Source organism: Rhinichthys klamathensis, unplaced genomic scaffold, assembly GCF_029890125.1.
Source record: "Rhinichthys klamathensis goyatoka isolate OS25496 unplaced genomic scaffold, OSU_Roscu_1.1 h1tg000001l_1, whole genome shotgun sequence".
Taxonomy (NCBI): domain Eukaryota; kingdom Metazoa; phylum Chordata; class Actinopteri; order Cypriniformes; family Leuciscidae; genus Rhinichthys; species Rhinichthys klamathensis.
The window spans coordinates 7,723,860-7,970,785 of NW_026606555.1; the positions used below are offsets into that span (position 1 = coordinate 7,723,860).

Consider the following 246,926-nt stretch of genomic DNA (forward strand, 5'->3'; position numbering starts at 1 on the left):
TTTCTTAACTTCCTTAAAGCGGGTGACAACGGTGTTCACTGAGTCACCAAACAGCCCAGATGGAGAAATAGGAGAGTCAATCAGAAACAAACGATCTTTTTCCTTAATCCCTGTCAGATTAAGCCACAGATGCCTCTCCGTGCTGACTAAAGCAGACATTGAACGGCCGATGGCACGGGCCGTCTGCTTGGTCGCACGAAGAGACAGATCTGTGGCACGACGAAGCTCAGAGAATGACTCTTCGTCGATCGTACTGCCCGCACTCAAATCCTTCAACAAGTCAGCCTGGTACGCCTGTAACACTGCCATAGTGTGCAGCGCAGCACCAGCCTGACCTGCAGCTTGATAAGCTTTCCCCACTAAAGATGATGTTATACGACAGGGTTTAGTGGGGAGGGTAGGTTTCTTTATCGAAGATGCCGAGTCGGGAGAGAGATAGCTCGCGAGCGTCTCTTCAACCCGAGGCATCTCCGTATACCCCCGCGCCTTTGCACCCACGATAGTCGAAAAAGTCGACGTCGAGGGCACAAACACGCGAGAAGTATATGGTTTACTCCATGACTTAGATAGTTCGTCATGGAGGTCCTCGAAAAAGGGAAGAGACTGATGTTTTGGTCCCTCCCCTCTGCCACCGGACAGAAACCTATCCCCTAATTTAGACTGCTTGGGGGTCTCTTGTTCGCGTGGCCAGTCAAGCTGTAATCTGGCCACCGCGCGAGTAACCACCTCGAGCAATTCCTCGACAGATTTCTTTTCACGAGAGGAATGCTCAGAGGCTGGTTGCTCGCGGTCCGAAGACCCAAGAGATACATCATCCCCCTCGTGAGTCGAAGAAGCACCGGAGCGCGCTTCGAAATCACGAGAAGGGATGTGTGGATCTGGTGACGCAGCAAGCGAAAGGGACGGACCCGTCTCTTGCTCGTCATGCAGATCCATACGAGAGCCCCACGATGATAATGCGGGTGCGGTCTGGAAATAGTTCAGACGGGAGCGAAGCATCTTAACCGTGAGCTGGTCACAATGCTCGCACCCGCCCTTCTCTATAGCCAGAACCGCGTGCTCTTCCCCCAAACAAACAAAACAGTAATCGTGTGTATCCAGCTCAGACATGGGACGGGAGCATGGAGGAACACAACGCTTACTATTTTGTTGGCTCATTTCTCCTCTTTTTTTACTTTCAAAAAACTCTTTGATGTAGCGTGAGAGAAAAAAGATTTGAGAAATGAGAAATTTTCTGCACACTGCCTGACAAAACTAACTCCTAACAAAGATCTGAGAACAGATGAGAGATAGAGAGAGTGTTTGCGTTCACACATGCACAGAATGGTCTGAAGACAAAAGACCTGACGATGCACCTGCGGCTCATCTATTTATAGCCTCGTGTTGCGGGTGCGCGCCGATGACGTCATCGACCGAGGCTATATTACCTCCGGGTCAATTCTATCGACGTGTTACACACAATATTCACAGCTGGTCACAACTAAAGACGTTCCCAATGCGCTGAGCAGCGCAGCATCGATTGTAGCTTTCGAAAGGGAACTAATGCAATAAATATCCCTTCAATGCAAACATTAGTTAGTTGTAGTATGTTAATAAAAAGTTAATAATAAGTTAGTTGTAGTATGCAGTGCAATCAGAAAGCACATATGTTATGGGTCAAATCAGGCATACAGAGGTCCCTTTTTGACCTACTGAACATATTTCTTTCTAAAGAGTTCTTGAACATTATTTGACTATTGAACATATTTCTGACCGAAGAACCTTGATCTTGAACTTTCTATACATACTCGTTGACTCCTTCTGATGTTTATGAAGTATACATACAGACTGACTTCTTGGGATGTTGTTTTAGCCAGACAGTAGTCCATTTTTGACCAACTGCACATATTTCTGACCCAAGAGTACTCGATCTTGAATTTGCTATACATTCTCGTAGAATCTTTCTGGTTACATCAGCCATACAAAAGTCCATTTTTGACCTACTGAAGATATTTCTGGACAAAGAGTCGTTGAACATTAACTTTCTAAACATACAAGACTGCCAGACAAGACACTTTGAATGATTCTTTGGCCAAAAATATATTCAGAGGGTGAATCACCTAAGACAAGTGATGTATAACATACATACGGACTTCTCGTGATGTTAAATCAGCAATTTTGGCATTTTGAACCTATGTGTAACTGAAGAGTCCTCGATCTTGAACTTTCAATTCATACTCATAGACACTTTCAGAAAATGCTTCAGCCAAACAATTGTCCATATTTGACTATTGAACATATTTCTGGCCTAAGAGTCAATGAACTACATAAAAATTGACTCCTGATGTTACAAATATTATTTCAATATTTGACCTATTAAACATATTTCTGACCGAAGAACCTTGATCTTGAAGAACTTTCTATACATACTCGTTGACTCCTGATGTTACATATACATGCTTATTGACTGATGTTTCAACAGCCAGACAATAGACAATAATTGACCTACGGAACATATTTTTTGCTGAAGAGTCTATGAACTTGATCTTTCTATATCTACTTATTTACACTTTCAGAAAGTACTTCAACCAAACAATTGTCTATATTTGACTACTGAAAATATTTCTGGCCTCTTGGTCTATAAACTTCATTTTTCTATACATACTCATTGACTATGCATGAGTATGACTGTGTATGAGTATGAGTATACTCATTTTAGACTCTTTCAGGTAGTACATCGGCCAGACAATTTTCCATATTTCACTTTTGAACATATTTCTGGTAGAAGAGTCCATGACTTGAACTTTAAATACATACTTATCGGACTCCTGGTGTTTCATCAGCCAGAGAGCCAGAATTGACCTAGTGAACTGGCTAAAGAGTCCTTGATCTTAATCTTTCTATACATAGACTCTTTCTGATGCTTCATAAGCCATATAAAAGTCCAAATCTGACCTATTGAACTTATTTCTGGTCAATGGGTCCTCAATAGGTTTTAAACTATATAAACATAGTTCTGATGTTAAATCAGCCTGACAGAGTTTTGAACTACTGAACATATTTCTGGCCTAAGAGTTCTTTAACATTAGCTTACTACATATTCATATTTGACCTACTGTACTCGAAATTTGACCTTTATATACATACTTGTTGACTCCATCTGATGTTACATCAGCCATACAGGAGTCCATAATTGACCCAAGGAACATATTTCTGGCCAAAGAGTCCTCAATTCTGAACTTTCTATAGATACTCCTAGTCTCCTTCTGATTCTTCATAAGCCATATTAATGTCCATATATTAATATGTCCTATTATTATTTCTGGTCAAAGGTTCCCCAAAAGTTTTTAAACTTTGTAAAATTATAGACTCCCTCTGATGATAAATCAGCCATACAGAGGTCAAATTTTGACTCTTGAGTCAATATGTATAGAAAGTTAATGTTGAATGATTCTTTGGCCAAAAATATATTCAGAGGGTGAATCACAAGTGATGTATTATAACTGATTAACTTATCAAATTTTAGTCTTTAAGGACTCTTTGGCCAGTAATATTTTCAGTAGGTCAAATTTGGACTTCTGTATGGCTAATTTAACAACAGAAGGAGTCGATACGTTTATAATAGTAAAAAAACATTTTGAGGATTTTTTGGCCAAAAATATGTTCAATCGGTCAAATATGGACTACTGTCTGGCTGATATAACATAGCGAGAAGTCTGTATAATAGGAGATGTATAGTAAGTAAATCTTTAAGGACTTGTAATATGTTCAGTCGGTCAGATATGATTTTCTACATGGACTTCTATACGGCTTATGAAGCATCAGAAGGAGTCAACGAGAAAGTTCAAGTTTCGAGTACTCTCTGGCCAGAAATATGTTCAAAAGGTCAGATATGAACTTCTGTATGGCTGATTTAACATCAGAAGGAGTCTATAAGTTTATGATAGTCAAAATCCTTTTGAGAACTCTTTGGTTAAAAAATGTTCAATCGGTCAAATACTCTCTGCCTGATATAACATTACGAGAAGTCAGTCTGTATGTATAGTGAGTTAATGTTCATGGACTCTGGCCAGAAATAAGTTCATAGGTCAAAAATTGACTTTTGTATGGGTGATGTAACATCAAACGGAGTCTATGAGAATGTATAGAAATTTCAAGATCGAGTACTCTAGGGCCAGAAATAAGTTGAGTAGGTCAAAAATGGCTGGTTAATATAACATCACAAGAAGTCACTCTATATGTATAGCAAGATAATGTTCAAGAACTCTTTGGCCAGAAATATGTTCAGTAGGGACCTCTGTGCAGCTGATTTATCATCAGAAGGAGTCTATAACTTTATATATTTTAAAAACTTTTGAGGACCCTTTGACCAGAAATATTTCAATAGGTCAGATACGGACATCTATATGGCTTATGAAGCATCAGAAGGAGTCTATGAGTATGTATAGAAAGTCCAAGATCGAGGACTCTTTGTCCAGACATATATGTTCCTTGGGTCAAATATAGACTTCTTTATGACCGACTTAACATCAGAAAGAGTCAACAAGTATATATAGAAAGATCAAGTTTCGAGTACTCTTTGGGCGGGAAAAAAGTACAGTATGTCAAATATGGACTTTTGTAAGGATGATATAACATCCGAAGATATCAATCTGAATGTATACTGTTAATCTTTAAGGACTCTTTGGCCAGTAATATTTTCAGTAGGTCAAATCTTTAACCACTGTATGGCTGATTTAACATCAGACGGAGTCTATGAGAATGAATAGAAATGTCAAGATCGAGTACTCTAAGGCCAGGAAAAAGTTGAATAGGTCAAAAATGGACTACTGGCTGGATAATATAACATCACAAGAAGTCAATCTGTATGTATAGCAAGATAATGTTCAAGAACTCTTTGGCCAGAAATATGTTCAGTCGGTGAAAAAGGGACCTCTGACTTCACGAAAGTCACGGAGGGTGCCCTTGTTCCCATGAGAGAACAGGGCGTTCGCCTCCTCAACTATCTCGACGACTGGCTCATACTAGCACACTCTCGAGATCAGTTATGCGAACACAGGGACCTGGTCCTCATGCACCTCAGCCAGTTAGGCCTTTAGGTCAACTAGGAAAAGAGCAAACTCGCCCCTGTGCAGAGGATCTCTTTTCTCGGTATGGAGTTGGATTCGGTCGCACAGACAGCGCGCCTCACAGAGCAGCGCGCTCAGTCGTTGCTGAACTGCTTGCTAACGTTCAAAGGCAGGACTGCGGTCCCACTGACATTTTTTCAGAGGCTCCTGGGCGGTAACCCCGCTCGGCTTGCCCGAGATGGGCGTGGCATCATGGCACTCACCGTGATGCCACGCCCAAGGGATACAATGGTGGCAATCACACCGGACTGCCGCCAGACCTTCAGCCCGTGGTCAGACCTCTCGTTCCTTCGGGCAGGAGTCCCCTTGGAACAGGTCTCCAGGCATGCTGTGGTATTCACAGATGCCTCCGCCACCGGCTGGGGTGCCACGTACATGCAGGCATGCAGTGTCCGGGTGTGGACGGCTCCCCAACTGCATTGGCACATCAATTGCCTCGAGTTGCTAGCAGTACATCTCGCTCTGAGCCGCTTGAAAAGGTTTTCCCTTCAAAACACAAATTAATAGTTTAGATGTATTATGCAATGAAATGCGAAAGCACATGTTATGTGTTTTCATTGCACAGAATAAGATAGATCTTTTTTTTGCAAAAGAATCCTCAAAATGTTTTTTACTATTATAAACTTATCGACTCCTTCTGATGTTAAATCCAAATTTGACTTCACGAGTTCACACTTACATCAATTAAACAGAGTAAAGATTATGCGTATTTGGCGTGCTGTCCGGGGGGAGGGCTCCGAGCTCGGAATTTTGCCCGAACCCAGAGTACTCCCCCCGTTGTTGTAAGAGTATTAGGACTATAAGTGAGGAGATGGGGTGGTGGAGGGATGCTGTTAAACTGTCAATGAACGGAGGTAAGTTTGCTGTATATGTACACAGCGCTTAACTCATTGATTAAGCACCACTCGTGTCTAATTAGGTTTGATTATTTGAATGTGCTCCACGTGTGTTTAATTAGGTTTAATTATCTGAACGTGCTCCTCCCGAACTTTGTTAATAAAACATCATCTACTGAAAATATTACTGGCCAAAGAGTCCTTAAAGATTAACACTATACAATCAGATTGATAACTTCGGATGTTATATCATCCTGACAAAAGTCCATATTTGACATAGGGAAATTTTTTCCAGCCAAAGAGTACTCAAAACTTGACCTTTCTATATACTCATTGACTCTTTCTTAGTTTACGTCAGCCTTACAGAAGTCCATATTTTACCCAAGGAACATGTTTTTTGTACTTTCTATACATATAGACTCCTGATATTTGACATACTGACATTTTTTCCAGCCAAAGATTACTCAAAATTTGTAGTCCATAGTGAATTTTTTTTTACTATGTCAAATATGGACTTTTGTCAGGATGACGTAACATCCGAAGATATCATTCTGAATGTATAGTGTTATCCTTAAGGACTCCTTGGCCAGTACTATTTTCAGTAGGTCAAATTTGGACTTCTGTATGGTTAATTTAACGTCAGAAGGAGGCGATGTTTATAATAGTAAAAAAACATTTTGAGGATTCTTTGGCCAAAAATATGTTCAATCGGTCAAATATGGACTACTATCTGGCTGATATAACATCACGAGAAGTCTGTATAGTAGGGAAAGTATGTATAGGTATTGTTCAAGGTTCAAAGTTGATTAGGTCTAAAATGGACTGGCTGGATAATAAACAGGACCCTTGAGGATCCTTTGACCAGATATAAGTTCAATAGTTATGATATGGACTTCTGAATGGCTTATCAAAATCGTCAAGAGTCGTTTTCGAGAGTCGTTTTCGAGTAATATGTCCTGTAGGTCAAATATGGACCTCTGTATAGCTTATTTAACATTAAAAGGACAGCAGACTTATTATAAGTTTATAATAGTAAAAACCATTTTGAGGATTCTTTGGCCAAAAATTTCTTCAGTCGGTCAATGTGTTCAATCGGTTAATATAATCGATGACTTTCATTGCACTGCATTGCATATTACAACTTATTGATTCCATTGTATGTTGAAGAGCTGTTGAATGACAATGCATACAATAACTAACGCATTCTTTTGTGCAATAAAGAGATAACATGTGTACAGTTGCAAACACGATCACACAGCGTGCATTGAAGAATAACATATAAGCTCAATATAGCAAGCTTGTTTCAATGCATACCAGAACTAACTCATTCGGATAAGCATTCAACATAGTGCTGTTTCATTTGATTGCATAAATATCTAACTTAATTTTCCGCGCAATGAAAACATATGTTATATGTATGTAAACATATATAGAGGAATAATTTAGATTTTATTCTGGATACAACTGCGAAAATATTATTTCTTTAATGCACATCTGAATGAGTTAGGTCTTGTTAGGACAGCAACAATTGCACAGCTTAAATGTTATTCTTCAACGCAAAATGTTTTATCTTGTGCGCAATGCAAATATGTTATCTCGTCGATGCACTTATTCGAACACTCGTCGAATGTTACTTATTATGTAGAAAAAAGATGCAATGATTTTCCTTCAATGCACAATTGAATTGAATTGTTTGTTAAAGGCAAAGCAATGCTCATATGTTATGTGTTCTTTCGCATTACACTGCATACTAAAACAAACTTATTCATTTGTGCATTAAAGGGAAATTATTGCACTAGCTGTTGCATTAAAATCCATAGAATAACCACCTCATACGCAACGAAAAGATACATCATATGTGCTGTTGCATTGACACGATCTAACGTTGTGTATTGAATAATAACATATAAACTTGTTGCATGCAATCATTACAAGAACTAATTCCCTACATGTGCAGTCCATTTACCACTGCACACTACAACAAACTTATTCATTAGTGCATAAGCTATGCGCTTGTTGCATTGCAATGCATCCAATAACTAACTCATTCCCATGTGCATTAAAGATGCACAAGCACAGTTCCCTATGTGTTTTGTTGCATTGCATTGCACAAACGATCTAACGTTGTGCATTGAAAAATAACATATAGGCTTTGCAATTGTTGCATTGCATACCAGAACTAACTCATTGCGTTGTTCTTTGAACTAACTCAGTGCTTTGAGGAGATACAATTTATGCAGTTGCATTGCATTTCACACACTATCGAACGTTTTGCATTGAAGAATAACATATAAGCTATCAGTGTTGAACACACAGTTGTTAAACTATCTCATTCTGATGTGCATTGAGGAGGTAGCATTTTTACCGTTGCATTGCAAAAAAAGATCTCTTATTCCTCTGTGCAATGAAAACACATAAAATATGTGATCTCGCATTTCATTGCATATTACATCTAAACTATTAATTAGTGTTTTGAAGGGAAATTATTGCAAAAGCTATTCCTTTGCACACAATAACTTTGTGCAACGAAGAAATAACGTCTCGGTTACATATGGTAACCCTCGTTCCCTGAGGGAGGGAACGGAGACGTAGGTCAGACTGACCAATAGGAATCTCGCTAGAGAGGCCAATCTACTTCGAGTGAAACTAAACAAGCCAATGCACATTGGCATGCAATCATTTGCATCAGCTGCGCGTCCTCGTCAGCGCGGGTATTTAACAGCAGCTGTTATGATTGCACGCTAGTTTTTTGCTGAGGAGCCAAACCTGAAAAAGCTGGCCGCCCCAGCGGGCGGCAGCAGATGTGGCGACGGGACCTACGTCTCCGTTCCCTCCCTCAGGGAACGAGGGTTACCATATGTAACCGAGACGTTCCCTATCGGTCAGTCACTACAACGTAGGTCAGACTGACCAATAGGAATCCCTACCAAAGCGCCACAGCTGCTGCACCCCATCCAGCGCCCCATGCAAGCCTCTACACCTTCTTGCCTAGAAGGACGATAGGAGGAGGCTACACACAGAGTGTATCTGTCACTGTTGTTCCGTAATAACCCATACAGTGAGATTATTGGATAACACTGGGAAAGCGTGCCCTTCAGTTAGGAAGGAGGACGCTGCGGAAGCCACTTACTTCAAGGAGTTATGTGGGGAATACATATGGACTAGCCCGAAGGCTGTACTACATATGAGATAGTGGGTGACTTAGCCCAAGGGAAAGACACGGGCTTCCGTTAGGAGCAGCCGTGGAAAATATACACATATGGGATCCCCGTAGGGTCACACATATGGAACCCAGCCCAGATCCGGTTCTCAAGGATTCAGCGGATAAAGGCCTGGCACCTGGACGCTCCGCCATGTCCGGGCCGAGGGGTTTTTGGAGGACTCAACAGGTTTTTCACTCTGGAGCAATAAGGGTGCACAGTAGGGTGCAGCAAGCCGACAGAGCCGGGCCTCTCGGTGCTTCTACCCGTTTAGGGTGAGAACACGGGAGGAGACCGGCTCTACACGTAGGCTATAATATCTAGCGAACGTGTTAGGTGTCTCCCAGCCCGCAGCTCTACAGATATCTGTTAGCGAGGAGCCATGTGCCAGCGCCCAGGAGGATGCAACGCCTCTCGTGGAGTGTGCATGCAACCTGAGCGGGCAGGGCACGCCTTGAGCTTGGTAAGCCAAGGCGATGGCATCCACTATCCAGTGGGCCATCCTCTGCTTGGAGACAGCCTTTCCCCTCTGCTGGCCTCCGTAACAGACAAAGAGCTGGTCTGAGGTCCTGATGCTTTGAGTTCTGTCCACGTACATACGCAGAGCGCGAACGGGACAGAGCAAAGCCAGGGCTGGGTCTGCCTCCTCCAAAGGCAGCGCTTGCAGGTTCACTACCTGGTCTTTGAAGGGAGTGGTAGGAACCTTGGGCACATAGCCAGGCCGGGGTCTTAGTACCACATGGTTGTCACCCGGCCCGAACTCTAGGCACGATTCGTCGACCGAAAATGCGTGCAGGTCTCCTACCCTCTTGACAGAGGCCAGTGCAACCAGTAGCAAAGTCTTCATGGAAAGAAGCTTTAAGTCTACTGACTGCAGAGGCTCAAAGGGAACATCCTGAAGTGCTCGAAGCACCAGGGAAAGATCCCAAGAGGGTATGGAGGGGGGTCGAGGAGGATTTAATCGTCTCGCCCCCCTAAGAAACCTGACGACCAGGTCGTGCTTCCCCACTGTTTTGCCATCTATGTGGTCGTGATAAGCTGAAATAGCGGCAGCATGTACTTTGAGGGTGGAGGGAGACAGCCTTCGCTCCAACCCTTGCTGCAAGAAGGAAAGCACAGACCCTATCGAACATCTCCGGGGGTCTTCTCGGCGAGAAGAACACCACTCGACGAACAGGTTCCACTTCAGGGCGTAAACACGTCTCGTGGACGGCGCCCGTGCTGAAGTGATGGTGTTAAGTACCTCAGGGGGTAAGTCACCTAGAACCTCCGCGTCCCGTACAGGGACCAGACATGGAGTTTCCAGAGGTCTGGACGCTGGTGCCATAGGGTGCCCCGTCTCTGAGTCAGAAGATCCTTCCTCAGAGGAATGGGCCAGGGAGGGACTGTCCCAAGGAGCATGAGTTCTGGGAACCAAGTCCGGGTGGGCCAATAGGGAGCCACCAGAAGGACCTGCTCCTCGTCCTCCCTGACTTTGCACAGTGTCTGTGCAAGTAGGCTCACTGGGGGAAACGCATATTTGCGGAGGCCCCGGGGCCAGCTGTGTGCCAGTGCGTCCGTGCCGAGTGTTCCCTCGGTCAGGGAGTAAAACAGCTGGCAATGGGAGGTCTCTGAAGAGGCAAACAGGTCTACCTGAGCCTTTCCGAACTCTCTCCAGATCAGCTGAACCACCTGGGGGTGGAGTCGCCATTCTCCCGGAAGCACAGCTCGTGATAGCTCGTCGGCCACACGGTTGAGCACGCCAGGGACATACATGGCTCGAAGCGACCTCAGATGCTTCTGACTCCAGAGGAGGAGATGGCGGGCGAGTTGCGACATGCGACGGGAGCGTAGACCACCTTGTCGGTTGAAGTACGCCACGGTCGCAGTGTTGTCCGTACGGACCAGCACGTCCCTGCCCTGTAGCGGCCTTTTCAGGCGGCTCAGAGCGAGATGTACTGCTAGCAACTCGAGGCAATTGATGTGCCAATGCAGTTGGGGAGCCGTCCACACCCCTGACACTGCATGCCCGTTGTACGTGGCACCCCAGCCGGTGGCAGAGGCATCTGTGAATACCACAGCATGCCTGGAGACCTTTTCCAAGGGGACTCCTGCCCGAAGGAACGAGAGGTCTGACCACGGGCTGAAGGTCTGGCGGCAGGCCGGTGTGATTGCCACCCGGTGAGTGCCGTGATGCCACGCCCATCTCGGGACTCGGCCGTGAAGCCAGTGCTGAAGCGGTCTCATATGAAGCAAGCCGAGCGGAGTTACCGCTGCTGCCGCTGCCATATGCCCCAGGAGCCTCTGAAAAAATTTCAGTGGGACCGCTGTCCTGCCTTTGAACGTGTTCAAGCAGTTCAGCACCGACTGAGCGCGCTGCTCTGTGAGGCGCGCTGTCTGTGCGACCGAATCCAACTCCATACCGAGAAAAGAGATCCTCTGCACAGGGGCGAGTTTGCTCTTTTCCCAGTTGACCTGAAGGCCCAACTGGCTGAGGTGCGTGAGCACGAGGTCCCTGTCTTCGCATAACTGATCTCGAGAGTGTGCTAGTATAAGCCAGTCGTCGAGATAGTTGAGGAGGCGAACGCCCTGTTCTCTCATGGGAACAAGGGCCCCCTCCGTGACTTTCGTGAAGACACGGGGAGACAGGGACAGCCCGAAGGGCAGGACCTTGTACTGATATGCTCGACCCTCGAACGCAAAGCGCAGAAACGGCCTGTGTCGAGGAAGAATCGAGACATGAAAGTACGCGTCCTTCGGGTCGATCGCTGCAAACCAATCTTGGGGACGGATGCATCCGAAAATGCGTCTCTGCGTGAGCATTTTGAACGGTAGCTTGTGGAGGCTCCGATTCAAAACTCGCAGATCCAAGATCGGTCGTAACCCACCACCTTTCTTGGGTACAATGAAGTAGGGACTGTAGTGCCCTGACCCCATATCGGCTGGAGGGACCGGCTCTATCGCGTCCTTCGCCAGTAGGACTGCGATCTCTGCACGCAAGACATGGGCATCGGCTGCTCTCACTGTAGTGGAGTGGATGGCCCGAAACTTGGGGGGACGCCGAGCGAACTGAATCGCATAGCCGAGCCTGATGGTCCGAATGAGCCAGCGAGACGGACTGGGGAGCGCTAACCAGGCTCTCAGAGACCGTGCAAGCGGGACCAAAGGGACTGTAGGCGTACCCGGAGTAGGGAAGCGAGGTGGAACACAGGGACGCGGCTCGGGAGGCTCTCTCTGGGAGGCGGCCCGTAGCGGGGTCTGTGTGTGCTGTGCAGCACTTACCTGGTTCCACGGGGCAGGAGGTGCAGGAGGCGGCTCGGTGGCGTTCTCGAACTGCACACTGCTGCTCACTGGCGACAGAGGAGGCGGATGAGAGTGGTGAGGATTCTGTCCCCCCACTGCTCTCCGGGTCCTCTTCGGACCCAGAGATGGTAGAAACTGCTCTTTTATTGAAAATTTGGGTACCGCTGGTTTTAAGGCCAGCGGCGGAACATAACCAAAACGAACAAAGGATTTTCCACCCGGCCCTCTTCCGGGGGAGGGAGCGATGCGGTCATCGTCTCCTGGAGAGCAGTCCCCTCCATCTCTGGGTCGCCCGTCCTGGGGCCGCTTACCTCTGGCTTTGCCACCCTTCTTGGCGGGGGCCTGGACGGGCGGGGCGGCCTGCCTGCGACTGGCTCCACGGCGCCGTTTAGGTGGAGGCTGCTGCTGCAGTGCGGGAGCAGGGGCAGACGTAGGAGGACGCCCCCGGCGACGAGCAGACTGAGGAGCCGCAGGCGGTGGGTTGGAGGCAGCAGCTGACCGCCGCGGCAGGATATGCTTGATGGCCTCAGTCTGCTTTTGTACAGCCGAGAACTGCTGGGCGAAGTTCTCGACCGCGTCGCCGAAGAGGCCGGTCTGGGACACGGGGGAGTTGAGGAACCGGAGCTTCTCAGCCTCCCTTATGTCTGCCAGACACAGCCAGAGATGGCGCTCCTGGACCACCAAGGTGGACATCGCACGACCCACTGACCGCGCGGTGACCTTCGCCGCACGAAGCGCGAGGTCCGTTGCGGCACGAAGTTCCTGGAGAACTTGTGGATCATGACCACCCTCGTGCAGGTCCTTCAGTGCCTTGGCCTGATGGACCTGCAGCAGCGCCATCGCGTGCATGGCAGAGGCAGCTTCCCCACAGGCCTTGTAAGCCTCGTCGAATAGGTCCGACGAGTACCTACAGGCCCGGGAAGGAAGACACGGTTCTCCGCGCCGAGTGGAGTTAGGGCACAACTGCATTGCAGCGGCCCGCTCCACTGGCGGGATGCGCGTGTATCCCTTAGCTGCCCCGCCATCAAGGGTGGTGAGGGAGGAGGAGCCACCGGAACGGTTTCTGGCAGTAAAAGGTGCCGTCCACGTTCCCGTAAGCTCCTCATGCACTTCCGGGAAGAAAGGCACTGGGGTGGGTTGCTGAGAACCAGCGCGCGCCACCCCGAGATATCAATCATCCAACCTCGAGGGTTCGGGACACGGTGGAGGATTCCACACGAGCCCGACCCCATTGGCGGCCCGGGAGAGCATGGCCATCATCTCCGGGTCCGTCTCAGGCACCGCTGGCACCCCCGAAGGAGGCAGCGGTGCCGAATCGTCGTCCGCAGAGAAGTCTGACCCACCCTCCGATGCAGCGATCGACATCTGTTCACTGGGAGCCCCAAAGGAGACAACCGGTACACACCTCGAGGATGGTCCAGCTTTCTCCAATGGAAGCTCAACTGGCTGCGGAGCATGAAAGGGGTGAGGGCTCCTAGGGGGTTGGTTCCCCGAAGGAGACGCGCTCACCGTGATCCTCAGGTCACCCGTGCCCCCGCCCGAAGCAACCCTCCGAGGAGGATTGGAACGAGGCAGAGGCACGGGGACTCCGCCCCTTTGCAGGAACAGGAGTCTCGACCGTAGCTTCGCGATGGTCATCTTCCCACAATGGGTACATGACTCATCCACAAACGCTGCCTCAGCGTGTTCAATGCCCAGACACACGAGGCAGCGTTTGTGACCATCCTGTGAGCCCAGCAACGACCGCATCCAGAAACACACAAATAGAAAGTCATCTTCTTCTTTTTAAAAGACGCTCTCTATTTGTGTAAGCTCTTTTAGGGACTGCTCTCACTGGTGCTGAAACACGCAGGGGAACAGTCACTGCGAACACAGACAGGAATGTGCACCTGTCTGTGCGCGATCTCTCTCTCTCTCTCTCGCTGTCTTACCAGCTGTGAAAACAGCTTTTGAGCGCTCGTACGGCGCACCTTACCAGATGTTACAACAGCTTTTTGGTTTTGCTCAATACCACAGACAGGAGAGAGAAAAAGACGACTGTTCGCGCTGCCGTGCTGTAACGCCCGCACCGGGAAGGAGAGGTCCAAAGAAGAGGCTCGTAGTCACTCTCTGTAGGATTAAACATGAAGCGTTTGGCTCCGAAGCAAAAAGCTAGCGTGCAATCATAACAGCTGCTGTTAAATAACCGCGCTGACGAGGAGGTGGCAGCTGATGCAAATGATTGCATGCCAATGTGCATTGGCTTGTTTAGTTTCACTCGAAGTAGATTGGCCTCTCTAGCGAGATTCCTATTGGTCAGTCTGACCTACGTTGTAGTGACTGACCGATAGGGAACAAATGTGCTGTTGCATTGCATTGACACGATCTAACGTAGTGTATTGAGTAATAACATATAAGCTTGTTGCATGCAATCATTACAAGAACTAATTCCTCACTACATTGAAGAGATACAATTTTTGCAGTTGCATTCGAATGAACAAAAAATCTTACTCATTTCTCTATGAAATGAAACACATAACATAGGTGCTTTCGCAATGCACACTACAACAAACATTCATTAGTGCATTGAAGGGAAATTATTGCATTAGATGTTGCATTACAATGCATATAATAACTACCTCATACCTCGTGTGCAATGAAGAGATAACTGAAGTGAGGCATTGCATTGCACACACGATCTAAGATTCATCGTTGAAGAATAACATTTCAATGCATGCCAAAACCCAATCTCTTTGTGCATTAAGGAAATAACATGAGTGCTGGTGTATTGCATTGCATACACGATCCAACGATACCAGAACTGACTTATTCCATTGTGCAACGACGAGATAACATGTGCATTGAAGAATATCAAATAAGCTATGCATTGGAATGCATACAATAACTAACTCATTCCCATGTGCATTAACAAATATGTGTTGTTGCATTGCATTGCACAAACGATCTAACGTTGTGCATTGAAAAATAACATAAAGGCGATGCACTTGTTGCATTGCATTGTATACCGGAACTAACTCAATTGCCTTGTGGTATCAGGCGATACAATTTGTGCTGTTGCATTGCATTTCACACACAATCGGAACGTTGTGCATTGAAGAATAACATATAAGGAATGAGTGCATTGCATACATACATACAATAATTAACTCATTGTGTAACGAAGAGATAACAAGTGTTGTTGCACTCGATCCAACATTGTGTATTGAAGATTAACATATGCTTTGCACTTGTAGCGTACCAGAACTAAGTCATTCCGATGTGCATTGAAGAGAAAACGTTCTTGCTGTTACATTGCATTGCATAAAAGATCTAACATTAATTTGTGTATTGAAGGGAAATCATCAAATTAGCTGTCGCATTACAGTGTAATGCATTATAGTGTGTAATGAAGAGATAACATTTGTGCGGTTCCAATTTATTACACACACAATTAAACGTGCATTAAATAATAACATTTAAGCTATACGCTTGTTGCACTGCAATGCACACATTAATTAACGCATTCCGATGTGCATTAAAGAGATAACATTTTTGCTTTCGCATTGCATTGCATACGATCTAACGTTGTGTATTGAAAATTAACATATAAGCTATACACTTTTTAAATTGAAATTAAAGAAAAAATTAATAAACATATTTGTACTTGTTGAACTACCTTATTCCGATCTGCATTGAAGGGATAGCATTTTTCATGTTGCATTACAAAAAATATCTATCTTATTCCTCTGTGCAATGAAAACACATAACATATGTGCTTTCGCATTTCATCGCATACAAAAACAGACTATTACTCGTTTGTGTATTGAAGGGAAATTATTGCACTATTCCTTTACAATGCACACACAATAACTTTGTGCAACGAAGAGATAACATGTGCTGTTGCATTGCATTGACACGATCTAACGTTGTGTATTGAAAAATAACATATAGGCATATATTCCAATAGCATAAAAGATCTAACTGATATAGTTTGATATAATAATACATTATTTATTCAACGCTAATTCTTAGATCGTGTGTGCAATGCAACACTGATGTTATATTTTCGTTGCACATGAGGTAGTTATTCTATGCATTGTAACCCAAGAGCTAATGCAATAAATATCCCTTCAATGCAAACATTAGTTAGTTGTAGTATGTTAATAAAAAGTTAATAATAAGTTAGTTGTAGGATGCAGTGCAATCAGAAAGCACATATGTTATGGGTCAAATCAGGCATACAGAGGTCCCTTTTTGACCTACTGAACATATTTCTGTCTAAAGAGTTCTTGAACATTATTTGACTATTGAACATATTTCTGACCGAAGAACCTTGATCTTGAACTTTCTATATATACTCGTTGACTCCTTCTGATGTTTATGAAGTATACATACAGACTGACTTCTTGGGATGTTGTTTTAGCCAGACAGTAGTCCATTTTTGACCAACTGCACATATTTCTGACCCAAGAGTACTCGATCTTGAATTTGCTATACATTCTCGTAGAATCTTTCTGGTTACATCAGCCAAACAAAAGTCCATTTTTGACCTACTGAACATATTTCTGGACAAAGAGTCGTTGAACATTAACTTTCTAAACATACAAGACTGCCAGACAAGACACTTTGAATGATTCTTTGGCCAAAAATATATTCAGAGGGTGAATCACCTAAGACAATTGATGTATAACATACATACGGACTTCTCGTGATGTTAAATCAGCAATTTTGGCATTTTGAACCTATGTGTAACTGAAGAGTCCTCGATCTTGAACTTTCAATTCATACTCATAGACACTTTCAGAAAATGCTTCAGCCAAACAATTGTCCATATTTGACTATTGAACATATTTCTGGCCAAGAGTCAATGAACTACATAAAAATTGACTCCTGATGTTACAAATATTATTTCAATATTTGACCTATTAAACATATTTCTGACCGAAGAACCTTGATCTTGAAAAACTTTCTATACATACTCGTTGACTCCTGATGTTACATATACATGCTTATTGGCTGATGTTTCAACAGCCAGACAATAGACAATAATTGACCTACGGAACATATTTTTTGCTGAAGAGTCTATGAACTTGATCTTTCTATATCTACTTATTTACACTTTCAGAAAGTACTTCAGCCAAACAATTGTCTATATTTGACTACTGAAAATATTTCTGGCCTATTGGTCTATAAACTTCATTTTTCTATACATACTCATTGACTATGTATGAGTATGACTGTGTATGAGTATGAGTATACTCATTGTAGACTCTTTCAGGTAGTACATCGGCCAGACAATTTTCCATATTTCACTTTTGAACATATTTCTGGTAGAAGAGTCCATGACTTGAACTTTAAATACATACTTATCGGACTCCTGGTGTTTCATCAGCCAGAGAGCCAGAATTGACCTAGTGAACTGGCTAAAGAGTCCTTGATCTTAATCTTTCTATACATAGACTCTTTCTGATGCTTCATAAGCCATATAAAAGTCCAAATCTGACCTATTGAACTTATTTCTGGTCAACTATATTAACATAGTTCTGATGTTAAATCAGCCTGACAGAGTTTTGAACTACTGAACATATTTCTGGCCAAAGAGTTCTTTAACATTAGCTTACTACATATTCATATTTGACCTACTGTACTCGAAATTTGACCTTTATATACATATTTGTTGACTCCATCTGATGTTACATCAGCCATACAGGAGTCCATAATTGACCCAAGGAACATATTTCTGGCCAAAGAGTCCTCAATTCTGAACTTTCTATAGATACTCATAGTCTCCTTCTGATTCTTCATAAGCCATATTAATGTCCATATATTAATATGTCCTATTATTATTTCTGGTCAAAAGTTCCCTAAAAGTTTTTAAACTTTGTAAAATTATAGACTCCCTCTGATGATAAATCAGCCATACAGAGGTCAAATTTTGACTCTTGAGTCAATATGTATAGAAAGTTAATGTTGAATGATTCTTTGGCCAAAAAATATATTCAGAGGGTGAATCACAAGTGATGTATTATAACTGATTAACTTATCAAATTTTAGTCTTTAAGGACTCTTTGGCCAGTAATATTTTAAGTAGGTCAAATTTGGACTTCTGTATGGCTAATTTAACATCAGAAGGAGTCGATACGTTTATAATAGTAAAAAAACATTTTGAGGATTTTTTGGCCAAAAATATGTTCAATCGGTCAAATATGGACTACTGTCTGGCTGATATAACATAGCGAGAAGTCTGTATAATAGGAGATGTATAGTAAGTAAATCTTTAAGGACTTGTAATATGTTCAATCGGTCAGATATGATTTTCTACATGGACTTCTATACGGCTTATGAAGCATCAGAAGGAGTCAACGAGAAAGTTCAAGTTTCGAGTACTCTCTGGCCAGAAATATGTTCAAAAGGTCAAATATGGACTTCTGTATGGCTGATTTAACATCAGAAGGAGTCTATAAGTTTATGATAGTCAAAATCCTGTTGAGAACTCTTTGGTTAAAATTTTTTCAATCGGTCAAATACTCTCTGCCTGATATAACATTACGAGAAGTCAGTCTGTATGTATAGTGAGTTAATGTTCATGGACTCTGGCCAGAAATAAGTTCATAGGTCAAAAATTGACTTTTGTATGGCTGATGTAACATCAAACGGAGTCTATGAGAATGTATAGAAATTTCAAGATCGAGTACTCTAGGGCCAGAAATAAGTTGAGTAGGTCAAAAATGGCTGGTTAATATAACATCACAAGAAGTCACTCTATATGTATAGCAAGATAATGTTCAAGAACTCTTTGGCCAGAAATATGTTCAGTAGGGACCTCTGTGCAGCTGATTTATCATCAGAAGGAGTCTATAACTTTATATATTTTAAAAACTTTTGAGGACCCTTTGACCAGAAATATTTCAATAGGTCAGATACGGACATCTATATGGCTTATGAAGCATCAGAAGGAGTCTATGAGTATGTATAGAAAGTCCAAGATCGAGGACTCCTTGTCTAGACATATATGTTCCTTGACTTAACATCAGAAAGAGTCAACAAGTATATATAGAAAGGTCAAGTTTCGAGTACTCTTTGGGCGGGAAAAAAGTACAGTATGTCAAATATGGACTTTTGTAAGGATGATATAACATCCGAAGATATCAATCTGAATGTATACTGTTAATCTTTAAGGACTCTTTGGCCAGTAATATTTTCAGTAGGTCAAATCTTTAACCACTGTATGGCTGATTTAACATCAGACGGAGTCTATGAGAATGTATAGAAATGTCAAGATCGAGTACTCTAAGGCCAGGAAAAAGTTGAATAGGTCAAAAATGGACTACTGGCTGGATAATATAACATCACAAGAAGTCAATCTGTATGTATAGCAAGATCATGTTCAAGAACTCTTTGGCCAGAAATATGTTCAGTCGGTGAAAAAGGGACCTCTGACTTCACGAAAGTCACGGAGGGTGCCCTTGTTCCCATGAGAGAACAGGGCGTTCGCCTCCTCAACTATCTCGACGACTGGCTCATACTAGCACAGTCTCGAGATCAGTTATGCGAACACAGGGACCTCGTCCTCATGCACCTCAGCCAGTTAGGCCTTCAGGTCAACTAGGAAAAGAGCAAACTCGCCCCTGTGCAGAGGATCTCTTTTCTCGGTATGGAGTTGGATTCGGTCGCACAGACAGCGCGCCTCACAGAGCAGCGCGCTCAGTCGGTGCTGAACTGCTTGCTAACGTTCAAAGGCAGGACTGCGGTCCCACTGACATTTTTTCAGAGGCTCCTGGGGCATATGGCAGCGGCAGCGGCAGCAGCGGTAACCCCGCTCGGCTTGCCCGAGATGGGCGTGGCATCACGGCACTCACCGGGTGGCAATCACACCGGCCTGCCGCCAGACCTTCAGCCCGTGGTCAGACCTCTCGTTCCTTCGGGCAGGAGTCCCCTTGGAACAGGTCTCCAGGCATGCTGTGGTATTCACAGATGCCTCCGCCACCGGCTGGGGTGCCACGTACAACGGGCATGCAGTGTCGGGGTGTGGACGGCTCCCCAACTGCATTGGCACATCAATTGCCTCGAGTTGCTAGCAGTACATCTCGCTCTGAGCCGCTTGAAAAGGCCACTACATGGCAGGGACGTACTGGTCCGTACGGACAACACAGTGACCGTTGCGTACATCAACCGACAAGGTGGTCTACGCTCCCGTCGCATGTCGCAACTCGCCCGCCATCTCCTCCTCTGGAGTCAGAAGCATCTGAGGTCGCTTCGAGCCATGTATGTTCCCGGTGTGCTCAACCGTGTTGGCCGACGAGCTATCACGAGCTGTGCTTCCGGGAGAATGGCGACTCCACCCCAAGGTGGTTCAGCTGATCTGGAGAGAGTTCGGAGAGGCTCAGGTAGAACTGTTTGCCTCTTCAGAGACCTCCAACTGCCAGCTGCTTTACTCCCTGACCGAGGGAACACTCGGCACGGACGCACTGGCACACAGCTGGCCCCGGGGCCTCTGCAAATGAGCATTTCCCCCATTGAGCCTACTTACACAGACACTGTGCAAAGTCAGGGAGGACGAGGAGCAGGTCCTTCTGGTGGCTCCCTATTGGCCCACCCGGACTTGGTTCCCAGAACTCATGCTTCTTGTGACAGTCCCTCCCTGGCCCATTCCTCTGAGGAAGGATCTTCTGACTCAGAGACGGGGCACCCTATGGCACCGTCCAGACCTCTGGAAACTCCATGTTTGGTCCCTGGACGGGATGCGGAGGTTCTAGGTAACTTACCCCCTGAGGTACTTAACACCATCACTTCAGCACGGGCGCCGTCCACGAGACGTGTTTACGCCCTGAAGTGGAACTTGTTCGTCGAGTGGTGTTCTTCTCGCCGAGAAGACCCCCGAAGATGTTCGTTAGGGTCTGTGCTTTCCTTCTTGCAAGCGAGGGTTGGAGCGAAGGCTGTCTCCCTCCACCCTCAAAGTACATGCTGCCGCTATTTCAGCTTATCACGGCCACATAGATGGCAAAACAGTGGGGAAGCACGACCTGGTCGTCAGGTTTCTTAGGGGGGCGAGACGATTAAATCCGCCTCGACCCCCCTCCATACCCTCTTGGGACCTTTCCCTGGTGCTTCGATTAAGGTTCTTCGGTCAGAAATATGTTCAATAGTCAAATATGGACAATTGTTTGGCTGAAGCATTTTCCGAAAGTGTCTATGAGTATGAATAGAAAGTTCAAGATCGAGGACTCTTCAGTTACACAAATGATCAAAATGCCAAAATTGAACTACTCTATGGCTGAAGAAACATCAGAAGGAGACAATATGTATAGAAAGTTCAAGTTCATAGACTCTTCGGCCAAAAATATGTTCAGTAGGTCAATTCAACATCAGGAGTCAATAAGTATGTATTGAAAATTTAGATTCATGGACTCAGTGGCAAGAAATATGTTCAATAGTGTTACGTCTCCCCTTTTTGTCTAGGGGTAAAATAGGGAACGACGAACAAACAGTGGAGAGACTTTGAGGATCTCCAGCTCTCCCGTCCCAGATTTACCAAATAACCAAACAAAGTTCACTTTGAAATGGCATGTCTGCCTTTTATTTCTGTACCCTAGCCGAAGCTAGAAAATAAATTAATATAAGATAAAGGAACACATTACAAATAAATCCAAAAACAAAAGTATTACCTCGGGAGGAGGGCCCAATTCAAAAGAAAACAAAATAACCAAAGGGGAATAACATTAAATTACCTATACAAAACAAAACAACAGATAACTTCTCTTACTCCCTAACTAACCATTAAACAGGAGAAAAGTTCTGGGTATCCTCCACCCTACATTACCCACAAACTCTTAACTGATCATAAATGAAAGGATAAATAACTTTAAGAGTCACATTAGGACACACATTGTGACCACACACACCACAGAGCGCGACCAGCGCTCACTTGTCTGGGCTTGGAGAGCGGAACAACCCCAAAACGCTGCGATGTCTCTCTCCCTCCTCAGCGCTCTCTCTGCTGCTTTATATCAGACTCCTCAGGACACGCACCAATCAGTGCGCGGACAACACTCACGGGTTAACGAGCACAGGTGGTAGCACTTCATCCTATTAAAGACACAAGAAAAGAGAAAGAGAGAAAAGAAAAGTACACATGCACATAACACTCTCGGTATTTTACAGACACACAATGAATACGTCCTTGGACGTAACAATAGTCAAAAATGGAAAATTGTCTGGCCGATATACTACCTGAAAGAGTCTATAAGCATAAATAGAAAGTTCAAAATCAATTACTATTTGGTCAGAAATATGTTCAATATTTCAAATCTGAACTACTGTGCGGCTGAAAAAACATCAGAAAGAGTCTATGAGCATGTTTAGAAAGTTCAAGATCGAGTACTCTTTTTCCAGTAATTTGTTCAGTAGATGAAATATGGACTTTTTTGTGGCTGATTTATCATCAGAGGGTTTAAGTTTATAATAGTAAAAAACATTTTGAGGACTCTTTGGCCAAAAATGTGTTGAATCGGTCAAATATGGACTACTGTCTGCCTGATTTAACATCATGAGGTCAGTAAAGTTAACATGGTCTCTGGCCAGAAATATGTTTAGTAGGTCAAAAATTGACTTTTGAATGGGTAATGTAACATCAGAAGGATTTTATGATTTCATATAGTTAAAACCCTTTTGAGGACTTTTTTTTTTGCCAAAAATATTTTCAATCAGTCAAATATGAAAAATTGACTTTTTTTATGGTTGATGTAAACCAGATAAGAAAGGAGTCTATTAGTTTATATAGTTTAAGAAGGCTTGATCAGAAGGAGTCTATTAGTTTATATAGTTAAAATATTTTGAGGATCCTTTGACCAGAAATAAGTTCAATAGGTCAGATATAGACTACTGTCTGGCTGATATAACATCACAAGAAGTCAGTCTTCTATGTTTAGAAAGTTAATGTTCAAGAACTCTTTAGACAGAAATATGTTCAGTAGGTCAAAGAGTATGCCTCTGTATACCTGATTTGACACATAACATATGTGCTTTCTGATTGCACTGCATACTACAACTAACTTATTATTAACTTAATAAACATACTACAACTAACTATTATTTGCATTGAAGGGAAATTTATTGCATTAGCTCTTGGGTTACAATGCATAGAATTACTACCTCATACCACATGTGCAACGATTATTATATCAAACTATATCAGTTAGATCTTTTATGCAATGGAATACAACTCCAAAAATGCAAAGTTTGATCGTATAAAAGCAATGCAACAAGTGCATAGCCTATATGTTATTTTTCAATACACAACGTTACATCGTGTCAATACAATGCAACAGTACATATGTTATCTCTTCGTTGCACAAAGTTATTGTGTGTGTGCATTGTAAAGTAATTTCCCTTCAATACACAAATTAATGTTAGATCTTTTATGCAATGCAATGTAATAGCAAAAACGTGTTCTCTTCAATGCACATCGGAATGACTTAGTTCTGGTACGCAACAAGTGCAAAGCATATGTTAATCTTCAATACACAATGTTAGCTCGAGTGTGCATTGGAGTGCAACAACACTTATGTTATCTCATCGTTACACAATGGAATGAGTTAGTTATTGTATGTATGTATGCAATGCTATCATAGCTTATATGTTAATCTTCAATGTACAACGTTCTGGTTTGCAATGCAATGCAACAAGTGCATCGCCTATATGTTATTTTTCAATGCACAACGTTAGATCGTTTGTGCAATGCAACAACACATATTTTATCTCTTTAATGCACATGGGAATGAGTTAGTTATTGTATGCATTGCAATGCAACAAGGGCATAGCTTATTTGATATTCTTCCATGCACGCATTCTTCAATGCACGCATGTTATCTCGTCGTTGCACAATGGAATAAGTCAGTTCTGGTAACGTTAGATCGTGTGTGCAAAGCAATACACCAGCACTCATGGTATTTCCTTAACGCACAAAGGATTGAGTTAAGTTTTGTCATGCATTGTCATGCATGATGTGCATAGCTGATATGTTATTCTTCATCGATGAATCTTAGATCGTGTGTGCAATGCAACACTTCTGTTATCTCTTGCGTTGAGACGTTGAGTTTTTATATGCGTTGTAATGCAACAGCTAATGCAATAATTTCCTTTCAGTGCACTAATGAATGAGTTTGTTGTAGTGTGCAGTGCAGTGCGAAAGCACCTATGTTTTGTGTTTCATTTAATAGAGGAATTAGTTAGATCTTTTGTGCATTCGAATGCAACTGCAAAAATTGTATCTCTTCAAAGCACATGTAGTGAAGAATTAGTTCTTGTAATGATTGCATGCAACAAGCTTATATGTTGTTATTCAATACACAACGTTAGATCGTGTCAATGTTGTTGCAACAGCACATGTTATTTCTTCATTGGAAAAAGTTATTGTGTGTGCAATGTAAAGGAATAGCTTTTGCAATAATTTCCCTTCAAAACACAAATTAATAGTTTAGATGTATTATGCAATGAAATGCGAAAGCACGTTATGTGTTTTCATTGCACAGAATAAGATAGATCTTTTTTTTGCAAAAGAATCCTCAAAATGTTTTTTACTATTATAAACTTATCGACTCCTTCTGATGTTAAATCCAAATTTGACCTCCTGAAAATATTACTGCCCAAAGAGTCAGTAAAGATTAACACTATACAATCAGATTGATAACTTCGGATGTTATATCATCCTGACAAAAGTCCATATTTGACATAGTGAAATTTTTTCCAGCCAAAGGGTACTCAAAACTTGACCTTTCTATATATACTCATTGACTCTTTCTTAGTTTACGGCAGCCTTACAGAAGTCCATATTTTACCCAAGGAACATGTTATTTGTACTTTCTATACATATAGACTCCTGATATTTGACATACTGACATTTTTTCCAGCCAAAGATTACTCAAAATTTGTAGTCTATAGTGAATTCTTTTTACTATGTCAAATATGGACTTTTGTCAGGATGACGTAACATCCGAAGATATCATTCTGAATGTATAGTGTTATCTTTTAAGGACTCTTTGGCCAGTACTATTTTCAGTAGGTCAAATTTGGACTTCTGTATGGTTAATTTAACATCAGAAGGAGGCGATGTTTATAATAGTAAAAAAACATTTTGAGGATTCTTTGGCCAAAAATATGTTCAATCGGTCAAATATGGACTACTATCTGGCTGATATAACATCACGAGAAGTCTGTATAGTAGGAAAAGTATGTATAGGTATTGTTCAAGGTTCAAAGTTGATTAGGTCTAAAATGGACTGGCTGGATAATAAACAGAACCCTTGAGGATCCTTTGACCAGATATATAAGTTCAATAGTTATGATATGGACTTCTGAATGGCTTATCAAAATCGTCAAGAGTCGTTTTCGAGAGTCGGTTTCGAGTAATATGACCTGTAGGTCAAATATGGACCTCTGTATAGCTTATTTAACATTAAAAGGAGTCTATAAGTTTATAATAGTAAAAACCATTTTGAGGATTCTTTGGCCAAAAATTTGTTCAGTCGGTCAATGTGTTCAATCGGTTAATATAATCGATGACTTTCATTGCACTGCATTGCATATTACAACTTATTGATTCCATTGTATGTTGAAGAGCTTGCAGCCATTTTTTGCAGCACTCACTGTAACACCACAGTTTGTTTTACTCGCATTTGGCATTTGGCAAGTGTTAATTTTAGGCCCTGTCTATACAGGCCAATTTTAATGCTCTTTTCAAATATTTTCAACTTAATTACAAAAAACATACAACATAATGCAACATTGAATAAGACATCAATTAGCTACATTTCTAAAACAAATTGATATTCTTTCTGAATTAAAAAAATTATACTATCAAAACAACTAGAACAGTGATAATGTACTCATGTCCTCAGTGATATTAGGAATATCTAAATTGTCATAAAACCAGACAATATACTTAAAATGCTGTTGTTTGAAGTTTTATGTTGATTATTGCATCTAAATTTTGAATAGTTGTGTCAACTAACATTTCAGTTTAACTGTTCAACAAAAATATATAATAATAATATTTTTGACAATAACAAAATAAGTTAATTTAGATTTGACCATTTTTATTCATCACAAAAGAAAACATTGTGTAATGCTCCTGTTGGTTGTGTTTTTTGTTTTATGAGTGACAAAGTGTGTTTGTTGGGTGAAACTTTACTAGTGTTCTGGAAGAATGAGTTGATCTGAGACATGAATGAAGTTTCAGTGCATTTTGAATGTGAAAAGAACTGCTGTGAAACTGAAAGTTGGTTAGGAGAACTGAGTGAAGAGTTTTGATGTACCTAAATATTGAGAAATGTGTCCTAGCGACTGTAAAAACCTGTAATTTAATTTAATTTGGCAGGGTAAATCCCAGCGTTTTCTCTAGTTTATTTGAGAAGTTCCACAGCTTCTTGGACATTGGTAACTGTATTGTTAGAGTTTAGGCCTTTCTCACCTGACAAGCCTTCCTCCATTGATATGCAAATTGCTTTTGGGGGGGATGTGCAGCAACTAGTCTATACACATGAAATTACCTAAGTTAGAAGAATATCAAAGATAGTAATGAGTTATGGTCAAATCATTCAATTATTTTGATCTTTTTCAAAGAATATCTGTGGTATTGTGTCTGCTATTTCATAAAGAAACATTTCTGCCATTTTTGTAGTGCTGTAACAACACAGAATGTGGAGAGGTCACCATACAATGTTTTTGTTTTTAACATCAGTTGACCATGCGTGAATCAGTTTATTGAGTGCATTTTAAATTTTGGGTGAAATATCCTGGTGTGATGTGGGGAACACATTATCATTCTGTGTCTTCTGTCCCTTATTATGACGGTGTGGACGACTCTAGAGAGACAGTGATCTACATGTGTTTGTGTAAATGTATTTAACACTAATTCTGAGTGATAAATAAGGCTCCATTTACAGCTGCTATTACAGGTTTGTTTCTTTTTTCTTTTTTTCCCCTTTTGACAGATTTCTCAATACTCATTGTTTCCATTTTTTCCCATTTTTTTTAGCATTATAAAATATTTCTGCTGTTTTCTGTTGTTCAGAATTCACAGCAGTTTATGTCACATGGTCAATGTTTACATTACAGTACACATTTCCCCCCAAGCTTCATCTTTTGTATAGATGGTGATGAAACTGAAAGATTAATACCTCTGTATGTGTTCAGCTACATCTAATTGTTTTGATAGTATTTATTTTTTTAGATTCTGAATATATTTTAATATGGTATTACTGTAGAAGTGTTGCAAATGTCTGTCATTCAATTGTATTAATGCCTTAACGCATTCAGCGACTACATCTTCCAAACTACATATTTCACTTAGAAAAAACCACTGCCAAATCTCAGAGCCCATTTTTATACGCTCTTTTCAAAACTGATAAACATAATAGAACATTGAACACCTTCTCAAAACTCTTCACACAGTGATCACAAGATCAGTCTGTGGCTAAACTGAGCTCAAAAAAGGAAATAATTTAGTACATTAATGAACCATGTAACATAAACTGTATTGAATTCTGAACAGCAGAAAATAGTGCATATTGCTGCCTGTTGTTTGTGTTTTTTGTTTTGTATTTTTAATTGTGTTTGTTGGGTGAAATAATTACTAGTGTTCTGGAAGAATGACTTAATTTGAGACATGAATGATGTGTTTTGTGTGATCTTTTTACAGTATCAAATCATGTTATATCAATTTATAAGTGTATTAAAATGTATACCTTTTTAAAAAGAACTGTAACATGTTCAAAATTGAAACCAAAGGAAGAAAAAAAAAAGCATTTCCCTGACTTACTGCTGCGATTGCATTTTATTTATCTAGAGTCTAGATCATGTACAGTTTAACTTGTGTGGTGACCTCCAATTGTTACCTTAAAAATATATTTCTGCTTGATGTAACCCCAAAAAACTTAGTTTTATTGTATATAGGTTGGTTCATTAATGTTAAGTAATAGTTTTTACTTAATTTAATTTACCATTTTTAGGTCACCATTTTTTCGCTATTCCATGCCCATTTCCACACAAGTTAAATTGTACATGCTAAAGATAAGCAGCAGCAGCATGTTATATTCATTTCATTACACAAAATGACTTATTTTGTCCCCTGTTTGATTTTATAAAACGGTTAGTTCCAATCCTTGATTCTGATTGGTCAATAGCTGTGCTTTATTCATGATAAAACACGGCTATGACCGCTTCACCCAACGGTTCTATTTATCACTGCACAACACTGCGGTTCCTGTGTTGTTTTTATTTGAGCTTTCCTGCATATTACACATTGGAACGTTGTTGCTGTTCACGGTCACGGACTATTTTTTTTCTAGCGGAAGGAAGGCTTTTAGTGATTTTACTTCATGAAAGTTGCACTAATACATATTTGTTTTACTTTAATATTTTTATTGTGTGGTAACCGTTTCATAAAAGCAAAAAGGTACTCGAGGCAAGTGCTGTATGGTGAATAAGTCACGGCTGAAGGGGTTACTCCGCTTCGAGCCTAACAACGCCCTTCAGCCGTTACTTATTCACCATACAGCACAGCCTCTTGTACCTTATTGCTTACATAAAGAAGGATATGTTTGAGTGCTTTTACATTTAGCAGGATTTCGTATTCTGACTATCTCTGAATGTGATGGCACACCAGTCCCAGACAGCTACATAGTATCGGCCCAGAGTTAGATCTATTATTACAATCAGTAGTTTCAAGTTTAACTAATTTATAAAGCACATTTAAAACAGCCACAAGCCTTACCAAAGTGCTGTACAAGACAACTAAATACATATCCTAAATATACACACTCTAATACACAAAACTGTAATATAATATACACATTTAAGAAAAAGAAAAAAATCAATACGCCAGAGAAAACAAATACGTTTTTAAAAGAGACTTAAAAATTGTCAGGGAAGATGCGACTCTAATCTCTAAGGGTATGTTGTTCCATAACCGTGACCCAAGCACAGAATACGCTCGATCCCCTCTACGTTTGAGTCGTGAGTGTGGGACTAGAAGCAGGTTACGCTCACTTGATCTTAAGCTTCTGGGAGGGGTATAGGAATGCAGCAACTCTGATAAGTAGATAGGAGCATGGTTATGCAGACATTTATATACAAATAAAAGAATCTTAAAATCAATTCTATACCGGTTAGGCAGCCAGTGAAGATCTCTTAGAATTGGAGTGATGTGATCATATTTACGACTTTTGCGAATAAATCTTGTGCAGCATTTTGGACCAGTTGAAGGCGAGCGATTTGTGACTTGGAAATGCCGCAATACAATGAGTTGCAGTAGTCTAAATGTGAATAAATGAAAGCATGAACAGCCGAGTGTTTTGTCTGGATCCAATTACCGAAGATATTGGTTTGTCCAGTTTTAAAGGCTCATCTAAAAGCACACCCAAATTCCGCACATGCGTATGTAACCGTTTTCCAAAGCCAAGGGTTAATAACCACACTCCGGAGGAGCCGACACCAAGGGCACCAATCAGGCAAGACAGCAAGTAATGTAAAAACTCTTCTTTTTATTTATTAATTAATAACACTTAAAACAGCAACGGAATGACTTTGGGTTCCTTTTCTTCACTCCCGGATGTCCCGGCTCGTAGAATAATTCAGAAAGGTGATTCACAGGATCTCTCAGTTCACAGAATGACAGCAGATTGAACACAGTAGTCAGCAGACTCACTTCGGAAGGATGGTTCACAGGATCTTTCCGTTTACAGAACGACAGCAGATTGAACACAGTAGTCAGCAGACTCACTTCAGAAGGATGATTCACAGGATCTCTCAGTTCACAGAACGACAGCAGATTGAACACAGTAGTCAGCAGACTCACTTCAGAAGGATGATTCACAGGATCTCTCCGTTTACAGAACGACAGCAGATTGAACACAGTAGTCAGCAGACTCACTTCAGAAGGATGATTCACAGGATCTCTCAGTTCACAGAACGACAGCAGATTGAACACAGTAGTCAGCAGACTCACTTCAGAAGGATGATTCACAGGATCTCTCAGTTCACAGTACGACAGCAGATTGAACAGCAGTCAGCAGACTCACTTCAGAAGGATGATTCACAGGATCTCTCCGTTTACAGAATGACAGCAGATTGAACAGCAGTCAGCAGACTCACTTCAGAAGGATGACTCACAGGATCTCTCCGTTTACAGAATGACAGCAGATTGAACACAGTAGTCGGCAGACTCGCTTCAGAAGGATGATTCACAGGATCTCTCCGTTTACAGAACGACAGCAGATTGAACAGTAGTCAGCAGACTCACTTCAGAAGGATAATTCACAGGATCTCTCAGTTCACAGAATGACAGCAGATGAGAGGGAGTAAAATCTTTCCGTGGCAGGGACAGCTGCCACCGAGACCTGTCACTCCACCCGTCACCGCTATTGGCAGCTGTCTCTCGACCTGTCACCGCTATGTGCGCCTGCCACTCGACCCATCACCGCTATATGCGCCTGTCTCTTGACCTGTCACCGCTATATGCGCCTGTCTCTCGACCTGTCACGGCTATACGCGCCTGTCCCCCTTATCTGTCACGGCTCTACGCGCCTGTCCCGCGTTTCGTCACGGCAAAATGCGTCTGTCCCGCGTTCTGTCACGGCTATACCCGGCTGTCCCGCGACCTGTCACGGCTATACGCGCCTGTCCCGCGTTCTGTCACGGCTATACCCGGCTGTCCCGCGACCTGTCACGGCTATACGCGCCCGTCCCGTTATCTGTCACGGGTATACGCGCCTGTCCCGCTTCCTGTCACGGGTATACGCGCCTGTCCCGCGTTCCGTCACGGCTATACGCGCCTGTCCCACGACCCGTCACGGCTATACGCGCCTTTCCCGCGTTCTGTCACGGCTATACGCGCCTGTCCCGCGTTCCGTCACGGCTATACGCGCCTGTCCCACGACCCGTCACGGCTATACGCGCCTGTCCCGCTTCCTGTCACGGCTATACGCGCCTGTCCCGCGACCTGTCACGGCTATACGCGCCTGTCCCGCGCACTGTCACGGCTATACGCGCCTGTCCCGCGACCTGTCACGGCTATACGCACCTGTCCCGCGAGCCGTCACGGCTATGGGCCTGTCTCTCGACCTGTCACTGCCATACGCGCCTGTCCCGCGACACGTCACGGATATATGCGCCTGTCGTCCCGCTACCTGTCACGGCTATACGCGCCTGTCACTCACGGTTAAATAAATCTATGCTATGGGCTAGTTATTGCTATAATTATTAATAATTATTTATATTATTATAATAATAATAATTATTATTATTATAGGCTATGTCAAGCCAACCTCACTGCATGCTATCTTAAGGTAAACTTGCACTAATGTTGCACTATGCAACATTATACACTAGTGCGTATCTATACCACGAATTTAATTTCTCGTGCCATTTATAAGCCAAAAATAGTTTTTGCGTAGGCCTATATGATACGCAGTTTTTGCGTGTATATGATACGCAGTTTTCGCGTGCATATGATACGCACTTTTTGGCGTGTAATACGCACGCACTCCACACCCCAAATCCTACCCAAGAGATTTACAGTGCGTGCGCACTACCTTGGACCTTTCAAACGTACAAAATCTGTTTCATGCCCTGTTTCCAAATTATGTTTTTGTAAAGAAGATCCATATTTATGTAAAGATTGTTATTGAAATATTAATTTTAATACATGTTTATATATATTTACAAATATATTTGTAAAAATGTATGTAAATAAAATATTTCTTATACGCATGCAAATTTCAATAGGGGACTTTTTTGAAGTTTTATTACAAGAAATTGTAAGTGAAAAACTAATAAACATTCTTTGTATTTATACATATATTGCATTTTTTGCAGCATTTTAGGTTACTGTTATAACTCGGTTGCAAAGCAACTACATCACTGTGTATTTTAGACAAATATGGCCTCTTTAATGCAATATAATAGCCTAACTGTTTATCATTAACATTGATGTTTAAAAAAAAAATCTAGCCTAAACATTGTTAGATTTAATGACAAAAAGACACCATAGCCGTGCCCGTGACGGGGCGCGGGACAGGCTCGTATAGACCTGACGGGTCGCGGGACAAGCGCATATAGACCTGACGAGTCGCGGGACAGGCTCATATAGCCGTGACGGGTGGAATGACAGGTGCATTTAGCCGTGACGGCTCGCAGGACAGGCGCGTATAGCCGTGACAGGTCGCGGGACATGCGCATAAAGCCGTGACGGGTCGCGGGACAGGCTCGTAAAGACCTGACGGAAAGCGGGACGTAGCCGTGACAGTGCGCGGGACAGGCGCATATAGCGGTGACGGGTCGCGGTACAGGCGTGTATACCCATGACAGGGCGCGGGAAAGGCGCATGTAGCGGTGACGGAAGGCGGGACAGGCGCATATAACGGTGACGGATAGCGGGACAGGCCTGTATAGCCTTGACAGATAGCGGGACAGGCGCATATAGCGGTGGCGGACGCCGGGACGGGCGTGCATACCCGTGACTGGTCGCGGGACAGGCGCACATAGCGGTGACAGGTCGAGTGGCAGGCGCACATAGCGGTGACAGGTCGAGTGACAGGCGCACATAGCGGTGACAGGTCGAGTGGCAGGCGCACATAGCGGTGACAGGTCGAGTGACAGGCGCACATAGCGGTGACAGGTCGAGTGACAGGCGCACATAGCGGTGACAGGTCGAGTGACAGGCGCACATAGCGGTGACAGGTCGAGTGACAGGCGCACATAGCGGTGACAGGTCGAGTGACAGGCGCACATAGCGGTGACAGGTCGAGTGACAGGCGCACATAGCGGTGACAGGTCGAGTGGCAGGCACACATAGCGGTGACAGGTCGAGTGGCAGGCGCATATAGCGGTGACAGGTCGAGTGGCAGGCGCACATAGCGGTGACAGGTCGAGAGAGAGCTGCCAATAGTGGTGACGGGTGGACTGACAGGTCTCGGTGGCAGCTGTCCCTGCCACGGAAAGATTTTACCCTTACTGCAGCAGATTGAACACAGTAGTCAGCAGACTCACTTCAGAAGGATGATTCACCGGATCTCTCCGTTTACAGAATGACAGCAGATTGAACACAGTAGTCAGACTCACTTCAGAAGGATGATTCACCGGATCTCTCCGTTTACAGAACGACAGCAGATTGAACACAGCAGTCAGCAGACTCACTTCAGAAGGATGATTCACCGGATCTCTCCGTTTACAGAACGACAGCAGATCGAACACAGTAGTCAGCAGACTCACTTAGAAGGATAGTTGGGAACCTGGACACAACTTCACAATCGACAGATCAGGTTTAACTCTTGATGTCCCACTGGTTAGGCTTCCCCGAAAAAAGATGATAGAGTGAGGGTAATGATTTGGTCTCCCACACTCGTGCATGCATCAATACTATAACTCTTTACACGTGCTCACTTCACACTTTCAGACACTGCAATGCCACATCACCTCTCGTGAACAACACGCCTTCACTCCATCTTTGCAGGGTCAGACAATCCACAGATGGCTTTTCGCATGGGGGTAGCAGGTTTCAAGAACGATCTTATAAAGCCCAGTTCCTTCTTTGGGTCTCTGAGACTCACAATGAGAGAAACACCACACACTGCCAGCGCAAGTCAGTATTCAAAAAAAAAAGTTCTTGGTAGGTATTCATAACATCACCCTTTCGTACGTTGATGAAAAGTGCACTTAACTTCTCTCCTTGATAACAGCATAGATCCTCAGCACGGCCCTTAATCACTCTGTCCTCTCCGTCCCATGTGTCAATCATTCACCCGTCTTCAATGCACAAACATCCCCACAATTTATATTCGCTGCGGTTGCTGCTTTCTGTTGTCTGCTGACAAGAACGCCAAGGGGAACCCAAAGTGAAAACCAAGCACCAAGAACCAACACACCATGTCTTCAAACTTCTCCTTAAATATCCCTCTTCCCGCATGTGCTCACTGATAACGGCCTGATTAGTGTCCGCAGCTGGCGCTCGTCAACGCCGGCGGCCATGACAGGTCACCGGAACCGGCCCGGTGTTACACCGGAAGTCGCTCCCCCGTGCAACAAATCCCGGTTCTAAAGTTCCTATTTCTCACCCGGTGACACGTAGATCTGAATGCAGATAAGCTCCTCAAATCAATGCTGGAGGTCTTAGAATTATCAGTGGGGCCGAAAACTATCACCTCAGTTTTGTCTTCATTTATAGACAAAAAGTTTTGAGCAAGCCAAGATTTAACCTCATCTAAGCATAATAAAAGAGAAATTAATGCAGACGGATCATTTCTCTTGATAGGTATATATATTTGGGTGTCGTCAGCATAAAAATGGAAGGAAACACCATGTCTTATTAAAATAGAACCCAATGGTAGCATGTACAATGAGTAAAGGGAGGGCGCCAAGATTGATCCTTGTGGAGAAACAGGAGACGTGAGTGACAGAAGAGGAGAAATGACCTATCATGACCAAAAACTTCTGTTCGATAAATAAGATTATAACCAGTTAACAGTTAAAAAGATAATTTAGGTCATTTTCAAACTAAGTAATACACTACACATATCAGCCAAACCTGCGTGTAAAATGTTGTTAAATACAACTACAACATTGTTTACAAACAAACCCTAGAAACACTAAAAGGGCAGTTTTATGTGTTACGTCCAAATACGTATTGGTTTTTGGTTTTGGTTTCTGTGCCCTGTTTCTTTCTTTCTTTCTTTCTTTCTTTCTCTCTCTCTCTCTCTCTCTCTCTGAAATAAACACTGAAGTTTATTTAGATGATGTGGTGGTGTACTCTGACTCATGGGAGGATCACGTGATCAAGTTGGAGGAGGTGTTTGAACGGTTAGCTGATGCTTCACTAACCTTAAATTTAGCCAAATGTGAATTTGTGAAAGCTGTGGTTGTATATCTGGGTAAATGTGTGGGGCAGGGTCAGGTGCGACCAGTAGAGGCTAAAGTCTCTGCAATTATTGAGTTTCCCACCCCGACTAATAAGCGTGAGTTGAGACGTTTTTTGATATTCGGCATAAAAAGGGGGCTGACAACATTGTAGCAGATGCTTTGTCCAGAACTTATGTCGTGGATAATTAAGACTTGTACAGCTGAATATTGTGCGTGTTACAGCCTACGGCCGTAGTCTTTTGTGGTGAGGGTGTTACGTCCAAAGACGTTTTGGTTTTTCTCTCTCTCTCTCTCTCTCTCTCTCTCTCTCTCTCTCTCTCTCTCTCTCTCTCTCTCTCTCTCTCTCTCTCTCTCTCTCTCTCTCTCTCTCTCTCTCTCCCCCTCTCTTTACCCTAAGCAGGAAGTAATGGCTGCCACCTGACCCCAATGATTGATAACCTGATGTGATTGGAGGAGGAGAGAAAGCTGTGGGGATTTAAGCAGCATGCTTCCATAGATCTGGGTGTGTGTGTGTGGAGGCTGCATCGCGTGGTTCCATATCTCAATCCCGAAGTTCTGTTGAATGTTCTTCTTAATTATATTTGGTTGGTTGATTGATTCCCTTTAGTGTTATCTTGTTAAACACCCTTGGGGAAATTGGTGCCTACGACAAGATTTTCTTGTTATGTTGTAAGTTATGATTTACTAACATTTATCTGTGTTAAAGTATTTATTATTTTTATTTTTATGTTAAGTCTTTGGAGAAAGGATTGGTAGAGAGGTGGGTGTTGTTTTTCTTTATTGTATCTTGTTTTCTCCTGGTTAAGTTAGTTAGGGAGTTAGAGTATTTATTGTTCTTTTCTTTTTTTGTGTGTGTAGTCTAGTTAGTTTCCGCCATACTAGTTAGAGGGTTTCTGTTTGTTATTTTTCCATCACCCCCTCTTGACGCTTTGAAATCCTCCCATACTCCTAAGAATAAAATCTCATGTTTTCTATTGAGTTTGTCTTGGGTTATTTTTGTTATAGGGTTGGGAGCTGAACTATGCTGCCTCCACACATCACACCATTTATTTGTATTTTTTTCCGTTTTATTCTGTTACCCGTTCCTTCAACCCTAGACTAAATAGGGACGTGACAGAATTTGGGGGCTCGTCCGGGATCGCTCGCGCAAAGTGTTGGTAACAATTGGATTGTTATCTGTGTTTGGCAACAAATTTGAAAACTAATCCATTGGTGGGTGATTGAAAATTGGTAAGTGTTCTTTTTCTCTGCTTTGTCTGGTTGTTTTTTTGCTCTCTTGATGTGGGAAAGATTGGGGCATGAATGATGGAGTTTGACTTACTCGCCTTTACATTGCTTCCAACTTTGGAGGTATATAATCGGTGTCGTAAAAAGGATTTAATTTCCATAGCAAACTTCTTTAACGTCAATATAACAAAAGAGGCGCGTAAACAAGTTATCAAAGACAAATTGTATGAGGAATTCGTAGGAGCTGGCATTTTGGCAGCACCAGATGGGGGTGTTGAGAGAGAATCTGAGGCTGCTGGTGCTATTTTTAACATAGATTCAAAAGAATCTGCTTCTGATGCTGGTTTAGCAATTAAACTAAAAGAATTAGAGCTTAAATTGAAACGGCAAGAATGTGAGGCTCAGCGTATCCGGCTCCGAGTGATAGATGCTGAACGAGCACGGGATAGTGAGCGTCATGGGAATGAGATGGAGGTTCTGAGAGTACGCGGTAGACCCACTCCATTGCCTCGTAGTAGATCTTCAGGTTCATCGGCTGGTATGCCAATAGTAGATTCTGCGCACACCTCTAATAATAGTTCCCCTGACTCACCATCAGTTTTTGATGTCAGTAAATATATCAGACTAGTACCACCATTTAGAGAGTCAGAAGTAGACGCATATTTTACCGCATTTGAACGTGTGGCTGCAAAACTATTGTGGCCTAGGGATATGTGGGCGCTACTTCTGCAGTGTAATTTGTCGGGCAAGGCGCAAGAGGTTTCAGCTGCGTTACCCATTGAACAATCTCTTGATTATGATGTGATGAAGGCTGCTGTGCTACGAGCATATGAGTTGGTGCCAGAAGCGTATCGGCAAAAATTCAGGTCCCACGCAAAAACAGCCAGACAAACTTACGTTGAATTCGCACGTGAGAAAAGGGCACTATTTGAAAAGTGGTGTACTTCTAGTCGGATTACTACTTTTGAGCAGCTCCAAGAGTTGGTCTTGTTAGAAGACTTTAAAGCATGTTCCCCAGAAAGCGTTGTTGTTCATTTGAATGAACAGAAAGTGAATGTTCTGAATGATGCTGCGGTGGTAGCTGATGAGTTTGTTTTGACTCATCGTAACGTTTTCTCTTCTACACGTCAGGCCAAAAGTCAGTTTTCAGGTGCGGAGAGTTCAGAACTATTTCAGTCTTCTCGTAATGCTAAATTGGATATGGCTGCTGTGGTTAGACGTAAGGTTAGTCCTAAACGTTCAGGGGACAAGCGGGTCTGTTTCTATTGTCTTGACCCAAGTCATATAATTTCAGAGTGTAAGGCTTGGAAACAGAAAAGTGCTTCTGCCAAGCCCAAAAATGTGGCTTTGGTACAATCTGTGCCAGAAGTAAATTCTTTGGATGCTATTGCTTACCAGCCGTTTCTCTCTTTTGGTTCTGTTTCGTTTTCGTCTGGTTCTGATATACAGCAGGTTAGAATTTTGAGGGACACAGGAGCTATGCAGTCATTGATTTTAGAGGAGATGCTACCTTTTTCACCTGAGTCTTATACTGGTAGCGACGTGTTGATCCGTGGATGTGAAATGGGATGTGTTAACGTTCCCCTCCATAGGGTGTATCTGGAGTCTGACCTTGTCACAGGACCTGTGCTGTTGGGGGTGTGCTCACGGTTACCTGTAGAGGGCGTCAGTCTTATTCTGGGAAATGAGCTTGCGGATGGTAAGGTCTTTCCTAGACCCATTGTAGTACACAAACCTGATGTTGATGAGTTGCCTGCTCTCTCTACCCAATTCTCAACAGTATTTCCTGCCTGCGTTGTGACCCGTGCACAGTCAAAGAAATTTGAAAATGCTGTTGATTTTTCTGATACTGTTTTCTTTTCTCAGTCTAACGGTGAGAAATGTGAGCTGAGTGTGGTACCTGATCTGGTGTCAGAACCTGTTGAAACGGGGGCAGTACCAGAACTTGCTTTAAAAGTTGGTAGGGAGGATTTGATTGTTGCTCAGACTTCTGATTCTTCCCTAGAGTCTTGCATGGGTGCTGTGGTGGACATTATGCAAGTGCCTGAAGTTGGGGTTGCTTACTTCTTGGAAAATGGCGTATTGAAGCGTAGATGGAAGCCCCAGCGTCCTGATTTGAAGTGGCAAGAGGTTCACCAAATAGTTCTGCCTTCTGGGTATCGTTCACAGGTGTTGCGATTAGCTCACGAGAATCCGCTATCAGGTCACTTAGGTGTGACAAAAACTTTTCATCGCATTTCCAAATATTTCTTTTGGCCAGGCCTAAAGTCCTCTGTGTCCAAATTTGTGCGTTCCTGTCCTACGTGTCAATTGGCCGGTAATCCAAATCAAACCATTCCGCCTGCTCCATTGAATCCGATACCAGTTCTTGGGGAACCGTTTGAGCGGTTAATTATTGACTGTGTAGGGCCCTTGCCGAAGTCAAAGTTGGGTCACCAATATATGTTGACTATTATGTGTGCTGTGACCCGTTATCCTGAGGCAGTGCCTCTCCGCAATTTTAAAGCTAGAACAGTTGTTCGAGAGCTTATTAAGTTTTGCTCTACTTTCGGCCTGCCGAAGGTGATCCAGTCAGATCGAGGCACTAATTTCACGTCCAAAGTATTTTCACAGATGTTGAATGAGTTTGGGATTAAGCACCAATTGTCTAGTGCTTACCATCCGGAATCACAAGGTGCCTTGGAGCGATTCCATCAAACTCTTAAGTCGATGCTCCGAAAATTTTGTATCGAGACCGGTAGGGAATGGGTTGAGGGTTTACCATTGATTATGTTTGCTGCAAGGGAGAGTGTCCAGGAGTCATTGGGTTTTAGTCCAGCAGAGCTGGTGTTTGGACACACCATAAGAGGTCCTCTCAAGTTAATCAGTGAGCAGTTGCTGTCACAGAGTTCTTCACCTATTTCTGTCCTCGACTATGTCAGGTCTTTTCGGGAACGACTCCACAAAGCCTGTGAGATTGCTAAGGCTCACCTCGCTAATTCCCAGATGAAGATGAAAGTGCAGTATGATTGTAAGAGTGTGGCACGTACTTTTCAGCCTGGTGATGCTGTGCTCGTCCTGCTTCCTGTACCTGGTTCCGCATTGCAGGCTAGGTTCTCTGGGCCTTACACAGTAGAGAGGAAGCTAAGTGATACTAACTATGTGATCTGTACTCCTGATCGGAGGTGTAAAAGCAGAGTATGTCATGTCAACATGTTAAAAGCTTATATTGTACGGGATGTAAGTAAAGTAAATTCCTCTAGGCCGGTGTCTGTTGCTACCATAGTGGTGCCACCAGTGTATTGCCCTGAGGAGGATGGGTTAATGGAGGAGGATGGGTTAATGGAAAAGGATACTCAAACTTCATGTGTTCACCTACAGAATTCTGTTGTTTTGGCTAATTTGAAATCTTGTCTCTCTCATTTGACTCCAAGTGAGTTTGAAATCATTAGTAGTTTGATTGGTAAATATCCCAGCCTTTATGCCGATGTTCCATCTCAAACTACTGTATTATGTCATGACATCAATGTTGGTAATAGTCCACCAATTAAGCAACATCCTTACCGAGTGAACCCACGGAAACGTGGTGTTATGCAATTTGAGGTCCAATATCTGCTTGATAATGGTTTGGCTGTGCCTAGCCAAAGTCCATGGAGTTCACCTTGTATATTGATACCTAAACCTGACTCCACTTTTAGATTTTGTACCGATTATCGTAAGCTTAATTCTGTGACTAAGTCAGATTCCTTCCCACTCCCACGAATGGAGGATTGTGTAGACCGAGTTGGTAGTGCACGCTACGTCACAAAATTGGACTTGCTAAAAGGATATTGGCAAGTCCCCCTAACACCTCGTGCTTCAGAAGTTTCCGCATTTTTTACACCCGATAACTTCCTGCAATACTCGGTCATGGCATTTGGCATGAGAAATGCACCTTCCACCTTCCAAAGACTAATGAACAGCGTATTGGCAGGACTGCAGAACACTGAAGTTTATTTAGATGATGTGGTGGTGTACTCTGACTCATGGGAGGATCACGTGATCAAGTTGGAGGAGGTGTTTGAACGGTTAGCTGATGCTTCACTAACCTTAAATTTAGCCAAATGTGAATTTGTGAAAGCTGTGGTTGTATATCTGGGTAAATGTGTGGGGCAGGGTCAGGTGCGACCAGTAGAGGCTAAAGTCTCTGCAATTATTGAGTTTCCCACCCCGACTAATAAGCGTGAGTTGAGACGTTTTTTGATATTCGGCATAAAAAGGGGGCTGACAACATTGTAGCAGATGCTTTGTCCAGAACTTATGTCGTGGATAATTAAGACTTGTACAGCTGAATATTGTGCGTGTTACAGCCTACGGCCGTAGTCTTTTGTGGTGAGGGTGTTACGTCCAAAGACGTTTTGGTTTTTCTCTCTCTCTCTCTCTCTCTCTCTCTCTCTCTCTCTCTCTCTCTCTCTCTCTCTCTCTCTCTCTCTCTCTCTCTCTCTCTCTCTCTCTCTCTCTCTCTCTCTCTCTCTACCCTAAGCAGGAAGTAATGGCTGCCACCTGACTCCAATGATTGATAACCTGATGTGATTGGAGGAGGAGAGAAAGCTGTGGGGATTTAAGCAGCATGCTTCCATAGATCTGGGTGTGTGTGTGTGGAAACTGCATCGCGTGGTTCCATATCTCAATCCCGAAGTTCTGTTGAATGTTCTTCTTAATTATATTTGGTTGGTTGATTGATTCCCTTTAGTGTTATCTTGTTAAACACCCTTGGGGAAATTGGTGCCTACGACAAGATTTTCTTGTTATGTTGTAAGTTATGATTTACTAACATTTATCTGTGTTAAAGTATTTATTATTTTTATTTTTATGTTAAGTCTTTGGAGAAAGGATTGGTAGAGAGGTGGGTGTTGTTTTTCTTTATTGTATCTTGTTTTCTCCTGGTTAAGTTAGTTAGGGAGTTAGAGTATTTATTGTTCTTTTCTTTTTTTTGTGTGTAGTCTAGTTAGTTTCCGCCATACTAGTTAGAGGGTTTCTGTTTGTTATTTTTCCATCACCCCCTCTTGAAGCTTTGAAATCCTCCCATACTCCTAAGAATAAAATCTCATGTTTTCTATTGAGTTTGTCTTGGGTTATTTTTGTTATAGGGTTGGGAGCTGAACTATGCTGCTTCCACACATCACACCATTTATTTGTATTTTTTTCCGTTTTATTCTGTTACCCGTTCCTTCAACCCTAGACTAAATAGGGACGTAACATATGCAAGCCAGGCCATAGTTGATGTCACTTTGTCAAATCCATCCATCCATCCAATCTTCCATCCATCCATCAATCCATCCAACCATCCATCCATTAATAATATTTTTGACTATAACAAAATAAGTTAATTTAGATTTGACCATTTTTATTCATCATTCCATGCCCATGTCCACACAAGTTAAAGTGCACATGCTAAATTTAAGCAGCAGAAGCAGCATGAACATGTTTTAGTCATTTCACTACACAAAAGGACACGAGTCCCCTGTTCGATGGTGATGAATGATGTGTTTGAGTCCTTTTACATTTAGCAGTATTTCATTTTCTTACTATCTCTGAAAGTGATAGCAATGTTTACAATAAAGACCGGTTCTTGCCATAAACATACACTGTAATAATATTTGAGGTCAAAAGAATGAAAATGAAGAAATGGCAAAGCAACCACATAGGTGTCACACTAACACTAAAGTCCCCTGTTAGATAGCAAATTACGACGTCTGTTTGATTGCTTTTACATTTAGCAAGATTTCCCAATCTGACCATCCATCCATCCATCCATCCAACCATCAATCAAACCATCCATCCATCCATCCATCCAAACAACTGATTAACTTGATAGGATTTTCTCAGTGAACACAGTTCAGTCCTTCATTGATTTTTTTTCAACTGGTGCAAGACATTTTTGAAAGAATCATTTTTCTTTACAACATTATATAATTTTACATTAATATGAATATATATTATATAATTATAGTTTAGTTTATTTAAGAGTTTGACAAGGCAGGATATTGAAGGACAAAACCCTGAAATGTATCAAACAGAACACATACTCAGAACAACCTATGTACCTAATTTAAAATTTAAAAATTAAAATAGAAGAAACAAACAGGAGGAGTAAAACAGATGCATAGAAAAACCTGAAATACATCAGGTTTCATACAAAGAGAACATGTAAGTTATTTATAAAACAGTTTAAGAGCACGTGGGATAAAAGAAAGTTCATGTCTTATTGATTTACTCCTGGGCACAACAAATTCCCTACGCTGGCGTAGTAGGTAAGTAGGTGTTGGAGCCACAGACAGGAAACAATGCAGTGTTGATGAACTGTCCTTGAGTAGTTTTGTAAAAGTGCGTATAGTGGCCTCGTCGCGCCTCTCACTCAGTGATAGGAGTGAAGAAGTTGGAACACCTATTATCCGACAGCAACGTTTTTGGACCCTTTCTAACTCATCAGAGAGACCTTTAGGTAGCCCACCTCATACTGGACTAGCGTACTCAAGAACTGGCCGTATAAATGTCAAATATATTTTCATTAAAACATCACATGGTAGACCCGCATTTTTAGCAACACAGAGATAGTGGATTCTAGGACGCACCTTTGAAATCATGTACTTAATGTGTGCGCCCCACGACAGATCAGAAGAAATTTGAACTCCAAGCAGTTTAAAGGTGGAAACTCTGCTAATTACATGTCCTGATATTACAAGAGAGGAAGGGCAGGGAATGTTTTCGTCTTTCCTGGCGCTGATGACCATGTCCACTGTCTTACCTCCATTCATTGCCAATGAAAATTCATGTCCCCATTCCGCCACTGAATCCAAGGCCTTCTGTGCTAACCCTGGTAAGGATCCCATTAAAAGTTCAGTGATTGTTAAGTCATCTGCATATTTCACCGGAATTACTGAAGGAGGCAGGCGGGAATCCAAGCTGTTTATGGCGATGACAAAAAGCAGAGGGGATAGAAGTCCCCCCTGCGGAACACCAGCTGAAATCGGATAAGAGTTTGACACACAGGAGCCCCACTTCACCTTTTGCTCTCTGTTACTCAGATAGCTCCTTACACTGAGCCAAAGTGGACGTCTGACATTCATGTCAGCTAGTGCATAAAGCAGTTGACAATGATCAACTGTGTCAAAAGCTCGAGTAAAATCAACAAAAACAGCATGAATGTCCAATTTAGGATTGCTGTTGAGTGCTTCATGCCAGTGTTACAGAATTTGAATCAGTGCAGTATCAGTTGATCTGTTCGCCATGAAGCCATGTTGTGATGGTTGAATTTTAGCAACTGTATCCTCCAGAATGGCATCTCTGAGGATTCCTTCATACAATTTTCCAACACAGCTAAGTAATGAAATCTGCCGATAATCTGCTGGAAAACTGGGCTTTGTTTTTTTGGGAACAGCCTTGACCATAGCCTCCTTCCATTGTTTGGGAAAAATATTATTTTGCATGCACGTGTTAAAGATATCACATAGTACCGGTGCCAGCTCCTCATGAAAGGTCTTTAACATCCAAGGAGGAATGCCATCAGGACCAGCAGCCTTTGCTGCCTTCACATTGCGAAGTCTAACCTTAACTTGTCCAATACTCAAAAGAGGTATACTACAGTTGGATAACTTGCAGGTGACCTCTTCCTCAGAAATCCCACACAGAAGCAAAGTGCTTTGCCAAGTTGTCACACTCATATTGCATGATGTTCTGATCCTGAGACACCATATCACTCTTATCTCCTTCCATCCCCATTAATGCCTTCACAGACTTAAACCATTGTTTAGGCTTAGTGCTTTGCAGTTCCTCGACCTCATGTATATAGTATTGTTTCTTTGCATTCTTGATTTTTTGGGCAATAATTATTTTCAGTTTACTGTAGGTTGTTCTGTTCCCAGAACAGAAGGCAAGCTGTCTGTCTTTTATCAGATCCTTAATTTGTATGGTCATCCAGGGTTTATCATTATCTGTGATAGAAAGAGTTAGTTGTATATATAGATATTATTGCATCTAAATTTTGAATAGTTGGCTCAACTAAAATTTCAGATTAAATGTTCAACAAAAATATAGGTCTGAAATAATAATAATATTTTTGACTATAACAAAATAAGTTATTTAGATTTGACCATTTTTATTCATCATTCCATGCCCATGTTTACACAAGTTAAAGTGCACATGCTAAATTTAAGCAGCAGAAGCAGCATGAACATGTTTTAGTCATTTCACTACACAAAAGGACACGAGTCCCCTGTTCGATGGTGATGAATGATGTGTTTGAGTCCTTTTACATTTAGCAGTATTTCATTTTCTGACTATCTCTGAAAGTGATAGCAATGTTTACAATAAAGACCGGTTCTTGCCATAAACATACACTGTAATAATATTTTTGAGGTCAAAAGAATGAAAATGAAGAAATGGCAAAGCAACCACATAGGTGTCACACTAACACTAAAGTCCCCTGTTAGATAGCAAATTACGACGTCTGTTTGATTGCTTTTACATTTAGCAAGATTTCCCAATCTGACCATCCATCCATCTATCCATCCATCCATCCATCCAACCAACCATCCATCCATCCTGTAACGGTTCAAATGTTACCTGAGTTTTTTATACTGTAATTTCTGACTATTGCCGGAAAAGTTATCTGGGTCAAGTGTAGTACCACTAATAGCCATTTGAGGGCACTAGTGCATGGTGGCTACTAGATATAAGCCTGGTAACCCATGAAGAAGTCAGTTCAGTTTGGTAGAGGGAAACCGCATGGTTCATCTAAATGCTACCTGCTTACTCATTTGAAGTCCTGGTTTGAGAACTCATGGAGTTTATGCTCAAACGTGAGTATGGGCTAACTGTGCAAATCTCTGGATGTAATTGTAATGAATAAGGTCTGATGTTAGCTGTTTTGCTTTCTTTTGTAGAAAGGACTTTTCATTATTAGTCTCTTATCACCATTGTTTCAAACCACTCTTGTTGTTCTGCATCGTTTGGATGACCGGATGCACGTCTCCTGGAAGAGAGACATAGGGGATCTGGATATCACCACGCTGTAGCGAGGCTCCAAATACCAGTTACTATCTTCACCTCATACTCATACTGGATTATTGGATAATATCATTGCGTCGATCTCAAATATCCACTGGGTTTGATACTCAACTCTTCACCATCTTCATTTCAACTCATCTAAAGACTGGACACTGACGCTAAGTTTTGTTTATATTATCGTCTCATTTGCACAGAGACAAAGACTATTGGTTTCCTTATATTGTTTATTGTTGGGGGCAATTAGATGCACGTGTGAAATAAAAATAGGAAAATTAATATTTGTTGAGTGAAGTGGTTCTATTTCAGTACCAGTCGAATTTCTGTTGAACCCCCTCAGGGTAACACCTAAATAGAAAAGGGAGTGTTACAATCCAACCAACCAACCAACCAACCAACCAACCAACCAACCAACCAACCAACCAACCAACCAACCAACCAACCATCCATCCATCCATCCATCCATCCATCCATCCATCCATCCATCCATCCATCCATCCATCCATCCATCCATCCATCCATCCATCCATCCATCCATCCATCCATCCATCCATCCATCCATCCATCCATCCATCCATCCATCCATCCATCCATCCATCCATCCATCCATCCATCCATCCATCCATCCATCCATCCATCCATCCATCCATCCATCCATCCATCCATCCATCCATCCATCCATCCATCCATCCATCCATCCATCCATCCATCCATCCATCCATCCATCCATCCATCCATCCATCCATCCATCCATCCATCCATCCATCCATCCATCCATCCATCCATCCATCCATCCATCCATCCATCCATCCATCCATCCATCCATCCATCCATCCATCCATCCATCCATCCATCCATCCATCCATCCATCCATCCATCCATCCATCCATCCATCCATCCATCCATCCATCCATCCATCCATCCATCCATCCATCCATCCATCCATCCATCCATCCATCCATCCATCCATCCATCCATCCATCCATCCATCCATCCATCCATCCATCCATCCATCCATCCATACATACATACATACATACATACATACATACATACATACATACATACATACATACATACATACATACATACATACATACATAGGATTTTCTCAGTGAAAACAGTTCAGTCCTTCATTGATTTTTTTCAACTGGTGCAAGACATTTTTGAAAGAATCATTTTTCTTTACAACATTATATAATTATACATTACAGTTTTTCTCCATTGGTTTGGCTCATTTCTTGAAACAGAAATTACATTCTCAAAACTCTAAGATCATTTGGCAAAACAGTCTTACAGTTCAGCACAACACCATGGTTCACCTGCAAAAGCTCATACCTCTCCCAAAACAGTTCACTTATGTGTCAAAACTAAATTTCTTTCTCATTTAAACAGTCAGTGCCCCCAAAATGCTTCGTCCCTTTGGCATTGTGTAAGCCCTGCAATTCAAAATGTTTAGATGTTTTGTCACTATGCAGAGGACCATTGAAATATCCCCCATGTCCACCTTTCAGCCTTAGCCTAGTCCTTTATTGAAAATGGTTACTATACTGTTTTTAGTCTAGCTAACAGAATACAATTGTGTATAAAACAGAAAAAAAGAAATAGGATTTTAGGGTAAGAGTTTGACATCCAAGGTTTGACATCACACACTCATACTGCCAAGGAAATTGTAACCATTATCATTCACACACATAAAGTAACTTCCATACATCAGAGTAAAAAGAAAATGTATACAGCATAATATACTGTAATATAGACACACAATTTTTTTTTAAATGATATGCAGCCTACAGTGCTGTAAATAAAGCTGAAGTTTCACAACTAACAGTTCTTCACTGGTCGCTGTCCTCCCTCTCCTGGCCACCGTACTCTATCGTCCATGGTGTCTTCGTGCTCCTTGGCCTCTTCCCCCTATTCCACCACCACGCACCCTTACTCCTCCTCCTCCTCCTCTTCTTCTTCTTCTTCTTCCTCCTCCTCCTCTTCCTCGAGCAGACAGTTGCCCTTGTTTATTTACTTGGCCAGGTGCCTCCATGTTCATAAACTGTACTGGTCCTGCATGGTCAAGATCTTTACATACATGTTTGGCAGCATTCACAGTCATGGACAGCACCTGTCAGGTAACTAAACATACTGTTTGATTGGTCATCTGAGATGTGTGAAACTACTTTGTTAGTCAAGTTAGTTTCACCTGACTGTCAATTGCTGCAATAAATTTATCAAATGTTCCAAGGGATTCATATATGGTATTCATGGTATTATGTTATTGACTAATTTTGACAATTGAACAGACTATTGTGCATGTGATGACTTATAAAATGAAATGACGCTGACACGTTTTGGAGTGAACAACCATTAGACTGAGAATCAACAATCAGTTTAGATCAACAAGATCTATTCACTTGGAAATTGTGCTAAATGTAGGCTACCTGTACTTAATCATTTGCAAAGATGTACTGAGACATTGAGACATGTACTTAGACATTTGCAATTTGATGAAATGAATGAGAAATTCAATTCTGTTGTGAACAATTGCCAAGTGGTTTGGAGGTTTGTCCATGTTGTTTTGAGAATGTAATTTCTGTTTCAAGAAATGAGCCAAACCAATGGAGAAAAACTGTAATATGAATATATATTATATAATTATAGTTGTATATATAGAGATTATTGCATCTAAATTTTGAATAGTTGGCTCAACTAAAATTTCAGTTTAAATGTTCAACAAAATATAGGTCTAAAATAATAATAATATTTTTTACTATAAATAAATAAGTTAATTTAGATTTGACCATTTTTATTCATTATTCCATGCCCATGTCCACACAAGTAAAAGTGCACATGCTAAATTTAAGCAGCAGAAGCAGCATGAACATGTTTTTGTCATTTCACTACACAAAAGGACACGAGTCCCCTGTTCGATGGTGATGAATGATGTGTTTGAGTCCTTTTACATTTAGCAGTATTTTGTATTCTGACTATCTCTGAAAGTGATAGCAATGTTTACAATAAGACTTAAAGACCGGTTCTTGCCATATACATACACTGTAATAATATTTTTGAGGTCAAAAGAATGAAAATGAAGAAATGGCAAAGCAACCAGATAGGTGTCACACTAACACTAAAGTCCCCTGTTAGATAGCAAATTACGACGTCTGTTTGATTGCTTTTACATTGAGCAAGATTTCCCAATCTGACCATCCATCCATCATCCATCCGACCGACCGACCGACCGACTGACTTGATAGGATTTTCTCAGTTCAGTCCTTCACTGTTTTCCATCCATCCATCCATCCATCCAAACAATTGATATGTTTGATTTCTTTTACATTTAGCAGTATTTCGTATTCTGACTATCTCTGAAAGTGATAGCAATGTTTACAATAAGACTTAAACACCAGTTCTTGCCATGAAAATACACTGTAATAAGATTTTTGAGGTCAAAACTCAATTTTAGGTTGATTCCTTCATTGAAAATCTTCAGTTGGTTTAACAAATTAAGTGCCAGTGTTAAAAGAGATTCAGTTCACATAATAAAATGTTTCACTATATATCTGGCTTCATTATCTAACTTATATATTTCAGATAGGCAATATATATATATATATATATACACTCACCGGCCACTTTATTAGGTACACCTGTCCAACTGCTCAATAACACTTAATTTCTAAGCAGCCAATCACATGGCGGCAACTCAGTGCATTTAGGCATGTAGACATGGTCAAGACAATCTCCTGCAGTTCAAACCGAGCATCAGTATGGGGAAGAAAGGTGATTTGAGTGACTTTGAACGTGGCATGATTGTTGGTGCCAGAAGGGCTGGTCTGAGTATTTCAGAAACTGCTAATCTACTGGGATTTTCACGCACAACCATCTCTAGGGTTTACAGAGAATGGTCCGAAAAAGAAAAAACATCCAGTGAGCGGCAGTTCTGTGGGCGGAAATGCCTTGTTGATGCCAGAGGTCAGAGGAGAATGGCCAGACTGGTTCGAGCTGATAGAAGGGCAACAGTGACTGAAATAACCACTCGTTACAACCGAGGTATGCAGCAAAGCATTTGTGAAGCCACAACACGCACAACCTTGAGGCGGATGGGCTACAACAGCAGAAGACTCCACCGGGTACCACTCATCTCCACTACAAATAGGAAAAAGAGGCTACAATTTGCAAGAGCTCACCAAAATTGAACAGTTGAAGACTGGAAAAATGTTGACTGGTCTGATGAGTCTCGATTTCTGTTGAGACATTCAGATGTTAGAGTCAGAATTTGGCGTAAACAGAATGAGAACATGGAACCATCATGCCTTGTTACCACTGTGCAGGCTGGTGGTGGTGGTGTAATGGTGTGGGGGATGTTTTCCTGAGTGTTTTTGCAGAGTGTTCCAGTCGTGAGCGGCAGCAGATTGAAAAGAAGCAAGACCAAAGGCAGAGTTAGTTTTGGGAATACATAATTAAAGACAAAGTGAGGACCGGTGTTGTATGTGACAGGCTTTGGCTGCAGCAGGTGACCTAAGTAAGGAGGTGAGCGCCCGAGAAGGGTCTTGTAAATGAAGGTGAACCAGTGAATTTTGCGGCGATCTTGAAGGGAGGGCCAGTTGACAGATAAATATAAAGCGCAGTGGTGTGTATTGAAAGGAGCATTTATGGCAAACCTGATAGCGGAATGGTAAAGAGTGTCAAGAGTTGATAGAGTGGACTTGCAAGCAACCCTGTATATAGTGTCTCCATAGTCTAACATGGGTAGAATGGTCATTTGAATAAGAGTAAGATTGGCAGAAGTGGTGAAGGAAGAGCGGTTTCTGTAAAGGAAACCAAGCTTGGCCTTAACCTTAGATTGCAGCTTTGATATGTGGATGGAGAAAGAAAGTGAAGTTTCCAACCAGATGCCCAAATATTTATATGCAGTGACTTGCAAGTGGTGATTTTAAGGGCTGGAGGAGGCGTAGTACCCTTACGGTAAAACCACATGGTTTTTGTTTCGAAGGTATTAAGAGTGAGTTTGAGTTGTGTAATCCTTTATGAGTTGTTGCTGTAGTTGGAAAATGTAGGCATCAGGGGAGGAACCCGTGGCATAAAGGATTGTATCATCAGCATATAAGTGAATGAGTGAACTACCAACTGCCTGGGGAATGTTATTAATATAAATTGAGAAAAGTGTAGGGCCAAGGATGGAGCCTTGGGGGACACCCCTGGTGACCGGTAGAGAATGGGAAAAAAGGTTTTCAAATCTTACACGTTGAACCCGGTGAGAAAGATAATTTGAGAACCAAACCAGTGAGTGATGATTGACACCAATGCGGCTAAGTCTGTGGATGAGTGAGATTAGGTCAGCGGAACCGGGAACACTTCCCATAAATCCTGATATACTCGTTACATCATAAGAATGGCATCTACGCTAATATTAGTCTCTCTGTTTATCCTGAGGTTTACCGCAGTCAGCCAGATCCAGGCCGTATCCAGATCTGATGAAGGACCTGCGTCTGGACGCGACGACAATGCAGTCCTGAAGTGTCAACTAGTCTCTCCCCTGTGAAGGCCTCCTTCCCCTTACCTCTGTACAGATAATCGTTGTCGGGAAAGTTCCGGTTCACATGGCTACGCCGAAGCGATAAAATTCTGTATTATAAATTTTAAGGCCAGACAAGTAGTTTGTTGAGGGTTGGTTTTTTAGGGAAGGACTACATGCCTGCGCACATATATTCAAACGCGCAACTCTTAATACGCATGTGCACGCCATCAGTGTTCTCACAGGTTCGCGTTTTTAAAGTTTGCGTAGAGAGAACTTAAGAGTATTCTGTTAAAAGGGTGTAGTGTTAGCGGCCCGTAAATTAATAACTAATGATCTTTGCGACGGAAGTGAATCAATCAAAATGTCCTATTATCACTGTAAAGCCGCTTCGGAACAATCTACATTGTTAAAAGCGCTATATAAATGAAGATGACTTCACTTGACTCAATATAAAGTTCCTTACAACTTACCAAAGATCCAGTGATCCATTGATATTGACATGCAGCCAGGAATCGTGTTTTCTGTTATTTATATGTGCCTGATTTCGACTCCGGGGAAATACATAAAGCAAATTTGGCTGTGAACGCTTTATATAAATACAATATAGGTAGCTCTAAATCCATGTGATCACTTCAATGTTTCGTCATATCGTCCTGCCTTAAAACTTGTATAGTTTTTTGTCAGTGTTTATTTGAAAACGTCCAATTATGCAGAAAATACGATGGTAATATTAAATTAATGAGTTGTTAATACAATATATAACAATACAATAAATAGGGTATGATTTTACCCCTAAATTCAGCATATTGACACAAAATGATAACTGCAATGGATACCTTTTGTTGCTGTTTCTATGAATTGCAGCAATCCATTTGCTTCTCTGTTCTGTAGCTTTCGGCAGTCTGTAAAAATATACCTCAAGATTTCCTCAAATCTAGTTGTACAGTCAATCGCAAAGCTCTTTCCCATTTTAGATGTGCTTTGTGTGTTTTTCGCGGCATTCACGCTGAAAACAAATGCTGCCACTCAGTCTTTTTGCCACTTAGTGAGCATAACCGCAGTCACTTCGGCTGACAGCGAAGTCACACGCATAATCTGGTTAATTAATTTCAAGACTGAATGTACCATTTCTGTATTGAATATGCCAGATTTGACAAAAAAGATGAATGAAATTGATAGTGTTACAGAGGAGATAGTTACAGAAACCAGGTGGATTTGATATGCATTGATTTATTACATACTTCTTGTGTTTATTTATATAGCTACACAATTGCATATTTTTTTAGGATTGGAAACATAGCTTCAATTTTGAATACAGCAAAATGAAAATTATTTCAAAACAAAATTACAAATGAAACTCGAAAAATTTTAAACTGGACTTATTAATAGCTTTAAGTCATAATCAACAAATTGATGTATGATCTGAAATTGCCAGCTGACGGTTATCTTTACCTGTACTAGTAAGCAACAGTAGCCATGAGTCGCACTGGAGTGATGATCAGGAGGGGAGGAGGAGAGACCTGCCACTCATTACTGTGGATGCTCAAAAGTTTAAAAAGAATAACACCAGCATTATGCTCCATTTCATTGCATTGCATAAAACAGTGGTTCTCAAACTTTTTTTGCTCGTGCCCCCTTTAAAACATAAATAAATCTGGTGTCACAAAATGATTTCACTAAAAATATAAAAATTGAAATATCTGCAATCATTTTATTGACTGGTCTAAAGTCTCAAAGCTAAGATGTTATTATTATTGCTACTATTACTATTGTTAAAAGTATTATAATTATTACTATGATTGTTTCAAATTGTCTTGAGTTTATATCTACAGTCGTGCTCAGAATTAATGGTACCCCTGTTAAATATGATCAAAACTGGCTGTAAAAAATAAATCCGCATCATTTATCCTTTTGATCTTTCATTAAAAAAATTGCTAAAAATCTAACCTTTCATTGAAATAAAAGAATTGAAAGTGAGGGGGAAAGTCACATTATGAAATAAATGTTTTTCTCCAAAACACGTTGGCCACAATTATTGGCACCCTTTTATTAATTACTTTTTGCAATATCCTTTTGCTAAGATAACAGCTCTAAGTCTTCTCCTATAATGCCCGATGAGTTTGGAGAACACCTGACAAGAGATCAGAGACCATTCCTCCATCCAGAATCTCTCCAGATCCTTCAGATTCACAGATCCATGTTGGTGCTTCTCCTCTTCAGTTCACTCCACTCATCAGGTCAGGGAACTGGGACGGTCATGGCAGAAGCTTCATTTTGTGCTCCGTAACAAATTTTTGTGTTGATTTTTATGTTTGTTTTGGATCGTTGTCCTGATGAAAGATTCAACCACGGCCCATTATAAGATTTCTAGCAGAAGGCGCCAGGTTTTGATTTTTTATCTGTTGATATTTGATAGAATCCACGATGCCATGTATCTGAACAAGATGTCCAAGACCTCCAGCAGAAAAATAGGCCCACAACATTAAAGATCCAATGGTATATTAAATTGTACACATGGGGTACTTTTTAACCTTGTGTGCACCAAACCCATCTAGCGTGTTTGCAGCCAAAAAGCTCTTTTTTTTTTCATCTGACCACAGAACCCTGTGCCGTTTGAAGTTCCAGGTGTGTCTGACAACTGAATTTGCTGGAGTTTGTTTTTGGATAAGCGAGGAGGATTTTTCTTGAAACCCTCCCAAACAAAATGTAGGGATGTAGGGGTTGTTTGATTTTTTTTAATAGGCTTTCTGACCCCAATACTCAACTAATCTATGCAATTCTCCATCTGTGATCCTTGAAGAGTCTTTGGCAACTCAAACTTTCCTCCTCACCGTCCATTAAAGGGACAATGTGTACTTTTTTATGTATTTTATTATTTAAAATCAATATTTTTATTCATAAATATGTCCTCAATGGTGTACAAATACCTCTGCCAATTATTTGACTTATCCTCGTAAACGAAGAATTTATTATCTTTATATACATGGGACGGGTAGGTCCACGGAGGCTTCCATGTAGTTCCGCCATCTTGAAAAACTATAATAGCAGAGAGGGACAAAAAGTACTAGGCCAACGCGTTTCCACAGCGCGTTTTCGTTCAGAGCCAGCGTGACGTAACTGAAAGCAGCAGAAACGGAGGAGCAGAGCAGAGTGAGGCGCTTGTCACTGCCCCGGCAAGTTTAAAAGGCTGCGTTGCAAATCCTCGTCGCCAGAAAAGTCCAAAATAGATCGTAAAAGGAAACGTGACCGGAGATTACAAAAAACACGAGTTAATGTCAGGATAGCTTTTTCCAGGTGGATAGAGCTAATGCAGGAGAAAGATTTAAAAAGAGACGCTGAAGTCCTGCTTTCTTCTCAACAGGTTAAGTCAATGTTACAGTCTTAATTACAAGCTTTTTTTTCATTGTTTGGTTGTGTACTTTATGACATTTATAGTTAAAAGTTGATGATGATATCTAACAATGCACGTAGGCCTTCTTCAGAAAATATAACGAATAAAGAAGGCATAACTACTTATTACAATAGTTCATGTTTTTCACAGTCAGTAATTCATACTGTAACATTCGTTTGTTCGTTGTGTCAGGTTGATGTTTGTTTGAAATAACAAACCTGTTCACCCGAAGGAACACTCGACGAAGTGCTATTAGAAGACATCCTGTCATAGCTTTTTGGTCCATAATGGCTACCGTAAATGCAACGCGCATTTGAAAAAGCGAGGCGCTGGAGAGCACAATTCGGTAGAATGCAAAATACATTTTCACCGCTAGATGGGAGCAATTCCTACACATTGTCCCTTTAAGACAATATAGACACACGTCCTCTTCCTGGCAGATTCGTAACATCTTTAGTTGATTGGAACTTCTTAATTTTTGCCCTGATGGTCAAAATGGGGATTTTTCAATTCTTTAGCTATTTTCTTACAGCCACTTTCTGTTTTGTGATGCTCAACAATCTTTTAAAGCACATCAGAACTATATTCTTTGGGTTATACTCATTGTGATGGATGATTAAGGGAATTTTGCTTTTGTGTTTCCTCATATTTAAACTCCTGTGAAACAAGAAGTCATGGCTGGACAATTGCATGTTCCAAGTCACCCTGGTGTGCTAAAAAAGGTAAACATTAATGGGAATATACTTCAGAGATATTTTACTCGTAAAAAATTCTAGGGGTACCAATAATTGTGGCCAACGTGTTTTGGAGAAAAACATTTATTTCATAATGTGATTTCCCCCCCACTTTCAATTCTTTTACTTCAATGAAAGGTTAGATTTTTGGCAATTTTTTGAATGAAAGATCAAAAGGATAAACGATGCAGATTTATTTTTTACAGCCAGTTTTGATCATATTTACCAGGGGTGCCATCAATTCTGAGCACGACTGTTTATCTTTTTTCTCTCCACAACATCACCAGAAAATTTTTAATTAATAATGATTACTATTATATCACACTAAGTTAATTTATTGCTTAAAATTTATCACTGTACCTGCATACACTACTATATCTATACATCTATATATTTTGATGTTCTTTTGTTTTTGGGGATATATATATATATATATATATATATATATATATTAGTCATAGGTCTCTTACTTTTTATAAGCTGCAATGTCTTGTAGAGTTTTTTTTTTCAATAATGATTCATAATAGAAACATTTTTTTTTTAAATTGAAAACCGTGCAGCAGTGATGCACGGGTTGATCCAAAATGAGCGGGTGCCTGCGGTCACCCGCGGTTACGAGTCATCCAAAAATATTTTTAATGATATTCGGGTCGCGGTCGGTCGGGTCGTTTGAAATAAAGATGTCAATTAAACCTTTGTAATTTATATAGACACAATTTTCTATGAAATACATAGGCCTACACTTTATTGGCTGAATAACTGGCACGAAGATGACGCACGAGCTCAGTCTGCAGGTAGAGATGGAGGCGGAGAGAGGAAAGATATGTAGCTGTAACAATATGCGATATGAAACCAAAATCACGACGCTCAGATCCACGAACCTAAAGAATTGCGACACACCCCTTCCAACTCCAAGAGTTATCCTTCCTGTCCAGATCCAATGCTACCACATCTTTAAATTATATTAGTATTATTTGAATTTTGAAGTTAACATTATAAAATACGTAGACCAACACAACAAAACTAGTTGGGGATAGATTATTTAAAATTGGGAAATTCCAGCGTTATGGACGTGACATTTGCAGTCAAAACTTGAAATAGGCCTATAAATTCTCAGAAAATGCATTTAATAGGCTACCAATCAGTGATGCGCGGGTCAATGTATAAACAACCCGCACCCGACCGACGTGTTCAACTAACCCGCCCGCAACTCGGACCGCAAAAAAAAAGAAAGAAAATATTGTACCCGACCCGCTTCCTGACCCGCATTTTTTAAAAGTAGTAAATGCTCATCGTAGCGTCATTGGGCCATTAGACGTGTAACACAAATGTGTAAATAGCATCGCAAGAAGTAGGCTAATTGTTTATTAATAAACAATTAGCCTACTTCTTGCGATGCTATCGCAGTAGTGAATGCGCCAGAGAGAAATGCACATTTCATACAGATAAGCAGAGAGCAGTCCGTTTTCTTTCGTTTTGAATTGTTCTGTTTACAAGTAGACATTTCAATATAGATATATTTTTCAGGTCTGTGAAGTAGGCTAACTTATACGCTGAGTTTCCGTTAATTTATGAGACGCGCTCCAGTTCACGCACCGGCGCCTCCGTCGTGATTATCTTGTCTGCTATATTTACTTCTTATTTATTAAATCCAGGCAATTGGTTGATGAAACATTGATTAAAAATAAGATACAATTAGTACAAATCGAAATTCACTTTAAAGAAAGGCTTTGGTGTCTTCTGTTTGAGGTCTCTGTGAAAGTTTTAAAACAGTCTTTTGGTACCGCTTCAGAGCGGTCACGTCCTTACATTGTTTTTTCCTCATAAATGCGAACACGAAAAATAAAATAAAATGAATATTTTATGTTCTGTGGAGAGCCAACCCTTCTTCATCCGGTGGGTAGTATTACTTTTGATTTGCGCAGTGTAATTCACAGAATTACAAAAAAATATTTTGCCTCCTAAAAGTTAAATATTTGTTTTGTCACGCATGAATGCGTGTGTAGCCTATTTCCCTCATATAAATATAAAACGCATGTGTAGACTGATATGTTTCTAAAGTCTGGACTCCTTTAAGGGGGTATGGATAAACAGACGTTTCAATATATTGGTAGCAGTGATGCGGGGGTTGATCCAAAATGAGCGGGTGCCTGTGGTCACCCGCGGTTACGAGTTATCCAAAAATATTTTTAATGATATTCGGGTCGCGGTCGGTCGGGTCGTTTGAATTAAAGATGTCAATTAAACCTTTGTAATTTATATAGACACAATTTTCTATGAAATACATAGGCCGTGTAAGGACGTGACCGCTCTGAAGCGGCACAAAAATACTGTTTTAAAACTTTCACAGAGACCTCAAACAGAAGATACAAAGCCTTTCTTTAAAGTGAATTTCGATTTGTACTAATTGTATCTTATTTTTAATCAATGTTTCTTCAACCAATTGCCTGGATTTAATAAATAAGAAGTAAATATAGCAGACAAGATAATCACGACGGAGGCGCCGGCGCGTGAACTGGAGCGCGTCTCATAAATTAACGGAAACTCAGCGTATAAGGTAGCCTACTTCACAGACCTGAAAAATACACTCACCGGCCACTTTATTAGGTACACCTGTCCAACTGCTCGTTAACACTTAATTTCTAAGCAGCCAATCACATGGCGGCAACTCAGTGCATTTAGGCACGTAGACATGGTCAAGACAATCTCCTGCAGTTCAAACCGAGCATCAGTATGGGGAAGAAAGGTGATTTGAGTGACTTTGAACGTGGCATGATTGTTGGTGCCAGAAGGGCTGGTCTTAGTATTTCAGAAACTGCTAATCTACTGGGATTTTCACGCACAACCATCTCTAGGGTTTACAGAGAATGGTCCGAAAAAGAAAAAACATCCAGTGAGCGGCAGTTCTGTGGGCGGAAATGCCTTGTTGATGCCAGAGGTCAGAGGAGAATGGCCAGACTGGTTCGAGCTGATAGAAGGGCAACAGTGACTGAAATAACCACTCGTTACAACCGAGGTATGCAGCAAAGCATTTGTGAAACCACAACACGCACAACCTTGAGGCGGATGGGCTACAACAGCAGAAGACTCCACCGGGTACCACTCATCTCCACTACAAATAGGAAAAAGAGGCTACAATTTGCAAGAGCTCACCAAAATTGAACAGTTGAAGACTGGAAAAATGTTGCCTGGTCTGATGAGTCTCGATTTCTGTTGAGACATTCAGATGTTAGAGTCAGAATTTGGCGTAAACAGAATGAGAACATGGAACCATCATGCCTTGTTACCACTGTGCAGGCTGGTGGTGGTGGTGTAATGGTGTGGGGGATGTTTTCCTGGCACACTTTAGGCCCCTTAGTGCCAATTGGGCATCGTTTAAATGCCACGGCCTACCTGAGCATTGTTTCTGACCATGTCCATCCCTTTATGGCCACCATGTACCCATCCTCTGATGGCTACTTCCACCATGTCACAAAGCTCTAATCATTTCAAATTGGTTTCTTGAACATGACAATGAGTTCACTGTACTAAAATGGCCTCCACAGTCACCAGATCTCAACCCAATAGAGCATCTTTGGGATGTGGTGGAACGGGAGATTCGCATCATGGATGTGCAGCCGACAAATCTGCGGCAACTGTGTGATGCCATCATGTCAATATGGACCAAACTCCCTGAGGAATGCTTCCAGCACCTTGTTGAATCTATGCCACGAAGAATTGAGGCAGTTCTGAAGGCAAAAGGGGGTCCAACCCGTTACTAGCATGGGGTACCTAATAAAGTGGCCGGTGAGTGTATATCTATATTGAAATGTCTACTTGTAAACAGAACAATTCAAAACGAAAGAAAACAGACTGCTCTCTGCTTATCTGTATGAAATGTGCATTTCTCTCTGGCGCATTCACTACTGCGAAGATCGCGAGTCAGCAACGTCCACTTCATGTTTATTAATAAACAATTAGCCTACTTGCGATGCTATTTACACATTTGTGTTACACGTCTAATGGCCCAATGACGCTACGATGAGCATTTACTACTTTTAAAAAATGCGGGTCAGGAAGCGGGTCGGGTACAATATTTTCTTTCTTTTTTTTTGCGGTCCGAGTCGGGGCGGGTTAGTTAAACACGTCGGTCGGGTGCGGGTTGTTTATACATTGACCCGCGCATCACTGCCGTGCAGTGAAATACACCTGCAATAGTTTCAAATTGTTATGTCACTGAAAAATATAACAGTAAGAGAGAATAATAGATCAGAACCTAATTTAAATGAACAAAAAAAGTTAATATTTCAGTGACGCCAATATATAAAAGCTTTTGACATCGCCTCACAAGCTCAGCTTCTTATATGTCTTCTCACCTAAACACGTATAGCAGCGAAACGGGGCGTTCACAATAGCAGGTTATGATTCAGTCCGTTTAACAGGTGCTTTTCTATGGCGAGCAACTTCTATATGGGGCTTGTTCAAATGGTGGCAAGTCAACGCCTGAAGAAGAACGATTCAGTGTAATAACTGTATTTGTGATGTTTGAGTTGGAGGATGTGGGATGGGTGAAAGGGGCATTAGCAAAATATGCTTTAATTTTGTAATTCCGCTAGGTGTCACTAGTGTCGAAGGAACTACATATGTACCTTTAAAGTTGCAGTATTAGTCTCTGTATTGGACATGAAAAAGTGGTATTGAGCCATGCCTACCATTATCACGCTGCAGACTCAAATAGGCAATATTCCAAAAGAGCAAAAAAAAAAACTTGCCATTGCCATTTATTTCAGTCTTGTAAAACTGCATTTTACAGAAAAGACAGACAATTAAATGAATTACTGTTACACACATCTTCACCTATTTACCAAAATAAACTTATGATAAAAAAAAGTGATGGTAGAAATATAAAATGTAAAATAATGTGAAATTAAAAATATACAAATTCTCTAAGATTAAGAGACTAAAATCAAAGAATGATGTTTTAATAAATCATGTTTTAGATAATGTCCAGTTAAGCAAGCTAAATAACTCAATACATGAAAAGATTGATTTCACAGTGTATATTGCAATACTTTTTTGGAAAAAAATGCTAAATAAAGGCTTACAATTAGAAAAGGAAAACAAAATACATACATAGCTACTAAATATCTATTTAAAGTCTTATAAAATAGTATATATATTGACAAATGATTTTAAAATGGATGAATTGATTTTTTCCCCAAATAAAAATGAAGAACCTGAAGATATTTTCATCAAAATACCAGAACACGCCCTCTTTGCAATATATACGATTTGCAGGAATTAAGCCCACATTAAAAACGGTGACATAGTACAATTATCACAATACTTGTAAAAAAAAAAAAAAATTCCCAAATGTAATAAAAAGGAATTTTATAGTAAAAGTCAGCTACATTAATTTGCCTCTACTAAAGTCATATTGTTTATTTGAAAGGTTCTAGATTGCCAGTTAAGGCAGAGTCCATGAGGTCATCATCCTCTGTATGCATAAACACAGGACTTGGACGTGAGGACCGCTCAGAGCTAAGCAACAACATTGAAGTTTCTGAAGATATAGGGGATCTGGACCAGCCATCTGTCTTCGCTGTGTGAGAGGGCGGCCCACAAGACATTGTTGACTTCTTCTTTTCTTTTTCTCGATCTCTGTCCCTATCCCGCTCTTTCTGCTTCTTCTTCTCTTTTTTATGTTTCTTGTGTTTTTCACTCTGGTTAATGGATATGGAACTCATGTAGTCTGGAATGGGTTGGTGTGGTCTCATAGTTTGGTCATCATCAGAGCTAGCACTGTTCTGATGAGACTTTTCAGCAACTGAACTGCTACCAGACTCGCTCTCACTGTCTGGATTTATAGGCGTGTACCCAGGGGAACGGCTGTGGCTAGGGGAGCTGCGGTCATGTTTTGGTGTAGAGCCACTAAAAAGTGGTGATGCTTTGTGGCCTGAGTGCTGGGAACGCATGGCACAATCTCCAGAAATTTCTCCAGGTTTCTGAAGAGTTACTTTAGATTTAATGCTTGGAGAGCCCCCTTCTGGCTTGCTAATAATAATCTTTGCCACACCAGTGCCAGTCACTGCACTGCTTTTGGAATCAACCATCTTCTTGTCACCAGAATTGCTCCCTGATCCAGACACCTTGGATTTGCCATCTTTGTCTATCTTGTCACGCTTGCTCAGAAACTCACCTCCCTGGGAGGACATACCATGCTTGGAGGATGTAGGACCAGCATTTTGTGGCACTACCCCACCTGCAGTGCCACCACAGCCTTCACTCTCCTCCCCACCAATGCCCCCACTACCCACACTCTTCAGTTTGTCAATGACTGCGGTTAGAGATGGCTTTTTGTTTCGGCTTGGGGACTTTCCCTTTGCATTAGGGTTGTTTCCACTCCCACCACCACTGCAACTCCCACCACTGTTCCCATATTGTGACTGACCACTTGAAGAAAAGGGGATGGAGCCAGATGATGATGAGGAACTTACGGAGGAAGTAGATGATGTAGAAGTGCTTGTGGATGAGCTACTGCCTAACAGTTTTTGGGTACCCATTCCACAACCTGAAGAGGACTTGGACCCTCCTGATCCTCCACTGCCCGAGCCAATAGGGGATTTAGCCTTAGATGAGGGTGGGGTTCCAGGCACCTGGCCTTGAAGTTTCATTGGAGAGGACAGCTTGTCCGAACTTCCAGAACGAGAGTGTGAGGGTGATATGTTGGGCTTGATGTTAGGGTTCATGAGTGAGCCAGGAGGCTTACCACCTTGGGGCTTATTTTTGTTTCCACTTCCTGTTCCACTGCCGCCACCACTGAATGAGCCTGACAAACCGTGCTTTGTTATGGGAGAGGAGGATTGCTTGCCTGCGCCCATTCCCATGGAAGATCCTTTGGATTGAGAAGGCATACCACTTCCAATACCTACAATGCTTGATGGTTTGGGAATATTACCTTGCCCAACAGAGCCTTCAAGTTTACTACTTTTAATCTTCCCTGAAGAAGAGGAAGAGTAGGAATGGTGACTTTTGCTATTGCTTGTGCCACTTGTACTACCAGTGCTTCCGCTTGTTGAGCTACTTGATGTGTAGCCTCCATGAGATGATGTTTTTCCTCCAGTTAAAGTCCTGGGTATTTGTATAGTGATTTTGGGGATTGGTGGAGTAGCACCTCCTGGTGGGGTCTGAGACCTGCCTGAGCTTCCTGGGGATTTTGATCCACCTGCACTTACTAATCCTCCGGAAGTGGCACTCCCACAAGGTGGAGTGTAAGGTCGACCCCCTGAGCTGTGTGAAGGTGACTTGCCATCTGTATCCAGCTTCTTGCGTTTTGATGATTTGTCTTTTGATTTGCCCTCACTTGAAGGAGTGCGACTGCGTTTTACCGGCTTTATTTCAGAAGAGCATACACTCCCCATTCCTGTTCCAGAATTTCCTGGTCCATGATCTTCCTTTGCCCTTATCTGCTGTTGTTTAACCTTTGTATCATCACTTTTAAAATCATTACCAGCTACCACAATGCCCATCATGAGTGGACTTTGGCCCCCACAAGTTTGAGAAAGGTGTGAGTCTGCCATATCTGATGCTGGACCCAGTATTGGTTTTCCTCCAGCACCATTCCCACCAAAAATACCCATTTCAAAAGGGTCTTTCAATAGAGCCTCAGGAGTATTTTGGCCATGTGAGGCAGGATTCTGAGGTGTGCCTGTAGGAGTGTTCTGCTGACTTCCTCCACTAAAACTTTTAACCAGTTCAAGATCTGGGTCAGGGCTGGAGGAGGTGTCTTCAAAGTAGGTCTGTGAAAAGCTTCCCTGTCCAGGTAAAAGCTCTGGGTTGAAGTCTGTGTCTGGGAAGAAATTCGTTGAGGAAGAATCGCTATTGGGTGTTGCTGCAGTAGCAGCTTCTGCAATCAAGTCTGCTGCATCCGTAAAGGGATTTTCATTGCTGTTTGCATTAAACAGGTCTGCCTCAAACACTGTGCTACCTTGGCCTGAACTGGATGAATCCCGGAGTGGAGTTCCCAAGGAACCTCCTTCTTCACCGGCCATGAGGTGCTGGCCATGACTGCTATTGCCTCCTTTGTTGGCCTGATCAGGAATATCAGACAGAATGTCATTGATATCAGGCCCAATACTGTCAGAGCTGGAGAGGCGAACCATACGGGGTATAGATCCATGTGGCTGAGACTGGACTTGTGTCTGGGGTTGGACATGACAGTGTTGGTGGTATGGCATTCCAGGACCTGAAGGAGGTGTTCCACACTGACTTGGAGCTGGAGTGATACTATGAGGAGTGTCAAGTCCATCACCTGGAAGACTAACATCAAAAATAGGGTTCTGGGAGGCATCAACGTCCATAGAGAAAAGCTCTCGGTGGAAATCATCTTCAGAGTGGTGTGTGTGATGATGCTGTTGGGTCATGCCTCCCACTTGCTGCTGGAATTGTTGTTTCATGCTCATTCCGCCACCTGCACCCATTACTCCTTTATCAGAGCCTCTTGGACGCTTTTTCTTGCCCTTGGTGCCAGGGCAAGACTGTCCTTGACTATCTGTCCGCGGGGACCCAGATGAGTTCTGTCTTTCTAGAGGGCTACTGCTGTACAATGCAGCAAAATCTTGTGAGGGATTATCCTTCAGTAGGTTCATCAGCATTGGGTGGTTTTTGGTGTTGCTTGCTGGTGAGGTGGTTGTTGGTGGGGTCTGGTGGGGCTGAGGTGGCTGGGGAGTAGGACTGGACCCAACACTGCCTGTTATTTGCAGAAGACTGGTTAGGATAGGATTCTGAGTGACTTTGTTAAAGTCATCTGAACCATGGCTCTGAGATTGTTGTTGTTGTTGCGTTGCTTGCTGCTGGCCTCCAACCTGTACCATGGTGTCCATACAGGAGCCTCCCTGACCAGTACGACTCATGTTGAAAAGTGACGTGATTGGGCCTTGGAAAGAACTGCTTCCCCCTACATTGTTGCTTCCTGCAGTGCTGGTCCCACTACTTAAACCAGGGAGACCCATTGGGTTGCTCCCATCTGGCCCTGTACCCATTCCCATGTAACCTGGGCTGCCAGTTGGGGGCAAGTTCTTCTTCACCATAATTTCCACAGTTTCAGCTATAAGGGACAATGCTGGAGTGTCTGCCTGAATGGTCTCTGCCTTGCGTCGGATGGCGCGCATAGTCACAGGAATGGACATGCATCTAGGGAGGGAAAAATAGATACAACAGATAAGTATTTCTGACTTATTAACATTTAAAGACACATTATTAAGACCACAATTTTCACTACTTTCCAGTAAGTAGTCATTAAAGGGGTCATATAATGGTACATGCACTTTTACAAGTTGATTGTACTGAAATGTGTGTTGGCAGTGCCTGTACACAACCATCATAAAATGATAAAAATCCATCCAGTGTTTTTGTTTTAATCTCCTTATATGTTTTCCCCTGCCTCAAATTGAGCCGTTCGTTTTTGTGACGTCAATAAAACGGACGCCCCTCCCGCGATTGTTGATTGACAGCTTGTGATTCAACACAGACCCGCCCTCGCTCGTCCTGTCAATCATAGTCTGCGCGGACCGTTGCGGTCATTGTTGATATGCTGGAGCACTGTCTATGAGCAGAATGGCGTCTAAGCGATTGTGGTGTTCTGTTCTTGGGTGCAATAAGGAACCCAGCAGTCATTTTAATGTTCCTAAATCCGAACCGCTGAAGAAGCAGTGGCTGAGTTTATTTTCGAAGGGAATATTCCCCACGAGCAACGTTCTCATGTTTGCCGAATCATTTCTCAGTGGACTGCTTTATAAACGAGGATCAGTGTAAAGCTGGTTTTGCTGAGAAGCTGCACCTGAATAAAGGATCGGAACCTATTCGTCTTCCTGCTGAACCTTCAGAAGAACTAAAGTGAGTGTAACGTTTTATTAATCTTTATATTAATATTTATATAATCTTTGCAAATCGCCAGCTGCACGCTTCACGATGAATGCGTCGGTTTACACTCAGGGTACATTACAGCATGTTTTCTATGTACAAACGTTCTCAATATAATTCATAATCCCACGTTTATAATGAACAACGCGTGGTTATTGTGTTATTGTGTTACAAACGGTGTATGCGCAGAACAGAGAGGCGGGGTGAGCAAAGCTCATTATCATTTAAAGTCATATACACTGAAACGGCGTGCTGAAAACAGAGCTGTTTTTGACCAGGTAAAATAAGTGTTTTCTTACAATACTAATGAGAATTTTTAATTAAAGTATATTACAAACTTTTAATTTAGACCCTAAAGAATCATATTAGCTTGTACAAAAATGGCATTATATGACCCCTTTAAGCATATACTGTGTCCACATACAGTTCACTATTAATGGAGGAGTTTATGACCGTTCATGTATCACGCCTTGTGTGATGCAAACCTACTGAAAGGGATGTTCACCCAAAAATAAAAATTGTCATTAATTACTCACCCTCATGTCATTCCAAACCCGTAAGACCTTCGTTCATCTTCGGAACACAAATGAAGATCTTTTAGATGAAATCTGAGAGCTTTCTGTACTTTTCATTGACAGCTACACAACTAACACTTTGACTCTTCAAAAAATTTATAAAGCGATCGTAAAACTAATCTATATGAATAGAGTGGTTTAGTCTAAATTTTCTGAAGAGACTCGATCACTTTATATGATGAAAAGATTTAACTTTTTTTTTTAAATTCACATTTAACCACCTCATTGGTTCTTGCGGAAGCTCAAATGTGCTGCGTAAACCACAAGAACACATTGGTTCTCGCATGTCAAGCGAACATGCTTGAGCTTCCGTTTACCACAACTGATGTGTAAGTTGATGAATGTTTGTATGTGAATAAAAGCCTAAATTCAATCTGTCCATCATATAAAACGATTGTCTCTCCTCATAAAATTTGGACTAAACTACTCAATTAATATGGATTAGTTTTACGATCTCTTTTTTTGAAGCATCAAAGTGGTAGTTGTGTAGCTGTCTATGGAGTACAGAAAGCTCTCAGATTTCATCAAAAACATCTTCATTTGTGTTCTAAAGATGAACGAAAGTCTTGCAGGTTTGGAACGACATGAGGGTGAGTAATAAATGACAGAATTTTTATTGTTGGGTGAAATATCCCTATAAAATATTTTCCATAATAAAAGCCATATTGTTACTCTAGATAGAGACAGAGTCTGCTCAGTTGTGTGAAATGTGGGGCTTTTCAGTAAGACTAAGAATGGTCCCGAGGCTAAAAATAAACAAAAATATGTACTGATGTGTTACAATTCAAATATTGCCAGCAGCCATATCACCCTGTAGCCCAAGACTGGTTGCCCACTGAAGCTAAGCAGGGCTGACCCTGGTTAGTACCTGGATGGGAGACCTCCTGAGAAAACCAGGTTGCTGCTGGAAGAGGTGTTAGTGAGGCCAGCAGGGGGTGCTCACCCTGTGGTCTGTGTGGGTCCTAACACCCCAGTATAGTGACGGGGACACTATACTGTCAAAGAGCACCGTCCTTCGGATGAGACGTTAAACCGAGGCCCTGACTCTCTGTGGTCATTAAAAATCCCATGGCACTTCTCGTAAAGAGTAGGGTTGTAACCCCGGTGTCCTGGCCACATTCCACCCATTGGCCCCTGCCAATCATGGCCTCCTAATAATCCCCATCCACTGAATTGGCTCTATCACTCTCTCTCCTCTCCAACTATAGCTGGTGTGTGGTGAGCGTACTGGCGCCGTTGTACTGTGGCTGCCATCGCATCATCCAAGTGGATGCTGCACACTGGTGCTGGTTGAGGAGAGAACCCCTGATATGATTGTAAAGCGCTTTGGGTGTACAGTAGTATATATGTAAGCGCTATATAAATGCCTCATTCATTCATTCATTTATTCATATCACTTATGCCAAACACACAGAAGATGTAGTAAAACAATGCTAATAAATGGTAAACTTTACTGAAAACACATCATCATCCTGTACTCCATAGACATATTCTATAGTCATCATCCTGTACTCCATAGACATATTCTATAGTCATCATCCTGTACTCCATAGACATATTCTATAGTCTGCTAAATGAATAAATGTAAATGTAAATCATCCGCAAATATTGTTAAATTAAATTAAATTAACCCATGGTAAATTTAAGCAAAACAGACTAAAAATAGCCTTTTCTGTTCATCCTTTTAGTCTTAATTCAAAATATTCACACAAATCTATCAAATCTTTATTATATGAAGAACAAAACATGTAAGACAAAGTTATTGGCACCGTTACAAATTCCATTAAGTAAAAATCTAAAAGAAATATTTTCTCATTCATAATGCATATTTTTAAGTTCACCTTACTGCGGAAAAACAAGTTGTAGACCATGACTTCCTGTTTCACTGGCCTCTAGATATGAGGTGACACAAAGGCCACATTTCTATAGTCATCAATTACTATGAGAAAGACCAGGGAATACAGAGGGTCTCCATTCAAGGAAAAAATATGATTAATATGATAGACAAATCTCAACAATGTATTAGTTATGGCTGAGAGATATCTTCATTTAGCCTTGGGAAAACAACCTTGGGGGAGGACTACTATAAAGAAGGAAGGATGCCCCCCACTCGATGTCACACTCTGCAGGCACTTTGTATGACTGTTGACCTTTCCTTGCAAGGGAATAAATAATCTTTAAAGACAATTGGTACATGTCTGTCTCTTATTAAGTAATAGAAAATTGTTTGCCACCACAATTTGGTGTTGTCGTAGGAATCCTTGGATGTGTCTCTTGGACCCGAGAGCGGACGGTGTTTGGCCACCTGGACTGAGAAGTTCCAGCTCTACCTCGTAAACTTGAGAGAGAGGCCGACCGCAAGGGCCCAAGAGAGACACCACTGGAATCATCAAAAGAACTGAAGTGGTGTAAGCTGAGACTGGTAAGAGACAAAGTCTAAATTTGAATTGAAGAGGGGTTAACTCATGAGTACTAGACGAGTCCAGATTATTAGTCTGATGGGTTCAGTTAATCCACGGTAGTGTAGTGGGGGAAACTCAGATGGTCTTGGGACCAAATTTGTGAGCAAGTTGTGAGTGCTCACCTTTTTCAATTGAGGTGAAAATTGATCTCTCTAGAGACGTCTAGAGTTATATTTGGGGCGCCAATGGGAAAAAACACAGAAAAGAGGGACCATCATGGGGAAATCTCAGAGTAAAATGCGCAAAAAAGATCAATATGATAAACCGGTGTTTGGTCTGATGAAAAAACATGGTAAAATTAGTTTGAAGGGTATTGAAAGGTTAATTAAATACCATGATTTTTTTCTAGAGAAGGAACTTTAAGTGTCACTAGGCTGACAGTAGTTAAAGACCCTGTTGTAGAGGGACGTGAATAACAGAAGGACTGTTGTGTGTGAGAAGTGTGTGTGTGGATAAGCCAACAATATTGTGCTGGTTAGAGGAGGCAGAGTGCAAAAAAGTCGAACTGCCAGGAATTTTTTTTTTTTTACTTTAATTAAAGTAAAAATTAAATTAAATTGTTAAGTCAAATTAAGTTGAAATGGTATGAAAAGAGATAAAAAATAATAACGCATTGAGTATGATTAACAGGGATTAACGTGATATAAAGATAAGGAATGTTTCATTAAGCAGAATGGGGAACAATTCTATATTTTAGTGATATAAAATAATGATTGGAATGATGATTTTTTTGGGGGGAAAAAAAGGTATAAGATGTTATACAATTAAAATGGTACATGCTATTTGACTGCAAACGGAAGGATGAATTCAGTAGAGACTTAAAGTACTTAGATGGATTATTATGTGTCTTAATTATATTTTTGTTTTTGTTTAGTTTTAGTTTGAAAACCATTGTGTTTTGAACCTAAAGAGTCTATAATGGGGGTAGTGAAAATAATGGATATACCATCCATCTTTGTTTATTATAAAAGGAATTGGAAATTATAGTTTTATAAAACTAGTATAGGCCTATATATCCTGGTATTTATGATTGTAGACGATGTCTGTATTTAATATCTGAAAAGTGACTGAGGGTCCAGCTATGCTGGGAGAGCAACAGTGCTTGCTTGCCCGGCTTCCGGATGTTAAATATGTACTTGTTTTGTAATCAGTGTTGTTGATGATAATACCAAATTAGTCAAATGTAAAGACAGCCATGTCCAAAGATTCTGGAAATCAATAATGTACAATGGGGGATATTTTGTTGATATTAAGATATTGTCGGTTTTATAAAGGAAATTATGGGTCGGGCATAATTTCCCTGGACAAGTGTGACTAAAGTTAAACAGAAACTTTGTGAAAACTGCTTAAAATATTTTGAGCATTTCCATGCAGCTTATGAAAATTAATGTGCTGCCAATGATAATGATTTGAAGACTATGTTTCAGCTATTGTGACTGAATCTGCCACTGGTGGACTGTCAAAAGAAAACAGAGAAATGCTTATCAGCTCTGTTTGCATTCCTGATTGGGATACACTGCTTCAAGGGTGTGCAGTAAGTTGGAGCCGTTTACATGCTAATAATGATCAAACTATAGGTAGATCAAACTATAAGTAGATCAGTGTTTAATATGACGATAATAACGCTTTAGTTTGAGAAAGTACAAGAGAAAAAAATAATAAAGTCAAAAGATTGAAGTCTTAAGGTTGTATTGAATCAGATGTAAAATTAATGTCTTAAGGGAATCCTTTTGAAGAAAAGATCTATAATAATATTTTTTATAAGTGAATGGATAAATACAGGATGGTGTAATATGAGACGATGAATCCAACAATTGTGAGTGGGAAAAATGTATAAAAATTATGTTTATTTGAAAACGCATGTCATTTCTGGCAAAGATGTCTTAAGTTGGGCTAGAGTTAAAAAGAAAATTACACAAGTTTATGAAAAGACAGAGCTGCAGTCCTGAATGCCTCAGAGTCTCTCTCTCTCTCGTTCAAAGTCAGCTGAATGCTGTTAACTGAGCCTGTGTCATAAGTGATAATAAGCTTTTTATAGTAAAGCCTAGAGTTTCAGTTGAAAATTATAGACACGGAGATGTTAAAATAAATAATGTTACAGGATTTTATACATATAGAGGTATAAAATTTGTAATTTGTAAATGTTTTAAAAGTAAAACTGAATGACTTTAATGAAGTCTTTAACCCCCTGGGGTCGGCTATCGCGCCGGCGCGATTGTCTCTCTTTTTTTCTTATCAGTGCAAAAGAGACTCAAATAACTCAAATAACATTTTTGTGATACAGGCAAGTGTTATACATCATTCAAAACTGTTAAATGTCTACTTTTATTTGTGTACACTAATAATAAAAAAACAAAATGTTGTGTTTTTAGTAAAATAAAGAAAATAAACATGATGCGTGTTCTGTCGTCTCTCTCAATGTGAAGTTCATTCTGAAACGCGACAGAAAATGATCTGTAACTCAGCAAATACTTGCCACCCACACGTGAGAGTTATGTCTTTACAAAGCTTTAAGTCTCCATTTTTAAATGATGTAAATCATACCAAAAACAAATATTCTCTGTTTAAGTAATCCGTATGAAAGCAACGACATGTAGTTTCTTCAGCCGGAGCTCATTAACTCTAATGTGACCACGCCCACGAGCTGTTCAAATTCAAATGATCCACGCGGAGGAACGCAGAGCTGTTACCGCCCTCATCACCTCTAAACAAAGAATCAGCGAGTTCAGTCCTGCTCTGCTTTTCGTCGAGTTTAGAAGTGTTTGGTCTGTGCACCTTGGATTTACCTCTGAAGAATTAGAAGAACACGATTTGATTATGATAATGATTTTTAAGGTAAGACACATAAGGTAAGCGTCTTATGGTTGTATATACTTTACATTGTAGCTACTAGTTAAACTGGTGCCAGACTAAAATGTTATGAAATGAGATTGGAGTGAAACATGAAGCCTAATGCTAAATGAATATACATGTACACACAAGAATGTTTTTATCTTCGATAATTAAACACAGCATGATATAAAGTAGGCTTATTCTTCAATGGTGAATATTATAATGTTTAGACCTGTGTTTACTGTTAAATACTGTGTTTGTGGATATCTGCTCACACGTAGATATGTATAATATGGTAAGAATAATGTTTCATAGTTTGGAGCGGCTCGATCGCTTCAGTAAATGTCCTCTGCACGCGCTGTGAGTTTGAAAAGCAAAACACGCCAAACATTAGGCTTCATGTTTTTACTCATCTCATTTCATAACGAATGGAAACGTTTGAAGTAACATATGATAATCCATATATTTTTGTCTAGTGTAGTGTTACTGAAGTGTTCCTTTTTAACGATGTATAGGCTGCCTGCTATCTATCTATTATTATTTTATGCAGCCCTACACATAGGCTATAACAATGCACAACAAACTTGGTGTTCATATATATTTAATAATAATTTTAACCAGAAAAATCTAAAATTTATTCCCGAAATCGTGCAGCCCTATAGTTTCTCTTGATATCAGCTTGTTCACAGGTTTATTTTTTTTTATTTTTTTTGAAAAGGGACCAGATGCCACTGATGAGTCCTGCTGACTTCAACATTCACAGGAGACTCTGTACATGAACATGGTAAAATGAAAAATCAAACACCTTGGAGATGACAGGTATGTACTATGTTTCAGGAATGGCACAAAATTGTGTGACTGTTCAAGCCTCTGTCTTTAGATTTGTCCTTTGTTGTGTATTTTTGGATTATGTTGTGTTGTAAATAAATCCAAACAATCTAAAAGCCATTCTTTTTTAAATCTCATTCTTTGTGCAAGGCCATTATGGGAGGGTCTTTGTCTTTCTCAGGTGTGAAAAGCAGTAATATTAATGAGATCACGCCCCTTCGCATAAAGCTATCGTACACAAAACACGTCATACAAATTTTAAAAGACTTTATTGTCTTATCTGAATGAGTAGTCAGGATGATTTCCACATAGTTTTCGAGCAAATACTCTAGGCTATGTGATACAATTTTCAAAAGTCTTGTGAAGAAATAATCAGTATGGGTTTCATGACCTTATTTCGGTGACATTTTTTTTTTTTTCACAAACCATGCATAAACGTCATTATCTCAAAACTACAAACTTTTACATACATGCTGCTGACATATTATTGTAGCAGAGTTTGTGCTGAATACAGTGTAATAAGACTTTAGCCATGAAAATGTCACAAGTAACAGAAAAAAGCACAAATGTCAGAGCATGTCAGAACACCTCCAGGACCCAGAAAACACCTCAGCTCATTAAGCTCATTCTCATTCTATAGCTCATTAAGTTTTAATGTTACCACGCCCACGGAGAGCGCGGGCTATTCAAACGCAAATAATCTGAGGCAAGCCACGCAAACGTGTCAATGCCCACAACAGCTGGATAAAACACATCAAGTTTAATAAGAATAATTTACTTTACGTTGTCTTGCTACGCTGTGAGGAATAATACTATCTAATAATCCTGGAAAAACGTACCTCAGAAGTGCTGGTAGTTTCATTTCGAGGAGCAATGGATCAAGCTGATGTGAATAGTAGTAAGTTATTTATTCTTAAGTGCTTTGTTCTAATCGCGAAATGGAATAGTGTCTGTAAACCGCAAAAGACTGTTTAAATATGAATCGTGTGTCTGTGTGTGAATTAATGAATGAACGGCACGGACGCGTGCTGTTGTTTACTACAGCTGTACAGTGCCGTTCATTCAAACTCGACCAAGCTTTGATCAAACTATATTGCTATAGCCTACTGAGATGAGTAAAAATAGACTGAAATATGTTGAAATAAAATGTCTTTGAAATGGCTTTGTTCTAATCACGAAATGGAATAGTGTCTGTAAACCGCAAAAGACTGTTTAAATATGAATCGTGTGTCTGTGTGTGAATTAATGAATGAACGGCACGGACGCGTGCTGTTGTTTACTACAGCTGTACAGTGCCGTTCATTCAAACTCGACCAAGCTTTGATCAAACTATATTGCTATAGCCTACTGAGATGAGTAAAAATAGACTGAAATATGTTGAAATAAAATGTCTTTGTATAAGCAACAAACTGCAAATTAACATTTATATGCTAATATATCATACACACGATATGTTACAGTCTAAATATGAATGTTTAGACAAGATTTTGTCGATTAGTTTTTGTATAGATTATAAAGTTTTTACTGTAAAAAAAGACTACTGCCACATCAAATAAGCTTTTGTTTGCCAATTTCTGCTCATATGTTAAATATATAGTATGGGATGTTTTGTCAAAAATAAAGTAGGTATATTGAATCATCAACTAAGATTTTATTATAGTGTTTGTTCCAATATTCAAAACTAATGAATCCTTACCTTTGAAATATGTATGATAAAATATATACTATTTACAAAGAAAGATTACACTTGAAATATTAGTACAATTGCAATGGTTGTTGTAATTGTAACACTTTTTTTGTGTTTTATTTGTGACAATTTTGGGGAGAGGATACATATTCCAAAACTTTCTGAAAATACAGAATGAGAATTAACTACAATTTGCATGCATACAAAATTTGTGGAAAGACACATTTTTTCAAGACGTTTCCAACTCAAACTTTTTTCAACTTTTGATTTTGAACTAATATGTCTATAACATAGTATTAACTCCTGAAGGTCGTTAGACATGGTGGTGGCTAAAGATGAAGACAGCTTTTGTAGAATTAAGAGAAAGTCTGGATAACAAAGGTGAATGATCAAAGGTTATTGTAATGAATGTAATATTACCTTCTGTCTAAATTACAGTCTTAGGAGGCTGTTGAAAAGATTATTTGTTAATAGTGAAAGAGACTGCTTGAGTGGAGGAAGGGATTGTACCCTGTCTGTCTGTCTGTCTGTAATCGGCCTGCTAAAGCAAGCTTAAAATAATGATAATGAACCAAAACAACCCAGCTGACTTTTCTAAAATCAAAGGAATAATGAACAGACATGCTTTGAAACTGGTTAAGAGACTATGTAAAAGGTAAAACCAAAAGAAAAAATGTGAAGTTAATATCAAAAAGCGAACATTGAAAATGTGTGTGTGAGGTGACTGAACTATGTCTTGTATGTGTTAGTTTGGGGGTACTAATATTTCCTGATTTTGTGGATATTGTATCATTAACCTCTGGAATGAGTGTTTTATCATTACAGATGGGTTAAGTGAAATGACACAACTTTAACCCTCTGGGGTCTAAGGTGTTTTTGGGGTTCTTGAGATGTTTTGACATGCCCTGACATTTGTGCTTTTTTCAGTTGCTTATAAACATATTAATGGCACAGGTGAAATTACACACTATTTAGTAGGGCTGGTCCGAATACCATTTTTTGATTTTCGAAGCTTCGGTAGTAATGAACATCGAATATTCGAAGCTTCGGAATCTCTATATGTCTGTTTGCATTTTGATTATTTCGAGAACCGTTCATCCAAACGACTTAACAAGGGAGTGCAGTGTCGTATTTGGTGCAATATATATAGACAGGCGAGACGCAACACGTTCAGAATTAATACACTTTTAATAAACTACAGAACAGCGCGAGGCGCGCCTCACGCGAGCAGAGCTTTATGCTCCGAGAACGGATACTGCACTAGTGATATAAAACACACACAGGTCTGTTAACTTAAGCAATATTTTTAATAAGGTAGTCTAATATTTTTCTCACTAACAAATTACTGACAAAGTAGGGTAGATTTAAATAAAGAAGCGTGGCGCGCCTCGCAAGCAGGGCTTATATGCTCCGAGAATGGACACTGCGCTAGTGATATAAAACACACACACACAGGTCTTTTAACTTAAGCAATATTTTTAATAAGGTAGTCTAATATTTTTCTCACTAACAAATTACTGACAAAGTAGGGTTTAAATAAAGAAGCGGCGCGCCTCGCAAGCAGGGCTTATATGCTCCGAGAATGGACACTGCGCTAGTGATATAAAACACACACACACACACACACAGGTCTTTTAACTTAAGCAATATTTTTAATAAGGTAGTCTAATATTTTTCTCACTAACAAATTACTGACAAAATAGGGTAGATTTAAATAAAGAAGCGGCGCGCCTCACTCAAGCAGGGCTTATATGCTCCGAGAACGGACACTGCGCTAGTGATATAAAACACACACACACGTCTTTTAACTTAAGCCATATTTTTAATAAGGTAGTCTAATATTTTTCTCACTAACAAATTATTGACAAAGTAGGGTAGATTTAAATAAAGAAGCTCAAGCAGGGCTTATATGCTCCGAGAACGGACACTGCGCTAGTGATATAAAACACACACACGTCTTTTAACTTAAGCAATATTTTTAATAAGGTAGTCTTATAATATTTTTCTCACTGACAAAGTAGGGTAGATTTAAATAAAGAAAAACTAAATTAAAATAAAGAAAAACTAAATTTAAATAAAAACGAAATTTAAATATAGAAAAACGAAATTTAAATAAAGAAAAACGAAAAATAAACATGACGTCCCAGTAAAATCTCAAAGTCTCCTATATTTAGCAGTAGATTAATTTAGATTGATAATAACGGGTAAAAAGAATAATACATTTTGTTTCTATTATTCTCTGTTCCACAATGTCAAAGCAATGCAGCTTAACCCAAAATACAAGCTCAGGCATGCACTTCTGTCCATACAAACTCCGCTGTTCTGCGCTCTAGTCAGAGAATACTCCCGTTGCAGGAACACGTTTAGTAGTCCAAGAAGAAGCAAATATATTTATTAAGTAGATATAACGAAGTTATATGTTAAGTATTATATTTCACCAGATTTTATAGTGTAAAACATATTCGAGCGCGAATGAGAACCGTTTTGAGGGGGATGCCAGGTGTGCAAAAAAGAAAAAAGAATATTCTAATGTCACATTTTCAAATCGAATACCAACACACCGAACGAATATTCGAATATCCGGGTCCAGCCCTACTATTTAGCACAAACAGGGCTACCACAAGATGTTCGAAAGCTCTCCCTTTCGAAGAAGCTACGGTTGCTAAAACGGGACAAACATATCGTCGTCTGAGACAGCAGAGAATAGCCAGAGTAAGCCAAGTTTCTGTACCACAGTCCATTATAAACCACATCATGGATAAAGTTTACAAAGCCATAGTCAGGTGAGGATCAAGGGTCTTAATATATAATATAATAATAGTAATCAGCTGATTGTCTCACGAACGTAACCAGCACATTTCTCCCCACATAAACCCATAATACAGCGAGTGAGAAGAACCACATGAAACTATCCATCCAACTACATATTTTTTCTAACAGGGTAGTAAAAGTTTAGCTGGCTAATATGAGCTGTTATGCTGTAGGGCAGTGGCTGAGCTGGTTAAAGCGTAAAGCATTGTTTATACTCGACGCGTCCGCATGAGAGCAAAGGTGCAAAGGCGCGCCTCCGCATCCCCTAGACACCATTTACTACACACAAATTAATAAATAGAGAATAAAAATATTGTTTTTTTTCTCTGGTTTTGAAAACTCTTCACAATCGACTTAAAATGCTTCCAAGATCGACTTGTCGACCGCGATCGACGGGTTGGTGACTCCTGTAACGTTACTGTTTTACGGTCAATAGTACTAATCAGCTGATTGTCAAAGCCATAACACAGCGAGGGAGAAGAACTAAGTTACATGAAACAATCCAACTACATATTTTACACCACTGACAAGGGAAAAGTCACTACTCACGGTGTCTATGGCTAGCTTCTAGCTTTCTGTGGCTTCTCTTTCAAGGTATGAACAAAACGCGCTCTGTAGCGCTGTTTGTTCGCTGTCGGCTACGGTAGAAACATGACGTCACAATATATCGACCTTCATAGAAGGGGGTGCCCGCGGTTATGTAGATATAAATGTCTCATTCTAAGGTAATAAAAACATAACGGTTCATTGAGTAATGTCTTTATACACCACTGAACACAAATGTAGCCCCCCCGTAGGGCTATGGCAGTGCTTACTACGCCACCCCTTGGACAGGACTAGTAAGAGCAAGAGGACTCTATGTTACAACAAAAGCATGCCCAGGCTTGGATTAACAAAGTGTAAAAAAAAATACAATCTTTATTTTTTTGGTTTCAGTAAAAAAACATGAGTCGCTTTTGGTTGTCCATAAATAACATGAAAATACATAATTTAACATAGGGATAGTACATAGGAGGGTGGGCCACCGGATTACAAGCCGGCCCAGGCCTAGGTTTCAATACCACACGTGAACTAAGGCGCACCCTTGATGTAGAACCAACACTATAAACTCAGCCTTCACACCCACAGCAATCACGCTCCTTGAGCCATTTCTAAAAGGTGCACACGTCACAGCATTACACTGCACACATTGGTTCCCCAAATGGGTGAAAAACTCAAATTAAGCTAGAACCTGGTGCGCTAGTCTTTCCTATGGGCCCGACCCACCCCAAGACTACTACTGGGGAGGGGGATGAAACAAACAAATACGAAAAGAAGAAAAATCGCTAGCCGGTGGTCACAATTAGTTCACTAACACCAATATCTTACAATCCACCGGTTAGCAAGAAAAAAGAAAAAAGAAAAAAACATTTACCAAAGAAACTGTCTAAAAAAACAGCACCTGCACATTCATACACATTTAAACATTCAAAAGAACAGCAGCCGACAATGGATTGGCTGCAGCCTCTATAAAAAACAAGAGACGCAGTTGAGTGCTCTGTGTGCCTAAAATTTATAAGCAGTCAGTCCATTATATAGCTACTAAACCCCCGCACACATGCCAACCACCAGACAATAAATTCATCATCAGTCAATCTATTTACATAAAGCTGCTAAACGCACATTTCCTTTTTACCACACACATAATAATCATAGCCATTACGTACCCACCTGCCGTCAGGTGATTGTGTGGGTAGACAGTGTTTCGCCGCATCCCACTTTCACCAGGCTCACGAAACGCTGGTGAACATAACACCGGAGCCCCATTACAACCAAAACAATAAACAAGCAGGGATACGCTAACACAGTCAGATTAAAATGTACCTCCGAGTTCGTCAATCTAGGCGTTCCCACACGTTTCAGAAGCATACACACCAACAGTCGTGCTGTTGGCAGTCACTCGCAACACCTTGCGCTAACAGCACCCCGGAATACTGCCGCGCTCCAACCCGTTAGCAGCTAGCTACAATGCATGGCTACCGGCATAAGGACCCCAGGTGCCTATATACCTGCCTGCTCTCAATTCTAACCACTCCCACCCACATTAGGTATCGTAGCAGCACGGGGAGGAGTGAAAGCGAGCCGAAGCGGTGAAGGAGAGAGATGGAAAAAAAAGAACCAAAACAAACGTCTCAAACCCACAGGCTACAATCCACCCCCTCCAAATGAATCGGCGCCCCGACGATGACACCTCATGTCTGGGGGTCTTCATCCCCCATTTCCGATGGACCATATTTTATGCCCCTAATCGACCTGGGTAGATGGTAAGGATTGGAATGTTGCCCTGCCGTAGACCTCGCTGAACGCCGCATGGCCACAGTGTTGTCCTCAGGCACCTCAGCTGTATCTTCAATGTCAATTTCCTCCAACGCTGAAGTGCCGGTTGAAGCAGGTGCAGCTTGGGGCTCTTGTTCAGCACCATACCAAAATGATCACATCCTGGGCATAACCATCGTCACCAACAGGAGGGTCTTCGGGGGTCTCCTCTCCCCGAGCTGGACCAGGAAACCCACCAGGCCCGGGCCTCAATCCCGCAGGGACGCCGCGCATCTCAGAGCGATGCACCTGTCGAACAGATCCACTCGCATCTGCAGGAATCACCGTGTATACCGCTCCTGCTCCAGAAGGGCAGCGCACCACTCGATAGGCTACAGAGTTCCAGTAGTCCTGGATTTTATTTCTCCCATAGGGGTGATTCCGCAGATAGATCAAATCCCCTGCTTGGAAGCCAGCATCATTCACCTGATCATTATGGCTCTGGTTCCGCCGGAGAGCCAATTCTTCTGATCTCTGTCTGACGTGTTCATGAGCCATCCTGACGCTTTGCTGGTGTTTTTCAACCCACTCTTCTAGGGTGTTGGTGTCTGGGACAGCCTCCCTGGTACCAAGCAAGAAATCAACTGGCAGTCTTGGATGGTGGCCAAACATAAAATAATATGGGGTATGCCCTGTGGTCTGGTGGGGAGTAACATTATAGGCAAAGGTGAGCTGAGGCAGATGGTGTGGCCAACGACGCTTCTCTGTCTCGGGTAGGGTGCGCAGCAAGTCGTGAAGTGTGCGGTTGAACCGCTCGCACTGAGCGTTACCTTGAGGGTGGTACGAAGTGGTGCGGCTCTTTTGTATACCGTACATCTGACACAGTTGCCGGATCAGGAGGCTCTCAAAGTTTCGTCCCCGGTCGGAGTGTATACGGGCTGGGGGACCAAACCTGTGGAACCATTGCTGCACCAGAGCCCTGGCCACCGTGTGCGCTTTTTGGTCTTTAGTAGGGACAGCCTGCGAGTACTTTGTGAATATGTCTGTGAGGATCAAGACATTCTCTCGTCCATCACTAGCCGGCTCTAGCAGAGTAAAGTCCAGAGCTAAGATTTCATTTGGTCGAGTGGCTTGCATCGTAGACCAATATGTACGGACTTTAGGCTGGACCGCCTTCCCCACAACGCATCGCTGGCACTGCTGGCACCACTGTTCAGCATCTTTAGTCATACTGGGCCAAAAACATCGACTCCGGAGTAGCTGGAGTGTTCTTTCCGTGCCTTGGTGCCCCTGCTCGTCGTGGACACTCCGTAGAACTTCTGCTTGCAGGCACTGGGGCAGCAATAACTGGAGAGTCTCTGGACCTCCCCCTGTTGCATGAATCAGGCGATAAAGAACTCCTTCCTCGTCGACTAGGCGGTCCCAGTGTCGGAGCAGGGCTCTGCTGGATTTGGGCAACACTCCACGCTCCGCTGCCCCTGGCCGCCGCCCTTCGTGATAGTACTTCTTCACGGGTCCAATGACTGGTCGGCTTCCTGAAGCGAACTTAGATCCTGAGGTGTACGCCCCGGTAGGGCCACCACCTCCCCGCATTGGCCCTCTATGACAGGTGTCAGACCAAGGCTGGTCAATGCGCCCAGGGCGGGGACCTCCGTCCCGACGGTGAAACGGTCCAGGTACTGACGAGAAATGTATTATCAGTGAGGATTGAGAAATGGTTCCCCAGCAAATATTCACGGAACTTTTCTGTTACCGCCCACTTTACCGCAAGTAGTTCCAGCTTCATGGAGCTATAATTCTCCATGTTTCTTTCGGCAGCTCTGAGTCCCCGACTGGCAAATGCAACTGGGCGCACCTTCCCTTCATGTTCTTGGGAAAGGACTGCACCCAGGCCTCCGTGACTGGCATCTACCTCCAAGATGAAAGGCTTCTTAAAGTCGGCATATGCCAGTACTGGGGCCGAGGTAAGTCGCTCCTTCAGCGACAGAAATGCTCGCTCACATCCCTCGTCCCATGCCGATGCCAGCGGAACTGGGGGGGTCTTTCCCTTTCTTCGGGGTCCGCTGAGTCTCCCTACCAGCTGGTGAAGTGGGGCTGCCAACTTTGAAAATCCCTCCACGAAGCGCCGATAATAGCTCGCGAAACCGAGAAAAGATCGTAATTCGGCCAGGTGTCCAGGACGTCTCCACTCCTTGACCACCTCTATCTTGGCGGGATCCGTAGCAACTCCCTCAGCAGAGACCACATGCCCCAAGTAACTGACCTGGCGCTGGAAGAAGTGGCATTTTGACAGTTTCACTTTTAGTCCCTGTTTTTGCAGACGGGAAAACACCTCTCCCAGTCTTTCCAGATGCTGCTGAACGGTGGTAGAAAAGACGATCACATCGTCCAGGTACAGTAAAACGGACTGATATCTGCAATCGCCGAACATACGCTCCATCAAACGCTGGAACGTTCCAGGTGCATTGCACAGTCCGAAGGCCATTCTGTTAAACTCGAACAGCCCAAAAGGGGTACAGAAGGCAGTCTTTGATTTATCCTGCTCCACCATTGGAACCTGATTGTATCCACTTGCAAGGTCCAAGGTGGAAAACCATTTCGCTCCTGAAAGTGCATCCAATGATTCTTCTATACGAGGAAGGGGATAAGCGTCACGGCGGGTTTTTGCGTTTAACTGCCTATAATCAGAGGCGTAAACTCCCATCCTTCTTAGTCACCAAGACTATCGGAAACGAATATAGACTGCTACTTTCTCTGATGACTTTACTATCTAAGAGCTGTTGGATGTGTGCCTTTACTGTTTCATACTGGGAGGGTGGAATTCTACGGTATGGCTGCCGAACAGGAGCATTGTCCAACAGGGGAATCTCATGGCTGATTAAAGACGTGCATCCTAGATCCCCCTCCCCTTGGGAAAAGATGTTACTGTACTGGAACAAGAGGGCTCTGGCCTCTGCAGCTTGTTGCGGGGTCAACCCCGGGAAGTCTGGCGCTGTAAACTCAGGGACACTGCAGCACTCAACTACCCTCTGTGTTGAGACATAAGCTTGACACTGTTCCCATAAAGGGTCAACTGATATAGAAGCAGCGGTTCCCGTTGCAGCCGCAGCCACAACTTGGACAGTGCCAATAGGATGGCGTGGGGGCAACCATACCTTTGTGTTACCAACATTCACTACAGGGGCATATACAAAACCCTTTCTCGCCGGCACCAGGGTAGGGGACACCAATAGGCCTTCAGGCAATTGCTCCTCGTCAAAGCCCAATGGCTCTAGCAAAAACGCTGCGGACTCAAGCTGGGGGCATGTAACCGGGACCATGGTTAGGGCTCCGGCCTCAAGACAGACTGCCCCTTTCCCATGGACTTTCACTTTGAACGGCTTCGGTGCATTTACAATGGCCTGGATCTGTTCACAGTGTCTCAATGCACGACGGGCTGCCGGTGCTGCCGATTTCACAGGAGGGAAGTGGAAGAGCTGTGAGCCATGTTGTTTAAAAAGGACCTGATAACATTCCCCAATTACATTCATTCCCAGTATCCCGGGTGTTATGAGCTTGCGATCTTTAAGAGTGCTATTCTCTGGGTCTTTCACAATTAAAATTCCCCTCCCCGGAATGCATTGCCCCAATACCCCCACATCCAACTCTAGGTAACCAACATAGGGGATGTCTAAACCATTAGCGGCCTTAAGCCCAAGCCATCTACAATCTTTCTTTTGTAGGTGATGGAAATGCTCTCGAAAGAAACTCTCGGTGATGGTGGTCACCATTGACCCAGTGTCAATCAAGCATGGAACCATTACATCTCCCATCAAAACAGACAATACAGGACAATTTTTAACTAACTTATCATATGATTGAGGATGCAATGAGCCATACTCATCCCTTCCCAGTATGTGGCTCTGCACACTGGGAGTTGCTAGTTTCCCGACTGACTAAGGAGGTTGTCTGGGCCTGATGCTAGGTTAGGGGGGATATCAGGGGGTAACCGTGGAATTGACCTACTATTATGCGTGGAGGGAGCTGCCTGGCAGTAGCGGGCTATATGGCCTGGTTGATCGCACCGCAAACAAATGGGCTGACCATTGGGGGCGCGTTTGTATCGCCCACCCCGGTGTGATGGAGGGGCCTGTGATCTACCACTAGGATGTCCTAACTGCCTTACGAGCATGTCCAAATGAGCTTGTTGCTTAAGGACCAAGTCTTTTAATTCAGCGAATTCTGATGACTGGGGGGCTGTAACACATTGCGACACAACCTGAGCTTCACTGCTTACTCCTGGAGTACGGTAACTACGGTCTCGGTTGGACTGACCCTCCTGCACCCACCTTATAGCTTCCTTCCGTATGGCTAGAAGAGTCAACCCGCTATCTGCTCGTACCAATCTCTTGAGCTCTCTACGTAACATAGGATCAGAGACATTTTCACAGAACTGGTCTCGCAGAACAATATCAGGGTTTCTGATGGCACCTTCATTTGACTGTTTTACCTTATCCAACATTTCCATTAACGCATGAGAAAACTCAAACAAACTTTCATTGTCTTTCTGCTTTCTATTAAAGAAACGCTGTTGCCAGTACACATACGACTTAGCACACCCATACACTTCCCTTAAGACTTTAATTATCGACTCAGGGTTTTCACGGGTGGCTGTAGGACGATACTTAACCTTATTCCGGGCTTCACCCTCTAAGTGATCAAACAAAAACAATGCCTTATCAAAATTAGACATATGCGTTTAAGGCATATGATTATAGGCATAAAATTAGACATATGCGAAAACAAACGTCTCAAACCCACAGGCTACACATAGTTATGGATCTTATATTGCATTTCTGTTAATAGATCCTCAGAAATATTACACATTGCACCTTTAAGTAATTTTATTAAACCTGGGGAAAATACGCCATCTCTCGTCTCACATGCATCTTTTCCTCCGACACCACATTGTTTTTTTCTCTCTGGGCAACAACATCTCAACTTTGCGTTACAACGTGCTAAAGATGTCCCGATCCGATCTACGTCATCGGTATCGTGCCGATACTGGCACGATATACAGAATGCTAGATCGGAGATCGGAGGGGGAAAAAAAATATGATCCGATACCTATCCAACACAAACCATGGGAAAATCTAGCTTAAACCATTGCCTAAATGCTTGAATATTAGCATTTCCCTTGCTGCAACATCCAATTAAGCAGCGCAACCTGTCACGTGATAACAGTAGATCAAGGGTTGCCAGATTGGGCAGTTTCCCGCCCAATTGGGCAGTTTTGCAATCTATTTTGCGGGCAAAAATGGGTTTGGGCGGGTGGATAAAAATGTGTCTGTTTCGGATCAGTTCGGATGGTTTTTGTAGCCGAAACACCGGCACTTCAGATCCTTCTTTCGGTGACCCTCTGTTCAGCAGGCAGTAGTCTCACTCTCTCACACACACACTACATCTCTGGCTGACGTGCCCCCTAAACTCACAACAGACACTCCCTCCCACTACCTTCGGTATACTTTTGCGTCCATTCCTTTTTCCTTTTTTAACTCGTAGCCTAATTGAAAAATGAAAAACATGCTTTCTTCTTTATTCATTTTTAGACTGGTGAAACCATATTCACATACAAACTTATTTTCCTTATATACAATGCTTAGATATTTAATTGAAAATCAAATAATTGACATACAACTTTTTCCGTTTTACGAAATTTGATTTGCGTTGACCCGGAACATTTAGATAATAGCCTACTGAGCCCGGGAAGTCACCTGTGAAAACCCCCCCCCCACGGTTTTGCAATCCGTCTTTTCAGTTTTTAAACCGTAGGCTGTAAACTGTAGCTACTCACGGATTTGTCTGTGCCAGCTGATTCAACCAGGCCAGCTGTTTAGGTGTGGGATGCACGGGATAACATTGTGTTTAAACTTTATTTTTCAAAATGGATAATTTCAATAAGTCAATTTTTTGGGAGGAAAAAGCTCAGTATAATATAATAAGCAAAAAAAGACTTCACATATAAAAAATAAATATAGCCTAAAACAAAAACATTTCAAAAACTGTAAAATGTTAGGTTATATAAAAAAACAATCAATTATTTTATGATAAACATATTACTGTCTTAAGTGAACTAATTTATAGTTATAAACGCAAATAATAATTGTCATTATTAGCCTACATTTAGGCTAGAAGACGATTTTATCCAAAAAAGGAACAAAGCAATTCGTCAAATGTCAGTCATAATACAGGTTAGACAATAATAATACAGGGCTAAGATTATTAGTATTAGTTCAAGAATAAAATAAAAATATCGGATTGATATCGGTATCGGCAAATAGCCAAAGCTGCGGCATCGGTATCGGAAGTGAAGTAAAAAAGTGGCATCGGGACATCCCTACAACGTGCATGCAAAATTAAGTCAACATGCCTGTCTTGGTGAGTATCCTCATAAATACAGTCGGTTATGTGCTGTAAACAATTGAGAAAGAAAACCGGATGCGTATCATTGTCTGTGCATTTATCTTAAAATGATAGCAGCCTAATATACCAACAGCTGTTTGGTACCACCAATGTTAAACAAACAACAAAAGAGAAAGAGAAAATCACTTTTATAGCTTTAACACAGATAAATTGTATTAATTACATTAATTAGGCTATATTTAATTTATACAGTGAAGACTATAGTTTTATTTTACATTTGACTATTCAATGTTTGTACCTGAATACAGTTAGATGTACCTGAAAAACAAAGCACTAATTTCATTAGTGATGACGACAGCTTGTAGGATAAGTGTGCCGCATAAAGTGCGAGTACCAAACAGCATCTCCAGGTGCTCCCTTGAGAACCAGACCAAAAAAGTTATGTGCTACCCCTGTCTATACTCCTATTTGTAAATGTGGAGTCATTTGGACAACAGTGGAATACACTGCTATACAGTGTCCACCAAGAGAATATAAATGTACCGCGAACATTCGATTTATGAGTAATTTTTTTACGATATTTGGAAAATAACTCAAATATTTGAGATGATATTCTATTATATCTATTGTCTGAGTTACATTGCTAATGCGTTACTACTTGGCATTTCATATCTGTCCCATACAATGGTTATGTCAACACAATTTGAGAATGAATCCCACGTCACTTCTGAACTTCGCAGCCTGCAACCGACTGTCTGTCCTCACCACAGCATGATCACTTATTCAATGAATGACATATAGTCGCTATAGCGTGCAAACTGCTGACTCCTCTCAGCCCGTGCGATCTCAGAAAGTGCTGCTACATCAATGAGCTGTGCAAACTGCAATGAGTCTCCTATTAACACTCCTGTTGTTAAGCAAATACTTCTGCGTTCTAAGCCGGGAGTGATTGTGACTGATAATAAACACCTCTGATGGCCACCACTCATGATCAATGACATGTCCGTGATCGAAACGGCCACCTTTGCAAAACGCGCCACAAACAGAAATCCTGACGTTCTTCAGCACGCACACACACATACTCCTGTGGAGCGTTTGCCAAAATGATACAGAATCACTGTGGTGCTCTTACTTTTCGTTTGAGAAATACATGGAAACTGCCATGTACGCTCTAGGTAAGTTGAAATGACAAATATCATTCTACGTGTGATCAGTGAGTCTAATACGAAAGGTATCCGACATTAACATACATTGCTGCTCGTCCAGTAGTTATGAAATAGTATAGCCCAAATATAATTCTACCGAAATGCAGCTGCTTTCGTACTTTGTATACAAATAAGGTGAATACATTGTGTGCATTTTAAAAATAGTAATGTTTACATTTCATGATCAACTCATTAGCCGACACATGGACTCAAATTAGCAAACACGTACAGTGTCTACTTAACCGCAATGTCTGCTAGTGTTCTACTGCTGTTGATATTTGCCAACATTGCAATCTGATTGATATACATGTTGCAGCTGTAAAAATACTAGGAATTGCTGTAGTTCTGTTAGATGTGTGAATACAAATAAAAGCCTTTCACTTTAAAGGGGTCATATAATGGTACATGCACTTTTACAAGTTGATTGTATTGAAATGTGTGTAGGTAGTGCCTGTACACAACCATCATATAATGATAAAAATCCACCCAGTGTTTTTGTTTTAATCTCCTTATACGTTTTCCCCTGTCTCAAATCGAGCCGTTCACGATTGTTGATTGACAGCAGCGTTTCAACACAGACCCGCCCTGAGCGAGCTGTCATCATAGTCCGTCATTGTTGATACACTGGAGCAGAATGGCGTCTAAGCGATTGTGGTGTTCTGTTCTTGGGTGTAATAACGAACACAGTGCTTTTGATGGTCCTAAATCCGAACCGCTGAAGACGCAGTGGCTGAGTTTTTTTTTCGAAGGGAATATTCCCCACGATCAACGTCAATGCGTTCATGTTTACGTGAATCATTTCTCAGCAGACTGCTTTATAAATGAGGGTCAGTATAAAGCTGGTTTTGCTAAGAAGCTGCTCCTGAAAAAAGAATCGGTAGCAATTATTTATGTTCCCTCTGCACCTCCAGAAGAAGTAAGTGTAAAGTTTTATTAACCTTTATATTAATCTTTGCAAATCGCGAAAAAAAGTTTTTCATGACCATTAGTTGTAACGTCAATCTGTCAATGAACTAACGTATACATCAGTAAACGCATAGCGTTCGTATCTCACTACTCTACCCTGCCAGTACATACAAAAATAGATCAAAGTGACATTACGTTAACCAACCATTCAGAAACGTCCTGTTCGAGTCTTAATTGTCGAACTTCTTTGCGGCCGTACTCTTGTTCCGGGTGCGACTCCGGTTCAAATTGATACGGTTGCACAGATGTGTCCTCGGAGACTCCCGCTGCTAGCCTGACTTCGTCATACTCATATTCTAGTCAGAATGTGAGTCTGATACTGCTCCATAGGGCTTTGATTATGAGGCGTGTCTTAATCGAACCAGAAAAAAAAAAAAAACTCTGCACTCAATTGGATAGACCTACAACCAATCAGAGCAACGCAGTAAGTGACGTATGTTGAAGCGACTCATATCAACAGAACTGAACTGCACTGCACGCACTCTGGAAAAAGTATTTAAAAGAAAAATGAGTGTTAACGACCTTTGCTGGTGTTGCAGAATTTGAGGATTTGCAGAGTACTTGCAAACTCTAAAAACATTTTTGAACGAAATAGAAAATGTGAATGTATATACGAACAAGTTCTCCGTTTAGGATTAGATCTCGACAGTAAAGCCAACAAATCTACTCGCATTTGTCTGACCTGTCTCAATTTTATAACAGGGTTGGAGCGTGACTTGACTGATTTTAGTAAATGGAGAGACGACGAAAGACACCAGGCTGAAGAAGCGTGTTCATTTGAGTCTTCAGAGAAAAGAGACCGGGAGCCAAAATGATGTTTTAATGATGATTTAATTACAAAATAATGAGTAATTCTTGTACTTGTACTTTGTCTTGTTTATTTGTTCTGTCTTGCGTGGTGTTTTGGACATGAGTCTGGCAAATAAACTGAATTGAGTAACATCATCTAATGATTTATTTAAAAAAAAATAAACCGCTCATAAGGGGTACAGTGATTACCAGTATGGGTATGGTGTGCGAGTACAGTATAACAAAGCGTCACCATTGTTTGATGTAGCGATGGAGTTGCATCGCCCTGATGCCCATTTCGGTTGCTTTACCCATTTCGGTTGCTTCTTTTACTTGGTCCTCCATGAGTGCGACCAAAGGAGAAACCACAATGACAACAGGCTTTTCATTGCGTCCCATATTCTTAGCGACCATCGGAGCCAGCTGATAAATTAAACTTTTGCCGAATCCTGTAGGAAGGACGCCAAACACATCTTGGCGATCGACAAATGCCTTTATTGCAGTTCTCTTTTCGTCTTTTAAAATTAATGCCCTGTCGATTTCTTTTACGACAGACTCCAGCTGCAGTCATCTCTGAGGGAAACTAGTTCAACCCAAGCGCTCTTAGATGACGTGAGGATTACGTAACTGCAGATCATCTGTCCATCATCGTATAAAGCCCGCCCTGGCAATTTGATTGGCCCGAACATTTTTTGACTGATCATAATTACTCCTCAATGGATCGAGTCCAGACCGAACTTCCTGACCAAAAAATGTTATGGGCGGGTTTCGGGCTGGCATCCAGGCTATCCCGCTGCCATTCTATCTCCAAAATATACCCTCAACTGTTGTCAAGGCAACACTCCACGTGCGTTGTATCAAAACGCCCGCAGAACAGAGGGGCGGAGTGAGCGAGGCTCATTATCATTTAAAGGCATCTGCACTGAAACGGCGTGCTGAAAACAGAGCTGTTTTTGACCAGGTAAAATGAGTGTTTTCTTAAAATACTAATGAGAATTTTTAATAAAAGTATATTACAAAGTTTTCATTTAGACCCTAAACATTCATATTAACTTGTATAAAAATGGCATTATATGACCCCTTTAACCTGTTAACCGTCACCAGTGCGTGGGCGCTCTGAAGCGTTTTTTTTTTAAATAGTTCAAAGTTACTATCATATTTAATGTGATTAACTTGACAAACTATACATCATTAAAACGATATAAGACTCAAGTTTCAGTATTTGACCACTATTGTATTCTGTGAAACTTATAGTGACAGTTATGTCTTAATTTGTGTCAGGAGTTATGAAATAAAAAAATGAGTCGTTACCTTTAATATGAATTATGAGCGTCAGCTGCTCTCATTCAGAAAAAAACTCCCGTGCGATCGTCATGACAGCGATTCACAAAACAACGTCCCTCAGGGCTTTTAGCTCAAACATGTGCAGATTTGGAGAAATATTGATAGATTCTCATAGGTTTACATCAGACTTCTATAGACAGGAATAATATTTATTGAATTTATACCCAAATGCGTCGATGTAATCATTTTGAGCGCTGTATACTCTGATGTAACGTTACTGTGTTATCAATACTAACAGTCTGGGGCGCTGTTTGCACAGTAAAGTCCATATATGGATCACATGAAGAAGAGCCATAATCATGTGACATTCAGGAAGTCCTGACACATAAACAAAGCTATCCGAGATCGCTGTAAAGTGCAGATAAAGATGTTTTGAAGACAATAAACATGATTGCAATGATATTTGATTTACCTGTGTTCTTCGAGTCATGTCAGGTATTTTCATAATAATAGATTATATGTATAATGTAATGCTAATCGAGATAGACTTTCAAATTGTGCAGAATACAATAAAATAATATATTTTCTATCTGATTTTTTTATCTGAAGCCAAATCAGATTACAGAAAGTTATTTAAAACACTCGACTTGCGCTATAAAGTAAGTTGGAGCACAAACATAGTTTTATTCTCATAAATTGTCGTGTATTGATGGTGTGCTAAGCTAACATGCTAGCTAGTACTGAGCACCTGCTACCTAACTTCGATGTAATTTTTATGATTTTTTTTCTAAATAAGAATGCTTACTGAAATGTTTCGTTTTTCAAAAAGGGCATTTGATACAGTTTCACTGTGAAGTGAGAACTTTTATAAAATAAATGAGGGATTGAAACAGTGTGAATTGCTAGTCGTTAGTGATTATAATGCAGACAAAAGAAAAGCATATTTAGAGCAATAAACAGGCTGGAGAGGTGTGAATATGTGCAGGGGAGACTGAGACTGAATGGGGCTCGTTTTTGCATCACAAAACAATAGAGGCAATAGACTGAATAGATGCTTATAAGATGACAATAAACACCAGTCTAATCAAAATAAAGTCATATGACATGATCTTGAAAAACATTGAACTAAATACAGAGTTTTAGACTTATCATCTTCAGATTTTAAATATAACATGGTTAGACATGTGGCTTTAGCTGCAGTGCATTTCTAGATTGCTACAATGCCAACTTCAATTTTATTTTCATGAAGATGTTTCATAAAAATAAATGTATAATAACTTTACAAAACTTTGAAGCTATTTATAACTATTTTTTTTCATTATGACAATAATTAATTCTACATTTACAATAAACTTCCAGGTGTCAGCTTTCAAATGAGATCTTACTTGTGCTTTTAGTACAAAGGGTTCATGAACTGTATCTGTTTCAGTTTGGGAATGCCATATCTGGGGATTTTTCAAAAATGGGCTTGAAGCTTAACAGGTTAAAAGAGTTCAGAAAAGCTTTTCTCTGTATCCTTACATTGCCTGCTTGCTGCTGCATAAATGTAAAATGCATATTCTCTAGCTGTAATGCTAGTAATTTAAAAGCATTAAATCAGGACTGTTGACATGACACATGATTAAAACCTCATGAAATGGTTAGTTCATAAGGAATTGATTAAGCAGACTACACAAAACATAGTGATAGCATAGAAACCAAGCGTGCCACACAAGTGCTGAAAAGTGAAGCCAAAGCATCTCGATCACCCCCCGGTGGCTGGTCCCAGTATAGGTCATAAAGTCAAACTAAACAAGTCAAATGAAGTCCCCAAAACACCTCCCCATGAAGTCAAACTAAACAATCAAATTACCCTTCAAATAAATTTTTTTCAAAGATGTTTTCTGTCATTTTAGGTCGTTTTTAATCGCACTGATTTAAGTTTAAAGATACAATATGTACTTTTTTTTCACCCCTGGGGGTCGCTAACCGCTTACAATAACAAAGGCGTAGGTTGATGACGCAAAATTCCATTTGAATTATGGAACTTGTCATCAAGCTTATGGATCTAATAATGCTTATGGATGAGTGAATACATTGATGTTTTTAACATGACTGTGGTATGAAATAGGGCGCGATTGCTAATGAGAGACAGCTAATGATATCAGCGCCACACGCGAGTCCCGCGGATACAAAGGAATAAGGACATTTAATTCTACCGAACTACCCGCAAGTGCTGAATTACTCACACAGGTCAGTTTATTTGACGAATGAAGCTTGTGAGGTAACGCAGCGCTGTTCCCTTTCAGTCGCTCACGTTCGACGTAGTCGACTGATTGGGATCACGCTTAGAGAGCCTGTCATCTTCGAGTACTATTAAAACGTGCCAATGGAATTGCCGTGCGTAACTTGCATCACACACTCCGCAACTTGCATCACACACTCCGCCCCCGTTCGCGGGTATAAATACGGAAGTGGATGCACGCACTAGTTGTCTTTCGCTGAGGAGCCGATCATCTTTGATGTCTCTGAAGAGTGCTGTTGTTCAACGAGCGAGTGTGTCGGTGTTCTTTTGGAAGACTCTCCCGGTGCTGGTGGTTCTACAGCGTGAGTGCAGCGGTGATCGCAAGCTTTGAGCTCTCAACTGCTGTTTTAACAGCGAGCAAATTTTTGTGTTTGTGTGTGTTGACGGCTGGTTGAGGGCGGAAAAGTGAGTGCTTCACTGTTTTCAGTTCGCTGAATTCAGTGTTGCCGCCGTCATTCCCTGTGTGCTCCAGCACTGATGACGGGTCCCATTTCCGAAAGAGCAACACGGGTGAGTTTTGTGTCTTTTTCAAGATGCCATTCCATCCGTGCATTTCTGGGTGCGGTAGGGCTCTGTCCCTTTCTGACGGTCACAAGAGTTGTATCATGTGTTTGGGCTTAGAGCACGCTGAAGCAGCTCTTGTGGATTAGTCATGTTCTCATTGTGGGAATATGACCGTCTTGGTGCTAAGGTCGAGACTCGCCCTTTGTTCGCGAAGGTGGAGTCCCTATCCCCAGACCCCGCTCTATTGTCTCTTCTGGGTTGCCTTCCCAGAAAAGGCCTGGAGTGCCATCTGGGCTGGGTGACCTGAGGATTACGGTGAGGGGTAATCTGCCCGGCAAAGCCCCGTGGATACCTCACTCCTCTTTTGCACCGCAGCTGGTGGAGCTCCCCGATGAGACTGCTGGTCCCTCTGTGGTGGACGGACCAGCCATCTCGTTCGGGGCCCCTCCAGAGGACAGGATGTCCATCGCAGCATCGGACGGGGAGCTGGGCTCTGGAGATGATGACTCCCTCTGGGAGACCAGCGCTGCCCGAGCCGGATCCAGAGATGGCAGCTATGCTCAAGAAGGCGACCGAGTGAAGTTTTTGTTTTTGTGTGTGTGTTGTTCCGCCGTTGGTTTCCCATAAAAGCGGAGCCAGCGGCACCCACATTTTCAAAGAAAGAGCAATTTCTCCCTTCCTGGGCCCCAAGAGGGCTAGTTGGGAGTGTGTGACCCTGCAAAGCCTTGCACCCTTCAGCTCCCTCTGGTTCGCCAGCCGGCACCTGGGTGCGGTTTGATGACCTGGTCATCCGCCTTCTCACGCATCCCCTGCCACTCAGTGGAGTCAGGTAAGTGCTGCACCGCACACTCAGACCCTGCTTCGGGCCGCCTACGGGCCTCTCGAGTTGGGTCCCCGTTCTCCACCTCGCTGCCCCACCTCGGGTATGTCTGTGGTCTCTCTGGCCCCTGGTATGGTGTGTGTAAGCCTGAAGGGCTTCCTATCGTTCCACTTGGCCCTGAGTTGAACAGCAGACTCGGCTTGCGATTCATTTTGCTTGGCTTCCGCCCTGGCTCAGTGATAGTCTTCACACGTAGGTGTTGAGCTAGATGCTCCCAAAATTAGTGATATTTATCACACCTACGTGTTGAGCGCTGCTCCTGTCCTGTGTGCGCACGTTGCAGTCCTACTGGCGAAGGACGCGATATAGCCTCTTCCTCAGCCGATATGAAGACCGGTTTCTTTTAACCTGTACTTCATTGTACCCTAGATATGTGGTGGGTAATGGCCATCTTGGACCTTTGTCAATTGAAGCGGGCCCTTTTTTTCAAAGCCTCTGTTCAATTACTAACACAGAGATGCATTTTCAAATGCTCCGTCCCCAAGGTTGGCCTGCAGCGTCCGACAGACCTTCCGCTCCACAGATCATTCTGTGTTCTTGCATTCGAAAGTACGAAGTATCAGTACAAGTCCTACCCTTCGAGTGCTCCATAGCCAGTTGGGTCTTCAGGTCAACTGGGAGAGGGTAATCTCGCCCACGGGCTGAGTATCTCTTTTTCAGTTAAGGAGATGGACTCGGTCCAACACCGTCTCTTCATGAAGAGTGTGTTCGGCTGGTGCTAGAAGTGAGAAACGGTCCCACTGAAAGAATTTCAGAGGCTCCTGGGGCATATGACAGATGCAGCCGCTTGGCTTCCTCCATATGAAGACCGCTTCAGCACTAGTTTTATGATCGAGTCCTGAGGTGACCGTGGCAGAGCGGCACGCCCTGTGTGAATAAAAAAATCACCCCGGCCTGCCGCCAAACCCTCAGCCCGTGTTCAGACCTTCAGGTCCACTAACACCAGTTGAGGGGCCATGTACAAAGGGCATGCTTTAACGGAGGCCTGGGTGACCTCCGACTGCATTGGTATTCGTTACCTCGAGTTGGCAGTTCACCTCGCTTTGAGCCACCGCTGCTCAGCGAGCTGGTACTGGTCTGAAAAGACAACATTGCGACCGTTGCGCTAAGCTTCCCTCACATGTCACACCTCGCCCGTCACCTCCTCGGAGTCAGAAGCTTCTGAGGTCGCTTCATTCCACTATAAAATTCCTCCGGCCTGCTCAATCTTGCCGCCAACGAGCCTCATGACAGCTAAGGTCAGGGAGAGTGGAGACTCCATCCCCTGGCGGTCCAGCTGAGCAGGGACCACTTCGGGGCCGCACAGTTACATCTGTTGCCTCTCCGGACTCGTCCCTCTGCCAGTTGTGATTCTGTCTGAGCAGACATCCCTTGGACAGACACTGGCTCTCAGCTGACCCCGGGGCCCCGCAGAAATGAGTTCCCCAGTGAGCCTTCTAAGAAAGCGGCTATGCGATTCATTATCGTCTGGCGCTGCACAAGTTCAGGGATTTATCACACTCAGGTGTTGAGCAGAAATGATCCTGAAGTTCAGTAAATTATCACACTTAGGTGTTGAGCAGAAATGCTCCTGAAGTTCAGTGATCTTCACATCTAGTGTTGAGCAGTGCTCCTGTCTTGAGCATGCATGTCGCATGCACCTACTGTGCTAAGTCAGGAGTGGAACAGGTCTTGATAGTTGCCCCTTATTGGCCCAACCAGACCTAGTTCCCTCAACAGCCTTCCTGACTTCCCCTGAATACATTTCAGGGACGGGGCATGATGGCACCCACGTTCTAAAAACTGGACGGGGAGGTTCAGGTGGCTACCACAAGAGATATGTGGTTGTGACCATCACTTCTGCAAGCACCCCTTTTAAGATAAGGCAGTTGTGCTAAATTAAAAGTGGAACCTATTCGTTGAATGAGTCTTCTCTCCGTGAGGAGATCCTAAGAGCGTTCGGTCATTTCAGTGCTCTCTTTCCTGCAAGTTGGGTTGGAGTAGGCTGTTCCTTCACCCTCAATATGACGACGAACATCATATGCAGAAGCATGGGAAGCACGTCCTGATCGTCAGGTTCCTGAGGGAACAAAGGTCATTCCTGCGCCCCTCTTACCCTCTTGGGCCTATCTTTGGTGCTACTGCACTGCAAAGACCGCCCCTGAGCCACTGCAGGCAGTGAGTTAAAAATTCTGTTTTTACAGTTCTCCTGCTCGAATGGTCTCTTCTAGAGGGTAGAGACTTGCTTGCTTTCGGTCAACGACTTGTGCCTGGATATGTGCCGAAGGTTCCTACCTCTCCCTAAGAGGGACCAGGTGGTGAGCCTGCAAGCGCAGCCCCAGAGGAGGCAGCGCTTGCAGGCTTCTTTGCAGGCTTTCTCTGTCCGTCCACTACATCGCGGTTATGTGCACAGAACGCAAGCGTTATGACCTCAGACCAGCTCTTATCTGTTAAGGAAATCAGCAGAGAGGGAAGGCTGTTTCCAAGCGAGGTTGGCCCACTGAATGTGGCTGCCTTAATCTTGGTGAAAATCCCGAGATGCACATGTCCACTTAGGTGGTGAGCTTCTCTTAAATGAGTGTGTGCTCCCGCCTAGGCATTGACACAGAGTGCTTTGCTGACAGATATTCTAGAGTTGGGGGCTGGGTGACACTTTAATCGAACCGCTGCTTCCCGTGGGCTCCCTTCACTTGAAGCCAGTTTCACTGTTAGCCCAGTTCATTGTGTCGGCTTGCGGCGCCATTCCCCTCCTATGGACTGGATACGTAAGCAATTCTTGCTCCAGATGAGTTCCCCTTTTTTAGCCGAACCCTGTCGAGTTCCTACATACCATTCGGGAACGGACGTGGCGGAACGTCAGAAGCCAGGCCTATCACTCGTATGCACTGGTGGAACCTGTGTTAGGCTGGGTCCATATGCTGTGATCCGTACGGCGATCCCATATGTGTATTCTTCCACGGTACGGCTCCCTGCAGCAAGCCTGTGTCTTCCCTTGGCAGAGCCTTCTCTGCCGTCACTGTCCGGCTGAGTCTTCCCCCTGTCTTAGACTGGAGCCACCCCAGTGACATTCCATATGTTGTAATGCCAGGTCATCCGCTCAGTCCATATGTGTATTCTCCACGTTACCTCCCTTCGGGGCAGGATGTGGCTTCCGCAGTGTCCTTTTCTTCCATGTACAGGGAATGCTTTCCCAGTGGTCCTGTAGGAACAGCAGTGACTTCCCTGGCCTAAGCCCTGTCCCCTCCCCGCCTTATATTGCGGGGGGATCTGGAGGCTTTTGTCTAGGCACTGGAAGGTGGCAGCACTAGATGGCGTTTTAATCGTGGAATCCCAATCAGTCGACTACGTCGAACGTAAGCGACTGAAAGAGAACGTCTCGGTTACATATGTAACCCTCGTTCCCTGAAGGAGGGAACGGAGACGTAGTCCCGTCGCCACTATTGCTGGACCACCGCTGACTCCGAGTTACGCTCGGCTCCTCAGCGAAAAACAACTAGTGTGTGCATCCACTTCCGTATTTATACCCGCGCGCGGGGCCGGAGTGTGTGATGCAAGTCACGCACGCCAATTCCATTGGCTCGTTTTAATAGTACTCGAAGATGACAGGCTCTCTAAGCTTGATCCCAATCAGTCGACACGTCGACTATGTCTCCGTTCCCTCCTTCAGGGAACGAGGGTTACATACATAACCGAGACGTTTAACTTGGTCTACACTATCACACTAAACTGCATTTGAGTGTGTTGAAAGTTATAATGTTATTCTATGTGTTTGTTGGCTGTATGAGACTAGCAGTAAGCTAGATCAACATTAGAATAACATACAGATCATATATAACGTTTCATCATGTTAAACTATATAACATTGATTAGTTTTATGTACATTTGCTCACCTGTCTAATAAAGTACCTGTAAGAGCTCTGTCAAGTCGAAGTAAGTCACGGACTGGAGCTCTCGGCATCTCGAAAATGCCACGCATCTTTCTGTTTTGAATAATTATTTACTATCATTCCCTGTTGTTTATACTGCTAAATATAACTTACTCAACATCACATAGTAGTAGTAGTAGTAGTAGCCTTTATTGTCATTGGTCACAAGTACCAACGAAATTAGCCATCAACCTGTCCATACAAAAATACATACAATATGACAAGGGGGTAGACAGGACAGGAAGACAGAGCATTTAGGAAGAAAATACAGCATAACATGAGGAGAGGTGAGGAGAAAAAAAAAAAGGCAACCCCCAGACTATGCTCCTGTGAGGAGTACAGTTTGGGAACAGTAAAAAACACCTCAGCAACATTTGCACATAATCAGTACACTCTACAAACATGAACACACAAGACTTGCAACAGGGGAGGGGAGTGGGGGATGGAGGTAACCCAGCTCAGACAGGTATCCGTCCGGTCCTGCAGCCATTCTCGGCGCTGGTCACAGACCCGCCTGTCAGACTGGTGGTACAAAGCGTTGAAGGCGAGGGATGGGGGGTGGGGGGGTGATTGCATATCTGTATATATGTAAGAGTTCGTGTATGTGTAGGCCTGGAGAGTCACTATGCCTGGCATCATAATCTTAGTGCCTCAAGTCCGCAGGATTGTCATAGCGATACACAGCAAGTTGCCATGGAGACAACCCTGATCATGTCCCAGACAGAGTCAACAATCAGCAGGTGTTTGTGGGGAGTGGGGGAAGGAACGCAAGAGCGTCTCACTGCAGTGCTCTTCCGGAGGAGTTGTTGTTCCAACAGCGGCCTTGGCCAAGGCCAATGCTGGATGAGGGGGGCCGAAAGCAGATAAGATTGGGATTGTTTGGTCTTGGGACGAGTAGCCGCATTCCGATTTACACAGCCCCTGGTCCATTTTGGTCTCCGAAACGATCCATTTGCCTTTGCAGAGCTGTGAGCTTCTCCATGATGTGCACCTATTAACCTGACATCGCTAGCTTCAATCTAAATCGTTGCTAGCACAACACGCTAGTAATTCGCTAGCCTGTTAGCGTGCCATCCGTGCACTCTAACATTTATTTTGCTCGCGCATTTTACAAATCCATCAAACAACTGTGGTGAGTATCAGTCAGTCAAACAAACACGGTGAGTTATGTCATCTTCTCCTCTTATTGTCACTTCCACTTCATGTAACATGTATAGCATAGCCTTCTCTGTCAGCACAGAATTTACATGGGATAATTGCAGGGAGATAGTCAGGCTGACGGAGAAGATTTCAGAACTAGAGACACACATCCAAACTTTAATTGAGGTTAATTGTAAGAGTTACAATTTTTGGATGCGATTAGCTTAGTGAACACTGTACATTGTTCGGTTCCGGCTGTAGTAGAGCCCGTGCAGCAGGGCAATTGGGTGACGGTGAGACGCTGTAGTCACGGGACAAAACACTGCTCTTCCGTTCCGATTACAACACTACATCAAATATAGCAAGGAGACTTTGTTCCCTTTAATTGTTTATTAATAAACAAGTGTTTTCAGTCAGTGTCGCTGCAAAGTTGACGACGCTGACTTGCGATCTTCAGTGAACACGCCAGAGAGAAATGCACATTTCATACGGATTACAGCAGAGAGCAGTCTGTCTTTCGTTTTGAATTGTTTTGTTTAAAAGTAGACATTTGAATATAGATATTTCTCAGGTCTATACGCTGAGTTTCGGTTCATTTATGAGACGAGTTGCAGTTCACGCGCCGGCGCCTCCGTGTCGAGATTATCTATTGTCCGCTATATTTACTTCTTATTTATTAAATCCAGGCAATTGGTTGATGAAACATTGATTAAAATTAAGATACAATTAATACAAAACGAAATTCACTTAATGAAAGGCTTTGTGCTTTCTGTTTGAGCCGAGGTCTCTGTGAAAGTTTTAAAGCACTTTAGTGCCGCTTTCAGAGCTTGTCACATCCGTAACATTGTTTTTTCCTCATTAATGCGAACACGAAAAATAAAAGAAAAGGAATATTTTATGTTCTGTTGAGAGCCAACCCTTCTTCATCCGGTTGGTAGTAGCCTATTACTTTTGATTTGCGCAGTGTAATTCACAGAATTGATTTCTCTGCTACCAGCCTCTGTCACGTATTGTGTGAGCTTGTGATGACTAGGGAAAGCGCGCAGCTGAGAAGTCCTGATTATATTGTCTGCTATATTTACTTCTTATTTATTAAATCCAGGCAATTGGTTGATGAAACATTGATTAAAATGCGTTGTGCGAGCGACAAATCTCCGACAGTAAACTGATGCCCCATTCTGCTTTGTAACGGGCGCTTTTTCGCGTCTAGGGTAAACAGCTGTTGCGACGCGAGCAATAACGGCCGCGTCCGGTGTAGACACAGTGTTAAAGCTCATTCTGCCTATAACGCTACGTTACACAAGCAATAATTTATATAATTATAACACTATGTTTCACGTTTAGTACATTTTGCTTACTACTTATTTAAAAATAGTATAAAAGTACTGTACATATGTAATTAAAAACGTTTTCATTATGATATTATTAATTTTACTTTAGTAAAAAGATCTGAGTTCTTCCTCCACTGGTAGAGATTAGAGGAATTAAGACTAAAAATAGAAGATAATAAGGTTTTGTCAGTGACACTTTGATATATTTATTGATACAAGTTATGTTTTATATAACGTGACTAAATTAAAAGACAAAGTCGTTAGTGAAAATTATGCAACAGTATTTATAATATAATATAATATAATATAATATAACATGCAATGCAAACTAGTTTGGTTACAGCTCAAATGTATCATTCTCATTCTATCATTCACCCTGTCTCCATTACATATCTTTGTCACACAAGTGTTTGATCACCACATTTGAGTGATCATTGCAAAACGTGTATATATTTATTCTGTTTATACTGTGTGTATTCTATATACAGTACCCATCAAAAGTTTGTACACACCAATAGGAAAGTGTGTCCAAACTTTTGACTGGTACTGTACTATAATACACATACATAATATTGCTACTGTATTATAATATACACATAAATAATATCGGCCGATATATCGGTATCTGGCTTTTTTTTATCGGTATCGGCCCCCAAAAATCCATATCGGTCGGACTCTAAATACAATGCAATCAGACTTTAGCCATGAAAATGCCACAAGTAACAGAAATAAGCACAATTGTCAGCGCATGTCAGAACACCTCCAGGGCCCAGAAAACACCTCAGACCCCAGAGGGTTAATGTAACAATATCTAGTGTAAATGATAAATCACGTTTGAGATTTGTGCTGGCTACTGTATACAGGCCACCAGGGCACCATACAGACTTTATCAAAGAATTTGCTGACTTTCTATCAGAGTTAGTACTGGCTGCAGATAAAGTCCTAATTGTTGGTGATTTTAATATATATGTAGAAAATAAAAAAAAATTGAATGAATTATATATTTGAGATGTTTTTATCTTCACATCTGAACAACATGTCTGTGTAAATTTGTTTTAACAAAAATTGTGTTAAAACATAATATGTTGGATATAATTTTTTTTACATTAAAAAGTGCAAAAGCCACACATTGAGTTTTACTAATATCAATATTTGCATTGGTTTTAATGATAATTGCTGATGGCAAGTTGACAACCATGATTAAAGTACACTTTTACACATAAATACCCTTGTGGCGAGCAGGACGAGGCCGAGGGACGTGAGAGATGCGAGACCGGTGCGTCTCACAGGTGTCGTTCATTATCACTCGCGCCACCGACCTCGCATCTCTCACGTCCCTCGGCCTCGTCCTGCTCGCCATAACCCTGATTTAGGCTTTTATTTAGTTATAATAAACTAAAAATCCAATTGAATTTTTTATCCGATTAATCGAAAAAATAATCGTCCGATTAATCGATTATCAAAATAATCGTTAGTTGCAGCCCTATAGACCTATAATTTCTGCCACTAAAGATTGTTTTATAAAAAATCTTCCTGATCAGTTTCATCATCTCAGCATCACAGATAGCTTAGAAGAACTCGATATTGCGACAAACTTTTAACTCTTTCTTGTCCAGCACTGTAGACACAGTTTCTCCTTTGCGCTTAAAGAAGATTAAAGAAAATAGTCCAACGCCATGGTACAACAAGTACACTCAAGCCCTTAGGAGAGCAGCCAGAAAAATGGAGCGCAACTGGAAGAAAACTAAACTAGAGGTATTTCGCATTTCATGGAAAGAGAGCACGATTGCATACAGAGAGGCCTTAAAAACTGCTAGATCTGCTTATTTTTCAACCCTATTAGAAAAAAATAAACAAAACCATAGGTATTTATTTAAAACAGTGGCTAAACTAACGAAAAATACAGCTTTAAGCTTAGATGTTTCCAAGCAGCACAGCAGTAATGACTTTATGAACTTCTTTACTTACAAGATTGATAATATCAGGGAGAAAATTATAACTATGCAACTGTCTACTACAGTATTGCATCAGGCAGTGCATTGTAATCTCCCTGACAAAAAATTTGATTCATTCATTGCTATAGGACAGGATGAATTTTCTAAACTCGTTAAATCGTCTAAATCGACAACATGTATGTTACCCTATACCGACTAAACTACTAAAAGAGATGCTTCCAGAGGTCATAGATCCTCTTCTTAATATCATTAATTCATCTTTGTCATTAGGATACGTACCAAATACCTTTAAGCTGGCTATGATTAAACCACTTAAAACCGTTAAAAAAACGCAACTTGATCCTACAGAATTAGTCAATTACAGGCCAATCTCGAATCTACCTTTTCTGTCAAAGATACTAGAAAAGGCAGTATCAAGTCAAGTCAAGTCAAGTCAAGTCAAGTCAAGTCAAGTCATCTTCATTTATATAGCGCTTTTAACAATGTAGATTTTTCCAAAGCAGCTTTACAGTGATAATAGGAAATTAAAGTAACAGATTGTTTTGGCTTTATGGCAGCTCTAGAATAAAGTTATTTTCCAGTTAACCCTCTGGGGTCTAAGGTGTTTTTGGGGTTCTTGAGAAGTTTTGACCTGCCCTGACATTTGTGCTTTTTTCAGTTGCTTATAAACATATTAATGGCAAAGGTGTAATTACACTCTATATACCACAAACAGGGCGTGGGGGTGAGAAGATGACCTGAGAAAATGCGTAAACTGCAACAACTTTTTGGCGTAAAAATGGTACGATACGCAGTTTACGCGTGCATATGATACGCACTTTATGGTGTGTAATACACAGCACTTCACACCCCTAATCCTACCCAAGGGGTTTACAGTGCGTATCATTTGCACGCGAAAACTATTTTTGGCGTAGGCTATAAACGGTACTAGAAATTAAATTCGTGCTATAGATACGCACTTTCATGAGATCGTGTTGCTTTTATGATATATTAGGGCATATAAATGTTAATTTACAGTTTAATACGTTGCTTATACAAAGACATTTTATTTCAAAATATTTCAGCCGATTTTTACTCATCTCAGTATAGCAATATAGTTTGGTAAAAGCTGTTCGTTCATTCATTCACACACAGATGCGATTCATATTTAAACAGTCTTTTTGTGAGCTGTAGTAAACAACAGCGCGCATCTGTGCCATTCATTCACACACATACATGCGATTCATATTTAAACAGTCTTTTTGCGGTTAACATACACTATTCCATATCTCGATTAGAACAAAGCGCTTAATAATAAAAAAACTTACTATTCACAATCCTCAGATGGATCCGTTGCTCCTCGAAATTAATTTAAACCAGCACTTCTGAGGTAAATTTCCCAGGATTATTCCTCACAGCCTCGTAAAACGAGGTAAAGTACTGTAATCTGATTAAATTTGATGTGTTTTATCGAGTTGATGTGGGCGTTGACACGTTTGCATGGATCACCTCAGATCACTTGCGTTTGAATAGCGCGCTCTCTCCGTGGGCGTGATCACATTAAAAGATAATAAGCTATAAGGAGCTGTAATGAGAACGACTGACATCTCTCTCTTTTCATATAGATTACATAAACAAAGAATATTTGTTTTTGTTATTAATTAGATCATTTAAAAGTACACAGTTAAATGATTTTAAGATATATAGCTCATGCCTGGGTGAATAGTATTCGCTGAGTTTTGTTTAAGTTTAGAGACATGCTCCAAAAAAAAAGTTCACAGTGACGGAGAGCCAGAAAGCACACCCCGTTTATTTTCTTTATTTTACAAAAGCACAATATTTTATTTTGATTGTAAGTGGACACATAAAAAAGAAGACATTTAACAGTTTATTTTTTTCATATTTTTTAAGTCTGTATGACCAAAAATGATGGAGTATTTTAAGTCTATGTTGCTGCTATGTGAAAAAAATCGAGCAAAACGCGCCGGCGCTAGCCGACCCTAGAGGGTTAAAGTTGATTTTGATTGATTCACTTCCGTCGCAACGATCATTTGTTATTAACTTAGGGGCCACTAACACAACACCGTTTTAACAGAAAACTCTTAAGTTCTCTCTACGGAAACTTTAAAAACGCGAACCTGAACGCTGATAGCGTGCACATGCGTATTAAGAGTTCATTCTATAGGTATGTGCGTTTGAATATATGTGCGCAGGCTGTAGTACTGAGACAGCTCTCATTAGAGTCACAAATGATTTGCTCTTATCATCCGATCGTGGTTGTATCTCTCTATTAGTGTTAATCGATCTTTGTGCTGCATTTGACACTATCGACCACAACATTCTTTTAAATAGACTCGAAAATTATGTTGCCATTAGTGGAATTGCACTAGCATGGTTTAAATCATACTTATCTGACCGTTATCAGTTTGTAGCAGTCAGAGCATATCAGCGGAGTGGAGCGTTGAGAATCTCAGCTCATCGCTCACGGAACTGTTCACCCCTCCGCTCCCACGCTTAAAGCCACATCAGGGCGCTCCGCTCATTATCGCTCAGCACTCAACGCAGTTTGCTTCGCGCTCCACTCAAATTTTATTTTAAGATAATCCATGCGATCACTCCCGTGTGATCATCAAATCCAGATTAAGTTAACTCAATACAATATTTCAACTTTCCACATCCACCCCGGCCCGTTTACCTTCAGGAGTCAGAAGTACCGTGACTACTGTCCTCGCTTAAATCAGTCAGACGGTGGCCGCGGGAGTGGAAGGGGGATCGAGCGGGATTCTTTATTGCTGTCGATTTTCAGTCTCTTTTTAATGATAGGCCTTACACATCTGTCAATCATCCCCGCCATCCTATTGCGTGCAAGACAACCGTTTATCCCGTAGTTTGCAAAAAAATTATTAAAAAAATGAATCCCTCGTAAAATGGCGATTAATACCTTTTAATGGCCTTAATTTGTACTAATTTGATTTACTACCTTTTAATACTTTTTAAAACCCCGTGGACACCCTGGACTTCTAAAATTCAATGTTAGGCTGCATAGTTTAGATCAGCCGGAACCGGGAACACTTCCCATAAATCCTGATGTACTTGGTACATCATAAGAAGGATGGAGTCTACGCTAATATTAGTCTCTCTATTTATCCCGCGGTTTACTGCAGTCTGCCGGATCCAGGCCGTATCTAGATCTGATGAAGTACCAGTGCCTGGACACGACGACAACGCAGTCCTGAAGTGTCAACTAGTCTCTCCCCTGTGAAGGCCTCCCTCCCTTCACCTCTGTACAGATAAAACGTTGTCAGAATAATTCCCGTTCGCGTAGCTACGCAGACGCGACAATTTCTGTATTATAAATTTTTAAGACCAGACAAGTAGTTTGTTGAGGGTTGATTTATGAAGGACTACACGCCTGCGCACATATATATTCAAACGCATACCTATGGACTGAACACGTGATGCCATCTGCGTTTTCGCGGGTTTGCGTTTTTGAGGTTTGCGCAGAGATAACGGATAATCATTTGCACCTTCAAGCCTATTTCAGAGAGTGCGTTCTCGGGACACCAGGCCACCAGGCTGGAGTGCATTGGGAGTTTTTCTGTTGGAACGGTGTTGTGTTAGGGGACCCTAAGTTAATAACTAATGTTCATCGCAACGGAAGTGGATCAATCAAAACTAACTTTAGCTGGACAATAACTTTATCCTAATGCTGTTGTAAAGCCTAAACAATCTGTTACGGTAGTTTCTATTATAATTGTAAAGCTGTTTTGAAACGATCCATACTGTTAAAAGTGCTTTATAAATGAAGGGGACTTGACTACAAAAACGGGAATGTGACGTCATGATTGACAGCTGTGATTGACAGCTTCTCTAAGCAAAGTAATCAGTGAGGCACCAACAGCTTTTTTGGGGAATTTCGGGAGGAGATTGGAGCTTCAACTTTAACTTCTACATGTCCATAACTGTTTATTTCATTTTGTATTAACCGTTTCTGAGGGAGTGAGGGTGGGACCTTGATATCGTGGCTTTACTTTCTGATCACTACAGCGCAGAAGTAGGTCCCGCGTTACTACTGTGCAGAAGCAGGTCCCAAATCTGCACAAGTTGTCATCGCCATATTAGGACTTCACTTTTCACAAATGGAAGAGAGTGAAGGGGCGTCGTCCATCTTTTTTTACAGTCTATGATAAAAACCCATGCACTTATCTTAGATGTTGAATTTCAGAGGATTTCTGAAAGCACGCTGCACTGCTAAGGCAAATGCTACCCAAGTATTTGAAGGTTGAGCAGCAAGCTCATTGGCTACTGATACGGCAGGAACCAATCAGCTGCGCACTAATAGATAACGATGTGATTATGAACAGGTGAGTAAAAGGACCTATTAGCCTGCACCTACTAGAGTTTCATGCCAGAACTTTGTGTGTATATATATTAGGTGAGTGCAACATGCAACTAGAACAACATGCATCATTATGAAGTAAAAATGGTATATACACTACTCAAAGTCAAGCTGAGGTTTCTAAATATATATATACCTAATACAAATAAATAAAACATCTCCAGTTATCTAGCAGAGCATTCATTTAGTTTGTTATTAAAAAAGAGACAATCTAGAGCTAAATTTGTTGTTTTTTAAATTAAGCTGATTGCTCGTTGCCGCGGCTGTCAGTTGCATGGATGCAGTGTTCTCTTGTGGCTCGCGCAGTCTTCACTCGGATGCATGCTTCAATCTATCGCCATTGCGGAGACTCTCTATTCGTTCCGGTGAAATCATAAAACAAAATGTACACAAAGTGTCCCTGCTTGATATATACTGTAAACCACTGATGAACATATTTTGTTTTGATGAGAAAAAAAAAATCTATACGTGTGCGAATTAGAACCCAGAACCTCTGACACGCTTGGGAAAAGTTTTAACCCTCTGGGGTCCAAGGTGTTTTTGGGGTCCTTGAGATGTTTTGACATACTCTGACATTTGTGCTTTTTTCAGTTGCTTATAAACATATTACTGGCAAAGGTGTAATTACACTCTATTTAGCACACACAGGGCTACCATAATGTGTTATCAACATGTATGTACATTTTTGTATTTTTGAGAGAATATTGTTTATGCGTGGTTATTGAAAAATCTAAAACTTAAAGTTTCTGAAATAAGGCCACAAAACACATACTAAATATCTGTCCACAAGACTTTTGACTAATGGATGTTGTGGCCTAGAGTTTTTTCTTCAAAATGATCTGAAAATCATCCTGCCTTATAATTCACATAACACAATAGATTGGTTTAAATTTAAAAATGACACTTTTTGTTTGGAAAGGCAATATGCGCAGGGGTGTGACCTGCTGTGATTCACACCTGAGAAGACAATGGGCCCGCATAATGAGCGCATAATGGGGCTGCATACTAATGACCCTTTCATTCAGGTGTGTCACTGTCTGAGCCACAAGAATGCAATGACAATATATATATATATATATATTATTTTTCAAATTGTGCTTGCAAATTGTATAATATCAAATGTAAAAATTTCTAGTAATTGTGCAGTTAATTATCATACTGTTTTTACAGAAAGTTTGGGAATGTATCCCAAATGTGTCACTAATAAAAACAATACAAATAATTTAAAGAGGAGGCTTATATTGAGCTTTTAAGATTTACCTAAGATTTATTTATATGTAGCCTACACATATTTTTGCTATTTTAATAAAAAGGTTACAATTACAACAACAATTAAAATTTTAACTATATTTCAAATGTAATCTTTCTTTGTATATATTAAAGTATACATTTTATCATACATATTTCACAGTTGCGGATTAATTATTTTGAATATAGCCTACAATCGAACAAACACTATAATAACATCTTAGAAAATAAGCTTATTTGATGTGGCAGTATTTTACAGTAAAAACGACATCTTGTCTTTCATATGTAACATATCGTTTTTATGATTAGGACATATAAATGTTAATTTGCAGTTTAATACGTTGCTTATACAAAAATATTTTATTTCAACATATTTCAGTCGATTTTTACTCATCTCAGTATTGGAATATAGTTAGGTAAAAGCTGTTCATTCATTCACACACAAAAACGCGATTCAAACAGTCTTTTTGTTTACAGACACTATTCCATATCGCGATTAGCACAAAGCACTTGAAAATAAAGAATGTACCTATTTCCTCGGCTGGATCCGTTGCTCCTCCAAATGAAACTACCTGTAGCCTACTTCTGAGGTAATTTTTTCCAGGATTATTATTAAGATAGTACTATTATTCCTCACAGCGTCGTAAATCTGAGTCTCTTTCGGTGGTTATCCAGCTGATGTGGGCGTGGATCGCCTCAGAGCATTTGTGTTTGAATAGAGCGCACGCTCCGTGGGCGTGGCCAAATTAACTTTAATGAGCTGAGACGAGAACGACTATCATCTCTCTCTTTTCGTACAGATTACATAAAATGAGAAAAAATTTTTTTTATATAAATTACTTCATTTAAAAGAAGATAATTCAGGCTTCATGCCTGTGTGCCTGTATACCTGTTTGACTGAGTATTTGCAGAGTTACAGATGATTTTTCGGACGCGTTTCAGAATGGACTTCACTGACAGAGAGAACGCAGAACGCGCATCATGTTTATTTTTCTTTATTAGGCGAAAAGCACAACACTTTGTTTTTATTATGAGGTTCCACAAAAAAAATACAAACTTAACAGGATCGAATGATGTACAACACTTATATGTAAGATCAAAATTAACAGAGTAATTTGAGTCTCTTTTGCACTGATAAGGAAAAAAGTGAGCTGGTATCGCCGGCGAGACCGCCGACCCCAGAGAGTTAACCACAAGACCATTAAGGTACACAAGCAAAATCGCTGATCTATAGATTTATTCACGTGAAAATTCTCGGCACTAACAATATTAGTAGATCTCATTAACCCTCTGGGGACCAAGGTGTTTTTGGGGTCCTTGAGATGTTTTGACATGTCCTGACATTTGTGCTTTTTTCAGTTGCTTATAAACATATTAATGGCACAGGTGAAATTACACTATTTAGCACAACAGGGCTACCATAATATGTGAGCAACATGTATGTACATGTTTGTATTTTTGAGAGAATATTGTTTATGCATGGTTATTGAAAAAAATAAAAATTAAAGTTTCTGAAATAAAGCCACAAAACGCATACTAAATATGTGTCCACAAGACTTTTGACTAATGGAAGTTGTGGCCTAGAGTTTTTGCTTCAAAATGATCTGAAAATCATCCTGTCTAATCATTCACATAACACAATAGATTCTTTTAAATTGTGAAAAACATTTTTTGTTAGCCAAGGCAATATGCGAATGGGCGTGAATGGCCCAACCCCATTGTGAATAATTAGGTGGTTGAGAAAACAAAGACCCCGCATATTAATGAGCCTTTCATTCAGGTGTGTCACACAAGAAAGAATGCAAGGACAATACACACACACACACACACACACACACACACACACACACACACACACACACACACACACACACACACACACACACACACACACACACACACACACACACACACACACACACACACACACACACACACACACACACACACACACACACACACACACACACACACACACACATACATACATACATACATATATATATATATATATATATATATATATATATATACATATAAAAAAAATCAAAATATAAAAGAAAGTCAAAAGCACATTTTTAGTCATACCTGGAAACAAATCCTGTTCAAATAGGTTATATGGGCCATTCTACAGAATTGGTTCAAAGTTAGAGTTGGAAACATCTTGAAAAGAAAATTGTCTTTTTCCATAAATGTCTTAGTAGGCCAATACATTTTATCATACATATTTCAAAGTTAAGGATTCATTATTTTGATATAGCTTGCATTGGAACAAACACTATTCTTAGTTGATTAGTTTATTGACAAAACATACTATATATTTAACATATGAGCAGAAACTGCTAACAAAAGCTTATTTGATGTCTATTTTAGAGTTAAAACTTTATAATCTATCCAAAACTAGTCACACACACACACACACACAGAAACATGATTCAAATTTAAACAGTAGGCTATTTTTGCGTTTACAGACACTAACGTTATTATATATCGCGATTAGAACAAAGCACAAGAATAAAAACACTTACAGCTCAGCTCGCTCCTCGAAGTGAAAATAAACCAGCACTTGTTCTGAGGTAGGTAAATGTCCCAGGATTATTCCTCACAGCCGCGCAAGACGACGGTACATTAATCTGACTAAATATAGTGTGTGTACCGAGTTTATGTGGGCGTTTACACGTCTCAATGTGTTGCTTCGTTTGAATAGCGCGCGCTCTCCGTGGACGTGTCACATTAGCGGAATAATGAGATGCGAGAACGATAATGAGAACGGCTGACACCTCTCTCTTTTTATATAGATTACATAAACAGAGAATATTTATTTTAGTTTTAAATTAGATAATTTAAAAGTACAAACTTAAATGATCATAAACATATATTGCTCATGTCTGGGTGAATAGTATTCGCTGAGTTTTGTTTAAGTTTAGAGACGTGCTCCAGAAAAAAAGTTCACGGACATGGAGAGGCAGAACGCACACCCTGTTTATTTTCTTTATTTTACAAAAGCACAATATTTTATTTCGATTGTAGGTGGGCACATAAAAAATTAGACATTTAACAGTTTATTTTTTAATATGTCTTAACTCTGTATGACCAGAAATGATGGAGTAGTTTAAGTCTATTTTTCTGCTATGTGAAAAAAATCTGCCAAAACGCACCGGTGCGTTTGCCGTCCCCAGAGGGTTAAAAGACTAATTAAACCCAATGTAAAATTACTATTGAAATTGATTTCTAGACATCGTAATGCTATTTTTTTCTAAAATTGTTATTGTTACCACACACACACACCTGTCCCACCCACTTTTTAAAGGGGTCATATAATGGTACATGCACTTTTACAAGTTGATTGTACTGAAATGTGTGTTGGCAGTGCCTGTACACAACCATCATATAATGATAAAAATCCATCCAGTGTTTTTGTTTTAATCTCCTTATATGTTTTCCTCTGTCTCAAATCGAGCCGTTCGATTTTGTGACGTCACAGCAGCGTTTCAACCTATGGTTTCAACACAGACCCGTCCTGAGCGAGCTGTCATCATAGTCCGTCATTGTTGATACGCTGGAGCAGAATGGCGTCTAAGCAATTGTGGTGTTCTGTTCTTGGGTGTAATAACTTTCTTTTACTGTCTATGGTAATAACGAACACAGAAGTCATTTTGATGTTCCTAAATCTGAACCGCTGAAGACGCACTGGCTGAGTTTTGTTTTCGAAGGGAATATTCCCCACGAGCAACGTCAATGCTTTCATGTTTGCGCGAATCATTTCTCACCAGACTGCTTTATAAACGAGGGTCAGTATAAAGCTGGTTTTGCTAAGAAGCTGCTCTTGAAAAAAAGAATCGGTACCAACTATTCATGTTCCTGCTGCACCTCCAGAAGAAGTGAGTGTAACGTTTAATTAACCTTTATATTAATCTTTGCAAATCGCGAAAAAAAGTTGTTCATGACCATTAACTGTAACCTCGATCTGTCAACGAACTAACCTATACATCAGTTAACACATAGCGTTCGTATCTCCCTACGCTACCCAGCCAGTACATACAAAAATAGATCAAAGTGACATTACGTTAACCAACTATTCAGAAACGTCCTTGTCGAACTTCTTTGCGGCCGTCATCTTGTTCCGGGTCCGACTCCGGTTCAAACTGATACAGTTGCACAGATGTGTCCTCAGAGACTCCTCCTGCCATTCTTTCTCCAAAATATACCCTCAACTGTTGTCAAGGCAACACTCCACGTGCGTTGTGTCAAAACCACTGATCTACACTCACCTAAAGGATTATTAGGAACACCTGTTCAATTTCTCATTAATGCAATTGTCTAATCAACCAATCACATGGCAGGGTGTGGTCCTGGTCAAGACAATCTCCTGAACTCCAAACTGAATGTCAGAATGGGAAAGAAAGGTGATTTAAGCAATTCATTTAAGCAAACAGTGCTTGAGGGCCGGTCTGAGTATTTCACAATCTGCTCAGTTACTGGGATTTTCACGCACAACCATTTCTAGGGTTTACAAAGAATGGTGTGAAAAGGGAAAAACATCCAGTATGCGGCAGTCCTGTCGGCGAAAATGCCTTGATGCTAGAGGTCAGAGGAGAATGGGCCGACTGATTCAAGCTGATAGAAGAGCAACTTTGACTGAAATAACCACTCGTTACATCCGAGGTATGCAGCAAAGCATTTGTGAAGCCACAAAACGCACAACCTTGAGGCGGATGGGCTACAACAGCAGAAGACCCCACCGGGTACCACTCATCTCCACTGCAAATAGGAAAAAGAGGCTACAATTTGCAAGAGCTCACCAAAATTGGACAGTTGAAGACTGGAAAAATGTTGCCTGGTCTGATGAGTCTCGATTTCTGTTGAGACATTCAGATGGTAGAGTCAGAATTTGGCGTAAACAGAATGAGAACATGGATCCATCATGCTTTGTTACCACTGTGCAGGCTGGTGGTGGTGGTGTAATGGTGTGGGGGATGTTTTCTTGGCACACTTTAGGCCCCTTAGTGCCAATTGGGCATCGTTTAAATGCCACGGCCTACCTGAGCATTGTTTCTGACCATGTCCATCCCTTTATGGCCACCATGTACCCATCCTCTGATGGCTACTTCCAGCAGGATAATGCACCATGTCACAAAGCTCGAATCATTTCAAATTGGTTTCTTGAACATGACAATGAGTTCACTGTACTAAAATGGCCCCCAGAGTCACCAGATCTCAACCCAATAGAGCATCTTTGGGATGTGGTGGAACGGGAGCTTCGTGCCCTGGATGTGCATCCCACAAATCTCCATCAACTGCAAGATGCTATCCTATCAATATGGGCCAACATTTCTAAATAATGCTCTCAGCACCTTGTTGAATCAATGCCACGTAGAATTAAGGTAGTTCTGAAGGCGAAAGGGGGTCAAAGACAGTTTTAGTATGGTGTTCCTAATAATCCTTTAGGTGAGTGTATATAATCATTATTATCAAAACGCCCCAAAGAACAGAGTGAGCGAGCCTCATTATCATTTAAAGGCATATGCACTGAAACGACGTGCTGAAAACAAAGCTGTTTTTGACCAGGTAAAATTAGCGTTTTCTTACAATACTAATGAGAATTTTTAATAAAAGTATATTACAAAGTTTTGATTTAGACCCTAAAGATTCATATTAACTTGTACAAAAATGGCATTATATGACCCCTTTAAAACAAACTTATGCCACTGATCATGCGTTTCTCTTAGAACAGGCACGGATATTCATGAGAAATTGCGCTGCGGATAAATTAGCATGATCAAAAACTTGCGCGGTCATATTTTTCCTTAAAATAACTAATCAATAATGTGAATAAAGTGAGTAATTTGATTAAACTATTTCAGATAGCCCTTCGGGTAGGCCGGTTATGTATTTTGGTAGCCCGACTGGAAAACACAATAGCCCCAGGACGTCGGGCTAGCGATTTTGCGAGCCCTGGTCTCCTTACGGAGTCAGAATATAAATATGTGTCAAGATTCAGTTCTCCGGCGCCTTTTTTTTTTTTTATCTGAACCCATTGAGTATGAGATGAGCTAGCAAACCAGAAACATGTGGCTCTCAGTTGGGCTGCCTTAAGGGGTTAAAATAACATAAAAGATTATGGAGTTGTAACCCCCCTCTTTCAAATGGAATGTACAGAAGCTATAGGCGAAGCCTGGAGTGTCTCTTGTTCCAAATGAATTTAACAAATGTCTTCTTTATATTTGAAAAAAAGGAAGGAGGCTGAGTTAGGATTATTGACTGAAACAAATATAAAAATTTAGGGAGTATATTAATTTTAATGGTGTTCACCCTTTCAATAGTAGTGAGAGGGAGAAACATCCATCTATTCAAACTTTCATTTACTTGAGCTATCAGGGAAGTGTAGTTGGATGCAATCAGATCCTCTACCCTTGGAGTAACCTTTATTCACAAATATCTAAATCCATCAATAGAGGTTTTATAGGGATGTTGAACTGTTGGATTCAGCCTTTCTTGTTCATTAAGAAAAAGTATAGGTGATTTTGATTTGTTAAAGCTGCAGTCCGGCATTTTTCCTCTTTGTCGCCATCTCTGTTCGAAATCTGCAATTGCAGTCATTCGCGGAATTATCAACTTTACGTGGGTTGTAGTTCAACACCCTCGACACGGCACAGCGCGGATGAACACAGTGTTTGAGGAGAGTGTGCAGCTGTCAGTCACCGCGCCGATGTGGATATTTTCATTCAGAATCACAGATTATTCTTTTTGGAAGTATGACCAACATAAGAATTTTCACCGGGAAATGTCATCTGAACTAGTAAGAAACATTCACTTTTGTTCTGGTTCTGACATTGCAGTAAATCACGCTGATTAAATCTAACAATTGCTTATAAGTTATCATTTCACGCAAAACCGTGCAAAGTAGCTATACTATGTTCTCTAATTGTTAATGTTAACAACGTCAGCAAGCATTGCGTGACTACATCATGTAATGTCCTTCCGATATTATCCTTGTTTTCGCATGGGTCCGGTTGCAGTCTCTTTTTTTCTGTAGCCACTCCGAAGTCCGAACGAAGTCTTTTGCATGTTACAGCGGGTGAGTCTCTAGTTGTCACTGATGATGATCGTCGTTTGAACCTTTCTGGATCCGCCATCAAATTGATAAGTTGAATTATATCAAGTGCTGTGAGAAAAGGCTATAAATCTCTACCTCCAACATCCTCACACGCAATATAGCTTATACTAGCCGAGACTCCTTCTTTATGTGTACAGATGCGACGTAATGACGCAAAGACATGCTCGAATCTCCCGCGGAAAGCCACCAGTACCACTAAAATTAAAAACATTATTACAAGCTTACCGTTTTGCATCGAGCTAAGGCAAGCAGATCGTTTTGAACACTGGCTGGTTATGTATTTTATCAAATATGTATTTTGGATAATTTTTAACCCAAAAAAAGCTACGGACAGCAGCTTTAACTTTATAGCCCAAAAAGATTCCAAAGTCATTAATCAGATTATTAAGAATGGGTATTGAATCTTATATTCAATACCCACTCTTAAGGGATAGTTCACCCCAAAATGAAAATTATGTCAGTAATTACTCACCCTCATGTTGTTCCAACCCCGTAAGACTTTAGTTCATCTTCGGAACACAAATTAAGATATTTTTGATTACACCTGAGAGCTGGATCACTCCTCCATAGGCTTCTAGTGGATTGAAACTTGCCGGCCCAGAAAAGTTAAAGACATTGTTAAAATAGTCCAAGTGACTACAGTGGCTCAATCTTAAGTTAATCAAGCGACGAGAATACTTTTTGTGCGCAAAAAAAACAAAAACAAAAAAAACCCCACTTTATTCAACTATTCATTTCCTTCAATTCAATTAAATTAAATTCAACTTTTGTTCGCCATGTATACATATACTAGGAATTTGATTTGGTCTTCTCCATGCAGGCAACACACAGTAAAACAGAAAGACAAGAAAACAAGGACAAAAACACAATACAAGGACAAACAAAGACATTATGAGCAATAAGTTAATATAAATGTAAAATAGTGTTGTGTTAAATAAAAAAAAACAGAGTGCAATGTATTCCAGGTTTAAAAGTCATTTAGGAGGGCTATTGCTTGGGGGAAAAAACTGTGGCGGTGGCGAGATGTTTTGGACAAAATGGCCCTGTACCGCTTTCCAGAGGGGAGAAGATTAAACAGACTATTGGCAGGATGAGAGGGGTCGGCCACAATCTTCACAGCTTTGTTAATGGACCTGGAACTGTACAGGTCCATGATGGAGGGCAGGGGGCAGCCGATGATTCGCTCTGCTGCCCGGACGACTCTTTGCAGTCTGGCTTTTGCATTGGCTGACGCAGAGGCAAACCAGACCGTGTGGGAGGATGTTAGCACACTCTCAATGACCGCTCTGTAGAATTGTACCATAATGGGGGGGGACTGAGCAGTAAACCTTTGAGGCGGCGGAGGAAGAACAGGCGCTGCTGGCCTTTCTTCACTAGTTGGGAAATGTTATTGTCCCATTTGAGTGTGTTAGTGATTGTTGTGCCCAGGAACTTAAAGTGCTCTACCACAGTCACAGATGAGTTGTTAATGACCAGAGGAGGATGAATCGGGGTTTTTTTTTGGCGAAAGTCCACTATCATCTCCACTGTTTTATTGATGTTAAGCTCCAAGTTACTGATTGCACACCAGGACTCCAGGAGACTGACCTCTCTGCGGTAGGCTGACTCATCGTTGTTGGAGATGAGGCCTATTATGGTGGTGTCGTCCGCATATTTGATGGTTTTGACAGAAGGGTCTCCAGAGGTGCAGTCATTGGTGTACAGTGAGAATAGCAAGGGGGACAGCACACAACCCTGGGGGGCACCGGTGTTGACTGTGCGGGGCTGAGAGATGTAGGCCCAGCCTGACATACTGAGTCCTGTTGGTGAGGAAGTCTGTAATCCATGAGCAGAGGAGGGGGTGAATGTTCAGATGGGTCAGTTTGCTGTGGAGGAGGTCTGGGATGATGGTATTAAAGGCAGAGCTGTAATCCACAAACAGGAGTCTTGCGTAGGTGTTCCGATTGTCCAGGTGTTGTAGAATGAAGTGAAGTGCAATGTTAATTGCATCGTCAACTGAACGGTTGGGTCTATATGCAAATTGAAGGGGGTCCATGAGGTGGTCAGTAGAAGCTTTGAGATAAGAGAGAACCAAGCGTTCAAATACTTTCATGACTACAGAGGTGAGGGCGACCGGTCTGTAGTCATTCAAGCAGGTGATCTTGGGCTTTTTCGGCACCGGAATGATGACAGCAGATGTAAAGCATGCAGGTACTTGGCATAGTTCTAATGACTGATTAAAAATGTCTGTAAACACTAGAGTCAGCTCGCTGGCACAGTGCTTGAGGGAAGCAGGTGACACCATGTCTGGTCAACACTCTTTCCTGATGTTCTGACCTTTGAAGAGCCTCCGAACCTCATGCTCCATGATGACCAGTGGAGCAGATGGGGTGGTGGCAGGAGATGGAGGGGCAGGGGGGATGGAGTGGGGGGACCCGCGCGGGGCTTCGAACCTAGTGCAAAACACAATGAACTTGTCTGGTAGATATGGGTCGGTGGAGGCTGGTGGGGGGTGCTTTTTATAGCCTGTGGCAAATTGTAGGCCTTTCCAGACCGCTCTGATGTTCTTATCCCCGACCTGTTGTTCAATCCTGGCCTTATACAGCCTCTTAGCATGCTGAATGGCTTTGCTGAGTGCGTATTTGGCCTTGCTGTAGGCAGCCTTGTCTCTAATCCTGTGGGCCGCCTCCTTCTCTTTCCTCCGTAGCCTTACTTCCTTATTGAACCATGGCTTACTATTCCCATAAATGACAATAAATTGTCTGGGAATGCAAAGTTCCTCCCAGAAGTAAATGTAGGACGAGCATGTGTCTACATACTCAAAGTTATTGCATGCCAGTTTAATAGTTTCCCAGTCTGTAATATCAAAGCAGGCCTGTAGTGTTTCAATAGCAGCGGGTGACCATTTCTGTACAGCCCTCTTGATCGGTTTTTGTTTTTTGAGTAGAGACCGGTATGTGGGGATGAGTTTAATCACAGCATGATCGCCATTGCCTAGTAGCGCACGCGCACGATATGCCTCTTTGATGGAAGAATAGCAATGATCTAGAGTCCGCACCAACTGAGGGTATTTCGGAAGTTCAGATCTCAGATCAGTGTGGTTGAAATCACCCAAGACAAATACAGTGGAGTTAGGAAACTTATTCTCTACTTCTGTGATATGATCAGCTAAAAGCTGCTGCGCTGTGTCGGCGTGCGCCTGTGGCTGAACATAGACACACTCAAGGATAATGAATGATATTTCCCTAGGCGAGTAGAAAGGTTTGCAGTGTATGGCCAGCAGTCCCAGATCGGGGGAACATAATTCAGCATTGATGACTGTTAAATCGCTGCACCACTCGTTACTCACATTAAAGCAGACACCTCGGCCTTTTGTTTTCCCAGTGGCTGTCGCATCGCGGTCTGCTCTGAATAGCTGATAGCCAGGCAGGTTCACCGCCGTGTCAGGAATATTGGAGTGAAGCCAGGTTTCCATAAAGCAGAACGCAGCAATATGGGAATAGTCCTTGTCCGTCTCCAACCGAAGTTGGAGCTTTTCCAGCTTGTTGCTGAGTGATCTCACGTTAGCCAGTACTAGTCCCAGTAAAGGTGCACGGAACCCTTTCTTCTCCAAGCGGCGACGGCAGCCGGCTCGATTACCCCTCGCTCTGCTGCGGGGGAGTAGCCTCCATGGACAAGCTCTCGAGTGTTTGTATGGGCTACAATCCGTGGAGTTTCTGAGGATATCCGAATGAAAACCCTGCAAATCAGGGTGGCAACTAAGGGATGAAGTTGCACTGATGTATAGTAGTCCATCTCGAGTGTAGGTAATTTTCATAATGGCGCCGGACGATAGACATACACACGTACAAACTTTCCTCCTGCACGAGATCTCCACGGCCGCCAACTAAGCGCCGCCTCCTACGTGAGTCTACATACCTGTGGACCTTCTCTGTGGGCCTTCGAGAGTTCACGTAGTGTAACTGCGCAGCGCTTCTAGGTTGTACGTCACACGTAGGCTCACTATTGGCCAATGCTCGTCATGTGTGTGATGCGTGTGACGTACAACCTAGAAGCGCTGCGCAGTTACACTACGTGAACTATCTCGAGGGCCACAGAGAAGGAAATGAATAGTTGAATAAAGTCGTTATTTTTGCTTGTTTTTTACGCACAAAAAGTATTCTCGTTGCTTGATAAACTTAAGATTGAGCCACTGTAGTCACTTGGAATATTTTAACGATGTCTTTAGCTTTTCTGGGCAGGCAAGTTTCAATCCCTTAGAAGCCTATGGAGGAGTCATCCAGCTCTCAGATTTAATCAAAAATATCTTAATTTGTGTTCCGAAGATGAACGAAAGTCTTACGGGGTTGGAACAACATGAGGGTGAGTAATTACTGACAGAATTTTCATTTTGGGGTGAACTATCCCTTTAAGTTTCATTAAATATATAATTATGTCATCTGCAAATAGAGAAATCCGATGTTCTAGGCCTGCAATTTCAATTCCGTGTTTTGTGTTTTAATGCATTTCCTCTCTTTAAGGTTTCACAGAGGACATTATTCCAAGTTCTTATTTGAAAGTATGGGCAAAAATGGGCGCTGAATTATTTCTAGGTTTTTAACTTGTAAAAAGCAGTGCAAACTTGTAAATCAACATTTTCTTCAATCTCACATTTCAAAATTAGGTCCTTATTTCAATTTCTCAATTTTCATCATTTATATATTTACATATACAACCGTTTTCTTGCTACTATGGATGCTTAAACTGATATATTATAGTCATGTATGAGGAGCACAAACGCAAAAAAGTATTTGGGTAAGCATAGGTTCAATGCCATCTGTTACACCTACCTATGGACTACTTTGGTAATGAAGTCATCAGTGCAGATCAAAGCATCAGATAAACCCTTATAGAGTTTACAGGCTACCTGCATCGAATCAATCACCTCCATCACCACTGAGAGCAAAAACAGACTGAGTCAGACTTCAGAAGAGGCAACACTGATAACTTAAATTTAAATTGTGAGAGGTAAACATTTTTCCTTACCACATACAAGTGATTCATTTACAGGGTGTTGAAAGGACACACTAAAACTTGAGTCTGTTAGTGGACACACTTCAAACTGCAGCAGTCCAGGAGTGTCTGTTAAAAACAAGAAATTATTTGGGTTGCACTTTATTTTACAGTACATGCACTTACGATATATTTGACTAAGAAAGTACTGGGTAAAATAAGGTTACGTTTAGGGTTAAGGTTACGTTTAGGGGTAAGTTCAGGGTTAGTACCTAGTTATTACCCAGCTATTGTAATTACTATAATAAGTACATAGTATGTACATGGGGAACAGGACTGTAAAATAAAGTGCTACCATTATTTGCAAAACTCTGCATTTATGAGCAGAATATATAATTAACTTATTATTACAATAGTTGATTTCAGATCTCATTTTAGCAGTGTTTAGGACAAACTCTCACCAAAGCAAATTAAAATGACAAATTTGGACTTGGGCAGGCATTTCCTAATATACAATACTTGCATGATGTACATAATGCACATGAAGAGATAATAAAAACATGTATTCATTGTATTACATCACCTTCACATATAGATTGAAAAACAGCAATGCATGTGATCTGACCTGTTAAAAGCACATTACTACCTCCAGAAAGACATTATATATATATATATATATATATATATATATATATATATATATATATATAGTGTTCTATATAAAGTGAGTAGTCAGCTTGTAATGTGATCTTAAAATAGCAGCCACCGTGTAGTCATGTAGAATAAAACTGCTATGAGTTCATTTTCAAATTGTCTTCATCTCATGAGAGCGGACATTATTTAACATTAATTATATATTACTTTGTCCACCTCAATAAAAAATATTATTACTAATCTACTAACTCCTGCAGCCATAATTATTACGAAAAACAACACACCCACCTTCCTTAATGTAGGTCTTTTTGACGCAGCTGCCAATAAGCGTGTTGTAAGCGGCCTGGTGTCTTATAATGTCGAGGAGAGCAGGCACCTGAGCAGGATGTCTGAAGGGAATCTTGGAAACCAAAGCTCCTTGAAGACACCTCCCATCCTGTACTGGGGCATCACCATTTAGGAAATAACAATGCTGCTGGCCTGGTAAAGACTAGTTGGATAGAAAGACAAACCATTTAGAGAATCAGATGAAAATCATAATAATGATATACTTTATACGTTATATACTTTATACTATACAGGGATATACTTTTTACCCTGTTATGTCCTGTCATAACAGGGACAGATTGTGTTCAAAATACAACACAAAATATTTTTTTCAGTTGAGACGTTTTGCTTGCTATGATAAGGAATATCCATGGAAGTGTTAGTAGTATCTAATTGCACACAGTTTGTTTCTGTGTTTTTTGTATATAAAATGTCGATAGAATGCAAAATATTTGCTCTGGCTCTTGTTTTAAATAATTTAGTTCTGTTATTATGCTTGTTGTCAATATGTTGACAAGCAGAATGTGACGGTTGGTCGGTGTGGTATTTGTCCCGCTCCTCCTCCACTGTGATTGGACAGCTGGGTAAAAAGTGACAGTGATGAGTGCTGCGTTTTACCCAAAGTTGAACATTCTTAAACCTCGGCAAACGATAAAAAACGCAGAGCACTCAGAGTGAAATAGATTTTTAGCGCCTTGTTACGCTCCTGGCGTTTTTAAGAACTGATCTCAAGACTCATTTATTTACACTACGCTATGTTAACTAATTGTATACTTTAAATTTCAGATACATGCATGCCTTACTATTGTACTATCTTTTGTACATAATATGATCACTGTCTGTCTGCCTGCTCATGTTATTATCCTGATTGTATATTTGTAACTGTCAATATTATGTAAAGTGTCCTTGGGTTCTTGAAAGGCGCTATATAAATAAAACGTATTATTATTATTATTAAAAACGTGGTGCTCCCATTGAAAACAATTGGAAAAATACTCGAGCCACGTTTTTTGTAGAGAATTTAAAAGAAAAGTATATATAGAAAAGCTAAAAGCAACTTTTTATTTAGTCTAGGACTGACTCAAGTGCTAACTGAGGTGGCACGAACTAAGTGTTGTGAACTAAGGACTGAAATGATGTCAACCCAAAAATGTCCGCCCTCAACCTCTGAATCAGCCAATAGTAAGAAAGGAAGGGTAGCCACGGCACCATGACACCAATAATTTTAAGTAATTATAATAAAATAATTTAATTAAGACAATAAAACATTTATTTTAATAAAAAAAAAATTAACTGCTTTGCATTGTGCAAAATTGTAAAAAAAAATTCCTTTATTATGGTGATAATAGCATGCTTTATCACTTAGCTAAGTGTTGCTAGCATGTTTAGTATATGTTTCTAGCATGTTTAGCACACGGTGGCATATTTTAGTTTGTGGCTAGTACTGCATTACAGTGTTAAACATGTCACTTCCTGTTGCCAGTAGGTGGCGCTATGAGTAACTGAATGAAATCTCCCTGATCAAACACACCTGATTAATCTCATCAGCTCATTATCACATGGGTTAATGAGCTGATGAGTTGAATCAGGTGTGTTTGAATAGGGAGACAAAGAAAATGTGCAGTGTTGGGGGTCCTTCAGGAGCAGGGTTGAAGAACACTCTAACCCAGGGGTGCCCAACCCTGCTCCTGCCGATCGACTGTCCTGCACAGTTTATCTCCAACCCTAATTAAACACACCTGCCTTTAATTTTCAAGTGAGCCTGAAGACCTTAATTGGTTGCTTCAGATCCTGAAGACCTTAATTGGTTGCTTCAGGTGTGTTTGATTAGGGTTGGAGATGAACTGTGCAGGACAGTCGATCGGCAGGAGCAGGGTTGGGCACACCTGCTCTAACCTGTTAACATGGGAACCGAAATAAAAACGGGCCTCTGGTGGTAACAAGGTTGCGCTGCTGAGGCTCGTGCAGCCTCTTGAGGAGAAATGTAAACAAATGAGCGCAGCACACAAAAAAAAGAAACTCAGTTAACAACATACAGGTGAAAAAATATCGTGAATATCGTACAAAATGTATTTATTTCAGTAATTCAACTTAAAAGGTGAAACTAATATATTATATAGACTCATTACATGCAAAGTGAGATATTTCAAGCCTTTATTTGTTATAATTTTGATGATTATGGCTTACAGCTATGAAAACCTTTTATAATCTATTATATAGTATATATAATATATTAGTTTCACCTTTTCAGTTGAATTACTAAAATTAACTTTTTCACGATATTCTAATTTTTCGAGTTTCACCTGTACTGCCAATAAAAATTACAAATATGGAGTTTTTATATTTTTAACATAAGATAGTTAAGCAATCTCACATGACGAGAGCTGTTTACTGAATACCATCACTACTGAAAATGTGACATTGATTTCATACAACTTAATTTTATAAGTAAAATAAAATCAGAGCTTTGTCAAGAGCTTTGTTAGTCTATACTATCAATAAAACACTGCATCATAAACATTTTCTACTATTTGATATGTATATTTAAGTGTTTTAAACCTATATAGAGGCTATATGATAGACTAATATGATACACGAATGACTGAAAACTTAAAATTAAATGAGCGCAGCGCGTTCGTAAATCAAATAGTTTCTCTCGCATATCTGAGAAATCAGCTTTGTCAAAGGTAGTCTGCGATCAACTAAATCACTACTACATACAGATTTTCTACTATTTGATATGTGTATTTAAATGTTTAAAAAATTGTACAATATGATGAATAAATGAGTGCCAAGTAAACTATATGAATGAAATGAAGCACGATAGCAAGTCAAATAGCTTCGTTGCCATCTCTAATTAATCATACACATATTCTACCACTTTATTTGTCTATTTAAATGTTTTTAACCTTTCACGATATGATCTTGTCATTCCAACCAATAAACAGTTCAGCGGTTACGTGCAGTGTAGGTCTTACAAACCTGGCTTGGCTTATGGTAGCAAGAATAAAGGTAGCCTATATTTCTACAGTGACGGATTTCAGATTGGGTTCTGTCTTAGTACCAGTCGGGTTCGGGTCGGATCAAACGATCTCAGGTACAGGCCGGGTTCGGGCTTCAGTTTAAAGCCCGTGTAGACCTCTACATTGGAGCACATTCCTGAACGGCTCAATTTAAGACACAGTTTAAAATTTATGGAAAAAAATAAACGGAGTGGATGGATTTTTACTACAATATGGTGGTTGTGTACACACACTGACTGCAGACAAATAAATATGTTAAAAAACAATATAAAAGTGAAATTTGCATAATAGGTCCCCTTTAAATAATTTAGGAGATGAGACCTATAGTCTTCTTGACCCTAGTAAACTTTATGAATCAAGAATTACTTCAATAAAGAATTCAAGAATTATTCTAGACTAGGAATAAGAGTAAAGTTACATCATTCTTAGAATTTTGACACACTTAAGGCTAAAATTTTACTCCAAGCGGCTTAATACATACGACCCCAGGTCTAAATACAGTATATTGTGTAAATATAGACAACGCTAGATATAAAGTGACCTAATATGAATTAACAAACAATAACTTTACAAACCAAAACCCCTAATACTCTGGTGTCTAATACTCACTGCATAAAAACGCATTGTTTGGGCCAAAGCAGGAGGACTGGCCCCTCCATCCTCATGCAGTTGGCTCTTAATGATGAGATCATATAGTGGGGACAAGGTGGGCGCAGTCTCAAAAACAGGGATGCCTAAAAAGAGTTTAAAAGAATTGTAAAGTAGAGCTATGTTCATGCAGCAGTCTTACAGAAACACGAGCAATTCTCATATTATTAACTCTTATTTTAATCAAAAAATGTGATTGACCAGTTAATGTCAGAAGCATAATAACTACATTAATGTAGAAGTCAATAACAGTCATCCATGTTTTGTTTCAAAACAACTAACTTTTGAATCAATTATACAGCTAATCATCCAGACGATATTATATTCATACCTGTAGAACTGCCCATTTTTTTAATATATAATGCAGAGAATGGCATCAAGCAATTCATCTTCAGGAAGAAACACGCTGGTAAATCTACACAGTTTGAGTTTGTTACGGAAGAAAATGATGGAGTCCTAGGAAAAAAAAAACAGTAATTAAATAACTAACTATCTGACATGACTCCAAAACATCACATTATATAGATTTTCAAATATCTTGACAGAATAAAGATTTGGATAAATACTTAACAATAAATAATTATTATAAATCAATACGTTTTACAGCAGTAAAATCCTGTTTTAAATTACTTCTATTTAAACATTTTGCAAACAAAGCTATCATATGAGTTCAGAATACTTATGGCACAAGCCACATTGGCTCAAAATTCTACGTTCCATGGACAAGGTACCCACTCTTTCATGAACATCAGATTCAAGGACTTTTTAAAGTACCTTTTGTTTTCTATCAAGCACAATAAAGACAATAAAGATGTTACTGCCAACCTGGACAGTATACTGCCAGCCTGGACTGTGTCTATCATTACTGCAGTAATGTTAAGGCATAAACTGACAACTAAAATCAAATTTAAGGTGCATATGACTTTTTAAATCCATTGAGGAGAGAAGGCTGGTAGAGTGAACGAGAGATGCAGTTTGCAGCTTTCTTATTCCTGCTGTTAAAGGGGTGGTATATTGCACTTTTCACAAGATGTAAAATAAATCTGTCCCTTTAAATGCAAATGAGCTGCTGCTCCCAGCACAGAGGGCGGAGCTTCAACAGCTCGTTCTTAGCAGCTTCTATTACCTCACACAGACATGCACTGAAAGTTTCAAAAAAGCCTTTTATGTTTAAACCGGAGTCACAAAGATGGAGAGACTCAAGAAGTGACAACATGTAGACAACATTTCTGAATGGTTAGTTGATGAGTTTATGTAGCTTATGTGTAGTTATCTTCTCGTCATTGATTAGCATATTCTGTCTTGATAATCTATAAATCGAGTTCCGTGGGCGTGGTTTATGTAAATCTTAGGGTTGGTGATGTCACTAACCCGGGAGGAATGTTGTGTAGTCCCTACCAGCCGTTTGTTGTAGTCCTTAAAAAACAATTTCTTTAAAAGAAAATATCTCCCTTTGCTTTGAACTTTGAGCATCGTAACTTTGCAGATGTTGTTTATGCTCAAACAGCAACATTACTGTGACGATGTTCGGCTGGATTGCCCTCGAGTGTCACTAGAGGGCGCTCCACCCCTGCACTGCCTTCCCTGGGACTGATCACGCACACACCCTGAACTGATTTCGCACACACCTGTTTCCACTGATCACTCTCACACCTGCATCTAGTTCCTCACGCAGCTCCACACTCATTTATACCCCACTCTCACTATCACTCATTGCTAAGTCTTGTTTCACTGTTGTGTACATCTCCGAGCGTTTCCTAGTTTTCCAAGTCTGTTATCCTAGTCTAGTCTGTTCCTGTCTGTGTATTTGACCCATTGCCTGTTTCCCGGATTCCGTCTCGTCTGCCGCCTGCCTCTGTCATCTCGCCTGGTTTCTGATCCTGAGTATTGCCTTGTCTCCTATGCTGTGTCTGCTGTCTGTGACCATTGCCTGTCTGACCATTCTGTTAATAAACCTACGCTGCATATGGTTCTATCTGTCTCTGGTTGTTCATGACAATTACACACTAACTCAAGTTCGAAAAGTGAAATCATAATCAACCACCCCTTTAACCCTGTGGGGTCGGCAAACGCGCCGGCGAGTTTTGCTCGATTTTTTTCACATAGCAGCAAAATAGACTTCAAATACTCCGTCATTTATGGTCATACTATACTTAAGAAATATGAAAAAATAAACTGTAAAATGTCTACTTTTTTATGTGTCCACTTACAATCGAAACAAAATGTGCTTTTGTAAAATAAAGAAAATAAACAGGCTGTGCTTTCTGCCTCTCCGTCTCCGTGAACTTTTTTTCTGGAGCATATCTCTAAGCTTAAACAAAACTCAGCGAATACTATTCACCCAGGCATGAGCAATATATCTTTATAATCATTTAAGTGTCTACTATTAAATGAGCTAATTCAAAACGAAAACAAATATTCTCTGTTTATGTAATCTGTATGAAAAGAGAGAGATGTCAGTCGTTCTCATTATCGTTCTCGCAGCTCATTATCTGCTAATGTGAACACGCCCACGGAGAGTGCGGCACTATTCAAACGCAAATGATCTAAGGTAATCCATGCAAACCTGTGAATGCCCACATCAGGTCGATGAAACACACCAAGTTTAATCAGATTAATGTACTTTACGTCTTGCGATGCTGTGAGGAATAATATCATCGTAATAATAATCCTGGGAAATTTACCTCAGAAGTGCTGGTTTAGTTCCACTTCGAGGAGCAACGGATCCAGCTGAGGATTGTGAATAGTAAGTTCTTTATTCTTAAGTGCTTTGTTCTAATCGCGATATGGAATAGTGTTTGTAAACCGCAAAAAGACTGTTTGAATTTGAATCGCATTTCTGGGTGTGAATGAATGAACGGCACAAATAAAATGTTGTTTACAGGCACTTACATTAGTAAACATGTTATTTTTACATGAACACATCTACTAGTTTAGCTTTTACCAAACTATATTGCTATAGGCTACTGATGAGTAAAAATCGACTGAAATACGTTGAAATAAAATGTCTTTGTAAGCAACGTATTAAACTGCAAATTAACATTTATATGCCCTAATATATCATAAAAACGAAATGTTACATACAAAATATGAAAGACAACATTTCGTTGACTAGTTTTGGATTTATTATAAAGTTTTTACTGTAAAATAGACTACTGCCACATCAAATAAGCGTTTGTTCGCCAATTTCTGCTCTATGTTTAATATATAGTATGTTTTGTCAAAAATAAAGTCATCAACTAAGATGTTATTATAGTGTTTGTTCCAATGTAGGCTATATTCAAACTAATGAATCCATTCATTTTTAAAATACGTATGATAAAATGTATACTTTAAAAAAAGAAAGATTACACCTGAAATATTGTTAAAATTTTAATTGTTGTTGATTTACATGTGAAAACTTTTTAATAAAATAGCAAAAAATATATTTACAAGGTAGATGTAAACAAATTCTTAATAGGTCAATATAAGCCTTCTCATTAAATTATTTATTATTGTTTTTTTTATTAGTGACACATTTGGGGAGAGGATATATTCCAAAACCTTCTGAAAATACAGTATGAGAATTAACTGCACAATTACTAGAAATGTTTTCCTCGAATATTATACAATTTGCATACATACAAAATTTGTGAAAAAAAAAAGAAAAATCAAGATATTTCCAACTCTAAGTTTGAACAAATTCTGTAGAATGGCCCCTATAGCCTATTTGTACTATGTACTAAAAATGTGCTTTTAACTTTCATTTATATTTGGATTATATATATCTCTTTTGTCCTCGCATTCTTTCTTGTGGTACCCTCTCAGTGACATACCTGACTGAAAGGCTCATTAAGCAGCTCATTAAGCATATGCAGGTCGTTGTCTTCTCAGGTGTGAATCACATCATTATTCATGATCATTCATGCCCCCACGCATAGTGCCTTTCTACACAAAAAGTGCCTCACAAAATTTAAATCAATATATTGTTTTGTGTGAATGATTAGGCAGGATGATTTTCAGATAATTTTGAAGTAAAAACTCTAGGTGACAACAACCATTAGTCAAAAGTCTTATGGACACATTAAGTATGTGTTTTGTGGCCTTATTTCAGAAACTTTAATTTTTATTTTTTTTCAATAACCATGCATAAACATTATTCTCTCAAAAATACAAACATGTACATAAATGTTGCTCACATATTATGGTAGCCCTGTTTGTGCTAAATAGAGTGTAATGACACCTTTGCCATTAATATGTTTATAAGCAACTGAAAAAAGCACAAATGTCAGGGCATATCAAAATATCTCAAGGACAGGGCATGTCAAAATATCTCAAGGACCCCCAAAACACCTTAGACCCCAGAGGGTTAACATTATTTTCACACTGGTTTTTGATTTCCTTTTTTATGAATCATTACTTGATTAAAATATTTAAATATACATGAAATTTGCCATTAAATTATATAAATAAGGTAATTGTTAGATATATACAAATATTTAAAAAACCCACTGCCTTAATTAATAGAGCAAAGATTACAACTATTATGCACTGGAATCAAACTCATGACAGCTTGATTTCTATTCTTAAAACTTAAGTGATCTAAAGGTATAGGACAGGAGAGTATACCAGGATGTAGATAAAAGCAAATGGGACTGCAGGTCCTCTTTTTTGTTTTATCTGTTTTCCTTTTATTTTAATACACCTTAATTATCTTTATTTCAATAGACACTTTTTGCCTGTAAATCATCTATCTCTGACATTATGTATATAGTTCTATTTTTTTTCTCTTTTATTATTATTCTTTATGTATGTGTATCTGTTTCTCTTGTGCATATCCGTTTTATATTTGTTATCAGTTATGTCCTCCACACTGAATTAAGTGTTAATTCTGGTAACTGTTTGTAAGAAAAACAATTAAGTATTGGTCACATTTTTTTAATATTTTTTTTTAGATTACAAATTATTTGTTAATCACCTGTACAGGGTATATGCAGGGTTTTTAAAAATCTAATTTAAGGCTTTTAAGACCTACACAAATAAAATGAATACTATATTGGGGAGATCCGTGTTTATTGTAAGACTGCCAGACTGTCTGGACCATGAGAGAGCTACTCTCTGAAAAAAAAACAAGGAAATTAACATTTGAACTCTCTCTTGCAAAATTAGCATCCCCACCCCAGATGCAATCACACTGAGTCACCTCAGTATTGTCTTAATTTACATTTCTTTCCTTTCACCCTCTCTTCCCCCATCTCTTCTCTCCACATGCTGAAACCATCTGATATTCACCCAAAAACCTATGGTTTAATGTGAACAATTATCATACAACACTATACATGTTTGGTATCATTTGAAGGTCTCATTCCCAAAGAAGTAAACCAAAAGGTAATAAAGGTTTAAAGAGTTTAGAGATATTTTGTTTTCTGTGGAGGGTGGATCCTCTGCCAAGGTCTTTCATGGAAATTGTCTTCTGACCTCATAAGGTGCAAACTACCCAGATCTAGGACCTTGATTAATGCAAATTCCAATTGTTTCACTTTGGGAGATTGTTTTGTCTTGGTCTGAGTATTTAAAGAATCAAACTACTTTGCCACACTGAAAAGACAGAACGCGCAGAAACCTTCACCTGCTCCATTGGAAACTGTTGATGAATCCGATTGGGAGGGCCTTACATTCTGATAACATCCTAAACAATAAAATGACTTTAAAAACCACAATATAAACAACTTCAATATTAATCAACAGCTATATGGGTCGATCTTCGCATTGGTCTGAACAAGGCAGAAAACACCATGAATGAAAATGCAATTTCAATCTCTGACAGTAGAAGGCACTTATGGAACAGCAGAAATATATTGGTTTCTCCGGTTACCTCTGTAAACAAAGCAACGCTGCCTGTGCTTATAAACACTACTACATTAACCATTTGCCCTGTTTCACAGAAAAGGCTTAAGCTAGTCCTAGACTTAAAGGTGACATATTATGCCCCTTGTCACAAGATGTCATATAAGTCTATGTGTCCCCAGAATGTGTCTGTGAAATTTCAGCTAAAAATACCCCCGAGATCATTTATTATAGCTTGTCAAATTTGCCCCTTTTTGGGTGTGAACAAAAACGCGGCATTTTTGTGTGTGTCCCTTTAAATGCAAATGAGATGCTGCTCCCCGCAAAATACCACAAGGATGAAGCCTGAGCAAGAGATTGCATGCTTTTCTCGAACTTTTGCCGTTGCGTTAGAACTGGTTACTTGCGCCATGGGTGGAAACGTGCAGATTAAGGGGCGGTAATATTATAATAAGATACCCTTCCTACATCAGAAGGGGAGCGAAATCTGATCGGCTTATTTTTTGAACATGCTTGCAGAAAAAGGCTTACCTAAACAAAGCTACTGGGTTGTCACTTTTTCCTGGTTGGTAGATGCAGCACTTAAAGGGATACTTCAGTATTTAGCATTAAGCTTTGTATTAGTAGAAAACCTGTAGTATTTTCAAATTACCGTGCTTTCCACCCTCATATCCCCCTGAGACGAGAGATTTATGTATTTTTTGTCTGGAAAAAAATCCTCCGATTTTTTGGCCAGAGGCTAAAGACTACAGCCAGTAGTAGGGGCTGTTCCGCATGTTTTCAACCCGCCCATAGAGGGTGGGATCTCACTCACAGAATGTACACTGTGTCAGCCATCTTTTTTTGGAAGCTAAGCTAGCAGGCTCTTGTTCTGTGGAGAAAGCTGAGTAGTAGGGGTTACCATCCTCTTTTTCCCGGACATGTCCGGCCGTCGAGATCGTACAAAATATCCTGGATTCAGCCTTTGCTTTCTGCAGTCGCCATTCATTGTTTACATGCACACCTTTTGTTAAAATCTAACTGAATTCATTCCAATTGGTGAATCTGAATGTCGTGTTTACATGAACGCTAAACAAGTGATCGGTTGATGTGCGTTTTAACATTGCTAAGAAAATTCCCGCTCCTCCGTGAGAGATACAAGACCGGTGCGTCTCACAGGTGTTGCTCATCAGTAATCACGCCACCGGCCTCGCGCCGTTCTCCCGCGGCCCTAGCCTCGTCCTGCTCGCCATAGTAAACAATGAATGGCGACGGTAGAACGCAAAAGCCGAATCCTGGACATTTTGGGCGATCTCGAAACCCCGGGCAGACTCATCATGGAGACTCACTAGTAGCCTAGACTTGTTGTTTAACTACTGCGCTCTGTTACCGGTAGGCAGGGCCTCCTAGGGCAGCGAAGCAAGTGCATTCTGGGAGTTGTTGTCTTTCATCCACATAAGCCAAAAATACATTTTCTGGCTTTTCTCAGTCTAGAAAGCTCCAAATTCAAAAATAATTTCACATTTCTTCTACATAAATGACCCATTTTAAATACACATTCATCTTTCCAGAGGTGAAGTATCCATTTAAACACGGAAAAAGTCCGATTTTCATGATATGTCCCCTTTAAATGCATGTTTGAGCTGTTTTAAGTGAAAGCAACTTGCACTGACATATCTTAAAATACATCAGTGCCATTGTTTTGCCTCAAGATGCACACCAGTAATGTTTATAAAAGCTACTTAAATGTCCTAATTGAACTAAAGCATAATCCGGGCTTAATCTAAGCCCTGTCTGTGAAACTGGGCCAATATTTGTTGGAACCTTGATTACCCAATTTTTATGTAGCTCAATACTGTGCCAAGCATTATTGAATTTGCATTTCCCTAAAACTGAGCTAGTTAAATAGCTGCACGTTTCATCATGCAGGGGTTTCCCCCCAATCACTAGTGCCGTTTCGTTCTGGCAGCGCATAAAGGCCAATTTTTGTAATAGCACAATGCTACTCTAACAAAATTTAGTTAATGTTTATTTCAATCACTTTAAAGGACCCATGTTTGTTTTTGCATACTTTCCAGCCTTGAATCCATGTGTCTGAAATTCAAGTACTTACAAGAAGAGTGGGAACCCTGCATGGAAGGCATTACACAAGATTACACCATGGTAGTTACACCAGAATTGATGTTGATTGCATTGTTGTACTTTAATTCCCCAAAGATCTAACCCTTTGTTGTCGACTGGATGGGATCCTGTGATAAGCGGAGCAATGGGAAGCTTGTAAACCGATGTTGTGCCCTCAACAGTCACTGACACACTCACACCTAAAGTACGGGGAACTGCAGAATACAAGAGGAGAAAATAATCAATGACCTTGAAGTAAATAAACACTAGATTGACATTTAAATGAACATTCAACAATTTTGTTATGATTTCTAAAACATGATTTTCTCACTTTTGACATCAGTGAAGCTCAGTTGGGCTCCTGTTCCCTCTTCAAAGATATCATTTGGAGAAACGTAACACTGTAGAGATACTAGATGACCGCCGCTCCTCGCCGTCAACAGACCCACACTACCATGAAGTATGGTCTCCACAGTGTTGGCATTAGTGGCAATCCTATGATATAAATTGCTTCAGTAATTATAACCTTTCAAGAAAAAAAAAAAAGATTATTTTTCTTATGTACACTATGGTACTGAATGTCAACTGACAGGGATACAGAACCAGTGCCTGAAAATTATGCTATTTACAAACACCAATGGTGAAACTGACTGCTAGAATTTCTATTCACTTGATCAAAAGCAGGTCATAATGGCATAAAAATGCTGAATAACAGATCAGATTATTTTGGATGTGATCAATGACAAAGCAGGTTGAGAAAAAGTGAACCTCTCTGTTCCGACTTCTCCAAAAGCTAAAAGGAGAAAATTGGGATGATGAGATTAAATTAGGAGTTGTACAGATGCTTTGCCTTTTAAATACAGGTACACAACCATGCCATAATCCCAACAGTTTTTATAGGATCTTAAAAACATATTACAGAGGCGACCAAATCTTTGCTAAAGACTCTCCCCCTAGGAGTGATCTTCCCCACTGAGAAGCATAGTGAAAGCAGCATCATGGTATTAACATAGTACTGCAAGTTACTTTAAAGAATAATATAATAATATCACAATATAGTATTACAATTGTACCATGTCCATTTTACTTTTTTGCTAGTGTACGATACTGGGGAAACAGTTTTCTTGACAAATAGGAAATAAAATGTGCCTGAACATATGCATCATCTTGGTGAGGTCTAACTCCAGGGACTGAAGTGCCAAATACATCTTTGTCTTTAGTTTGCTGTGGAATTAAATGAGAAAAAAAGTATTAAAATGCAAATAGAAACAGGAACTGCAAGTGTTTAATGATCTAAAAAAAAAAAAAAAAGAGAACACACTTGTCTCCAGGGAGCTTATACAGGTTAACCAGACCCTTCAGGTGTTTGGAAAACTCATCAAAATTTTTGTCTCTGTAAAAATAAAGGTTAATGTTATGGTAAATACATTTACTGCTTTGTGTGCTTGTACAGTGACAACTTTACAGTTGCTGTAACTTGTATAAAATAACTTGTTGAATTCTTGACTGGCTCATAGATGACTTTTTGATGGCAAGTTGTATAAATGTAGGTCCCGTTTTGTCTGTCTCATTACAGTTGCACACTCTTTCTGGACACTTTCAAAATAACAGCAGTTTGGTTTGTTTCTAAGCAAAATATTTATTCAGTGACAAGAAATTTCTCAGATCTACATGTACATTTATTCATTTAGCAGACACTTTTATCCAAAGCGACTTACAAATGAGAACAATAGAAGCAGTGAAACTAACAATAGGACAACAATATGCAAGACAAGTGCTATGGCCCTTCCCAGTATAATCTAACACAGTACATGTACTTTTATTTATTTTAAAGATAGCCTAATAGATATAGAATAGAAGATAAAGTGTTAGTATTAATGGATCAGGTGTTGCCGAAAAAGATGCGTCTTCAGCCGTTTCTTGAAAATGGCCACGGACGTAGCAACTCTGGTTGAGTTCCACCAGCATGGAACAGACCAGGAAAAGGTCAGAGAAAGATATTTTGTGCCTCTTTGAGATTGCACCACAAGATCTGAATCTCAATTAGCATCCTTTACTTTGGAGACATTAGTAAAATAAGGAAATGCAATAGAGCAGATAACATTTTAGCTGTCAAATGACACAAAGCATTCTACAGTATCCATCATCAGTAAATGACAATAAATAGCTATATAATCAAAACCTCTTTGTTAGGCTGGTCTGTTTGCATCTAAGCATATACGATTTGGTGTGCAGTGTGTTTGACTGGGTGCAATCATTTACTAAAGAGATTTTTGAGTCAATAAGCAGCAAGTAAACAATGTACATGAGCATAAATACATTCCATTTTGCTGAAAAATGTAATTTTCCTTATATAGTTTGCTTACCGTAAATGCTGTATCAGCTCAGGACAACTCTACATAACAATGAGACAAAATCACAATAAAGTAAGACCACAGGGCATAGACAAACTGCTTTATTATTCTATTCACAATAACCACAAGTCTTCCTCTCACCACAGGGTTTTCACCATGGTGGGCCACTTTGACATCCACAAGCTTTCCTGCTTTTTCCAAATGCACCTCAACGTAAAACATATCTGAGGTGATATAGCACTCAGTACGTGATGGGCTCAGGTGAGATCCCAACCTGCAGGCACACAGCACGAGAACAAAAGAAAGACCAAACATACCTTTTAGCAAAGTTGTGAAGTTAGGTCAAGTAAAATCAAGAAGAAATAAATCAGAACATGCTAGTGATGTTACGCATTGTGATTTCATAAAAAGCCCTGTACTGAGGATTGTTTTGTTTTCAGAAAATCACACAAACAATGACAAACGAAGCCTCACTCTCTGTTCCATCACTTGCATGCTATATCCACATCCGCTTTTGGTTAAAAATCCAACCAACAGGATGATCCTTGATCCAACCAACTTTATGCTGCTAAAATGGACAGTGTGTTGTCACAAAACCAATAGAGATAAGATGAATGAGTTTGAACTTGTACTAACTTTAATCTAATTATTATATTAAATAAAACAAATACAACAAATCAAACCTATATGCCAAACCCAACTGATGATCCCAAATATTCAGAGAAAATAATCCTTCATATGCTCTTTAAATAATCTTTAAACAGAAAAAAAACTGCTCACCACATTAAATCCTTGTACTTGGAATCTTTGATAATGTGTGAATGTGTGACAATCTGAATAATCCATTGGGAGCAGGGTTGGGTATTGTAATACATTTTCCGGTTCTGATTCCATTAAAATTATTAAACTAATAAAAAACAGTAGTAAGGAAAAAATGCACAACACTCAACTCAAACAATGCTTTTTGTGTATAGGCTATTTCTTAAACTTTTCAAATGAGTTTAACAGATTGGTAATGTCGGACTTCCGGTGGCGCGCGCTGCAAGATGGCTGCACAGCACTAGGCTCCTGACTAAAACCTCCTAATTGAAGCTTTTTTTTCACGCTGAGGAAGAATCTCTTGTTCTCTTACAAGAGGTCCTCTCGTATTGGGTAAGTTAGCTTACGCTACGGAAAGATTAATCTTTTCGAGATATTGAAGCCAAAAAATTATCCTTAATTTTGTATTCATTGTCAACTCAGTGCAGCAGCTAGCAGACCTAGAGCAGACTGTCTAGCGTGCTCAAAGGCTGCCCTGCGGGAACTGCAGCAGCCTACCACTGAGCCCGACGTGACGTCACGTCCAATGAAGGGCGCTTGCGCCCTCACAGCGTCATAGCCCGCCAGTATGGGCGTGGCTTTTAGAGTATATAAGCAGGGCTCGGAGGCTGATTCTATGATTTTCATCTCTTCAGCGAAGCTCTTCGCATCGCTGGATCTCGAGAGAAGCCACCGCCGCCGACGAGGAAAGCGACTAGCCAGCTTAGGACAGCGGCTGAAGAAGCCGGCCGTCTTCGCCACCTTCAGCCATCTGTGCGAGCTACGCTATCCGGCGACCTATCCTTTTACCTTTTGCAAAACTCACTCTAAAAGAGCAGCGAGCGTCTTTTTCAAGATGCCTCGCACTTACTGCGGCTCTTGCAGAGCCCCGCTCAGTGATGGAGACCGCCACTTTTATCTGCGCTCTCTGCCTGGGCCAGGAACACGCAGCTCTCGCCCTCTCGTCAGGGGGCTGTGAGCTCTGCGAAGCGCTTCCGATGTCGACCCTGCGGGCTCGACTCGAAGTGTTTCAACCCTCAAGCTGTCACTCCGCCCTTTGCAGGGCCGCGCAAATAAGCGCCGTTCTCAAAGGCCGCCGGAGCCTGTGGTCACCGCGACGCGCTCGCCGGACTCCCTCCCTCGAGCCTCGCTCTCGCCTTCTCCGCCTCATCTCAGACGCGCAGCTGCCGCTCACGAGCCGCACTGCCGTCGTTTCTGATGCAAACGCTCGCTGGAATGACACTCCCTCGAGCGTCTCTCTCTCCTTCTCCGCCCCCCCTGCTGCCTTCAAGCACCGAGCGCGCGATCAGAACCCGGAGACCATTCGCCCCCTAGCTACACATATAAAAGCATGGGAAGCATCCCAGGGGTTTCATAATGGGTGCTGAGCACAATAAGGCATGGCTATTCACTACAGTTCACTCGCCGTCCCCCGCACTGTTAAGCACGGACCGCGACAACTGTGAATGCGGAAGTAGCACATCTGCTCCGCGCAGAAATAGCGAAGCTGCTGTGCAAAGGGGCCATTGAATTGGTACCGCCTTCTCTGAGCGAGTCGGGCTTTTACAGCCATTATTTTATTGTACCCTAGAAGGACGGAGCCCTCAGACCCATCTTAGATCTGAGACGTTTGAACAAAGTGCTTATGAAAAGACCGTTCAAAATGCTTATAACCAGGAAAATCCTCGCGCACATTCGCCCGAGGGACTGGTTTATTTCTCTCGATCTGAAAGATGCCTATTTCCAGATTCAGATAATACCCCGTCACAGGCCATTCTTGAGATTCGCCTTCAACGGTCAGGTATATCAATACACCGTCCTGCCGTTCGGCCCGTCTCTAGCACCCCGTACATTTACGAAGTGCATGGACACGGCTCTCGCCCCCTTGAGAAATCCGGGTTTGCGAATCATGAACTATCTGGACGACTGGCTGATTTTGGCACAGTCAGAGATAGAACTGCTATCGCACAGAACTATGCTTCTCAGTCACCTGGAAATCTTGGGTCTCACGGTCAACTGGATCAAGAGATCATTACTACCCAGTCAGTCAATTTCCTTTCTAGGAATAGAACTGGACTCTGTGGCCATGACGGCTTGTTTATCGACACAGTTTATCGACACACCGTGTTCGACATCTAGCCGCGTCTTTCCAGAAGGGCAGCAGCATCCCTCTGAAGACATTCCAGAGGATGCTGGGCTGTACGGCCTCAGCTGCAGCAGAGCTTCAGCTGGGCTTACTGCGCATGCGCCCGCTTCAACGTTGGCTGAATGCTCGAGCGTCTCGCCGAGCTTGGGCCTCTGGCAGCCCTGGTTAGCGGCCGACTGGTATGTAAATGTACTTTATTTATATAGCACCTTACATCGACCGATAGGTGAACCAAAGTGCTTTACAACAGATTAAACAACAATTTAGAACAACACACCAAAAACACAAGTACAATAATAAAAGAAAGAAACGTAAGAAAAATAGATAAAAATAAAATCAATATAAACGTGCCACCACACTACTAGGTACTAAAAGCCACTATAAAAAGATGCGTTTTCAGTCTTGATTTAAAAAGGCCCAGGTCAGTAACAATACGCATCTCACTGGGGAGCTTATTCCAGAGCTTAGGTCCAGAAACTGAAAAAGCGCGGTCTCTCCAGTGTTTAAGTTTTGACCTGGGCACTTCCAACATGAGTTGATTGGACGACCTCAACGTCCTACCATAATTACAAATGGTCAGCATGTCTGATATGTAAGATGGGGCGAGGCCATTAAGAGCTTTAAAAACAAACGATACAATTTTATAATGAATTCTAAAATGTACCGGGAGCCAATGGAGAGAATAAAGAATCGGAGTTATGTGATCTCGTTTTTTAGTGCTCGTTAACAGACGGGCAGCTGCATTTTGGACAAGTTGGAGACGGCCAACAGAGGACTGGGAGACACCAATATACAGGACATTGCATATTAGAGCGTGAATAGCCTTCTCAAGGTCATGACGGTTTAAAAACGATTTTACCTTTGCCAGAAGACGCAGTTGAAAAAAGCTCAACCTAACAACATTGTCAATCTGTTTATTGAATTTAAAGGAACTATCCAAAATCACTCCTAAGTTCCTTACCGTCTGCCTGGCAGTTGAAAACCAGGGACCAAACCCGTTAGACACAGATTCTCCAAACACAATATATTCAGTTTTATCCTCATTTAATTGCATAAAATTTTGGGCAAACCACTGCTTAATGTCCGCGATGCAGTCAACTAAAGTACCTTGTACATCACCAGGCTTCAATGGCAGATAGATTTGAAGATCATCTGCATAACAGTGAAAAGATAGGTTGTCCCTGGCTATAGTTGACCCTAGTGGTAGCTAGGGATGCTCCGATACCACTTTTTTCAGAACCGATCCGATCCGATACCAAAAATTCAGAGTATCGATCGATACCGATGGCGATCCGATACCAACACAGTTTTTTTTAAATCAAGTAGAATTTATGTAACTCTTTGTGTGTTGAACTAATAAGCACTCTTTTCTGTGTTAAACACAATCTACTTAATACAGACAACTTCATTATAAAGAAAAACAAATTAAAAAAATATATGATCATAATCTATGACAAAAATGCTATTATAAACTAGATTAGTGGATAATTCAGCAGTAAAATTTAGTCTACAGGGCTCCAGACTAACTTTTCCACTGGTTGCACTGGTGCTACCAACTTTCTCAGTTGGTCGCACCAGCATATGATTTGGTCGCACCTTTTTTTTTTTTTTTTGCTACATACCATGGGATTAATCAATGCATGCTGATGAATAGTGGTTTTAATGGACCAAGGCTAGCAAAGGCTTCCTGGGTTGCAGCAGAAATACCTGTAATATATTAATTATCATTGCCAAATTTCAGGATTTTCATGGATTTTGGACAGTAATTTTAATCTGTAATTTTAAGCATTTTACATTTGAATTATATACAATCTATCTATTTACATTTGAATCATATTCTATCTATCCATCTATCTGTCTATTATCATCTTTCTATCTTTTAAAAATCATTAAACATTCAAATGTATGCATTACATTTGAAAAGATTAGAGTATTATAATAAACTGATACAGATTTTTCGTTATCAAAGTTTATAGTTGTAACAAAAAGCAGAAATCTCACACTCCTTACCTTCTGCATTTTATAATAATTTCCTTTTCCTCTGTCGAGCGATCATGAGAGTAATCGCTCGACAGAGGAAAATATAACCGCTGAAAAGACGTAGGAGGAAGGGGCTCTGTGTTTCGTGAGACCATTTTTATCATTTTTATATGCCTTAATTCGTGAATTCGTAATTGGCGCGTTTCACCATCAGTGTGCAATGCGCGTAACGTCTACGTTCGTCAATAAATAAACTGCACGTGTCTTGCGGAAGAACATTGTAGACGGAACTTCTCTCCGTTAATGTCTATGGCGAGTCACGCAGGCATTGGGCTACTTCGCAGCCGAGACGACCCCGGGATAAAATAGTCCGAATATAAACACTTATTATAGGCGTACCGTAGTGATTCAGAATAAGTCAAAAACACGGTTTGGAAAATGGATTCATGATGTAGCCTACTCGTTCATTTTGAACATAAGTTACGGACTGCAGCAGCTGATACAACGGCGTTCTGTTGCTCAAGCGTCCACTCGCACAAATGCGACCATATAACATTTTAACTCGCACATTCTCAAAAAATGGTCGCATATGCGACCAATTTGGTCGCAGTCTGGAACCCTGGTCTAGAAAAATCACGAGTCGACAATAATTGTATAAAATCTGAACATTTAGTGAAAAAACAAATAAGAGACAATAAATGTAACACTAAATCTGGTAAAACGTTACACATTGCTCTTGTCTTGTTGTAAAATTGTTGACTGACTCGTAACCGAAGGCGACGCGCTGTTTGAATGCTGAATGGAGAATGACTGACAGCCGCAGCGGAGGGAAAAGTTTACGTGATCTTGAATTTAATGACTTAAATGTTCATATCTATCTCACATTATACTATAATGGCTTAAGAACACTTGTAATATAGTGCACGAAAACTTTATGGTGCTTTATAATGTTTTTGTGCCTTTTGTGGGGCCTAACAATAACACAGAATAGTAGGCTATACGCACAATATCGGATTTGGATCGGCCTCGTCTGACCGATACCCGATCCGGCAAAAATGGCAGTATCGGACCCGATACCCGATACAAATATCGGATCGGAGCATCCCTAGTGGTAGCATGTATAATGAAAACAAAATGGGGCCAAGAATGGAGCCTGGCGGGACTCCACAGGAGAGAGAAGCACAAGAAGAAGACAAATCACCAATCATCACAGAGAAAGTTCTATTTGTTAAGTATGACATAAACCACTTAAGTGCTGTATCAGCGGGGAGTGATGATGGGAGCTGTCTCATATCGAAAGGTTATCTTGACAGATGCGTCCAACTCAGGTTGGGGTGCTCTCTTCGAGGGCAGACCGGCCTTTGGCCTGTGGTCAGACCAGGAGAAGCTCCTTCACATAAACTGTCTGGAAATGATAGCGGTCGAGAACACGCTGAAGCGCTTCCTCCCGCTCATACAGGACTTATATGTTCTAGTCCGTTCAGACAACATGCCAGTGGTGTCCTACGTGAACAGTCAGGGCAGTGTCAGATCCAGGAACCTCTGCGATCTGACAGAGCGCCTCCTCATGTGGTCTCAGCGTCACCTGCGCTTGCTGAGAGCTGCGCATGTGCCAGGCCACCTGAACGACGGCCCAGACAAATTATCCAGGGACAACGTTCCCCCAGGGGAACGGTCCCTGCACCCCCAAACAGTCCAGAAATTATGGCGCCTATTCGGCAAAGCGGAAGTCGACCTATTTGCGTCAAAAGACAACGCTCGCTGCCCGATGATTTTTTTCAAAGAGCGAGGACGCGCTTGCCCAAATCTGGCCCAGCCGCCCGCTGTATGCCTTCCCTCCGATCTCTCTGTTACCACAGGTAATCAAGAGGATCAGGGAAACGCGCCACTCGGTGCTCCTTATAGCCCCGCGTTAGGAGAATCAGACTTGGTTCCCGGAGCTGACGCTGTCACACACAGCCCCGTGGCCGATTCCGGTGAGAACAGATCTCCTCTCTCAAGCTCGCCGGCTCGATCTGGCATCCCCATCCAGAGCGCTGGTCTCTGTTCGTATGGTTGATCAACGGGTACCCGTTGCCCTGCCAGAAGGAGTGATGAACACGATCACACAGTGTAGAGCTCCCTCTACCAGAAAGCTGTACGCGTCTAAATGGTCTGTGTTCTCCAAATGGTGCACCGACGAAAATCTGGACCCACGGACATGTGGGGTCTCGCGGCTGCTCAGTTTCCTACAAGAGCTGTTGGATAAGGGAAGGTCCCCATCCACGCTTAAAGTTTACGTGGCGGCCGTTGCGGCGTTCGCTGAGTCGACGCATGGCCGGTCGCTAGGAAAAAAACGAGCTGGTCATCCGCTTCCTTAGAGGAGCCAGAAGGATGAACCCTCCACGCCCCCCCGTCGGTTCCTATGTGGGATCTTTCATTGGTCCTCGAGGCCCTGAAAGCTTTTCCCTTTGAACCACTAGATTCCGTGGAGTTAAAGTACCTGTCACTCAAAACCGTTTTTCTGACTGCTCTGTCATCAGTTAAACGTGTGGGGGACTTACACGCGCTGTCCGTCAGCGCTGCGTGTCTTGAGTTCGGGCCAAAAGACTCATCCTCAAACCTAGATACGGCTATGTTCCTAAAGTGATTGGCACTCCTTTCAGACCGCAGGTCATTTTCTCTATCGGTTCTGCCTTCATCCGATAGCGAGAGCAATGTTAATCTCCTCTGCCCAGTCAGGGCGCTAAGGGTTTACACTGCGCGCTCCGCCCCTTTCAAGCGCTCGGAGCAGCTTTTCGTTTCGTTTGGTGGGCGCACCAAGGGTCTCGCCGCCTCGAAACAAAGCCTGTCCAGATGGATTGTGGACGCTCTAGCAGCCGCTTACGCGTCAAAAGGTCTGCAATCCCCCCTGGGCATCAGGGCTCATTCCCACTAGAGGCATGGCTTCATCGTGGGCATGGTCCAGCGGAATTTCTATTCACGACATATGTGTGGCGGCGGGGTGGGCTTCCCCGTCCACCTTTGTCAGGTTTTATAAGCTAGAAGTTCCCGCTCTGCAGGCAAAACTTCTGTCAGTATAAGTGAGATGTGCGTTCTGCCAAGATATGATCGTGCGCAGGCTACTCTCACGTATCTTAGCTCTTCTGGTTGAGCTGCACTTATGGGTATGTGCTGTATGCTTATACAGACCGGTGGCGCCGCTCTGTATTCCCTATTAGTGCTTATGTACAAGTGCTGGCCCGCGTTGCTGCCCGCCTTATTTTCCCACTTATCTGGGTTCCCCGGAAAACACTGGGACTCATGAGTGGATGCTTGGCGCGCACGGCGTTGACAAAGGATTCCCGTAGCGTAAGCTAACTTACGCAATACGAGAGAACCTCTCGTAAGAGAACGTATCGGTTACCTAACGTAACCTCGGTTCTCTCTAGAAGAGGGAACGAGTATTGCGTAACCTGCCGTGCTCGCACCACGAGCGACTTCGCTTCAGTCGATGAAAACCAAAGAATCAGCCTCCGAGCCCTGCTTATATACACTAAGCCACGCCCATACTGGCGGGCTATGACGCTGTGAAGGCGCGAGCGCCCTTCATTGGACGTGACGTCACGTCCGGCTCAGTGGTAGGCTGCTGCAGTTCCCGCAGAGCAGCCTATGAGCACGCTAGACAGCCTGCTCTAGGTCTGCTAGTTGCTGCACTGCGTTGACAATGAATACAAAATTAAGGATAATTTTTTGGCTTCAATATCTCGAAAAGATGAATCTTTCCGTAGCGTAAGCAGGGCAGGTTATGCAATACTCGTTCCCTCTTATAGAGAGAACCGAGGTTACGTTAGGTAACCAATACGTTTTGTCACAATGGTATAAGTTTTATTTCCAGTATGGCAACTAGTAAGAAATTGAGTTCACCACAGAAATCGGCAACGGGGTGTAAACGACTCAAAACGCTCGAGGACGACGTAGCCTCAATTGTTAGCCATGCAATCGAAGCACAACAGGAGGCCATGCGCGAAATGGTTTCCCGCATGTTGACAGAGGCAATACAATCGGCCCTTAATCCATTCAAGGACTTTATCAATGAAAACAGTGCTGCTCTTCGTTCGATGAAAGAGGAAATGGATTCCTTGAGTAAAAATGTGGCGTCGATCACAACCAAAGTGGACAATCTTCAAGGCAGTTTACGCAACACTAAAAAAGATGCGAACCTCTGCCTATCTCAGCTTGAACAGATGCAACGGAAATGCAATGACCTAGAAGATCGGTCACGTCACAACAATGTCCGCCTGGTTAATCTACCAACTGGAATGGAAGGGGATGATCCGGTCGGCTTTCTACAGGAAATGCTACCTAAATGGATCCCGACCTTTCGGCGCGCTCAAGTCGGATCGAGATCGATAGAGCTCATCGAGTGTATTCGAGTTCCAACTCACCAAAACCACGATCGTTGATATTCTGGCTCCTCCGCTACCCTGACAGGCAAGCCATCCTTCAAGGAGCCCGGAAAGCAAAACCCACTTTGCCCGGAGGAGCGCCTGGAATTCTACGCGGACTACAGTCACGAGACAGCACAAAAGAGAAAGGCTTTTTCGACCGTAAGATTCAAGCTACACCAGAAAGGCGCAGAAACTTTCCTAATCTACCCAGCATCTCTGAGAGTCTCCCACAAGGGTCAGAAATACTCGTTTGAATCTCCGGAGAGCGCTGAAAAATATCTCGAGGGCCTTGATGTTAACGCATCAGTATCCACTGCTCGTAGATCCTTAAACTTCCCGTCACCGGAGGAAATGGAGGAGTAGGCAGCCTAAGGTGACATCGTTTGAGTTTTTTGCTGAATAACCTATACAATACTTGGACTAATTCTCTGTCAGCGTATTTATGGATTTTAGTTCACCAAAGTGAAATGGTAAATTATTTTTATTTTCACATAATTGCATTTTGTCAAACATTTTTCAGTTTTCAAAATTCAATTTTCAAATGGTGCAGGTTGTAGACAGTTAATTTTGAAGATCTGGTTTAACTAATGAACGTTTGTCTACTCAGAAAAGACAGACTAAGTTACAGTTCTTAGACTTCAGTTAAATCTAGTTGCTTTAAATCTAGTTATGAGAATAGTGCATGTTTGACAGTTCTTCTGATTTTGAAATATATTTCTTTAATTTAAATCTCCTCAACTGTTAAATCCATAGGGGTCTAAAAAGGTTAATAGTGTTCAGACATTGCCTCGCGACCGCCACTGACATTTGTGCTTTTTTCAGTTATTTATAAACATGTTAATGGCAAAGGTGTAAATTCACTCTATATAGCACAAACTTGGCTACCATGAGATCTGAGCAACATGTATGTACATGTTTGTATTTTTAATAGAATAATGTTTATGCGTGGTTATTGAAAAAAATAAAAATGAAAGTTGCTGAAATAAGACCACAAAACACATATTGATTATTTCTTCACAAGACTTTTGAAAATTGTATCACATAGCCTAGAATATTTGCTCCAAAACTATGTGAGAATCATCCTGACTACTCATTCAGATAAGTCAATAAAGTCTTTTACATTTTTAATGACGTGTTTTGTTTGAGAAAGCTTTATGCAGGAGGCGTGATCTCTCATTAATATGTGTGGCATTTGTTGAAGATTTTATTATTCAGAAAACAAGTAATTTAGCCATATAAGAATACACAATTATTTCTCTGTCTAGGCAACTTTGAAAGCTGCAAGACCTTCTGTAAAAAGACCCTGAATGTCAATTCTATTCTGAGAAGTCACATGGTACAAGACCTTCACCCAAAAATATCTATAAGTGTATGACCATCTTTGGAAAAGGATGTATGGATATATGTGAGAAGCTGGGCACTGAGAGGGGGTGATCGCCTGCAGGAGGAAGGGATCTCCTGCTGGAGGGAGTGATCGCCTGCAGGAGATGCTCGGCTTTGTTTGTTAATAAAGTCTAATATTTCTGGCATCAAAGATCTATGCGAAGTTATTTTACAGAACAATTGAAACCACTTCAAATGGCGTAGTCGGCAGGATTGGCTTAGGAGCTGCGGGAGCCACGAAAGGCGACACTGGTGACTCACAGACAACAGTGGCCACTGTACATGAGGTGAGCAGTTTTTTGCTTTTGAAAAAGTATGTGTTGTCACCAGTGAGCCAGAGTGGTAAGACCCTTTAAGCTTCTCCAAATTTAAAGAACTAAAAAATTGACAAAAAAGGGATCTTTGATTCTAGAAATAAGTGCATGCATTTTGTTGACGATATCGAGTAAATGTGTTATAGCGCGGCGGAGCTCCGGTAGTCTTTGCTAGTGCTCGTATAATCCTGTGTGGATTGTATGATCACTGGTGGTGCTAATTTTGCGCTAAAGGTTTTGTCGTACGTGCGCAAAGATTTGTGTTTGCTCATTAAGAGGGCCTTGATGGATAATGGGCAAAAGCATGCGCACAGGGTTTTGACGTACGTACGCAAGGATCTGTGTTTCCTATTAAGAGGGCCTTGAAGGATAATGGGATAGCATGTACACAGATGAAGTTTACTATTAGTTTTCTGTGTTTCTTATTAAGAGGGCCTCGATGGATAATAAGATAGCATGCACACAGAGGATTATAAGTACTGATAAGATATCAGTGTTGATCTGTGTTTACTTGTAAGTGGGCCTGGACGGATACAAGTATAGCATGCGTACAGATCAAGGTTAACTTCCGGTTACCGTTTTGTTAAAGATTTAACAGAAAGGGAGTTAGAAGTGTACTGGTTAAGGGTAATCAGTTGTATGTTTGCTTGTTAAGGGTAACAAGTGTACTGATTAAGGATAATCAGTTTTTGTGTTTACTTGTCAAGAGGGCTTTGATAGATGACAAGTGTACTGATAGGGTATCAGTTATTGATCTGTGTTTGCTTATCAAGAGGGCTTTGATAGATGGTAGGCAATGGCATGCGCACAGATAAAGTTTAGCTTCCGGTTACCGTCTTGTTAAAGGTTTAACAGGAGACTGCTCGGGGAAGCGTTAGCCTGCGGTTACCGCTGTTCATGGTGAACAGGACTGCTCGGGTAGGCTGTTTTATATAGTTATTTTTCACTGTGTTGGGGAAATGTATCAGTGATGTATTGTTTGTAAAAACAGTGAGTAACACTGTAAGTAGAATATAGCTTTTGTGTGTGTGTATGTGGGATCCTGTGTGTCTGCTTGACTGTGCCTGTGGTTAAAAATAGTGACCTCTGACCCTGGTCACTTTTAAGGGACAAGGAATGTGTGAATGAGCGTGAGGGACAAGTATAAATGATGTGGAGTAAAATAAAAGAAATAGTAAAACAATTGTTTCAAGATATTAACCTAGAAGATTATTGTAGTATGCAATAAGTTAAAGTTATAAAATATATATGTAATTAATAATATAATGAAAGATATTAAATAGATAAATATAAATAAGATGCACGTGCTTAAAATATTATATCTTATATCTGAAGACGTCTAAAATTTGTATCTCATTATCCCTGAAGACAAAGTGAGAAAAATTATTCCATTGCAGAGTTTGAGTTAAGAAAAAATAACTTGTGCAGTGTGCTAAAAGTGAACAGGATTGGGTGACCAAGTTTCAGCAGTCATAAATGATTTACAGCAATCTTAGAATTGTAGTAAATGGGAATTGTTGGGAATGGCTGAGGAAAAGTTTATTCACCATATTAGATTATTTTGAACACAGCATGCAAATATAGGAGAAAGATTGAAGTCTGATTTTATGATAGGGAAAACTATTTGATTGGATTATATTCAGATAGTCAAAGTTAGATTATTACTGCATATTGTAATGAAGAAATAGCTTGCTCTTTTCTGCAATGAAGAACTTGCTTTACTAAAAACAGAATGGGAGAACTGCTGTTGTCAACCAGTGATTTTTATATAGTATAAAAGAACTAGGATAAAGATGGTTAAAATGGAATTTAGATAAAGAGCTAATTGCTCAGGAACAAATATTTATAAAGTTAATTTGATTCATGCAGTTCTCTGAGTGTTCAAATTTAAGATGGCTTCAGTGTCGAATGGAAGAGGGCAAAGGGCAAAGACACGAAAGAGAGAAGACATGACTGCAGAGAGAAGGAGTGGGTGAGGGGCGTTCAGTTCCCTCCTGAAGATGACCACTTTCTGGAAACTCAGCATGGAGAAAGACTGATTTAATGCTGGAAAAGGTGAAACTTTCACTTGAGACTTTTCCTGAGGACAAAGAGACAATCCTGAGATGCAAAACTGTGGCAGGATCGTTTCAAAAGCCCAAACCGAGAAGAGGCAGAGAAACAACAGAGCCTATTCCAGTCTACGACACCAGACCTTTGAGTTACAGGCTGACGACACATGCAGAGCGACAGCGAGAAGCTTTAACAGACTGATGATCTAAAAACAGAAGAACTGACTGACATCCTTCCATTACGGGCAAAACAAGTGTGACAACTCCAATGATCACTCTAGAGAGACTGCTTCAAATTTAGTTAATTATTAGATTAACTTTATTCTTCTTGATTCTTCTTTATTCTTCTTCTCTGCTTTATCAGTAGGTACAAGTCCAGCTCTATAAAAAAAAAAGAAAGTCCATTGACAGAGAGAAGTGGGTGCTCAACTCACTAAATAGATCAAACTGAGGCTGGATTTGGTATAGTGAGGGCTATTATATGAAACAACTATAGGGCTAAAAGCATGATAGAATTATTCTCTGGCAAAGAAAAAAGATTGACACAAAATGTCAAAGAATAATTATTATTGTTGGCAAAACAATGATACTGGTCACTCCATTTTGTTTTAGTAATTTTCTAAAGATAGATTGGAGGAAAAAATTACTCCAAAAGTCCAAAATTATGAAAACGCAAATGCTGTCTAAACTGGGATAATGAGATGGAAATGTTGTTGGCCATGGATCCAAGATTATGCCGAGATCTCCAATTTTATTCTTTAAGCAGGTCATGAGCAAAAACAAAAATAATATAAAAATTAGACAAACAAATGACAAAATGCATTTGAAAAATTTAAATGGCAGGCCTATTATTCTAAAATACTATTAGAATTTGTAAAAAGAAAAAAGAATTATAACAATGGTGTTATTCTAAAACTTATGATCACTGACACTTCTCAGTAGTGTTTGACATAGTTGTGTTGACCTGATCAGACCTTGTGGCTAAAATTATAAGATGCCACATTTAGAGCACAACTTGCAAGAATGTATGCTTGCTGGCCAGTGTGTGTGACAGTGACTGAGTGTGAATGGAGTGAGAGATGGTGTTTGAAGAAGCACTGAGGCAAAACAATTATTTTGCCAATACAGCTGTATCTAAATTTAATATGTGGGCCCACAGGGCAAGTTCTGCCCAATAAAATAATGACCATGGATGAATTTGGTTAAAATTCCCGGTTGAAATTATAATAAAAAGAAAAATAAAAAATAGAAAAAACAGTGCCACATTTGCGCAGCGCATAACACATCTGACTTTCTTTGCAGCATATCAAGAGGAGCTGATCTTTGTCAAAAGTATGAAATGTTGTCTGGTAACTTTTGTCTTGTAACAAAGTGGGTTGAGTGTTGTCCAAGATGCCTAATAAACAGTGAGCTGATAGTGAAACTCAAGACAAAGAGATAACTTAGTTGAAGTGACTAATTGTAAAAGTACATAGGAAATTTAGTATGAAAAAAAGTAAAGAAATTGCAATTATGATAACAAAAAGCTGAACTATGTGAAAAACAAGGGGAATATATGGATTAAAGTCCTGCTGTTAATGAAAGCAGAAAGGACAGCACTCGGCCCACATTATCTTTTCTACAGGAAACACCAGGAAGGACAATGGGCCAGATCAGCAGATGACTGAAAATACATGTTGTTGTCACTAACAGAAATAATGAAGCTTTAATTCACAGATGAAAGCAGCTCAATTCCAGGAAGGGTTCTGGGACGAGTCTAACAAAAAGAGCAATTGACTATGCTTTGTAATTTCAGAAGAAATGATCAACAGAGTGACATTTGAGTCCTCTCAACTTAAAATACACCAACAGACTTCAGCAACCCCCCACAACAGGGAGTGAGGGATCAAGGACGCTGACAATGACAGAAAAAAGTCCATTGCAACGAACGACTCAAGAGTCACACTGGTGAAAGATGTAAAGATGACAACAGAGTGATCAAATCATGAATGGAAAAAGGGAGACAAACTTGACCAGAAACACAGGAATGAGAAGTTGCAGAATGTGGAAGCTCACAAAGAGCTGTGCAAAGAAGAGAGAATCAACAGAGATGAGTACAAGCTCAACAACAGTCAACATCAACCAAATTTCCTAAAATCCCTTGAATAGATTTAGTAGCAACTTAATAATAACCCCGCCAGAACAAAAAAATGATTGAAGAGAAAAATATATGATAATGACAAATTAAGAAAAGAAACTAAAATAATGATAACGATTAATTTAAGAAATTGATATAGCATAGTGAGAATTAAGACAAGTCATGAAGGAAAATTAAATTAGAACTAAAAAGAACTTTTAATATAAATCTTAATGGGTACTCAGATGCAATTGGGCAATACAAGGGTATACAAAATTAATTTAAGGCTACAGTTGAAATTGAAGCAAGTATTAACATTGGGTATTAACAAATATAAGATTTTAATTAATAAGATTATGAACTGATTCAATATGCTATTGACTTATTATAAAAGTTATATCAAGTAGTGTTTATAGAAAGTTTATAGACTTACAGGAAGTTATTGAAACAATAACAAACAAGCCCTTCTGAACAATCTATATGGTACCAGAGGGGGGTCAAAAATAGATATTTGGCATTCACATGAAGCATAGATTGTTGAACCAACAATACTTTTGATTATTCACAATCCAGATGCACATGGTATTAAAAAAAACCATGCGCAAGGGGGGAATAAGGGAAGGCTTAAGAATAAACAAAATTATAAAAAATAATAAGTTAAAATTAAAGGCATTTTTAATTAAAAGGAAATTTTTGCAAAGTTTTGTGAAATTTGTGGCAAATATAGGCCATATGTCAGTATCAGAATGACTATTAAAACATTTGGTAAGGAGTATGTGGACATGATATAGATGGGTAAAAGCAATGAAATCAACAGAGGAGGGGCAGGAACAGAAATTAAGTCTCTAACAGAGAAGTAATCCTTAGATTAGAAGTCTATCAGAAATAAGGTCAGATAATGGGTCAGCCAAACAGAAGTATTGAAGATTAAAAATAAGTTGCATACGAACACAAGGAAGTTTAATAAGGAAGTTATGATGCTAATGGTTTAAATGGTTGATATAAAAACTTTTAGATTGTTAGATATACAGAAAAAGAAATGTACATATAAGGAATATGTAAGAGGGCAAAAAGTTGTTCTCTAGAGTTATTTTTCTAATTGTCTAAAGAGCTTATTGAATGACTGTTTTCGGCTAAATGTAACATTTCTTAAATAGAGTGATTACATGAGACATTATTAGTTTATTCATAATGGTTTATTTAGAAATTAGTAGAAAAGAAGAAAAGGTATTCAGTTAAGGTAGTCTTGAACTGAGAAGCTACAATACGGGAGATTAAAAAAGTCAAAGAGTATTTATTGTTTAAATTTGGAAATAAAATTGACAGAATGTGAAATGTAAAACTTTATAACAACTATTAAAGCGTATTGCGATTAATTAAATAGAAGATTCACTAAAGTGTTCTGTTCGTTCATCAGCTAAAAATGACTGACTAAAAAGATTGATTCTTCGAATTTAAGAATTGATATTCCTTCATAAAAATAAGAAGCGATTAAAAAAAAAATAGGAAAGAGGTATTTTTACCCAGCCATATTTTGATCTCATATTAATATAGATCATGAGAAACAAAAATGCAGAATTAATCAATTAGACAACTATAATAAGCAGAGATTTAGTATAATGCTTTGTCTGCATTAGGAGAAAAACAATTACATGAAAAAAGTAGAATGACTTATGTTAGGAGATCAGTGTTGCACTTTTACTAAATAATACTGCGCAGGGAAAATTTAGCGAATACATCAAGTAAAAAATAAATAAATAAAAACTTAAGAGCAGAAGTTAAGGAAAACGTGATTTAAACTTTGGAGAATTATGAGCATGTTTTGCTAAATCAGGAATATTTTTGGATTTGCAATATTGAGAGTGGGTTATTATTCTGTTGTGTACTTTGCATATTAAGATCACTAGTTGGAAAACCACGGTTAAACGAATGGAAACTAACGAATGGAAACTAAATGAAAACTAATTTGTAAGGGCAACCAAATTGATATTTACAACCCCTGGATGTTGATTCAAGTACCTCAAACGAGGACGACGAAGATGATTGATGAGCCAGAGGAGACCTTCTACAATGCACAAAGTGTCTGGGTCGAAGAAAAAGTCTACACCGCAGAAAAAGTCTACACCGCAAGAAAACTTTTAATAGTATAATGTATTTTTATGTTTGACATATTTTACATAACTGTGACAATAACAGACAATGCTGAACCAATTTCATCCTCACACTTGTAACAATGTTTAATTTTTGTTTGATTAGGGAGCAGAGAATCTTTTACTTTCTCCATTGAAAGAAAATCAAAACAACTAAAAGAAAGAATAAAATATGGAGAAAGATGTTTGGTTCTTGCGCTCCACCGGAGTATGGTGTCATAATTCAGTCATTGTAAAGGATGGGTGACGTGATTGAGTCACTAGGTAGCATAACTGAGGGGGCTGGATTTTGAAACTACACTCTGGAAAAGGATAGTGAATGTGGGGCTTAGATAAGCCCCAGAGGAGGGAATGTTGAAGATTTTATTATTCAGAAAACAAGTAATTTAGCCATATAAGAATACACAATTATTTCTCTGTCTAGGCAACTTTGAAAGCTGCAAGACCTTCTGTAAAAAGACCCTGAATGTCAATTCTATTCTGAGAAGTCACATGGTACAAGACCTTCACCCAAAAATATCTATAAGTGTATGACCATCTTTGGAAAAGGATGTATGGATATATGTGAGAAGCTGGGCACTGAGAGGGGGTGATCGCCTGCAGGAGGAAGGGATCTCCTGCTGGAGGGAGTGATCGCCTGCAGGAGATGCTCGGCTTTGTTTGTTAATAAAGTCTAATATTTCTGGCATCAAAGATCTATGCGAAGTTATTTTACAGAACAATTGAAACCACTTCACATTCCACACCTGAGAAAGACAAAGACCCTCCCTATAATGGCCCTATTAGGTGCTATCAGGCCATATCATTACAGGAGCCTTGCACAAAGAATGAGGAGATTTAAAAAAGAATGGCTTTTAGATTGTTTGGATTTATATAAGGAAAATACAGGGTGCATACGTCTGGACACTTCTATCACACACCCTTCACCATATAGACATGGTTTTATTTCAGTTCAAAGTTCAAAGTTAGAGTTGGAAACATCTTGAAAAGAAAATTGTCTTTCTCCATAAATGTCTTAGTTTGATCATACATATTTCAAAGTTGAGGATTCATTATTTTGATATAGCTTGAACAAACACTATAACATCTTAGTTGATTAGTTTATTGACAAAACATACTATATATTTAACATATGAGCAGAAACTCCTAAAAAAAGCTTATTTGATGTCTATTTTAGAGTAAAAACTTTATCCAAAACGAGTCAACGAAATGTTGTCTGTTATTTAGTCTGTAACAGCGCGTATCTGTGCGTTCATTCATTCATTCATTCACACACACACACACACACACACACACACACACACACACACACACACACACACACACACACACACAAACATGATTCACATTTAACAGTATGCTATTTTTCCGTTTACAGACACTACGTTATTCTATATCGCGATTAGAACAAAGCACCTGCAAAAAACACTTACTTCTCAGCTGAATCTGTTCATCCTCGAAGTGAAAATAAACCCAGTGGTAAATGTCCCAGGATTGTTCCTCATATAGCCGCGCAAGACGACAGTAGATTAATCTGACTAAAAAATAATGTGCGTTTTCAGAGTTTATGGGCGTTAACGCGTCTCAATGTGTTGCTTCACATATTTGCTTTTGAATAGCGCGTGCTCTCCATGGGCGTGTCACATTACCAGAGATAATCAGCTGAGAGAACGATAATGAGACGGGCTGACACGTCTCTCTTTTTATATAGATGACATAAACGGAGAATAATAATTTTAGTTTTGAATCGGATCATTTAAAAGTACAAACTCAAATTATTTAAAAGATATATTGCTTATGGCTGGGTGAATAGTATTAGCTGAGTTGTGTTGAAGATTAGAGACGTGCTCCAGAAAAAAAGTTCACGGTGTTTATTTTCTTTATTTTACAAAAGCACAATATTTTATTTCGATTGTATGTGGGCACATAAAAAAGTAGACATTTAACAGATTATTTTCTCATATTTCTTAACTCTATATGAACAGAAATGATGGTAGTACTTTAAGTCTATTTTTCTGCTATGTGAAAAAAAACGAGCAAAACGCGCCGGCGCGTTTCTGGTCCCCAGAGGGTTAAAGCACTCGGGACCTTTTCTGTTTGTGTTTCTGCATATTGCAGTGGGAACTTTAATGGTACACTCAATAACTTACTCTAACCATTACATGCTAATCTGTGTGTGTCCGGTTACTACAGACTATGGTTAAAATAAGCATGCTGTCTTTTAACGTCAGGGGGTTAAACTCTCCTATTAAATGTACACGGGTGTTAGATCTTTTACACAGGAAAAAGGTTGATGTAGCGTTTCTTCAGGAAACCCACCTGACTGCCATGGATGCTAAAAGACTGCAAAATAGGCGTTATACCCCCATAGTATCATCTAGCTGTAAATCTAAGAAGAAGGGAGTGACAATTTTATTTAAACGTAATTCTAATTTTATTATTGAACACACAGGTTCCGATGAGAATGGTAGAATTGCATATTGCTGTACGTTAATAGAAGGAAAGAGGTTGGCATTTGTGAATATTTATGCTCCAAACTCTTATGAAGCCTCCTCCTTTCCAAATGTCTCCAAAACCATACTATCTCTCCAAGGCTATTCAATCATCATTGGATCTGATATGAATGCCGTGCTCGACACAGTTTTGGATCGTTCCAATCCTTCAGTTTCAGTAGCACAAACTCAGTCTTCTACAGTGCTGAGATCGCTCATTAAAGATATAGATGTATGTGATGCTTGGCGACTACATAATCCAACAGCCAAGGAATACACCTATTTCTCCCCAAGTCATAAATAATTTTCAAGAATTGATTATATTTTACTTTTATCTTCGTTACTTTCAGGGCTAATCAATATTGAATTTCTATCACAAAGTATTTCCGATCATAATGCTGTACTAGCACATCTTCAGATTAATACATCTTGTAAACCATCCCGATGGAGATTTAATACTTTTTTACTGCAAAATGAAGACTTTCTTTCTCAACTGAGAGCAGGACTGATTGAATTTATCAATATAAACCAGGACTCTGTTGCTAATCAGGAAATGCTATGGGCCTCCATCAAAGGGTTTTTAAGGAACAATGCTATCTCCTTTTCGGCTAAGCTTAAATTTTTTTTATCTTGAACAAATATCAATGTTAGAGAGAAGATGTGGGGAAATGGAAAAGGAATTAAGCAATCAATTTTCCAATGATACACAACAAAAATTACGTGTAGAGAGGGTCGCACTTAACGATCTGTTGCGAAGAAGAGCAGAGTATTTAATGCACATTACAAAAAATAAATATTACATAGATGGAAGCAGACAGAGCAGACTTTTGATTTGCGCTTACTCTTAAAAAACATGAGCGGCGTTTTAACATTCAAGCAATCCAGAGTTCAAAAAATGGTCTCACCTCACATCCTACAGACATTAACAATACGTTCATGTCATTTTTCGCTAGGGCTGGGGTAAACGATTATTAATTAAACGATTAGTCTGTCGATTATTTTATCGATTAGTCGACTAATCTAACGACTAATTGAACGATTCTTTTTTGTAACATGGAAATTGCAGGAGTGCACATTCAATGCACAACAATTTTGATCTGGTTCTTACAGAGTATCTACACTGTAAAATGTTTGGTAGGCTACTCAAATGAGCCCTATCACACTTGGATGTGGTGCTCATTTTAATGTTTTCAGTGCTCATAAAAAACATCCGGACTGATTTTTCGGTTTTGTTGACGGGGGTGGGGTTTACATGCGCTTCATAAGGCACACACGCACATTTGCACACACACGCGCAAGGTCTCTCGCTCTCTCCCTCGCTGCGCGCGCTACACGGTTTGGAGCTCGCGAGCTCTAGATTCCGGGAGATTTTAACTAATTTGCGGTCATCAGGGAGCCGCTATCACTATGCGGGAGACTTGGGATGTCAACTCCATTTGACAAAGAGCGCAAATAACGACACCTTTACGTTTGGGACTAAATTTGAAGTATTCCCATACCTTCGATGATTTAGTGCGAGCTGGGGTTTTTTAGGACTTTTTCTTTTGTTGGGACTTTTGCATGGCTTTGTTGTGAATTCTGTGAAGAGGTTGCCGTTTCGTCCTCGATTCTGCAATGTTTCGGTCTCCCACGTGTGTGTGGCGAGCTGTACCGCCGGGAACGGTGCAAAAAAAATAAATCCATAAATAAATAAAGAAGCGTCGACAAAATAAATATGACGTCGACGAATTTTTGACGTCGAAGCGTCGACGTCATCGACGCGCCGCTACAGGCCTATTTTTCGCAAAACTATATTCTTCAGAAATGCAACCCAGTACTGATCAGTTAAAACATTTTTTTGATCAGTTAAACTTAAACATACTTTCAAAGCAAAGGAGGAAGCTGACAGCCTTGAATCTGAAATCACCATAGAAGAATTACACTGCGCATTGTTAAGTTCAAACAAAGGAAAGTCCCCGGGAATCGATGGCTTACCAGTTGATTTATATCTGGTGCTGTGGGATCTACTTGGCCATATCTGGTTACGTACTATAAATGAGTCCATATTCAAAGGCCGTTTTCACAAAGACCTCAATACAGCTCTAATCACGGTTATGCCTAAACCCGGCAAAGATCATTCGGACTGTTCTAATTATAGGCCCATCTCCTTGATTAACGATGACGTTAAAATGTATGCTAAAGTTATTGCCAGGCGTCTACAGTCAGTGATACATAAATTAATTGACTCAGATCAATCAGGATTTATTACGGGTCGTTTGGCTTCTGACAATGTTCGTCGAGTGTTACATATCATTGCCGAAACCGAGAAATTAGAAACACCCAGCGGCCTCCTGTTTATTGACGCTGAAAAAGCCTTCGATCGGCTGGAATGGAGCTATCTATGGTATACATTAGAGAAGTTCAATTTCGGTGACCATTTTATTAGAATGATTCAAACTCTATACACTAATCCCATGGCCAGGGGTTAGAGGGGAATTAGTAGTCGTATAAGTTTTCTTTCTTATTTTACAAAATATTGTGTTAACTTTTTCAAAATAAATAAAAACACTAAATTACAAAAAAAAACTGATTGGTAATGTCAAATTAATTCAACCTTTTTAGCAATTTTTGCAGAAATAGTTTATTTTTTTAGGAAAAATCAACATTTCTGCATTCTCTGGGAGAATTTGGGACCTCTCCTGGCTTATTGTATCTCCAACAGTAGAGAATACCCTCTCAGAAGGGGTAGATTATGCTTGCACGCACATGTAAGAGTCAATATTTTTTTTAATACGTTTGAACGATTGATTCATAAAGACATCACTTGTTTCATTACTGGATGAATCAGCATTTTTGAACGAGTCTCTTGAATGTATGATTCAATGACAAATGCATTTTTTAAAGCTGCAGTCTATAATAGTGTTGGGCGATATGCTCTATTTTCATATCGTCAGCCTGTGAGATCGGCGATACACGATATTATCGTGAGGGGGCCGGGCCTTATTTATTTGATCATTAACTTGCTTATTTACTCATTCATTTGCTTGTTTAATTACTTCGTTTTATATATGAGAATATTTTTCTATTTTGCTAGCAAAGGTGGAGTGTTTATTAATAGGCTAAATCAGGTTATTTCCTGGTATAGTGAGGTAAAAAAAAATCCAAATCATTCTTGAATCGGGCTCTGAGTATTTAATTTATTATGTCTTTTGCGATGTTAAATAAAGCATTAAAAACTGAAGAGTATTTCAACATGTCAGCGGGAAATTAGCGGACGCAAATTATCCTCATGCCGTTACAGATCCTGCATTTTGACTGTAGCCCAGCCTACTTCTGAGATGAGAACACGTTTTTATAATTTAAATTCACAGTAAGGACGCTTTCCTGTCATATAGCCTATCACATATACGCACTTCAATAAGCCCAAAGAACACGGGTTAATGTGTTTATAATGCCGGGAGAAATCAGGGCAATGGCCAAAAATCTAGCTGAGTCGATCGGTTTATACTTAAACGACTTGACTCCAATAAAGGAAAACAGGTTAATGCGTTTACTAGACCACATGCATTGTCGGTTTATTCAGCATAATCGGGTTAAGAACGTGCATGTAAATGCGCTCACTTATTCCCTGAAAGTGAAAGCAGAAATACTATCATCTATCAGCACAACCCTAGTCCGTAACTGTTGGCGCTCTAGCGGTTAATAAACAGAACTACATGCATCTTGCGGAAGAACATTGTAGCCGGAGCTACACTATATATATATATATATAAGTGTAGCTCCGGCTACAATGTTCTTCCGCAAGACTTTTGTTGCAAGAATTTGTTGACCAGTCTGTTAAACTCATTTGAAAAGGTTAAGAAATATACACAAAAAGGATTGTTTGAGTTGAGTGTTGTGCATTTTTTCCTTACTACTATTTTTTTTTTAGTTTAATCATTTTAATGGAATCAGAACCGGAATTGTTAGGCGGAACCGGAAAATTGATATATATATATATATACACACACACACTCACCTAAATGATTATTAGGAACACCTGTTCAATTTCTCATTAATGCAATTATCTAATCAACCAATCACATGGCAGTTGCTTCAATGCATTTAGGGGTGTGGTCCTGGTCAAGACAATCTCCTTAAATCCAAACTGAATGTCAGAATGGGAAAGAAAGGTGATCTAGGGGGCTTTCACACTGGCAGTTTAGTTCGGAACGGGGCACGGTTCGCATGAAAAATCGCTAATGTGAACGCTGTCATGGGACCCGGGTGCGCACTGGGATACCGAACCCGAGACTACCTGGAGGAGGTGGTCTGAGTTCGGTTGCTCCCGAACCGTGCCGCGGTTCGCGTGAATGTGAAAGCAGCACGGACTCGGGTGCGCACTTGTTCAGGAAGTAAAGTGACCTGCGCATGCGTTTTAGCTCATTGTGATGTATTCAGTTAAATAAAACACTTGTAAGGGATGATAGTGTTGATGATTTACCTTGGATACGAGCGAGAGTGAGCCTGCAGTGTATTCGTGCATTGCGCGTGAAATCAGGGCACCACATTTGGAAATCCTCTGTCTCCTCAAAAGAGTCCGTTTGCAAGCAGCAGAGGGCCACCTTATGTGACACACGCACAGTAAACCTGTATTGTTCACTCAACTGCGCATAATAGCAGCGAATTAATAAAATACACAATATTGACCCGCGTTATGTTTTCTATCATGCGCCGTGCACGTTTGCAATGACGTAATATGCACGCAAACGCACCAGGGTTCGATAGAATCAAGTTGAGTGTGAAACCAGACCAACGCTGCGGGGGGCGCCGGGAACAAACGCGCTCGGGCTCGGAAGTGTTGTGCTTTTTGCCTAATAAAGAAAAATAAACATGATGCGCGTTCTGCGTTCTCTGTGACAAGTATTGACTTAGTTACAGTTCATTACAGTTCTGACAGAGAGACACGAGACATGTGTCTTTTTAAAGCTTGTATTCTCTTCTTTTAAATGAAGTAATTTATTAAAAAAAAAAATATTTCCAGTTTATGTAATCCGTTTGAAACCAAGGAGAGGTACAGTTTTTTCGTTCTCAGTTCATTATCTTTAATTAGCTGAGGCCGCCACGCCCCCAGCGCTTTTCACATGGTAAATAGGTGATCTAATGTTATGCATAGCACACGCCCAGCGATCAATGGCATAAAAACACGAAGTTTCTTCACTGATAGATTCATTGCGTTTTGAGGATGGCACAGTACTCCGACAAAGAGGCCCTTCAGATGATTCTGGACAGCGAGGAAGAATTCACTTTTCCTTAGAGGAAGATTATAACTCGGACGAGGAACGGCTGCATTTTGAAGAACGAATTGATCCCGCCGAGGATACAAGTTCGGAGTAAGTTGTTTAGTGTTTTATAATTCCTTTTCTGATCGTATAGAGCTCAAATGAATTTTCAGACTATATTTTGCCTAGCTTTTGACATCTTACAGAAAAGATTGCCTCACAATATCCCTAACATTCGTGTATACGCTCGTGTAAACTTTTTAAATGTGATATTACTCTCTAAACATATTTGTATATTAAATATATAGTTTTGATTAGCTTATGACACTGATTATCATGCTAAAATACTGCCTTATGCGTTATGTATTTTGTTTGCGAATAACTGCATGTTTAGGTATAGCCTATTGATTTAGTGAAATATATTTCAGCCTCCGGTAAAATATGTGATACTGTCTAAATACAATATATTTTTTATATAAAAATGTTGAGTTTTGGTTAGCCTATGACACTACTTATGCTAAAATAGTGCCTTATGCGTAATGTATTTTGTTTGTGAATAACTGCTTAGGTGATATAACGAGAAATATTTCAGGCTCCGGTAAAAGAGGCCTAAATACAATATATTTTTTATATAATTAAATGTTCAGTTTTAGTTAGCCTATGACACTATATCATGCGTAAATAACTGAATACAGGTGTAAATGTTTGAAATGTAGTGATGTGTCGTTCGCGAACGATCCGTTCATTGCGTGTAGGCCTATCACTAAATGTGTGCGGTCTATATGGGCCATCAACAGATATTTCTCCGTCCCGTGGCCCATCAACAGATATATACATACATTGTGCATCCATACCCATTAATTGTCCATCAGTTTACTTTGGATAATGTATGCTAACAGTTTTCTTTTTATTATTATTATTTTTTTTAGGAATGTGTCTGCATCATGCTCTCCTTCGCCAGCACCTCGCAGAGGGACACGCAGGTGTCGTTCAGTTCTCAGTGCGATCGAGAATCATACTGAGTAAGTGCACAGACGTAATATTTTACAGATGAAATTTAGCCTAATTGTGTTTACATCGTCATAATGTAAAAGTAGGCTACCTATTCTTGTGTGAAATTACAAAAAAAATATATATATCCATGGCAATTAGTGATTGATAATGATAATAATACAGTTTATTTGATTGTGTTTATCAGCATGCTCATGCTTTTTTCTTTTTTATAACAGATGTGACAATGAACACGTCCATCCACCAGTTCCGAAGATAAAATATATATAATATATATAAAAAATATAGATATATATATAAAAAAAAACAAGTTTGGTCTTTTTATGTTTGTTTTTTTGAAAGGATGTGTTAAGTGATAGTAATGACTTTAAGTCTTTACGTTCTTAGGAAAGATTTCTATTTTGAATAAATGCTGTTCTTTTTAACTTTTTATTCATCAGTGAATCATTCTTAGTCCAGGCTGCCTCACAGTACCTTGGGCCATTAGCCATTGCGGGAGTGCCTTTAGTCTTCCCAGATGTAAATCACATTAATATTCATGGCCATTCACACTCCCACGCATACAGCAGTGCTGACCAAAAACTGACGTAAGAAATTTAAATCATTGTATTGTTGTTTGTGAAAGAGTGGTCAGAATGATTTTCACTTCAGTTTGAAGTAAAAATTCTAGCCTACAAGAATAGTAACTCAAAAGTCTTGTGGACAACTATTCAGTATGTGTTAAATGGCCTTATTGCGGTGACATTTTTTTCCCAAAACGTACTAACCACGCATAATATTTTTTTTTCTATAAAATGCAAACATGTACATCCATTTTGCTCACATATTATTGTAGCAGAGTTTGTGCTGAATACAGCAAATTTATATGTTGGCAAATGATATGTTTTAAGTAGCTGAAATAAGCACAAATGTCAGGGCATGTCAAAACATCTCAAGGGCCCCAAAAACACCTCAGACCCCAGAGGGTTAATGTAGACAATGTATTAAAGGACTAATGGAATATAATTACAGTATTTAGGCAACAGTTTTTCATACAAATACCATAGAAACCATAAAGTTACATTTTGCCATGCTAGTGAGCTGCTATAGGCTATGCCTGGTTTTATCTGTGGTTATCATGATCTAAATGCATGATACTGGAAAACTAATGGTTAATTTGAATAAAACTCAAACAGTCAGAATATTACATTTTACCAAAAAAAAATGTGGTTGTTAAATTTTTTTAATAGATGTTACTGTTTTTGTAAATGAACAAATTTAACATAGTACTTTTTGCTTGAGTTAGGATGCAGATTTACTGTCAACTCACTGTCAAATATGCGTTTCGAGATAAAACATGTAATATTAATATTGCAGCCTGCACTGCAAACTGTGCTGAAGATAGGGCTGTCAAAATTGCTCAAAAATGACGTTCGAATATTCCCTCTAAAAAAAAAAACATATATTCGAACTATTCGAATATCTGGTTGCGCATTTTGTCAATGACGCGCATTACGTTAATAACAGGACAAATTAATACAAAGAGACACAACTACTTGTATAGGTAGTTTATTTAAGTTTAAACATATTTGACAACGTATTAACTTACACAAAACCAAGTAAATCAACTAATGGCCAAGACCGCAGACCTTACTCTCGCTCGCACTCGCAGGCACTCTCTCTCTCTCTCTCTCTCGCCCTCACGCTCTCTGCGCATAACGGTTTAAATGAACAACAATAAACAAATGTTGAGTGCTGATCAAGAGTTTTGTGCAAGCAATTTAAGGTCGTGACTCTTGTCCTAAATATAGCAGGCTTCAATCGGTGATTGAAACAAATATTATTAACATTAATTTAAGTTTTACAGTATATAGAACCGACATTGAACGCTCCGAACGAGCTGTGCTGTGGTAAACTGCTGCTGCTAGCCTGCTACTATGGCTATTTCGAGGGCGTCTGGCCACGCCCCCATTGGCGGGCTCTGACGTGTCTGATGTAATGCTAGCTCATTGGCGCACACGTTGGAGGCGCCCGTGCCATTGGATGTGCAGTTGACGCAGCACAGCCAATGAGTGAGCCAGACACTCACTGTGCTATCTGTCTGTGCAGCTGGAAAATGCGTTTTACATTTTAAGCTTCAGAATTTTGCCACTCGCAAAGCAGACAGCCACGCCTTTGCTACCGCGGGCGTGTTTTTCCACATGATTCGAATATTAATTTTCACCTTCGAATTTCTGTTTTTTAAAACTATTCGAATATATATTTGAATTTAGAATATTCGTTGACAGCCCTAGCTGAAGATACGTGCCATCAAAGTCAGGCAACACAAACCTGTTTCAAGACTTGAAACAATATCCCTCATTAGCACATGCAGAAACTAAGAAACATTTGTTTGGCAAGTGTTTGTCATGATATGTTCTGACAATAAAGAGTAGTTTAAAACCACAATTAATGCTCTGGTTTCTACAACTTTCACTTAGGAGCAAAAATCTGCCTTTAAACTTGAAAGAAATAAAGATTTGACATTTATCGTGATAATTATCGATATCGACTGATATAAAAAAAATTATCGTGATAATTTTTTTTGGCCATATCGCCCAGCCCTAACTGAAATAACCACTCGTAACAACCGAGGTATGCAGCAAAGCATTTGTGAAGCCACAACACGCACAACCTTGAGGCGGATGGGCTACAACAGCAGAAGACACCACCGGGTACCACTCATCTCCACTACAAATAGGAAAAAGAGGCTACAATTTGCAAGAGCTCACCAAAATTGGACAGTTGAAGACTGGAAAAATGTTGCCTGGTCTGATGAGTCTCGATTTCTGTTGAGACATTCAGATGGTAGAGTCAGAATTTGGCGTAAACAGAATGAGAACATGGATCCATCATGCCTTGCGCATGCCTTGCACACTTTAGGCCCCTTAGTGCCAATTGGGCATCGTTTAAATGCCACGGCCTACCTGAGCATTGTTTCTGACCATGTCCATCCCTTTATGGCCACCATGTACCCATCCTCTGATGGCTACTTTCAGCAGGATAATGCACCATGTCACAAAGCTCGAATCATTTCAAATTGGTATCTTGAACATGACAATGAGTTCACTGTACTAAAATGGCCCCCACAGTCACCAGATCTCAACCCAATAGAGCATCTTTGGGATGTGGTGGAACGGGAGCTTCGTGCCCTGTCTGCCTCGCTGCCTGCTGTGCGGTGTGTTTGTTTGCTTCAAGGCTGTACGCTCCGTCTAAACCTCGTATTAGCTTCGTAATTCTTTCTGTTTTTGAACCATCATTTCTAGTTGTTTATACTACTGAATACATCTTACCCAACATCTCAGATTAACCTTACACCGCTAGCTTCCGTTATAGTTAGCACAACACACTAGTAACTCGCTAGCCTGTTAACGCGCCACCCGTGCGTTCATTTATTTATTTTCTCTCACGCCCGTGCCTTTGAGTTCAGAAAAAGCCCAGGTGAGTAAGAATCAGTCAACAAACACGGTGAGTAAGAATCAGTCAACAAACACGGTGAGTAATGTCTTGTCCTGTTATTGTCACCTGTGTCACATGTCATATGTTTAGTATAGCCTTCTCCAATGGCAATATAGGATTTATATGTGTCACGGCCTTGCCTGGCTCCTCCTCCTGGCTGTGTGCTGTGTCTGTCTCCTACAGGTGAGCTGGGTGCAGGTGTTTGGAGTTGTGCTAATTAGTTCCTGGTCTGGGCCTTTAAAGACGCTTCAGATGAGACCGGGAGAAGAACCAGCCTCCGTTTGCATCTCTCCCGCACCGTTTAGGATTTTTGTTTTGCTTATTAATTTCACTGATTGCTTACATGTTTATTTTTGTCAAAGCCAACTTCATTACTGGCTGTACAAAGTTTATTCTGTTAAAATTCTATTAATTTAATAAATCTAGTATATTCCTATTCCGTGTGTGGCCTTTCCCTATACTCTGTTGCTTGCTTTGAGCCAGGCTCGTAACATATGTGATAAATGCAAGGAGACAGTCAGGCTGACGGAGAAGATTTCAGAACTAGAGACACACATCCAAACTTTAATTGAGGATGGTAAGAATGCTAGATCTTTAGATAGTATTTTGGATGCGACTAGTTTAGTGAACACTGTACATTGTTGGTTCCGGCTGAAGTAGAGCCCGTGCAGCAGGGCAGATGGGTGACAGTTAGGGATCGCCGCTCTAGTCGCGGATCAAAGAACCACTCTTCCGTTCCGATTCCCATAACAAATCGATTTGCCCCACTCAGTGAAACACCCACTGAGAATTCTGTTGGTTGTGCCCTGGTAATTGGTTATTCGATCACACAGAACGTAAAAATAGAGACACCAGCCACCATAGTCACATGTTTGCCAGGAGCCAGAGCGCCCGACATCAAAGCAAATTTAAAAGTCCTGGCTAATGCTAATCGTAAATTCTCTAAGATCATTATTCATGTCGGCACTAATGATGTTCGACTCCGCCAGTCGGAGATCACCAAAATTAATATTAAAGAGGTGTGTGAACTCGCAAGTACGATGTCAGGCACTGTAATTTGCTCTGGCCCCCTTCCTGTTCGCAGGAGTGATGAGATGGTTAGTAGATTGTGTTCATTAAATCGCTGGTTGTCTGAGTGGTGTCCGCAAAATAATGTAGAATTCATAATAATAATAATACATTTTATTTAGAAAAGCGCCTTTCAAGGTACCCAAGGACACTGTACAAATTGGTATAGTAAAGAACATACAAAAGTACACAGTACATAAACAGTACACTGTGAAGTACACAGTACATAAAATGCCAAGATGCAGAGAAGATATAAACACCCTCAAATGGCAAACATGAGTGCATTGAACAAGAGGCGAAGACAGTGCAAGCAAAATCAGCGGGCTGACAAGTAAGCTAAACTAAAAAAGTGTGTTTTTAATTTAGTTTTAAAAATGGTAACACTTGTACTTTGGCGGATCTCAAGTGGTAGGGCATTCCACATTTTAGAACCTGCCACACTAAAGGCCCTGTCACCCATGGAGCGAAGTCGAGATGTAGGAACTGCTAAGAGACACGCATCACTAGAGCGAAGGGTGCGGAGATCTGATAGGTAGGATGGAGCCAGATTATGTAGAGATTTATAAACAAGGAGAAGGACTTTATAATGGATGCGGTAGTGGACAGGGAGCCAATGCAACTGCTGGAGGATAGGAGTAATATGATCCCAGGGCCTGGTGCGGGTAAGCAGCCTTGCAGCAGAATTTTGGACATACTGCAGCCTATTTAGGATTTTTTCCGGAATGCCGAGAAATAGAGCATAGACAATTGGAAAAATTTTGGGGGCAAGCCTGACCTGTTGAAAAGAGATGGTATTCATCCCTCCTGGGATGGTGCTGCTCTTCTCTCTAGTAATTTGGCTCATAGTCTTAGAGCTAAAACATGACAAATTTGGCACCAGGTCAGGAAGCAGACAGACTGGCTAAACCGACCGTCTGCTAGCGGCCTCGCGTCACCAAGGTCAGATAAATCCCATCACATAGAGGCTCTTTCACCTAGATATCATATAGAGACTGTGTCTGTTCCCCGAGCTTGGATATCCAAAAAACGTCAGATAAAAAATTTAATTGATGTTCAACAAATAAAAAACAGATATAATACAGACGAGCAAATGATAAAGCTTGGGTTGCTGAATATTCGATCCCTTACTTCAAAATCGCTTATAGTTAATGATATGATTTCAGATTATAATCTAGATGTGCTGTGTTTGACAGAAACCTGGCTAAAACCAAACGATTACATTACTTTAAATGAGTCCCTCCCCCAAGATTACTGTTATAAACATGAACCTTGTCTGAAAGGGGGAGGGGTTGCTGTAATTTATAGTAATATCTTCAAAACCACTAAGAAATCTAGTTTTAAATATACTTCTTTTGAAGTATTGGTGCTTAATGTAAAAATATATAGTGTAAATGATAAATCACGTTTGAGAATTCTGCTGGCTACTGTATACAGGCCACCAGGGCACCATACAGACTTTATCAAAGAATTTGCGGACTTTCTATCAGAACTAGTATTGGCTGCAGATAAAGTACTAATTGTTGGTGATTTTAATATACATGTAGATAATGAAAAAGATGCATTGGGATTGGCATTTAAAGACATTGTAAACTCAATTGGAGTTAGACAACACGTGTCGGGACCTACTCATTGTCGTAATCATACTCTAGATCTAATACTATCACATGGAATAGATGTTGATGCCGTTGAAATTCTGCAGCAGAGCGATGACATCTCAGATCATTATCTAGTCTCATGTAAACTTCACTTAGCCAAAGCAGCAAAGCCGACTCCGTGTTATAAATATGTTAGACCTATAACTTCTGCCACTAAAGATTGCTTTATCAATATTCTTCCTAATCAGTTGCATCATCTCAGCATCCCGGATAGCTTAGAAGAACTCGATATTGCAAAAGAAACTTTTAACTCTCTCTTTTCCATTACTTTAGACGCAGTTGCTCTGTTGCGCTTAAAGAAGATTAAAGAAAATAGTCCAACGCCGTGGTACAGCGAGCACACTTGGGCCCTTAAGAGAGCAGCCAGAAAAATGGAGCGTAGCTGGAAGAAAACTAAACTAGAGGTATTTCGGTTTCTAGAGACAAAGACGAATTAATGATATTAAGAAGATGATCTATGACATCTGGAAGCATCTCTTTCAGTAGCTTAGTCAGAATAGGGTCTAACATACAAGTTGTTGATTTAGATGATTTAACGAGTTTGCAAAATTCTTCCTCTCCTATAGAAGACGAGTTGAAGACGTGACAGTAGGGACTGTGAGACACCCAAGTATAGTACATTACAGTAGTCTAATCTTGATGAAATAAAAGCATGTATCACAGACTCCATGTCTCTGGGTGATAAAAATGCCTTAATTTTCGCAATATTCTTTAACTGATAAAAGCAACTTCTGACCACACCATTGATCTGTTTATCAAAAGTCAAAGCAGAGTCAGAAATAACACCCAGATTTCAAACATGTGTATGGAGATTGCCAGATAAAGGTCCCAATTTACTGGAGACAACCTCTGTGAACTTAGATGAGCCAAAAATTGAGGCTTCCATCTTGGAATCATTTAACTGAAGGAAGTTGGCAGACATCCACTGTTTAACGTCCCTCGAACAATCAAATAAACACTGCAAGGTAGAATCATTCTTTGGATGTAAAGGAACATAACACTGAGAATCATCTGCGTAGCAGTGGTATGATACATTATCAGGCATGAAAACGGGTCAGGGGTAAAAAAGGTGAGAAGGATATACACATATATATCGCCCAACCCCCCAATTTAGTTAGGAAGAAAGATAAATTAGTTAGAAAGAACGAAAGAAAGATAGATTAGAAAGAACAAAAGAAAGATAGATTAGTAAGAAAGAAAGAAAGAAAGAGAGATAGATTAGTAAGAAAGAAAGAAAGATTAATTAGAAAGAAAGAAAGATAGATTAGTAAGAAAGATAGATTAGTAAGAAAGAAAGATTAGTTAAAAAGAAAGAAAGATAGATATGTTAGAAAGAAAGAAAGAAAGAATAGTTAGAAAGAAAGAAAGAATCGTTAGAAGAAGAAAAAAGAATAGGTAGAAAGAAAGATTATTTAGAAAAAAGAAAGAAAGATTATTTAGAAAGAAAGAAAAATGTGTTAGAAAGAAAGAAATATATAGAAAGAAACACAGAAAGAAAGAAAGAAAAAAGAAAGATTAGGTAGAAAGAAACGAAAATTGATAGGTTAGAAAGAAAGAAAGAAATATATAGATAAATGGAAAATAGAAAAAAGAAAAAAAAGAAAGAAAGGTTAAAAAGAAAGAAAGATTAGTAAGAAAAAAAGAAAGAAAGAAAGAAAGAAAGATTGGTTAGAAAGAAAGAAAGAAAAAGAAAGTAAGATTAGTAAGAAAGAAAGGTTAGAAAGAAAGATAGATAGGTTAGAAAGAAATATTAGAAAGATCAGTAAGAGAGAAATAAAGAAAGAAAGATTAGTAAGATAGGTTACAAAAAAGAAAGAAAGATTAGGTAGAAAGAAAGAAAAAGATAGAAAAATGAAAGAAAGAAAGAAAGAAAGAAAGAAAGAAAGAAAGAAAGAAAGAAAGAAAGAAAGAAAGAAAGATTAGGTAGGAAGAAAGAAAGAAAGATAGAAAGAAAGAAAGAAAGAAAGATTAGGTAGGAAGAAAGAAAGAAAGATAGGTTACAAAAAAGAAAGATTAGTTAGAAAGAAAGAAAGAAAGATTAGATAGAAAAAAGAATGATAGAAAGATAGTAAGAAAGAAAGATAGATTAGTTAGGAAGAAAGATAAATTAGTTAGAACGAACGAAAGAAAGATAGATTAGTTAGAAAGAAATAAATAAAGAAAGATAGATTAATTAGAAAGAAAGAAAGATAGATTAGTAAGAAAGAAAGAAAGATAGATTAGTAAGAAAGAAAGAAAGAAAGAAAGAAAGAAAGAGATTAGTAAGAAAGAAAGAAAGATTAGTTAGAAAGAAAGATTAGTAAGAAAGAAAGAATAGTTAGAAGAAAAAAGAATAGGTAGAAAGAAAGATTATTTAGAAAAAAAGAAAGAAGGAAAGATTAGTTAGAAAGAAAAATTAGTTAGAAAGAAATATATAGATAAAAAGAAAGAAAGAAAGAAAGATTAGGTAGAAAGAAATGAAAATTGATAGGTTAGAAAGAAAGAAAGACATATATAGATAGGTAGAAAAAAGAAAGAAAGAAAAAAGAAAGGTTAAAAAAAAGAAAGATTAGTAAGAAAAAGAAAGATTGGTTAGAAAGAAAGATTAGTAAGAGAGAAATAAAAATGAAAGAAAGATTAGTAAGAAAGCAAGAAAGAAAAAGAAAGAATGGTTAGTTAGAAAGAAAGATTAGTAAAAAAGAAAGAGAAAGATAGATAGAAAAATTAAAGAATAAAAGAAAGATTAGTAAGAAAGAAAGAAAGACTAGTTAGAAAGAAAGAGAAAGATAGATGGAAAAATGAAAGAACAAAAGAAAGAAAGAAAGATTAGGTAGAAAGAAAGAAAGATTAGTTAGAAAGAAAGAAATAAAAAAGAAAGATTAGTTAGAAAGAAAGATTGGTCAGAAGAAAGAAAGAAAGAAAGAAAGATAGATAGATTAGTTAGAAAGAAAGAAAGATAGATTAGTTAGATTACTCAGAAAGAAAGAAGGAAAGATTTGATAGAAAGATTAGTTAGAAAGAACGATTAGTTAGAAAGAACGATTAGTTAGAAAGATAGATTAGTAAGAAAGAAAGAAAGAAAGATAAGTTAGAAAGAAAGAAATATAGATATGTTAGAAAGAAATAAAGATTAGTAAGAAAGAAAGAAAGATTAGTTAGAAGAAAAAGAATAGGTAGAAAGAAAGATTATTTAGAAAAAAAGAAAGAACGAAAGATTAGTTAGAAAGAAAAATTAGTTAGAAAGAAATCTATAGAAAGAAAGAAATATAGATTAGTTAGAAAGAAAGATTAGTTAGAAAGAAAGAAAAAAGAAAGATTAGTAAGAAAGATAGATTAGTTAGAAAGAAAGAAAAAAGAAAGATAAGTTAGAAAGAAAGATTAGTTAGAAAGAAAAAAGATTAGTTAGAAAGAAAGATTAGTTAGAAAGAAAAAATATTTGTTAGAAAGAAAGATTTGTTAGAAAGAAAGAAATAAAGATTAGTTAGAAAGAAAGAAAAAAGATTAGTTAGAAAGAAAAAAGATTAGTTAGAAAGAAAGATTAGTAAGAAAGAAAGATATATATATATATATATATATATTTAGTAAGAGATAGATAGATAGATAGATAGATAGATAGATAGATAGATAGATAGATAGATAGATAGATAGATAGATAGATAGATAGATAGATAGATAGATAGGTTTATTAGTACATATAGAATGGTAGTTTAATTGAGTCTAGGGCTTCAGGGAGTTTAGATTTGAGTTTTTGTGTTGTACACTACTGGGCCACCGTAGCCTTGGCTCAATTTGAACATTTTGCAATTAAAGTCTATGAGATATTTATGGTTTTTAAAAGGGCTGTCAGTTAAACGCGTTATTAACGGCGTTAACGCAAACCCATTTTAACGGCGTCAATTTTTTTATCGCGCGATTAACTTTTTGGCTTTGCAAACTTTGTCGGGTTTTTTTCACATCCTTTTGCAACAGGACGTGGCATGCGCGGCGCTATGAAACCCATTCATTTCAATGGCTTGCGCCGTGCAAGGACGTTTTGTTGCTTCGTTGACCAAAGCGCAAGCGGATCTAGCTATACCGTAAACAAAACAACAGGCATGCCGCACACACTTGTTTGGGCTTGCGAGCCGGCCAAATAGTTGGTTAACGTTACGTTTTGAGTGGATGACGAGCGTGAGACGCCGAAATGGATGCCAATAAGATTCTGAATGGAAAGTTTACTTTCAAAAAGTTGCCAAATGGTTCCATTGACAAGACCAAAGTGATCTGTGTGTTTTGTCGTTGTGAACTGAGCTATCATCATCGCAGCACGTCCGGTCTGAAATACCACTTGATGATGGCCAAGCACACACACAGACGATGCGAATTCTCCGCCCCCTCGTCAATATCAGGACCTCGTCAGTATTTCTTTCACCCTTTTATAGATGGACAGTGTTACATTGTGTGAGAGATTATTTGCTCCAAGTGAGAATGTTAGTGTGAAATTGAACACAGCATTGTCAATGTTGTTTATGATAGTAATAGCATATTGTAAAACAAATGCACTGAAAAATAAAAGGAAACTTTCATAATTAGTCTTGTACTAATTTCTATACTTGAAAGAGTATATTTCTATACTTCACTCGCATTAAAGATGTGATTGGGCCAGCCCAGTGTCAATTAAGAAAACACCAATGAGCCGCTGATCTACGTGTTTCATGGGGTGTCAGAAAAAAAACTAACGCTGACTTTTTTTTGACCAATGCACAATGCATTACACCGGAACTAACCCAGCACCGTCAATTAAGCAAAACAAAACGAATGGGCCGTCGATGTACAAGTTCTATGGGCCGTTAAGACAAAAAACAAAACAAAAAAAGTATGAGATGTATCGGCCCAAAAAGCACATCGGGACTACCGGGAGGTCGAACCTCCCGGTAGTCCCGATGGCATTAGCATGCCTGGACGTCACACTTTAAATCCTACCTGTTGCCTTTCACCATGCACTTATTTAGCTGCTGTCGCATCACTTGACACGCCATCTCCTTTCCCCTCTATCTTTTTCTATTTTTAGCCCCCGACAGCTTTTTTGCTTTATCCATCTTTTTCGACGACAATTCACTAACGTTACTCGTTCCTGCTCGCTCTGTGCTAACGGCGCCCGCACACGATATTACAATATACCGCTCGTTTTATAACACTGAGGAAATGCAGAAATGATTTAGAAACACGGGAGCTACATATAGAAACTACCCAGACATTATTTTAACCATCACTTTTGATCTAAAATTCGTCAAAATCACTGTCTGTATCTGACAGGACAGTTAACATTGTAAGCTAACTTAACGTTACCTCAGGCTTGCTTTCCGACGTGCAGTTCTTTGTTCGGCAGTGTGTCAGACTCGCGGTGTAAAATACTTTGAAAACAATTCTGCCCTACTCTGACTCGGATTGGCTGTCAGGTATCGGCATTAGGAATGATGATTGTTTTTTTTAAAGCTGTGAAGTTTATAGAGATATAGCGGGTAAATGCTGGCCACGGCCACGGCCACGGCCACGACCCCCCCCCCCCCCCCCCCCCTATATTGGTAAAAAATGAAATATTTTATTTTTCTGCGATATATATTGCTATATAAAAAACAATTTCACCAGATGACTTGAATAGCTCTATTTGGAAAGAATGAATGTTGGAAAGAATGTTCAGTGTTGGACAGATCAGTTGTTTTAACCATTCATTAAAGTGAATCGGTTCAAAGGAGTCATTAGTTCGCGAATCGGTCGTGTCATTAAAGGGGTCATATAATGGCATTTTTGTACAAGCTAATATGATTCTTTAGGGTCTAAATTAAAAGTTTGTAATATACTTTAATTAAAAATTCTCATTAGTTTTGTAAGAAAACACTTATTTTACCTGGTCAAAAACAGCTCTGTTTTCAGCACGCCGTTTCAGTGCATATGACTTTAAATGATAATGAGCTTCGCTCACCCCGCCTCTCTGTTCTGTGCGTACACCGTTTGAACACAATAACCCAATAACCATAACGCGTTGTTCAGTATAAACGTGGGATTATGAATTATATTGAGAACGTCATACATAGAAAACATGCCGTAATGTACCCTGAGTGTAAACCTTAGACGCATTCATTGTGAAGCGTGCAGCTAGCGATTTGCAAAGATTAATATAAATATTAATATAAAGTTTAATAAAACGTTACACTCACTTCAGTTCTTCTGGAGGTTCAGCAGGAACACGAATATCTGGTACCGATCCTTTTTTCATGAGCAGCTTCTTAGCAAAACCAGCTTTATACTGATCCTCGTTTATAAAGCAGTCTGGTGTGTGAAATGATTCGCGCAAACATGAGAGCATTGACGTTGCTCGTGGGGAATATTCCCTTCGAAAACAAACTCAGTGCTGCGTCTTAAGCGGTTCGGATTCAGGAACATTAAAATGACTGCTGTGTTCGTTATTACACCCAAGAACAGAACACCACAATCGCTTAGACGCCATTCTGCTCATAGACAGTGCTCCAGCATTTCAACAATGACCGCGCGGACTATGATTGACAGCTCGCTCGCTCACGAGCGAGGGCGGGTCTGTGTTGAAACGCTGCTGTCAATCAACAATCGTGGGAGGGGCTTCCGACCGTGTGACGTCACACGGTCGAACGGCTTGATTTGAGGCAGGGGAAAACATATAAGGAGATTAAAAAAAAAACACTGGATGGATTTTTATCCTTTTATGATGGTTGCGTACAGGCACTGCCAACACACATTTGAGTACAATCAACTTGTAAAAGTGCATGTACCATTATATGACCCCTTTAATGGACCACGGCACACGTTGTGTGATTATCCCGGCAGTTTAGGACATCGCACAAGATTTGTCTCAACACAGAAAACATTTCATCACTAGATTTTTTTTTTGTTTATTGAAAGTGTGGTTTATGTCATCTGAATGTGTGGAAAGCTTTTCAGAGAAGTTAAGGCAACGTTATTTTAGCACAATTCACAACCAGTGGTAGTTCAGAAAAATAAAAAAACTTCGGTCTTCCGACCTTTTACCATCGTGTATTCTCAAAGATATTCAGTCAACTCAATTCATTAATATGCGCGAGGGAGGGAGAGAGAGCAAGACAGTTTGAAGACGGTGAGAGTGCGCGACCACGACCGGGGCTTTCACTCTCTCTGCTCGTTCTCTCAGTTAAACAAGCGCAGCAGTCAGTCATCTGCATCACTCATCTACATCACTCACCAGTCAAATAAGGCTTTGGCGGGACAAAAATACGCCTCACTGTACTGATCCACTTTTGCGACACGACTGAAGCGTGGTGTCGCACGCCTCTCCACGTTTGTAAGTTGATGGGCGTTCCTCAAGTTTACCGCTATGGGCGTGGTTTTGACCCAGCGGCCAGTCTAGAACAAAGGCCCCTCGAGAGACTACTTCTATCGGATAGACGCGTCGCGTTTGACGGATTCATTTGCATAAAGATGGCCACCGGCCAGCTTTTTGACGCGCAGCATTTTTCCAAATGAAGCGCCGCCTTCCCGGGATGCTTTGCGGGCGCGTTAAAGTCGCGTGACGTCACCCATAGGAATAAAGTGGAGTGCGGCGCGACTGAAGTGTCGCACGGACAAGTGGATCAGTACCGTTAGTAAGGCTGACAGAAAACAGCGCGCAAGTTCCAGTCTTCTTGAGTTTGATGTTTAAACTGACAGGACTTGCAGGACTACAGTCACGTGGTCTGTAGGCTCGGAGCACGCACTTCAACAAAGGTTTAAAGGTCCTTGGCGTAAAGTTACCAAAGAAATAATTCAGGCTAAGTTAATTTCACTCGTCTGTGGAAATGAACACAGTAGAATATGAAAAGGAAAAACAAAACTTAACAAAAGAAAACAAAACACTAAGACTAAAAGGAAAGGACAAACTGGAGACGTCCAACACAGGAAGAGAGCCGAAGAAGAGAGCGAGATGCTCGAACATCATCCTTTTTCAAGGCAAATCATTCCGCACCCCTTTTCGAGTGGAATGACCAATCACACTCGGGAACTTCGCGCGGGAGAGAATTCCTTTGTCTCTTTCTGACAGCTGATTTGCATGTTTTATGGCAGTGTTAAAAGATGTAGTTTCTAACCAGAAAACTGTTGTGCATAGAATAATACATTTTACTGTAATTTCCTGTAGCTGGTTAATTCAGTGAGACTAAGAGGATTACAACGGTACCAAATAAAACATGAAAAAGAATAGGAATTACAAAGATACAGCTTACGGCATAATTACACACACTTATAGTTAATTTAATACTACGATAAAATCATAGATACCCCAAAAGGCCATGGCCAACATAAAAACATATCAAATATATCTTAGTAATGTCTTTATATGAGGAAGTTTCATGAAAAGTCCTGGAATTCCTTTGATGCTTAGCCCAAGTGAGTGGAGACGAGTTTACGATGTCCCTGGGGAAGATCGCAGAGTCGTAAATGCTGTCAGAAAACAATCTAATCCCAGACATGTTGGCACCGTGCTCAGTAATTTAGATTGCCGAGAGTCCTGATTTACATTCGCGAGTTCAGAGTCTAAAAGCTATGGGATTTCAGAAGGAATGTGCATTATTTGTGTTCAGATGAACCATGATTCTGGTTCAATCCTTAGGGTGTTGGAATGCATGATTCACCCTGGCGCGGCCCAGATACACTACAACGAGTAAACTCAATAAAGAGGACATAGACAACAGACGACGGCTTGCCGAACACCACACTGGCGCCATCTTGGAATGTTGGATTATGACAAGCATGGAGAAGGAAGTGTAATGCGGGCTCTAGAGTTGGTGACCGCAATTCTCAACAAAGAGGGTTACCATAGTATTCTCCAGAGACATGCCATACCATCTGGCTTGAGACTAATTGGACAGCCCTTCATACAACAACAGGACAATTATCCGAAACACGTATATATATATATACACGGTAGTGTATATATATATATACACTACCGTTCAAAAGTATGGGGTCGGTACGATTTTAAATACTTTTAAAAGAATTCTCTTCTGCTAACCATGGCTGCGCTTATTTGATTAAAAATACAACAAAAATCAGTTATAGTATTAAATATTATTCCAGTTTAAATCAGCTGTTTTCTGTGTGAATATATAGTAAAGTGTAATTTATTCCTGTGATCAAAGCTGAATTTTCAGCATCACCAGTGTCAGTGTCTTCAGTGTCAAATGATCCTTCACAAATCAGTATAATATGAGGATTTGATGCTCAAGAAACATTTATTATTATTATCAATGATGAAACAGTTGTTGGTCTGTCAGTTGTACAGTTTTTTTTTTTTTTAGGATTCTTTGATGAATAGGAAGTTCAAAAGACTTTTGTAACATTATAAATGTCTTTACTGTCACTTTCGATCAAATTAATTATTCCTTGATAAATAAAAGTATTGATTTCTTTCCTCCAAAAAATAAAAATAAAATTCTCACTGACCCCAAACTTTTGAACGGTAGTGTATATACAGTATGTGTTTGTGTGTGTGTGTGTGTGTGTGTGTGTGTGTGTGTGTGTGTGTGTGTGTGTGTGTGTGTATGTATATGTGTATGTATATATATATATATATATATATGTATGTGTATATATACACTGTATATATATATATATACACACACACACACACACACACACACACACACACACACACACACACACACACACACACACACACACACACACACACACACACACACACACACACACACACACATACATACAAATGAAGACTAAAATGTACTGTTTAATGTTATTTCTTAGCATTATTTTTCTTTATTCATTTTCATAATCATTTTCATACTTTTTCAATGTATTTTGTGAAGTCAGAGTATGTTTGTACATATGTGCTGATGAGAGATCTGGGATGAGTTATATTTTGCTTAGAGGTATGTGTGCAATGTCACTGAGCAGAGATGTTCCAATGATGATGATACATTAAATGTGTACATGTTCTTTACAAGGAAAGGAATGTTTCAACTGATGCAAATGTACCCCTAATGTATACACAGAGGGATAGTGGATTGTACCATGTGTAAGCATGAGGTATCCATTCCATTTTTAAACATAAGCAACATGTTTCAACACCTTACGAGGACGTTGAAAGTCGCTCAGTAGTGTATTTAAGCTCAATCCTTACTGTACCACCTCAGAAAACAAAGACATGACAGGGTGAGAGGAAGGAGAAATAAAGGCATGAGGGGGTGAGGGAGGAGAAACACCAAGAAACCATTTACAGCTGGCATGATGGGGTGAGAGGATAAAGAAATGGGGAACAGAGAAATCTGGAATGAAGACCTCACCTTTATTAAGTTTTTTTTTTTTTTTTATGTTTTTCAAGATCATGTTATGCTATTTTATTTTGAGAAGACTCTAAAATGCTAACTGATGTTTATTGTTCAAAGCATCCTTCCAAATAATTTCTAAATGTAGTTTCATTATTTCTAATTTTATGAATTTCCAAATTTAGATCTATTTTTTTTTTTAGATTTCTAAACTTATAGAAAACTTGTAAACTTGAAAAGTAAACTTAAAATCCACCAAAATTTTCCCTATTGCCAAAATATTGTTAGAGTCACACTTGCTTATTGTATCCTCCTTATCTCCTTTCTTCCTATTGAAGTTATAAACTGAACCACTATTTTATTTATAAATTTTACCTCTATTTAATTTCCTCTTTCTTATTGTATCCACTATTATTATTAGTGTTGTTGTTCATCAACAATTCTATACTCGTAGTTAGACAAAGGCTTCTGAGCCATTTGTGGATCCGATCTCCTTTTCCTCCCTTTTTCTCACGTCTTTCTTGTTCTGTTCTGCTTTATTCCATCTTATTCTTCACATTTGTAGGGAACAAGCCTGGAAGAACCATCAATCGATTCTAAAAGAAAGAGAAAGAAAATCTTTCCAAAGAAACAAATCATTAGGTATTTGATTTTTAATAAAACCATCTCTTGTTCTCCATACCTCCCTGCATTTGTAAACGCAATTAAAATTGACATCTTATCCAAGATCAATTAACAGAGACAATCGTTGAGCAACCGTCGCAAAGCATCCCTGCAGTAAGCGGTCCAACTGAAAGGTATGTGGTGTCAATCCTGTCAGACTAAGAAAAGAGGTATCAACATTATTATTGTATTAATTTCCTCGCAAACATAAACAATAATATTGTTTACTTTTTTGGAAATTTTCTGATTTTCATTGATAGGATGTATTTACTGAAAAAACAATTCTCCCAGTTAAGAATTATTTTTTATTATTCTTTTCATTGAAATTGGTTTTAAACCTTTCTCTTTTTTCCCTTACTCAGTTGGTTGACAAAGTCCTCACATCACTAGTTGAAAACAGCTTTCATTGATAAAAAATATTTATAAAATATATTTCTCCCATTGGAAAAATAAGTTTCTTTCCATTGAGATTTGTTCACATCATTAACTCTCTGGGGTCGGCGGTATTGCCGGCAATACCAGCTCACTTTTTTCCTTATCAGTGCAAAAGAGACTCAAATTACTCTGTTGATTTTGATCTTACATATAAGTGTTATACATCATTCAATCCTGTTAAGTTTGTATTTTTTTTGTGGAACCTCACAATAAAAACAAAGTGTCGTGCTTTTCGCCAAATAAAGAAAAATAAACATGATGCGCGTTCTGCGTTCTCTCTGTCAGTGAAGTCCATTCTGAAACGCGTCCGAAAAATGAACTAAGTCAATACTTGCCACAGAGACACGAGAGATGTGTCTTTTTAAAGCTTGTATTCTCTTCTTCTAAATTAAGTAATTTATTAAATAAATAAATATTTCCAGTTTATGTAATCCGTTTGAAACCAAGGAGAGGTACAGTTTTTTCGTTCTCCCTTCATTATTTTTAATGAGCCGAGGCCGCCACGCCCCTAGCGCTTTCACATGGTAAATAGGTGATCTAACGTTATGCATAGCACACGCCCAGCGATCAATGGCATAAAAACACGAAGTTTCTTCACTGATAGATTCATTGCGTTTTGAGGATGGCACGGTACTCCGACAAAGAGGCCCTTCAGATGATTCTGGACAGCGAGGAAGAATTCACTTTTCCTCAGAGGAAGATTAGCCTATAACTCGGACGAGAAACGGCTGCATTTTGAAGAACGAATTGATCCCGCGCCGAGGATAGGCCTACAAGTTCGGAGTAAGTTGTTTAGTGTTTTATAATTTCTTTTCTGATCGTATAGAGCTCAAATGAATTTTCAGACTATATTTTGCCTATAGCTTTTGACATCTTACAGAAAAGATTGCCTCACAATGGCCCTCATTTATCATTCTTGCGTAGAAACGGGCGTATATGTTGGCGTAAGATTATGCTTACACTCCTCTCACCGCCTGATTTATGAAGCTGTGCGTACCTTTGAAATCTAGGTGTACGCAATACCTGCCCTTGATAAATCCCGCGGCTGAAAACGATCGTCATTAGAATAACACGCCCCTATATATTCAAGTCTCCGCTTCCCCCACGCCTTCATTTTACGCCATGGACACACGGAAGACGGCAAAAAAAGTCCACACAACTGAAGGAAAACATATGCCTACAAATCAAATGCTTTGGTAAAATCACACAAATTAAACATTGAAGTCCATGTTGCACAAAAATAAACACTGAAGTTTATAATTACTTTGTTATTGTTGTTGTTGTTTTTTACAGTGGGTCATAATACATCATATATTTTAGTTTGTCTGCGTTTTGTGGTGTTAGGAAATGTTTTTCTGCGCATTTCCGCACTAACTCAAAACGTGCGTACATGTACACCACCTCCTGAGCTGGTGTAGGATTTGAGCGTGCCGTACGCCAAAGTCCATGTTGATAAATCTCAAAGTCACCGTGGTTTTGGGTGTACGCTGGAAATTTGGTGTACGCACTTTTGATAAATGAGGGCCAATATCCCTAACATTCGCTCGTGTAAACTTTTTAAATGTGATATTTCTCTCTAAACATATTTGTATATTAAATATATAGTTTTGATTAGCTTATGACACTGATTATCATGCTAAAATACTGCCTTATGCGTTATGTATTTTGTTTGCGAATAACTGCATGTTTAGGTATAGCCTATTGATTTAGTGAAATATATTTCAGCCTCCGGTAAAATATGTGATACTGTCTAAATACAATATATTTTTTATATAAAAATGTTGAGTTTTGGTTAGCCTATGACACTACTTATGCTAAAATAGTGCCTTATGCGTAATGTAGCCTATTTTGTTTGCGAATAACTGCTTAGGTTATCTAACGAGAAATATATTTCAGGCTCCGGTAAAAGAGGTCTAAATACAATATATTTTTTATATAATTAAATGTTCAGTTTTGGTTATGACACTAAATCATGCGTAAATAACTGAATACAGGTGTAAATGTTTGAAATGTAGTGATGTGTCGTTCGCAAACGATCCGTTCATTGCGTGTAGTCCTATCACTAAATGCGTGCGGTCTATATGGGCCATCAACAGATATTTCTCCGTCCCATGGCCCATCAACAGATATATACATACATTGTGCATCCATATCCATTAATTGTCCATCAGTTTACTTTGGATAATGTATGCGAACAGTTTTTATTTTTAGGAATGTGTCTGCATCATGCTCTCCTTCGCCAGCACCTCGCAGAGGGACACGCAGGTGTCGTTCAGTTCTCAGTGCGATCGAGAATCATACTAAGTGCACAGACGTAATATTTTACAGATGAAATTTAGCCTAATTGTGTTTACATCGTCATAATGTAGGCTACCTATTCTTGTGTGAAATTACAAAAAAAAAAAATATCCATGGCAATTAGTGATTGATAATGAAAATAATACAGTTTATTTGATTGTATTATCAGCATGCACATGCTTTTTTCTTTTTTATAACAGATGTGGCAATGAACACGTCCATCCACCAGTTCCGAAGAGAGCCAAGGCAAACAAGCAGGCAAGCAACAGGCAGTCCACTTTTTTATATATAAAAAAAAAAAACAAGTTTGGTCTTTTTATGTTTTTTTTTTGTTAAGTGATAGTAATGACTTTAAGTCTTTACGTTCTTAGGAAAGATTTCTATTTTGAATAAATGCTGTTCTTTTTAACTTTTTATTCATCAGTGAATCATTCTTAGTTCAGGCTGCCTCACAGCACCTTGATGGGCCATTGGGGGAGTGTCTTGCCTTCCCACCCAGGTGTAAATCACATTAATATTCATGGCCATTCACACTCCCACGCATACAGCAGTGCTGACCAAAAACTGACGTAAGAAATTTAAATCATTATATTGTTGTTTGTGAAAGAGTGGTCAGAATGATTTTCACTTCATTTTGAAGTAAAAATTCTAGCCTACAAGAATAGTAACTCAAAAGTCTTGTGGACAATTATTCCGTATGTGTTAAATGGCCTTATTGCGGTGACATTTTCTTTCCCCAAAACGTACTAACCACGCATAATATTTTTTTTCTATAAAATGCAAACATGTACATCCATTTTGCTCACATATTATTGTAGCAGAGTTTGTGCTGAATACAGCAAATTTATATGTTGGCAAATGGTATGTTTTAAGTAGCTGAAATAAGCACAAATGTCAGGGCATGTCAAAACATCTCAAGGGCCCCAAAAACACCTCAGACCCCAGAGGGTTAACCTACCTGCCTACACTGAGACCAACACTTAGTCATCACTACACTTCCCTATTGATGTGCAATCACTGAAATGACACTTAGCTGTTCCACCACATAAAGGCTTAGTTCAAACCCAGTTCAACCCAAACCCTACGGAGGGCCAAAATATCCAGGCATACCTCCGAGATATCGACTTCCACCTAGGAGGTGAGACCTCATGTGACTGACAAAGACAGGTTATACCTCCTCAGATCCACATCCAGTCCAGAGGTACGCAGCTTCCTGGACCGCCAGCCTTTTTACATAAAGTCAAACTACCAGCTACTACGCGAGACACTGATTAAAGAATTTACAAGACCAGAGTCTGAACATGGACTGTTAATCGCCTTGGAAACCAAACAAGGTCGACAAGAGACTCCCCAAGCCTACTACAACCGCTTATGACAAGCCTACTTTGGTGCATATAACAAACCTGAAATTGAAGAGGATGTGAACTTCAAAACCCTTTTCCTGAGAAACCTGCACCCTGTATTGAGTCATCTTGGTGTCATGGCCTGCCCTAGCACGATGAAAATCCAACAGCTACGTGACCTGACACAAGGCCTACAACAAACAAAAGATGGCCTCAAGGAAAGGTTTGAAAACATCCACAGTTTCAAACCCAGACACAAGATTTGCACTGTAAGACACCCAGTGGCATGACAATACAACAGTCCTTTGTAAAGAGCACAGAGAACATGACTCCCATGCCGACGACAGCTACCACACCAACCGCTGGGAAAAGTCATGGGACCAGCAACGCTTCTCAAGAAACCCAAAAGACGGAAACAACTGGAAACCTAACTGGACATCCAGATGCCATAAACCAACACATTCAAAAGCATTTAATGTGAGTAATTAACAACAAAACACACCTTGGCACCACTCAGTTAAGCACAGCACTGAGTACGCCTGAGAACAAGACAGTTTACCCTCCGAAGTCATGGAAAAACTTATGAGGCAAAAGATGAATCATGCTTATTATGATTAGTGATGGATCAAAAGACCAATGATCATCTGGTACACCTTCATACTAAAGATGACGACCACCTGTTCTACAACACAGAACAAAGGGGTCTCTCATAGCCAACCACTGACAAAAACATAAAGGTACCAGAAAACACCATCTTGGTTACCCATCACTCACCAAGAAACCACCAAATGAACTCCAAACTCAAGAACCATGTGTGTGCTACTGTAACCAAAGAGAGCACAGAAGGTCAGAAAGTCTGTCACAACCAAAAGGCATCACAAGGGGAATGCAACAACGGAGACAAAGTTTTGCACTACAGCTCCACGCATCCCTGCCAAACTAGCACCCAATGTCTCCCAACTTCCTGCCTTACTAGACTTACCCCCATCAGATCACGGACGATCCCTTGTTCAAGGCGAAGATGCAACAATCTTCATCTAAACCCATCAAAAATAAGCCAAGAAACATATGGGTCAAGCCTTCAAGAAAAGGGGGAAGAAAAACAGACTGAAATGGATCTGACCATACATACACACTATAATACACTACACTACTAACATACTCACTTAACATTCAGAAGTTAACCACATCTACCATGGAAAATACTCAACAAATATTTTCTTCCCACAGGTAGAAACTATCTTCAGAAACTAGCTTAACATCGACTTGTAACTATCCACCCAACAAGTAGAACACCACTCATTACGTTATGATAAATGACACCTTAGCTGCCATTTAATGACACCTTAGCTGCACATTTGATCACAAATTAAAGAGCTCTGTGTGCTGCTCTCACGTTTTCGTTAAATTGACATCAACGAGTTTCGTCAACAGTTCATGTTTAGATAATGCCAGATTGTTGACAAATTACACACTCCTCAAACATTCTAAAACTCTTGAACACTTCAATTAATTTTTTTTTTATGAAAAACCTTTAAATACATTAGCTACAATATTTATAATTTAATTAAGATAGGGCCTATTTGGACAAAGAGAGATTTATCCTGAAAGGAATTTTCCCTTTGCCTGTTCTGTATCATTAGGCTGGCTATCCAACACTCTCCATATGAAAGACGGGACATTACCACCTATAGGCTATTGTCCTGCACCCCCACGATAAAGCACTGAACCCTCCAAACCCCCCACAGGCTCTGAGAGGAGTGTCTGAGACAAAAAGAAGTCGCAGACATTAGCATTATTAAAGTGTTGATAATGAAGGTCTTAAATCATTTAGGCTACATGTAGTAATATTTCTGCCATAAAGTTTATTAACTAAACATTTCATTATTTCAATAGGCTAATTGATTAATTAAAACACTACTTCGGTTTAGGCCAGCTTTTTCCAAGCAAAACGAAATACAAACTTCAAACTCGTGTTCATTTGTGGTCATGAAAAAAATGTTCAACTCAATATTAAATTCCAGAGGGATCTTTCAGTCGGGGTGGATCTTTGGATCCTTAAAACCAGGGTGACGTGCAGACCTTAAAAATGCAATTTGTGAATTAAGCAAAGGGCGGTTATTTTTACCTAGGCTATTCAAATAAATCTCAAACCACAGTGGGTATTTCGAGCTGCTGTTAAACTAAATAACATTTATTTGCACATTCATAGAATAATTATGAACTTAAATGAAACAATATCGCAACATTTTCGACAAAGAAATTATGGATTACATATTTAGATAACATTCTTTAAATATTTGGACATTTAAAGCTTTAGACATATTTCTTATTGTGAATGAGCTGAGGCAAGTGGCTTTCGGTTCATTTTTGTGAATGAATGAATGAGGCATTTATATAGCGCTTTCATATGTACTACTGTACACCCAAAGCGCTTTACAATCATATCAGGGGGTCTCTCCTCAACCAGCACCAGTGTGCAGCATCCACTTGGATGATGCGACGGCAGCCACAGTACAACGGCGCCAGTGCGCTCACCACACACCAGCTTACGCTTGTGACGTGAAGTTTCCGAAGACAGAGACCACATACAACATTTTGTCGTTAGCCTATTGTGAGTGTACATGAATAAAAGTTTACAGTTTTGAATGATGTAGGCTACTCGTATCTGTAAGACCAAAAAATGGTGGAGTAGCCTATATTAAGTTGTTTTAGCTGTTATGAGAAAAATAAATCCAAATGAAAGCAGGGATATTTAGTCCAATGGAAATCCCCGTCCCCCCTGGCAAATCGCAAAAAAAACTTTTGTTGTTCTAAAAGTTTGTTCTATTTTTTTTTTTTTTTTTTTTTTTTACATATGTCAGTCTCATTCTTGTTGAAATAATGAAAAAAGTTTTTACACAAGACCTTCAACAACATTAACCAAGTTTTCTTTATTTAAGGCGAGAAACTACAGGTGAATAGGGTAATTTTTTTTAACTAGCAGATATCACCATGAATCTTTCCCAGTTGATTACCTACATTAAGATGAAAAAGAAAATGTATTACAAGTTTTCTGTAATTTAAAAACAGATCTAGAATAAAAAGACATCTCTTTAACCTGGCATACACATAACACATCATATTTATATAATTCAAATCCATTTAAGCCATTTAACCCTCTGGGGTCGGCTATCGCGCCGGCGCGACGAGCTCACTTTTTTCCTTATCAGTGCAAAAAGAGACTCAAATTACTCTGTTGATTTTGATCTTACATATAAGTGTTGTACATAATTAGATCCTGTTAAGTGTCTATTTTTTTTGTGGATACTCAAAATAAAAACAAAGTGTTCTGCTTTTTGTCAAATAAAGAAAAATAAACATGATGCGAATTTTGCCTTCTCTCTATCAGTGAAGTTCATTCTGAAACGCGTCCGAAAATGAACTGTAACTAAGTAAATCCTTGTCACACAGGCACGGAAGATTTTTCGTTATGAAGCTGAAATTCTCTTCTTTTAAATGAAGTAATTTGTATAAAAAACAAATATTCTCAGTTTATGTAATCTGTATGAAAAGAGAGAGATGTCAGTCTTTTTCCTTTCAGCTAATTATAGCGTATGACGTGCTAATGTGACCACGCCCACTGAGAGCGCACGCTATTCAAACGCAAATGTTGAGGCAAGCCATGAAAACGCCCACATCAGCTAGATAAAACATCCAGTTTAATAAGAATCTTGTACTTTACCTCGTCTTGCTGCGCTGTGAGAAATACTACTATCGTAATAATGCTTTGTTCTAATCGCGTTATTGAATAGTGTCTGTAAACTGCACAAAGACTGTTTAAATATGAATTGCGTGTCTGTGTGTGAATGAATGAATGGCACAGATGCGATGTACTACAGATATACATTGCATCTGTGCGTTCATTCACTCTCGCTCCTACATTAGTAAACGTTATTTTTACATGAACACATCCAAACTATATTGCTATAGCCTACTGAGATTTGTTCTAATCGCGATATAGAATAGTGCCTGTAATGACAACATTTCGTTGACTAGTTTTGGATAGATTATAAAGTTTTTACTCTAAAATAGACATCAAATAAGCTTTTGTTAGACAGTTTCTGCTCATATGTTAAATATGTAGTATGTTTTGTCAAAAATAAACTAATCAACTGTTATAGTGTTTGTTCCAATGCAAGCTATATCAAAATAATGAATCCTTAACTTTGAAATATGTATGATAAAATGTATTGGCCTACTTTAAAAAATAATACTTTATAAGAGATTTATGGAAAAAGACAATTTTCTTTTCAAGATGTTTCCAACTCTAACTTTGAACCAATTCTGTAGAATGGCCCATATAACCTATTTGAACAGGATTTGTTTCCGGGTATGACTAAAAATGTGCTTTTGATATATGCTTTTGGTATATATATACATACACACACACACACACACATATATATATATATATATATATATATATATATATATATATGTGTGTGTGTGTGTGTATGTGTGTGTGTGTGTATGTATGTATATGTATATGTATATGTATATGTATATATATATATATAGGGATGCACCGATCCACATTTTTTCACTTCCGATCCGATCCCGATACCTGAATTTGGATATCGGCCGATACCGATTCTATTCCGATACCAGAGCTGTGTTTGCTTTAATATTATTATTATCACTATTGTTGATTTTATATGATGCTGAAATAAACTCCTCTCAACAGGCAAGTATGATATGTACGTATCTATGTGTGTATGTCCTAAAAGGCAACTTTAGGTAAATATAAGGTCAGAAAAACAGGAAATCCTGTTAACAGGAAAAATCCCATTCTGAAAGCAAATATGCAACTGTAGGGTTTCAAATTGATTGTCATGTCAATATTTATTACATTCCCAAAATGTCAAATACTTGAGTCTTGAAATATAAGAAAAGTGCAAGTGTAAACATCTTACACACACACACTATTAATAAAACAGTTTGCATCAACAGCAAAAAAACAAGTACACTGGCTCTTGTAGCATCAACAAATCAAGGTTTTAAAATGTAAAATATTAGAAATATAAGAAAAGTGCAATAGTCCAACATTTTCGTAGGCTATTCGTGATTCAGCTGCTCTGAATTGTCAAAACACCATTCAAACTCTATTCAAACTTCTTGCTACGGATGCGAAAAACGCAGATTTTTTTTTAATGACGGACGAAAGTTTCAGTGGCAGTATGCAAGCGTGATTGACATAACGTGAGGTCGTATTTATTTTTTAACGTGCGAAAATTTCAGACGTGAATTTCGGACTCCGTGTGCAAGGGCCTTAACATACACACACACACTATCAATAAAACGGCTCCCGTTGTCTTTCTGCCCACTGGCTAAAAAATCCTCGTGCTCTTTAACGTGGTGCTTTTTTAAATGTTTGATTGCGTTCGTTGTGTTGACCGACGCGAGGGAGCTTCCACCTCTCTGACAGAGTTTACAGCTTTGCAAACATTGCATTTTGCTGTCTTGCTCCGCGGTGTTTCCAGTGTGAAGTATTTCCACACAGCGGACATAATGCTGCTCAATGCTTTCCTGCTAGCTGGCTGCAAACTGCGGAATGGATTTTCTGAGCGGAGGCGTGTCTCATGACTCTGTGTCTATTTGAGCCGCGCCTCCGTTCAGGAAATCCATTCCACAGTTTGCAGCCAGCTAGCAGACTAGCCGGTGGGAATCAATTTTGGAGTCATTTCAGCAGACAACGTTAAAGCGCAGACATGGCTCATGGATATCGGATATCTCCGCAGGTTGGATCGGGAAAATCCGATACGTGAATTTACGCTGGTATCAGTCCCGACACCGATACTGGATCGGATCGGCCCCATCCCTATATATATATATATATTTATATATAGTCCTTGCATTCTTTCTTGTGTGACACACCTGAATGAAAGGCTCATTATTATGCAGGTCTTTGTCTTCTCAGGTGAGAACCACCTAATTATTCATGATGGGTTTGGGCCGTTCACGCCTCCACGCAAATTGCCTTTCCAAACAAAATTTTTTTTTCACAATTTAAAACAATCTATTGTTTTATGTGAATGATTAGGCAGGATGATTTTCAGATCATTTTGAAGCAAAAACTCTAGGCGACAACATCCATTAGTCAAAAGTCTTGGGGACAGATATTTAGTATGTGTTTTGTGGCCTTATTGAAAAAACTAAAAATTAAAGTTTCTGAAATAACCATGCATAAACAATATTCTCTCAAAAATACAAACATGTACATACATGTTGCTCACATATTATGGTAGCCCTGTTTGTGCTAAATAGAGTGTAATTTCACCTGTGCCATTAATATGTTAATTAATAGCAACTGAAAAAAGCACATATGTCAGGGCATGTCAAAACATCTCAAGGACCCCAAAAACACCTTAGACCAGGGGTTGGCAAGTAAGGTTGGCATCGGGCCAAAAAAAATGTTTTACACTAGATGGCGGGCCAGAACATAGTCAATGGATAATTTAAGAAATTAATTGATGAAAAATGCAACTAGAATGTTAGTGAGCTGTTACTCTGTGTTAAATACTGTAGTAGGACAGTCAGTGTGGCAGTGTCCGGGTTTTATACTGGATACATTAATAAAGCAGTAGGGATGAGTCACGATTTTCGAATATTCGATTTGTTGATTTAATTATAGAATATCGAATAGGTCGTGGGATTATTGTCTAAAAAAATTCCCATGTTTTCGGTGCTGATTCGGTGGTGACGCCGTGTTCATGTAACCAGAGGGTGACGCTGCCAATAACGCAAAAGCTGTCACAAGGAACCGGCAAAAGTAATGATTATGAATGTTTCAAATATAGCAAGGAGACATTTTAATTGTTTATAAGTGTCTTGTGTCGGCTCAGTCGGCTGCAATAGTGACCGCAGTAGTTAACGCGCCAATAGAGAGAAATGCACATTTCATATGGATTACATAAGCAGAGAGTAGTCGGTTTCTTTTCGTTTTGAATTGTTTCGTTTAAAAGTAGACATTTTTAAGCTTTCTATATATTTTCGTGTCTGTGAGGCAGCTTAAACGCTGAGTTTCGGTTAATTTATGAGACGAGCTCCAGTTCACGAGCAATGCAATCTCGCCTGCGCCTCCATGTCCGATTATATTGTCTGCTATATTTGCTTGGCAATTACAGGCAATTGGTTGATAAAACATTGATTAAAAATAAGATACAAATTATACAAAACGAAATTAAATTTTTAGATAGGCTTTCTACAAAACAAAACTTAATGAAGTGGTCAAAATCATGTCTGACCCACATGTCTCCCGATATATTGCGGCATCTTGCAACACATCCTGCCTTGCTAAAACACACATGTGGGAGATGCGGAATGGATAAAAATAACTAAAAAAATAAAGGAGGACTTGAATAAGCCCATTAATGGCATTTTTGAGTCATGCTCTTAACGAACGATGTTTTATTTCCTCTTTCCATATTGTGAATAAATGTGTATCATTTTAATTTGCTTGTTACACAATGGAGTCTAACTTATTGTAATAATTATTTGACGTAGACTAGGCCTACTTTTAAACTTAGAATTATTCCTTGGCATCCTCGCATAGCCTACTAAACTGCATAGCTACTTTTTTTACGCTATTACGTCATGTTAACATTTAAGCTGGTGAGAGAAAATGGCACTATCAAAGAGTCTAAAAAGGGAAGTTGACAGCGAAAATAGTTATACAAAGATTAATAAAAAGACAACTATGCCTTCATCCTACCTAGTTTTGTAAATGCAAAGCCGGTGTGTCTTATCTGCAACGACAACCCGATCACACTAAATGCGTCTCTATAGCACGCATTGTGTCTATCGTGCAATTTATACGCGAAAAAGAGTTTTTACGTGCATATGATACGCATGGGTAGGTTTAGTAGTGGTGTCTGGTGCGTGTGTATTTTAAGTTGGGTAGGATTAGTGGTGTGGGATGCGTGTGTATTACACGCAATAAAGTGCGTATCAAATGCACGCGAAAAACTGCGTATCATATGCACGTAAAAACACATTTTCGTGTATAAATTGCACGATAAACACAACGCGTGCTATAGAGACGCATTTAATATAATATTAGACATTTCATGACGGTTATTTTAGAGGTGTGTCTAGCGATCCACAGACTCTTTTGAATGTCTTTCAGAACTTTTCAGGCTGCGGCGCGGGCCAGATATTATTGCCGGCGGGCCAGTTTTGGCCGGCGGGCCGCCTGTTGCCGACCCCTGCCTTAGACCCTAGAGGGTTAAGCATTTAAGGCTACACAAATTAGGTCAACCAGAACCGGGAACACTTACCATAACACCCAATGTACTTGTTCCATCATAAGAAAAATACCATCTACGCTAATATTAGTCTATCAGTTTCTCGGTTTATCCCAAAGTTATCGTAGTCAGTAAGATCCGGTCTATACTGGAGTGATAAATCCGATCTTCAGGCAAAAGGAACTGGATGAAATATTTGAATGCCACCGATCCACAATCTGATTTCTGACTTGTGATGCAGCTTGAATCATAACAAAGTCCTTTTAGGCAAGTCATGCCACTCGGCCGGAGTTAGAGTTGCAGCTATTTCGGACTCCAGGCAGCTATTTCGGACTAACAAGACCAGGCTCCTATCTAAATGAATGGGCAGAGAGTCAGAACTGCAGTTTCACTGGTCACCGGGACATAAAAACTGCATGTATAGAAACAGCAGTAAATTATGATAAAAATCGCTGAAAAAGTTTGATGACTTTGCCCCAAAATAAGGTTTAAAAGGCCTTTTTCCCCACAGGTTATACTTTTACTACGCATGCGCAAGGGTTCTCTCCCTCTGTCGTGCGCGCGCTACAGTTTGAAGCACAGTATGTGTGAGCTCTTGCTCGCTCGCTCTAGATTCCGGGAGATTTGAACTAATTTGCGGGCATCAGGGAGCCGCTATCAATCTGCGGGAGACTTCTGATGTCTGATATTTACACAACTCACACATACTGTACACTGCATATCAAATCTGCCGCCTTTTCAAACAGTAACGTATTTTGCGCTGTCGCAAACCTCAACTGTGCGCATGCGTCAGTGGAACCAGACGATAGGCTTAAATGTTTCCCGGCTTGACTGTTAAAAGCAGACGATTGGCTTTCCAGCGGGAGGGGCGGGACATGTGCATACAACCGCCATCTTTGGCGTTACGGGTTTTCCCTATATAGTTGTATTAAGGATTGATGAAGTGGCATGTCTCTATATAAATAGACTCTGATCATAACCACACAGTGTTCTTTCATTGGCCAGAGGAGAACTGGTCCCCCGACTGAGCCTGGATTCTCCCAAGTTTTTTTTTTTCTCAATTCTGTCAACTGATGGAGTTTGGGTTCCTTGCCACTGTCGCCGTTGGCTTGCTTAGTTTGAGGACACCTAATATTTAACAATATTATTGATTTGACTGCACTGACACTATTGGATGAGAACTGAACTGAGCTGGACGATGACATCACTGTTTTCTGTAGAACTGCTTTATAGATGAAATGAATAATTTTATAATTGATGGTCTTTACAATACAACTGAATCAACTCTGAACTGACTTCCGCTGAACAATGACACAATTTTATTTTAGAGCTGCTGTACAGCTCAAATGAACTCTGTTTGCATCATTGAATAATTTTCCTGTTATCAGCAGCATTTTTTTAAAATCATATTCACAAAAACTTTCATGGGCCCCAGAATATTGTGTTGTACAAATATATAAACGGTCAATAAATCAAAAGAAAGAACAAAGCCTCTGCTTAAAAAACAACAACAAAAATGTATTCCAGCTTAATTTGTTTTTGTTTTTATATATTTACTTGAATGTGGGTAAGTTTTATTACAAAAATATTTCAAATAAAAAGCTGAGAAAATCGTATTTTTTAGCATTTTAATGTCTCCTCTAAATAAAATAACATGCAGGGCTGGATTGGTAGTCGGGCATACCAGGCATTTTCCAGGTGGGCCGACACAAGTTTTTTTGTTGTTGCCATGGACATGCATTGGTTTGTCATCTGAATTGACAGGCCAAAGCATAAGAGACCTCCCCCATATTAGGCACTGTTTTTTGGGAAACTGCAAAAGGCAAATACCTGTACAGCGCTGCCACTGACAAACGTGCACTGCATTTCTGCTGCTCTATGAAGTGATAAACAGTGCAAGTCACTTGATCCATTCAAATTTGACTTAAAATTTTGTTTTATACAGTCATGTGATATGGGAACATTAAAGGTTATGTGGTGAATCTAGCTGAAAACAGCTGCGACCACCATTTAAATAGATGAAGAGGTTGTAACACCCCCTTTTCTTTTTAGGTGTTACCCTGAGGGGGTTCAACAGAAATTTGACTGGTACTGAAATAGAACCACTTCACTCGACAAATATTAATTTTCCTATTTTATTTCACACGTTCATATAATTGCCCCCCAACAATAAACAATATAAGGAAACCAATAGTCTTTGTCTCTGTGTAAATGAGACGATAATATAAACAAAACTTATTGTCAGTGTCCAGTCTTTAGATGAGTTGAAATGATGATGGTGAAGAGATGAGTATCAAACCCACTGGTTATTTGAGATCGACGCAATGATATTATCCAATAATCCAGAATGAGTATGAGGTGAAGATAGTAAATGGCATTTGGTGCCTCAGTCTGGTGATATCCAGATCCCTACGTCTCTCCTCCAGGAGACGTGTATCAGATCATCCAAACGATGCAGAACAACAAGAGTGGTTTGAAACAATGGTGATAAGTGACTAATAATGAAAAGTCCTTTCTACAAAAGAAAGCAAAACAGCTAACATCAGACCTTATTCATTACAATTACATCCAGAGATTTGGCTATTAGTGGTACTACACTTGACCCAGATAACTTTTCAGGCAATAGTCAGAAATTACAATATAAAAAAACTCAACATTTGAACCGTTACATACCCCTCCCCGTGGTCCAAAAATTTGACCCATGGCACATTTTTAAATTCTGGGTATGATAAGCGTCTACCTAAACAGGATCAGTCAACATGGTTACCTTGTAGTTTACAGGTCCTAGCTTTTTCACAATCTTAGCTGGGCCTTTCCATTTAGGTGAGATCTTAGCCATGAAAGCATCATCTGCACTAGAAAGAGGATGTGTTTGCACCCAAACTAAATCCCCCTCATTGAAGTTTTGAGCTCTTCTCTTGAGGTCGTAGTACTTTTTTTGTTTAGTTTGTGCCTTCTCTACATTCTCTCTTACTGACTCGTACAGAACCTTTTGGCGTTCCAGGATACTGTAAGCTGGTTGGTCCGGATCTGGTGGATTCTGTAAGGCTCTCTGCAGAGGACCTTTCAGTTGTCGTCCTAGGGCTATCTCAGCAGGTGAATACCCTGTACTCTCATGCCATGCGGTATTTAGCGCAAATCTGAACTCACATAACCACTGATCCCAGGTACGGTGGTTTTGGTCGACGTACGTGGCAATCATAGTTTTCAAATTCAGGTTGACCCGTTCAGTGAGGTTTGACTGAGGATGGTATGCGGTGGTGAGTTTTTGTGATGCTTGCCACTGCTTACATAATTGGGCCAAGAGGTTTGAGGTGAATTGTGCACCTCTATCAGACACGATGAAAGCTGGTGTTCCCCATCTTGTGAAAATCTCCTCTATAAGAATTCGCACAATGGTTGTAGCCTTAGCAGCTCTCATTGGGAAAACCTCTACCCATTTAGTGAAATAGTCCACTATAACAAGAAGGTAACTATTCTGGCGGGTGCTTCGTGGGAATGGTCCCATGATGTCCATGCCAAGCATATATCCAGGCTCGACAATGGGCACACTTTGTAGCCCACCTGCAGGTTTTAAGTTAGTTGGCTCATGCTGTTGACATTTCTCACACTTTTTGCAGTGCTGCCTGCCATACATCAGTACGTACCGATGGCCAATAAGCAAATTCTAAAAGACGCATAAGAGTTTTAAATTTACCCAAGTGACCACTCAGAGGGCTGTCATGTGCATAAGTTAAAATTACTTCCTTCAATTTTGCAGGGACTACAATTTGAAACCTTTGGCCTTCTTTAGAGTCTGGAACACTCCTAAATAAAACCTCATTTTTAAGCACGTAGTGCGTTCTCTTAAGATCTGTGGTTTTCTGGCTCTTGGCTTTATTCATGATCTCTTTGTCCTCTGGGTCTTTTTTCTGTTCATCTGCGATTTGAGACAAGTCCAACGGCAGATCACAAGTGACAGAAGTAAAACCACGCTTTGCTGGTGTGTGTAACACAGCCGGTGATTCAGCCGCATCTCTCCTGGATAAGACATCAGGCACTACATTACATTGTCCTCTCCGATACCGTACAGTAAAGTGATGCCCTTGTAGTCTGATCGTCCATCTTTCCAGTCTGGATGAGGGTTTTGGATCTTGGAAAAGCCAGACTAAGGATGCATGATCAGTGATCACCTCAAAAGCTCTGCCTTCTAGGTAATGGTGCCACTTCTCTACAGCCCACACTACCGCTAGACATTCCTTTTCTGATGCCAAATAGGACTTCTCTGCACCTCTGAGCAAACGGGATGCATATGCAATTACTCTCTCTTGTCCATCCACCTCCTGTGTCAATACAGCTCCTAAGCCTACATCACTTGCATCGGTCTGTACTTTAAAAGAAGAATCAAAGTTAGGTGTACATAAAACAGGTGCTCTAGTGAGTTAATCTTTGATGAGGTCAAATGAACGTTGGCAGTCGTCTGTCCACTTCCACTTCACTTCTTTCCTCTTCAGTGCATGTAATGGTGCGGTTTTAGTGGAGAAGTCAGAAATAAACCGATGGTACCAAGCCGCAAGGCCTAGAAATCGTTGTAACTGTTTTAAGGACTTGGGAGTTGGGAATGTTCTGATCGCATCCACTTTGTCTGAGTTCACCTTGACTCCATCCACTGTGATGGTATGACCTAAGTAGTCAAGTGAAGAACATATGAACTTACATTTCTTGAGGTTAAGAGTGAGACCGGCCTTGTGCAGACTATGAAACACTTGTTTGAGATGATGCAGGTGTGTTTGGATATCTGGTGAGTATACAATAATGTCATCGATATAGACCATGCAACATTTGTTCTTGTGCTCTCTGAGAACTTGCTCCATCAGCCGTTGAAAAGATGCAGCAGCGTTTTTAAGGCCAAAGGGAAGACACAAGAATTCATATAGCCCTGAAGCAGTAATGAAAGTGGTCTTTTCAAAACTTGCAGAATCCATTTCAACTTGCCAGTATCCGCTCTTTAAATCCAGCGTGCTGAACACCATGGCTCCTTGGAGAGAATCAAGAATATCCGTGATTTGAGGCATTGGATACGCGTCGAGGTGAGTTTTTGCATTAAGGCCACGGTAATCAATGCAAAACCGGGATCCTCCATCTTTCTTATCTACGACCACCACAGGTGAAGCCCACGGAGCCGTAGAAGGTTTGATGATTTTTAGTTGAAGCAACTCCTTAATCTGTTCTTCAATAAAATCATTTTTAGTTCTTGAAACTCTGTAAGGTCTCTTTCTTAACGGGAGTTCATCAATTGTTTTAATCTCGTGCTTAATGAAGTTCGTACGACCTAGCCTATGGGTACATACTGAAGGCCAATCACACATGAGAGCTTTCAATTGATTCTTTACCTCGTTTGAAGCATGTGAGTTTTTTACTGCTTGGTCAATCAGCTTTGACTTTTCCTCATCGTGAATCATTCCATCTTCTCCTTGTGCAGCATAAAATTGAACAGCAGCATGCTCGGGCATTTTATTAAAACACATAGGATGACTAGAGTTAACGTCAGGCAAGTATATACGTGAAACATTTAAATCGATAGTTAGTTTGGCTTCTTTGAGGAAATCCAATCCCCAAGATGACAGGAACAGCCAAGTTTTCATCGTTCATCACATAAAATCATGTGACTTCATGTTTCACTCCGTATATTTCGCATTCCCAGAGTACTTTACCCTGAGTTTTCTGACTCTGGCCTGCAGAGTCAGAAAGCATGAACATTTGAGCACTTCTGGTCAATTGCTCATCCCTCTTCCTCAGTCTCTGCCATACTTTTTGTTGCAACAAAGAAAAGGTGCTTCCTGTATCAATTACTGCATTGAAGTACGAATGATTTAAAGTTACAGGAGCTTGTAGTACATTGTTACATTGAGAGCTAAAAGTGGGATCAATAAACATGAGGCGATTCGGGTGGTCTTTCCCACCTGCTGCATATAACTAAACTGTGGTCTGAAAAACCAACTGGATTTATTTTACAACTCTTAAAAACACTGTGATGGTGCTTAAAACTGTAAAAATCTATCCAGTCTTGCTAAAGACAATATATTTTCATGAGCATGAGCCCATGTATATTGCCTTAAATTTCCATTTAAACTTCTTCAGGCATAATTTTTCTCAATTATTTCACAAAGCCGCTTGCGAGAAGGCATATGTGGTTCTATATGGTTGCGATCAATATTTTGCTCAACACAATTAAAATCTCCACCAAGAAATAAATATTCTTCGCTATTGCATTTGTCTAGAGTTGACCATAAAATATCTAAAAAAGCCACTCTTTCTATTGGTAACGTGGGGGCATATACACAAATAAAAACCAGAACATATTTTTCAAAAAGGGCTTGAATTTTCAAAAGTCTCCCCTTCACTATTTCCTCCATTTTAAAAGAGCATGGAGTAAAGTTATTTGCAAACAAGATGGCAACTCCTCCACTATGTGAAGTTGTATGACTTAGAAATATATGACCATTCCATTCTTTTATCCAATCTGTAGCATTTGTATCATCACTGTGTGTTTCTTGTAAAAAAAGAACATCAAGTTGTTTCTGTTTCATTGTTTCATACACTTGCATTCTCTTTACATCATCTCTAGCTCCGTTCACATTTAAAGATGCTATACGGATATCTATCATGTGCAAAAAAAAAAAAAAAAAAAAAAAAAAAAAAAAACATACAGAAACACACAGCAGATCAAGATAAAAGAATTATGCCACTTTGTCATCATTATTATTCAGCTGATTTTGGATTTTTGAAACAAATTTTTTCAGTCGATATACTTCTTTATCCAGAAAACAACCTTCACTCATTAGATTCTTAGTGCTTTCCGCAAACCGTTTCAGGTCTGGGAAAAAAATCAGCAATCTGTACTGGCAGTGGTAGAGTGGCTCCCAGGCCTAGAGAATAGTGTATATTCACAATAATTTTATTGACTGATCTATATGTATTATTATAATTACTATTATTATTATTATAAATACAGTGCTACCACTACTCCTACTATTATTATTATGAATGCTGTTTGTTGCCACTGCTACCGCTATTTTTATCTTTGTTATAAATATTATTATTAGTATGAATAATCTACTTCTACGTCTACTTCTACTACTACTACAATTCTATTACAATTACTATGAATATCTCAATATTGCTTCTATCTATATCTCTAAAATATCCCTTTACCAATGTACCTTCATACATCACTAGATCGATATATTTATATTTAGCTGTTTTTTTTGTTTTTGTTTTGTTTATTTTGTGTGTGCTCGATGTACGTCTTTCTTTCTTTTGTATGTGTATATAATTCACTGATCTTTTATCTTGTAAAAACTACAATGTTTTGTTAACTTGCAATAAAAAAATAAAAAAAACTTCTTCATTTCTTCAGCACTGTAATCATTACATTTCCATTCACTTTGTGAGCAACTTGAAGCACTAGAATCAGACAATTCACTTTCACTTTCAATATTATCTGTATCATTCTTCTGCTCTTTTCTTGCTTGTTTCGATTCTTCTTCTCTATCTTTCTTTTTCTTTTTTAAAGGAGTTTTGAAGACAGCTTGATCTACAGCTTGGTCTACTTCACACAAATTTACATTGTCTGATAAAGAATCTATATCAGATAAACAATTCATTGAAATATTTTGTGTGTCCATCAATTCTTCTATCACAGTAGCTTCTTTAACCCTCTGGGGACCAGAGTGTTTTTGGGGCCCTTGGGATGTTTTGACATGCACTGACATTTGTGCTTTTTTCAGTTATTTATAAACATGTTAATGGCAAAGGTGTAAATTCACTCTATATAGCACAGACGGGACTACCATGATAAGTGAGCAACATGTATGTACATGTTTGTATTTTTAAGAGAATAATGTTTATGCGTGGTTATTGAAAAAAAATAAAAATGAAAGTTTCTGAAATAAGGCCACAAAACACATATTGATTATTTCTTCACAATACTTTTGAAAATTGTATCACATAGTCTAGAATATTTGCTCCAAAACTATGTGAGAATCATCCTGACTACTCATTCAGATAAGTCAATAAAGTATTTTACATTTTTAATGACGTGTTTTGTTTGAGAAAGCTTTATGCAGGAGGCATAAAAATTAGCTGTTAAAATTAATCTCTCATTTGGCCTCCCAAAGACCCTCCCATAATGGCCCTATTAGGTGCTATCAGGCCATATCATTACAGGAGCCTTGCACAAAGAATGAGGAGATTTAAAAAAAGAATGGCTTTTAGATTGTTTGGATTTATATAAGGAAAATACAGGGTGCATACGTCTGGACACTTCTATCACACACCCTTCACCATATAGACATGGTTTTATTTCAGTTCAAAGTTAGAGTTGGAAACATCTTGAAAAGAAAATTGTCTTTTTCCATAAATGTCTTAGTTTGATCATACATATTTCAAAGTTGAGGATTCATTATTTTGATATAGCTTGAACAAACACTATAACATCTTAGTTGATTAGTTTATTGACAAAACATACTATATATTTAACATATGAGCAGAAACTCCTAACAAAAGCTTATTTGATGTCTATTTTAGAGTAAAAACTTTATCCAAAACTAGTCAACGAAATGTTGTCTTTTATTTAGTCTGTAACAGTACGTATCTGTGCGTTCATTCATTCATTCATTCACATACACACACACAAACATGATTAACATTTAAACAGCATGCTATTTTTCCGTTTACAGACACTAACGTTATTCTATATCGCGATTAGAACAAAGCACTTGAATAAAACACTTACTTCTCAGCTGAATCTGTTGCTCCTCCTCGAAGTGAAAATAAACCAGCACTTGTTCTGTGGTAAATTGTCCCAGGATTGTTCCTCATATAGCCGCGCAAGATGACAGTAGATTAATCTGACTAAAAAATATAGTGTTTTCAGAGTTTATGGGCGTTAACGCGTCTCAATGTGTTGCTTCACATATTTGCGTTTGAATAGCGCGTGCTCTCCGTGGGCGTGTCACATTACCAGAGATAATCAGCTGAGAGAACGATAATGAGACGGGCTGACACGTCTCTCTTTTTATATAGATGACATAAACGGAGAATATTAATTTTAGTTTTGAATCAGATCATTTAAAAGTACAAACTCAAATGATTTAAAAGATATATGGCTTATGGCTGGGTGAATAGTATTAGCTGAGTTGTGTTGAAGATTAGAGACGTGCTCCAGAAAAAAAGTTCACGATGACCGAGAGGCAGAACGCACACCCTGTTTATTTTTTTACAAATACATTACATTTTACATTTACATTTTTACAAAAGCACAATATTTTATTTCGATTGTATGTGGGCACATAAAAAAGCAGACATTTAACAGATTATTTTCTCATATTTCTTAGCTCTATATGAACAGAAATGATGGTAGTACTTTAAGTCTATTTTTCTGCTATGTGAAAAAAAACTAGCAAAACGCGCCGGCGCGTTTCTGGTCCCCAGAGGGTTAAGCAAACTCACATTCGACGTTGTTTGATCTTTGTCAGTCAAAACATTATCTCCCATGACTTCAATCATGGTTTGAACAGTTTCAATTGTTTGTTTACAAGGCACTTTGTTAGTTGTGCCCTTGACACTCTGTGCTGAATTCACAGGTAGTGGCACAGACGTTCAAGCAGCGCTTTCCACGTCTTGCACCACCCTCTCATGTATTGTATCTTGCCTTATACGTGTTCCCCCATTTTCAGAACAAGCACGAGCCAAATGCTCGGTTTTTCCACATCCGAAACACTTCATTATATCAGTGGATACATAGACAGTGTAGTCAAAATCATCAAATCTGAATTTCAGATTTAAATTCAGTTCTGTTCTCACTCAAAATCATGTAAGTGAATCTCCTAAAAGACACCACATGTTTGATCAATTCAAATTTACTCCCGATCGCAATCTTTTTCACTGGAGCAACCAACTTTCCGAAATGCGATAATTCCTTAACCCTCTGGGGACGTCAAACGCACCGATTTTTTTCACATAGCAGAAAAATTGGGATTAGCAGTCTCTATTAGCAGTCTACTTTTTCATGTGCCCACCTACAATCGAAATAAAATATTGTGCTTTTGTAAAATAAAGAAAATAAACAGGGTGTGCCTTCTGCCTCTCCGTGTCCGTGAACTTTTTTTCTGGAGCACGTCTCTAAACTTAAAACTCAGCGAATACTATTCACCCAGACATGAGCAATATATGTTTGTGATCATTTAAGTTTGTACTTTTAAATTATCTAATTTAAAACTAAAATAAATATTCTCTGTTTATGTAATCTATATAAAAAGAGAGAGGTGTCAGCCGTTCTCATTATCGTTCTCGCATCTCATTATTCCGCTAATGTGACACGCCCACGGAGAGCGCGCGCTATTCAAACGCTAATGATCTGAAGCAACACATTGAGACGTGTAAACGCCCACATAAACTCGGTAAACACACTATATTTAGTCAGATTAATGTACTGTCGTCTTGCGCGGCTGTGAGGAATAATCCTGGGACATTTACCAATACCTACCTCAGAACAAGTGCTGGTTTATTTTCACTTCGAGGAGCGAGCTGAGCTGTAAGTGTTTTTATTCTTGTGCTTTGTTCTAATCGTGATATATAATAACGTTAGTGTCTGTAAACGCAAAAATAGCCAACTGTTTACATTTGAATCATGTTTTTGTGCGTGTGTGTGACTAGTTTTGGATAGATTATAAAGTTTTAACTCTAAAATAGACATCAAATAAGCTTTTGTTAACAGTTTCTGCTCATAAGTTAAATATATAGTATGTTTTGTCAATAAACTAATCAACTAAGATGTTATAGTGTTTGTTCCAATGCAAGCTATATCAAAATAATGAATCCTTAACTTTGAAATATGTATGATAAAATGTATTGGCCTACTAAGACATTTATGGAAAAAGACAATTTTCTTTTCAAGATGTTTCCAACTCTAACTTTGAACCAATTCTGTAGAATGGCCCATATAACCCATATAATTTGAACAGGATTTGTTTCCAGCTATGACTAAAAATGTGCTTTTGACTTTCATTTATATTTTGATTTTATATATATATATATATATATATATATATATATATATATATATATATATATATATATATATATATATATATATATATATATATATATATATGTATATGTATGCATGTATGTATGTATGTGTGTGTATATTGTCCTTGCATTATTTCTTGTGTGACACACCTGAATGAAAGGCTCATTATTATGCGGGTCTTTGTCTTCTCAGGTCTGAACCACCTAATTATTCACAATGGGGTTGGGCCGTTAAAAGAATCTATTGTGTTATGTGAATGATTAGACAGGATGATTTTCAGAACATTTTGAAGCAAAAACTCTAGGCCACAACTTCCATTAGTCAAAAGTCTTGTGGACACATATTTAGTATGTGTTTTGTGGCTTTATTTCAGAAACTTTAATTTTTCGTTTTTTCAATAACCATGCATAAACAATATTCTCTCAAAAATACAAACATGTACATACATGTTGCTCACATATTACGGTAGCCCTGTTTGTGCTAAATAGAGTGTAATTTCACCTGTGCCATTAATATGTTTATAAGCAACTGAAAAAAGCACAAATGTCAGGGCATGTCAAAACATCTCAAGGACCCCAAAAACACCTTGGTCCCCAGAGGGTTAAAGGGTAATTCCACCGGCTGAGACATGAATATGTATTGAAAGTGGGTCATATATGTAGTAGAATTAGGGTTGGGAACCGAGAACCGGTTCTTATGCAGAACCGGTAGTGTTTTTTCAAAAATACCGGAACCGTGTGAAATTCCTGAGTTTCGGTTCCGAAAACGGTTCTGATGCGATGTGTGGACGAAGTACTGAGCTTATCCTTTAATAGCGACGTCTCACCACATCTCTCTCTCTCTGTCCTAGCGTGTATCCCATATTTATATAGGGTCCGCTTGCTTGCATGCTTTTCGCCACTTGGCTCGATCCAGGGCATCTTCAGTGGTGATATTTACTGCGCGCATATCCTCCGCCAGACGATCGAGCCACCGCTTTTTCGGCCGGCCACGCGGTCGTCGTCCGGGTGGTGATAGATTATAGGCCGTTTTCACCGTTGTCTCATCGCCACTTCTGATGACATGGCCATACCAGCAGAGTCGGGCTTCACGCATCTTTTGGACTATGGGCACCACGCCCATGCGCCTTCGGACATCTTCATTCATGACGCGGTCGAATCGCGTGAGGCCGAGGGACCAGCGGAGCATCTTCATCTCCATAACATGGAGGGACTGCTCATGTTTGATGGTGGCTGGCCAACATTCGGAACCGTACAACGCGACCGGACGTACAACGGTTTTATAAATCTTGCCCTTGAGTGATATGGGCATTCGACGGTCACAGAGAATGCCTGTGACTTGTCTCCATTTAAGCCATGCTGTGTTGACTCGGGCTCGGGCGTCAGGAAGAGAGAGGGCGTCATCTCACCACATGAATATTAAAATTGTAATGAATGCACTGTCCCTCGCGCTATTCGTATAACAAGTTACTTTTTTTTGCGTCAGATATCAACGCAGAGAGAGAGAGAATAAAGACAGTAGAGCTGCACCATTAATCTTTAAACGATCTCGATTCAAACACCCACGCGATCTTATTCCTAAATGACAAAAACTTCACACCGGGACATTCAAATCTGTTTGCGCTGTCGCTGACCCAGAGAGAGCAGTTCTACATGAAACAGCTAGCTTTACTTTCAGTCTTTTCAACAACACAGTATCGATATTTCTGTGTTAAAAATATTCAAATGATCACAGAAGTACTGAGATAAAAGTTTATAGTTCGAGAATAAACACTGATGTCTACTGTAGCAACCAAAACAGTTAATCACCTTTTGAAAGTCGCTTCAAATAACGAAAATTCGCTTCAGAATTTACAAAATGTATATAATGAGCGATTACATCATGAATGCCTTTTTTCAAAACGTGTTTTTGTCTTATCCTGAATCACTACGGTAAGGCTGTAATTAGCGTTTAGACTCGGACTTTACACTGGTCGGTTCGGCACTGCTGCGGAGTAGCCCAGTGCCTGTGTGACTCACCCGCGTCATAGACATAAACATAGAGAAGTAGCTCCGGCTACAATGTTCCTCCGCAAGACGCATGCATTTGAGCACTTTAATCCAGTAAGGAAACAAGTGAAGTTTTTATGAATCAATCATTCAAACCGATTTTAAAAATATTATGTTTCACCTGTCTGGATCTTACATGTGTGTTCAAGCATATTCTACCCCTTCTGAGAGGGTATTCCACTGCTGGAGATACAATAAGATATAGGAGAGGTCCCAAATTATCCTTGAGAATGCAACATTTTTTATTTTCCTTCAGAAAAAATGATTGCTAAATAATATGTTGCATTTGTTGACATTGCCAGTCTGTTAAACTCATTTGACAAGTATCAGAAATAAAACACAAAAAGGATTGTGTATTTTCCCTGTACTACTATTTGTATTAGTTGTTTTAATAATTTTTATTGAATGGGAACCGGAACCGGAATCGTTTGGCGGAACCGGAATCGGAACCGGAACCAAAAAATATCTTACGATTCCCAACCCTAAGTAGAATAGTAGCATACATTTCTAATTTGGGTCCTACTTGGTCTATAAAAGGCAGAAAATGACTTTTTAGTGCTTGTGGATTGTAGACAACAATCCCCATAGTGCATTGCAATGCTCAGCTCCGCAGGCCACTCCCACTACTCCGCCCATCAATCTAGACTAGAGTTGAGCTCCACTCTACGCTACCGCCTGGAAATCATTTCACACAATTTCTAGTGAAGAGTTACTTTGCGAACTAATTATTGAATTACTCCTCGTTTTTGTTTCGAAATGGTGTGCACTTGCATAGTACCGGTATGTTCAGCCAGCACAAGGAAAATACACGGAGTAAGTTTTCAGAGATTACCCAAAGATTTGGACTTGTGCAAAAAGTGGCTACGGGCTATCAATAACCCAAAGTTCGGAGAGGACACAGCCATTGAAGCACTAAAACATCTGACGGTGTGCAGTCTACATTTCAATCCAGAAGATTTTTGAGGATTCTTTGCTGCTGCTTGCCGCTGAACCGCGTCATAGCTGATTACCATAAAGTTGAGCTTCTTTCAACTTTCTGATTGACGCTCAAGACGCTCAAAACAGCCAAAACACGACGCCTATGGATTTGACGCTCCTCGCAGCTGAGAAAAGCCAGCTTCCATTGAAAATGAATGACTTCCGGCCGCTTTGGAAGCTCAAGTCGGCGGCGGTGTGAACGTACAGCTAGGATTGAAGAGACCCGCGCTTGTGAAAAACGCAATTCCGTCGATATTTACCTTGCCAGATGATGATGACGAACAGCCAGGAATGTCTGGAACTAGCAGTGCTAGTAGCGCTAAACGCATTTGCCTGGAGGTAAGGTTCTTTCTGACTCGACTCTATTAGCAGCTAGTGGCTACTGAGAACACACACGAACATCCGTTTCTACCATAACTTCTTCAAAATCCCAATCCTCCATAATGCATCCGTCTGCGTATTCAGTACCTTCGTCCATATTTTCAAAAAGTTTCTGCCGGTGAAATCAAACGCACAGGCACCGATCTGTGATAGGTCTGTTAGCGCATTTGGTCCAATCTCCTATGGGCAGGTTTGAAAGGGTGGGAACTAGTGCTTGTAGTCTTTACAGAAATCCCCCCTAGGGATGCACGATGATATCGGGACAACATCGGTATCGGCCGATAAAAGCTTAAAATGACCATCATCAGCATCGGCAGATATGAATATTACTGCCGATGAGCCTTGCCGATAGGGTGGCGTGTTTCCTATGCGCACGTGACGGCCGTGAACGAAGCATGAGCGCCAGCAACTTAAACTTCCAACTAGGGGTGTGCGTCTCACGGTTTTTGATCGTGGACGATTAAAATGTCTCTACGATCTGCTTTTGAAGAAAAATCATACTATCGTGTACCATGTACCTTTGTAAAAGTTTGTATTTAGCACTTACTAGCATGAAGAACAAATAGGCTATAGACACAGGCTGCATAGAGATCGATTTAAGATTCAAACTCTCTTCGATACAAAAACATACCCTGTGTGAATTCCTGTGTTTAATGTTGATCACATTATACGAATATCCACACGATTGCAAATGTGACATTGATTTTATACAACAGTTCAACAAACGAAAGGTATTAATATTAAGTGATGTTCATTTTAAACACAGTATTGTCAGTATTTTTTGCAACAAAATAATAGCTCCAACAAAAAGCCGCAGCAGAACTGCAGCACACAGCAGTGTTGGTGAACGAATCTGCGGCTTTGAACAAATCGCGAGAGTGAATGATTCATTCATAAACAGCCACTTGCTTCCTTACTGAATGAATGAATGACTCGATGACTCACTCAAAAAGACTGTGACTTGCCGCCACCTACTGGCGGTATTATTTTAAAATCTAAAAGCATCACTTTGATTTTACCATCATTGCATATTTCTCTATTGAACATTTTTTATTTAAACTGTTATTTATTTTATAAAGGTATTTGAAAAGGTAAAAAAAATGCACTGGAAAAATCGATTTAAAGGGGCAAATATTGTTTTGTTTGTATTGGGGTTTTTTTCAAAGCAGAGAAAAATTCATTGTTCAGACAGAAACTGTCAACTTTGCAAATAGTTTTGGAAATCTGAAGATTTCATTATGAAAATATTTGTTCATGCCTGTAGTATAATTTTATGAATATATGCATAATAGGAATTTCTAAATTATTCTAAATTTTCAACCTATGGTAAACACTGTGATAATAAACAGCAGTGTGATCAAGCCTACCAGACATGGAAAAATGAGGGGGTTGAGTACTTTTGGCATAGTAAATGTGTATACAAAAACAGATGGGGAGCAAAAAAAAAGTATATTATCTCACATGTTCTGCCGAGCAATGGACTCCAGACGATCCGTCATTGATGGCAGCGAAGATACTGATGATGAGGGATGCAGAAGAAACAGAGAAACAGGAGATTCAGGACATCATTTGATACTCAAAATTATATCAAATAGTCATGATAGATTTAAAATGCATTTTATAGTGAAAGAAAAAGTAACCTAACAGAATAAGGCATTAACACATTTTATGCATAACAGTGAGCAACAATAAGGGTGGGTAAAAACAGATTTACAGGCTACACACCTTAAGAAACCATTCTATGTGCAGATAAGCAGATGAACCCAGAATATGAACGCAACGCGTTTCTCCTATAAAAAGTCATGTAAAGCTTTTTCTTTAACGGTTTTCTATGGGAGGAAAATGCTTAACGTAGCCTATAATAAAACTCGTTGCGTTCATATTCTGGGCTCATCTGCTTTTCTGTAGGCTATATAGTATGCTTTATTAATAAGGTGTGTACAGAATTTGATCTTTTAATATAAGTTTTAGGACAAAGCCGTTAAGCGTTTTTCACGTTAAGCGTTTTAGAATGTATTTTATCCGCGCACACAATTTGAAAAGACTCAAACGGACACAGGACGAGTGAAAGACTGGATTTTGTTTTTTCGATCAGGTATGGGTACAAGTGATTTCAAAACATTTCAGCCGGTTCTAATGTGATTTTTGGATACTGTGAGTAACACGTTTAGCTAAAAAGACTGCCGCTCCAGTTTAGCGTTTATTGTTGTTTCTGCAGTTAAAAAGACAAAGTTGACAATCCTGGCCATACTTTCGTTATTTTTAATAATTTCTTTATTTTAATTTTATTAATTGATCACTCAGGGTGATCTAATTTAACTATTTGTGACTTGTGTTTTGAATATTTGTTCCCCTGCACTTTAGGCATTTTGCACACATTTGTTCTGCTCAGGGGCGGACTTAACCATTAGGCAAAGGTCGGCAATTGCCTTGGGCCCCGAGCTACCTAGGGGCCCCCAAAATGCCCCATTAAATTATGCTTAAGTTTGTTTTGTTTTTTTACTTTTCCCAAATTATATATTTCTAAAAAACATTTGCGAAAAAAGGCATCTAATCATTAGTGTCGCAGACAGGAGGGGGCCCCCACCTCACTACATTGGACTATTCCATTATCTCACTTTCTGCGTGCGAAAGTGACAAGGCTGTAATCCGCCAAAAAAACTGACGGAGAAAAAGAAGTGATTGACAGACAGTGTACAGAGTAGTAGACAGAGTTAAAATGAAGCGAAGCTACCCAAGCGGTGCTGAAAAAGCAGGAAGCGGGAGGAAAGCAAAACGTTTTTAGCAAAATTGCAGAAGGTAACAAACTTTTTTGTGATGCCCGCTGACAATGACAACAATGCTAACGATATGTTACAAGTCCATGGCCGTAGCCAGCTATGAGGTCACCGAGGTCCGGACCTCTGTCGTTTTTTTACATTCAAAAATAAAATGTCAAGCTCTCTGAATGATTAATTAGCCGTTTAAACCACCTCATATGAGTGTTTGCAATTCATGTTGCTGCGAGAAGCTAGCGCAGTGAACGGGGCTTGAGAGCGCGTTGGTTGTGAGTGAGGGCGCGAATGCAGCCTCCGTGTTGCCAGATCCACCTAATAGAAAGGTGGCAGTAGTCTTCTGGACCTGTTTTTCTGATTTAATGTGACACTTTAGGAAGTTATTAAAGTGGAAAGTTGCATGTTAGGGTTAGTGATATATTAATCTTATTTCCAAAACACAAGCTTTGAATTTATTTCAGATTATTATTCTATTTTGTTTTTCTTGTTTTTCGTAGCAATCTGGCAACATTTTACTGTCGGCATTAATACAAAAAAAGCTTATAGACAAACTGTAATTGCATAAAGCTACCACATTCGGTAAGACAAACGCAATGATTATCGTGATTATCTGTAAGAAATGTATAACACTATCAAAAACTATAGCATAATACAGATCTGTATGAATGAAATTTGCCAAATAATTTACTGGCCAGCAGGAAGACAGCTCATGCTGTTTAGTTAACCTTTCGCAAATTCATCATAAAAACATTAATTAAAGCAGTGTTTCTCAACTAGCAATCTATTCAGTCAGCATATTTGTGTTTGATCTGTGTGAATTACAGAAATATAAGACTTGCTAGACCACCTACTTTTTTTCTATATTTATTTGCACAAAACTCTCCAGAAAGTGCCATTTAATGGTTTATTTTTCAATTATTTTTTTTACTTTTTTCGTTCTCTTTTAAAGATCGGATGGGGGGGCCCATACTACCTTCGCCTTGGGCCCCCAATTTGCTAAATCCGCCACTGGTTCTACTTCTTGTGACTTGATTCTGACTTATTTCGTTTTGTATTTTTATTTATTATAAATGTATATTGTGTTCTTAATTGTTGATTATTTTTCAGTGCATCGATGTTGCGCTGTAGGCCTTCTTAGAGCATGCTCGTACAGGCAATTCAGCCGATTTAATTTGATTTGCATGTGAAATGCAAATCCTATCTGCAGTGTGGCCTTTCTTGCAGTTATGTTATTTCTTAGTTTTATTGATCCAAAATGTTTTTATACATTTTCTTATATATCTTTGTGTGATGTTCTGTACATTGCGCCTTTAAAATGTTAAAGCCCCGCCCCCTCCCCAACACCACACACATGATTCGACTATTAGTTGACTATAGGCAGGACTTGACGAATCTGATTCGACTATGAAAATCCTTAGTCGGGGACACCACTACTGTCAAGTATCCCGTTTTGGTCGGGAAAGTCCCGTATTTTACCCTTCTTTCCCGCCGTCCTCCCGTATTAGGATTTTCCCGTAATTTTCCCGTATTTAAACCTGCGTTATTGAAAAATAATAATACCCCGGGCGGAGTAAAAAAACAAAACATTCCCAATCTGAGCTCTGTCACTAGCCTCGCGATAACTACAGGTACTGTAGGTGGCAGTTGTCGCGAGGTTAGTGTGTGAGGTCAGATGATGAGTGACAACGCGGGGAAAACAAAAAACAAACAAAAACAGAGACGGATGATGACAGATCAAGGCACTCCTGCCAAAAAAACAAAACCCTCATGTAGGCCTACTAAATACCGCGATCAATGGGATAGCGAATTTACTTTTCTGAAGAGGAGCAGGGTGGGGGACAGTCACGCGTTTTGTAAGTTTTGTAACTGCGACTTTAGCATCTCGCACGGGGAAGGAATGATGTATGTCAGCGCGAGAAGGAGTGTTTAGCATGGTACGAAAGATTGTTACAGAGAATAGGATGACGTTAGACAACAGAACTGTTTGCTCTCTCATGTAAAATTAACCACTCTGGCCCAGCCCACAAATACACTACTTTCAAAACAGTTAATAAAAAGTCTGCAACAAATTTGTTCAATAACTCACTAAAAGAGTAAAGAAAAGTTATGTGAAATGAAAAGAAAAACTGCAAATGAAAAGAAAAACTGTAAAAGAAAACTAATATGAAATGAAAATAATGTGTGGAATGAAAATAAAATGTAAATGTAAAGACAAGCAATGTTAAATGAACAGAAAATATGCAAATAAGCCTTTAAATAAATGCTCTTAATATATACCCTATATATACCATATATATGTGTGTGTGTGTTTTCATTTAGGCTATAACACCTGTCTTAAAATGTAAGGGATACTGGAGCTTGGTTGGGGTGGTGGGACAGCTCGCGGTGGGCGCCGGAAAATTTCCCTTATTTTCAAATCCAAAACTTGACAGGTATGCAACTGATGCTGGCGCGCACGGTAAATGACTTTCGCGAGAGGATAACAGATCTACACGCGAGGAAACTGGAACTCGCAAGCTCATTCAAACCGTGCGCGCACGCATGACATCTCCTCTGCACGCAATACAAGCCCTCGCGTGCGCGCATGGTCATTCCCCACGCTCTCGCGCTCGATCTGCTTTCGCCTGCTGCTTTTGCTCGCTCGAACAATCTTATTTTTGGCAGTCAAGGGGCTTACTGTTTTAATAACCTCAAATGTCATTGGCTACTACCCCTTTTCCGGAAGTCAGTTGTGATTGGACACCTGTCCAATGACCCATAATTCACTTGACTTGAGACATGAGACATCACTTAATTTGTTTTATTTGTTGTGGTTTATTAATGTGTAATGTGATTTAATGCTTTGTTAATATAGAACAGATTCTTACCAGATTCTTTATTAACAGGAAGTCTTTCTAGTGATTGCATTGTGTTGTTAAGAGATATTTACAGACTGTAGTGACGCATTTGGTTATTAGCATTGTAAATTTACCAAAATTCTTATATTTATATTTGATATTTATAACACTATGATTTGTGTTATTGGCAATTAAATATCTAAAAGAAATTGGAGAAAATTGGAATGCAGTCAAATTTGCTGTAGTTAACCACTACATACTCCCATTCACCACTTTTTACGTCTACCCAACCAAAATTATATTGGTTCTGAGAACCTCAGGAATTTAAAAAGTTTACATTAAATAGTTGTAAATTAAACAAGGGCTTTGGATGAAAGATAAATTACTTTTTTATATCAATAAGCATAAGCAAGAGTTGTTGTGTAAGCTTTTTGTTATCATCCTGTGTATTACTATTATGTCAATTTTGAGTGGTTCATTATTTTTTCTAATAAATGTAAAAGGGGTTCTGGCCTCTCAAGTTAAGATACAGTACACATCATGAATGATTACACCTCTCTAAAACCCAACAAATTCAGAAATGTGTCTTCTAGGATACATTTTTTTATTATTATTGTTTTTTTTTTAAAAGATATGTTATGTTCAGATGGGGTGTAATCATTTATGCTGCGTACTGTACTTGCCTCATACTTTCTCTTATTAGGTTATTATTAGCTTACAAAAAGTTAGATGATTAAGATCACTATATAATATTTTAATATCTAATTTGCTGGGTTTAATTTTGTTCCTCTGTATTCTGTAGCAAATTCTGAAAAGGCATTTGTAAGCTATAATTCATGCTGTGTACGCTCGTTTATTTTAGTCATTGATTTGCCGCCATAACTGTGTGCATGCGGCGCAGTGAGCACTCTAGTCTAATGTAAACAATCCTCACATGGAGAAGAAGCATGGCGGAAGGAGGAACGCTGCCGACTATTTATCCCCCTTCTAAAAGCAGGGCTGCGAACTCTCACGCATTCAGCCTGAGACTCACACAATTTACACTTTTCACACGCTCTCACGCCACACATCCATTTTCTCACGCAGAGAAAAATCGCGAAGCAAAGAGGACACGGAGACCGACAGACAAGACAGAGCAGGTTACTTTTGATATGAAGAAAATATCAGCTCTCAGGTTCTGTCCATTTTATTACGAAATTCAGACAATACCGTTTTGGCGCTTGTAAATGTGACATGACAGATCGCTGCGCCTCAGTTCAAGTAAACCGATCATCTGTTACGTTTTATTTAAAGATACAGTACAACTTACTGTAAGGTATATGCCTCATACATAATATCGATCAATCAGTGTTTTTCAACCACGGAAAGAGGTCAATAAAACTGCAGGATAACAATTGTCACAGAACGTTACATTTACCTCAGGAAATCCATTTAATGACCAGCACGCTAGTTGACTAGAAAAATAGCTATAGGGAGGAGTATTTTGCTAAATATGTGCACTATATTACATATTTTCATATACACTCACCTAAAGGATTATTAGGAACACCATAGTAATACTGTGTTTGACCCCCTTTCGCCTTCAGAACTGCCTTAATTCTACGAGGCATTGATTCAACAAGGTGCTGAAAGCATTCTTTAGAAATGTTGGCCCATATTGATAGGATAGCATCTTGCAGTTGATGGAGATTTGTGGGTTGCACATCCAGGGCACGAAGCTCCCGTTCCACCACATCCCAAAGATGCTCTATTTGGTTGAGATCTGGTGACTGTGGGGGCCATTTTAGTACAGTGAACTCATTGTCATGTTCACAAACCAATTTGAAATGATTCGAGCTTTGTGACATGGTGCATTCACCTGCTGGAAGTAGCCATCAGAGGATGGGTACATGGTGGCCATAAAGGGATAGACATGGTCAGAAACAATGCTCAGGTAGGCCGTGGCATTTAAACGATGCCCAATTGGCACTAAGGGAACTAAAGTGTGCCAAGAAAACATCCCCCACACCATTACACCACCACCACCACCAGCCTGCACAGTGGTAACAAGGCATGATGGATCCATGTTCTCATTCTGTTTACGCCAAATTCTGACTCTACCATCTGAATGTCTTGTGGTGGCAATTTTAATGATATTCATTGATCTTAAGTTAAATATAGATGATTCAAAGAATGTCACATGTGTGTCTCTCACTTGTAGTGAGAGAAGATTCTGTTTATGTACCTGGGGAGGTAGAAGAGGGAGACACTCCAGAGAACAGACGAACAAGGACCTCTGACCTAGATGTCAGAAGGCCATTTGGTGCAGGGGAGCTTAGTGGGCCAACTAGTGACGTCTATGGAAAACTACTGGGAGGAAGGCTCTGGGGGGAAGAAGGCCTTGGAACTAAGATAAAAGCTAGTTCAGTCTGTCTGGGGGGTGTCACTCTTCTGCACAGGGTAACAACTGTGTATTAGACTGCTCCTATTCTTGCAAGAATAAATACTTCTATTTTATTTAATTTGACTCTTGAGTGTCTCTTACGCAGTGATGTTTGTTTGAGATGAATTTTTGCCACAACAGATTGGTGTCAGAATAGTGGGATTCCTTGGAAGTGCCTTCTGGACCTGAGAGCGGACGGTGTTTGGCCACCTGGACTGAGCAGTTCCAGCTCTACCTCGTAAATTTCAGAGAGAGGGGCCGACCGCTATCAGGGCCAGGAGAAACTCCACTGGAATCAATTGAAAGAACCCGGTGGCAACAGAAGCATCTCTGGTAAGAGACTGTTCAATTTATTTTCTTTTGGGTAAGTTAATTAAATTCAGTTTAATTGGGGAGAAGAGTGAAATTGAACCATATTGGCTGAAGGCTGTTTTTGTGGTACGTAATCTGAGATTAATTGAGATCTATATAGATCAAGAAATTTCAAACAGATACGAGGGAAAATGATCTGAGATTAATTGAGGTCTGTAAGAGAACAAGAAATTTCAAGCAGATAAATAATCTGGGATTAAGTGAGAACTGTAACAGATCAAGAGATTTCAAACAGATAGGTACCCTGAAAATTAGTTGTTCCACGACGGAGCAAATTGTTTTTAGGTACGGAGGCTAATTAGGGGGAACCAGAACAGTTTTTGGTAAACCTTAATTAGGAGGGCACTAATAGTGCAACCCGACCGATTTGGGTTAAAAGAAAGAATCGGGTCTGTTGGGGACGCCTAAACAGATTAGAGAAAACGCGCGTTGAAGAGAAATCCACAGGGAACAGAAAACAGCCAGTATGGGAAAATCTCAGAGTAAGCATGCCAAATTTGATACACCGGTTTTCTGTAGAACTAGGAAAGTATGGGGGGAAATGTTGTAACAGTTCCACTATTACAGGGTGTAATTTTCTCCCGGCCACTAGGGGTCACCGGGGAGAATGTTGTCGCTAGGACGTGGTTTCTTTAAAAGAGGGAGAGTAGAAGTAGGGAGAACAGGTGCTATGGGGAGATGTTGATTTAACTGTTTGAGGGCCTCCACTACTGACGGGACACAATGTTAAGTGAATGTATTTTATGCTTGACATGTGATGTTTTGACATATTGCTAAACATTGAAAAAGTATTTATATACTCTTTGTTTGGAGTCTGTAGAAAACACCTGCAGGAATGAGAAAGGTGGCTACTTGCAAAAAATGAATGAAGGGACTGGATGAAAGTGGATACTGATTTTTTTCATGCACCATTTTTGGATTGGATTTATTCTACTGCTATTGCTTGGACTCAGACTTTTCGAACCAATTTCAGCAGAGACTTGGCCTAGGTCTTTCATGCACCTATGGACTCTAACAGATAAGTCATGCTTTATGTGATCACCTAAGTAATGTTGTCTATGGAATTGAGGAGTATTTAAAGGAATGGGTAATATTGGAATGTTACTATTGTGTCCATCTGAGAGTGAAACAAGCTGCTTATGATTGTCAATGTATATTTTTTGTGTTTTCTTTTGGTTTCTTTTCAATGTTTTGTTAATTCATATGGCTATTTTTGATGGGGTTTTTTCATTTCACTGTGTAGTTAAGCAGCATTAAATAAGTCAGATGGTTCTCTCATGACCTGAAGATTCTGGTGTGATTTGTAACAGACAATTTTCAATGGGTAGAACCCCTTTCTTTTGTGTAGCCTTTACCTAGGTATAGTAGGGAGTTGGTTACATAAATGGCACCCCAGATGGGACTACTTATTTGAATTTGTTTTGAAAGCCTCTAACATTGATACACACAGATGGTTAATGAGGATGGCTGCTATACCGGATGATTCAGAGGATGAGTTTGAGCCTAGACCAGATTTTTCAGCTGGTGCATTCACTACCCTAAGAGAGCCAATGAGGGAACTTATAAATACCTTCAGTGAGATGTATGTAAGTTCGGAGGGTGAACAGAAAATAGATGAGGGTGATAGTGAAGCAGAAGAAGAGGATGATTTTTTTCCACCACCTCCATCACCGTCAGAGATGAAAGCTGAGGGTGGAATTCTTCCTAAGGATTTTGTGGAAAGTTTCACCAAAAATCTCACCACATTGGAAGAACAGTTGGAAAATTGTAGGCAAAAAGTAGGGGCCTGCATTAACAGCGAGCAGTTGGAAGCCAGATGTAGAGCAGCAGAAGATAAGTTAAGTTATCAGTTAAGCAGAACATATGAACGTGTCCAGAAGGATCTAGAATTGAGCATTCAAGAAATGGGAAAGTCCATGGTGGATTGTCTTAAACGGCGTGATGCTCAAATCGATAGGAAAATCGTTGCTTGCACGCCTCCAGCTTCTTCCCCTGTGGCCCATGTACCGTATTCTCACTCCAACATTACAGGCTCTCAAGCTATTAACAGAACATATCAGTTACAAGGAACACATGTACCCTTTTCATCCAGCACTTCATGTATTTCCCATCGATCTCCTGTAAACCTTGAGTTTCCACGTTTTGGGGTAGATGACACAGATGACCCAATCACGTATATTGAAAAGTGTGAAGAATATTTATCTTTACATCATCTATGCGATACAGAGTTGTTTGCTACCCTCTCGTCTGTGCTAAAAGGTACTGCCAAAGCTTGGTGGATGGCGGAAAGAAGAAATGTGAACTCCTGGGAGAAATTTAAAAAAGAGTTTCTGAAGTCATTTCTAGCAGAGGATTACGAGGCAGAGGCGGAAAGATGTCTGAGAGAAAGGAGACAGGGATCTCATGAGAATATCCGTGACTTTGCTTATCAGTATCGAGCTCTATGCCTTAGATATAGAAACGATATGAGAGAAAATGAAATTGTGACGGCTATTCTACGAAATTGTAATCCAAGGCTCGCTAGTTTACTTCGAGGGACAGTAAAGGATGTGGGCGAGTTGGTGAGAATTGGATCCCAAATCGAGAGAGACAGTTGGAGTCAAAAGAGAAGTGGAAGCCAAGTGATGGACAGACATTCCAGTTGGCCAATGGGCAAGTGCAAGTTGCTTTGGGACGATCAGACTGGGAGTGTGAAGCATATGGACAAAGATTTGCTGTCACCTTGTATGTAATGAAAAATGATGATCTGACTTTTCCATTGATCCTGGGGATGGATTTTATGATGTCTTCTGGAATTATATTGGATTTCTCCAAAGAGGTGTACATCCTGCCTTCCCAGAACGGGGGTGAAGCTAGGAGTCATTCTTTCTGTTCTAATGAAGCTCCTTTACCTCATCTGCTTTTCTACCTTGCAGTATTTCCCGATCTTTTAGTACCTTCCCTTCCCCAGTCAACGGAATCGAACCAATTGGTTCAACAACTTGTGCAAGCAGCAGATACCAGCTCTGAAAACTAGGCAATGCTACAGAGAATGATGAAAGAGTGGCCATCTGTATGTACCTCTGACATTGGGCATACCAAGATAGTTAAGCATTCCATCATTACCCACAACGAGGTACCTGTTAGGAAGAGACCATATAGAGTTTCAAGGGATAAACAACTGGTGATTGAACAAGAAATACAAGAGATGTTGTCTAAAGGCATTATTAGACCATCTGTTTCTCCTTGGGCATCGCCGGTGGTACTTGTGCCGAAGAAAGATGGTGGTACAAGGTTCTGTGTTGATTACCGCGGCCTTAATGCCAAGACTTACTTAGACTGTTATCCCATGCCTCAAATCTTGGAAATCCTTGAGGCATTACATGGAGCCTCAGTGTTCAGTACCTTGGATTTGAAGAGTGGATACTGGCAGGTGGATATGGAGTCTAACAGCATTCCTAAGACAGCATTTGTTACCTCTTCGGGGTTCTATGAATTTCTACGGCTTCCGTTTGGCCTCAAAAACGCTGCTGCCTCCTTTCAAAGACTTATGGAAATAGTGCTGAAAGACTTTAAAGGGAAACATTGCTTTGTTTATATCGATGATATCGTGGTATATTCCAGAAATGAAGCTGAACATCTTGTACACCTCTCCCAAGTTTTCAGTAGTCTTCAGGAAGCCGGATTAACGCTTAACCTGAAGAAGTGTAATTTGTTCCAACGTTCTCTGGTGTTTTTGGGACATGTTGTGTCAGCCAATGGGGTGAAGACAGATCCCGAGAAGGTTAAATCTGTCAGGGAATTTCCAGTTCCACAATATCTCAAAGAAGTGCAGAGATTCTTAGGCCTAGCCGGCTGGTACCATCGTTACATCCCTCACTTTGCTGAAAGAGCTTCACCATTACATGCTTTAAAGAAAAAAGGATCTACTTGGATTTGGTCCGAAAACTGCCAGAAGTCTTTTAGTGATTTAAAGCAGGCATTGACGGAATCTCCTGTGTTGACCCCCCCTGATTTTAATAAATCCTTTAAAGTACAGACGGATGCAAGCCAAGTGGGGCTAGGAGCTGTGTTGACGCAAGAGGAAAATGACCAAGAAATTGTGATCGCCTATGCCTCCAGATTGCTTCGAGGCGCTGAAAAAGATTATTCAGTGTCAGAGAAGGAGTGTCTTGCTGTTGTTTGGGCAGTGGAGAAATGGAGGCCTTACCTTGAGGGGCAGCGATTTGAAGTCATCACTGATCATGCAGCATTATCATGGGTGTTCAATCATCCCAAGCCCTCCTCACGCTTAACCCGCTGGACTATTCGACTTCAAGGCTTTGATTTCGAAGTAAAATACCGCAAAGGGAAATGTAGTGTTGTGCCTGATGCTTTGTCTAGAAGCAATGAAGAAACTAATCCTACAGGCGTGCTTGCAGTATGTAGAGCTTCTCGGATGTCTGAGAATTCCATTGACCTGCCGGTTGAATGGAATGAATTAGCAGAGGCCCAACAGGAGGACCCTGAGGTAAAGGAGTTGATAGCCAAAGTACCTGCGGTAGAGGGACGTGACCCTAAGCGAATCCACTACACTATGGTAAATGGCTATCTCTTCCGTAGTGTACCAACTAAACAGCATGGGCAGAAGTTTCAGTTAATCATACCAAAAGGCCATCGGAAAGAATTGGTGAAATTCACCCATGATAGTCCGCTGAGTGGCCATTTAGGAAAGTTAAAAACTCTCATTAGGCTTCTTGAAGTTGCCTATTGGCCTAGCATTCGAAAGGACATCTGGAACTACTGTAAGGAGTGTCAGGTATGCCAAAAATATAAGCCATCCATTTCCAAATTATCTGGACTGCTTCAGTCAACACCGGTGGTCGAACCTGGTTACATGCTGGGAGTGGATCTAATGGGACCTTTCCCAAAGAGTGCAAAGCAACACGAATACCTCTTGGTGGTGGTGGATTATTGTTCTAAATGGGTGGAGCTGTTCCCATTACGGAAAGCTAAAGCTCCGCAAATAGCCAAGATCCTAGTTGAGGAGATCTTCACCCGATGGGGTACTCCTGTCTACCTGGTGTCGGATCGAGGAGCGCAATTCACCTCACTCCTCATAACCCTAGTCTGTAAGCAATGGGGAGTGGTTCGAAAACTCACGACTGCGTATCACCCACAGACCAATCTTACAGAAAGGATAAATCGCACTTTGAAAACCATGATGGCTTCCTATGTAGGAGATCATCATCGGCAATGGGATCGATGGCTTCCTGAATTTCGATTTGCCATTAATTCTGCTTGGCAAGAGAGTACAGGTTTTACTCCAGCCCAGATTGCATTGGGACGTTCTCTGAAAGGACCTCTAGAAAGGGCCATTCCAACTCCTCCAAAGCCTGATAGTCAAACCTATGAGCTGCTTGAAAGACAGCAAGAGTTGATAGAACTTGTAAGAGAGAATGTAGAAATTGCCCAACAAAAGCAGAAACGATTCTATGACCTGAAGAGGAAGGTGCAAGATTTTAAAGAAGGAGATTTGGTCTGGGTGAAAACTCATCCTGTGTCCAGAGCTGAGGAAGGTTATATGGCCAAGTTGGCAGCCAAGTGGAGAGGTCCAGCTAAAGTGTGTAAAAGGTTGGGTTTTGTAAATTATTCCATTTCATTTGTTGACACTCCCTTGGTTTTTGACACAATTCATGTACAGAACCTTAAGTCTTATTATGGGGGAGTTAACTCTTCCAGTAAATAGGGGAGTATGTAACAGTTCCACTATTACAGGGTGTAATTTTCTCCCGGCCACTAGGGGTCACCGGGGAGAATGTTGTCGCTAGGACGTGGTTTCTTTAAAAGAGGGAGAGTAGAAGTAGGGAGAACAGGTGCTATGGGGAGATGTTGATTTAACTGTTTGAGGGCCTCCACTACTGACGGGACACAATGTTAAGTGAATGTATTTTATGCTTGACATGTGATGTTTTGACATATTGCTAAACATTGAAAAATTATTTATATACTCTTTGTTTGGAGTCTGTAGAAAACACCTGCAGGAATGAGAAAGGTGGCTACTTGCAAAAAATGAATGAAGGGACTGGATGAAAGTGGATACTGATTTTTTCCATGCACCATTTTTGGATTGGATTTATTCTACTGCTATTGCTTGGACTCAGACTTTTCGAACCAATTTCAGCAGAGACTTGGCCTAGGTCTTTCATGCACCTATGGACTCTAACAGATAAGTCATGCTTTATGTGATCACCTAAGTAATGTTGTCTATGGAATTGAGGAGTATTTAAAGGAATGGGTAATATTGGAATGTTACTATTGTGTCCATCTGAGAGTGAAACAAGCTGCTTATGATTGTCAATGTATATTTTTTGTGTTTTCTTTTGGTTTCTTTTCAATGTTTTGTTAATTCATATGGCTATTTTTGATGGGGTTTTTTCATTTCACTGTGTAGTTAAGCAGCATTAAATAAGTCAGATGGTTCTCTCATGACCTGAAGATTCTGGTGTGATTTGTAACAGACAATTTTCAATGGGTAGAACCCCTTTCTTTTGTGTAGCCTTTACCTAGGTATAGTAGGGAGTTGGTTACAATGTATGTTTTAGATATTGAAAAAACTGAGAAAATACCATGATTTCCCCAGGGAGGGAACACTGAGCACAAATAGACTAAGAGTGTGCGAGAATCAGTGGAACAGGGCAGCGGGACAAAAGGTTGTTGTGGCTGCGTTCAACATGTGTGTGTGTGGATTGTTCAAACAATCATGTACTGGTTAGATAATGAAGGAACTGGCATGTTTGAGAAAAGAAAGGAGAGGATAATGAAGGAACTGGCATGTAGGGAAAAGAAAGGAGAAATATAGTAGAAAACTATATGTGATGAAAATAGACATGGTCTGACAGAATTTATGGAAGTCAAATTAACTGTTTAAATGATATGAAAAGTTTTAGAATAAAATAAGGCATTGTATGATTGACAGGGATTAACATGATATGAAGAATGTTTTAAGCAGAATGGGGAACAATTCTAGATTTTGATAAAATAATGATTGAAATGATGATATATCTGCTTTATTTTATTAATGTTAAGAAAATAAGGGTATTGAAGCAAGTAGCTATAATGGTTGTCTGTAATTTACGGACTGAGTAATATAATCTGTTTTGGAGAAACAGTAGAGATAAGACTGAGACAATAATGATAATATTAAGTTGAATCTGCAGACTAACCATGTGATGGAAGAAAAAGGCTTCAAACCAGTTGTAATGAAAATAATGATGTACAAATTGTTACACTTTATGAAGAGTAACGGAACAGTCCGGGAAAATAAATAAATAAATAAATAGTGAGACAGAAGAGAGCAAATGCTGTAAACAGCTCTGCTCTGAAGATCTCACTTTGAAGAGATTTGCAGATGATGTTTTGTAAAAGATAAGCTGGGATAACAGCAACAGTACTTGTAATTAGTGTTGTTGATGATAATACCAAATTAGTAAGGTGTAAAGACAGCTATGTCCAAAGATTCTGGAAATCAATAATGTATAATGTTCTGCCAATAATAATGATGAAGATTATGATTTGGCTATTGTGATTAAATCCGCCATTGGTGGACTGTAAAAAGAATAGAGAGAACTGCTTATCAGTGGCTCTGTTTACATTCCTGAATGGGACACACACTGCTTCAAGGGCGTGCAGTTAAGTTGAAGCCCTTTGGAAGCTCACAGTGATCAAACTGCAAGGTGTCTGATGCTGTAGTTGAGGCTGACACACGAACCAACCAGATGACAGAGAGTGTCTTGATTGTGGTCAGCAGGACCATTTAACACGTGACACATTTCTGATAATAATGTGGGTTTGAAAGTAGATCAGTGTTTAAATGACGACATTAACAATTTTTGGTCTGAGAAATAAGAGATAAAAAACAAGGTCAAAAGATTGAAGTCTTAAAGTGAATCCTTTTGTGACTCCAACAAATGTGAGTTGCAAAATATGTAAAGGTAATATAGAGAGACAGATCTCAAAGATGATTTATAATAACTGCAAAAGAGGCAGGGTAGCCTTGTCAAAGTTAGTGTGAATCCTGATTGGAGACTGATAAACTCCTAGAAAAAAAAAAACTTTTGAAGTCAGATATTAAGTTATGGTAATTGAGAACTTGACAACTAAAATTGAGATTGAGAAATGTGAAACGTTATTGAGAACTAGAATAATTACCATTATGTAAGAACAAATAAGCAGAAGCAGTAGGCTACTGAATTAACAGTTGCTAAATTTAAAATGTGTTGAAAGGCATCTGATTAAACAAACAGCTTGAAAAGTTGACCATGAAAGAACTAGAAGCTGATGTTTTGCTTTCAAAAGATAAGTTTGTTATGGGCTGTAATGAAACAGTTCGCTTATCTAAAATCTGATGTGTGCTGTGCCTGAAACTGCTAGTGCGACAGAGACTCAATCTGAGTGGAAATTTGTAATGTCTAAATTCCCTGAGGTGGGCAAAAGACAAATATAAATAAGATGTTTATTTGAAACCGTATGTAATTTCTGGCAAAGATGCCTTAAGCTGGGATAGAGTTAAAAGATGGTAGATAAAAGTTTGATGTTAGAAGTATATGAGAGAGCAGTGTACCATCCAATAGAGTCTCAGAGTCTCTCTCATTCAATGAGTCAGCCAAAAGCTGGTATCTGTGATAATAAGTAAAGCACAGTGTTTCAGTTGAAGATCATAGACACAGAGATGTTTTAAAAATAAAACTGAATGACTTTAAATAAGTATTTAAAATAATAATACAGATAGAGATGACATTTTGATTAGCTTATTTTAGGACCAGTAACTTCTTTGTCTCATTTAGTCTCCACCATTCAGGACCGATGGCTCCGGCTACAGATGAAGTACACTGAATGTACGGTTGTGATCTAAATTCAATGAGTATAATCCAAGTAGCTAGGTTGCTGCTTTTAAGATAGTTAATGGATTTAAGTGATTAAATACTGTTGTTATTGACCTGTCTCCCTGTGTGAACACTATTAGGCAATCGGAATGGCTCTGGTGACTCTTGAACGTGCCTTTCCTAAGCTCCAGAAAATAGCTGAGTTCTGTTGAAGAGAACTGATTGTGTGATGGGAAAGAGCGGTCCCCAGTGGGCACGAGTGACCATCTCTATGACGGGTAAGACCTTCTTTGGCCAGACAGGGGGCAACCTAAGCCAGAGTGGATCACGTAAAGTCATTGGGCATCTCCTGAATGGAGGTGTGTTATGTGAGACAGGTATGAGGGTTGAGCAGGAGCTGTGAGGCCAGCAGCGTCCTTATGCCGTTAAGGGGAGATGACGCGGTGACGAGTTACGGCATGTCTCCCCAATAAAGCAAAGCTCCTCTATATATACCACTCGCCAGAAGAAACCGCATTAGTTGTATGGCTTGTTTTTTTATTGTGACAAGCGTCTGCAAATATGCCAGGGGAAAACACCCTGATGGAGATTATAGATAAAGGGCTAACATGAGTGGGCTTTCAAGAGCCAGCTGAGGCCATGAAGTGATTCCCATTAGTTGTTGTGGAGACAGTAGCAAAACTTTTTATGTACTGGTTGCCTTATGGGCAAGGAAAATCATAGTGTTGATTTTGAACTAATAGGTCTATGACATAGTTTTAACTCTTGAAGGTCGTTAGACATGGTGGTGGCGGCTAAAGATGAAGACAGCTTTTGATTAAGGAAAGTCTGGATGACAAAGGTGAATGGTCAAAGGTTATTGTAATGAATACAAATTTTGTCTAAGTTACAGCCTTAGGAGGCTGGTGGGAAAATTATTTGTTTATAGTGAGAGAGACTGCCTGAGTTGGAGGAAGGGATGGTAACTGTGTCTGTCTTTCTGTTATCGGCCTGCTAGAGCAAGCTGAAGCAAAATAAGGATAAGGAAACAAAACAACCCAGCTGACTTGTCTAAAAATCAAATGACTAATGAACAAGACATGCTTTGAAAGTGGTTAAGATACCATGTAAAATTAGGTAGAAGCTACAGGAAAATGGAAAGGTTAAAATCTTATTTAAAATTTAAATCTTTAAGCAATAATATAAAGAAAAGTGAACATTGAGAATGAGCAGTTAACATATGTGTGTCTAGTACGAGTGTGTGTGTGATGGTGACAGCACTTTATGTCTTGTATGTATTAGTTTGGGGCACTAATATTGCGCCTGAATGGTGTGTATATTGCGTCATTAACCTCTGGAATGAGTTTATCATTACAGATGGGTTAAGGCAAATGAAAATTTTTAAAGAAGCTGATAATTGTGATGAAAAGACAACACAGAACATGGGACAAGCTTTAAGTTGATTGGCCATCAAGCTCTGTCTGGTAGTAATAATTTTGTCATACATAATGTAGATTTGAAGATCAGTTTAAGTAAATTGGAATTGTGTAGTTGTAGATCACCATCTGGCATGGGCTGAGATAAATGAAAATGTTGTTGATTTGAGGGAAACAACAAAGTGACATATTGGCTAAGTCAACATGAAATTATCAAGAGAGCCCCTCACATTTATGATTATTGTGAACAAAGGGAGAAATGGTTGACTGACATTGACCAAGTCTGCACAGCACGACCTGACATGATAGGGAAAATTGATGACTGACTTGAGAGACCAAACAACAGGCCTGAAAAGCAGAATACGCTGTGAGACTGAGGGCCATTGCCTTTCAAATACTTCGATAAGAAGATGAGATTGTGGCTTTAAGTGAAAAACGTAATATTTTTGTTTCAGAGGCAGAGAAAGATGTCTGGAGGAAATTTGTCTGAAGGACAACGTTTGGGTTAGTGTTGATGGCAAACTTTATAAAAAACACTATGTTAAATATTATGTTAAATTGATGCTCGAGTTGTGTCGTGCATCAAGAGGGAAATGGTATAACAATTGCCAAATATGGTTTATTAAGGGGTTCACATTTGCTGAATAAATGTTGGGAGAACACTAGGGGTAATTGGATAAAAGCCCTGAAAGAAGCCATTTTTCTGCCTAACAAAATTGATGTCTGTGAGTGTGCCACACACACCAATAACAAAGATTGTTTCAACAGGAAACGCCAGGGCATCGCAGGCCACGGGAGAACAGTAGACAAAAGAAACTACGTACTTTACTATCTGACAATAACCTCGAAATCTGTTTCTCTTTACAGAGAGCATGCAGGATTGGGAGACAGGGCAAAATGTGCCCAATAAAATGATGGCTATGGATGAATTTGGCTAACTATCCTGGCCTGGGTTATTATTGTGGCAGAAAGGTGCTACACCTGCGCAGCGCATAACTTAAAATTTTCCTTTTACAGAATGTCAGGATGGATTGGATCAAACAGAACTAATTCTCTTCCAAATGTATAAATATTGTGTGGACATGAGGACAGGGGTTGAGTGTTTTTCAGGGTAAAAGGACCCCGAGTGCTATTAAGTGAGCAAGAAATTATCCGGAGATAATGTTTCAGGTTGTTGATTCCACAGGTCACACCAAAGGGGACGAGCGGCTGTCAAGCGGTCACTAACAAAATACTTAAGGTCTCCATTCACAGGTGACAGTTCACTCCAGTGGGGGTGCGGTCGTGATTTAAGGGAAAACCTTATAAGGATCAGAAAATGGTTGGAGAGTGTGACTAGAGGCCTGCATTTCAGCCCGAGCCCGACGGGCCCCGACTTATTTATGCTCCTAGGGCCGGGCTTCGGGCCAATTTTCACGTCATAGTTCACACGCGGGCCGGGCCTCGGGCCTGTTTTAGGCTTATCTTTTTTATAGCCTATTTTAGACATTAATTAAAATAAAACATGAGAAGATGACGATTGAAAAGCAAACATAGAAAGACGTTTTATAGCCTATCACACTGACATATGACTGACACATGACAGTCTGCTCACGCTCACGCACGCACACACACACACACACACAGGTTTCTGAGATTCGCGCGACCGGCTCGTTCTAGTGTCCCGCTATGGTAGCGAGAGTGACTTCAGCGCAGCTGGAAAAAGTACGACTGGATTAAAACCTTCCACTGTGGATGCTGTGCTTTTTCTTCACGATGCTCTGAGACTGTTCTTAGCCATGTTAGGAGGAGGTTGTTTTTTGTTTGATTGGACTTTATTTTCATGAGTCTGTTGGAAACTATTGGAAATGGCCATGTTCTGTAGTGAAGACTTGATTTTTGAGGTAAGATAACCTGCATGTTTGTTTTTAATGTAATTTATTTGATTTGTTTAGATTGCATTCTCTGTATTGTAGCCTATATTATAAATTCATTTAGTTTGCGAGCGCTGTTGCGACTGAGCAGCAGAGCAGTTTGCCTCAGCTTTTCAAAAATGACAATAAACGTTTAAACTAACGTTAACTGTCTGTGTGATATGCTTAAGTTGTTTTATATCTATGGATTTTATTGTAGCCAAGTAAAGTGTTGATTTGAGAGGCTATAAATCAATCAATGGATCAAACATGTTTAACTCGCTGTCGGCTGCTTGGTCGTCATACATTTTTGTTGTTGTTTTTTCTTAATTAACTTTATAAAGAAATGAAAATAAACTTACCGGTAAATACTTTGCCATTGAAAACAAAATATATCTGGTTTACTGACTGCAACATAGGTCAGGCTGGTTATCTTTTTTTTTTTCTTTTTTTTTTTTACGGGCTCGGGTCGGACTCGGGCTGATCATTCTGATGAGCTGTCGGACACGGGCCGGGCTAGGGCCTGAGCGTCTCGGGGGCAGGGCCGGGCTAGGGCCTAGATTTGAGGCCCGTGCAGGGCTCTAAGTGTGACACCTGGGTCCAAGCCTCTCACCTACACCAACAGGCCACAACCATCCCATAGTCCATGGGGCGAACGAGATGATCAACACGCCTGGAGGAGGATGTGAACCAACTAATGGTTTAAGAATGTGGTTTTGTGATTATTTTGAAGATTTGATTTGATTAAATCAAAATAGGGCTTAGTATTGATATAAAACTAGATCAAAAGATTTGATTGGTTACTTATTCATTAGGAAATATTTAAGGCAAATGTTTTTGGGAAGAGAAGATCTATTAATGTAAATTATAGGGATAATTGTTGAAGCTTATTAAGTAGAACCACAGCATGTTTGAATTAAAAGTTAAAGGTAAAAGAAACGGAACGTTTAACAGAAGAATCTGTTTTTGTGATGATTTTGTTTGATTGAATCAAACTAGGTATTGATTTGATTGTAAATGTAGAAAATATATTGATTGTGTCCGTAATGGAAATATTAGAGTTAATATTGAACAACTGCATTGGTTAGAAGAATGGATAAAATTATAAGACTTCTCTGGTTAGATTTTGCTAAATATGGCATTAAATAGAGCTTACTAAATTGAATTAGAAGTGAACAAAATATGGTTAGGAAAACCGAGGTGAAATATGGAGATGGGCGTAGATTAATGGAAAAGGCTTAATGATAGGAGTTAGGATTGTTATTCTAATAATTTTGTTATTCATGGCGGAATACGATTACAGTGACAGGTGAAACATGCTGTCTGTTCAATTGGTGGAAATGACAGTCTATCCCAAGGATGAACAAAATTATGTGACGATACAGGTAGCGGGAGCTACAGTGAGATATGTGTTAAATGTATGTTCTGTTTGTTTTTCTTCTATTTGTTTATTTTCTGAGAATGATTAAGGGCAAAAGATTTAAAGAAGGTTACAAGCAGCGGTCATCCGTGTTACGAGATGGCGTACAAGGACAGGGGTTGAAACTGAGGGATTTTTATTATACTTTTTCTGTTGGTTTCTTTATTGTGTTATAACTATTTACTCCTTACTGGTGTGGCTGAGGGTCTGTTTACAGGAGCGCAGGAACAGTGATTTCTCGTTTAGCCCGGCCCAGTAAAAATGTTTACTTGCTTGCTAAAATATTACGGGGCCTTTCCCCCACAAAAACAGCCTTATGCTTCTTCATTCTAAACTTTTCTTCACAGGTTCAAGGAGAGTGATCATTTATGGAAAAATCAGAGATGAAGAGTATAAGTGTGATGATATGACTTAAAATTTGTTTTATTGTTTATTATTGTGATTATGGGTAATCAGAATGATAAAAAGTGAGGAGTTGTGGTGGCAATTTTAATGATATTCATTGATCTTTAGTTAAATATAGATGATTCAAAGAATGTCACATGTGTGTCTCTCACTTGTAGTGAGAGAAGATTCTGTTTATGTACCTGGGGAGGTAGAAGAGGGAGACACTCCAGAGAACAGACGAACAAGGACCTCTGACCTAGATGTCAGAAGGCCATTTGGTGCAGGGGAGCTTAGTGGGCCAACTAGTGACGTCTATGGAAAACTACTGGGAGGAAGGCTCTGGGGGGAAGAAGGCCTTGGAACTAAGATAAAAGCTAGTTCAGTCTGTCTGGGGGGTGTCACTCTTCTGCACAGGGTAACAACTGTGTATTAGACTGCTCCTATTCTTGCAAGAATCAATACTTCTATTTTATTTTATTTGACTCTGACTGTCTCTTACGCAGTGATGTTTGTTTGAGATGAATTTTTGCCACAACAGTCTCAACAGAAATCGAGACTCATCAGACCAGGCAACATTTTTGATGATGATGATGATGAATTTTATTTATAATGCACTATACATTTGACATCAAATCTCATAGTGCTTACAAGAAAAAAATAAAATTAAAATAAAATAAAATAACAAAACAATAAGATAAAAATCAATACGCAGACACTTAAAAACACATAAAAATACTTTAAAATACGCTTTTCTAAAAAGATAAGTTTTCAGCTCTTTTTTAAAAACATCCGTAGTCTTGGGAGTTCTGAGTTGTTCCGGAAGGGCATTCCATAGACGAGGGGCGGATGCTTTAAAAGCCCTGTCGCCCATAGTCTTGAGCCGTGTCCTAGGTGTAACCAGGAGATGCCGTTTGCCTGCTCTGGTCCGGGTGGAAGTGTGTAAGGAAAGGAGATCAGTGAGGTATGTGGGGGCCGCACCATGCAGACAGTGGTGAGTGTGTAGGAGGATCTTATATTCTATACGGTAATAAACAGGGAGCCAGTGTAGAGATTTTAGGATAGGGGTGATGTGCTCGTGTTTCCGCACCCTCATTAGGACCCTGGCAGCACTATTCTGCACAAATTGGAGCTTTTGAAGGCTCCTACCAGGGATTCCCCACAGGAGTGCGTTACAGTAATCCAGCCTGGAGGAGACAAAGGCATGGACGAGCTTCTCTGCAGCTGGGAAGGAAAGAAAGGAACGCAGTTTGGAAATATTACGGAGGTGAAAAAACGAGGTCTTACAAATTGAGGTGACATGATTGTCAAAAGAAAGGTATGGGTCAAACTTGACCCCAAGGTTAGTAACGGAGGGAGAGAGGGGAATAGTATTGCCGAGAAAAGAAACAAGTGTGATAGGTGACGAACGTAATTGGTGAGGCGTTCCAATTTGAATGGCTTCTGTTTTTGAGCAATTCAGCTGCAGAAAATTTTGATTCATCCATGCCCCGATCTCCTCCAGGCAGGAGGTGAGGCGGGAAATGATGGCAGAGGGGGAACCGGAGGGAGTGATATGAAGATAAAGTTGTGTGTCGTCAGCATAGCAATGGTAGTGAATTCCATGCCTGCTGATGACACTACCAAGGGGAAGCGTGTAAATAGTAAAAAGGGTTGGACCGAGTACGGATCCCTGGGGGACCCCGCAGGTGACAATGTGAGGTGAGGATTTTGCCTCCCCCAAGGCTACACACTCAGTCCTATCTGTAAGATAGGAGCGAAACCATTGTAGGGAAGTGTCGGAGAGACCAATATAGTGCTGAAGTCTATGAAGGAGGATACGATGATCAACAGTATCAAATGCAGCAGAGAGGTCGAGGAGGATAAGCAGAGAAGTGGAACCAGAGTCAGAGGCCATAAGGAGGTCACTAGTCACTCTGAGGAGGGCTGTCTCTGTGCTGTATTGAGAGCGAAAACCAGATTGATATTTATCGTACAAACCTTTAGAAATGAGGTGGGTATGAAGCTGGGAGGAAACCACTTTTTCTAGCACCTTTGAAATGAAAGAGAGGTTAGAGATGGGTCTGTAATTTGACAGAGGTTCAGGATCTAGGGTGGGTTTTTTAAGAAGAGGTTTAATAATAGCTGTTTTTAGAGCTATTGGAACATTTCCTGTTTTCAGTGAAAGATTTATCAATTTAGTTATAAGAGGGCTAATGGAAGAATGGTGGGTTTTGAGCAGAGCGGTGGGGAGGGGATCAAGAGAGCAAGTGGATGATTTAGATTTACGGATAATAATCTGGACCTCCTGCTGCGTTGTAGGTGAAAAATTTGAAAGTTTTTGCGTGATCAGTACTGTAGGGGTGTCAGGAGTGGGACAAGTGAGAGGAGAGAGAGCTGAACGGACAGAGTCTATTTTGGAAATTTATTGCAATTTGAGTCGCTATAGCTGTAGAATGATGGAGTCTGTGGTTTGAGAAGGTGGTTAATTGTGGAGAACAATTTTTTGGAGTCGCCTGCATTGTTGTTAATCAGCATGGAATAATGCTGTGACCTAGCCTTTGAGAGAGCTCTAGCATAAGCCCTACGATGCTCTTGATAGGCCAATTTATGCACCGTCAAGCCAGATTTTTTATAGGTCCACTCCAGGACACGACCAGACTGCTTCATCTCTCTAAGTTCTCCTGTGAACCAGGGAGGGGACCTAGAGAAAGTGACAGTCCGGCTTTTAACTGGGGCATGACTGTCCAGAATGGAGCTAAGGCTGGTGTTGAAAAAATTCACAAGTTCATCCATTGATAAATCTGGGGAAAGGGAGAGAAGATGTAACTCCTGACTAAAAGTGATAAAGTCAATGTTTTTGATATTTTGAAAAATCATCTGACGTTTTGGTTTATGAAAAGAAAATGACAGTGGAATTTTGAATAATGTTGCCAGATGGTCAGAGACACCAACATCATACACCTCAAGGCCAGTAACTGTAAGAGAGTCAGTAATCACTAAATCCAGTATATGGCCTTTAGTATGTGTTGGAACATCAACAAGCTGATGTAGATTAATACAGTCCAATGTGTACCTGAAATCAGATGCCAATCGGCAAATCTGGGAGTCCATATGCACATTGAAATCACCAATAACCAAAATGTTGGAGTATATTGTACAAAGAGAAATAAGAAAACTGTGTATATCAGAAATGAATGTTGAATGTGGCTTAGGCGGACGATAAATAAGAGCTATTGTCGCAGAAAACGGATGTTTACAATTAAAGACTTTCAAATGTGTCCATATTGGGAATAGCCACGGGTGATAGCACCAGGTTGCTGCGATGTATTACAGCAAGCCCCCCACCCCGGCCAGTTGTACGAGGCTTAGAAAGATAGCAGTACCCAGGTGGGCAGGCCTCATTAAGAGAGGAATAGACATCAGGCTGCTGCCTGGTCTCACTTAGGCAGAGAATATCTATCCCTTTGTCCAAAATGTGATCGTGTATACGTCCAGATTTATTTGACAATGACTGCACATTAAATTGTTCAATAGTTATGGAAGTTTTGAGGTCCAGTTTATTACAAGGCCGTAGGACGCTGTGATCCACTCCGGGTTTTCTGTTGTGCCAATCGAAGTTTAATGATCCTCCAGTGTCGGCGCTCTGATGACGTAATCCAGGTGCGGCGTGGCGTGAGGCTGTCCAGAGAGATGTGATGTTGCTGTGGTCACCGTGTTTGGACACAACAAATCGGCGACCCGACCCTCTGTGGATATATCGGGCTCGGCGTGGTAGAAGATCCTGTTGCGAATTGATTTCAGTATTGCTGGAAATCCTATGTTGTTCCATTAGGATGTCGGTCATCAACACAGTGCCGGGTTGGGCACCGCTACTCGCGGTTAGCCAAAATCCAGGAAGGCAATAAGGTATGATAGTCACCCACACAACTAGGATAGTCCACAGCATAATCCACGGCGTCAAGAGAAAAATTATTTCTTTGCAGATATCCGTTTAAAGGCGGAGATATTGCAGGAACCAAGAAGCTCGAGAAAAAGCTCGAGAAAAAAGAAAAAAGGGGAGAAACCAGGAGAAGCGGCGAACAATCAGCGCCAGCGTCCTCTCCCGAAGTTTTTGAATGTGAACATTTTTCCAGTCTTCAACTGTCCAATTTTGGTGAGCTCTTGCAAATTGTATCCTCTTTTTCCTATTTGTAGTGGAGATGAGTGGTACCCGGTGGGGTCTTCTGCTGTTGTAACCCATCCGCCTCAAGGTTGTGCGTGTTGAGGCTTCACAAATGCTTTGCTGCATACCTCGGATGTAACGAGTGGTTATTTCAGTCAAAGTTGCTCTTCTATCAGCTTGAATCAGTCGGCCCATTCTCCTCTGACCTCTAGCATCAACAAGGCATTTTCGCCCACAGGACTGCCGCATACTGGATGTTTTTCCCTTTTCACACCATTCTTTGTAAACCCTAGAAATGGTTGTGCGTGAAAATCCCAGTAACTGAGCAATTGTGAAACACTCAGACCGGCCCATCTGGCACCAACAACCATGCCACGCTCAAAATTGCTTAAATCACCTTTCTTTCCCATTCTGACATTCAGTTTGGAGTTCAGGAGATTGTCTTGACCAGGACCACACCCCTAAATGCATTGAAGCAACTGCCATGTGATTGGTTGATTAGATAATTGCATTAATGAGAAATTGAACAGGTGTTCCTAATAATCCTTTAGGTGAGTGTATGTTTACTTGTCATTACATAATTGTTATTATAATGAATAACGCATTATATTTAATTTCTCTCTGTATGTTTACAGCATTATGTGAGATATTTTTTCTTGAGAAAAATTTAAATGCAGGCTATCTACTGTAGCCTACCTAATATTTATCCAAACGAGTCAAGATTGAATCAAGATTGAAATCAAATCCAAGAATTGAAATCGTGAAAATTGTGTTAAGCAATAATATAAACAGTAGCATACCAGTCATTGTACCATGTAAACATTGTAACATGTTGTCACCAGTGTTGAGCATGTTACTTAAAGTAATTAGTTATAGTTACTAGTTACTTCTCACAAATAGTAACTGAGTTAGTAACTGAGTTACATCATTATAAAAGTAACTAATTACCAGAGAAAGTAACTATTGCGTTACTTAAATTTTTTTTTTAAATAGGCCTATGTCAAATAATTTGGATGCCCCCAGTATTAAGTATGTTAAATTAATGAAATGGACACTTAATAGTGTAGATTAGTGTTCAATGTTTTATAATAATAATTTATTCTATTTTAATGTTGCTGTGGGACAATGTGAGAGACGCCTATTAAATTCAATTAAATATTCTAAATATTAGCATTACTATAGTATAACAATAAAACATTATAGATGGTTTATACTTAATATCACACAGACCCCAACTGGCCAACAAATAAGTTTAAAAATAAATTATGCTTCTTAAGAAATGTACTAAAAATGAATAAATAATAATAAAAAATATACATACTCTTCGTGCATATTAACCTGTTAAGCTTCAAGCCCACTTTTGAAAAATCCCCAGAAATGACATACCCAAACTAAAACAGATACAGTTCATGAACCCTTTGCACTAAAAGCACAAGTATGATCTCATTTGAAAGCTGACACTTGGTTGTTTATTGTAAATGTAGAATTAATTATTGTCATAATGAAAAAAACAATTTTAAATAGCTTCAAAGTTTTGTAAAGTTATTAGAAATTTATTTTTATGAAACATCTTCATGAAAATAAAATTGAAGTTGGCCCTGGAGCAATCTAGAAATGCACTGCAGCTAAAGCCACATGTCTGACCATTTTATATTTAAAATCTGAAAATGATAAGTATAAAGCTCTGTATTTAGTTAAATGTTTTTCAAGATCATGTCAAATTACTTTATTTTGATTAGACTCTATTAGCAAACTGATGTTTAGTCATCTTCTGAGTCATCTATTCAGTCTATTGTCTCTATTGTTGCAGACTGATCTCATGAAATGGCGTATGTATGACACGCCAATTCGTATTTCCATTTTTGGCGTGCTATCAACACGCATAATCGCTTTTCAGCGTGTTTATCAACGCCTTTCACTTAACGTTATATTACTGTATTATGTATATATATAAATATATGACCTACCCCAACCCCGTCCCTAAACCTACCCGTCACTGGGGTTAATACCATTTATGAGTCTTCTCCTACCATCCTAGGAAAAGAAATATCGCTCCACAGATGTAGATATAGATTTTGTTTCGTTTCGCTCGGACATTTAACGGCGTACACATACACGCGGAATCACTCGGACATTTAATGGCGTAGACATACACGCAAAAGATTTCGGCGTGGACATACACGCGGATAGCTCAAAATGCGTATAAATAACACGCCACTTGAATTGAAAGTGGCGTGTATGTTTACGCAAAGTCATGATGTCATGTTGCATGTTTTGTGGTGCCCCATTCAGTCTCAGTCTCCCCTGCACACATTTACACCTCTCCGGAGTCCAGACTGGTTATTATGGCTCCTAAATATGCATTTCTTTTGTCTGCATTATAGCTACTAACGACTGGCTATTCACAAGCTATTCATAGGGTTTCAAACCCTAATTTATTTTATCAAAGTTCTCACTAAATATTTGAAACTGGTATCAAATGCACTGAAACATTTCAGTAAGCATTCCTATTTAGAAAAAAAATCATAAAACAATAACTGCTCGTGGCAGGTGCGCCTGGGCTCGCTAGCATGTTAGCTTAGCACACCATCAATACACGACCATTTATGAGATTAAAACTATGTTTGCGCTCCAAACTCACTATATAACGCAAGTCTAGTGTTTTAAATAATCTTCTGTGATCTAACTTGGCTTCAGATTAAAAAAAAATCAGACAGAAAATGTATTATTTAGTGTTCTGAACGATGATGAAATCTATATCGATTAGCATTACATTATAAACATAATCTATTATTATGAAATACCTGGCATGGCTTGAAGAACACAGGTAATTCAAATATCATTGCAATCATGTTTATTGTCTTCAAAACATCTTTATCTGCATGTTACAGCGATCTCTGTACTTTCTGTATCACTCAGTGACGTCCTGGAATGTCACATGACTATGGGTCTTCTTCATGATCCATATATGGACTTTTATTGGACATAATAGCGCCCCCATGCTATTGGTATGAATGGAAAACACAGCACATCTCAGTAAGAAGCGATCATTATGATTACATCGACGCATTTGGGTATAAATTCAATAAATATTATTCCTGCCTATAGAAATATGATGTGAATCTATGAGAATATATCAATATTTCTCCACATCTGCACATTGTTGAGCTAAAAGCCCTCAGGGACGTTGTTTTGTGAATCGCTATCATGACGACAGCACGGAGTGTTTTTTATGAATGGACCAGCTGACGCTCATAATTCATATTAAAGGTATCGACTCGTTTTTTTCATTTCATAACTCCTGACACAAATTAAGACATAACTGTCACTATAAGTTTCTCAGAATACAATAGTGGTCAAATACTGAATCTTGAGTCTTATATCTTTTTAATGATGTATAGTTTGTCAAGGTATAACATTAAATCTGATAGTATATTTGAACTAAATTAAAAAAAAAAACGCTTCAGTGCGCCGACGCTCTGGAGAAGGTTAAGAGGTTAAAATGATAAAACTGTTACACAACTTCACAACTAGTAGACATACTGTAGCCTAAGTATTTTCTTCCTAACAAAACTAAACAGTTTAACAAGTGCTCTCTCAATATAATACTGAACAATTTACCAAAAAAAAATATAATACTAAAATATAATATTTTGGGGGTTTATTTTTATAACCTATAGCGAACGTCATCATCAGAGGTTATTTAAGCCAAATTCTAGACATGTTTGCCGCACGTGTTTACAACCGGTCAAACAAAGATGTTTTCTGTGAATGTTCCCTGCAGGTTATTTTCGGGTTTATTTTATAACCTAAACAGAACGTTCCCTGACGGTAATTTTTTAGATTTTATTTGTATAACCATGTAAATTATTTAACGTTGCAGATATGTGTCATTTATTTATAAACAAACTATATAATGCTCGGACACCCTCGGTCTCTCTTGCACAACTGTTGAGCGCCCTCTCGGACACATTCGGTCTCTCTCGCGCATTGAGCGCGCTCGCGCCGTTCGCTTCGCTTTTGTCCACTCCAGCGCCTCATAAACACACACACACACACCAGAGAAAAAAACTTTGCAGGTCCTATGGCGGAGAGAGAGCCTACTCGGATGAAAACCGCTTCAGTGAGTTCAATTATAGTAACGCCACATTTTTTTTGTCAGTAACGGTAACTGCGTTGTAACGGGGGAAACAGTAATTCGTTTGATTACTCGTTACTGAAAAAGATAACGCCGTTAGTAACGCCGTTTATTTATAACACCGTTATTCCCATCACTGGTTGTCACTAAACTTAATAAAATTCTGTTTAGTTACCAAATGTTTTGACAATCACAATTACACATTGTGATGCAAGTTGTTTTTTTAGATACCCCCAATCCATCCGTTTCTCTTGTGCAATTAAAATATTGTGATAATATACCGTGATAAAAGCTCAATCAATTAATCGCAGAATGAAAATTTGATACCGGCACATGCCTAGTAGTGCTGCAGATTGCTGTAGCTCCTTTAGTAGGGATGCACTGAAATTTCAGGTGCCGAAAACAGCAGAAAATATGAGCCGTGTTTTAGATTCCTACCCCTCAGTGTTCAGCGCTCATATATTACTCTTGCTATAGCCGTTATCACTGCGCGGTGTGACGCTCTGCTCAGTTGCTCACGGCCTATGCAAACACTCCACTCATGAACCGCTCATGCTCATTGGAAAAGCAAAGTCTGCTTAAATAATGCACCAACATTACATTTCTATGTAGTAGTATACCTGTTTCTAGCAATAGCTCTACTGTGCTGTAATACTGTGCTGTGTGGTATAGCTGTGCTGGGCAACGCTGGTAAACTGACGTTACCTTCTCATTCACTGATTCGCTCCCCGCTGCGTTCTGCTTACATGCTCAAGTTAAGATTTGTGTCAAAATAAACACCCATAACTACCTGCTCAATATTCAGAAAAAAACATTAAGAGCTAGCTCCATCTGATATTTACTCAAACTCTGATAAAACCTGATAAAGTTGTGATAATTGGTCAGTGTTTAACTGCAGAGAGTTTTGACTGTTTTTACCTACAGTCACCAAACTTGGTACATAAATTGTTCTCATCGAGCAGGACAACTTTCTAATTTACAGTCAATTTACAGCTCCGATCAACAGGAAGTCGGCTATTTTCGTTTGAATGTGTTTTTTTGTTGTTGAAAAATCAGGCTCTGAATTTTTAACTACTCCTCTTAAGTGGTTAATTTGATTCACACCAAACTTTTTCAACATGATGAAAAAATATTAAAGATGCTAAACTGTGAACGGATATATTGGATATATCAAACGGTGAGGAATTAAATTAATGACAAAAGGGAAAAAGGAAAAGTCTCATATCTTGTAAAATCATTGTTTGCTTTAACTTAAATTAAGATTGTATGTTTGGTAATTGAACGAGTGAATTTAAAAATAATGTGCTATATTTTAGATCAATACATTTTTTTTTTTTTTTGTATTTTGAGATTAATTCATGACACTAAACAACATTCTCCTCTGAATCATACACAATTTATTTCTATATAAAATAATACATGTATTAGAAATAAACACATTTTATTATTTTTTTTTCAATTAGTGCATGATGTAAAAGTTAAAATAGGCAGATTAGTGTGGTTGAAAGAAAGAAAACAAATAACATAATATCCACTAGATGGCAAAAAATCTATTTTTTGGGTAGATCAAACTTCTTGTAAAGAAAAATGTTTCTCAAACTCTAAAGAAAATTGTTTTCAGACAATGACATATTTGGATATAAATTGTGACATGATCAAAAACAGCTTTGTCACAGTATAGATTTTTGTTTTGTTTAAAATGTCAAATCTGAATCTCACTGTCTCTCTGCCTATCCTTCCCCTCCCCCTCACTCCCCCAGTCTCACTCTTAGGCCTTGTCTTTTTTCTTAGTTTGAATAAAAAAATAAATGCATAGAACCAGTTCATTTGTAGGGCACTGACAATATAGTTTTGTATAATTAGTTTAATAATTAGGTTATTAGAAATATAAAAAGACGTTAAGGTAACTAGTACTACTGGACTTAAATTTTGAGCAGCAAAAGATAACTTTGCAAGCATTTCAAAATGACCTATGTCATCCTATGACATGAAATTCATCGTAACTTAAATGATCTCATGAATGTGGCTGTTGTGGCTCACGGTATTACTGGCACCAGCCTCTGCAGTAAATGTGGCGTATTAAGACGACTTTGATATGGTTCTTTTACATTTACCGGGTTCAAATTCATATTGCCCGTCGTGCACAGTTGCCCTAAAGCCACCGGGGTGGCGGTGGCACCGGCACCGGGGCTTGGGCCCGTCATCGCTGCTTGCAGCTATATTTTATGTTCTCCATTTTGAAAACATTAGACTTTCGCGTATTGTTATAAATAAAAATATGTAACTGGGAGCACGAAACTACACTATAGTAGCAATCGTTTTTTATTCAGCGGTTTAGAATGTTTTATGCGCTTTTTTAGGTTTATTTGTTAGAATAATTTATACATGCTTTTTTGTTATCTGATTGTTTTACTGATCAAATCTTTTATTTAAAAAAGACATTAGTGACAATGCACTTTTTTGCACTCTTTTAGACGACTATTTATTGTAGAAAATTGTTTTCTATGCCAGGAGGGAGTGATATTACAGAACTTACAGCAAGTACAAAAAGTAAAAAAATAAAATAAATTTTTTTTTTTTTTTATAAAACAGTTTGTCCAGTTAAGTGCGGTTTTAATTGTCAAAAAAATTATAATAAATAAATAAATATCAGTTCTGCATTTCAGTTATAAAGCACATAAACCTGCAAATCGGTATTGGTGATAAATATATATACACTAAATCTACATTGAAATGTATTGATTAAATGCACCTTTTTGTGCCCTTTGCAGTGTCTCTAAACAGTTGAGCAGCAGTGGGTTTCCAGCTGTATTAATGACCCCACGCTTTTCCTGAACAGCCAATAAAACAGACAAAGGGATATAAAAAACAATGTTAATAAAAAATGACCAACATTTATAAAAACTGTGAATAGATATATGCTATGATTCTCCAAGAAGCTCTTCTATCAGAGAATCTTACCATTGCCTGCCGCACCACTTTGCTGGTCTCCTGCCAGGACCGGGTTGAATTGTGTTTGCCATGGAGCCTTTCCAGTAGTGCTGTTAAACGACTCTGTTTCTCTGACTCTGTCAACAAATGCAAACAAAATGACCAAAAAATAAGACAATTATTGAGGGAATGTAATCGTAAAAGACTCTATAATAACAATTAACCATTTGTGTTTTTCTTTAACCAAGTTTTCTCTTTGATCGGAGTCAAGATGTCCTTCCTTGGGATATTGACAGTCTTATTTCCCGTGATTTGTCTATGTGACAATTGACACAAGCCACTTTCACACACTAATCAAAGTAAATTACCATAAAATTACCAGAATTCACACATAAATTCTGTGATGCAATTCATCGGAAATTATCTCTAAACGCATGCGCCTGTGCCTTCATTTGCACACATGAGGAGAAGCCCTTTAGTTTTACTATCTGTACAAGCATGCCACACTCCTACTACTTCTTTTGTTAAATGCTGATTAACATAGTGCATATCGCCACCTATTTGGTGGCTGTGCAATAATTTTTCAAACTTTGTTTAATAATCTTTAATCACTGTGAATAACTACATTTTTTGTTTGATGCTCATTATATAATAAAATAAAGACTGATTAAACTAAATACAGCAGTGTTTTTTTCCCATACATAACGTTTACCTGGGAGGCTCTCCCAGGAAGATACAATTCGAATCCCACATTACGAAATACGAAGTTCCGTATTTTCTGACCTCGGTTGGATGACCAGTGTAAATCTTTTTTTTAAATTTTATAACACCTTTATTAAATACAAAAAATAAATAAAAAAACATTACAAAAACCTTCATTAGATTATCACAAAATCTCGGCAAAAGACAACATCATTATCAACCCATCACAGCAATTTTTCTTCAAACTTTTCCACATTCTTCATAAATAAATAAAATCATGCCTTACTCTTGTTTTTATAAGCCTTTTGAAACACAATTCAACTACACAATTAGAATCATAAAGAATCTTATATCTTCTACTAACATATGTAGCCATTTTTGCTTGTTCTAAAATTAAGTTTAACAACAGTCCTTTCCTCTTCTTTTTTTTTTACAATATTCAAAACCAAAGATATAGCCTACACCGACATTGTAAACCTCTCATTGACAGAAGAAAACAAAGTTTCCAATAAGACAAAAAGAGATTTCAGTCTCTCACAATGTGTAAAACAGTGAAAATTTGTTTCTCTGTCAGTACAAAAAGGACATTTATCTTGCACAGTTGGGTTCAAGATTGAAATAAAAGCATTAACCCTTTAAGACCGACGGGAGCGCGTTTGCGTGTGTCTGTTTAAAAGCCTATAGAAACTGAAACCAAATTGCTAGCTCAATCATTCTTTTTGCATACAAAACCAGAGATGTAACATGTTCAGATCAAGCCTCCAACATGCCCATGTTGCGTTGTTTTCACCCTCTAATCAGTCTGTACAAACTGCGTAATATGCGTTTACAAAAAAACACACAAAAATGCATTGCACGTCTTTGCACACATGTTCTGTAGATCTGCGATTGATAGTTACGTCTTCCGATGGCTCATTGACGTATCACGTTCTGTGCACTATGACCCCCGGGTGTGTCGCATGCTGTGACGTCACAAGCTGCGTCATTTGACCATGCGTTTGACTCGCGTGATTTTTTTCCCCCCAAACCACTTCGGCGGAAATCCCGCCCTGCAGCCGATTCTAAAGTTTTCATTGGTCATGTCAATCACTGTACAGATTGCCTACACCAAACACTGATCCCTAAACCTACCAGTCACTGTAACCTAAACCAATGAAATCGGCTGCAGGGCGGGATTTCCGCTAAAGTGGTTTGGGGGAAAAAAATCACACGTTTGACTCCCATTTGCTATATGTTCCTTCTTATCATTATTGTCTTTTTACCATTGCTTTATTTTATCATTTCTTTCTCCTTTAGACACTCACAAATACAAGCACATTCACACAGACACACACACACACACACACACACACACACGCGTGCGCGCACGCACGCAACGTTATGTCTAAACGAAAGTACACGGACGCGGAGGTTTTGGAAATACTAATTGCGTCCGATGACGATGAACTATACGTCTGCTCATCTATTTATTTTATATTTTAACCAATTCAATGTTCAATCAATATTCAAAAGCAAAATGTTATCTGTTTGACCACAAATGTAATTGAATATTTTTCACATGGCATTTCCCCTCCCTTTTTTTGAATGAGTGTATCTTAAAAACTAATTTATGTAAACAGTTCAAATCAATTCTGTATAGTTTTAAATTGTTTTATGCACGTTTTTCACATTGACAAGTTTGAGGTTGACATTTATCAATTTTTTGTATTGAATAAAATATGTAAAAAATAAATAATTAAAATTGTTTTTCTTTTTGTTTATTGCACTTTTGAGATATTTACCTAGTTACTATTTATTTTTTACAAACATAGCCTTCAAATTGGGAGAGTAAGGATTATTTTGATGTATGGCATATGAAAATGCTCAAAAGAATGACAGCACAGCATGTAAAAATACAAAGATATACTCTGGTGGAATTGTTCTATGGCAGGTCATAAAGGGTTAACTGCAATAATGCCATGTAATACTCGCCACTGCAGATCTCCAACTTTTTTAGTCAATGGTGACTTGTAAATTAAACCCCAAAAAGGCTTAAAACCATCCTCAACCTTTAAGTGTAATGATGCAGCAAGGACGAAGCAGAGAGAGAATGCAGCTAGTTTAATAAAAATAACAGGTGAAACAAAGGAACACGGAACTCAGGACAGGAACAGTGAAGCAACAACAATGACCGACAAACCACAACTGAAACAGTGGTATAAATAGACAGGCAAACAAGCTAAACAAGATAACAAGGGGGCATGGCTAATCAGAAACACATGGGAACAATGATCAGACAATTAACAAGACACATGGCAAACGGGGAATCACATGACAGACAAGAACAAGACACAAAACCCACACCGTGACATTAAGTGGTTTCTCCATGGCATATCCACACGTTGTAATTTGTCTTTATTTATCACTCGTACACACACTTGATATAAACTCGTGCCCCCCATTGTATCAAAGACAATATCTCTTAAAATCTTTGAGGTGGCTGAAGAATTCTCCATTTCTAAAACAGTCTTAGGTATAACCATACTTGGAAAGCGATCCATTTCATTTGGGACAGTTCGTAACGATAAAAAAAGTCCAATCTTCTTTACTCTTTGTCTCTCGAAATTTTCAAATATTCAAAACCAAAACCAATGTCCTTGTTGATCTTATGCCCAGTTTCTGTGCAAATGCATCAGTATTGTCCAGTCTTACCAGCCACTTCCATTAGGCTCTTCATTTTCACAATCTTAGCATTTGTCAAAATCTGTTTTAACCACGGTGTTGTATCACATAAATCCAAACGTGCACCATTAATCAGAGGTTCTTCTAAAAACCATTGTAAAGACTTGTAGGGCAAGGATCTTTTGATTTGTACCACACACCAAGGTTTTTTCACACTTTCATAAAAAGGAGAAATAAACCCAAAATCAAATTTAGTGCAGTCCATCCAAAAAATATTTTTTCCAAAACCCCACTCACCAACCTTACCTAAAAGGCAAGAAGTTAATCAAGCCCACAATACATTTGATCTATATAAGAATCTCTGAACAAATTGCAGCCTAAAGGTTGCTTTTCTACTCTTGAGGTCTATAATACCTTGACCACCATCTTCCTTCGGAAGATACAACACAGCCCTAGGCACCCAATGCAGTTTATCCCCAAAAAAGTTTGTCATTTTGGCATGTATTTTTTCAAGAATCCCAACAGGAGGCTCTGAAACAGATAATCTATGCCATAACGAGGAAGCTACCAGATTGTTAATGATCAGAGCCCTTCCCCTAAAAGACATTTTAGGCAATATCCATTTCCACCTTTCTAATCTTGCTTCAACATTTTCAAACACATTCTCCCAATTTTTCTTATTAGTTGATTTATAGCCTAGGAAGATTCCAAGGTATTTTAAACCACACTGTGACCAGCTCATTCCAGCTGGCAAAAACAGTTTTTCCTCCTTCCATTCTCCAACTAAATACACTGCACTTTTGGCCCAATACACTTTTGCAGAAGAGAATTTCCCATACCTTTTAACAATATCCACTAGCTTATTAATATCATTCTGCCCACTAATCAAAACAATTATATCATCAGCATATGCTGACAGTTTTATCGGTGGAAAGAGATTTTCACAATTAAAACCATCTAACTCTGCTCTGATTTTATTTAACATTGGTTCTAAAGCTATTGAATACAGCATACCTGATAGGGCACAACCTTGTCTTATACCTCTTTGAATTTTGAAAGGACTACCTAAGCCACCATTGACTTTCAATATACTTTCAATGTCACAATAGAGCATTTAAAGCCCCCAAGTTTACAATAGTTACTGTATTCTTTCAATAGCTCTAAGAAAGGGTGGCTGGGTGACCTTTTTATTTTTTTTTTATTGAATGCTAGACATCAGAATGCATTATTTTGTTCTTGTACACTCTTACTTGAATGTTATTTTTTAATTTTGAGTTTAAGAAAAAGGTGAGTGGCAGAGTGTATTACTATACGTTGTTGTTATTTTTATGTGAATGAAGAATTAAAAGATGCACTTTTTTCAGTAAGCTAGGACTATGTGTTTTCAACAAATGTTCAATGCTGTTCGTTCAGGAAGGATGCCATGACATGCTCCCACTGTCGCTGTTAATTTTTATTTATTTTTTGTTGGAAAAGCACTCTCTGTATTAGCTTAAAGCCCTCAAGTTTACATTGGTTACAGTATTCTTTCAATTGCTCTAAACAAGTATTTTGGGTGACCTTTTTATTTGTTTTTATTTTCATCTGAAAGAAAAATTATAAGATGCCCTTTTTTCAGTAAGCTAGGCCTATGTGTTTTCAAGGCTTCAAGGTTTTATTGAATGCTACCTCTGACTAAGAATGCACTTGTAGTCTTTTATTTTGGAATTTTAAGAGCAATAAATATATATTGCAATGTTAAGGAATTCATGTTTTTTTCATTCAGATATGTAAATCAACATGTATAAATTGCTATTAGTCAATTAATGGGGAGATAATCGAATCGAAATAGAATCGGACTAAAAAAATAATCGTTAGATTAATCGATGCATCGAAAAAATCATTGCTAGATTAATCGTTTAAAAAATAATCGTTTATCCCAGCCCTAATAAAAATAAAACACTACATAGACCTCACTGTATAAATTATACATTGATTCTTATTAAAGCTACTATTAAAATTCTCAGTCAAGAGCAGTGAGTGATTTTGTCTGTGTTTTGTTGTTTTATTAACATTAAAGGGATAGTTCCCCAAAAAATGAAAATTGTCATTATTTACTCTCTCAAGTTGTTTTAAACCCAAATAAATTTCTTTAATCTGTTGAAAATAAAAGTTATTTTGATGAATGTGGATAACCAAACAGTTGCTGGTCCTCCCCAGTGAATTCTATAGTACGGTATATTTTTTCCAACTATTTAAAGGGGTCATATGATGCCATTTTTATACAAGTTAATATGATTCTTTAGGGTCTAAATAAAAAGTTTGTAATATACTTTAATTAAAAATTCTCATAGGTATTGTAAGAAAACGCACATTTTACCTGGTCAAAAACAGCTCTGTTTTCAGCACGTCATTTAAGTGCATGTGTCTTTAAATGATAACTTGACAACAGTTGAGGGTATATTTTGGAGAAAGAATGGCAGCGGGAGTCTCTGAGGACACATCTGTGCAACCGTATCAATTTGAACCGGAGTCGGACCCGGAACAAGATGACGGCCGCAAAGAAGTTCGACAATTAAGGCTCGTAGGGCTGTCATGATGTTAGATTTTTCACACCACGGTTATTGTGGCCAAAATAATTCACGATATTGATATATCGCGATATCTATAGAATCTATAAGGAGGAAGGAGGGAGGATGGAGGGGGGGTAGTTATCAGTCAAATTAATTTTTACTTTGTTTATATAGTTTTTCTTTTTTTTACCCAACAAACATAAGGGTACAAACAAAAAAATCACGTGCAAATACAAATACAAAAATAAGATGGTTCTTAATAATCACCCATTATTAAATGTATGAACACAGAAACCTCCTGTTAACAGGTTAAAGGAGAACTCCGGTCAATTTTAACATTTAGCTAATTTTTTTGTACATTTGGAGTGCTGTCAGTACAGACAAAAACGACAAAAATCGGTGTTGCCTACACCGTGTTATCCTCTTTTTAAAATTCACACCCTGTTGACTTCAATGGGGCAAGTTCTAAACCTGCTTTTAGCCTCTTAACAACCTTAATGTGTCATTACAAGTGCACAGCCATGTGAGTGGTGTTATTAAGAGTGACCACGGTCAATCTGACTGCAGTAGATGTGAAAGATATTAATAAAATTGATGTTAATTCAGCCAGCTCACATACCTGTATTTACTTCCTGTTTTCGTTCGAAGTCCACAGTAGTCGATTGTCGAGTTCGCGCGCGCGATCATTAGTTATATTAGTTACCAATGATCGCGTGCGCGAACTCGACAATCGACTACTGTGGACTTTGAACGAAAACAGGAAGTAAATACAGGTATGTGAGCTGGCTGAATTAACATCATTTTTAGAACAGAACACCACAATCGCTTAGACGCCATTCTGCTCCAGTGTATCGACAATGGCGGACTATGATGACAGCTCGCTCAGGGCGGGTCTGTGTTGAAACGCTGCTGTCAATCAACAATCGTGGGAGGGGCGTCCGACCTTGTGACGTCAGACGGCTCGATTTGAGACAGGGGAAAACATATGTAGATAAAAAAAAAAACACTGGATGGATTTTTATCATTATATGATGGTTGTGTACAGGCACTGCCAACACACATTTCAGTACAATCAACTTGTAAAAGTGCATGTGCCATTATATGACCCCTTTAAGTCAATAGGGACCAGCAGAATTTGTATTTTTGGGTGGACTATCCCTTTAAGCAGTGTTTCTCAACCAGTGGGTCGCGACCCACTAGTGGGTCGTTGTTCGTTCTATAGGGGGTCGCGAGACTTTCTCTGTGTTAACCGGCACAGCCAATAAGTGGGCTTCACAAAAGGCTCAATTGCAACAGGCTACGTTTACATGCAACCAAATCCAAATAATCCGTTAGTAAACGCATTGACGGTTCAATCGGACTAAAAAGCCTTCATGTAAACACCTTAATCGATCCGATTGAGCTCGATCCGAATAAAATTTCAATTCGATTGAAAGGGGTGGTTTATTCCTTTTCTAATCCAACTGGGAGGACATAAACACTTGATCGGATTGAAAACCGAAACTAAAGGACTGAGCATAGCATAATGATGTATGACGCGCTGAACGAGCTGTTCTTCCTTTTGAGTAAAGTGTCGTATAAATGAGCGTACCATCATTCTAAAATTCTCCTTTCACTCAGCGTCTGTGAAGTGGAGCAGGACAACGTCCCACCAGTCCTTGTTTCAGACTCTCATTCACAGACGACTGGTTTTGGGTGCTGGGCATTTTTACTGCGTGATAAATAAGCAGCACGGCACAACGGTTCATATGCACATTGTCTCCAAATTATGACCAGCAATGGATAAATATTAAGTCTGCTGTTTAAAACAAATAAAGAACCAATGTAAGAGAATGTTAGTATGCGCAAACAGCGGGAAACTCTGTATATTCGTGCAGTGTGCGCATGTCAAAAAAATATAATTCGATTTGAATCTTGTGACATAAACGCAGATTAACCCGATCACGTTTAGCGTTCATGTAAACACTACATTCAGATTCATCAATCAGAATGAATTCAGTCCGATTGAAACAAAAGTTGTGCATGTAAACGTAGCCGATCCTCCAACGAATCGTAGGCTATATTCTAAAATTCTAAAATTAATGTGATAGCCTTGAGACTGGCGTTGCAGTCACTGTTGAAAATCCCGACTCACAAAGATAGTAGTGCTAAATGGGAAGAGAAACTTCGTTGCACAATCTGCGAGTTGTGGATATTAATTTCTGGTTTGAATCAAATTGATTCAAACCAGAAATTAATATCCACAACTCGCAGATTGTGCAACGAAGTTTCTCTTCCCATTTAGCACTACTATCTTTGTGAGTCGGGATTTTCAACAGTGACTGCAACGAAAACAAAAAGCAGGAATAGGCTGACAACAGTTATTTGTGTGTGACACTACGAGTCACACTTTTCCAAATTCCACCGCGTCTGGATATGATTATTTCAGAGCGGCAGTCTCAAGGCTATCACATTAACGTGAGTAAAAAAATCAGTTTGCCTCATAGTCTGCCTAATTATTGAAAATGTTTGTGTGTTTTCGTGATTATCATTAATTATAATAAGCATATAGGCCTACGGTGTAGCCTAGATCTATAGAGGCATTTCAGTTATTGATTTATTTAGTGGGTCATATGACTGGCATACAAAAGAAAAGTGGGTCGCAGTAGGCAAAAGGTTGAGAAACCCTGCCTTTAAGGACAAGCGGCAGCATGTTTACTATTATTAGGCTACTGTCACTTTAAGACCGGCACTCATCTAATATACACGCATATAGATTTTCTCTCAAATGTTTGCTTTCACTTTAGACATAATCAACTGTGTTTATGTAAACCTTGTGTGTATTTGACAATATTAGCGCAATAAGACTCGATAGATAACTTAGTCCAGTAACCAGGTGCTGTTTGACAGGCTTTTAGTGCCTGTGCGCTTCGGGTGTACGCGCTCAGAAAAGCGCATATTAGAACAAGGCTTTAAAGCACATGCAAATAATGAACTTTTGTGAACTCTACCTCAGCGTTAACATGTGATGTTAACATGTGATGTGAATGTATGTCGCATTGTGCAGTAGGCCTATGTTGAGACGGAGGCGCCAGAACTGCAACTGATAGAACGCACTGTAGCACGATATTTCTTCAAAAGCAGATCATGGAGACATTTTAATCTTCCACAATCAGAAATCGTGTTATCGCACACCCCAATATGCATCTCAACTCAAGCTCAGTGCTTTAATGTCAAATGTGCATTTCCAAGAAATAAACAACATGTAATACTATTAGTAACTGCTAGGGGTGGAACGGTACACAGAAGTCACGGTTGGGTTCATACCTCGGTTCAGGCATCACGGTTCGGTACAATGGAGCGAAAAGCAAAACAAAAATGCAGAAGGCATTTTATCTATGTCTCAGGCTGTATTACTATTGGAGCATTCTCTCTCTCTCTCTCTCTCTCTCTCTCTCTCTCTCTCTCTCTCTCTCTCTATGTATCTAACTCTC

At 39.8% G+C, this 246,926-nt stretch overlaps 1 protein-coding gene and 1 long non-coding RNA gene across 2 annotated transcripts; one reads left to right on the top strand and one right to left on the bottom strand.

The window, feature by feature from the left end:
- Positions 1–59,947: 59,947 nt before the first annotated feature.
- Positions 59,948–237,745, bottom strand: med1 (mediator complex subunit 1; the record flags this gene model as incomplete). The annotated part of the gene is made up of 15 exons (XM_056254493.1): positions 59,948–64,375; positions 118,791–118,896; positions 118,987–119,082; positions 119,896–120,097; positions 123,567–123,691; positions 123,937–124,061; positions 131,635–131,746; positions 131,863–132,026; positions 132,681–132,755; positions 132,853–132,924; positions 133,898–133,926; positions 134,027–134,159; positions 205,428–205,482; positions 237,360–237,438; positions 237,569–237,745. Coding segments are annotated over 15 exons (5,301 nt in total), but the record flags the coding sequence as incomplete, so codon positions are not given.
- LOC130087992 (uncharacterized) lies at positions 159,012–179,852 on the top strand. Its single transcript, XR_008807421.1, has 3 exons — positions 159,012–159,075; positions 159,894–159,986; positions 179,771–179,852. It is a non-coding gene; the product is annotated as an uncharacterized LOC130087992 (long non-coding RNA).
- Positions 237,746–246,926: the final 9,181 nt, after the last annotated feature.